Source organism: Zosterops lateralis (assembly GCF_965231275.1).
Source record: "Zosterops lateralis genome assembly, chromosome: 7".
Taxonomy (NCBI): domain Eukaryota; kingdom Metazoa; phylum Chordata; class Aves; order Passeriformes; family Zosteropidae; genus Zosterops; species Zosterops lateralis.
The window spans coordinates 17,783,256-18,071,613 of record NC_139767.1 but is presented as its reverse complement, the minus strand read 5'-3'; the positions used below and the strand labels follow the sequence as shown (position 1 = coordinate 18,071,613).

Sequence of the window (288,358 nt, the reverse complement as noted above, 5' to 3'; positions counted from 1 at the left end):
TGTTCAGCCCATTATTTTGGAAGCTACATACTATAGTAATCACTGTCAATGCAGTTTTCAATTTCAGTGTTTTATATATAGAAATTTTATACAGAAAATCTGTTTGTATGGCTGATACATTCTGATTTTGTGGGTTGGTTTCTCCTGAAATCTTTAATTAGTTTTTTTTTCCCTTGCTTCGATGTGTTATACTGGTCTAGGTGATGAAATAAGTTTTGACAAAATTCAAAACTTAGTTTTGAACATGTTAAGTTAAGCAGAGTTCCTTAAGAAGACTTTCTCAAAATTAAGAGTTCTAGCTCATCAATATCTTCAGAGTGAAAAGATAAAGATTATCATAATATTTATGTCTAACTCAAATGCTAACACCTGATGCTACAGGAAGGCCATACAACTACAAAAGCACTTTCAGTCTGGCAAGTGAGACATCCAGTGGGTTTCCTTCACTCTGAAGCTCTGCTATCCATGGAAACAGTCAGTCAGGATTGCTCTATCCCTAGTAAGAAAAGACCTTAACCTAGAGGGCCTGGCTGGAACAGTGAAGGCATTGATCTAGAGATTCATCTCAGCTTCCTTGTACTCTGGTCCTGTGTGATAATGGGGAAGTTGTCAACTACAGAATTGTTTTGGGGGGTTGGACATTTTTTCCTTTTTCTTAAATGTTCTAGGATGCTAAACATTATGTTGAGACAATCTTTATTGAGAGAAAAAGCGAGTAATAATTTGAAGAATTAGTCTGCAAGAATCTTGTGATGGGGGAAGTAAGAGCTTCTAAAATTTAAGCTCATTCACTCTGGTATTGCAAAATGAAGATTGATAACATTGACATCTTAATTAAATCCATGCATACACTTTAAATTTGTGAGTTCAGATGGAAAGGTAGAACAGATTTGGTAGAAGACTAGAAGAGACTTGGGTAGAAAAGGCAATAAACAGAACTAATCAGTGTGTGCTTCATAATGAAAAGAGTTTTTTATTTCAGAAAAAAAAACCCCCAAAAACCTCCCTTCAAGCCTTCCTCTTCAGGTTTTGTCAAATTACCAAAATGTTTTTAGATAATGTTACAAATGTCTGTCATAGTATCAATTTTAGCATGTCATTGTAAGCAGAGTGTAGAGATACTGGAAAGGTAAAAATGATTAAGAGATAGAATGGGAGACTCAAAGCACTCAAAAATAAGCAAGCATTTAAGGAAATTATTAAAAGCAGACTCCATTGTCAATATAGAGTTTGTAATTTCCCTATTATTGATTAATTTTCCTTATAAATCTTTCTTACCCAAACCACCTGCTAGTTTTTCTGACTCAATTGGGGTTTTTCCCCTCACTCTTAAGTTTCCAGCTTAATTCCCAAATTTCTGGTGTAGTAGACAAAAGTAAAACATGAAAGTAGGAGCAAAAAATCCAAACTGTTCCATTGCCCATCATATGTAAGGTAAGGCATAAGGAGCAACATTGATATACCAGCTTTTAACAGTAAGGTCAAGCTCTTTGTTAGACTAACCTGTTGTAGGACAGGAATAGAAGATTAGGTAATGTGATATCTCTGTTCCACGTCATCTTTGTCTTGTATGTTACTCAGAGGAGATAATGATAGTAGATGTAGGAAGATGCATTTCCTGACATGAGCTTAGACCCAGTGAGCCCAGATAATCCCAAATGGAAAAGAGAGGGATGAAGGTCCTTTTCAGGCTAAATAATTCTAGTGGCTTCTTATGTGTGAGCTCCAAAACCATGTTTTTATGGTATCCAACTTAAATAATATGTAACTAATATAAAGAAGCATACTATTCTCAGAGAACAGAGCAGACCTGGAGTCACAGTTTTAAATAGAAGGAAGAGAAGTGGGGAGTATATCTTTTGATTCAGCTGTGTTTGAGAAAGGTTTGAAAAACTCTTGTTCCTGGAAACAATGAGATACAAACCTGTTTGCATAGTTGATCTCTGGCCAGAAAGGATTCCTGTCAAGTGAAATATTAACCCATAAGGAATGCAGTTTCTTAGGGCAATGAGCTATTGGCTTCAAACCAACTTTAATGCAGAGTTAAGGTGACCATTTAGAAAACATATATGCACCCAGAGGTCTGCATGGCTGCCAGACCAGAATAGGATTACTCTTTCTCTTAGCTCTAGCTTACCCGTTTGTAATTGGCCTGGTTCTGGAGCGCTGAAAAGTAATTTCTAGCTGTAAATAGTGGACAAATATATATTACTTTGGTTGTGTCATTGCTGCAGGCAGGTGTTTATATTATCAAAACTATAATAGCAGCTGGGAGCTCTATTAGTAGTTCTAATGTTTCAGCATAGAGAGAGAGCTCAAGGAATGTTTCCTCCCCAGAGTCTCTGCTGGAGACCTTCCTAAGCAAGGTCAAATTTACACAAGGATCCATGTCATAGGAGGCATGAAAAGGGAGACTTGAAAAACTCTGAGCCTGTTGAGGGTGACAGGTAAAAAGTCCCAAGTCCCATTCCTTAGCAGTATGATGTGCTAGTTCTACTAGTGAGTGCCAAGTTCAAGCTGCGCTTGCTGAAAACCCACCCAGTAGCTGCTTCTCCAGGAAATGCTTTTTAGGCCTCGGGAGACATTTACACTAAAATGCCAAAATACCAGTGGAACAACTCATTCTTTCTATCAACTCAGAAAGGGCTAAGCCTCTAAAGAACAATCTAGATGACAATGTTCATGCTAAATTGTTCCCTCTTTTTTTGTTCACACAGATTGAAGTGCAAAGTATGACTTTCTGTCGATGGGCTCCAATGGACTCTGATGTGCTTTGCAGGTGCTCAGTGTACAGCTGGAGGAGGCCTAAACATGTTGGAACCCACACCTGTGGGATAATAATAAAAAAACCCCACCCAACTGTGTTCTCTGCAGGGTGAGTTTCTTTGTGTAAGTACTATTCACTTTCCAATGACTTGATGGCACTCTGGATACTAACAGTAGGACTGATTTGCTCCTTTTTGTGGTGGGTTTCAATTCACTCATAGGTTCTTGTAGATTCCTTAGGAGGAGAACTTTTTTGGCTAGGAAGTTTTGGAGATGGAAGATGGGAGGAAGTAAGCATTACATCCCAAATCCTACTTACTTGTGACACTGAAATGGGCATTTATTCATGGAAGGTATATGACCTTAAAAGAAACAAAAAAGGCCTTATTAATAGCAATGTTAAAACTACCATAACTAGGACGCTGGGTTAATCCACTCAGTAGAAAAAAGTGGCTTCATTTGCTGTGCTTTTATTTTCTTTTTTTTTCACAGGGTCATTCCAACATTCATTTCACATTGGATAAGTTCGTAGTCACAGCAGAAAGAGCCAGAAAATACTGCCTCTATGGTTTCTTCTCACATTAGATGTTTGACTATAGCCTCAGAGAAGGACAGTTACGGGCAGTGTCCAGGAAGTGTCTCAGCCCTCATTAAACACAGCTCATTAAACATACTGCACGACGAGTCATTGTGGCTGTCACATATAGTTAGGCCATGCTGCTGCTGCTACCACTATGCAAAAGGCAGGATGTTAAGTTGTAATATCATTACAATTTTGTCCACAAAAAGATGGAAAAACTAAACTAAAGCAACCACTTTGCTTTCCCTAACTCCTTCTTTTATCTCAATACTGTTAATATTGACCCATGGAGGGAGTTCACTCCTCAGCAAATAACTTGACCAGTGGCTTATAGACAGAGTTGACTGAAAACAGTATTTGTGGGCCCATAGTTCATGTTGCTTTCAATGACAAGGAAACAAAGACTTATAATGGACTAATTCTATGAGACACTAAGCATTTCTGACAAGACCGCTTTGAGTAGAAAATGGAAACCTGATACTCTTGTAGAACCAAACTGAGCAAACAATCTTTTAACAAGAGAAAAAAGAGAGAAAATACAGCCTTAGAGGGGTTCATAACGGGAGGCACTACTGAACTCTTATAATGGCATCTAGAGTAGACCACCATAAGATCATCTTTCTTATGGAGGTATTGTGGAAAAAAGTACATCAAACTGCACCCTCTGAAGTCAGTGATTAAATTGCTGCTAAGTCCATCAACAGAGTGGGTCCCAATGTGGTGGAGATCACTGCTACTATTTTTAGTCTGTATTTCAATAGCTTCAGATGTCTTAAGCAGGTCTTGCCCCTCATCCCTCTCACAGGGGATGTACTGTCAACTACTGTGTGTTTGCAGCTGGGATGCAGCCTAATTCCAGCCTTCTTAAATGTGCTTCTGGTAACACAAGGGCAGAGCATTTAGTAATCTGTGATCCAAGTACACCTGGTGGTTTTAGCTATTGCAGTACAACTAGTAGAAAAAGAATAAATTGTCTTAACAATTGATTGTTAAATGCTATCGAAAAAGGCACTAAATGCTTGAACAGACAATCTCCTTCCTTAAAAAAACCCCAAAACAACCTAACCAAAACCAGAAAAAAACCTCACTGATTCCAGGTTCTGCTTTTATGTAAAAAAAACAACCCCAGAGCAGAATAGAAAACCCAGCCCCAAACAAACAAGCATCCCTTCACTCAAATTCGCTCATAATTTAGGTGACAAGGTGGTAGGTAAACAAACCCATTGGATTTCGACTTGCTCAGATCTACATGATAACTCAGATCTTCTAACTGGGAGCACTAAATATACATGAAATAAAATAAAGAAAGTCTAAAAGAGAATCTGCCACTCCCAAATTTAAAGAAATTGTATCCTGTTGTTTTATCTTCATTATGACAGAAGATAAACAGATAATTTTATTTGTGATTCAAATAGAAATACATTTTGGTATCTGTTCTGTGCCAATAGTTGCTCTTGCTATGAACATGCTTGCATTTTATTGCATTGGGCTATTTGCCACTTTATGTAAGCTACACCAGCTGCTCTTGCTCTTGCATGACAGATTACTGTATGCATCACTCTGGTTTTTCCTAAAGCAGATAACGCTTTGTAAAATCCGGATAACTAAGTCTCTAGGAAGTGATCGTAAGTTATATTAAAACTGTGATAACTGAGAACAGAAACAGCCCTGAAGAACTGTACTAAAAAGCTGATACTTCAAGGAAAGATTGTGGCTATGGATAGTTGGTGGTTTTACTAATGTATATTCTTACATTCTTTTAGCTGCTAAATTTATTCTACTACTTGCTGGTTTTGCTTCAAGTTGGCACACAATGAAAAATATTAATAATAACCTTATACACTGAGAAAATGTCTATTTTAATCTTTATGGCAATTAAGTACATTGAAATCAGTTTAGATCTACATGAAAACAAAGCCTCCGAATTGTCTTTGTTGCATTTCTGTGACAGGTTTCATGCTCTGTTTTCCTGGCAACCTTCTGCCTGGGAGAGCAGCATTATGCAAATAAAAACTCAAATGGCAGCCACAGAAGGAAAATATAACACAATTTTTCTTGACATCTTGGTAATATAGGTGAAATCATGCTATCACAAAACTAAATCAAGTTCTTTTTCTCAGGTGTAAACTCTGACTCAGCTACATTTTAAAGCCAGTTTTCTTATGATTTGGATGCAAGATGGCTGCAAAATCATATTAATTCCAGATTTAGAAATGTCACACTTAAGCAGTAGTTGAACTTTGCTGGTTTTGATAGGTGTTGGTGATTAAAGTGCCCATAAGTAAAACGTTGTGTGGGCACTGCTGCTGCAATAAAAAGTCCAAGTATAATTGGTCTGAGGGTGTGGAGAGAAGCAGCAGGGGATGCTGGTAGGGACAGTAAAAGCTCAACAGGGTTACGGAAACCTGCCAAATCTCCATCCTCACTGCAGGGAGCTCCTGATGCTGCCAGGCAGTAAGGAAGACAGATGGCTGTTGCCTTTAAAGCCAGTAACATTAATTTCTGTGCCTGTTGTGTATTTTTGCTCCTTCCTCTCAATTTTCCAACTCCTGCAGTAGCTCCTGTAGCAGCCAGGCATTGGCAGACATGTTGGAAGGCAGCCACGCAGGCGGGTGAGTTTCAGCTGAAGATGATGGCTGCTTTGTTTTGGTTTTCCTTTTCCCCAAGCTGCCTCCACAATTTGGCAAAGGGATGCCAGTATTAGAAATAGTGGGATTGGGGAATGTGCCAGAAGCTATTAGAGGGAAAGAGGCAGAGCTATAGTAAATGTGGAGATGGAGCAGTGCCAGTTGGAGCGTGGGCATGGGGGTTTGGATGCAATTAGCACAGCCGGCCCAACATACCCTAACATGGACACTTCACAGCTACATGCTGAATAATCCTCTATTTTGTGCTTATTTTCAGTGTATAGCTAAAACCCTGCTATAGCAGGGTATAGATAAAACCTGTAGATGGGGCCTTACTTTTTCCTCAAAAACAACGATAATGTGGACCTGGTAAGTCTGTAGCAGCTAGAAGTGATTTCACAGAATGCTCTAAATCAAATCTCTGTCTAAAAGAGAAGAGCATGACATGGAAAAAGTAATGTTTATGATTGTTTGCACTATATTTCAGCTGTTCTGGATGATTGAAAGAGTGAGGTTTTTTCTTAGCTTTCTGAAACTTCTAATGCATTTGTATGCTGTTGTGAAGACTAACAAAGTACCAGTTGGAAGGAAGGAAGAAAGAAATGTATAGGATGCTGAATTTTAATTTTAGAATATCACTAAGAGAGCTCAAAGAAAGACACAGGCTTGAGCTGAGTTAGGAATTCAATAAAATATATGCATAAGTTGACATGTAGAGTAATGATGGCATAAGACTGACTTGTCACCTACCTTAGGGGAAAGGTTCTGCTCCTGTGCAGGTTTCTGACTGTTGAACTCATGAATGTTTTGTGCTTTTAACAGATGTTTCTGATTTAGGCCAATGAACGCTAATGGAAGCTTTTTCTAGTCTCTGAGGAAAGTGCCAACCCAATCAAACAGGCAAATTTGGCGCTGGGCATCTGTATTGCATAGCAAAACTGGATAATTTCCTCTTGCAAAAGCTGTGTGCCATCATTATTCTATGATACTCTAAAAATTTCATAATTAGTACTGACTTGTTATTTTTGCCATCTCCCGCATTTAATCATTTAGCAACTATTGCTGTCTACCAAGAAAGACACTAAAGCCACTTATTCAAAATGCCTGTCTGGCTTGTCCAAAATAGAACACAATTCCCAAGCCAACAAAATATGATGCATACAGCTGCCCAGCTGTGTAATTGTAGCAAATATTTCTAGATGGACAGCCACAAAACAAACTCAATAGAATTGATCTAATTATTTGACAGGCATGTATGTCCAATTTATATTCTTTTACATTTTTCTGGTGGTGGCATAGTTTGTCATCATTCTTTTCTCTGGTCTCTGGTTTATGAGCCTCACATGGGAAAACTAAATATATGTAGAATAACCATAGTGCATTAAATCACAAAAAACCCCCAACCCATTAATAAGTCCTATTGAAATGGTACTTATGACTCAATGTAAGGTACTTGAGAGGTATAGATCAGTACTTTTTATTAATGCTGTCGAATATGCTCCATCAAACTATCAATAAATATATACAAATAGATGATTAAAACACCTGTAGATACTCATGTAGTCTACATAGAACTAAAATTATCATTTGGCAAAAAACCATAACATTTCTCAGGAAAGGCTGTAGTATAGGTATAGATTATTAATTTATGGCTTCCATTTAGGAGAGTCTGTGATTAAAGCACTATATTATTTCTTTGCTTTTAGTCACATGTAACCCTGTCTCCCTCGCAGTCTTTGAATCTTCAGCAAGTAGCTGAAGGATTGGATGCACAATGCAGAACATGAATGAACATTTGAAAATGAGTGGCAAGAATTTTCTTGGCTCATTAATATTAACACGTCGTGGAATTAGACAGAAGATAGGTATTTCTTTATTGCCTTCTGTTCCCAACACTCTTAGAATTTCACTTTTAACATACTGTATATACAGGCTTTATTCTCCTGCAAAAAGAAATTACATTTTCTCCAAGCCCTTAACTTACAGGTTGGCACAGTGGTTTGTGTGATAAGAGATACTGCACCTCTGGAAGTGTATCTAGTTCCCTGTTGTGATGCTGCTGTTTATCTCGTCTCTCCAAGCATGTATTTTTGGAAATGTACTCATGAGTTTAGTTCTCATTTTGTGCAAGGCTGTTAATATATGCAAATTTTTTTGGTAGGGTGGGATGGCAACCTTGTTTGTTACTATTGTGCCATAGCAGTACTTGGTGCTGTTTTGGTGGAAGAGCATCATTGTTTGTTGGTGGGACTACTCTTTTAACTGTCCTGAGTGTCTAAATTATATATGAATTAAATGATTCATTGAGGATCATAAATTCTGGTGAGAAGTGCTCTGTAATGCCCTTACACAAAGGCAAAGCATTAGTAGCTGGATGGACAGGTAGGCGTAAAAAATTTGGAAACTCTGAAATGGAGTGAAAGATTTTTTCTTTCCTGTAGTGCTTAGAGAGTGCCTAGAGAATATAAGATGCCCAAGTCATGTATCTTTAACCCAGCACCTGAGGAAGATGCAAAACCTCACAGTGGTGGGTTTAAAGGTTTGAGGGAAATTAATTTTACCAGTCTGAAAATGTGGAGTAAGTTACTCTACTTCATCCTAAGAGGAGACTGAGAGATCTGTGTGTTTTCTCACTGGTTTGACTCTGGGATGAGATAATTTTCTCACAGCTGGGGGATTTAGTAATCTTCTGGCTGCAGGCTTTGAACTGAAAATACACCCTACTATCAGAGCTAGGTCCTCAGGCCCTAATATGGGATTATGGTGATAACTGCATGGTTTAATGAAATGTTGTAGTTGGAATCTGAGCAGGAGCTGTTCAGATCATGCCAGCATAAGCACTGGTCACAACAACAGGACATTTAAACTCTCAGCCCTGCTTAGAGCAGCAGGCCAGTAAACAGGCAATGCATCTAACAGATGCTGTGGCTATAAGACTTAAGAACCCCAGATTTTTACAAAAGCTGACATGGTAAAATCTTGTGGGTTTATACAGGCCGTATGACATATATTAATGCTGCACTTTGTGTAGGCACCAAGATCGAAATCAATTTCAGGAGAAAGAAAAAAGAAATCAAATGTTTAATCAAGGCACTGTTCAAATTCCCAATGTGTGTGAAGGTGGGAAGTCTGTGTGAACATGCTTCTAGAAGCAGTGCGTGAAATCCTGCACTGATCATTTCAGGGAAAGAGAAGTCCTAAAACATGCAGTAAATCTGTCAAGGTTCTTTCCCTTCGTTTCCCATTCAGAGCTGGTAATGGAGGAGAGAAACGTATCACGTGTTGTTTACCCCTGTTGATCATATTGTGGTGTCTGGGTTCTCAGAAGGCCCTAAAAGCTTTTATTTGTTCCAGTCACAAAGAAAACCTTCAAACTGTGACATTTTCAGTGAGAAATGAGTTCATACAATGTAATAGGACTGCTTGCACTCTCTGATCCTGAATTGTAGCTTGCTTCTCACTTTGACTCAGGTACCCAGCAGTCCCTACTCCTGGGGTGAGCTGAAGTGTTTTCAAAATAATGGGCTAAAATCCAAGAATGTACCAAAAGCTGCCCAGCCACCAAATGCTCCTGAACTCATTTCAAACATTACTTGGGAATGATTCTTCTTACATGGAAATATCTTACGGCTACAATGGGAAGCTGCTAAGTGTCCTGCAAACACATCCCTCTTAAGGTTTAGTGCATGTTTGTTATTAAAAAATGTTATTAAAAAAACAGATTCAGCGTGATACCAGCAAACCTTTCTTCCATGCCACATGGAAAGGCTTGCTTGTGTAATATAATCAAATCATTAGGAATTGCTTCTTTCTCAGAAAAATACAGCAAAAGGACTGAAGTCATTGTGTGCATACAGGACTCCATAAGAATTTCACCTGGATATCTATGGGAATAGCTCATCCTCACTGCCTACATCTACAATGGGTGGCATGGTTGCTCTAACCCATGCAGTGGGCACATAAAATGCTCACAAATATTATACATTTAATATTTTTTTGTTTGTTTCATAAAAAAAAGAGATTAATTGCTGTTACAGAACATATCTTACATTGAATTTGTCTATCTTGTTACTTAATATTTAAGGTAATACGATTTATTGTTTAAATCTAATATCATATATTAGATTTAAAATATAATTTATTGTTTCAATTGGTCCTGCAATGGGGTTTAGTGACTGTATGTGGCTGATGTGGACTATCTGGTCATGCAGAATCAGGATAACTCTTCTCTTTATTATAGCTTTGAAGTTCCATATAATTATATGAAAAAATTCTCAAGGTATTTATAGATTTACAATTGGCTTAATTAATTTTTGAAACCCCAGTGACAGGGAAATGTCATGTGGTTCAATGTTTGTTTTTCAAACAGCCAGCTAATCAGAAACCTGTATGTATTTTCAGTGTGACACAACTTGGACCACAGTCTCAGCTTCTGAGTCCTTGTGCTTCAGGTTGGGACTTATACACATGAACACACAGAAGTACTATGAAGAAATTAAATAAGCTTATTCAGCAATAAATTAGCATTTCTGGTTTTGGGTGGCTTTTCATTTTGCATCTGCAAACAGCTGAAGATGGAATGTTGAGACTTCTGTATTTGTTAACTGAATTTTACATCTCATTCTTCAAATAGCACAAGTATTTATTTTTTTTTTGCAGATATCAGAACATCCTCCTTCATTGAGCTGTTCCAGAAGCATTCAGGAAACCTTACAAATTCATGATCATACCTATTTTATGGGATGTTCTTATTCTTTCAGTATAAATCTCACATTTGAACTCCATAATAAGACATATTGGCAAATCCTGTTCAAAGAATTCATTGCCTTTGTGGCATCAACCTGCTTTTAATTTACAACATGCCCCTATTGTTTCCTTTTCTGCAGCATTATTGGACAAGAGGACCTTGTAGACTTTTGCAATGAATTGAAACAACCTTTACTGAGACTATGCTTTGTACTAGTTGAAATGATATTTGTGAGGGTTTGATAACACAAAATTAAGTGATACTCATCAGACAGGCATTGTTGACTGGCAAGCCAGTGAAAAGAAAGAGGAGGAGTGTGTGGGTAAGGATGGCTACTCTATAGTAGCTAGCTGACTGTGATTTCAGAGAGAATAAATTGAATTTTTTCTGAGGGGACTCTGAATTTGCAACTGAGGTTCCTAGAAGGACAGTGTCTTGAATCTGAGATGATGAAAATTTGAATGATGTTCCAAGTTTTTCCATACCTTTTTTTTGTGAATGGTAGCTTTCCAGAAACCATTGTTTCCAGAAACAATCAAGGAAATGACAGAAATACTACTAGTAGTGAGGCTCTGCATGAGTTGTCTATTTTAGCAGGGTTCAGAGTTTCAAGAAAATCAAGTAACTGATAGATGGGTCACATCCCTGGTTGGCCTTAGGGCCAGCTGCCACTTTGCATACATGAATGCACATGAGTCATCTCAATGCCTTGGGGAGGAGGTGGCCCCATGGGTTAGGGTAACATGACAGCTTGTTGGAAATTAGAGCAGAGAGAGGGGCCCTGCAGAAGTTTATAAGCAGAACAGGTGACAGAAAGTAAGGGGTAATCACACATTTAAAATTAAAAAGGAAAAAAAAAAATCTCTGGGGACTGTATGGCCCCAAAATCTTCAACTAGGTCTAGGAGGGCTTGTGAGATTCAATGCATCAGTTACCTAGCAGGCATACTTTGGCAGGCTGCTCTGCCCCCCCAAAACCTATTCCCTTAGCCTTCTGTACAGGATTTATATGCTTCACTGGATGTCCACCTGCTGCATGTGTATGTCAACAGCCAGCTCCTGAAGAACCATTGCAGGGCAACAGGGTTTTGGTGTTTTTTCCTTGGGATATACTTTTGGGATATATGCTGCAATTCCTTGGTTGCATACAAGGCATAATGAGAAACAGTTGAGAAGTTATCTGAATAGTCTTGCTGCTTCTAGTAATAAGGAGGTAAAGGATGCAGGTCCTCCTGCATAATGCACTCAGATCTTTTCAATACTGAATTTTAAACTTTTGTTACTAGAATTCCAAGCTGGCCTGGTGAAAGAGATTCATGCCCTATGCTGTCAGTGTAGCAGTGATACTGAAAGCACAGGGAAGTCTAGAAAACAACCAGATTTTTATTTCTTAAAAGCTAATAACTTGTGTAAGGAAAAAGAATGGCAATATGTGAATGCAAAAAACTTTCTTTCTGGTATTTTAAGAATCTCTCTAGATCTCATCAACAGAGTTTCAGTGTGCTAAGATTCCACTATTTTGGAGAAAATTTATCCTTGTAACCACTGCTAAATAAAAAGGCAAACAAAGGAATTTGTCAAAAGCCTTGATTTCACTTATAGTACATCCTCTTCCCTTGCTTCCAGTTTGCCACTGCTTCAGCTCTGGGTAGTGGTGGTCTGTGTCCATGTCTCATGTGAACAATTGTAAGAATCTTCTTCGTACATTTCCATTTTTCTTAATTTTTTTCACCATTGTTTTATCCTTCCCACTTGCTGTTCACAGTGACTGGCCATTCACTTTTTGAAATATTGCTGGCATTCTTATTCCCCTGTTCACGCTCTGCTTCGGAGCACCCAGGCCCTGAAAGTCGAAAAGCCAAGGCTGTGTGACAGGTGGGCAAGTGCTTCTTGTGCAAATACATTAATTTGCATTTGAATGTTTCATTTGCATACAAATGCTTTCGTTCATAGGAATAAAAAAGTTCTCTCCATGTGCGCCATTTGTGCAAAGAAAAATTGGATTCATAAAACTACTCAGAAAAGTGGGGGAGAGATCAGGTCTCCTGCCATTTTCACTTTGGTACTATGTTTACAATCTGATAATATATGTCTGAGAAGAACCAAAACTCAATATTCAAGTACTGTTGATTTTTAAACTTTTTACTCCACAAGACTGTTGTTGGCTTTCCGTGGTGCGCGTACAGACCCAGATGGTGTAGATCTACAGTGGTCTCAATTCTAACTGGGACCACAAGGAAGAACAATACCATAAAGGAAACTATTATTATAGAGATGAAGAAGGTCAAATACAATTTCTCCTCAGAATTGTTGATATTGAGCAGAAACTCTTAAAGTCTTTTACTCTTAAATATTTTAGATCTGAGTAGATAAATTTGTACTTAAGTCTGTGGTTTTTAAATACTCTTTACTTTTCACTAGCATAGGCAGACCTGCTTCTTAACTTGGCTCACAATTCTGTATACAGGTCACTTTTCTATCAGGAATTAACAGTCAAACACAAAGTGTGTCAGAAAACCTAAATAGTACTATGTATCTAAATAATTTGAGTGGTGCCATCAGCAAAGAAACAGTTATCCTAAGAGATAAGGTCAGCCAGCACTTGAAAACAGACTACTGGTGACACTTTAAAAAATGTTTTTTACTTCTTGACTTGCATTTTGAGTAGGATGAGAGGAACTGTTGGAGGAGCATACTTGTTTAAGTTTTGAAATTTTCCTTTATGTAGTAGATGACCAAAAATGTCTTTTAAATTTTTTCTAATATGACAGCTACTAGTCTTTGTGGTAAGAAAACCTAGAGCCTGTAATATTCCACTAGAAACTTATCTCTGGACACTAAAATGCTTCTTTTTACCTTCTAGTAGTCATGGCTCTGCTCAGATCAAAATGATCTGAAGAAAATTTTGAGGTAAGAAGATGTGGTTATAGTGTTTCTTAAGACATTTCATCCCAAAACCTTGTATTGTTCCAATCATTTAGGAGATTAAATAGGTTAATGGAAAGGATATGTAACTCTGCAGTTCTGTTTATTTCTGTCATGCAGCACTTAAGAGATTCAATTACAGTCCTAGATGAGACAAAGATCAGGGCTGAAGATGCAGATACTGCAAGGTTTATTACTTGGCATCCTGTGTTTTGCAGTGTGTAATGATGTGGTCTGGAAACTACTGGTTCAGTGCTTGTGGTGGTTTCAGAGTAGTTGGTGCAGTACAGTAAGAGTGGCAAAAGCTATGAAACAGTTGCTTCTTTTACATATGCACATTTTAACTGAGCTTGGTAGAAATCTGTATCTGATTCTTAAAAGCTCCCATTTAGGGAGAGTATCACCCAGAAACTGACCATCAGGACTACCGGGGAGGTGATGCTGGCTAGCATCTACTGCTACTTGTGTTGAAGAGAGAGTCAACAGCTCATCAGGTGGGGAGTGATGTGGTGAGACTGTCCTAAAATCCAGTCAACCTAAAAAAATTTCTAAAGTTAATATTTGCAGTGGCCCAAAGTAGAAGCAGGCATGGATAAAGTTGGATTCTTCTCGTGCCTTGCACCTTCTCAAAGGCACCTCGTAGCAGCGTAGAGGAGCTCTAACACTTTTATAAATCCAACACATTAACCAGATAATTTATAGTCATTACAGTCAATATGTGTTTCAAAAATCCAAGAAAAGAATAGAATGGGGTTATTCCTGGCCAGTGTTTGGAAAGATGAAAAAGAAATAACAGGAAGATGTTTCACAGCTTTTTCAGAACCACAACTCAAAGGAATCATTATAAAGTGAAGAAGTAAAGGCCGGTGTCGCCGCCTTGCACAGAAGGATCTAAAAACTTTTTGTATTTTCTATCTCTGATTTCATTACTCCTAATAACTCGTTTCCTGATGGAAGGTAAAGAGGCACCTGAAATATAGATTTGAGTCCTTTTAGTTAAACCTTTATCTCTTTGTCATAGCGGGTTTTTTTCTTCTGTAGTTTCATTCATCTGCTCTACTGGAACTTTCAGTCGCATAGTGTTAAAATATGGCTGTTCTAAGCTAATATGCATTAACTTTTTAAAACCTGTTTTATACATAACCTATTGTATTAATATAAAACGTTAAGGCCATTTTTTCATTTCCTGGGAATGGCCCATTACATTGTGAGCAATCTACTCTTGCTTTTTTAGAAAAGTCTTTGAACTCAATACAAAAGGAAAATATAATCATGTACAACTATAAAGACTGCTTTTTTCCCTTTTGTGCAGAGTAACAGAGGTGGATGAGTAGCATGGTAATGAAGAGATGGACCGTCTTTATTAGGAGGCTCGGTGAAAGGGTTCTTTTCAGAACTTCAACTTTTCTTATCTTCTTAGTTTTCATGACGTCTATTCGGACTCTTTCCTTTTCTTGGCTTTCTTTTAAATATGTCTAACAGACTAGCAAAGCCAAGCCAGTTCATCCTTCTTTCCAAAGAAGGCTAGATACAAAGTCTAGTGGTTTAGATGCTTCCGTTAAACTTTTTCGTGTATTTCAAGAAATTTTGCTGTTTGCATTGCCTAAGAAATAGTCATGTGCATTGATGTCTCACATATTTCTCTAAAAACATGCACAACAAACCCTGGCAATGATGGTTTTATACTGTAGTTAAAGGAGGCTAATGATATAGGAAGCTTCTTTGAGTAACAAAATAGAACTAGAAATACCACTTAACCCTCTGTCCTAGAAATTGGTTAATATAGTAGATTTGTAGAGGACTTTTTGATGATCTCTCACCCTCTTCTACAATGTGCTCCACAACCCTTTTTGATATTTCTCTGCTCCTCCTCTATGCTCCCTATTTTGCTGCTGTTCCTCCCACTCTTTCTGCTTCAGTATTCTTTGTTATACAGACAGTTCACTTTTAATCTTGCTCAGTTAAGGAATTCCACTACAATAAAAGGTAATTGTCACGTGATTGCAAAAAAATTCAGTCTGGGTGGCACGACAGATGAAAACTATGTGCCACTCTGGCGCAGAGAAAGTATCCCATCATCCCTGTGTTGAGCTCTGAGGAAGGAACCTCAAGAATAACAACCAGGAAACAGGAAGCATTATTCATTATCTGAGGCTGGAAAACAGAAACCTAAGTTTCTTGACTGGTATTTGCCTGTTTATAGTATTATAAAGAATATTAGAGTCCCCTGTGACGGACATTGATTGTTGCATTTCTTAGAGTAATGTATCAGTCCAGTAGTGTTGCTGTTTAGCCTGTGTATCTTCACTGCACTAAGCTGTTAATAGATCTTGGTTTTGAAAGGATGTGGCTTTTATACAAAGATTGCATAGCAAAATCAAAGTATAAATAAAAATTTATGAATTGTGTAGACTGAAGGATACAAATAATGTCATAGCAAAATTGACTCTGGCTAGATCTCTTGTTATGAGCAGCTCAGAATAATGAGTATGATTAGTTTCTTCAATAGATGATGTGTTCCAATGAACCAAATGCCTGCTTTGTCAAAGATTTACAAGGCACTTATCTTCAGTATACAGATATAGCTTGAAAAAATGTTCTAAGGCCTTTGTTGTAAAAGGTGAGAAAAGTAAAATTTGTAGAACTGTGAATCAGTAAGAGGCGTTTTGATATGAGTCATCTAGAACATGGTTTGAGAAGGACTAGATGATCTCCAGAGGCCATTCCAATCTGAAGGATTCTGTGATTCTGTGAATGATTTTGTTTTGTATATGAACTAAATCAGTGGTTATATAGAATTTATATTTCACTGTTCACAGGCATTTACCCAGATCAAACAACCTAAGAGCGTGTATGTGTGTATTTCAGCAATATCATTATCATTCCAGGGAATTATATCCTCAAAATTGACATGAATTACACACTTATTAAACAAACTAATACAAAAGTGATTTACAGAGCTACATAAGAATTATTTTTAAACTGGAAAATAAATTTTCTTGGAAATTACTAAATGTTGAATTTTTAGGGAAGTGTTGATATTTTTTTTAACATTTAAATACAAAATATGTAACTAGATATACTTTCTGTCTTTTTTTAGGGTCTTCAGCTCTATGTGACTGCTAAGAAATGTAAAAACAGTTTTATACTTAATGATAACTAAGAAATAACAAGATGTATCTTGTACATAAGAAGCATATATGCTCACAACAGTGTAACAAGCCCTGATGTGGTTCCTTTGAACTGCCTACAAAATGTATAAAATAATTTTTTCCTTGGCTGCAAGTTCCCACTCTATCCTTCTTTCTTACACACTGTAACTATACTACTGTGTTGAATGGATTCCATTTTTAATAGAAGCCATTGCCTAGTATGAGGCTTTTCAGGTGACTGTGAAAACTCTTGAGACTATGTTCTTATACTGAAATTATAATTTTCATGTCTTTTCAAAAGAAATATATACGTTTAAATGGGGATTTTTTAATAAATTCCAGATTATTAGCCTCTCATTGAGATTCAGGTGTGTTGCTGAAAAGTTTTCTGGAAGATAAAGCAAAATCTTTTAAATGCTCAGCATAGAATCCGTGTTGTCCTTACACGTGTCTTTTGGCACTGGCTGCAGCCCATGGTGAAAAGGTATCAATATCAATATTTCATTTGGTTGGAGAAAGGTATAAAGACAATTTGCATAATCTCTCCAAATGGTGTGGTATCTTTTCCAAGGGTTTAAGTATATGCAACATATCTCAGCCTTACTATATTTATTACATCTCTTCTAGGTCAAGTGGCCTGAATTACTCCATAAAAAAAATTAATTTGGAAACTGAGTTGAGCAAGAACTGTTGCAACCACTGGATTATTGATATACCATAAAGTATACAAAACCAGCCTTGTTTCAGTCAGTTGATCTGGCAAATTGGGCCTGCACTATCTCAACTTGCATTACAAACAGATAAATTAATCTATGAATGCCCATTTAGAAGCATGAGCTCTGTCAGTTCAAATGAACTTCAGTAAGAGCTGTTGAGGTCTAGGCAGCCCATTGGGACAACATGGTTAAGGCATATTGGTTTCTGTAGCATGCAGCCAACTTCAATTCCATCTGCCTTCAGTTCCTTATAGTAAGTGCTGATGACACAATATGAAAATCCCCACACACTTTGTACAAGTCTAAACAAGACTGCTGACGGGTAGATGGAATATTAGAAGGTAAGCTGCCTGAAAAGAAAGTGTATGGGCATGTTCCTTTTGCTTAGAGAAATGTCTGTGCTTCTGAAAACATGCACATCATACCCATTACAAAACATTTAGCCCAGCCACATACTCTGTAACACTGGGATCTCCCTGCTAGCAACTGTGGAGCTACAACAGGATATGATCTTCCACAATACTACTTTAGTCATCATGTAATTGTATCATCATACAATATGTCAATATTTATTCATCATACAATAGTGTCATGAACATCCAGTTACTTAGCAGGAAAACCTCATCTCCTTAATGAAACAGTGTGTGCACACTTTCTGACATAAATCAGATTCTGATTTAAGAGGTAAAAGGGCCCCTGTGATGGTTCATCCTCATCGGATGGCAAGCATACCCCAACATACCCATCCATGCTTGGATGTTGTGCAGCTGAATGGGCTTGCTCAGCAAGTCCCTTCCAACAAGCTGCTTATGTACATGCAGAGACCTCAAATTTTACTTTCCTCTGAAATACTACATTTAAATTTAGAAAGTACTACCAAAAATCTGGATAAAATAAGAAAAAAGATCAAATGTGAAGCAAGATGTTTAGATTCCCAAATGAGAGGAGCTGAAATATCTCTGACTGTAGCTTTATAAAGATTAGCAAACAGATATTGTTAGAGGTATAAAAAATAGGCACATGATTTGCTACTTTCAACTACTACTTCTCCCAATTCAAGTTTAGAACAGAGATGAAAAAGAAGCACCACAGATTTAGAACCTATTTTTGAAGCTGATGAATTATATTTTAGATGCAACACATAAATAAATTGAATCATTCACTTGTACAAGACACCTGCAAAACCAATAGATTAGCAGGACAAAGCAAAAGATATTAAGAACAGCCACAAATATTTTGGACAAGATAAAAATAAATGGCATTGTAAATATTAACTGTTTGGACCAGAAAGAGAAAATATCTAGAATCAGGTACTTTATTATACTCCTCAACATTTTTTTGCATTTTTTTTCTGAAAGACTTAGCATTTGTTGCTGTCAGCAGCTGAATGATGAGTTGGACAAACCAATGATTTGATTAGGAATGAAAAATGTAATGTTTTTGTTCCAGAAGAACAAGGATAATTCATGTATGCTATTTTGTTGTTTTCCATTGAGACCACTGATTCTTCCTTATGGTAAATTTCTTTTTGCTTATTACTTCATGTTCCATAACTTAGAAGGAAATGCACTGATTATGTATTTCTCTTCATCACATATGAGCCATCTCAGGCTGATGAAAATGGTTACTACCCAGACTAGTGTTGGCTTGATGAAACACTGGTATGTTGCCTGCCCTTATAGCAATTCCCAGGGAACATGTGCTGCTCTGGAGGGATTGTTCAGTCCATGAGGCTGGCATGGGAGGGGGGAGACATGAATTGGATTAAATGGCACAGGTAGTTGAACTGGTACATTCATGCATAATACCTCACTGCTTTTTGTGGTTAAGAAAAGCAGCAAGACTTTTCTGATAGCAAATAGTTCAATTTTCTTTATCTCACTTACAGTGGTAGGTATACAAATATGAAAACAAGGTTAAATTTGGCTCAGCTTTTGAAAAATTGAATTTGAACTCATGTTTTAAAGCACAGATGCAGTGTTTCTGGGAAATACACTGCTTCAACTGTATATTTAGAATGAAGGAAAAAAGCATTATAGAATTTAGAGAAGGATTAAGCTGCTGGCTGAAGGGTGACAGGCTGCTGTAGCAGCATTTTTTTGTGCTAAGCTTTTGCTTGCTCTTGTTAAGTAGTCTGCTCAAAGTCTTTTACATAAATTCAGAAATATTTAATTTGAAATATAGGCTTAAGTAAGCCATGGGTTTAATCTCTATAATGATATGATTTGCAACTCATTTGGATTTTCATTTTTAGCTGAATGTAATACTATTTTATGACACTCAGACATTTGTAATAAATTCATTTATAGCTACTTGCTTGCACACAATAAATAAACCAGTGCCTTATTTTTATGGCAAATTTGTGCAAACTTTGTATAATGTTAAGCAAGGGCAAGAGTTTTAAAAAATACAGAAAAAAATAATATGATCTGTTATTATTATTCCCATTCTTAACCCTTATTCAAGAAGTTAAGTTATTCTGGTCCACACAGGGTAATTCCAAAGCCTGGATTAATACTCTGGATTTATTGCTCTTTCAGTATGAAGCCTACACTGGATGGTATTACATTATATATATGTATAATGGCACCTTTTTTTTTTTTTTTTTTTTTAAGCCATGATGCTTGTGCAGTATTCTTTCCTATTCTAATTGCTGGATAAAAGTTAATGTGACTCTGTAAGCTCAGCTTGAAGTTTTAGATCTCCAAAATTCTAGAGAGACATAAATCCTTTTCTTATTGCTGACTATTGAGCTGATGTGCAACATCACAAGCATACCAAACCAGATACGAATACAACTGGAAGGCAGTAGCACTGTTCTTATTTACTGGTGTGTTGATTCTTACTGCTAGTTCCTGGTTTTAATGGGGAAATTGGGATAGTTTATGTTTAGAGTAGAAATATATTTTTACAGATGCTTCATGTAAAGAACAACAGAAAACACCTTGCTTTCAAAATAGTTCAGAGTGATACTTGTGTGGGGTATTGTTCTGCTGTCATGCTCAGACAGGAATTGTCTCACCTTCTTTTCTTTTCTTTTCTTTTCTTTTCTTTTCTTTTCTTTTCTTTTCTTTTCTTTTCTTTTCTTTTCTTTTCTTTTCTTTTCTTTTCTTTTCTTTTCTTTTCTTTTCTTTTCTCTCTTCTCTTCTCTTCTCTTCTCTTCTCTTCTCTTCTCTTCTCTTCTCTTCTCTTCTCTTCTCTTCTCTTCTCTTCTCTTCTTTTCTCTTTTCTTTCTCTTTTCCTCTTTCCTGTAGCTAATATGTGACATCTGAGCCGAATCACCAATAATATGTAAAGCATTTAAAAATGTGATTAGAAATTATAAAAATTACCTTTCGTTTGGTAAAATTGCTCCTTTAATATGGCTATAATTAAAGGACATGTTAGAGGTAGCCATATCTCATGGTGTATTTAGACAAAGATGCTTCATGCTGTTTTTGGAGATCACTGATTATCAAGGGAGCTATTAATGATAATGAATATCATGATGTGTACAGATATGTGAATATCACAATAAGTGTAGAGAAAAATAGTATTTTGGAATTGAAGTTACAAAGCATTTTTAAGCACATCTTTTGCTAGTTATTTCCTCAGCTTTAGTACACATGTTAATGAAGATCTGACTGGTATTAATATTTTGATACTCTACCCGCTTGTATATAAGTGGTGTTTTGTGAGTAGGAAGAGAAGTTAAAATGGTGTAGTTAGTATTTAGAGTTCCTGCTTTCTTTTATACACCCACACTACTGGAAATGTTCCACAACTTTAAAAGCAAATCTGAGGTCAAGAAATAGTCAGTTTTATTGTTATTATGTTCTAACAGTTCTATATTATCAGTGTTTGACTTAAAATTGTATTTTGGCAGAAGGGAAGTACTTTTTTTTAGTTGTTAGTATTTTTTAGTTGTTATTTCTTTATCAATCAAGCTTATTGGAGGTGAGAGAAAAGCCTAGATGAATGGATCAAATAAAAAGAACAGGGAAAGAGAAGGGAAATTGCTATGGGCCATGCTGACAGCATGAAACTCCTAGTGGCCCTCAATCTGTGCACATATTGTAAATAAGTAAAGCACTAGGAAATATTGTTTGTTATAATAATATATAACTACTTCAAATAAATATAGTCTGAGAGAGAAATTTCAGTAGTGTGACCTGTTTTTCCAGGGCAAATCCAAAAGATCCATTTGAAAACCCTGTATTTGAGTGATTAAATGAAATGCAGTTATGAGAGACTGAAACTTCAGCTGTGTAAGAAATTGTTCTGAAAAAAGTTAATAGAAACCAAATGTGAACAGAATCAGAACCTGTCCATTCAGACACTGTACACTCAGGAAATTTCACAATTTCTGAGGGAGTCTTAGAATGCTATCACTCCTTCCAACAAATCTTGGACCTGTAGATCTGGTAGGAACTTTCAGAAGTCACCTAGCCCATCCTGCTGCAGTGTAACGGGATCAGTGGCAATTCTATAATTCCTAATTTTTCAATTCATTATTTATTTATTCTTTCACTCTTTATCTCTTCATTACCTTATTTCTTCCTAAAAATTTCCTAATAGACAATCTGCAATGTCTTCAGGTAAGCTATTCCAGTCTTCCAGTACATTCATGGTTAGATTTCTCCCCCTACTTCCCAATATCTAATTTTAATTTTTTTCCAGTTTATTACTTCTTGCCCTGTGCAAGAGACAGGGAACACACTTATATTATTCCTTTACAGTGTCCTTTTATATCCTTTAAGACTGTTACCATGTTGCCTCTAGCCCTCTCACACTGAAACCATTCTGAAATATCCAAAATTGGACATGGTGCTTTAGCTGTGGCCTAAGCAATACATAGCAGAGCAGAGGGATTATTTCTTGTGCCCTGCATGTTATTATCCTATTTATGCATTTCAAGATCATGTTGCTGGTTTGCTTTTTTGGCTTGTTAGAAGCGTTCCTTTTTTGTTTTGCTACAGTGTGCTCAGATGTAGAAAGATCTTCTTTCTAATGCATGCTAGATGTTGTACATTCCCAGGATGAATGTCAGTTATTTTTAAAATATGTCAAGACCAAATTCTGACTCTAATTTTAACTTTCTACATGCTTATTGTGAACAGCACTACATGACTTGCCAGAGATTCCAGCTGCTTTTCTTTTTGTCATTTTCCAAGCAATGCAAACACACAGAATATTCTTATCTGGCAGATGGAGCCTGAATGCTAAAGCATAGAACAAAGTGTATTTTAGTTATTGTAAAATATAATTATTGTAAAGAATAGCTGTGTGCAGACATATATTTTCATGCTTTCATATAGGCTTCTCCACACACAAACACATTTTGTTGTATTCCATACTATGGGATAAGAAAAGCAGAGTAAAGGCAGAAGTGCTGGGGCTTAGCTGGTCTGTCTTATGCTACCATGCCTGGGCTCCATTTTCCATTAGTTTTGGTGGAGACTGCTCAGTGCCTTTTACTTTAAACAGGAAGTGAAGACTACATATTTTGTTCAGTCAGAAATAAATCTGAATTTTAATTTCTTTGAAATCTAACCCCCACAGCTGGATGGTTCTAAGAAATTCTTGACTAAGTGTCATTTGGAAGTGGTTCCATCCATGTTTCTTAGAATGTTTTTATATCGTATGCTCTTTAAAGTTTTCTTTCACCTGTATTTCAGAAGAAAAAGTATTTCTTAGCTTAAAAAATATTAAATTGTTACTGAATTTCAACTTATAAAGTCATGGTTATACAAAACTAAACTGTGACATTTTGTAAGGTTGTCAATACATTTAAATGTATTATTTAATCTGACTAAAATTTGCTAGAGGTATCAAAAAAGGTTGGTTCAGTCTCAAAGAGAACTGTATCACAGGCAGTTGAGTCTTACACAGCTCTTCCTCAGGTAGATGAAAAAAGTTCTCTGTATCCACACAGAGAATTCTAAACTTCTGGCCTACATTCATAGACTTTAGTATCTCTGTGGGCCTTTTGAAATCAACTGGACTCCAGCAAAAGATGGAGATTGTCATAGCAGGGATTTACTTTTATTATATGTCTAGGTATTACAAAACTCTCTCTCCCTCTCTCCCTAAAGGCTAGCCTTCTCTAGGTGTTACAAAGGAAGATATTAAATATCTTAAAGGTTTTCCTAAAAACTTCATATGCAAACTTTGTGATGGATGAAAACTCACTTGAAATGAACTAATCATGTTATGATTTGTAATGTCAAACATTTTTAACATTTGATGCATTTTCAAGTATTTCTGGAAGCACAGAATGGAGTATCTGTGGTTTTGGCATTTAGTAATAGTGATCTGGATCTATATGATGGCAGTGTATTACTTAAAAGAAATCTGGATGACTGCTTTAAAAAATGTTCTTTGAGGAAGGAACGCAAAGACAGCTTCGAGAGGGCTTAGAAATCTATTTGGCTTGTCTGCTGAGAGACTTGGCTGCCCATCAGTCTCTCTTTTATACTTCTGGGCCTGAGTAATGTGTTTGCTTCTAATAATGTAAAAACAACTCCCTTTGTATATTTCCATGAGATCAGTACAGATGCATTCTTATAGTTCATTGAAGTTTGTTTGACAGTCCGTTGAAAATATAATTGCTGAATCATCACTGCCTGTCCATTATGAGTAAATCCCTCTTACCTTTTGAACAACATGACTCATTTTGAAGGATACAAAAGCTATTCATTATTGTTATTGCTTCTTGGCTTAAGTGGTTTCTCTGAGTTTGAGATCCTGCAAACTGTTTCTGTAGGAAAAGAAGCTCATGATAAGAGCAGAGGATCTCTGTACAGAGCTGCATTGAAGAGTGTTTGTAGGTCTCATTTTGTACATATAGGAGGATCTAAACAACAACAAGAAGCAAATTCTTTTGCCTGTATCATCACCAGGTTTTAGCACAAAAACTTTGGAAGTCTTTCTAACAATGTTACTAGAGCTATTCCAGGCTTTATTTCATGTTTTTGTACTACTTTTTCCCTACTAGTTATGTTTCTCTTGTTTCTCCTTTATATAAAGGTAGATTCCCTGAAGTCACCTCTGCCCAGTGTATTTCAAATCATTGCAGTCTCACATGGACTTTTGGAGTGAGTACAGGTGTTTGCACTGTGAATTAAAGGCATTTGTTTTAATAATCTGACTAAACTTAAACCATGCAAATACTATCCTGTATCAGCTGGGAAGCAAAGAGCATGGTGTCTGTGACTATTAGCTGGATTACCAGCTCAGATTCAATATTATGAAAATTTAGCATCTTTTTCTTCCATTTTAGATATTCTGTCTAGATCATCTCTCCAGATCAGCAACCTTGCTATCACATCTTTCTGTTCTGTTTCCGGGTTATGGATTTGTCTGGAAAGTCTATGCCTCTTTTCTCTGGAAAGTCTATGCCTCTCTTCTCTGTACTGACCACCTTATCTGTATAATCCTTACATGGTGCACTTTTGAAAGCATATTGGTTCTAGACTCCAAAAAAGGTAAGTATGGAATGGAGGGAAATCATGTTATCATGAGGTTGCTTCTTCAGGTAATATGGAGTATATAATGCTTCAACTGAATTAATGAGCTCTGTATTTCACACTGCTGAAATTACATGATGAGGGAGTTCATATCAGGCCAAGAACTAGAACTGAATCCCTGCAAACCCAAAAGAGTATGCAGGTTTGACCTGTCAAGCTCTCTCTTTATGTCTTATCTGGGAGAATTATCCGGGTAACCTGTGAATGAGCCTAATTATTTCATTTTCATACAGCTGCCTGAAGAATACATGCACAAAGTGGTAAAATTTTCATTTTGATTTCCTGAGAAACGAAACTGCCTTCTCTACCTTGAGCATCTTGAGAACTAGTCTCCAGACATCTTTCTCCTATTCTCTGTATTACCTCTCACAGTTTCTTCCCTCCAGTTTTTTACTTGCACCACCACTGCCTCCTCCCCCTTCCCCTTCCCCTACCATTTCCTTCTGTCCCTACCTCCTCCCTAAGCTCCCCTCTTAAGCTTTAGTTACCATCGTCTTTGACTCCATCACAAATAATCTGTAAAGCATCCCAGTTCTCTCTCACTCTTTTCTTCTTGCCCTGTATTACACAATTCTCACAAGCATATATGTGTTCAATTCTCTGCCCCACTTGCTAAGTGCAAGATTTCACTTACCAGGAGGCAGAAAGGTGGTCTAAAGAGGGCTAAGTTTGGATGCCTTTGCTTTTACCCCCCAGTGTCTGGAAGACTAGGACTCAATGGTGGGATCACAAGGCAGAGGAGTACACAGTATTCCTATTGCAAGATGAGACAGTTTGGCCAGACAGTGGTGGTTTCCTCTCGTTTCAGGCCATGAGCCAGTCTAAGCCAGAAGTGCAGAATATGTGATAGAAATTGCAAATTGAATGGCTAGAGGCCAGTTAAATCTGTAACTTTGCCAGTAAGACTGCCCCACCTCCCTAAGACAGATGACATATTTTTTGCAATGACTTTCTTCTTTTTTATGATAACAAGAATCAGCTAGAATCTGAAAAAAGTTAAATAAATGCTTTTTTAAACAGCCACTAAACCACAACTTTCTGGAACTGTTTGGGTCCTGCTGGAAGCTGTAGTTGCTACTTTTCAGACAGGAAAAGCCCTAATATTTTTGAGAAAATGGATGTTGAAACCCATATAAAATGTTACTGATCATTCTATTTTTTCCCTTATATTCCCAACACAGAATCCTATCATTCTAGCAGAGGTACATCATATTGTCAGTGGAAATTTCACCCAAGGAAGGATTTCGTAATAGTGGGTTTTGCAAGGCACATTTGTAGCAAACAAATGCCAACCATTCCTTTTCTCCAGTGCAGGGTAATTGTGTTACAGTGAAAGGCTTTTAACTATGAATCTGACTGAATTGCTCAAGCCCCCAGGAGACATTCCTGGAACATGAATTTCAGTCTGGCATGCTGAACGCACTGTTCCTGCAGCTGCTGCTACCACTGACCAGATCTCTGTAGGAGCGGAGCACTGTAGGACAGTGGGGGCAAGGCAATCCTGAGAGAGTGTGGGAGAGAGAGTAGTGCTGCTTCAGAGCATGAAGAGCATTGACTAAAAGCTTCATCATAGATTTTAGAAGTGTTGGACACAAAACACACATCTGAGTAATAAAAGTCACTGACTGTCATTCTGCTCTAAACACAGCCTTTTAACTGGTTCACCATTTGGTTGATCTCAGCAAAAAAAAAGTAAAAACTAATGTACTTTAAAATTTTTCTGGTTATTTTCAACCTCAAAATCAATTAAATTCTGTCATGTATTGTACTACTTACAGTGATGAACAACTGCGCATCAAGGATCGCCCTTTCTCAACAGTGTCTGGTTCATGTATTTATTTAATGAACATAAGCATGGAAAGGTGCTTATTATGGAGTACCCATCATAATTTTGATTTATACTTATGAAACATGGTGTTGGCACTAAGCTCCTGGAACCTTACCTTTTGCTTTTCATCTGGATGCCCTGCCCAAAAGAAATAAAGAGACTCTGTTGCAGTTCTAATTTTCCTTTGCAAAACAGTACAGAAACACACTTCAAATAATATTATTCTCTTACCCTAAAATGCTGAACACATAAGGAAAGGACACAAGATTTAGACACTCCTTCTGGGGATACTGTCTTTTATCAGATTTTTATCTGATGACAATTACTATACTTCCTTTGTGTTCCCAAACTGAATTTACTCTTCAGAAAGTTCAAATTAGCATTTTAAATGCTCTCAGTGCAATTTAGGAAGCACTGTGCTGCTCAGAACCCTCTTCTCCCTTCCCTGGGCTGACCAATTTCTGAGCAAGGGAAGAGTCCTTCCAAGAACTAGTCTCAGTACTCAGCACTTTAGGTAGTAAAAGTGATAACAGTGTTTTAATTTTTTTCTTTTTCTGTTCAGGAAGAAGTAGGTGCAAACCTAAACAAAGCAATGGGAGACAGGATACTTATAACAAAGTGACTCATTTGTTTTTGGCCAGTGGACTGAGATGAAAAACAAAAGATTTCCGAAGCCTTAATGACACACACAACCACTATCCTCTGTCTCTAAAGGCATTTCCAGGAACAGTAACCCTGCATAAGAAAACCCCTAAAACTGTTTAACAGCATCTTTCACATGATCAAAGAGCACTCAGGGCTGAATATTGTTCTGATAAGCAAACTATTCTAATGCACAGGGTTTCAGAGTTGTGCTGGAAGATAAATGGATGGGCAGGGGCAGTTTCAGGACACTCACCCACTTAGCAAGGTCACAAAGTCCCAGATGATGTAATGGTTCAGCCATGCTTATAGGAACACAGGTGCCCCAATAGCCTGCAAGAGAGAAAACAGGCAGTGACTGGTTCAAACTGCAAGTCTTGTAGCAACAGTATTTGAAATGTACAATAAGAGAACAGGCTATAGGGCAAGGGAAATGGGAAATACTTTGAATGAAGGAAACTCATGATCCATGAGAGAAATATATTCTGTATGGCTAACTGGGATCAAATGAGTTCTCTTTAGCTTTCTTTGAGTGGGCTGTTATAGATGTTGTGGGCTTTGTTCTGGTGCTGTAACTCAAGGAGGACTTCAATCACATATTTGCAAAGAAGTATACATGTCTTTAAATATGCATGTAGTCTATTGAGGCATTTTTATTTTGTCATTTCCTCTGAGAACAAAAATCACACTTTATTTGCTGTTGATTTTAAAGGATTCTTCAAGAAAATAGGGTAAGTCCTATGAAGAGCTGCCTTTATCTATTCAGATTTGGACTCTGAGATCTGTATGGTAATAAACAGCTTACTGGGGTACTGGACATGATCCCAAGGTGTGCATTGTAACCACATCCTCAGAAAGCTCACAGGGGGAGACCCAAGCAGTGTCTCTCCAGAGCTCTACCTTCCAGGAACAGAGACCTCTTAGCTTGAGAGGCAAAATGCACCATTAAATGATCCAAACAGGTCTCAAATCCAGATGATGGGGATTCAGATCATGTGAAATTTTGCAGTCTATACTTGCCAGGTATATACAAGCTGTAAATGTGTTTTCAGGTCTCACATGATAAGAACTCCAGAATGAAACCAAAAAATTCTGCTCAGGGCTTAACATCATGAAGATATTTCACTTCAAAACTGGATTTTTGAAAAGAAGTAGGAACTTCTGAAACTTATTATCGATTGGTCTGATAAACAACAAAGTCTGAAAAATATTTTCCTACATCTCCCTCACTCTGTTTCAAAAGGGCTTGGGATATCATATATCCATTTTCTGGGCTATATCAGGAAATCTGCCAGGCCTAACATGTGTTTTCTGCTTTCAAGCCTGGTAAGAGCGATACCCACTTTTCTCAAGTTTGTGGAATGACACTGGTACAGGTTGCAGGCACATGAACATTTTGGCTCATGGGATTTTTTCTAACCTAAATCTGGCTCTTGGTTGATGAAGAAGAAAGAGAACTTTTATTGGCCTGAAAAGAAGCCTCCAAAAAGCTGCTGGACTGCAACCAAAGAGGAGGACGACAGGCTGAGGAGAACACTAAGTTTGTAATTCTTTTATTTCTCATTTGTGCTGTTTACAATTCTGAGAGTTCCTTGTCTTGTTGGCAAGTCTCTTGACAAGCTCAGCCAAGAAGCAGCCTATTTAGTTTGCTTTTGTTGAAGCTCTTTTTGCCTGTAATAACAACATTTAGGGGGATGTTAACTCATAAAGCAGATGATGTCTCTTTAGAAACTTTCACCTTAAGTACCTGTCTTAGATAGGTACAATGCAAGAATAAAAAGAGCATAGGATGGAGTTGCCCTCTCCCAAATAAAGAAGAAACCCTGTAAGTGGGAAATCTCAGAGCGATGTGATATAATGTGTGTAGCCCATACAAATGTGATTAATACATAACACAAGCAGGGCCTCTGTAAGGTTAATTACTATGCCTGAGTAACATGCATTCTCCAACAGAAAACAGAATAGCTGGAGACAACTGGGGATCTCAGTAAACTGATCAAAATCCATGTAGATCAGCACTAAAGCCGTGATATTGCTCACAGGATCCCAGATAGCTCAGGTATCTCCTTCTGTTGTTCAGACTCTTAAAGAACTATTTAAAACAATTACTATGGTTGGCTAAGATGGAATTTTTTAAAAAGAAAATATTTATTTCTTTTCAGTGAAACTCAAGATGATGTCTTTTTAATGTCTGTTTCAAAATATGAAAACATGGCTAAACCAGATTTTTTTAATTTATATTTTTAAATTCTAGTTGGTTGGGGTTTTTTTAATCTGAAACTATGGTAAAAATTGTTATAAAAATCCAATGTCCACAACTGCTTCAAGAAGTAATTATAACAGCAAATGAAGGATTTACTTAAACATTTTTTGAATGTATCTATAACTTTGTACCTTGACAATCTAAGAAAAAAGTTCTTCTTACATATTCAGGTGCTGAAGGCAGAGACACTGTCTTTGCTTCCAAAGTCCCCCACATATTTTAATAAGAAGGTATAATATAGCCATGTGCATAGGCATTTTTTAAAATTTAAAATCTCATCTGTTTCCATTTAAAAAAGATGAAAAATGTCTACCAGAGTTCCTCAACAATTAAACAGTAACTGTACATTGCACATTTTCATAAGTGGATATATGCATTTTTCCACATTTGAGCTAATTTGATGTTACATCTGTGGAAAGCAAAACACACTTCTTTTGTAGTTTTTAAGATCTCCTTGTCTCTTTAGATTTAAAGTGCTGTTGCAAAATACATGTAACAGGTACAACCTTGCAGAATTCCCATAATATTGGCATTATGAAGATTTTAAACTTGAACTTTTCACATATTCCAAGGCAGCAATTCACAAAGTCGATGACTTAATTTATGCTTAAAATTCTGAACTCAGAAGTTCATTTGAGGTGCAACCCTCATCTTTTTCAGTGGACTTGTGAGCTTAACAATACTCCTTAAATCCACTGGTGATTAGTAACTTGTAAACTGTTTTTCACTGCTTTTTTTGCTTAGTTGTCTGAAGACAGAAGCTGAAATACTGGTGCAGGTTCTAAAAACTTATAAATTCAATGTGGAATGACTCATGGGATGGCATTCTCATGGAACATGTATTATCAACTGTCCAGATCTCTTTAGAGTTGCGAGGAGTAGAAAATTCAACTTCTCAGTAAATGCCTATACAGCTCATTGGTATAAATCAGGACAAATACCATCCTGCCTCTGAGAAAAGTTGTGTCCTGTATAATACTGAATATTCTACTAAAATTTCTAGTTCAAGATAGATTTGAACAGTAGCTCTGCTACCTTCCTTCATCCAGTGAAACCCAGAGAAAGGGGAGAAGGAACAGGATCCTCAGGGTTGGAGAAAGAACAGGACAAACATTTTACATAACATGCTGCCTTAAAGTAACAGACCATGACCACAGGACTTCACAGTGCCAGTGCTACTATATTGGGACAAAGATTTTCTGACCTGATTCAAGTGATGGTTTATGGTGTTAGGCACAGATATCCAAGTCTGTATTACTGGGATGGTTGCACTGCCATTGCCTGTGATAGGGCCCTTCTAAGTAAGATGCCAGTTTCAGTCAAAAAAAAAAAAAAAAAAAAAAAAAAAAAAAAAAAAAAAAAAAAAAAAAAAAAAAGGAATTGAAAAAAGCATTTCTTTAATTCATTCCTTATTTTCTCATTATAATCGTGTGGAACTATTTGATGTTTTTTTGGAAAGGCTGTGCCTGGATTCATCATTATCAAACTGTTCCACTGATATTTGTGGTGATGATGATTCAGTTTCATATTGGCTTTTTAAATTTTGATATATAACATGTTGCAGATTAGTGAAATAAAGCTTCCAAGTAAATACAGATGTTTTTAGTTGGGGGTTACGGGGGAGGAAGACATTTGGTAAATTGTGCTTCCGAGTCATGAACAACCTAAGTGGTGTTTCTGCATTGCTTAGTTACCGTTTCTGTTTAGTTGGCAATGGTGTTCACAAAATATTTTAGTTTCTGCTCCTGACAGCGACAAATGTGCGTTCATATGTAATCTTATAAACTCATACACTGAATGTTAAGTGGATGCCCAATACACCTCCTCAAATGTGAGCAATGGATAGCAGTGCCAAGTTGCAAAGTCAACATCAAACAGCACAGTCACGCTCGGCTAATTTACAAAAAGTTTTCACTGGTTGGTCCATTTCTTCAGCTGTTAATAGTCTAGCCTGACATATGTAGAACAAAGTTCAAGAGCAAACATGAACAATTTGCTAGACTAGTTGGCAGAAGCCAGACTGCACGAATGGCCTCAGGAGACTGATGCTGACTTTATGCCAATTTCAAATCTCTGCTCACTCTCCCAGTTTACCAAAAAAGCCACTTTTCCTTTCAGCCACACTGCTAAGGGCAACATGCAAAAGCCTGGTATCTGACTAATGCTCACCAAGTGCTACAAGGATTGAGCGGAGGGAAATATGCAACCTTGTCACCCTGACTCAGAATAGCCAAACTCCATCTGCTCTAAAACTTTAAATGGCAAGAATGCCTCCATTTCTTATTGGACATATTTGGAGGTAAGGACTGGCAATGACTGCTATCCTATTCATTTTAAGCTGCAAAATTTTCATGTAAAATTAAAAAAAAAATCTATTCTTAACTTTTCTGGGAAAAATTAATCTTAAGAGTTAAAGACAACCCTCAGTGCTGAATCTTAAAGTATGTGTTGGATTTAAATGCAGCTAGGAGTCAAAAATTAACAAAAGACTTGGTTGTATTGTGAGCTGATGGAAGTTCACAGTTCAGATAGCTGCAAGAACACAAAATGTGAAAGGAGCAAATGGATCTATTTACAACATACATGCAAAAATGTATAAACATGAGTGGTGTAATGCCATATCACACATGCATATTGTTAGGACTAAAATATTTTGGGAATTTGAAGGAAGCATTTCACAACACAAGGAGCTGCATTCAACACAGTGAAATTCTGTGAGATACTATTTCGAAAAGTAAAAACAGACTAATCAGTGTGTTTAAAATTAGTGGTAGCTTATCTTGAAAGGATCATATGATCACATTTTTCATCTGCAAAAGGAAACAGTGAGAACTACTTAAATATATACAGTTGGTGAACTTGTGTCTGAGACAAGCAATTATAACAACATTCTCTAAGTTTCCTGGAGCATAAATCATCGTTCATTAAGTTTTCTGTGGTAAAATTGTGTTCTTTTTAGTCATGATAGATTCAGTATTTTTCCTTTTCTATTTTTTTACACAGGACTTTATCCAGGGACAGCTCAGAAACTGCAACTACAGAATCTCATAAAACCAGAGAAGAAGAATGAACATGTACTATAGCTTACAGCATATTCAGCATATTAATCACTGCCTGATAGAATCTTTCACAGCAAAATTTGTTACGATCCATGTGCTGGTATTTGTTGCAAGGAATAATTATGACAGATATATTAAAAAACATCAATGAAAAATACCACTGATTCCTCCTTAAACAAACTGATTAATTCCAAGTAAGTGTCTACTCCTGAAGCCATGTGTTTATACCCACACTCAAGTATGCCTGAAATCCAACTGACATTTCCCCACTGAAGTATCAATATAATGCTTCTTTCACATCCTGAATAACTGGTTTAAAAAACACTAAAGGACCAGTAAGTTGCATAGGAAATACTACTAACAATTAATTATGATTCTGCAGTTTAAGTTTGGTTCAATTATATTTCTTAGTCTGATGGTGTCAACTCTGTGCATCTCGTTGACTTCTTTGAATCCACCACCAGGGAAACTCTAATCATTGTGTACCCTCTTCACAGGATGGGTGCCTTTAGCTATTGTTAGACATCATTCTATTTCTACAGTGAGAGATCATTTATTTATTAAATGAAATAACTTCAATTCTTACAATGCTTACAAATCACTGATAAGTAGATTTACTGTCTGTAGTACCTTTCATGTTTGGCCCTAATAAAGTGGACAATAATGTCAGAGACATCGTGTTGTTACTTTTTAAGCCATCACCACTTTTATAGTGATACAACAATTAAAACTTGAAAAGAAATTTGAAAAATAGGAATAACACCCCACATCACATAAAGACTTCAGTATTTCTGCATTTGACTATCTCTATAATACTAAAATTGAAGGATTTCTCAAATTATCTAATGCTGCAAATGTTTAAATATGGTAAGAAAAGAATGCAAAATGTTAATTACTCTTTGCCTGCGTTAAAAAATAATTTGTATATCCTCTTTGACAACAGCTGGAATGATAAGTAAAGTAAGAGCATTTGGCTTAGAATAATCTAGGAATATATTTCCATTGCCCCATACAGGCATTTATTTCCTACATCTGTATTTTCTAGATTTTTTTCTTGTTTCCATATCATCTGCAAAAATGAAATCTTTTACTGAAAGACTTTTTAATCCTGCTTTTGGAGGCAGGAAAGAAGGTTGCTTTGTTTTTTCTTTTTTAATTTTATTTTTATGACAATTTAGTTGGAGCATTTCTGGTAACAGCCAAAGGCCCACTTACCTCCCACAGGCTGTTGTCCAGCAGCCTGTGAGCTGACAGTTGGATCTGTTTTTAAATGAAGTCTGATTTAGATTTATCTAACTTCACCAGTCTAAGAAGATTTTCTGTTTTATCAGGAATTGAACAAGCCTGGTTTCATAAATGAATAAAGTTATTTTTAGATACTTTGTTTTGAAGAGAATTTCTAGAATTTTCAACCTAAGATTTTCAACACATTTCTCAGTTAGATGGTCTCTTCATTTCCAGTTTGATAGATAACTGTGCAGTTCTCTTATAAGTATTTATTCCTTTGACTACCGTCTGGAAAGTTAATATTAATTATAATCATAGAGAGAATAATTAAAGCATGGATCATGCACACAGAGGAACGGAATTCACTTTGCCAATTATTTTTATGGCAATGTCGGAGAAGGTAGAAGGTATTCACTTTGCACTGATAGAAACAGAGAGAACAGCTCTGTTTCTTGCAGTGAATATTAAATGGCAAAAACACAGAGATTAATAATAATGATCTTTTCTACAAAGACCATGTCTACAAAGATCTTTCTACGTGTTGCTGATATGGTCACACACCCAAATTCATTTACATCTAGCTCTTTTTTATTTAATTTATAGGAAATCTAAAAAGCTCTTGTTAAGATTGCATACAAATCCTACTTTTTGCACCATGAGGAGATCAGTGATTTTGGCTAAAACTAGAATTAGGAAAACAAAGATGCCAAGACCATAAGGCAGAAGTCTAAATTAAGGCACAGTAACAATTTAAAGGAAGCAGAAGGAAAGTATTATCAGAAGAGATAGAAATCTCATAAGCTTCTTGCACTACAAATGCTGACAAGTGAAGCACAAACAAACCCATTACTTTTAAATTCCTTTTGTATAGTGTCTTATATTTGAGGTGCCTGCTATGGCATAAATATTCTTTTGCCAGAAAATGAGCATAATTTTCATAAACTGTGCTTTTGAAATAATTCAACATGTAAAGTACATGAGAGCATAATATTAGTTCATCTGATTTCACGTTCTAGCAGTTGCAAGTGCAAATGCATCATGCAACAGTGTGATTTATACCAAGAACATTAATATTCTTGGAATGCTTGTTAATAGTAACAAAATTCTGGTGATTTTGTACCTACAAAAGAAATGTTTGTATGTCTTGTACCCAGCAGCCTTTGAGGTGACAGACTGAAGATTTTATTAATTTTCTCCAAAACCTCATGTGGGATAGTGACTAGTAATGTTGTCTCTATCTCCTAAGTTTATGGTTGTTGAGATCTACAGAGCCATTTCTGCATAACTTCCATGGGTGTAACATTTATATTCCACCCCTATTCCAATCTCACTCGAGTTAATGGCAAGACTTCTGTGTCCCTTAGGGTTTTCTTGGGTTCTTTGGACCACCTGAAAGCAGAGCTGCTAGCTTGTTATGGATCCCCTGTCAGACTGCTGCTGCATGCTTGCTTCGCAGAAGAATCTGTATAAAACAGAAGCTTTCAAGGTTTTCTTCTTCCAGTGCCCCATGGATAAACTTACATGGTCAAAATAAGAGATTGGGTACCTGTGTCATCTGGGAATATGTAATGGGTTTGTAACAGAAGCAGCTCAGGGAATGAAGACTGCCTGTTGGAGTGCTCTGTAATTCTGAGACTATTGCATTGGTAAAGTACATAGTCAGTAGTAGTGGATGCTACTTGCTAAATATCGCTGCTAAATATAGCTGTATTAAGTCTTCCAGACTCACCAGAGAGCAAATGTAAGAGCCTTACCTTATAAGTAATTAAAGTTACTACTGTAAAGCCACCACTCCACTACTGCCTAAGTCTGGAATTTATGTGCTCAAGGCCTCAATACAAAACCTCAAGCACACCCCCAAAACAAATGTGTATTATAAACATCAGCATAGGTGCACTTCATCCCTGGTGATAATACTGTGGCTCCAAATATTTCCTTTGTAAAAAACAATACTAATAGGCTAATGCCTGAAAATTATTTGGAAGGAAGTGAGTGTAGCACTGCAGCATTTTTATATTAGTTTGGTCTTGCACAATGCTGTCCCTCCTTTCCTTCCTGCCCAATACTATTTTAGCAATATTCAAGGTTTTTAAAAGAGGCCAGAAAACAAGAGCTAGGACTTGATTTCCATACTAGTCACAAATGGCAGCTGTAGGGCAAACACAAAATGTTGCGATTACAATCAGTGCCTTTTTTCCTATTGAAAAGACTCTTTCCGTATTCACATAGAGTAAACTCAAAGGAAAAGCACAAAAAAGGCATTTTCTCTTCATAGTATTTCTTTGGCATGGATAAGAAGTATTTAAAGTACAGCAGATGTGCCTATGCTGTACAATGGAAATAGAGTGTTTTATAACATCTGTTTAAATATTTTTACTTCAATATATATATTGCTGTAATTGGACAGTGGCATGCTATCCTCATAGTTTTCTTCCCCAGAACTATGTTAGTTTCAAATATCTAAATGTTTTACTAGATTATAATAAGGTAACATAATATTTCTCAGCTTATTGAAGGCAAAACTAAAAATGCCTTAAAAATTAAATTTGTACAATTTGCATATTTCCGTGGTTTATCTGCTAGCAAATATTAACTGAAGCATTTTTAGGGGATTCGTCTACTATCTTCCCAATAGAAGTATCCTGTAACATCATCTCTTCTAGCGAGAAGAAAGCCTAGAATAAATCAGTCCCTCTGCCAAGGTGAAATCAGATTGGTTAGTCACAGACAATGTGTGCTTATACAGTCTACATCACTCAAAACCCCAAAACCTTAAATGAAAATTTAAAATTTTCTATGTAAGTAAAGCCGAAAAAAATCAACAATATAAGTGAATTGGTGCTTTGCTTTGAGTTTTCCTGGAACCATGCAGAAGACCTGTAGTATCTGCATCCCAATCCACATTGATTTCACCCCAGAAAACTTCCTAGGTTGTGTAAAGGCATAAACATCCCAAACTCTCCAAACCTTTTAAATGCACTGTTTAATGCAGTGTGCTTACAAATGCTGCTATTTTGAGGGACTAAACTACTAAGGAGAGCAAACATAGGTACTTCTATGAACACCTCTTTCCAGTGGTTTGCTAAGGAAGAAAAGGAGCAGGATGGGTGCATGCTTCTAAAAAATATCTAGGAGTAACAACATTTTTTGATGAGTACATGGCTCACAGGTTGACCAATTTGAGCCCTCGTGATGGGGCTGTATCATATAATAATCCCTGGGGACTGTGACAACATGAAGGCTGTTGGATATTCTGAATATCCAATGAGGGCTGTAAGCATGCCAGGAAGGTCTTACGAGGGCAATATTGCTGGGCTGCGCTGAGAACCAGCCCATCCCCATCCCACAGGGAAGTAAAATGATCCCAGGGAATCCTGGAGTGAACTGTCCCCAGAGATCCTCTTCCATCCCAGCCCTCTGAGGCACCCACTAGGTGGCTAGAGGAAATATTCATATGCAGTAGGGAAAACTGGCCAGTATTTTTGTCACATATGAGGTGTAACTGAATATTAAAAGTGCAAAGTCTAAAATCTAGTAAAACCCAGTAGGATGGGCTTAGAGGCTTGAGCTAAAGATGAAGCCAGACTCCTCTCAGGCATGTCCAGACACAGAACAAGAACAAGAGACAACAGGCACAAACTGAAGTGCAGGGAATTCCACTTGAACTTGAAAAAAACCAAACTGTAAAAGTGATTGAGTAATGTGACAGGTTATCTTGACTAGAAGTAGAAAAGGAGCACAAAAATCAAAATGTCAAAAAATGTTAATATGCAATTACTGAATAATGAAATGCAAGAATGAAACTCTGCCTTGTCGGAAGCAAGTTGTGGGTATGTGAGGATAATAAAAACTTTTGGCAATTGTCACTTTTCTTTCTCTTTTCAGGAACACTTCCAAGTATGAGATAGCTGATGAGCCATTACATCAATGAAGAAGTACTTCCCTGCTGCATTTCTTGGCTGCTCCTAGAGGCCCAGCTTCTTCTGCTTAGTGTCTAGTGTTTTTTCTCCTGTTACTTTCCTGGTGATAACTTCATTTCATTTCTTTATGTCCATTAAATTTTCTCAATAAGATTCTTTTCCACAGTCCTCAAGGAATTCAGATCCCGCAAAGACTTGAAGTCAATGCACTTCTCACCAGCAATCTCTTTCCAGTGTGCTGCTCTACTCTTACCCTCTTTTTGTGCTGGCTTCTTACTTGCTTTTTTCTTAGCTTTTGTTTTATCTATCCTTTCCATCCTTCCACAATGTAAGAAGCATTAGAAAAGCAGATACTTCAAGATAATGTGCTCTTGTTAGGCAGCTGAATGTTGCTTCTCTCAGGGAGCATGGGAGCATCTGAAATGTGGAGTCTTTCTTTCATCAGGAAAGTCAGAGAACACAAAAAAAATAGAGCATTTCTTTAAAAATCTGCTGTATATTGTTGAGTCTCTGCTCAACACTTTCAGATTTGTGTAACTTTTCTCTAGAACCAATATAACTTATATGTGAAAAAACCCCATGCTTCAAATTAGGGAATTATTTGGCTTATACTACTGTGCTGTCATTAACATATTTTTAATCCTTCCAGGCCTTCTCCTGTTGTTTTCACATGCACGAGGTAGCACCTCACAACTCCTATTTAACTATATGGCTGCTGTAGCTTTTGTAGAAAACCTTTGTAGGGTTTCCTCTCACACAACTCAACACTCTGGCTTTAAACCAACAAATGCCACCTGCCTGTACCAGCCAGGATGAAGCCCACAGACAAGGCAGTTTCTTTTCCCACTTACCAATTGGTTAACCCTTTTTTCCTCTGCCAGAATAGATTCTTAGAAATGCCTGTGCTTTATTCAGGTCATTCTTGGTGTGAATTTGTAAGTATAAGCTTGCAAGCAAATTCCTTGTAGGTGTATTTTAAAAGCTGTGAAAAAGACTATAAGCATTACATATAACCTAAGGTATACTGTGTAATTTATACCATATAAATAAATTATTAAATTTGTCTTTCTTTTTTCATTTGTCTAATTTCATAATTTGATTTTTATGGGCATGTGTTGGTGCCCCCAGCAGGCTCTTAGAAAAATTAAATCTGGAATGCTGTGAACCAAACGTTGCAGAATTAATTAACTTGTTTACTGCATTGTGATGAACAGTATAGCTGCATTGAATGTATATGAAGCTGCACAATGAATTACTACATAAATGGCAAGTGCAAATGTGTGTCATGTATGATCTTTACCTATAGCAGATCATATCACATTGTACAAGTAAATATAAACCTCTGAATGTTTTCATTATAGTACCTCTGTAATGCCAGCTACAGTCCTCTTCTTAGAGAAGTGAACAACACCTATGCAAAAAGGAAATCTCGGACTTATTAAATGTCCTGGACTATCATTGCATGTATTTCTGAAATTATCACTTGCACTAGAGTAATTTTTGAATTTAATCTGAATTGCACTCATAGTAGTGTATCTTCTTTACTTAAAAAATTCGCAGAAAATAATTAAAAGACTTATTTCTTTAGTCACTGCAGATCACAAATCATTTTTTCATATAAAGTCTAATTAAATTACATTTCACAATTGTATAGGACTAATTCATAAAGCTTTTTAGGAGTGCTTGTTTTGTGATGTGTATAATGTTTTACAGGTCTCAATTTTTGCAAACAAGGAATGAGTGTAACAGCCAAGGCATTGGGAGCTAGAGAATGAAGGCCGTTGAAAACACCTTTGACCCACATGACAGGAATTTTATTTGCCTGGAATCAAAGTACCATGTTCCTTTTGCCCTTGAGAGCCTCAAATTCTAAGGGGAGATGTGGTGGTCACATAAATAAAAGTGTCTACTACTGAGAGGTTGTTTTGTGAATTATCACGAAAGAGTTCTGAGAGATTGAAGTCAAATGATTTTATGCCCCATATCTCATGAATAATACACACACAGAAATAAATAGGAGAATGTCAACATTGCATCAGAGTCTTGATGTTGCATCAGATGCTTGGTTTTTAAGTGTCTATGCATCAATAGAAAAACAAATTGAGAAAAAAAAAAATAGATACATTTGACTTCTGGAACTGATTGCTAGGAGAAATGAGGAACAGACCAGGAAGAGTAAATTTCCTATAGTGATCAAGCAATGTTGGAAGTAGATTTGGGTTTGAAACTAATTTGAATTTAGTCTGAAAAGACCAACATAATGAAAATAAGGAGGGCCACTTTATACACATCATAAATTTTCTTGCTGAGGTATCATCTGTGAGGACATAGAGACCATAGGGTTATTTAACTGAGTACCTTGCTCCTAGAAATTCACAGGCTTTCTCTCAGACTCCACACAGTAAAATGATGAAAACTAGGTATTTCATAATAATAAATACTAATAGTCTAATGGTTTCAATAGCATCTGTAGCAAATTTAGGGGCAGACCATGGACTAGTGCTCTTCCTTCCCAGTATATCCGAGAGAGCTGACAACAAGTTGTGAAGATAAAACTTGGTCTGAACAGTTAAAATACGCTCATCTGGCTCTGCAGCTAAGTAAACCCACCTTTTCTTTCAGTCTTTGATGAAAATCTATAAAACACAGCAAAGCTGGCAGAGAAGGAAAAAGTAATAAGAAACTAGACATACAGATAATAAGAACTTTCATCTGCTTTTGTACTTTGGGTGAAAGAATGACTGAATTACTACCATCTAATAATTAATTCCATTAGCCATGATAAATATGTGCCAGAGAAAGCGAGACATTTGAGCTGACAATGCAGTGTGGACAAAGCACACTGGAGTTTCCAAGTGCATGCTTTGTGTTCTAAATGAACACTTGTAGGGTCAGGCCCAGCGGCAGCACAGCTGCTTTCAGGCAGTGAGGAGCTGAAATGACCTGTCAGGCTCTTGTGGGTATTTGGAGAGCCAGCCTAGCACTTCAGGGATCCTGTTCCTATGACTGGGCACAAAGCCAGACCCTCTTCATCACGCCTGTGATTCAGCCCCTCCTGATCAGTGTGATTGGGGTCTGTCAGGAAGCACTGATGGGTCTGCCCTGTACTCCCACGATAAGGAGCAGGCCATGTGGGTCTAGTGTGACACCAAGTTCTACTGTCTCCCAAATATTGTACTGAAAAGGCTCATAGTGCAGTCTGAGTCACAGCCTGCCTTGGATCTTAGGCAACTGCAAAGTACTTCCCTGATATTTGTCATCTTGAAATTCCTTATGTTGTCCTGGATTGTGCATACAAAATTTTGCTCTAACACAGTATGCTGATGTGTCCATAAATCTAAGCAATAATAAATTAACATTTATTAAATGCATTAAAGCATTGCATCTTCAAAGAACTATACTTCATTAGCTAATTAATCTTTACAATACTCTCATGGCTAAGCTAGAACCTGTTTATTTATTTCAATAGACTTTCCTATGAACTAACTGGGGAGTTATCCTGAGTAAATGAGGAGAACAGGAACAAGAAAAAGACAGAACACAGAATGATGCAGGAAGGAAAGGAAGTCCTTACTTGTTGTGAAACTCTCTTGCTAGGTTATTGCATACTGGTTTTATTGATTGACGTTGAAGAGGAGAATCAATATGTTGCTTTAGAGGACAGTTTTATTAATACATGCATTGGTTTAAAGTATCTACATCATCACATCTTTTGCAACCCTCACAGCACACAAATCCCAAAAGAACTCACATGAAGATTTCTCTGTCTTTATTCCACTACAGGCCGATCCCTCCACTGAAGTCTGTAGGGGCTGTGTGTGTACAACTGAACACATTTTGTTTCCTACAAGCATAACCACACGGAATGTGGCACTGCTGTATTCTAAACATGGACCACAGTTCTGTCAGTCTCCATCCTGCTCCCAAGACTTCTGTGTGATACATGAATTTAAACTATTGCTTGAGGGAGAAATTATGTGCTTCTTCTGGATTTATACTATTTAAATTGGCTTCCATATAACAATACAAAACATGCTTAAAATCAGCTTAAGTGAAATTACTACTGCAGTTACTTGAAACTTCTTGAAGTTTTGGTATAATTAGTGGTAAAAAGAGTTTTCCACAGTAGCTTTCCTTTGTACTCTATTAGTGTGTAATCTTAATAAATCTAATAAGTAATTTTTTTTCAAGCTCTAACAACTATGATTTAGTATTTTTTCATATTTTTCACAGCAAATTTATAATTAAAGAGAAATTAATTTTTTTTCTAGAAAACTTTAACAAGATCTCATTGGCTGTATTTGAATAAAGTGAGGGAATGAGTATTTCTTCTGGCCAGAAAAAGCAAATAAATAGTCAAAGTACTAAATGCTACATGATTTGCCTTATGTCCCATAATGCAAACAGTGGTTTGGACCCTACACATTTGAACTCTTATTCTTACAGGCATGGGATAACTCGAAGGCTGGCTGATTTCTTGTTTTCTGTGGTTTAAGGGCTTCTTAAGAGCATGGCCCTGTCACTCCTTCCTAAACTGTGGAAAGTTAAAAGGCCAGCTACCTTTCACAAACCTTAGCTGGCAGTTCTCCACTTCCCAGCAGCAATCTCCTTTGAAAGCAGCTGCCATTTTAATTTTTTTGCTGCATAATCACATCTCAGATTCTAAAAAGTCTCATTAGCCTTCTGTTCAATACAGAGAAATTAAATCTCAAGTTTATCTTTTTGGTCATGTTTTTTCATACAGGTGTATCACTTAGAAAAGTAATGAAGAATGTGCACTGTGAGGCAGCAGGAGGAGGTACAGGGTATGAACTAACGAAGTGCGCTTTAGCATTTTCCTTCTAGTATATGTTCTCATAAGTGAGTGGACACTTGACCCCATTAATGTAAGGCCAGTACTCTAAAATTATGTTTCCCAGGCTTGATATGGTCTGAATTCTTAAAAGTCATGGGATAATCTGCATTCTATTTGACTTGTCATGTGAGATATATAATGCTTATTTGGTACCTTTCATCTCGAGAGCACATGGACTGTCCTGGGGTCTGAGATTTCTGATTTCAACAGTCAGGAGCTCCTGACATTTCTGTGCAGTTTGGAGACCTTGATTAACACAGGCTGATATCTGAACTACTCAAATATTTATTCCTTGCTCTCTAATTTCTTTGAGAAGTTTCACTGGTGTCTTAATCAGAAAGTGACATGATTACTCATAATACAAATGCCACAGTTAATTCTGGCTGTCTTGCTCTAATTGCTCTCTAATGGGGACACTTCCGAAAGAAGTGTGGACACAGGAAAGGTTCGTGGCTCACTCTGGGCATGTTTAGCTTACACAAGGCACAAAGTATTAAAGTCTCTTCTAATGGCTACTCCACAAAACCATCTCCATCTCTGAGTGGCGTCCGCCCACAGCCAAGACCGTGAGCAATATCCCCTTTTTGCCGCCAATCACTGCATTCCTTGGAGGCCGAAGCAGTGGTAAGGACAGAGGGCTGTCCCTGGGCAGGGCAGTTTCCCGGTCAGGGCGGGGATCACGGCACGGACTCAGGTTGTGAGGAGCGGCCCTGCCGGCCGTGACCCCGAGGGCCCCCGCGCCCTCTCCCGCCGCTCCCTGCCGGGCCCGGGCCCGTTCCCGCGGGCGGCGCCGCTCCGCTGCCCTCTGGCGGCCGGGCCGGGGCGCGGCGCATCCAGGCATGTTTGCTAATGGAAGTACAAAATCAGTGAGTTTTATTGATTCATCTGTAATGTACCTACTATGTTATAAATCATTAATTTGATTGAGAATTTGGAGGTCTTTGCCTTTCAAGCTCTGGTTCTTCTGGCTCTCAAACACTTGCATATTGACAAATGAATAGCATTGATTTTCCTCGAGTAGATTGATTGCTTAGATGCAAAAAATTCTCGCATTTTTCCCCATGGACGATAGCAAAGGAAGAGCTGCAGCTTTGATCTCATTGACTGGCAGCCTCTTCTATTCCTCTGGCATGCACCTTTTTTTTTTTTTTTTTTTTTTTTTTTTTTTTTTTTTTTTTTGGCAAAATCAAAGAATTGCCTTTTGTGGCATTCTGCTCTGCCCTGCCAGTTTCTTAGCTGTATCCATTTGGCAAAAGGGATCTTCAGATACATTTCCTTAGATTTTTCATCATACTGTTCAGTATCCCAGTGTTAAAAGTTATTTCTTTAAAAGTGCTAAAGAAGCTGTGGCAGCAACACAACCAACTAAAAGGCAGATGTGAAATATGAAGTAGCACATGTATTTAAGAAATTACTTGGTATGACCAAAGAAATTACAACAGAGGGCAGAGAAGATAGGCCATGGAGAAGTCTGAAAGGCACTGGCAGATGATCACCATTTGAATTAACCATTTGTCCCCACACTGTAGAGAAGAGAGCCTGAAGGAAAGCAGTTTGAGTTTTACTTTGCTGTCACATACATATAACCCCAAACATCCTGCTGAGATTCATAGTGCTTCCTACCCTTCTTGCAAGGTAGTGAAGGCAATTTGTGCTGACTGTAAGTGGAAGCTTATGGTCATACACTAATTACTTGGGAAGATGCTATCTGAAACAAGTTATAGAAAATATTTCATAGAAAATATTTAATGTAGAATTTGCAAAACAGGGAGACCTGCCTGCTGCTCTGCATTCCCTCCTCTTCTCATCAGTTTTAAAACCATGTGTACATTAGTATCATTAAAACCCTGCACTTTGCAGGCCACACTATCACAACAGAAGGGTGTGGGTGTGTTTCACTATACACTAAGACTCACCTTTCTCACGCTGTGTGTTGGGTTCCTTCCAATGCCAAATCCTCTTCACAGGCTGTACTGCCCAGCTCATTTTTCACGCACAAGAATGAGAATTTAGCCCACAGTTTCATGGGCGATGACACGATGGACAGCAGCCTGGAGGAAGGCTCCGGATAGAACCCTGAAATGTGGGTGCACCCTCCTCTCACTCACCCGCTGTGCGGGAAAGGAAGGTGCAGTCTCCTAGTGCTGGGGGCAGGGGGGATAGGACAGACACACAGTGCTCTGGAGTGCCCATAAAATACTCCTGAGCTACTTATTCCAATTAAAATTCTTGTATTGCCCCTCCAATTCAAACCAAGTCAAGGTGAAGCAAGGGCAGGGATCAGTAAGCCGGGTTCAGGCGTGGGCACTGAGGAGCTCACGAAAGCCGGAGGAGGACAGCACCTTTCAGAAGGGGAGTGACTTCGTTCCGCCCCCTCCCCGGGCCGCTCCCTGCCGGCGGAGCGGAAGCAGGGCCGGGGTCTCCGGGCGGGCGCAGGTGGCCCCGGGCGCGGGCGGGCCCGTGAGGGCGGCGGGGCCTGGGCGAGCCCATCGCGCCGCGCGCGGGGAGGCGGCGGGGACGGACGGACGGACGGAGCGACCGGCGCGCGGGCGGGGGGAGCCGCCGCCAGCCCGGTGCACGGCAGCCTGATCCCGGCCCAACATGGTCGCCGCTCACGCCGCCCATTCCTCGTCCTCCGGCGAGTGGATCGCGTGCCTAGATAAAAGGTATGGGCATCTTCCCGGGAGCGGCTGCGGGGGATGCCGTGTGTGCGTGTGTATGTATGTGTGCGCGCCGACACCCCCATCCCCGCTCTCCATCAGATCTGCCTTACATAAGGAGCCTGCAGGTGGGGAGCAAAACGCCTGGGGGAAACCAGGGCGGCGTGCAAGGATGAGGGGTCGAAATTCGCCGGGCAGCCGAGGAGACTGGCAGTCCCCACAGGGATTGCTGCTCCCCGCCGGGAAGATGCCGCACGTGTTGGAGGAGGGGGAGCTCCGGGGCGGAGAGCGGGCCTGGGGCTGCCAGCCGGGGACCGGCCGTATCGGCCCTGCGGACCCGCTGCATCCTGCCCTCGGCCGCCCCCGGCTGCCCTCACGGCGCCCCAGCGCTCCGGCCGTGCCTCCCCTGGGCTGGGCACACCGCCCCGGCCCCGCACGGCCCCGCCCGGCATCGGCAGGGCGGGCGGGACAGGACGAGTCCCCTTGTCCCCGCTGCGGGGCCCCGGGCCCGCGGTTGTCCCCGGCTGAGGGCCAGGGCCGGGCGGGCGGCGGCACCGCCGGGCGGAGGGCACGGCCGGCTGACCTGTGCTCAGAGGGGATGTGCGCGCTGCCGAAAATACCGGCAAATTATTAAAATAGAAGTAAAATTAAAAAATTCTCTGGAATTCTTTCTCTCGAGTGCTGCAGTCCAGAGTCTCGCAGTGTCGAGTCTGGTGGTGGGTGGTTTGAACGCCTTTTGCTGTATTTATACCTTTGATTCCTGGGTTAGTTCAGAAGTCATTTAATGTCGGAACACTCACCGTGTCTCCTGTGCTGTAGGATTTTAGTTAACAATAATATGGAGCACAGATGCCCCATGCAGCTCCAAGCACAGCTGTCAGAGAGGATTCCCTTACCTGGTGTGTGGCAGCCAGCTGAGCACCGTCAGCCAGCTTTGGCAGGTGCTGCCATTGGGGCTGTGCTGTGGAGAGAACCCTTTGTGCACATAGAAGGGACCTTCCCCTTTTCAGTTTCTCCCCTTTTCAGGTAACTCCTAGTCTTGTAGGACTGCCCTTCAGATTAGGTTTTCCTTAACAGTCCAGGTGGCAAACCACAAGTTAATGGAACTTTTGGGCGAGACACTCTGGACACCTACCACAGACACTGATCCCCCTCTGTGACATGGGACTTGAGACTAACCTTTCAGAGATCAAATCATGTGTACCAATGTTGAAAGCACTCATAAAATAAATTCAGACAGAGCAGTTGATGGTAATCTAGCCGTCTAAAACCAGAAGTGAGGCCTCTGTAAACTGACACTGGGCAGATGTGAAGGAGAGTTTGAGTCCCAGTACTTTCAGACAGGTGATCCTGTCATTTCTGTTTTCCTACATGCAATACACGGTGAGATCCAAATTGTAAACTAAAATTCAGGGCTTAATGAAGTACATGGCCTTGGGGAGTAGATGATGTATTTAGGAAACATATATGTGGCATTTAATTTAGAAATCTCTCTGTCATAATTAATAAGTTGACCCTTTCTGTAACACAGATTTCATTAGGGCTAATAAGGTGAAACTTTTCTTTCACTTTTTGTTACTTGGAGCAAGCCAGTAGCACCAATTTGTTGAGTGGAAAGAATCAGTTTCAAGTGCTCTTAAGAATTATGCCTTACCCTTTTCCAGAAGGTGGTCAGTATGTAGGACAAACTCATAAAATGAAAGATCATAGGTTTTTTCCTGGTCTCTGCTGTGCTCTGCCCTGTGATCGTAGGAAGTACACTTGCACATTTTATTCTGGTTTTTCCACCTAAAAATGCAGATAAAACATTTTTAATTAACTTACTTGTATTTCTAAAGTGTATTTATTTTCTATAGATAATCTTATCAGTGTACTAATTTGAGTTGTTATCAATGTTTATGGATTTTAAGCCTTTTAAAAATTGTGTAGCGTTTTCTATCCTAGGTGTGAATTCTGTGAGTATGGGATCATTTAATGAGTAAATTCTCTATAGAGTGTTATGTGTTTTTACTAAATAATAAGTAGAATTTTAGTGTGTTTTAGTCAGTGAATATTTCTAGAAGGAAGACAGCTCTAAAACTGGTATGCATTAGAATGTTAAATGAGTCTCAACAAAGACAATTGAAATGACATGTAGTATGGATTATCCAATATAATTATGTGAAAAAAATACAAAATGGAAATAGCAAAATACATCATGTGTAGAAATTATGTATTTTGTAGTTGTTTTTCAGGTTTTTCCCCAAATCATTTGTCAAAATGGAACTACTAACATCTAAAATTAGAGCACATATAAAAATGAAGAACTGCCAAAAAGTTACAGGAGAAGTGTTATTACTGTGTAATAACTGTTATTACTGTGTAGGGTACTATGGGCTGGGACTACTGGTGCTTTGTCCGTGCAGCTTCAGTGTGTAGTTACTGGCCAGAAAAGTCCACACTTAAAAATCAAATACATGGGACAGTATTTATATATAAAGTTACAAATGTAAAGGTAAGGAAAATTTCAGAACACTGTGATCTATCAAGAATATTTTATTTTTTGCAGGGAAGAGAGAGAGGATCAGCAGTGAGCAAGTGTTACACCTGGAGATTTTTCTCTTGAGGAAGGAAACCAGTTCTTTTTACATTTCACATAATAGTTGCCTTACCACTAATTTCTTAGGGGGCAGAAGTATCCCTCTAATCCTTAGCACTTTTCTGTATGTCTGCTCTGCACATAATTTACAAAAGGGTCACTGATTTATGCATGTGTGTACAGTTAACTTAGAAAAAATGTCTTCTCTGTTCTCATGTGTTCTTTCACACCAAAAACCATCTAACCAGGAAATTCCCATGTTAACAATATCTTTACTGAATGGTAGACAAAGTTTTTTTGTGTAACTATTATTTCTCTAAATCTGATCACATTCATAAATTCAGTTAATTGTTTTAATTGGATTCAGTGTAAACCTTTAGGCATGTGTAGCATGCACAACTGCGAGAGATCCCAGGATTTCATTCCCAGCTATGGCATCTTGTGTTTTTCTCTGAATTAAAAGTAACCTTCAGTGCCTTAGCAGACTGGAAGGGCAGATCACAGCAAAGCATGTAACTTCACTGGCCTGTTGTGCTAAGAATGTTATGATCTTTACCTAACAACTTATAAATTATTTAAGTAGGAATGGGCTTTTCAAGGACATATTGTACATACTGAGCCTTTATAACCATGTAATCCTTGTTAGTCTTGCATCATTTATGTTTAAAAAACCTGAGATAATGCATACTGGGTAGTATCTCAGACCTGTTCTTCCCACGTAAATTCAGATTGAAGCTACATAACAGCAACATACTTGAACCAGGATTTGGTTTTTTAGTTCAGTATAACATGTATTTGAGAGGCAAGCTTTGTTTCCTTAGTAGTAAACAAGGGATCCCTTGTGAGCATACCGATAGGCTAGAATAAAGAATTGATATTCTGAAAGAATTATTGCAGAAATATTGGGAAAATGCTTGTCATCCTCTATAACCTTTAATTATGTCAAAGATAATAGGATATAGATTTATAATCAGGCAATATTATGAGTACAGTTGCATTATGATGCTATTCTATTTTAAAAAATATTTTTGTGCAGTTGGTAAAACTTACACTGTCTTCTATATAAATTTCTTCCTTGCTTTTCATTTGTAACAAATCTGTAGGAATATCACCATTTTCATGTAGTTTGCATCTGAAAAAATCATGGACATGCACTGCAGTTCCGGTTGGCTTGTGTGCTTCGTGTTTTCTCTCTGTATAGTGTGTGACTAAGCTGGTGTATGCTTGGATCAAGTCTGTGTGGGGATATAGCAGCAGAAGGCACTGCAGTGGGTGTGGAAACTCAGAGACAGAGCTGTATAGACATAGCCTAAGTGCTTTCTAGCGCTCATGTGAGGGTGCAGTCTTGTGAAAGTGATGAATTACAAATTTATCTTTCCACATCACGCACCTCATTTTCTAGTCTAGTGCAAAGGTGCAGTCTTTGATGAATAATAAAAAACCTTTTCCTTTCTGTGTTCCCTTAGAGAAGCCAAAATAATTGTTAAGTTTGTAGGTTTGTGCATTTTATCAAATATGGGAATTCAGATTAAATCCTAGTGAGAGCAGGAGTTGTATTTTAAACAAATTCAAGCTGTTTTATTCTTTGCTCTCCAGCTACACATTTGCAGTATCGGCTTCCATTTATTACATGTGATTGCAGTAAGTTACACACTTGTGCAATGGACAGGTATTAAGAGGAAAAAAAGCGATTACCCCAGCATGAATAAACATTGTCATAGTCCACCAGAGCAAGGCAGTATGTTCACATGCCTTTTAGGGCATGATATATTTGAATTTAGTTGGTAGTCTTATGTAGTGGCTGCACAATTGGTATGCTACATGTGCATCTGTAAGTTTTCTCCTTCACCAGATGATACTGGAAACATGTCTAAACTCTCGTTGCCTGATTTCTTTCTGACATGTTGTTAGGATTTGATCTCTAAAATCCTATACTCTGAGCAGATTAAATTACCTTTGTAACAAAAGTCCATGTTCCAGCAAAGGAATAAAAAAGCAACAAACCAACTGACTGAAATTGTGCCCTCAAAATCAGGTGTTCACCAGATATTTTCCAAATACAAGTATTTTTCTTATCTAGCACGACATCTGTTTTTGTATGCATCTTACAATTTGCTGCATTTAATGAAGCTTATCATTCTAATGATACTTCCTTTGTGCTGTATTTTCTGCACTGTATTTGGCATGACTTTCCTTTCCATCTTTGAATTCATCAGTTGTCAAAATGCGTGCAAGCATAAATCTGTAAAACCTATTTCATTGTTGCTGTAAATTTTAAATTTTCACTAGCTGTAACAATGCAGATCCTAAATCAGGAAAGGTGTATTTGGCATGGTGTTATGGGTGAATAGTGCCAAAGTTTGAAATTGAGGGATATCATCACTTGCATATTGTTCAATTACAGATTTCATTTGCAGTGTGTCTCAGAGTCTGTCCTCATATTAAAGTGCTTTTAATGTTTATTATGAAACTACAGTACTGATTAATGTAATTTCATCTGGATTTACTTCTGTCAAATGGAATTTTAACTGTCCTGAGGTCCAGGTTATGAAATTTGGAGGTTTAATTCAATAAGATTTAGTCACATCTTGGTTACAAAGCATGCATAATATGTAAAGATTCTCACAAATGAAAGAACATAATTCTGCATTTTAATTTCTCTTGAATTATTCCGTCTTTCTAGATAGCAAATGAAGGTGGACAAGAGTCTATTTCCTACTAGATCTATATTGTTCAGGTAGTGTATTTTAAATTTGAGATAAGTCTTTATGAATATAATTAGTTCATAAGTACATCTTTTGCCATTCCACTATATTTACAGAGCTAAGAATTTTGGAAAGTTGCATAATTTATACATCAGGGTATGTAAAGAAATGAGCACACTTGGTTGCTCTGTTTAACTCTTCAATAATTTTTCAGTGTATTGATCAAACTTAGTTAATTGAGTAATATGATAATGAGGTAGGGAAAGAGAGTCCCCTATATTTGCCTTCCTTCAATCCTCACTAAAGAAGACAGAGATCAACTATAACAAATTCTGCAGCTGGCAGCCAGTCAGTCTGCATTTAACTGGCTGGCCATTATGTACCTGTGTTGATCAGGATTATCTACAGTATTTCTTGTGCCTTATGTAGCAGGACCTGAGAGATTATCACAGGGATTCTGAGTGTAGGTGACAGTGATGATTTATTAAAAACTAAGCATGAGCAATTTTACTTGTGTTGCTTTTTTTCCCCTAAACTCCAGAATGGTTTGGCTGTACAAGAGTCCTAGGGAACAGTGTTCAAATAAAATTCTATTTCCTATTTGCCAGATGAAATGAGACCTGGAATCCCAAAGTCTCTTAAAATGACATTCAAGAGAAAAGAATAGTAATTTGATTATTATTTAAAAGCCTCATGATGAGGCTTTTCCCATGACAAGGGAAAGAGGATCTGAAATGTGATGTTGAGAACAGAATTGGTGATACTACTGTAACAAGTGGAAAATTGCCTCTTGGTGGGAATTAGTTACCTTCTGTTGCCATTGAAGTAAACCCTTAGCTGGAAACTACTTCAGATTAAAAGTAACTTCATTTATTGTTAGCATTTAAGTTCCTTACTACAGATCTGAAATGCTTTGATAGATCACTGGTATTCCACTCTTAAACTTGCCTTTCTCAAAGAGAAATTAAAGTCAAAGAGCCTTACAGCATTGCCTGGAGGAGAGAGTTTCAGTATTGCCCTGCTCTCACTGGGGGAAGGTGGTCTATTGGTACAGGTATTTTTCTGCATCCTACAGCATTGTTCTTCTGCGTGTTAGGAAAGGACAGAAAAAAGTACAGGGAGCATAGATAAATGATCTGGTTTTAATTGGCTTTTCTTGGTGCTGTCTCCTTGCTCATGTTTCACAGCTGAATATATTTTCAAGTACTGTTAAATTCACTAAATGGTCCATGTAGTGGTTACTGGTACTTTCCAGCTCATAGAGTTTACCTTTGCATTAATGCTTTGGTTTTAACCCAGCAATGAATTTGTTTTATTTGTCTGTTCTAGTGTTTGAGCTGTTTTCTACAAACAGTCTCAACAGTGGAAGAAATAGATCCATCTGCTCATCTTTTGTGGGCTGTTCATTGCTGTCTGAATTGAAATACTGCTGTTTTAAAAAGTTAAAAAGATCAAGGGAAGGAAATTCAATGCTTTCATTCAGTTAGAGCACGATTCAGATTTTGAACACGTTTTATAGAAACAAATATTTTAAAATTCTAGAGACATCTTGGCAAAGAAGGTAAAACCACATATATTCTGTTTTTTCTTTCTCAAATGTCAAACCCACTATGAGACAGAAACTAAAAGAAGGACATATGGTAACAGAAGGTAATAGGTTATAGTTGGATTAAGTTTACAAAAGCAAACGAAAAAACTCCAACTTGTTCCTTTCTTCTAGATTAACAAGTCTTTCATAACATCCTACATAAACATTCAAATGCCTAATCTTAAAATCATCAAAATAGGTTCTATTTATAAAGCTATATATACTACATGTGAGCAGAAATACTTTGCCCAGATTGTGTATGTGAAGAACTGTAACAGTTATTCTGTCTGTATTTGAACTTTGAGCTCAAGTAGTTTGCATTTAAAATTCAGAAGAGAATTATGGAGCGGCTTGGGTTGGAAGGGACCTTAAAGATTGTCTCATTCCAACCCCTCTTGCTGTGGCCAGGGACAGCTCTCACTAGACCAGGTTGCTCAGGATCCTAGGCAACCTTGAACACTGGCCTTGAACACTACCAGGGATGGAACATCCATAGTCTCTCTGGACAAACTCTTCCTGTGCTTCACCACCCTCAGAATTTAAAATTTATCCCTGATATCTAATTTCAACCTACCCTCTTAGAGTTTAAAACCATTGCCCCTTCACCTGTCACTACATGTCTTGTCCTTCTCCAGCTTTCTTGTAGGCCCCATTAGGTACCAGAAGGTGCTCTAAAATCTCCTTGGAACCTTTTCTTCTCTCTCAGCCTGTGTTCACAGGAGAGGAGCTCCAGCTCTCTCATCACTTCAGTGCCCCTCCTCTGGACTTGCTCCAACAGGTTCACATCCTTATTATGTTGAGGGTTCCAGAGCTCAGTGCAGTCCTCCACGTGGGGTCTCATGAGAGCAGAGTAGAAGGGGAGAATTATTTCCCTGGACCTGCTGGCCATGCTGCTTTTGATCCTGCTTGGCTTGGCTGTGGATGTGCTGGCCAGCACTGCCAGCTCATGTTGAGCTTAACAGCCTTATGAGGATAGGCTTCAGGCAGATTTTCTGTAGAATCACCTTTTACAGGTAGTCAAGCAGACAATGTCAAGAAGTTTTTTTTGTCTCTATAAAATATGCTCCTGAAATCTTCACATCCAAATAAGGAGGGGTAAAATAATAATTAAAAAAAGCCTTGTTGACATAATTGAATAGAAGTGTGTAACCAGCATTGATGCCATCACTTGTATATATGTGCTGCGGTGTTGTACTGGAGTAGCAGATGACGTCTTGTGTGAAAACATTACTGCCAGCTAATCACTTACTATGCTCTGAAGAGGTAAATTAGTAATATAAGTAAGAAGGTATTTTGGGGTCAAACAAAGCAGAAGGGCTTGTAGGTAGTGAAAATAAATTACTCCTGCTTTTCATCCCTTCCTAATAATTTATTTGGTAGCCCTGCTGTGCAACTCTTGGCTTTGGCTACAGTGAAATAAAATATCAGCACAGTTTGACTTTAAAATTTATTTTAAATTGGGTGAGGTAGTCTAGGGAGGAGTTGCTTCACTGAGATGGAGTCACAGATTTTCTACAAGAAGGGTGGCCTTGCCTTAAAATGCTCTTACTCTAGCTCATACATCTGCCAAATGGGAGCTGAAGAATCTTAATTGCTTTAATATATTTATTCACACTTTTAGATTAACCTATGGTCCTAATTCAATACATTGATCTTGAGATTTCAGAAATGGGTACAGGACAGAAGTTATAGCAGGAAATCCAGTGGTAGCTGAAACTCACTGAAATGTGTTTTTTGACTTTGTTTGCTCATGGATATGAGACTGTAACTGTGCAGCATCAGCAGCGAAGGGATACTTCAGTAGCATCAGCATCAATGTGACCGAACAGAACAGAAATAGATCTGCACCAGCAGTAGTTTAGCAGAGGAGGGCTAAACTCAGTGGGACTAACCAACCGTGATCACAGAGAACTGACTTTAGGTACTCTGGTGGTGAGGTATCTGGAAAAGTCTTTCCAGGGGCTTTTAGAGCCATATTCGGTGTGTAGGAATATTCCTTGGGATTGACTTTTGTAGCCTATCTTTGTGTTCTGGGGAATGGCTCATTTGTGGATTAATACCATTGCCTTTTTTAAGTGTGACTACAGTGAAAATAAAGCTTGAATGATTATCCATCTGCCTTCAGTAATACTTTTCTATTAATAGATTGGATCATTAATGTTTTAAGGACTATATTATAACATTAGCTGTTTAAGTATTACAAACTATGCTTTACAAAAAACAATTTACAGTAAGATAGCTGTGATGAAGAAATAAATTGTTGTCCTGTCCTGTTTATGTTCCGGGTTAGGCAGCTTGTACTTAGGAAACAGAAAACAAAATTTGACATCATAAACAGATTAATGTTATGTTAATGATAAATAATGTGAAGTTAGTGATAATTACAAATTAGCATTATGATAATTTTATTAAAAAATGCTTTGTAGGAAGTGGTCAAACTTTGCCTGAGTTTTGCAAGCCTGCGGAAAAGCAGTTAATTGATGCCATGGTACATTTTTCTTAGTAAGTAATACTTGGCTTTTGAAACCAGATTCATTGCTATAGATTATAGAAACTAAGTAGAAATGAGTTTGAGTGCTACTAATACTACTGTTACACTGCAGTCTGAAATTTTATGTAGGCAAAATTTCATGTGCTCCTAAGGACAAGGGCCACCTCAGCTTGAGACACCTCTTGTTAATTCCTTACTCCTTAACACTGAGGACATTTCCCAGGAGCTCTGAAAGAAATCCAAAGGCATCTTGTTGTCAAACAACTTGAATCCTCATTAATTTTTATGAATAAGAATTGATGATCCTAACCAAACAGCTGAATCTTGAACTGGATGATTTTCTCAGAATGATCTCACCTTTTTGACTTGTTGGGTTTTGCTGGTAGTTCATGTATTAAGGTAGTTAGTGTTTCAAGAGTTAGTGTAGTTTGGGTAGAGATCTTGTATAAGTAGATTGTAAATCTGTTTGCAAGCTGCACCTCCTAATCTTCTTAAAAGGATTTTGACAAGAGAGTTAATGCTTATTAGTACTTGTCAGCTAGTTCACAGTCAAGAAAAAAAGAAATGGGTGAAAATCTTACTTGAAATATTTCAAAAGAGAGTTATTGTAGTTGATTGTAGTTTGAAGTGGTAAGAGGATGTCACTGTGATGTAGACGTAACTGCATACACCAGAGAATTATTATTCTCATCTGTAGTTAATAAGGATAAATTGGAGTATAAATGAAGATAGAGATTTAATCCCTCCTAGACATAATTTAATAAGAAAGATGAGATACAGAAATTCAATGCAAGTAGGATCTGGGTTTCTTCACTGGGACAAAGATTTGGGTCCCTTAAAGTCTGGTTTCAAAGAGGAATCTTTAAAAAAATCTTTTGAAAGGAGTGCTTACACTGTGGGTATAACAGTAAGGTGAATAAAGATACATATTTGTGAACTTAAATCTTTGTTGCTACCTGACTTCTGTTCATCATAAGCTCATCAACTGGCGAAAAGGACATTTCTGTCAGTAAAATTAACTAGCAACATTTGAGTGAGTGATAGGTCTAATGATTACTAACAGTTGTCTCTTTCCATTACACTTTTATGCATGAATAATTTCTGCTTCTGATCCAGCATGATGTCCTAGGAAATTCTGGCTTTTTCTGTCCTTAGTGGTTTGCATTTAGTCTGTTATAACATTTTTTTTTCTAATGCTGTCAGCTAGTGTTTGACTTACCTGCTGATTCATAGCGTTTGATAATCACATTTATGTGTCTTACAGAGCTAATTAACTTTATTTTCATAAATATGTAGTAGTATGCTGAACCTGCTCAACTGTTGGTGTACATGCTACGTTGTTGTAGAGTGCTACAGTTTTATTTTTCTTGAAATCTTTTTTTTTTGAAAGGTGTTGCTGTTAAAGATTTTAGTTTTTTTAAACATTTGAATTAAAACTTGTGACTATTACCGATGAAAAATTAAGATTCTTGCTTGGATATTTAATTTTTCCAACATTAAGAGACAGAAAATTCATGAAAGAGAATATACTTATTGAAGTTGTCCTTCTTCCTTGCAAGTGAGGAGAGGAAAGTCAGTTTATTGTCAGTAAAATGCAGAAAAGAAGCTTGGATGTAGGAGTTACTGTTGGTATCTAATGCTTTTCATTTAGCCAGATAGAGAACGTCTGTTTTGGGCATGGATTCCACAGACCTCCTTTGTGTTTGGACATCTGTTTTCTAATGTTTTCTGACAAATTTAGAACTATTTTAGGATAAGGACTGTATTATCATATCACTGCTTTTTACAGTGATGCTGCATCAAGACTTTGGTGCTAAATGGGCCTCTGGACACTGCCTATATTGAAATGGTAAGAATCATGCTCAAGTTGATAAAGGGCAGTTGTTAGGATGTCTTGGAAGGAAGGATTTCATTATGTAATTGTAAAGTGCATTTTAATTTGTTTATATTATGATGTGATGTTTAATGCAAACATTTGTAAGTTCAGCACATGCAGATGGGAATGTTTCTCTGATAAAGTCCTTGAGAATGTTGTCTTTTGTTTTCTTACAGGCCTTTGGAACGTTCTAGTGAAGATGTAGATATAATATTCACAAGACTGAAAGAAGTGAAAGCTTTTGAGAAATTTCATCCAAACCTTCTCCAGCAGATATGTCTCTGTGGATATTATGAAAATCTGGAAAAAGGAATCACATGTAAGACAGCTTCATATGATTATGTATTTTATGTAGATAAACTTGGGAGTTAGGCTGAGATTGTCTTTAGGAGATTGATGAGAGCAGAATCAGTGGAAGGTTTACAGTCACAGAGCAAGGCAGGATTAAAGTGCTGCTTGCTCTCCAAATGCAGTGTGTAGTGAATCTATGGTAACAAGGCATACAGTTGGATGTAAGACTCTACCACTCTTCTGTTGAAAGATTACAAGCCAATCATTGGACTTAAACCTTATTATTCCCCTGCAAATGTGTTATTGATTGCTTTTGCTGGTGCTTTGTGCTGTCAGGGGCAAAGGTGTATCAGCAAGGCACATCACTGATAGCGTGTGGTTTCCAGGCACCCTGGCTGGCACAAGCCAGACCTGCAGAGCTGCAAACTGCTGCAGGGTACAACTGTTCCATGCCTGCTCTGGCAGCCCAAGGGCCAGATGCAAGTGGACACCTGTGCTTGGTCTGTGGAGCTGAGATGGACATAAGTGATAGTCCTGTGATGGGCATGCGTACCAGGGGAGTAGCTGATGAAAACCTGTGGTATTAGTAAAGTCTCAGAAACACCTCAGGTAAATCTGGCATGTAGCACTGAGGTTTGCTTAGAGTAGCAGGGCTTTTGATGCTCTGTAATCACACAGTTGGAATACCTGGACATCAAAGTCTTGCAGCTGCTGTTCAGCCAGAACTCTTACTGAATTTAGTGTCTCCACTGGAAGATTATGAATTTCAGAGGGACATTGTTCAGAAAACATTCTTTCTTGCTTGTTTTTTTTTGTTTGGTTGGTTAATTAACTAAGAAAACAGTAGAACACAGGCAAACTGGGGAGAAAAATGAAGCAGTTCTATGTGCTTTCATTGTTTCCATAGTGTATTGACTAGTTTACTAAAATATGTGCTTTCCAGTGTAATTGGAAATACTAGTGTAATAGTTAATAAGTAGTATCATATGGCAAATTTGTAGTGCCAGCAGTGACTGCAGTATTGCAGTAACATGTAGAGAAAATGTTTATTACTGTTGCTAAACTTGAAGTGATAGTTCTTATTTACAAGATTTCATCTTTCCAGTATTCCGCCAGGGTGATATTGGGACGAATTGGTATGCTGTTCTGACAGGATCACTGGATGTGAAGGTGTCTGATACAAGCAACCACCAGGTAAAATAGATTTTTCATTGCAACCATCCAGTCAGTACTGAAAAGAAAGAATATAATTTATGGTGAAGTAGATAACGACACATTCTGTACAGATATTTTGTCATATCACAAGGTGTACATGTTTCTCTGAGTCTCTTTTAAGTCTCAGTTGTCCTTAGTCTAAGGAAGGCAAATCATGCCATTGATTTCAAGAAACTGAAATGTAATGCTCTGGAAATGGTCTACATTTTGATGTGAAACAAGACTCTTCTGTCTTTTCTAGTAGTGCCATTGAAGTTGTGCTAAAGATTGCAGAGTTATTAATTAATTCCCTAGAAATATTTTAGTTCAGTTCTTGTTCAGGAAGTTCAAAGGGAACCCACTAACAGTGCAGTCTAGTAACAGCATAATGCAGTCTCCACTGCAGAAATGGGGGAGTATTGCAGTAGTAGCAGACTATTGGAACTACTGCAATGTTGGACAAGAAGCCTATAGGTAATACCTATTCAGTGCTAAGAAATAGAAGAACAAGTAAAATTCTCCCCAAATTTAAAGTGGTTTCTTAGCACCTTGGTGCTCCTAGATTTATAAAATTTAGAGTAAATAAAAATCCAAGAGGATGAGATACTTCTCCCGGAGTCTCCCATCCATGTTGTCTAATGTCGTGCTGAGAGGTCATGCACTTGCTACTGTGAGCTTGGTGTTCTAGGAAAGCATGCTCTCCATTCCCTGCTCCCATGTTTGAGATTGGTGATTGTCCCATGATGTAGCTCAGCATGGGTTGTACCTCTGATAAGAGACTCGTTGTGCCTTCACATGAGTAGTATAGCTACCTAGGACCTGATGGAGACCACTACCCTTTTCCTGCACCTGGATTGAATATAGCATGTGTAGGGGATGGTGGTGGTGTATTCTTTGCCCAAAGTTTGGCTGATTGAGGAAAGTTTTTTTGCTCATAGCAGAAATTGGATTTTTTTCACTATGTTGAGCATTGCATCCCCATTGGAATTGGGTCAGAATGCAAGTCAAGGCAGTGTGTGAGTACTGGGTCTTTCTACTTCCTGCAGTGGAAGGATAGATGAAAAAGGAACTTCTTTCATATTATTTTTAGCAACCTCTTCACTGTACTAAGTAGAGATTGATTGAGAGTATAATTAGCTTAATTTGAGCAATTCTTGGCATGGTCTTGCCGTCATTGATATTGTCACAGTTTGGAACAGTACTGGGCTCTTATGAGACCCTTTTCTGTGCAGGTCTAAAGCAATCAGGATTTTCCGGTGTTTGCCAAAAGATGGCATTACACTGTTGGAAGAATCAATGCTCTTTACTCAGAAATTAATACATCTGCACAATCTGGATGTTAAATTAAGAACCTCTTTGGAGTGTTGATTTGTTCCATTAGATGGAGTATGGAACACTAGTTTCTTAATTAATATAATGTAAATATTTTTTTTCTGCTTGTTCAGGTTAACTTAATTTTCCTGCCAGTAGGAAGCTGTTGAACTACAATTCATGTAATTCTAGTTCTAAAAATTATATTCTGCAGTTATTTGTTACCTCGCGTTTCCTTCTCACACAAACAATGAACTGAATTCTTCCTGCTGCCTAGTTGCCATAGAATACAGCCTCACTGCCAAAAAGATGGCAGCCCATGCATTTACCATTCCCATCTGGGTAATTTTTATGTTTGGGGACTCCTAAATACTATTTGAGTCCAATGTTTTCTCTGGTTTTGCTCCAGCTTGGTGTTTATACCATGTCCCTCCTTGTCCATTCTTGGTCTCCTTCTCATCTCCGGCCTGTAGCTCCTGGATGTGGTTCCAGTCTTGTCTGTACTTTCTTGTTGGCATGCTACTGATCATTCTTGAACTTGAAGTACATACTGACACTCGCTGCCTACGGTGCTCCCTACAAACCCGGATGATGGAGGCAATAGACAATACGGTTGTGTTGCTGTTGGGGCAGCCCTGGCACGCTCAGTTGACAGCATTGTGCTCCCAGCTGGGAATTGATGACCAGCGCTTAAGATGTAGGAGATGCTTGAAGCACATTTTCCAATCACATCACCCAGGAGCAAAGAGTTCCTTTGCAAAGTCGTAATAATGACTAATTGCTCTGCTGTTACTATTATACCATAAATGGCACTAATGCTGATGAGAAACTTCCAGCAGAGCAGGAAAGAGACAGGTGTTTAAACCTGAGTTTAGAAGTTTGTAGACTCATGTAAAAGTACAGGATTATTCTGTCTTTCCTAGTAGGAGAGAAGCTAACTTGGTATTCAGGTTCCTATTGGTTAAAATGTCTTTAGACATGACTAATTAATTGGTACACTGTTTAATACTTCAGATAAACAGGAGGTTGTATTAGATGACCTCCTGAGTTTTCTTGCAGCTTGAATTATCCTACGATTATATGATGATGCCTACAGTGTTAGTGTAAATGCAGAAAATCAATTGTCTTGATTAAAAATATACGAGTCCCACTTTTGCTAGGTGTTTAGCTGTCTACTTGAGAAACTTAAATTTAACCAAACCTAAGAATTAATGCATTGTGTTACAGCTACCATGTGCTACCTCTCTGTGCAGTCACCTTTGGTGACTGGTAGCTTTCTCCCATTGGCAGTAAGTTATTGTGCACTTGGTCCCTACTAAAAATGCCTTAATAGCCTTTGTTCCTGCAGAGGCATGTAGGAACATGTCTTGCACTAGAAATGAAATCTTAATGTACTAATGGATCAAGACTTCAGTTTAGCTAATAAGATATTAATTCACACAAAATCTTGCTGCACAGCAGCTTACTAATGTAGGTGCCTGTGATTTCTCTCAGAAAATATAAGTAATACTGATTAGGACCAAGCTGAGAATTCAGAAATATTGATATTAGCTATTATTTGATATTATAATAAAAGGAACTATAAGTAATACTGATTAGGACCAAGTTGAGAATTCAGAAATATTGATATTAGCTATTATTTGATATTATAATAAAAGGAACTATGACGTCTGTTGTTTTAAGGGCTTTAATAGAGACAGACACAGATATTTAGGACCTTGCTTTCATACTACGTTGGAAAAATCTTTTCTGCTTGCAAAGCTGTGTTCTGTCACGAGAGGGCAGTGTTAGCACACAAAGCAAATCCCTGTGCGGGCAGCGGTCCGCGCTGAAATGGATACTTTGAAAATGGTATTCGACTGTTTAATACACGCCTGTTTTAAAAAGTTTGGCCAGAGAAAAAAATCGCTGTTAGTGTTAGTTTTTGTTACACCGAGGTGGTAAATGTGCTGGCAATTTCATTTGCCGTTGGAATGGCTACAGAGATTTGACAGGATTGCTCATTCAGTACATCCTGAGTGGAGTCTGCTGTCTGTGCAAACTATTTATGGATTTTCCTGGGTATTCAACAATCAAGAAGAGACTGAAGAGGACTTTTCTAGGGTGAAAACGTCTCACTGTGAATTCCAGAGGTAACTGTAATTAACTGTTTTTGTCTTGCCAAACATTTGTTACTTTTTTTGTAACAAATACTCCGATAAATACTGTATTTAAAAGTCATAGGAAAACAGAACTGTTACCTTCAAAATAAACAGAAAATGCATCCTCTGTAGAATATATCAGAAAGAGGTTTTTACCTTCAGTTATGATCAGATACTGAATTTCATTTTTATTTGGCACTGTTGCTTACCCAATGTTAGGAACAGTAACTTATAGTAACAGAAGTTTCTCTTAGAGATATTCCTGGTTTGGTGTTGTCTTAAAAAAGCTGCTGACTGCCTTGTGTATGTTTTATTCTTGAACTCTGTTTTGAAGATGAGCAATCTAAGGATGACTGTTGGCAATGTCTCAGAATAAAGCTGGGAATAAATGCACTATGACAAAAGCATCAGTGTTACATTGTTGTCAGGTTCTGCAATACTGTGATTTTCTGAATTAGATTCAGAGCCTTTTACGCCAAAGATTCTTCCAATAAACTGTGAAGGAATAAAGAGGAGAAAGATGAAGACCAAATAACAGTTTTATCTGCAGCTTTGCTGTATTTTGCCAGCTGAATCATAGTGTGTGCTGGGGCCTATGCCTGTGTTGTCTTGCCTCTGTTGTGGTGGAGTTTTTTAAGCAGGTCAGTTTTTAAAAACAGACCAAACTGAACATAGGGCGTTGACTTAACAAACAATTAGCCTTTTCTAGAAAAGCTTTAAAGGAGGAGCCGTGAGTACTTTGATGGTACAGCAGTGTCAGCTGTAAGAAGATCCAGAGGGCTGGGGGTGAAAAGCCAGGTAAGTTAGTGGGGTTGCTTAGAAGAATGACTGTGAAGAAAGAGGTTCAGATATTCATGTAAGAAATGGAAGAATTTCACAGCTTTTTGAAACTGAGGACAAAAGAGGTATGTGGTAAGATGAAGTGGCCTCAAGGAAAAGGATTTAAACAGAGTAGTCCTTGCAATAGTGCTTTCGGCATGTAAATATCATTATGTGTTTTGGAGATAACCTATGTGAAGTTGTGACATAGGTTTGTACTGTAGTTAGCAGTATAAATATGCCTAAGCTAGCTTTAAATTATTTAGTTGGAGCATGAGAACTGCTGTACCCATTGTAACACAGAGATTGGCTGAACTAATGTACTAAGCTGAGAAACAGAGTGTGTTGGCTCATGCTGAGCTCCATCCACAGTATTGTGGTTGTGCTAATTTTGGTTTTGACCCAAGCTTATTGGAAGTAAATAGAGAAAAATCATTTCACTTCTCTCTGCCAGGTGATGTAGGAAAACATCCAAGATATTACAGGTGGCTTTTAGAAGATGAGATAGAAAAGTATGGAAATAATGAATGTGGTATTACAGTGCAGTTAATCTGAACCATACATATTTTAATTAGGTACTAGAAGAGAAGCTGCTCACAGTTTTTGTAGAAGCATAATGCCTCCTTTAAGCAAATAACTGTGTCTTGTGTAAAGAAACATATGCCTAACATATGTTTGCAGACTGCAGTTTTAGTGTGTTCAGAAGGTATTTCTGTGTTATTGTTAGAAATAGCTTGATAAAGATTTCCTGTCTGAATGACTGAAACATTCAAGTGAAGGTAATGAAACAGAAAAATCACTTCATAATTTACTTTCATGTATATCCTTGGTTTCTCTGTTACAAAAGGAAATTTTTGCTGAGGACAAACTGAACTGTGTCAAAATAATAATAATAAAACTTCCCAAAATGCCAGCTTTTGCAAAACTCCAGTTAAACATCGAGATAGTATGATGTCCTAGAGAGACACAGATGCAGAGGTATAGGATGCAAGGTATAGGAAAATGATGAAATCAAAAACAATGCAAGGTATAGGAAAATGATGAAATCAAAAACAATCTAGCCACATCAGCTCCTTTATAAACTCAAAATGTTGAACAAACTAAAATTTCAAAGAGACATCCCCAATCTCTTTGAGCCTAGCTCTAGTAATGTTTTTCCCTGTTTTCTTAATTTCTCTTTCTGGCACCATGATTTCTTTTACACACAGTACAAAAATTCTGTTTGCCGGGTTGAGAAATAGAAGGGGTCACAAGTCAAGGAGGAAGATCTGGGATGATCCTTGAGATGGTGGGGAAGGGAATAAAGCAGAGCCTGTTTCTGATTCTCATCCAGTCCATAAAATGGCCTTGAAAATTCAATAATGTTGTAGATTGATGAGGGGGTGAGGGAAAGGTTTAAGAATGCTTTTCCTGCATGTGTCTCATGTGGCAGTAAGAGTCAGTGAAACTGAATACACAAACAGCCTCTGATTTGACTGCTACTGTTTTATAGTGTGTACAGAGGACAGACAGCAATGGAAGCAATCTCATCTTTCTAAGCCTCTAATACCGCCTTTTAAATAGCTGTGTGAATGTTAGCTGGTTACCAGCCCCTAGAAACCCCCTGCTGCTTCTGGGATTGCAGAGGGGAACAGCAAACTGAGTTTTGAACTGCTAGCAATCCTCCTGAAGTCTTCACTGAACAGCAGGAGATTGTTGAGTGTAAGGTTAACAGGTGTAATAGGAAACACAGCTGATTCCCCAGGAGGCTGGAGATGTGTAAACAAGGCATAGTGAGAAAATGGGGCTCTGAAGCCTTGAAGAAGGCATATAGGTCTGCACCCCAGCTGGCTCTGAAACTGCATCTCTGTGGAGAACTGTGATGGCTGGGGGAAAAAATCTGAAAGAACTTGATGGAAACCTGGACTTTGCTTTAATGAATGTAGATAGGCCCATTCCAGCCTCTTGACCAACACCCCAAAAATTTATCTAAAAATTTATTAATTTATTTCTTAAGCTTAACAACTGCCTCATTAGAAGTTATCTTATAAAGTAATTTCTTAACCAATACTGATGCTTTTTTCTTTTCCTGTCTGTTCTATCATTAAAGGTTATTCTTTAGGCTTGTAAACAGTCAGAGAAGGTGAACTGTTTAAAACAAAATTTATTTTTTGAAGGGAGGGGAGGGAGTGAGAAAGAAGTTAGATGTAAACAGTGTTTATGATCCACCTAGAGAAAAAGTTTCTTTCATGCCAGGCTGTTTGGTTGTCCTGTCCTGAACAGAGCTCTTTTATCTGAACTTTCTGAAAATAGGATTGAGAATAATGTATTGGGTATCTGGAGATCAAATTTTGTATGAGCAGTAGGCACATTTTCTTTGTAGCTCCTTTGAATGCCATCGTGAGTATTGTAGCATGCACAGAGTGTTTCGGCTCTGACATGTAAGCTTGGGAAAGCAGATTTCAGTGTATAAATTGTATTATAGTCTGTTTGTGTAGACTTCTCTTTAGGTGCCTGGGTGTTCATTGCCAAATATTCTTTCTTTTAAAGAAATTTTTTTCTTGCTTTTCTTCCTTGAAAATTTATTTCTGACAATTGGTAAATTTTTCTAGATCTTCTCTGAGACATAATTGATTTTGTTTTCCTGAACACAATTTTGTGTGGTAACATCTGTGTAAGAGCAATTTGCTATGGTTCAGAGAACTGGACTATTATGGGCTTTTGTCTTTGTATTGCAATTACAAAGCTACTAACTTTATCTTAATAACATTTGCCTATTATGACTTATTAGATGCATGAAAGGAAGGCAGTGAAATTCTAAAAACAAAATAATGCTGAAACACACTCATGCATCTCTCCTGGATCATCAGCCACAAGGATAACAAACATTTCTGCTTTGATTTTTTGTAGATGTTGCATGAGTCATATATTTTAGAATTACACTATACTTCTCATGTTGCATCAAGTAAAGTTAGTGTGTGTTTTTATATGTTTATGTGTAATTGTCTGTGTGCATATGTGATTTCCTTTGTTAAGTACAGTTTGTATGATTTTAAATTTTTTACGCTCTTGCTAATATTTTAAATTACCTAACAGTCAGTCAGATAAGGCCCATCTCAGAAAAACCATGTGAGTGTTCAGCTTCAAGCCTGTGAAGAGGAAGAAAACAACTTGTAAGCTGAAAATAGAACATTTATATAAAGATCTCCATTCAGCAAGTTGTTTAATGGCTACTTTTTTCTCTGCAATAGCGTATAATTTTTATTGGAACTACTACAGAGGAGTTCTTGGCCAAGGGAAATTAATTTACACATCATTTAGGATGGCATGTGCTCATATAGACTCCTTTGAAGTGGACTTTGCTGCTTGTTTGGGACCTTCTTATTGCTCTGTACACGGATACAATTTTTCCAGGTTGTTTGAAATTTAATAGTTTTCTTGAAATCCCTGATTTATGTGAAAATACTTTTTTAATACAAGAAGATAAATAATAATAAAAATACAAGAGGATATTATAATTGAAAATTGTGTTTGCATAACAGAAAACATAACAGGCAAATTTCTTTTTTTGGTGAGGGTAGCCTGTGTAGGACAGAAGTTCATATTCCGAGATTGCATTTCTGGTTCTAGTTACCTTCTCATTGCCTCTGAGATTTCTGAAGATCTCATCATCACAGAAGTGTTTAGAGATAGATGAACACTGTTTTATAATGGTGAAAGTGATTCTAGTGTTCTCAGCTTTGCATTCAGAAATGTCTAATTCAACTGATGATCATAGGAAACAGAAGTCCCCACTTGTTTCCACATTAAAGCTTCTTCTGTTGTTTACCAGCATACTGATTTTTTTGTTGTTGACGCTTAAATTAATTTTCTTTTTAAGCTGGTTGATGAAAAATCTCAGGGCAGTATTATTAGAAAATATGACACAAAGACTCTCAAAACATCCTGAAATGTTTAATGTGTCCTTTTTTTTTTTTTTTTTGAATCAAAGGATGCTGTGACAATATGCACTCTTGGAATAGGAACTGCTTTTGGAGAGTCCATTCTGGATAACACTCCTCGCCATGCTACCATTGTTACCAGGGAACATAGTGAGCTCCTTCGAATTGAGCAGAAGGACTTCAAGGCACTTTGGGAGGTAAGTTCAGATTTATTTGCAGTTAATGCAGAAAAAAAGGACTTGACCTTGAAAGTGTTTGTAATGTAGTATAAATACATTTATAACATAAGCAAAGTATAATCTTTTTTAATTTGGGAAAAAAGGTAAGTTTTTACTTCTATTTAGTGCTTTATATGATGTATGATTATGTACTCCTGTATTTCTTTGTTGTGGGCCTCTTGTAATGAAATAACATAGGTGAAGTTTCTGGTAGAATTTATTTGTATACTGCGGGTGTTGCTCTCTTAGCCTTGCTTTTATTGCCTGCATTTATGAAGAGAGTCTGTTCTTACTATACTCTGAATTTTTAAATTATTCTCCTTTACCCCTGTCTCAACACCAGCTCTAAGGGGTTTAGAATTTGCAGATGGATCAAGATCACTTAAAAATAAATTACTGATTACATGTGAATTCCCTTAGAACTTTTCCTTTGTGGAGAAGATACTGGTGAGGTTCTTCATTCTATAGTCTGTGTACTTTGGTATCCATGCAGAGAAGACTTCATTAACATGTTGCTGCAGAAAGTTACTGAAGTTGAATCTGTTTGCATTTTTGTAAACATTACATTTGTTTTGAAAAGTGTTGTGGGAACTGGGAGGTGTCCTGCTGGCCTGGCCTACACTATTGCCAATTTGTACTGCCAGCTTGTTTGAAATGGTGACTGTACAAGTGTAGGTGTTGTGCAGAGCTGCCAGATGGTGTGACAGTGTCCTAAAGTTGCAGGTCTAGGGACACTAACTGTATTTAAGAAATAGTTGCTGGTTCTAACATTTTAGTTCAGTTTCTAACTGCAGACAGATGGATTTTATTTTTTTTTCTCTCTTTTCCTGAAAAAGAGCAGTATTGTACTCCAAATAGTTGTCCTAAAGCAGTTCTAAAGTCAGTTTCAGAAAAAAGTCAAATCCACAACTATCTACACTAGTGGAGGAAATGGCACTTTCATCACCTGCCTACAGATATGTTACCTTGAGCATAGTTAATGGTGCAGAATGACTGAGGCATGAAAGACCACTGTGTGTGAGACATGCATGCCATTGAATGCCCTGGCAATATCAGATGCCATTCTTTGAATTGCATACCCAGGGTTTGTACTGGTTTTTGGCAAGTTCTACAGCTAGATTAAAATGCTACTGAAGTTTTGTGGCAAATTTGAAGAATTTGGCAAGGCAATATTTTTTTTTGTCGTTCACATTTTTTTTTCCACTACAGCAGCTGCATTGTAGTTTTAGGCCTTGGCAAGAAAAGATTAAATATGCCAATGGTCTCATCCGTTTTAACATACGCAGCACTTGCAAGTAGTCAGAAATTTATAATGTGGATAGTGCTTTACAAGATGATAATGGGGGGAATAAATGCAATTTTAGGTTTTTCTCATAATATTAAAAAAACTAATTTAATTGTCATAAGCACAGTCATTTCTCCCATGCATATGAATTTCCTGCTAAGCATTCAGAGGTTGTTGTTCTCTTATCAGGATTACTGGGGGCATGGAGGTTCCCTTTTAAAAATTTTTCAATCTTGTATTTAAAGTTGTTTTAAAACAAAAATTTTAACATCGTTTGCTCTTTAATCACTAATACAGTTTTGTTTCTAGCACTTTTGATGATTTTGCTGAATTTTTTTTATGATGCTTTTGGGGAAGGTGGTGTGTGTTAGAAGTACTGGAGTGATCATAGGCAGCTTTAGCACACACCTTGTGTGTTGCAGCTTTTATGAAATTGGGCAGTGGAACACATTACAAATGCTGCAGGTGTCAGTCATAGACCACAGTTTAGATCATGGTGCTTCTTTGCCTTTTGTGCCATTTTACAGTGAACTTCTCATATGTTTTGGTGTGCTTTCTTTCCTGTGCCCTCAGTGAATGGAAAATTATTTAATGAAATACAGTTTTGCTGGTTGGTCTCAGATATAATAAAGTTGTCCATTTTTCCAAGGTAATATTTATTTCCTTGCAACCTGCTATTTCCAGAGTCTGCATAAACTGCAGCTAACATGATAAACAGAGAATGTTTAGGATAGATGGAAAATTATGTAAGAAAATTTCCCCCAAATACACTAGCAATAGCAGCAGTAGTATATTGTTCTTAATATTATTGTTAGAATATTTTTTCTTATTTTTAGATTGTGAATGTAATCTTGGAAAATGAACAAACAGAAATTGATTCAGTGTTGACTTTAATTTACTGTGCATCTAATCTGAAATGCTAGGACTAAATGCTATGAAGTATCCTTCTTAACACTAAAATTTTTTTAATACTGAAGCCTACTGATGAAGTTCACATTTGCAACAAATATTTTTATACCTCAAATCTGTGGAGTTCTTTGAAAGACAAACACCTATGCATTATGCTGCTTATGAAGCTTTTAATATATATCCTGAAACTAGATTTTGAGAGAAATATTGTAATTCTTTCTAAGTTTAGAAAGAATTTTCAGAATCTCTGAAACTTCATGTTGTAAATTTGCAGACTTTTCTGAGTTTTGTTTAAATTGAAAAGTAGCTTATCCTGTATTAGCTGTATTGCTTTAAGAAGCATTTGTATTGCTAGAATGGTTCCCAGATTAGATGTGTTTTATTGATGTGTCTAATGCACAATATACAGCAACGGTATTAATTTCTATGTGTACTATTGTAGTTGGGCCTATACCTGAAAGAAAGAGATAGCTACTACTAAACTGACTTCTTTCTGTTTTTAATCACTATTAGTCTGTCAATTTTATCAATTGAAATATGCTTTGAGGAAAAGAGAGGATACTCTTTATCAAAAATGCCGTAAGATGCCTTCTGTAATACATGCAGCCCCATATTCAGTCAGCCCTTTAAGTACAGAAAGATTTTCTGTGACCTCCATTTCTATCAGTCAGGGGATGCTGGTCAAAACAAATGACACTGTGCTGATAACAACAATTACCAGTTAAAACGGGCTGGTCTTTTCTCTAATGACTATGTATGTTGAAGTAGCATCCTGTTGGGGAACATCTGGTGATCTTCTCTGCTTACTCATTCTTGGAGACTCGTTGTCTATCAATGCTGTTACAGGGATTAAAGACGATGAAATCTCACATTGAATTCTCACACTGCTGAACACTGTTCCCTGATGAAGAACTTAAAGGTTATGGGAATCACTGGTGATGTTCCTTTGTGCACCAATTGTCCCTGGCTTTGGTATCTGAAGAGCACTAACAAACACGAAAAAAAGTAACTCATTACTGTTACAACAGTGTAGACTTCCAAGATACTCTATGAATCTAAGTAGGAAAAAATAGTATTTGTGTTGATGAGGGCTTGCTTTCCTTCCTTAGTATTTATAAGTGATTGTGGTGCTAGCTACCTTGCCCAAAAACTACTTCACTACTTCAAAGCACAAAGGAAAATACATCCAAAAATAAACATGAAAGCAGAAGAAACACATGAGGAGCTCTGGTCACGCACATCCTGTTGGGTCACTACCTTGCTCCACCCCTAATAACTGAATTCTTTTAAACAGGAGGGAAATGAATGCATTTGAGCAGCGTGATCATTACAGAAGTTCTCCATAGTTCATCCTCAAGCTTTGTCCTTTCACGCAGTTGCAAACTGATTCAAACCCAGACAGGAAGGGAGTGAATCTGCTGAGAGGTGACTTATTTTTAGAGGTCTTTCCTACCATAGTGTATTACTCAGCCTTCCTTGGATAACATACAAATAACCAATTTCCTTTCGTGTGGAATAAGACTGTGTTAGGAGTTACTGAACATGCCTTGAGAAACACTTGAGTAAATGAAGAACAGCTATTACTTCGTTATGCAGTGACTTTGGAGAGAGGGAGACTTGGCCCCTGTAAGGTCAGAATGATTTTTTTTTTTTTAATTCCTAGTCAGCAGCACTTACACATCTTGTAAACTGATAAACCATAGTGTAACTTGCTTCCTGCTTTTGCCTGCATCTGCTGTTAATTCAGCCCTCAGCAGACTGAACTGCTCTGTAATGATAGCTTTGGGAGAAGCAGCTTTCTTACTCCGTTTTCTTGAGCGCTGTGTGTGCTTGGTTTTAATGAGCTAGTTTAAAAGCAAATCTGTCAGAATAGAAGTTTTAGACACTGTTTCGTTGGAATGCCATGTAGAAAGTACATGTATGAAAAGGGATGCTGGAGCACTGTGGGATTTCTGATTAAGCCTTAAGTTAATCAGAATTTGGACCACAGCTGTCTGTGTATTTGTATGGAATATCAGTTTGTCGCTTGAAGGTATATCTAATCACACTTCTCATATCAAGGTATAATATAATTTTATGCTTCATTTTATGTCCTGGGATTATGGCAGTAGGAATTATGAAGGCACTGTAAAAATACATTAATGAAAATAAATACAGAAGAATTTAAATTTGTTTTTATCCATTTGGTTGTATTGTAAGTGCATTGTTTATCAAAGGGTGTTACTACATCTCATGTGGTGTTTTGCAGTGCAGTGCAGTAGGCAGCATTTCAAAGAGGCAGCCTTTTCCTTGCCTTAGGGTGTTGAAAAATACACGTTGCATTGTTACATGAGAATGTTCTTGCTTCTTTCTCTAGTAGGCTCCTGAACACTTTAGCATGTTTAAGGAGTATTAGGAATCTCACGTAAATGTCAGTACTTTCTAATATACCTTTTTACCAATGAGTATTCCATACCAGAAATTCTTTCCAGTTCATTTGAGTGAGAGATTAAATTTGATCTGAGAAATGAAATATTGAAAGGGGGGAATCAAAGAAAGAATCAGATTAATGTCCAGCCCCTAAACTATCACCTTGATTTATGGTGTACCACTCTGCCCGTTTATTGCCCAGTAATCAATTGCAGAAGTCTCTGCCCTGATTTACTGATTTCCCATAGGCAAACATAGTAGAGGTATAAAACTACAGTTAATAAAATACAGAATATTTAGCTTTGCAGGATGGGTGATCATGTGATTTAAAATAGCGAAGTGCTTGGAGACCCACAAAAGTATAAAAAGGTGGTCATGGAACACTCAGCTGTCTTTACTCGCTTGATGGCACTCTCTCCGTTGACTGCTCAAATGATTCCTTAATGATTTGTCTCTCTAATGGGATTTTATTTGAGAAATGTAAAAGTGATCAAATTGTGGTAGCCTGCATTTTCAATGTACCTGGAATACTATCTTCACCAATGACCCAAATAGCCATCTTAGAAGGAAGAATAAGGAAGAATAGAATAAGGAAGAATTATTCCATGTTGTCAGAATACAACACAGAAGAGAGACGTGGAAGTGATGCCTGAAAAGGCTACTTAGAACAGAGGATAGGCAGAGTTAAAGGATAAAGGTAGGTATTTACTGAAAGGCCTTCAAAGGGTACACCTTGGGCAGTGCAGGATTCTTGCAGAGACTACACCCAAGATGGATGACCATCAGAGGTTTTTTTGATAGATACAAGTTTGGTCTATTTGCGTATCAGAGATCAATTGTCCAATTACAGCTTCAGGTAATTGAGTCACATTCCCCTAGTTTGCCCCCTATTTCACTGTTTTTTACCTTTTTTGGTGCCTGAGAAAGTGAGGTGTCTGAGTTTCAGGCCTAGAGAGAAATGGTTTTGTCTGAATAAAATGGGAGAACAGTGACTGAGTCTGTAGAGTTTTAGAGTTATACACTAAAGCAGTACTGATCTGAAAAATATAAGAGCTAAAACTTAAGGCACCAGAAGGATCCAAATGTGTGAAATGTTGCCTTATGTTGTCTGCAAATCTCAGCTGATGAGAAACACAAATTTTTATGCAAAGACACAGACCTAGCGTGAGAGACACTGAAAAATGAAGTGATGACAGGCAATATTTTTTTTCATATAGGAACACATGGAAGAAGAAGGAATATAAAAAAATCCCTGTGCCCATATTTAGAATATGACAGTAAACACAGAATTGGCTAGATGTGAGCAAAGCTGTGAAAATAGCTAATATCCCACCTTCATACCTTGTGTTAATACTGGGAAAGCATGTGAGTAGCAGGGAAAGATTTCAGAATTGTTATTATATCAAGAAAAAGTGTCAGATAGTGCTCCCTGTTTTGCTGATATGAATTGAACATATTTCAAGTGAATACAATACAACTAATTTAATACACAAGGAGCTAGATGGGAGCAGATTCTGGCCTTCAGTACTGCTGTTACATTGGTTTTGATCATCTTCATAATACTTTCTTCTTCCTCTTGTTCTGCTTTATCAGACATTTTTAATTTTAACGAGTGATGCTTTGTCTGGTAGAGCAGATTTAAATAAGCATGACACAGCATTTAACCCTTGGTAGCCAAACACACATCAGAACTAGCCATGTTTGTCAGCATACCACCATGGTGACTGCTGCTTTCATTTGGTTGTATTAATCACTTCTTATTTTAAAAATAGAGGCAGATTTTGGGAACACTGTTTGACAGTCTATCTCATAAGATACCCTTAATGGCCGTTGGCTGTGGAAAAGCTTGTCTAGAAACAAGATTTTTCCCTTCGGTAATGCAGCATTTCTCTTGGCGTGATAGGTACTGATGAAAGTGTACAAGTGTTTTGGTAGAGTCTTGCTGTGATAAATGCTTTGCTAAATAATGACATTGTGACTGAAAAATTCATAATCAATGATTGTCTGCTCTGTTACAGATTATTTACTGTGCCATTATGATATTCAGTATTGTCAATGAGGCAGAACTCTTGGAGAAGATCCAGTTAGTTTTAACTGAGTGTCCCTTTCTTTGTTGTTGTCCTTGGTTTAAGGTGACAGTCACTGGCACTTCAGGCACCTCTTAAACAACTGAAAATATTGAAAAATAACAAGCTGATTGGAAAGGCCTTGATCCTTCCTTGTGTCTCTCTGCAACAAACTTTTCTGGTGTGTCATCCCTACAGTTGTTTTGCATCTCAGTCTCCTGATTTATTCTGAATCTATTTCAAAAGCAACATTTTGTGATTCTGTCGCTGGTCACTGTGCAGAGGTGGAATAGGACTGTGTAGATGTGACTTCTCTTAAACCATCCTACTATGGCATTTCTCTTGAGTGCTGTTCTGTATCACTGTAATAATGATCATCTGCTTGAACCCCCTGTTGAATCCTGTTATATGAGACACTGTGCAAAAATATATTGTCATTCCTATTTACAGTCCATATAAATGTTTATATGTTCATTAGCACTTCAAAAGGTCTTATGTTGCAGAAAGCTTGATTTATTTGAGATTGTTTCTTGAATAAAAAAAGAATCAAAACATCCAGAAAGCATGTCAGTCTCCCTGTTAAGTAATGCCTTTATTGGTTTTCTCAAATTTTATCATGGTTAGAGGTAAAGTTGAAAAATACAAATTCATCCAATTTCCAGGGAAATAAAGTATTTTGGTTGATTCTTAAAATATTTAAATTACAGAAGAACATCTGACAAACTGAAATGTATACACTTAAAGTCTGCAGATGTTTTTCAGGCTGCATTTTTTCTTGAAAGCTTTACTGCCAAACTTGCACTTTCTATAACCAGCTTTTTTATTAGCAAAGAAAATGCTTTTCATCCTCAGCAGATTGTATTATTAAATGTGGTATCTCTAAGCATGATGTGCTAAATGGCGAAAACATATATTGCAAAACACAACTGAGAGGCTCTGAATATTACTTCAGGAAACAAACTTTTGGTCTTTCATTAGTTCATTTTTATTAAGTAGAAATGTCTTTCAGAAGAATCATAACATTTGAAGCTTATAAAATAGATTCTGGCTTTTTTCCCAGACGTACTTTTTACTATCAAATATGTGTTTCATTCTCCTCTGTCATAGAGAGAATAAAAAGCTTAACAGAATTATGTTTTTTCAGATATGTATGCATATATAATCTGCTATGTATCTAATATGTATTGTGTGCGTATATGCTACAAGGCAAATTTAGATTTGCCTTGTCAAACTTCTGTGTCAGATTGCCTGAAGCTTTGGTTCTAGCTCTTTGTGTCCTTTCCTGCCTTGGAGTGGATACCAAAGTGATCAGCTGCATAGGGCTTTGCTTATACTTCTCAACTTCTGGATTTGACACAGACCATGCTCAGCTGTGGGGTTGTGTTTGAAAGGGTTATTTCAGAGGTGGAGCCTTTCTGATCTTCTGGTTGGTGTTATTGTCTCAGTCCTTTGTCTCTCCTCAGATGAGTTGCACCTTTTCTTCCTTACACAAGAGGTTTATCTATTATTACTGTTTGTCACAGGTTATTGAGAAAAATAGTAAGCCCTTAAGAAGCTTGAGTTTTTTCTTGCTTTACAGCAGTTGATACAAGTGGTGTGTTCCTCCAAGGCCTTGGTATAGAGAGTGCACTTGCATTCTGCTTTTCAGTGGATGCTTCCTACTTGTACTATATAATAGGTGAGGCAAATTATCTGATACCGTTTCTTGGATCAATGGATATGTTTTAATACTGACATTTTAAAAATCCATTAGCTTAAACCTGTCAGCATTAAAAAAATTTAGAGATCTTTGACAATGAGTTTTGTGACAGTGGATGATCTTGAACAGATTAACACAAGCTGAAAGCAAGGCTGTTGCATGATAGTATTATTCCTTTTTATTCCCGCAATCTGGTGGAGTTACAAAATATTTTTTAAAAATACTTTTTAAATGTTCACTTTCATGTAGCGAGAGTAATGAAACATACAGGCCCTATTTAGTGAAATGTAAATTCTTCTATTCCTAGTAAGTACTCCCTTGAATGGGCATTCAGCAACTTAAAAGAAGCTAAACCTCAGACATTATGAATTGTTTAGGCATATGGATTAATAAATGGGTTCAAAAGAAGAGTGCTCTTTGCTTACATGAGATAGTACAGTTCTCATAGATATCTTTTCCTGGTCATAATCGGTGATTATTAGAAACCTTAGCCTGTTTCCTCCCCACTTTTCATCCGTGGTGAATCACTACCATATTGAAATCAGTGAGCATTGTGAGATTTCAGCCCAGGTAATTACTAATTGCTTTTTTCTCCTTGTATAATATGCAGCCCAGGCTGGTGGCAGTAGGGTTCAATTCTCTTTAGCTTTATCCTTTCTGTAACAGTTTCTACCCACTGACACAGCTGATACAATGTGAGAGCAAGAGGCTGGAATCACTCAAATGATTTTGTAGCTAAGTAGTTCAGGGGTGCTTAACACAATGGTCAGCCCAGTACTTGTACTCAGGGAAATAATATCAAAGCCTTGTGAACTCTAGGCATCCCTGAGGTACACTTAAAAAGGAAGATACAGAAAACTAGGACCTAAATATGGAATATCTTTTCTGTGGCAGAGAATAAGAATTACAGGGCTAGACCTGTCATCTGTGCTGATTATGGCCAGTCCCAGATATCAAGAAAAGAAAGAGATTTAAAAAACCCCAAATAATCCATGTGCTTGTTCTTGAATCAATCCTCATTCCAGTCTGAGCAATAAGACTCCAACAGTTCTCAGGGTTAGTGGGTATTGCTCAAATTCCATTAGTTCAGTGAGCTTCAAAATTCCTAGAAATCTGTTCACCAGGAATGTGAAAGGGCCTGCTGGCCCTCGGAAATGTTTAAATCTCAAGGGGGTTTATGGAAGCAAGTCTGCTTATGGATAAATATTTTTCTTTTGGTGAATAGTTGTTTATGCCACAAATACTGAAGAACACCACATAAGACGTTGTTGCCTTTTAAGGCACGTGTTCTATGTATTTTTGAACCATATCATGAATTGGATGTTCACAAAATTTGAGTTTTCATCTAGTATTTCTGTTACAGGCTGTTGTTGAAATCTGTGGTTTAGCAGAATTCATACCATTAGTCTGGTGTAGTGCTTAAGGCTCAGTTTCTTTATCCTTTATCCCATGCCTGATTAGATACGACCATTAGTGTGTATTTCCTCTGAATTCTGCTTAAAATACTTTCTCAGTTAAATCCCAAGTGAAGAAGTTGAAAGAAAGCTGAAACTCACAAATAATAGTTTATATCTTCTGAATGAACTTTACCTGTTAATTTCAAATTACATTGATAAAATACTCTTTTCTTTCTAGATGCTGTACAAAGCCTTAAGCCAGGCTTATATAACAGTTCTTTGAGGGTGATAAATAATAAGCATTTAAAGTGAAACCTTGCTATCCTGCATCTGGTACTTACTGATATAGTTCAACTTGCTGACATTTTAACCTCTCACCATTTCCTGAGTAATTTCTATTTAATTTTGCACACCACCACTCTTTTGACCTTTGAAAAATATCTATTCTGACTACCAGTGCAAACAATTTTCTTGAAGTATTAAGCAAAATAGACAGACAAACTCTATTCTGTTAATTCCCACAGAACCCTATCCACATATTCCTAAGTGCAGGTTACTGGAATCAGGTACAATTTTGATTTAGTGTAATAGAAATATGCATTGCAGTAAGATTTTTGTGTGACCTAATCTTTCAGAAACTGAGTCCTTCAAAGAAGTCATGCTGTTCTGAAAGGACTTGTTATAAAGGAACTTGTTTGAGTAACTTAGTCTTTTATGCTTAATTCTCTCTGGGGATAATGCTGGAGACTCTCAGTACAATTAAGGAAAGATTAAAAGCTCAGTACAGACTTATTTTCTCTTTTCTTCCTTTCTGCCAATATCCTTCAAGCCTCTGTATCCTCTCTGGAAGCATGAAACATTTTTAAATGCTTTTTTTCTTTCTGCTGTCAGTTTTTCAGTTTTCTGGTATCTGTCTCTTCCACAGATTTATTAATATAGTTTCTCTTTCTACATTTCTCACTTTTGTTCCTGCTAGCATTTAATGGAAGCTTTGTTGATCTCTGCTTAAGGATTATTGGGTGTTTCTCCATAGGTTTATCTGTGACCTTTAGATCTTACTAGATAACCAGCAATCATGAAGAAGTAAGGAAATAATTCTTGCATTGTTGAAGGTTGTGAGAACTATGCCATCACTTAGTATTTCTTAGCACATTTGCTCTGCAGAGCTAAAGGAGTGAAATGTAGTAGAAATGTAGACAATTAAGCAGATACTTGTGAATACACTGATGCAGCAGCAGAGTTGATTACTGTACCCATTTTATATAATGTGTTATCAAGGAAGAGCAACACTTCAATCTGAACATGTAATAGCTGGGGCATTTACTTGTGCAGTTGCTGTGGTATGGTTGAAAGATAATATGCTTTGAGATTAGAGTAGAAATTCACATCAAAACTTTCATTTTTCTTTCTGTCTGGTGTATTTACATACACCTGCCACATGGAGTTGCCTTATAGAGGATGTTACCTGCATCTGACCTCATATACAAAAAGCACTTGCTGTAAACCTATGGCCTGTGAGACAGCATGTAATCACTTCAGTTTTGTTCTTCATCCTTGCTGCTTACATGGCCCATATTGTGTGTGGCCTGTGCAGTTTGAAGCTGGAAGACTACCCTGAATTTTATGGATCTCTGTATTTCAAATCCCAGCTCAACTTTAGTTCTGAAAATAGATCCCTTTATTTCTTGCAGAGAGAGTTTAGATAGACTGGATACTTGGGGTTAAAGTGTTGCTGCCGATTAATTTTCCCTAAGCGTTATTAGGTTTTTTACACAGTAACACCATAGTCTGTGCTAAAAATTTTGCTGGCCAGGCTGTGGGGAAAATGTCATGGTGTTAGGTTGGGAGAATGGGGGTTTTGTGTAGTAGCCTAATGAAGGACTGATACAAGGAGTAGTTGCAAAAGAGGTTTTGCTAGCAGAAATACCATTATCCCTAGGATAATTTGCTGACTGAGGTTAAAATGTAGGGCAAGCTCTGAGCTGACCTTTGGAAACTTGTATATTTCTTGATTTTTTTTCCATGTCATGACAGTGGGAGGAATGGGTTGTCAGTGATTAGATAGACTACCAATAAATACATTCTTGTGCTCTTTCCTGTGGAAGGCCTAAAGTTGTGCCAGCTCTGCTCTGCAGCTATTGTGATTTCTAGCTGCAGAAAGATGAGACACATAAACCTGTTGTATGAAAGTCATCTTATTGCAATTTTGATCAAGACATTTAGTTTTCTCCTCTTGCTTTTTCCATATGCAAAGTGAGAAGACGGTATACATTCGTTTTTTTTGAAAGTGTTTTGATGATTGTTGAATGGTTTAACTAGCCTTTAACATCTAGATGCATCATATGCAACACTTACTTGAGGTTCTCAGCTGAAGAGATTTCCCTTTACTAAGCTTCCTTGGGACCTGAGCACAAGCAGCTAGGTGTCCTTTCTGTGATGGGCCTCCAACTGTGGCTTAGAAATTCTGAGGATCAGCTTAAGGATTTTCTGTGTTTAGTTTTTACTAGATTTTAGATGTCTCAATCTTTAATAATATTGTTGATAGTTTTAACTCCAGTATTCCTTCTGCTTGTCTCAGTCTAATATTTGACATTTAAAAGAAATCAGTTACTTGCATAAATTAGAATTCTGGTCTCTTATTTGTGGTTGTGAGAGTGAATTTTTTACATACATATGTGTTCGCTTGAAATTGATGTGGGCTTTGAATCAACGGTAAGTTAGAAATACATTTTAAAGTCTGCTTTGCAAATTTTTTTTTTTGTGAACAACACCCTCTTCACAAAACAGTGTTTTGTTCATTCCTTCCCCTCCCACTTCCCCCTCCCCATTAGTTCTTCCCTTTTAGTAGGGTTTTAATGTGGGTTTTTTTCAGTAGAGGAGTCATGTTTAATTAAAAGTTACTTACATGTTTTCAATTATAGATGATAATTTGTTTGACTTTACACTCTCACTTGCCTTGAGTAATTTCCTGTAGAAATACATATAATCCATTTGCATGTTTGGAGTATTAGTGCGTTGTTTGCATAGCTTGTATATAACACTTAAGGAAATCACTGGGGCTTAGAAAAAACAGATGATGCTTTTTAGTGGGAAGCAGTGATACAATGGCTATTCTTTCTTCTCCTTGCTGAATAGTTATGGAAACAACTTTTTTCACAAACTGGAAATTATGTTATCAAACCATATGATGTTTCAGTAAAAAACTGGGAGTTAAGCAGGTGGGCCAGCAGTAATGTTACATCCATAAGACCTTGACGTGAATTCAGTGCTGATTGGTATTAATTCCCAACTTCATGGCCTCATGTAGTGTAGCAGAGAAAATATATATTAATACATCCCAATATGTTGATACATGTCAGAATTTCGTTACAGATAAATATGTAGCTTTTAGCTGCTGAAGATAAGGTAGCAGGAGGCTTACATGTTATTGCACCATGTATTAAAACCACAGTTTCTTTGGTCTACCAGAATAAGTTCTTGTGTTCAGTCCAAGTGGAACACAGTATATGGTTGTGCTCTCCCAGGTTTAGAAGAGATGAACTCAAACAGGGGTAGGTGAAGAAAAGGACTACAGTGGTAACGGATATAGACTGTTTTATATGATAAAAGAGCATGTCTAGATTAGTCTTGTTGATGTGAAAGCTGATCTGGAATTTGCTTGGTGCCTGTATATACCCAAGACCACCATTCAGGGGATGTAAACTGTAAAGGATGGTGCTGCTCAGGAGCAGATGGTACTAATGCAGCTTGAGTGAGTGTACATCAGAAGTTTCTTTCTGAACAGTAGAGTGATGAGGTTCCAAACAAACATCTGATGGGAGTTTGCGGACAATATAAATGGTAATGTTTGAAGTGGAGTTGATTTTTTTTTAGAGTGATTCTGTGTATCTGCCGTAGCAGCTCCTGTGCTGTTTGTACACCAGATATAAAGATTTTGGTATTTTGGCTATATACATTTTTTCCTAGTACAGCAAAGACATAGGTGAAACTATGGGATCAAAATTTTGTTTCAGTTCTTAGTGGAAAAAAGTGTCCTTGCAACTGATACTGCCTCCAGAAGTCACAGCACTTTCCACTTTTGTTTGCAACTTCCATTGCAAACAGGGTTGCAATGTTTTGTTGGTGGAATCCTGTCAGGAAGGTCAACATCATTCTGCCCTCTCTGATGCAGTGAATCCTTCTGTTTTGGTATTGTAATATGTTTCTCCACAGGAGGTGAGGAGCACTCATAACTGGACAACTGCTAGTGGAATACAGCTATTTTTCTAAGATAGTGTCCTGACATGACAGTTGGGAATTTTAATCCCCAGGGAAAACAAGTGAATGTAGAATTGCGGCTCTTTGGATGAGCACAGTCCTGAGGAGGATTCAAAGATCCTCAAAGATTCAAAGATGGAAGTGTAGCACCAACCTCCATCTTTAATGAAACAGAGACTTTCAGTTCTTTGAATGTATGGCGGTAGGCACCTCTCCCACAGAGAGACTTCTCAAATTCTAAACCAAAAGATGCTTACTCAGCGTTTACCAATTGCTCTCTGAAGGCCAGAAGGGCATGAGATTGTAGGTACACCAGCCCCTCAGTGTTGCCATTGAAATGGCCAGCTGCTGTCGGCTCAAGTATTGGAGATGCCTTGAAGCTCTCCTTTCCTCAGGAGATTGTCGCTTTCTCTGGATGCCCTTCTTCAGTCATACATTTCATTCTTTATCCACAACATAGAAAAAGAGGAGGACAGCTGGGGAGACTTGAAGTAGTCTCATGCAGTCCCACACGAAGATCTAAAACTTTGAACAAATTCTTTACTAATGATTGTGCTTAGGTCTTTGTTACATTCTGTCCCCAAGGTTGTGTGCTCCTGTGGCAGGTGTAAAAATCAGTATACATAATCCAGAAAGCACTTTGAAATGGATGTTACCACATTAGACTTTCATATTAGAGCAAAAATAGTCCTTTGTTTTAGTATTTTTTATAAAGTAATGAGTTAATTAAATTTCAGTTTAATTCAGACTGGTTAAACAGTCTATATAATGTTTTTAAAAAATGAATGCTCATAATAGACACTGAAAGACTTTTTCTGCTGTTCAAATATTGCTAGTGTTCAAGCAGCCCATATTTATTGTTCAATATTCAGGTATGGCATTTGGTTCTTTAAAACAGAGAGAAATACTTCTGTGATCAGAAAGAGTACCAGCTAGGAACAGCAGTGATGTGAGTCATTTTCACGGTGAGCAGACTTGTCAGAATGTTCATGTTTTCAGGAGTAGATGGTCTAAGACATCAATTTTTTTCCAAAATATTTTTCAAAGTCCCTAATGAAAATTTAAACAGCTGTGTCTCATGGTGTCTTGACTTGAAAAGATCATGAATTAACAATTGTATTTTATTGCTAAAGTAGTAGGTGTTTACTGCAAAGTGAAAATAGTAACAAAAAGATTCAGTCATGTTCTTTTTAATACTTTTAATAGTTGAATTTGTCAATCCCATAGTGTAAAATATGTCAATCTGAAGGCAAAAAGAGAGAATTTGTAATGAATGCATACACTGTAAGGCACTGAAATAATTTTCAACTTAATCAATTTATATATTAAGTACCTTTAGCATTTAAGACACTTAAGTTGCTTTTTTTCTCATAAACCCTGTTTGGATGAATTAATTTCACATTGTCCACTTTGAGATAAACTAGAGTTTCACTGTGTGTAACACAACAGCTTTGTGTTACAAAGTGAAAATCCCATGATTTTGGCTGAAATGTTGCTGCATTTACAGCTGTCTCTTGCCTAGGGCCATCTGCATGGGAGAATATTCCTTTAACAGAATAAATCACCAGAAGACTATAGCAGACTTACTGGAACCATTCTTCTGTATCTCTGACTGGTGTTCTTGCCAAAAGTGTTAAAAAAGAGGCTCAGTGGACTAAAGGTTCTGTTTGTGTGGCACTACCTGCTTTGCAATAGTTTCAGGAAAAAAAAAAAAAAAAAGGAAAACTGTGCTACATTCACTGGCTCTTTAATTCAGATTGCCAATAATAATGCAGAGTCTACGCTGAAGAAAGGTAGGATACAGAAGCAGAAACATTAGTGCTAATCTGCTGCAGAAGGACAAGATAAATCAGCACAGCTCTCATACATCACTGAGAGAGAAGCTGATTGCAACTTGACCATGTGCCTAAGTGGTCACATCAGCAACAAGAACGGAGCATGGATAAAAAACCTAAAATGTATCCTTAGGGCTACTTGCTGTGCAGGACCTATAATAACACATCAATGTAAGTTTAAGCTTTCTTTTTTGTTGGTTTCCTTCTGTTGCAATTCCTGTTGTTTACAAGAGTATATTTTTATTTGCATAGATTTAGGGAAAATGTAATGGAGTGTAATACTAAGCAGATAATACTTCAATACTGTTTATGTCTGTGAATAGTAATGGGCTTATTGCTGTGTGTCTCAACACAGTTCTTTCTTTGAAGATGTTTTAATATTTAATCCTGTAAGCCATATTTTGGGAATTGAGTAAGATTTTGAGTGAGATGATAGTGAGATCTCCCTTTGTAATTCTGTCATCTTATGTTTCAAAATGAGCTGAAAGACAGAATGTCAGAAAAAAATTATTTTTACTGTGAGAATTTCTGCTTTTTTTTTTTTTCCTGTTAATAAAAGTCCACATAAAGACTGATTTCTCTGTACCTTTTTATTCATGAATTTAGTGCAGCTGGTAATTTTCCTACATTTTTTAAAATTTGTGCAATTGTTTAATTTAGTGTCATTTAAGCATCTGCAAAAAGGAAAGGCAGGGATAAGATGAAAACTGAATAAGCATTGATTGCTAGTCTGAAAATTAGATTTTAAAAGTTTTTGCAGTGAATCTGATTTCGGTTCATTTTTACTAAATTAGATTATCATATTTAAATTGAGGCTAGTATACAGCAAACAAATGTGTGAAACTATCCTGGAGAGCACACATTTCCTGCTGTATCTGACTTTAAAGATGGTGTTGATTGTAACTACCCAGGAATATCCTAATTGTAGAATTCAGAGCAGCATGTTTAAATAAGGCATGGGAAAATAAAAAGGAAAGATGAAATTTTACTGTTCAGATGTTAAGGTGATGCTTTGTTCAAAGAGGGAAAAAAAAAAAAAGTGTAGTAAAAGCTATTGATGTGAAATCTCAGGCTGTCTCTCATGGCTTTAGGCAAAAAGGCAGGGAAACCCAAAGCAGGTCATGCTGTGCAGTCTGATAGCAAGGGAAATTTGGAAGCATTTATAAAAACCCACTAGTATTGCTATATTTATTTACTTATTACTAGGGAGAGTGGCTTTAAACAAACAAATTTATAAAATATGTAAAAGGATGTGTGAAAGGTCCTTCAGTGAAAGGACCTTGAGAAAGTAGGTATAAAGATACGGAAGAACCTCTATTTATTTTATAGCGTTGTAACTGTGGCCAAATATAGTAGCAGGAGGCTTAGAAACAGAAGTAGCCTGCATGAGTGTGTCAACAAATGGTTTCTTTTTGTGGCAATTGAAAAATGTAGGGATAGTTGTATGGCTCTTATCCCCTTCACAGACCTCAAATATTCAGTGTATGGGCCAGTTTCAAATTTTGTAACACAGGTATTTTTTTTAGGTCTTAGCCAAAACAAAAGGTTTATTTATCAGTAGTTGCAACTTTCCTACAAGATTGATGGATGGAAATAGAGAAGAGGGAAGGTAAAGCTGTATTACAAAAAGGGTGCTCATTCTTCCCAACAGAATAAATAACCAACCTAGCCAACTGGCAGATGAAACATGGACCAAGTAGAGAGTTTATTTTTGTACAAATGTACGTATGGATGAACACACAGGCCCTCGGTTGTACTTAGCCCCTGAAGCTGAGGTCCCTTTGGGAACTCAGCTTTAGCAGTCTGACTTAGAAAATAATAAACACAAAAAGAGAGGAAAGTTATACAGCAGCAGGAAGCAAAGAGGAATGGTGAATTCTTTGATCTTATGTCTTTTCTAATGTACCCAATATGGTCTTAGGTTGTAAACTCCATGGCAAAGATTCCTGTTTTGTTCTTTGAAATACTCTCTTTACACATGTGACAGAGTAATGTAATCAGTCTGGCTCCTCTTAATGGGGCTGGGCATCTCTTGGTAAAATAAAGACATCCTTTTTTTTTTCCCTGTCATGTGTGTTCAGTGGAAGAGCAGAAGATTACTCGGGTTTATGAAGATAACAAAACAAGTAGCTTTCCTTGTCTTAAAATTATTTTGAAGAGTTACAAGTCTGCTATGATGCTCTATAGTTGTGTTGATGTTGTGATCTTAAACATTCGCTTCACTGTGTTTCTGTGAAGTTTCATAATGCAGCCACACTTAAATTACATGCTAAATTAATTGCAATTCATATGAAAAAACTGGAATTTGCTAACTGCTTTTTAAAACTTTCCTTTTTAGCTGAAGAGACAAAAGTCTATTGTCAGCTGAATATGGTCTTGATGAATTTCCCATTTGTCAAAACAAGGCTCACCCTCCTACTCCAGTGTGACAGTCTGCGTTAATCAGTCTATTATGCTTTTTCACTGTTACCTCTCAAACTCTTTCACTAGACTCCAACATGGTCTTCATTTTCACCTTCAGTTTTAGTCAATAAATTTACACTAAGTAGTTTCTTGTCTTTTAAAATGTGCTAATTTTACTGCTAATTTAACCTGCACTTTCAGAGCTGCAGGGGGCTCCTGATGACAGTTTCAGCATATTGAATTTGCTTCTACGTATGATATTTAGAAAAACAGCATAAAAATATTCCTGTTACATTTCAGTTCAGTGGAAAAGTTCCTACCAAACAATGTTGCCAAGGCAGGGCCTGAAACCATAAAGCATCATGAGTCCTATGGTGGCATCATGCACAAACAACAGGCTGTCCTGAGAAACATAGTCATAGGGGTTCAAACTGTGGTGATTAAATATAATTTATTCTAGTTTTCTGTCTACCAAACAGTACATCTTCCACTTGAAATTGCAAGTCTGACTCCTCATATTTCTGTTGGTGGTGAAAGAAAACTCTACTGCCCCAAGAAGAGGCTTTCAAGGTCCATCATAGCAGAGAGAAAGTGAACTTCTGTATTGGTGCAGTGACTATATTGTGTCCCCATCCCCAAAGCTTACAAAATCTCCTGGCCAGAAAAAGGAATGACATGCCTTTCCATCCTCCTGCTCCTCCTAGTCATTTTTTGGGTTTAGTCACTTCTGATAAAAAGAGGCACAATTTTGCAAGTATCCCAAGAGACCTAAGAACTGTAGGTCTTTAAAGTGCGTAAAAAGCATCTTCCATCTTACTGTATGCATGCAGGCTAAGAGCTCATTGATTTGTTCCCCAACTTCAACAATCCATCTACGGGATTGTCTCTGGAATACTCACAACCGACTTCTGGCGTAAAATGTTAGCTCACAAGCTACAATGTAGAAAGTAGCCAGGATCAACAGCATCAGGTACTGCCAGAAGTATGCTTAGAAGATTGTGATAAATCACTTCGACCTCAGACAGTGTAGCACATGCTGTAAAGAGAATATATTTGTAACTGTCTCAATAAAGTGATATTTCATCCAAATATTGTCTTCAAGGGAAACAGGAAATCTCTGAAAGGGGCAAAAAAATTATCTGTAAATTGACTATAAAAGAAATAGTACTAGTTACAGCTTTTATGAAAAACAAACTATTTGTACCTTGATTGGGTCCTCTAAATTTTGGAACCTCTGCTGAAAAACATTAAAAAATTATAAGCTACAGAGGAAGATCATACTTGGAAAGGAGTTTCCTTGATATCTCTCTTAGTTTTCTGATAGTCTTTCCAGCATTTCTAAATGTTGTCTATGAAGTGGCTATCTTCCAGAGCACAGTGAACTGCATGGTATGAGACCTAGTGGGGCTCACATGACAGTGATCTCAAACAGGTACCTCCTAAGGACAATCACTCATCTCATCTTTCAGCCTTTTTTAAGGAAGATTCATGATTATGAAGGTGTGTTCAAAAAGGGGATCATTCAGACTCATGCCTAAAACTGCTATTCAGTGAAAATCATAGACTCATAATTAGAGTGACAGTCTTTTGTGAAGTTTTGTGAAGCTTTTAATGGTTTTTATTACCTCTTTGATTATCCTGGAAAGTAAATAGTTACATACTGGATAACCATATGGATGATGTGTTAGTGTATTTAAAGAAGATTGCTCAGATGGCTCAGAGCCCATAGTGGCAATGCCAGGATTTTTATGCACTAAAAATCTAAACAAATAACTACAAGATGGAGGGAGCAATCACCACTGAAAGGAAAAGTGAGCAATAAAATGTGGAATTTACCTTTACCATCAGTGACACAGATTAAGGCCATGGGAGAAGTTATAATGTGATTTCTCCTACTACACTTGAGCTGTGTCCCAATTAGCTTTCCAGTGTCAGCAGGGAAAGTAGTATGGGGTGGTTGTTCCTTGTTTCCAGTGAACTGTACTGGGCTGCCAGTGATCTTTTTAAGTCCAGGTTTCTACCTCAGTTTTGTATTTCCTCAGTGACTCCAGTTGAAATTCCAGCAGAAGGGATGGAGAATCAGGTTGCACTTTTCACCACAAACCATACAAACCCCATTTCTCAGCATACCAATGTACCATAGCAACTTCTTATGATAACAAGGCCATTGAATAACCTGGCATGATTTTCCTTGGACAGATGATGAGTGGTAGGAGGAAGGAAGGAGGCAGAAAGAAAGGTGTGAGGGATAATAGAAGGAAAATTCTTGAGGGACCGACTAATTTCTTCAGGGAGACATTTCCCATATTTTTTGTACAGTGCTTGAATGCTGCTCATGCAATATATACAAATATTCTCAGTCTTTTCAAGTGAAAAAGGACCCTGTAATTCAAGTCCACTCACTGAACTGTAAATGTAACCTCACTGAGGGAAGGAACAGTTTGAAAGACTGACTCTTTCATATTTTAGTCAGGATTTATCATGATCTGTAAAGCACATAATTCTCGTAACAGGAAAGCTTCAGTTGTTTTAAACCCTGGCAATTTTTTATTTGAGGAATATCCAGGCAGCAAGCCTTCTTTCAGATGAGACAGAGTAGGCTGTTTTATATCAGGAACTGCATTTCCTACTTTGCTTCATCTGCCAGAAATTCTCTTGCCAGAAACTCTGTCATTTCAGTTTTTATCTGTTTTTGAGGGGAAGTTAGTTAACCATCTCAGTAGCATCACCATCACTACAAAATAATCTGCAGATAGTGAAAGGCTATGGAAAACTGATAATTGTACACAAATGCATAATTTTCCCTGGGCCATGATAAGCAATGATAAAATCGCCAGCTCTGTTTTACAGTGGAGATGACTGTGGCAGAGATCTACCTTAATATTAAAGTAATCTGTGGACAATTCTGAAACAACAAGGTAGCAAATGTCTGGTCATGCCTGTTACTACTTTTGCTGTATTGGTATATAATCAATAAACTGTTACAGCCAGTACCATGTTCTGGTACTGGATCTGTGTCATTGAAGGAACACACAAACACTGGTTAGATTTTTCAATGTCTTTCAAAAATTAAATGTAATAATGAAAATTTCCATCATTTGGCTAGAGGAGTCAGAGCTTTGTCCTTTTCAATTAGATTATATGCACAGACCAGACAGACCTCAATGGGATAGCCTTTGCATATATTTGACAGAGAATTTGACCAAAAGTGTTTGACAACCAAACAAGCTGAAAGCTTAAACACACATGAGATAAAATTTTTTGTACTATGTGGTGAGAATGTTGTTGATTGTTAATTTATTGGTAGACTGTTAGTGGAGAGTATTTGAGTATAAGTGTAGAGCTGAGCTTGCTGAGACTTGGTCTGTAGTGCTCAGCAGTCAGAGATACCTCTGTTTCATGTGTTGCTAGTTATGTCAATAATTACTTCTGTAGTGCATGGCAACATTCCAGATTGTATCTCAGTCAAATGGATTATTCTTCAGTGTGAGGCTTTTCTAGGGAAGAGAATATCCAGGGTCCAGATTTGAAGGGCCCATAGCAGTTTTACAGAGCTCACCTGAGAGAACGGTCAATTCTTTTTGTAATATGTTTGCTGTCTGTGCCAAGAGGCAGTCAGTGAATGTTTGCAAAGGGAGTTTGTGGGTGTGGATTGAAAAAACGTAACTGAAGAGAGGCTGTGGCAGGGAATAAAATAACACATGATGTATCACTGCCTTTTTTTAAAACTTCAAATTAAGATCTGTAGTGTGCTATTAACTTCACGGCAATGGCAACTAAAATGTTGTATCTAAAATGCAACTATCCTTGTTGTACATGCATGATAACCAATTTTTAAAGTGCCTAGCACCTATCCAAAAGGTTCTGTTACATTTTTACAGCAGCGATGGTAGCAGTAGTAGTGGAGCGAGGTGTTGCAAAACAAGACCGTTGAGCAGGGGTGAAGAACAGGCTTTCTGAAGGAACTGAAACACTGCAAGACTAACAGAAAGCTGTAAATGCAGTATAGCTCTCTCTTCAAATATGGAGAGCAAATGATCAGAAATACAAGTCCAGTTGTATTCTTTATTATTATTTTTAACATTTGTTCCCTTTGAACTCAATCTTGAAGGCACTGATCCTGCTTTTCACTCCAATATGCTCTCCATAATTTACTGTATTTTTATTCAGATATGTACATAAAGTCCTCCAAATAATGTAAGCATAGAAATTCGGTGTAGAAAGAACTTTATTAAAAACTAGATGTTAGTGTTCTAAAGGAGACTAGAGGATCTCCTGGGATTAGAGTAGATGGGAGGAGTTGGTTGCCTCAGGCATAGCCCAGGGCCATTAATTACAGCTAGGCATTAATTCTCCTGTAATGCCCTGTGCTGATGCCACTGTTCCTGTTACAACACAGAAATAGAAAGCTGGCTGACCTGTGGACTTTGATGGGTTATGTTATTCTTCTAGTGATTACTTAGATTTCTAAATGCTCATCACCGAAGTGTTCATCAGAGTTTCAGCTTATAAGCTTCATGTCTTTCCAGAGAGTTAATGCTTTGCTTCTTACTCACAGGAAGCCTTTAAATAGCTCTTGAAAACACTGCAGCCTGTGTGAGGTACACTCTGTATATTGAACCCTGGGAAAGTAAAATTGATGTAGATACTCTTTAAAGATAATCAGTATACCTATTTTCATATCTAGAGAAAATGAAAATTGAACCCTTACTCTGTGGTTGCCATATAAGTGGACTGCAAAATGCAGTCCAAATTCTGAGGACCAAAAACTAAGGATCTGGTTTTTGGGTTGTTTTTGAAAAGCAAAAGGTCTTGAAATTTTAATGAGTTTATTTCAATTCCTAAGGAAATGCTAATAAAGGACAGAATAGTTATAAACCATTTAGAAGCAACTTCCATCATATGCCTTTTACATGCATGCTCATGTACTCTGCACTGCACAATAAAAGCATTGCTGGACTGACTGTAAAGTGCAGGAGGAAAAAGCAAGAGACAGCCCCCAGTGCCCAGCTTAGCAGATCATGTGAACACACATGACTCTAAGCAGTACAGAGTTTAGGTAGCAAACAGCAGCTGTGAGAATTTCCAGATTGCTAGACTTGCATGTCTCTTTAAATTATCTTAAAATGTTTTTGCTCAAGAAGAAAGTTATTTATCTGACCTTTACATAGAGTCCTTCTTTGTCAGGGATCCCAAAGTGTTTTACAGATGCAGAGATTAAGCACTGACATGCACATGTCAGAGGGAAAATTAACAGACTGACTGCACCATGGTTGCACAGAATTTTGGCAGTGCAGAAATATGACTACTGATGGGCTTCACTACTGCTTTCCCTGAAAGGCCACACAGCACCCCAGTCGGGAAGCGTGAGATACTTTACTCAGCTGAAAATATAGGTGAGTCGACAACACTCATAGACTGTATAAGAACACTGGTAAATTACTTTAAAAAGAGAAGAAGCAGCAGCTGAACTCTATAATTAGCACTTGTGGTGAAGACATGGATTTGTATTGCTGAAATGTGAAATTCCAGCACTACATTGATTCCAAGAAACAGTGTATAACGTTATTTGAGGGTTGATTTAGGATAAATAACCACTTCCTAAGGTGTGTTTGTTCTCATTATTTACCCAGCTGGACCTTGTTTACTTTATGAATTCAATATTGATCACAGGAATGTTGGGGCATATTAAAGGAAAAGAGGATGGGCTGTCTTTGGGTATACTAAAATGTCTGAAGTTTATAGAATATATTTGTACAAGAAGTTGTACTTGAAGTTCTGTAATGGCAATATGGTAGAATATTGGTATATGGAATTTTCCCTCTACTTGTATGTTAAATCTCATTGACTCCTGTGCCTATTTCATACCCATGGTGGGAGTGGAACCTAAAGCCAATGTTCTTTCATTTTAAAAAGACTAACTGAATTCCGTCCAATTACGTTTTGATAATTCTAAGATTTCAGAATGGGTGTTTTAAAAATGGTTTATGCTGTTCCTTTTCCTTCCTCTGAATTTGTTGTAACAGTTTGGCTTGCCACTGTGCATTAGAAGAGATGGGGGAAGGAGGATGTAGTAGCCCTCTGCTGTGCTGATTTTCCCCCTTTCCACTGGCTCAAATTAAATTTTATGCAGCTACAGGACTTTCAGAGAAAAGAGGAGAGAGGAGGGGAAAGAGTAAGAGGACAGGAGATATAGAATAAGAATGGGAGAAAACCTTTGCCCCCTGGGGTCATTATGAGGTCAAAATGCATCCATCATCCATATGAAAAACCCTGTAATATAAATTAAACCATTTTAGGGCATAATGAGGATTTCCTCTCCTACTGCTGGGACTTGGCTAATAAAGTCTTAATTTCATTTTTCTGTGACCCAATAATTTTAAAATACTGAACATGTTAAACTATAATTGATTCAGCAAACAAGTCCCTCAAAGACTTGCGTTTACCAGGTGAATCACAGGAATTGACTTCTGATCCTGTTGTTGGGTGAAGTTATGAGTGAGGCTGTGTCGAGTACCCCCTATTGACCAAAGCAGTCCTGCAGACACCTACAGAGAGTTGTTCTCAGTGACAGTGCATACACAGTACTGAAAAATTCATGTGGAATTAGGGGTTTATCTCTTTATCCCAGAAACCTGGAATTAGTTTCCTCTGTTACTATTCTTTTTTCTTGACAGACCTCCTGTCTTTTTACTTTGATTGCCTGTGGGTCTGGAGTATTCCAGCCTTCTGTTACAAAGGTTATTCTATAGATAGGAGGGTCTGAAATGGAAAGCATGGAGCTCTGTGAACACCTAACATAGCAGAACTGTGTGTATTGTACACAGATAAAGGTCTGAACTACCAGTACCTACAGAGGCAACTGGAACCCATTGGGTTAAACCCATCCAAAGATTGTAATGACTTCCTGCTCCCTGTCTTAAATATTTCAGAGAAGTACAAGCAATTCTTATGTGCTGTTCTCAGAGAGACGTCACAGCAGTTTGATGGTGACTTACTGCTATTTGAATTTATCTGGTTTGAATTTCCTTTTTCTTTGAAAGGACTCAAACTTTTTTTAAATTTCCTTCCTGATGTTTGTCTTTTTTCCAGATTCCAAAATTAGATCAAGTCACATTTCCTCATGGAACTTCGGCTTCAAGGAGGCACTGAGCTATTGCAGCCCCTAGTCTGAAGGTTCCTGCTCCAGTGGATGACCTGCGCTGTCATGCACAATACCCAAAAACAATTGGACAATGGCAAACTTTAAAAGTTAATGCATGTCCTGCTTATTGTCCCATCCCCCTCAGCTTGTGCTTTCTGACACTTGCTTGATGTTGCTGAGTCCTTTTTGTTGAAAGTGCAGTTTAGTCCATGACTTGCCTGCTGCATTCTCGTTTGACCTGTTAACTGCTAAAGCAGAAGAAGTTATTTTAAGAATTGACTTGTCAAAGACAGCATATCTCCTCCCTTCAAAGACCTCTAAAGATTAATATTTGATTAAAATGTGACTGCAGCATTTAAATGGGTGCCCTGTGTCTTTTTACAAATGAGTGGCTGGCGAACTTGTGTACTGTCTAGTTTTTAATTGGCAAATTATTCAGTTTGTGCTTCAGGGGGGAGTTGCAAGGGAGGACAAGGAGTTAGATGATTTTTAGATACATGCATTACCACTTTTATTCCTAGAGATAGTCTGAAGATGACTAAATCCTTTCATGCGTCCACAGATTCAGTATAATTTTTTTCACCGGAAATAAAACAGAGGACATGCTCTAAATCATGGAATAAAACCCCAGGTCCTCACTTGGGCAACCCCATATCAAAACCAGGAGGCTGGATTTATTGTTGTTCAGTGGTGACTGTATCTGTGACCCAAGCAGCTGCTGCACTGTTCTTTTTGTCTGCCTCTGGTTGCTTGCTGCATTCTTTTTGAATTCCAGTGAATGGCTGCTGATAAAATCTGCTCTCAGAAAGATTTTGAAACCCAATGTCTGTCCATTTGTATACTATGATGGATCAGAAAGATGACCAAATATTTAGATACTACTATATGCTCTACAGGATACTCTAAGACAGTCCATGCAGAGAGGGAAGTTAATGGGTACTCAGTGTACAGTTAACTAGATACTGTAGAGCTGTTAGGAGCACTTAATGCTGCATCAGGCTGCTGCAGAAAATACCATGGAATAAGATACGAGGAAAAGGAGAGAAGCACAGCTTGGATCTGTTTAATTTTACTTTGGAGTTTGAAAGTCTTGATAGCGCTTTGTAAAGAGAAGAGGCTGTTCCATTTGGTGTGTGTGAGTTTGATATTGCTACTTTTGCCTCCATAAGTAGTGTAATCTAATGTAACAGCTCATGAGAATTAAGATAATTCACAAAAGGGTTCCAGAAACAGCCTCTGACTGTGTCTCTTGTGTCAGTGTGGGGCTCCTGTGAAGGTCTTCGACTAATTTTTTTGTCTCAGTGGTTGTGTGCTGACTTTTTATTAGAAACAGAACAGCAGAAAATATTCTAAAATGAAAGATTAAAGACCGAAGGGCTATTGTTATTTCCCAAGGACTCTCTTCTAAACTAGGAAACTTGGCAGAAGGTGAGGTATCTGGGCAACCTCTTGTACCTGGATTGTCCCAGCCATGTAGACAGGCAGAGCCCTATGGGTGGCAACTGCAGGCAGCAATTATATATATATATTTTTTTTTTTAATGTGCTCAATGATCTGGAAGACAGACAATTGGGGATGATTGATTATTCTGGATATTCATCTTTGTACAGTTGAAGACAATGAGACATTGCATGGAAATTCAGGGCAGACGGCAGTCAACTGTCATTTGAGCTTTTCTTTCAGTGGAAAAATTATTTTTAATGAGAAGAAAGATCATACAGATAGGGCTTGAGTCACCTTCATGTTATATTTTTCTTTTTTGGCTGATGTTAATTAAATCAGTTCAGTGAGGTACTCTGAAATGCAGTATGGAGTAGAGTATATGCAGTATGTACATACATATGCATCTTTGTTTCTATTGAAAGGCTGCTAAAATTTATTTCTAAGATGTAAAAACAACTTTATGTAACAGTGGCAAGCAAAACCAAGTGCTGTGTTGGTTTTTAGAGGTTTGTAGTATGCTTTGATTACTTTTATAAATTTCTAATTGGTTTACTGCAGGAAAATACAGATATTTTCTCATGTTACAAGACAGAAGCAATTTTTGTCTCAACACTTGCCTTGTCCCTTTCTGGCTGTTCTTTCTTGTCTGTGTAGCAGTTTCTAGAAGACCCAAATCTGTTCACTGATCTCTGTTCATGGTAGCACTCCCTTCCCAATCTTTGCAGACCTGGCCAAGAAGATGACATGTTGGGCACAGGGGTGGGAGCCAGTGTCTGGCAGGGCATAGGCCATTGTGTGGAATGCTTTGTATTGTGGAACCATGGCCAATAGCCATGGGCTGCATGGGAAGGTGTGAACGGCTTGGATGTGATGGGGATTTGCACTCCTTCTTCAATAAAGAGGTCTATAAACAGACTAACATCATGTGTTGCCACTCAATATCATCAGTGTCTGCTACGAAGTTTTAAAGCTGGGAATATAGGTAATTAGATGCTGATGAAGATTGACTACAGGAGGGAGGAAAGAGGGTCTAAGAGGGTTACAAGAGGGCGGCATTGAATAACTACATCCATTTACTGACTTGAACTCCTTGATAAGTACATTAGATGGAGTTGTAGCTAATGAAAGCTTAGCATGTGAGATGTTTGTTGAAGTAGGAATTACTATGTTAGGAGGAAAAAACATTTCAAAAATGTTTTGTTACAACTTTTTATAATTTCAAGGTTAGAAAAAAAAAGAAGCTGCAATGACTTCTATAGCTAACATAAAAGTCTCAGTGGGTTCATTCCGCTGCTCTCTTAGGACTTCCTGATTTTACTAATACTGGGGGTTTCTGTCACATCTTAAAAGGACACAGAAGGGCTGGGACTGGGTTTCTTAGTGATTTTCAAGATAGATTTTGGAAAACATATCACAGAAATGTTTTGAATCTGACTGGTCCTTACTGTTGCATAGCAATGCTCCAAACACAATTAGGCTGCTTGTCATCATCTTTGTATGGCTGGTCCTCCTGGAAATTTATAGGGTTGGTCAGGTGCCCTGGTAATGAGACATATGCAATAGTACCTCTTTAACATTAAGACCTGGTGCTCAATATCAGCTATATGTATCACGTACCCGTGTAATTTAAATTGTAATGTTGTGGAACAATAGCAATAGCTTAGTAAGAATGTATTTTTTTAAAAAATCCACATGGTAGATTAAATTATTGGCCTAACCAAAGTGTTACTGATTACTACTCCAGGTATGTTGGGCTGGATTTGGACAGAATGGAGGCTTGTGATGAATATACAGTCCTTGTGATGCTACTGGACAGGAAATTTTTTTGTTATAATGCAATTTTAATTAGAATTCCTCCCAGTCTTTCTTTGGTGGTTTTCCCATATAGCCAGGAGAGCCTTGTCTGTCTCTAGTCACCCTTGCACCCAAGTTCCTGTTTTTGTGTCAGCTTGCTCACCCTTAACCTTACTCCTGTCCTTGGGGGACAGTGCTGGCTAGGCAGCCTGGAGTTGCCCTGAACAGCCCAGCATAATGGTTGAAGTCACAGCTGCTGTTTCAGAAGCTGCCACTGACATTAAACGAAACAGAACTGGCCCAGCACTTACTACTTTGGAAATGCCATCCTCTTTGGAAAAAGCATTTTAATTCTGAATAAAACATTGGATTGGCTTTTAGCTCATGAATAGCACTTTATTCCACTTGAATAAATATCAGTACCGACAAGTAACCGCATCATGCCATGACCTTATGTAACTGCATGGCAGCATTCCAAGTTAATTTTGGCTATTATTTCCACAAACATGTAGGACAAGATTTTGTAGGTATTTGATTCCTACTTAGGCAGTGCTTTAGCAGATGGGCTATAAAACAGCCTGAAAATTATCAAGGCTCCATGGACTGATTAGTTCTGGCTTCAGACACTGGCAATATCTCAGATACTTCCCAGGCTCCTCCTGAAACCTTCGTGACTTAAAGGAGCATGTGACAGATGAGTGTTAACAAATGACTGAAGAGCTAGAATTTTACAAAAAGGTTGGAAATTAACATTGCTTTATTTACAAGAAAAGTTCAAGCAGTTAAAAGTCACTGGAAGACAAATACCTTCTGATCTTACTTTTGTTCTTCACAGTCCATGAGGAAGCACTGTCTACCAGTGTGTAATCAGGGAAACAGGTTTTATTCTTGCCTCACTGGGCCCATGATCAACCGGTCTGCTTTCTGCTTGGACAACTGAGTGAAATACTTTGGACAACTAAATGAAGCTTCTAATGCTACTGTAAGATCACTCATGGCACTGTCCCAGCTGGTGTTTGCTTGTCCTTCCATGTGCTGTCATTGCAAAGGTGAACTTGACCATCATGGTTCTACTTTTTTAAGACTCTGTTGAAATAGGAGGTCATCTTCATTTAATAACCCCCTTACTGGATTTGGAGTCTTATTAAAGATAGATCTTAACCTCACATGGTAGCCCCAAGCTGTCATATGCTTCTAGTGGGATTCATAAGAGGCACAGCACTTAGATAACTGTTTCTGAATGCTTAAATATGTTTAAATTATGTTCCTGGGTTCACTGAACGTCATTGCTGTGTAGTTTCTGAAATACTTAAGTTATTACTCTAAATGCAGTGTGGTGAAGTCATTCTGGTGCTTTGGGAAATTTTGTACCTTTAGCTTGCTTGCTGGTTAAATAGGGGAGCTTATGTTATTGCAGATGCTTTGTATAGGCTATCACCTAAAATACTAATTTCTGGAAGCATACACTCCTGCCAGATTTATCTTGATATTTTTTTTGTTTAATGTAGGGAAAAGCAGATTGAGATTTGTATTAATGTTTGACGAAAGGCCCTCTCTCAGTCCTCTGTTGCTATACCGCAGTCAAATCCCACATGCTTTACTATGCTCTGCCAGGAAGTCCACTAACCTTTCATATAATATATAATAGGTGTTATAGCCAGTGCTGCAGAGTTGTTTTCCATACAAGTGGATTCTCAGCAGTTTTTTTCTGCTGCCTTGGTAAGACATACACTGGTTCTTTCTACAGTGCCAGATGTTCTGCATAAAGCAGGAAATTATATACTCTTCTCTTGCTTATTGAGCAGAGAAAAGAATCTACTTTTAAGACCTAGCTGGGAGAGGTTGCTAGAAATGCCAAGTTTAAAGAGGGAGATCAAGTATAGAAGATGAGAAGGCAAGACAAAACTCACTAGAATGTGACAATGAATGCAAAATCTCAACTGAAACACATTTGATGTACTGACATTAAAGGGATTGTACTGAATATATAATCATTGTGGCTATATGCAGGGGGTTTTGTATTGTAAAATAATCAAACGAGTGGTTCTTTGTACACTGATGGAGATCTCAGGAGAGCTCTAATGATCCAGATCTAAAGAGATACCAGCCCAATTATGTACTGTGGTATTTGTCTGCTCTTGAAGGAATGCAATGTCAAAATAATACTATGTGTGTGTGATCCTTAATCTATGTATCTTGAAGCATTTTACAAATACTAAACACTTAATTCAGTAGCATTCTTCTGGGCTGTGTTCACAAGCATGATGATACACTAAATACAGAGATCAAGTTGAAGAGCCCCTTGTGGACAACCTCAGTGCCACATTTGAACATACCTGGACTGCAGGTTCTTTTTATTTGCCCCTACAGTTTTTCCTGTCAGATTCTGAGAAGCAGTTCTTTGACCACTATGCTGCTTAATAGCCAAGTGTCTTGTGCTGCCCATCAGGCTGTTCCAGGGTCTGCAGACTGAATCTGCCACCTGTCCATGCAGGAGGAGAGTGTGGCCTAGGATGTGTGGCAAGGAGCCGCCACAGTACTGGCCTCTGGATGCCATAGCTGCAGAGGTTTGACCATTCTGCTGCAAAGCATTAGAAGAGAACAGTAAAAGAAGACATCAAACATACTAATTCTCATTAGTAAGCAAAGTCTTAAATATGACACTGAGAATTATAGTTTTAAGGAGATTCATCTTTTATCTTTTAGAAATTTCTAAAACATACTGATAAATTCAGAGTTGATTTGGGTTAGGCTCTTAGTAGCATTTTCTACTATAGACAGAACCACTTTAGGAATTTTTTGTATGCATGTGTGTTACTGTTCTTTTTACTGCTTAGCACTATAGTAAGAGAACTAGATAAAACAGCTCTGTGAAAGTTAGAGAAAAGGCAATCAAATTGTCTACTGGGACTGCTGCTCCAACAAAGTGTGTCAGTTGAGTACAAAGTCTTGTCACTTTTAGCTTTCATCTTCTGGTAGCTTGAAACAGCTTTGTTGGCCACCATCATCTTTCTGCTACTAGTATGCACTCTGAAAGCATCTCTTGAATTACATCTCTATTGCTGTAGCTAACTTGATATATGAGCATTATTTGAGTTTTACACCTCTTGAAAAAAGTCACACTGGCCTGAAATTGGAGTAACACGTTGGTGTATCAGACCCTTAGTTTCTGTTTTGAAGCAGAGCAAATCAGCAGGTCTGTGCTGGAAGCATTAGTCTTGCTTGGCATCTTGGTTACATCTGCTCTTTTTTGCTGACTTCTTTATTTATAAAGAATTATTACATCTTTGAACACTTGCAGCAATTTTCCTTTTTTAAGAGAGCAGATTTTATCCATGCTATTGTTGACAAATAATTCCCTGTCAAATACTCAGGCACTAGCACTTTTTCTTCTTGCCAGGATTTTCCCACTGTTTCTGTTTGTAGGAAGGATTCTGTCTGTAGCTAGCACTGCTGACACTTGCTGGGCAGTGTAGTCATCCAGTAGATCTACAGATCTGTTCATGCTGCTTTTTCTGATCATGTAAGATCTGTAATAGCTGTCAAGATTACTAAACTTATGGATGCCACTGATGTGAAATTTTGATTTATGATTTTGCCACGAGAAAACAACACTAGGTGTTTTCCAAAACAATATGTAATTCCTATTTCATAGAGTTATAATTAGTGGAAAAATAATTCTTGCTGTATTTTCCATGTATTTGACTTTTATTACAATGTGATTTGCAAAACTTGTCTCTAATGTAGTTCTAAAGTTTTAAGATGCCAGAAGAATTATGTGAAGTAAATTTACATGTAAAGGCAGCTTTTTCTCTGTTAATAAAACCTTCCTTAAGGGCAGTTCTATAGTTAGTTACACTTGTGGCTTGGTGGTTAATGCTTTGTTCTCATATGCAAGTCAGTTGATTCCTCTGGTGCTTCATAGTACTCAGAAACCATGGACTCTTGCAGTGTGACTCATGCTGTCACTTATTTTACTTATATTCTGTATAAAGATTTTCTTTGAATGGTTAGTAGATACACAGGATCAAAGTGACAATAACAAGCTTTGTCTGTGTTGCTTCAGAACAGAGAAAGAGCCCTACGAAAACAGATTGAAGTGTAGGGTGTTGCAAATTAGATAGCCCTCCAATTAAGACATCTTCTAGCTCTACTATTGCCAGTGACCTCATCTTGTCCTCTAGAGGGACTAAAATTCTCATATAGCAATTCACTTGCTTCAAAAACCATTCTTCTTGCTGCCAGAAAAAGGATAAGTATATCAGATTACTTCTCAATAAACCTGCTCTTCTGCTATCAGGAGTGCATAAGAATACTCGTGTATATTTTCAGTCTGCAACAGCAGGTGATAGCAGTGCATTCCAAGCTAGAGCTGCCTGGTTTAAGTGCTCAGCGCCTTCAATACCAGTGTCCACAAAAACCTTAGAAGTTGCAACTTTAAGACATCTGTGCATGGTGTTAATGAAAGCACTTAGAAGAATAATTTCAATTATAAGAATTGAAATTGCAAAATAAACTTGGAATATAAATATAATCACAGATAGTGAAAACAATAAAAAGGTTTTTCTCTGAGTGGAAGGGGTGAAAAAGTTTATTTCCTTTTCATTTTTGCTCTTTCCTGCTAACTATACCATAGCTTCCAGGATGTATCTGTTTGATGGAAGACAATATATGTGGTGTTTGGAGTTATACCTGTGAGGATTAGCCACCTGGCTGTTACCCAGTGAATTGGGATGTCCGAGAGTGCTGCCCGCTTTTCTTTTATTTTAGTAGTGACACTTCATTTGGGACTTCTCTCCTATTGCTAATTCCTGTTTAGCTTCTAGGACCCTATTTGAACCCTATATCAAATTTGGTTTTTTCCCACTGAAATTAGAAGAGTTTCTGTGAAGAAGGGAGGAAAGAGAGGAATTGCCCGCTAGACAAAATATTTGCATTTTGTTAGGAAGGCAAAGAAGCAGAACAGAGTCTGTACCCTGACTGAGTGCAGGAGGTCTGATGCATGGTGGCCACAATTACAATAAAAGCAACAATTAAAGTTTGTTTGGGTATGCTTTTAATGAGAAGGTTGGGAAAATCATCAGGAACTTTTCACTGTGAACAGAAGTGGACAAGTTGCTTTCTCCTCTCAGCTGCCACTGCACAGCCAGACTCACAATTATTAACTGCATTCTCCTAGCAAGGCTTTTTGCAAAGAATTTTGTGTTGCTTGTGTTGAATTTTCAAAATCTGCAGTATAAGCCTTAAACAACCAATTTGTCTTCCTATAATAATCTACAGAAATTACTTGAAATCATAGTGCAGTAATATCACACACTGTTACTTTTCTTCCTTTACTGAAAACCAATTTAGTTTGCTCTCCATGTAAGAACTGTGTATTTATCTAGTACTACTGTTTGCTTTGTGTAAATATTATTCCTTGTAATACATCATTTCCCATTGGTTCAGAACAAGAACAGCCAGGGCTCTGAGAAGCAGGTGGTGGGGCCTCCCCAGCACTGCCTGATGTATTTAATACTGTTTTCTCATCCTTTAAATCAACAAATGAAACATGATTACATAAGGTATGAGCAGGAAATACAAAGATATGCAAGAAGTGAACAATTGGAAACAGTGGACTAGAAAGATGTTGATGATTGATGATCTACTACTGTATGCCCTGATTTCATGATATCTATTCATCTAGTGGTTAGGTTGAGATTTCATCATGTTAATGAAATTATTTTTAGCCATGTGCAAGGGAAAACCCAGAAGAAATGGCTGTTTGCTCCAGTGGAAAGGAAACATAAAAGTTCAGAAAATTATATCAGTTCCTAATGAGTTGTCTATTAAATAGATATCATTTAAAACTAAGTGTAAGTTTTAGAATACACTTCTAAAAGCCTGATCTTTCAGAATGACAACTTAAATGCCATGGATGTTTTACTCAGAGCATCTTTTTAGCAGTTTGACAGAAGTTGTCTTAGTGCAAGAATCAGCTTTTCTCATTGCCCCTCTGATAGGGAATATGCTTCCTAAATTTCCTCAGAGAGCTGCTGTGTTGTTACACTCATAGTATGTGGCCAAGTTTGAAGGTCTGCTAGTGAATCTTCAACTACCCCCTTTCTCGTTCTCTTATAGTTGATTGTTTACAGTCTTCCATCATCATCATTATCATAATCATCATTTGTGTAGTCCTAAAAACTCTTAAAAGCTGTGTCTCTTTGAATCTGATTATGTCTTGTTAAAACTCTGTCTGGGGCAGAGTTGGCTCTGTTTTTTTACTCATTGCATCCCTTTGTGGTGGTACAGCTTCAGTGCGAGGGTGTAACAAATAGATGGGAAGGTTTCCTAAGGCGTTTTTGTTTCAGCCTGTGGAGTTCTGTCCTACCATGAATGCCAAAGCTGTGACCTTCCTGTTCTCAGTTAGCTCATACTCCAATGTAATCATACTTGCTTTATGTGAAAAAAAAGTCCTGGTGAAGCATTCTCATCTTGGGTTTAGTTAAATTGTGCCATTCTGCATCTTTTATGCTGTGTCACTTGCCTGCTTGCATCCTGCCCCTGACTGCACTCTAGACCTTTCTGTTTGGGGGGAGGAAGAGACAGAATCTGATCTTTGATTTTGTGTTTACAACTTAGCACCCCAGTTACGCTGATTTTAGGACTCTGTTTGATAAAGGAATAGAATAGAAATTGAACAGAAACAATCAGTTTGGAGAATTTTCCATGAAAAGGAAGCTTTTGATGTTAGATGAGTATTGGAGGTTGATGTGCACTTGTTTCTGTGAGAAGCAAAAGTAGTGTTAGATTGACCCCACTGAACTACTTAAGAGGTTTATATTGATTTTAGAGGAATTAATATTTAACCCAGAATTTCCTTCCAGATGAAAACAAATTTCTAGACTAACATACTTCTGTGTTCAGAGGTTATAAATATGAAAAACAGAGTTATAGACCAGCTCACCAGCTTTTTATTTGTTTCAAATCTCCTTTTTAAAATATATATAATTGGAAGGAAGAAAAATTGTTTATAACCTTGTGTGCACTGTGTCATCACAAAGCCAATGTGTCATTTTAGTTGCACTAAAAACCTATTTTTAAGACTTTACTACTGCAGAGACCTTGTGGTGACCTTACAGAATTTTACTACAGAGGAGTGTGACTTCAGCCCACTCAGAGCACAGCTTGCACTAGGAAGTTTCCAGTTTTTCTCTATCTCAGCAGCACACATCTAGTTTCTCATCAGTTTCTTCAGACAAAGTCTGTTTCATAACATTCATGCAAAGATATGTTGGTCATATGTATCAGGCCTTCTGTATTTTCAAGGCAACAGTCTCAGGGTGGAACACGACCTTGGTTCAGAGGTTCTTGCTGACTTCCAGCTTACTAAGTACACACAATCCATGCTTTTTGCTTGCTTTGGGGGCTGAGATATGTGATCAGAAACAAGATGCTTATGTTGCCACAATTACAGAATTTACCATTCTGTCAGAGCACTTTCCAAACCCAGATATTTCCCTTGTATGACCTTTTGTCTCAGCTGAAGCTTTGCTCTAGAAAAATGCTGAAGATCAATCAGGGTTGCACACAATATAGAAGAAATACTGTAGGAGGCAGCCTGTAGCTGCCCAGGTGAGGAACTGAACAAAGCCAGCTTTATCCTCTACTTGTGAGTTTCCTATCTCTTGTCTTGCAAACTGACATCATCTGAAAGAGCACATCTTTGCTTCTCTACTCATCATAATAGTGTATGTGAAAATAAGAGGTGTGACTCTCTGAAGGTAAAAGGAAGTGTTTTGTACCTGGAACTTTAGGAAATTGTTCTTCCTCTTGTGCATGGCCCAGGAGATGATTCTAGACTTTGCTTGATCTAAGTCCAGTTAACCTAAGTTTAAAGGTTGGCGGTAGTGGTAAGAAAAATTGTGTTAAAACAGCACATTTTTCTTAGTTGTTCTGCTCTTTTTTTTTTGCAATGTGTCTGCTGGCTTTGCTAATAAAGATGCAGTTTTACAATTCTTATGAAGAGGAATGAGATTCTGTTCTGTTACTGCATTGTTCAGCAAATTCCAGCTTAGGTGTGATTTGCTGCTTCTCTCCTACACGTGATAATGAAAGAGGAAAAACGGAGAGCACAGCTTTATTTTATGATCTTATATTGATTTTGAAGCTCTGTTGGTGACATAATAATTTGATTTTAAGGATATCAACGTGAAAAAGTAAATATGGAAATGGATAAAGCTCTTTTTCAGCCATTTTCAAAAACTTAAAGGCAGTTAAATATTTTTTCCTGTAAATATATTACCTATTCTATGTTTACACAATTGAAATAGAAGAAAACACATAAATCAAATAGACTGTTCTTAATTTGGGTTTTTTTTGTCCTCTTTAAAGTATATGCAATCTTTCCCACCCCTCCCAGCTAAGTCCTGTCTACACCCAAGTGCCTTTCCTGAGTGGATTTCTCTAGGAGACAGAATTGGAGAGCTGTATGATGGCATTTCTATATTTAAATTAGATGGAGCAGAATAGGCTGTGTAATTTGCTTAATCAGTGCTCATGCTCTGATTTCCTTGGATGTGAGTTTTTGCAGTGCAGTTTTATCTTTGGCTTTCTATCTGTTTGGCATGATTTCAGAGAGTTGGGTACATTTTTCTTCTTGACAAAATATCAAGGGAATTCTGTGATAAAGCAAATTCTGCACACAGAGCTTTTCAAGCATGATAAATTGATTTAGGTGGGAATGTGACAGAAAAATACAGGCCTCCAAAATAAAGAGATGGAGTAAAATAAAGTATAGATGATTAGAGCAATGCAGAAACATTCTGAAGATGGTAAATACATAAATAAATGGAAAAGATGCAGATTCATCTGCTGTTACATAAACTGTACCTATTCTGGGATCAGGATTCAGCAATTTTGGTAGAGGCATTTCCTGTATTTATTTTATCTGAACATGACTAAATAGTGCTTCACTTCTCCTGTTTCAGACTTTGTCTATCACATTTTAATGACTTGATAGACTGACGTATACAAAACAGTCTGTTTCCGTTCAGTCAGTTGTGGTGAGATCTTGACATGGCTTATTTTCTATTTTTCCACAAAATAAGATTTTTTTTGCTATTGTAGCATTATGTGTTCCTAATATGTCTTTATACTTTCCTTCAGAAATACCTCAGTTCTGTTCTCTTAGCTCTACTGTTGGTGACAGCAAATGTTTATATTCTGTTAATGACAAAGACAGACGTTTAGCAGGATACTTGGTGTTTTAGAGTGAAACCCCAGCTTCAAATAATGATTTTTTATCTAGTATTAAACAGCCATGGGTTAGGTCCTTCTCGTGATATCCGATTAAGTGTCATTGACCTGAAATGTATGGAAATTTTCTGATTGAGCTTGCTTAGAAGAAAAACACTTGGTAATTTGTAAACATACTAAGAAGACAGTATCTGAAGTCAGAATTAGGCTGAGTCTGCTGGGGGTCTCAGCACATACTATTGGGCAAATGCAAGGGTGCTGTTTATTTTCCCCTTTGTAAGAAGCTTGGGATAAAAACCAGCTATCAATGTGATAATCAGTCTGAGGTGGTTTTTTTGTGAAAATCAGTAAGAAAATTAGGCACTTTTTATTGGATAACACAAATGGAATAGCAGGCAGATGACTGAGATTTTACCTGTCAGTTCAGTGAAGACCAGAGTATGAGATCTAAAGGCCAAACTGTGGATTTTGAGACAGTAATCTCCATTTGATCTGATGAGTGAAAAGAGGGTCCAGAAATTTTCATGGGCTCTTTCTTTCGGGGGCTTCTCTCCTTATTGTTCTGGGGAAAAGAGAAGAAAGATGCACCCATGGGAGTGGCACGCCCTGTGAGTAATGCTCACGAGGGAGGCGGTTCACTGCCAACTTAGAGGAAGAGCAGAGTTGTACTGAGAGCATCAGTGATCAATTATTTATTGTCAAAAGAAAATAGAAAAGCTGGCTCACATTGTCAAGCTACAGCATATATTCCCCAAGAGAGACCATTGTAGAAGTATTGACAGCTAGTACAGGAGTATTGCGGAACTCAGGCAATATTCACAAGAAGAGCATCTGATGAAATAAGTACACAAGGTTTTGAAAAACATGTGGAAAGGTCACCTTGATGTTTGGCTTAGGACTTCTATACCTGAAATTAATTATTTTGTGTTACTCCCAAGTTTGCAGGTTAGGCAGGCTTTGCTTTGTCACCTTCTCTGTTGCTAGTTAGGGGTAGGCAGAAAAGGAGGCAGCAGAAATGGTGAAAAATGATACTGTGATTGAGATTGTGAACAGGGGAGAATGAGAAGGAAAAAGAAAGATCATGTGTTGAACCAAGCACCTTTTGAGTTCTACAAAACTGTCTTCAGTGTTACAAGACACTTAATTCCTAGTATCTGGCCACAGATTCCTGGTATCTGTAGATTCACCATGGCATGGGAAGCATCAGAAGCCCGAGTCCTTAGTGCTACCAGCCATCCGTGCCTGGGTCCTTACTGCACACTCCTTTTGGCCAGCTGCAGAACTGCTGCCCTTGGGGAGTACTTGGTGTAGAACCTATGTTCAAATATTTATGCCCAGGGGGTCTTCCCTTCATCAGTCCTGTGTCTTTCCTGTTAGAGTACTGGGGTTTTGGTACACAGTGAACATGGACAGCAAAGGCTCATCTATATTCTTTACATGTAACTGGCTTATTCTGGATTGTTTGTAGACAGGTATTAGCTCTTCACTACTTGCAGCAGAAGAGAAGGGACTAACCACAAAGACTAAAGACATATTTTATATACCTTGTGTATGCTAGAAGCTTTTTTCAGGAATTCAGAGATAGCTTGCCTCAGAATTACAGTAATTGCCTTTGTAAACATTAGCATATAAAAATATACCTAATTACGTTCACAGACTTGAAGAAAACCTTTTGTAGTCCTGAAAGCCTATGAGACAAACTGCAGCTAACTACAAATAAAGGCTTAATTTGAGCATGCAAAGAAACACACTGAAAAACCTGAAAACGAGTGGCCTTAGAAACCATTCCCTCACAGCAGCTTCCTAGTGGGGCAAGTGTATGATTCTGTTTCTTCCTCTTCTGCTCTCCCCAACTGTTTCTTGTCAGCAGTCTTCTTTGCTTTAGGCCATAGCAGTAGCTGTAAAGGTCAAAATGTGTTAATTTTCACCACTGCATGGGTATGAGGCAGTCAGCAACTGGAAAAAAAAATACTGTCTTTATTACTCATGCTGTCAGATTAGATGTAGGAATTGTCTGTTATTTAAGTTGTTGCATGACAGAGTTTATAAATTGGTAGAAATCTGAAGACAGAGTGAATAGGTCATTGAATGTAGCTTTAAAAACTGCTGTCATGTTGGATTTACAAAACTTGAAGATTCTGGTAATAAACAAGAATATGATGATTTGATAATTGTTACTGTCTTTTGTAAGGAAAGCCTTTGCAGACTTCATACCACCTGTGGAATACATTTTCAAAAGCCTTTTGTAAATATCTAGTCTGTTAATCTTCAGGATGATTTTAAATGCCATGTATGGATATAATTTAATTTATTGAATCTTATTTTCATTTACAGACAGTACGGTAACAAGATAGGTCTCATTATCTCAGCTTTCAGTGATCTCATGCCTTGAACTTTATTATTCCATCTGATACTGGCAAATCTTTGTGCAGTTACTTAGGTCTGTCTTCGCATGCTCAGGTTTCCCAGCAAACAGTGTTTCCCTGACTCCTTGAAATAAGTTTCCTTGACATTTAATTTGGCTGATGAGGTGACACAAGTTTAGGCATAAATTATACCTTTTATGTCAGCCCACACCCACTGAGATATTCTCATGAGAGACTGTGTGTAGGCAGTTGTATCAGCCCTCCCTCCAGAGATACCCAGATATAGAAGAAAGTTTCATTTATGCAGAGATGCCCTAGAGAAGTATGAACAGCTGAGCTTTCTGAGGGCATGCCTTGAATAAATTCCTCTTCTGGTACTGCTGCATGGACTCCTTCCTGGGCAACCCTGCTGGCAGGGTTTGCTGTATCAGACTCATAAGTGGACTGATCCCAGGGCAGGGTCTGACCTTCGTGCAGAAGGTGACAGGGTGGACATCCTTGGGAGTGATACCAAAATCCTGTGTTGTCTTTGAGGAGTCTGTGCTTTTGTTCCTGGTGCACTTTGGTGTCCTGAGCATGAGGTGTGCCTGAATGGGATTAGATGCTTCATGTAAAATTATGTATCTAATTCTGGCTTACTCTACCTGTAGGTTTTTTCTGAAGATGGGCCCTCATATCTTTTGGAAATTGTATGCTCTGTTCTATGTTTTGTCTCATGAGAAGAATCATCAGGAAAAATATTAGATAATTAATCAGCAAAAAAAGGCCATGCAGTTTATGATGGCTGTGGACATGGTATAGGAAATAAAAGAAAAAATTACTCTTCCCACAGTTTAAGTTCCTTACAGAAGTGGCTTAAATGTGGACAAGAAATGCATTTCTGGGAAAATGCTGTTTGGGGAAAAACAGAACAAAGAAATTAATATCAGGTGAATGATGATGAAGAAGAAGAGAAAAACATTCTATACAATTTGTTTTTATTTTGTCCCAAATGAAACATTCCAATTTACCATCTAAAAATCGCATTTCAAGACCAAATTCAGTAGAAGGTGGAACAAAACATTTATCTACTCTTTGAATAAAATGTTCTTTCAACCCCTTGGACACACTTTTGTTTTCTTTTTTTCATTTGGCCAATGAAGATTACTTTTCCCCTTGGTTTATATGTGCGATTTACTAGTTGAATTGACAAAATAATTATTTTTTATGTTGTTCCTGTCACTGAGTTCCAGGCATGGGACTGGATGCAGAATATGGGAAACTGAATGGTTTGAGAAAGAAAATAAGAGAGTTTTATCCTCAAATGAAATAGCATTTGTTTTGTGTGACTGACCAGGGATGTAGCGTAGATTTGCTTCTACGAGTGTTCAGCTGGATTATGGGTGAGATTTAAATAATATGTTACTAAGCTTTAGGATGTAATAGCTTGTCTAAAAATAGGATTGGATTATTAAGATTAATGTAATCTTTGTAGCTTTTGTTATTATTTAGAATGCAAGACATTCAGTCTTTAGTGCTAGAATTGATAATATTTTCATTTCCATTTCCAAGAAAAATAAATGTATGAAGGATAATTCAAGCATTGTTAAAACTCAGCAGGCAACATTTAAAAGGGAATACATCCAAACAACTCCAAAGAGCAAAGGATACAACTTTTAAATTAAAGTTGCACTATTGCACTAAGATTGCACTATCTCAATTATTATGTTTAGTTGAAACCTGCATGACTTTCAGCTGGTTGATCACATTGAGCTCACTGCACACCCAAAGGACTGTATGACAAATTTTATTTAGGCTGAACATCAGAGTCCCTATTCCACAAGCTTGTTTTCTGACAGTTCCAAAAGGGAATTATAATTGTTTATCCTTAATCGTGACAGTAAAATAGTGTGATTGGAAACAAAAATGTGTTTCTTATTCATTGAACGATTTGTATTTGATAAAAGAACAATTTTTTTCCTTTGGTGTTATTTTTGTCACTTCTATGAGTTTCTTAAGCCTTAGACAGAGCTTTGAACCTTACGGATCATGTCATCAGCATTCACTGAAAAAAAATACCAGTTGCTGACATCAGTTACAATTATGTAGCTTATAGTGGTGTAAGGGATGTTATTTTTACAGTTATGAAGTTTCATCTGCTAATACAGTTTTTGTATGAGGATATACATAATTGGTGGTGTTTGGTACATGCGTTTCATAGCCTTACTAAACGTAGTGTCTTGGATTTAAATGTTTAGAGTTTTCACACTACATGCTCTGTATTTCAAATCTGACACCAAAACTGTTGTTGTACATGATTTTTATGAATCCTTAGCTCATCTCCATTCCTATAATAAAGTAGCCTTCTAGCTTGGATTCAGATGAGTAGCGTAATTTCAAATGAGCTTTAAAACAATCTTGAAAGAAATCACACAGCTAAGTAAAATATTGATTTATTAGAACCCTTAAAGTCATGCTTTGGGGAAGATGAAAGAGGAAACTTGTTTAGCACAACTTTGGATAAAATAAAAGCAGTGTGTGCGCTAGTCAAGAAAGCAGACCTTGTAGTGTTAAGAGTAAAGACATGTTTGATTGTCTTGTATCTCACGTGTGCATGAGAAGCACAAGGCAGGAGACACACAGATATAACTAGCACATATTCCCTTGAATGGCTTTATACATCTGTACCTGACTGAATGTGCCATTGCTGTCTTTCAGAAATATCGACAGTATATGTCTGGACTCCTCACTCCTCCTTATGGTGTTATGGAAACTGGCTCCAACAATGACAGTGAGTATGAGAAGTTAGATATCAGGTGATAGGCAAGCAAATGAGAAAAGGAAAAAAAGGGAGAGATGGAGATTCTCTGGGTTTGGGTATTGAACTTTAAAAATTTAATTCAGTTTGGTATTACAATTGCATTAATAATACTTGTAGTAGAAGACACTTTGGAACTTGCCCAACTACCTTCCCAGCTGTATACAAGTGTACACAGAGCTGTACAAAAATCTGCACTATGACCCAGGCCTGTTGATTAAAACATACTGAATGATGTTGTGTAGCATTTTCCTACTTGTATTACATGAACCATGGAACATGGCCATGACTCCTGCTGGTAAAATCAATATAACAAACTGTATCGTCTTTTTTTACTTGGGTTGGGCAACACAACTTGCTGGAAAATGTAGGTTAGGGCTTGAGCTCACAGCAAACATGCTGCTCTCTAACCTTTGTTACTTAGCTAAATAATTTTGGGTATGTCTGTGCCTCATGAGAAACTACCAAGCTGTGGGATAGTGCTGTAGACATGAATCCAAGGGCAGCCTTTGGAATTTATAGCTTATGTAAATCAGAGCACTTTTATTTGTTTGCCAGGGATAATCTCAGTGCCAGGCAGGACAATATCTCATGGCTAGGAATCGCATCTGCAAATTTTGTCTCCTGTGTTAGGTGTTCAACATGTTTTCTTTACAGGATAGTAGTATAGCATAGATAGCAATGCTGATTAGTGCAAACTTAATGTCACATTTGACTGCCAGGTCCTGAGTGAGACACGGATAATATTAAATGAAAAAGTATAAATAACTCCTGTCTACATGCTTCAGATATTAAGTTTTGAAAAAGTACTGTGTTTAGCAAATTTTAGAAATATTGATCCAAGTTAGCTTTTTGTCTTTTTTGTGTTCCCTAGAGGAAACTTTTTCTGAAAAAATGCTTTGCTCTTTAAAAATCCCAGATTAATGTGTATGTTATTAAAGTATTGAACCCTCAAATTCTCTGTTCTACTGATAAATATTTTCATTGTCACTCAAAGAATGTACAGTATGTATTTATTTTCTGTATTCTTTTTTTTAGGAATGCCAGATAAAGACAGTATGTCAAGCAGTGCTCTTTGTCAAGTTTCTAAAAATTGTAATAAGGTAAATCACACATGATTTTGCCCATTTTTTTGCTGGAGGGGGAGGAATTTGATTGCAAAAAATGTAAAAGTATTCAGCATTCAGTTGAAAATAGTTGAGTGCGAATGCAAAGCATGTGGTTGATGCATTTGAGTACAGTATACAAATTATAAGAATGCCTTAGACATTGTATCATTTAACTGAAAAAAGCTGCTGGTTCAGGTTTATTTCGAAGTTGACTGCTACCAAAGTTTGTGGTACAATCTGGTCTGGTTTCTTGGTCTTTGTTGGAAAGGTGCTGAGGATGAGGAAGAGAAGCAGCACTGTGACAAGACCAGTGGATAACCAGTGGATCATAAAATTCGTTATTAAAACCTATTTTAAGGCTTACCTGGGTCTGAACTGATGCATAGGCATTGTTCTGGCCCTTTGTTCAGGGTGAATTTTCTCCTGCATTCAGAGAGCAGCTTTACATCCCAGTTCCCCTTTGTAAAATAGTTCTGTGCCTTCAGCCTCTCCAGATGAAGACCCACATGAAAGAACTCATGAATATTTCTGTGCCAGCTTCAATAGTGGGATAGAGTATATATATATAGAATAATAGTGGGAAGAAATAGTGTCAGGTGTTGCTGTAAAGATTGATAACTTATAGAATTTCTGTATGGCAGGAGTAGAAAAGTTACCGTAATAAACAGATGTCTGGATGCCTTCTTTCTGGACATGAGAGTTTAATTGGATGTATTTGTGTGATGTCTTTAAAAGGTTAAAGGTATTTTTGTTGCACAAAAGCATCTCTTGACAGCAGATGAAGACAAGGAATATTTTAGTGTGTTTCCTTAATGCAAAAATAACTACTTCCACCTCTCCCTATCTGTCTGTCTTGCTTCCTCAAGGGTACTGACCTTTTTTAATTGTCGCATTCAGGTTTTATTTAATGTATACGTGTAACAGTATTCAGTTTCTTTTCCTAGAGTTCCTTATTCACTAGCTATACTGCTTCTGGACACAACCTTATCCTGTAGGGACATAAATATTTTTCCATGCACTGTGTAATTGTTCTTAGATACTTAGCACCTTGGATTCTGTACGAATTTCACATAACAGTTATGAATTATGTCTAAGTGCTTCTTTAGGTTGTTGGCATTTCAGTGGTACACTTGGAGTTAAGCCTGATTAGGGGTCTTGCTTGATTCCTCAAGGAAAGCACCAGGTGCAGGATTCAAACTAAAAGATATTTTTGTGTTTTCTGAAGCAGATAGAAGTAACAGGTAAAGGTAAAAAGGTAAAAACATCTATCTCCCCTGAAAGGTAATATCCCCCCTTTAATGTGAAGTGATGCTCAGCTAAGGGTGGTAAACACTTTCAGGTACAAAGTATTTTAAAAACTGAGTAAAATTTAATGATTAAATACCGTTGTCAATAGCTGGGCTTTTCTAGCACAAGATGACTCTTCCTGCACAAAATAATTTCTTGCGCAGGAGACAGAACTTGGCTAGGGCAGGCTCAAACTGTTCAGTGACTTTTACAAGAACCAAGTCATTTGCAAACCATGTTATCTTCCTTTCCAAGCCGTGTATAAAACAGACATCCTTTTCCCTCCCACACTGTACACGTTTCTCTAGAGACAAGCTGAGTGAGCAAATACGTGACAAATACTTGTCACTTGTTTCATTCTGGAGGTGCTCAGACAGTCCCATAGCAAATGTGGCAGAAGAAGCTACACAGCATAGAAATGGTCCATGAATTCTAGTTCTTCATTTTCTCCATGTGACCACAGCTGTCTTTAATTATATTCAGTGAAAGCAAATGCAGCAGAGGTAAACACCTGACTGTTTTGTTTACTGCATGCAAACCTCATTCCTGCAGTTTTAAACTGTGCAACTGTTACAGTACTTACACAAAATGTCTGTTGCCCTTCATGCCCTGCAGTCTAGTGAACCATCAAGGAGTTACTGGAATTCCAGGGCCAAATTCCCAGAGTTGTTGCCAGCTTTTCAAAACAAAAAATCAAGATACTGGAAAACAGTGCTGTATTTCTAGATTTTACATATTTTGCTTATTTTTAGGATGATGCACGACTCCCAAAATGGCTAGTGCATCAGGGAAGGGCATTCATCCAGGGAAAGAGAAATATTTTCAGGATATCTTTAGACTACTTTAGATGGCCAGAATGATACCTGTGAGGCAGGCAGCAAATACAGCTCAGAGAGGCCTGCAGGCTACTTTGTAGTGTCCAGTAAGGAACCTTCTGGGATCCAGAGAAGATTCCTCAAAATCTTTCATATGGTAAGAAGACATTACACTCTTAGACAGAAAGAGATAACATCCTCAGTAGTTCTGATCATGATGCATTTAGTTCAAGGTGTGTATGTGTTGTTTTAATTTTCCAGGGAAGTTTGTAAATAATTTGCTTCAGATGAAATTTAATGTATTCTGCTCTAGAAATATGAAATGGATGTTTTTCTTTTTTAGCCTGTGGTGAGTCTTTTACAACTACTCTAATAGATGTTTTTCCATAATTGCTAATTATTTGAGTTTCATCTTCATAGTTTAATTTTTTTCTTCTATCACATCTATTAGTTTTTGATGAGTAACATAAGATTTTTCTTTTAATACATGCTTTGGAATTTTCTCACCATATGGGGATGTTTGGTTTTTCTAGTTCATTAAAATCTACAAAAAAAAATTTCTGTTAGGAGAACGCAACAAAGAGATTCTTTTTACTAAATGTGAGTTCATTTGCATTCAGGGTTACATTATTGCACATCATTTAATGCAATATTACAGTTAAATTGAGCATAAAATACTGAGAGGGAGTATATTACTGTCCCCAGTTATATTTTGGGGAATGGAAACAAAGTCAATTTAACGCTGTCTTACATAAGGGAAACTGACAGAGTGTCGGTCTTTTTAACTAGGACAGACCAATATCTGGACACCAGGCTCTCTCACTCTAGTTTTTGAAAATTCCCATGGGGTAGAGTTGCATATGTGATATGAATGTAACCCTAAAGCCAAAATTACAAAATCAATAATAATTTCAAATACGTTGTTGGAAAAGATACAGAAGAGTACTTAGAACGCAGGAGAGGTCAGGTTCCTGAATGCAGACAGAATAGTTAGTGGTCCTGGTTCCATATATTACCAGCAGAGCTGGCAGCAGGGTTACATGATGCTTCCCACTACAGGATACTCTTTTTACAATTTGGCCACTTTTTCACTGTTTACGCTGAATTCACCATGCTGAGAGTATGCTCCTGGCTGTTTTTGAAATTGAAATGGATCAAACCTGTCTGACATTGAGCTGGAGGAAAATACATAGCACATACTAAATAGCTTTTTCCTGTTTTCTGCTGGGAATCCTCTCCTTTGGACTAGAAGCTTGACTTCTGGGGCTTGTTCGTGCAATAAGGAGCACCATTTGTGAGCCCCTAGAAAATAACCATATTGTTACACTCTGAAAAATGTCAGTTGAAAGTGGCTCAGCAGAGACTTGGTGCAGTTTCACTGCAAACTTGTGCACTCAGGCTGTGGGTATTTTATGTGCAGAATTCCCACACTGTTTGTCTTTGCTGCTGAGTTGCTTGGGCTTTCCTGTTTCAATGCTTAGCCATGTGGGGTCTCTCTCAAGGGCTTCTTTTAGTTGCTAGAGCAATATTTTTACTCTTACAAAGCCAGACACTGATTGAAAGCCAGAGTTGTCTCCCCGGTTCTTTTAGACCTTTACTGGTACCCAAGTAGGAGCAAGAAATAGTCCATCTGCTCTGGAGATATAAGATAGTTTGAAAGAAGAGGGTACTGGAGGAATGAGTTGTGGAGACAAAGGAATTAATGTGGGTAAGAACAGAGGATAGCCCCATTGAGAACATGAATCTCCACTCTCTTGTGGACTGTGGTGCTGAATGCTATTTTCTGCTATCAGCAAATGTCTTAAACTCCTTTGCAAGCTGTGGATGCGTGAAAGCATAGAAATGATACAAGAAGAGATACATGAAATGAAAGAAGAGAAAATTATGGTTTATAAGTTATTTATTCAAGTAGTAGATAGTTAAAGAATTCTAACCCTGCTAATGATCCAGGATGAAGTTTTATATTCTTTTCCTTAATGGAATCTCCATATTGCAGTTTGCTGAAAGAACCCCCACATCCTTAAAATGTCACACAAAATTCTGCTTGAAAGGAAGGCTAAAAAATTAAGTGCTCAAAAGCAAAGTATTTCAAGAAAGGGGGCTGAATGAGCAGTGTTAATGGAGTCCTCTTACCTGGGTTTGTTGTGGAACAGACTTTGATTACCTGCTCACATATATTTTTGCTGTGACACACTGCATTAAAACAACATCTTACCTCAAAAACCATACTACGTTTCTTTTTGTATAGCTTCACCTTGGTGACTGTTTAAAGCATACATATATTCTCCTTCATGGAGAGCATACATCATATAAGGGGAAAAGAGCTTTTTATCTCCTTTGTACTGAGGAATCCATGCTGAACACAGAAGACAAAAGCAGATTAAGTTGTACAAATTCATACAGTAATTCTTGCTATTGGGTGAATAATACATATTCTTTTCTAAATATTTCATGCTGTATTTCCATTATGTTCCCTATATTGTCTTCAGGTTTTTATTGTGACACAGAGTTGCAGGAGCTCCCCCTTGTGCACGAAGTAATATTCGAAAAACACATGGATTGAGTTAGTGAAGCTTACAGGTTGAAAAATCCCCTTTATGTTTTTCATGTAATGTCTCCAAATCCTCTAGACTGGAAGCTTATTGGAAGTGATTTATTTGAAGGTATTTTGTATGGCAAAGCTTCTATAGATTGTGTGGCAATACTTTTCTGAAAGTCACATTTTCATCTATCTTATTTCCTAGCTAATTTGATGTGGTAAAATATAGATTCCTTTCCTTTACTGAATTTTCTATAAGATGTAGGTAACATTGATTTTTAGGGATTTAAATAATTGGGGTGATTGTGAAAACAATATATTCCTTTTTATCAACTCTAAATGCATTTTATGCAATTATATCGTAAAGATCTTTTAGTGGACAGAGACGGGCATAATCGAGTTAATCCTCAAAGTACTGCAATTTCAACATTGCCAGGCAAATGAATATTCATGTATTTTGATTTTCAAGCACGTAAGTATGGCTCTGGTCATTTGAAGGTATACTGTTTGTAAATATGACATTGCAATTCACAAGGTTCAGCCTTGAAAAACCCACACAAGACGCCAATAATAATCATGTTCATTCACCATATTAACTACTCCAGCAATAAACACAGTCGTTTTACTTATGATTTCTCTATATTTCAGTTTGGTTTTCCTGGATGACCATTTTCAAAAGGAAAGCTTATCTTTTAAGATATTCAGTGTCTTGTCAAATGTGAACTTTGATAGAGCATTAGCAGAATTCTAAGAGAAATGTTTCATATGCTCGTGAAATTGTAAGCCAAAAAAAACAGAGAGAGAGAGCAGGACAGCAGGCAGTGTTCTATCAAAGTGCAATTACAAGGTGTTTGTTTGAAAGTTGTAGCATCTTCAATATACACATGAAGACTGTGTTAAAGGATAACTTATTTTCTGTGTGGAGGGTTTATGTAGCTGCCCAGTGATACATGTGCATTAATTTCTATTCTCTCTTGGGTTCTGCAGCTGCCAGTTCTCCTATACAATATTTGCATAGGATTTAAAAATAATTCCCTTTTGTTTTCTGTTTTTGGAGTGATTACATGAAAGCACTACATGCAAATATTTCTAAATAACATCTAACTGTACCCATTAATTTTAGGGGCTACTCTGATATTTTGGCACCAGTTTCACATACATGAAAGTAATTTGCCTAGAGATCTGTTCAAGTTCTTCATTTTGCTCTAGGTGAAAGTGCATAGGGTTCAATTATTATCACAGCCTGTAACAATTTGGCTAGTGCAGAGGCTTTGCATATATCTCCCCTGCCATAAGTTACCATCATGAGACTCATTGCCAGGGGAGATACAGAGACAGGAGTGTGAGATGAGTAGGAGTCTGTGAAAAATACGTTTTTCATATGTTAGTAAGGAATTTCATCTTGAAAAATGTGAAGGTCTTTATATGTCAACAGAGCTCTTTAATGTAAACAAAATTGTTAGTAAGTCTGCTGACTTTTCTAAGCAGACTTTGCATAAACTAAATTGTTGCAGAACCACCAGGGAAATTTGGGTATTTCCAATTTCAGCCAAGCAGATAATATAGAGCTGTTGACTTCCCTTCTGAATGTCTTTGTGAATAGCAATACCTCAAAGGAAAGCCTGCAACACCCCATCTTCTTTTACACAAATCAGCACCCTAATAACTTATGAAATATCTATGATCCATGGTTTCATTGTGTATCTTGAATTCTGAAGGTCCTAATGGCAAATTCTACTGGAAGTGGTTTCTTCTGCTGTGCCTAATCATATGACTGAGCATCAAGACATAGCCAGAGTATCCCCAGTAGGAAACCTGCAGATGTGGGGAGTGGTTCTCATTTGATCTAGTACTATGCAGGGGCAAGTAGCATTGCACTGTGGAGAAAAGAAGAGAATCCTTGGTCCAGGTTGCTGTGTATTTACTTGTGTACGTGTCAAGATAACTTAATTCTCTTCAGTGCATACTTAATTCTCATCACTGTAATCAAGTACTAACCCATCTGACTAATCTCACAAAAGGGTCATGGAAGTGCTTGGGGTAGCACAGGGAAGACACTTTGGCTAAAGAGACATTTTTCCTTTCTGACTTCTCTTGCCTAGCTGAATGAGTGTTGCTATTGTAGTTTACATAAATAACCTAAATAATGGAAAAGAAAACCAAATTCCCAGAAAATACTAAAATTTGTGAAGTACTCAGTATTGTGAATTAGGTGTGGGACCATCTTTTCACATCACTCTCAGTTCCACTTGCCTGAGGACACAGCCTACTACCTTCTCTGCCAGTGCTGGCAAGGGCAGTCTGATAATATGTATTGGGGAGTCACATTTGATGACTCTTGCTTCTTGAATGTGTTTTCTTTGAGATTCTGTCTCAACCCCTAAAAAACATGCACATATGCTCCATTTATCTCTTGCAGTTGAAAGGCAGGAAGAGTGGGTAATTATACTGAGAAAAAAGATAGTCCCTTTCAAGGTTCATGTCTTCAGACAAGTCAAGCGTATACAAGTAACACATTTGGCACTTATATTTGAAACAGCAAAAGGAATTTTTTTGAATCTTGTAATTATTTTCTCAAGTTTGGCAGAAAAATTGGATCAGAGATCTTAAAATCAGATTCTTTCTAGTCACTCATATCGTCTCTCACAGAGCATTTTGACTGCCTGTCCATGCAATGCACGCTGGAAATTTATATTCCACAAAGTCAATTATAGTTCTGAGCCAGTAACAAGTAATCAATGTGTCTGATCTGATCATTTAGCAGTGTCTTTTTTTGCTTGTGTGTGGATGACAAAAATTTGAGAGGTTAATAAATAGTGGGAAAAAGCTGTCCAGTGATTTTGTTCTTTTTCTTGTGTTAGCTAGTCAGGAGCAGAAGCCTGTTGTGCTGGCTGCACACAAAAAGCACCACAAGTGTCCAGTTTGTGGGGCTCATTGAGAGCCATTCCACGTCAGAATTGCAGAGGCAGAAATGTCAGATCTCTATGGCAGAGCTGAAAGTGTAATTGGGACTGTTAGCACCTATGATGGTTAAGGAGAAAGTGCTGTTGAGGTATTTATGTTTTATGCCTTTCATTATTTATTCTTTTTGTGAATCTTCTGAAAGAAGGCTTGGCACAAGACCGTGAATGTGTTTGATCTTTGTGTACTTTATCATCGGTGATGCAGCTGTCTTAAAATTAAAGATAGCAGTTAGTGAGGAAATACAAATACATGTAGCTGAGTTGAATAGTAGAGAAATTAAAAGAATACTTAATTTAGGCTCCAAAATAAAATTTAAAAATCCCCAGCTTATTTCCAATACAGGTTGTTACATTGCTTTTAATTAGGATTACTCAGGCACATTTCTTTTCATCTTAGTAAATGAAATTATATATAACCAGTTTGTTTCATAACCTTAAATATGAACTGGATGGAGAAAAAGCTAGTAGCTTAGCAGAAGAATTGTGATTATATCTTCATAAATCTCCAGTACTGTCCATCCTCACTCTATATAGCAACTGACTTCAAATTTAAGAATCTGAGCCTAAAGAAACACCTCCTCTTCACTCATGCCATTCTTTCCTTGTAGCATTTATTTGCAGAATGGCTCAGGTGGTTACTTTTCTCCCAAAGGTATTTTCTGACCAGCCCACCTTGGAGCCTCCTGAGCAGTGGCTCCAGAAGCAGAGGTAGGGGAGAGTGGCTGTGCAATAGAAAGATGAGGGGATCATCAGCTCCCAGAGCAAAGCACATTTGGGCCCAAGAAGAGCCATGGCTCTATGGCTGCCCTTCCACAGCAGCTTCCAGTGACCTGCACCAGGGTTGCAGGGCTTTTCCTCTTCTATGTAGCCTCTCCTGTGTCTCTTCTGTCAACACCCAGCTGTGTGTGTCCTCCCTTCCATAACACTGATGCTCCTGCTTGCCTGGTGGTAAGGGAGCAGAACTGTCAGAAACACATAAACCTTTTTTCTGGGCTTAACCTTCTTCTGTTTTGGATAAAAATGGGCTTCCTGGCCAGGGTCAGCACAAGCTACAGAATAGAGCCTGGGTTTGAGACTGCTGTGATCTATCTGCAGCTGTAAACGTCTGACCTCAGCACAAAGCTCTGCAGGGTCTGAGAGCTACAGACTGACACTGTCTCTTGCCCCAGAGCTGGCATTTCTGCCTACATCAGCTGCACAGGAAGCAGAGAGAGAATTGGCAAGGAATTGCTTTGTCAGGCCAGCTTGCAGCTCTCTTGCACTTCACTGCTAAATTACAAAGGAATTTCTGTGATTTCAGTCTCCTGTGTATACAGATTTGTATAATGTATTCCTGTTACTTCTGTAGTACATACATAGACAGGCAAATATTTGTTTCCCTCTCCCTACCACTTCTCAAGTTGTCTTAGTTGTCTTCAGAGCTAGTCTAGATTAGGGATTTTCAGTTTGTAGTCTGCAGGCTATTCCAAATGACACTGAGAAACAAACCTGAGAAATGCCTATTGTCACTGCCTGAACAAGGTTCCTTACCTTGACTGACAAAACTGTAGGCATCCACAAGATAGATGAAGGAGCCTGACAACCTCCCTCCCTTTTTGTTTCCCCTGATTCAGTTCAGATTCTGCTCAGTGTCAGTGATAGCTGCTGTGCATTCCAGAACAATGTTGGAAAACCATGTTGACAAAACTGTAACAGTAAGGTTTCTGGCATTCCTTATGCTGTAAATGTATAGTCACTGCCACAGCAGTCCTTGGCCTGTGTGATAGAATGGCTCTCCTGTCTTCCTGGTCCAAACTAGGGGACAGGAAGCCAGGGGCTACCTTGCTAGAACTCCTGAATGGTGCTTACTCTATTCAATTACTTCAGTGTTCCAGTCAGTGTTCTTGAAATGCTGTCTTTTTTGGTTTGTGCATTTCTGCTGTATGTTTTAGGGTAGAGAACCTGGATTTCTGCCTGAAAAGTGACCTTTTGGTAGTACGGACACTGGACGATCTGCAATAATATTGGCCTTCAATATACCAGAAGTTTCTCAGGGCAGGATGCTTTTTCCTTTCCCCAAGAGAGTCTGCTATTGAGCTATCACGGAGAAGCTGAAAATTCCTACATTATCACAGAAATCCTGGAGTTTTTAAAACACAAGTTAGCTGGGAGTAATGTATGTATATTCAGTATTTCTAGACAAACTGGTTTGGATTATAGTAAGTTTCTCTGCAACAGCATTTTCACACTGTGATTTGCTTCATGTGTTGCAACAGTCGTTATCCTTTACACAACCCACTAAGAGTCAATAAAGAGTCAATTAAGCCGAATAAGATTTTGTGTTTAGAAAGAGGGTGAGTGGTTGACACATGGCAGGGACAGAATTTCAGCTGGACAAAACAATACTTCTAGCAATAATATGAAAATCAATACCAACATTGAATGGAAATGGGAAAAAGGGGATAAATTACAAAATACATACAAGAAGTGCTCTTCCATTTTACAGGGATGGGGCTGGTTCTGCAATATCCCTAAAAGCCAGACATCACAGAATTTACACAGCTTGGGCTACATACTGAGAGAGATAAAAAGAGATCATCTCTTTCAGAAACATGCTATGTTGAATTGGGATGTGAAGAGATGTGCATAGCTAGGGAAAATGTCAGGTAGAGTAATTTTACCTCTCCATACCCATCCTGGGTTAATTACTGCAGTGTTCTGTGTGCATTTGTGGAGCCACATTTTTTTTCAATAATGATGCATTTAGCAACAGAGACATCTCAGAGTATGTTTAGAAATGTCAGTCCCTCACTAGTTAATCAAGGAAGATGAGCTAAATTCAAAATAAGAAAAAATGAACAGGCCTGGTTTATATAGTAGCAAGTTAGGTGGTAGCAAACTCTGTAGAAAGTTAGAAAGAGAGAAGAAGCAAATTTGCAAATATGAAATATTTACTATTTTTCAATTAAAATCGTATTTTGTTGTAATTGACAGGAATTAAAAATATTACTCTTTTGCTATTGAATTGGGAAAATCTACTGTTCACACAGATGTACATTAAGTCAATGTTTGTATTTTATTTACTGATTATTCTCAATGTAATATGGAATTAATGTGAAAAACAGAGCATATCGATCTGTCTTGTTCAGATCAAAAATTTGATTCCAAAATGCCTTTTTATCTTTTTAATCAATAGAATTACTGACACTCTATCTAAAGAAGACTGAATGAACTGATTAAATACAACAGTTATGGCTTCATTTCATGCTATTAAATGTGTGAGACCACAATTGGATTTTACCGTAAAATGAAATGAAAAGCCCTTATCCTACACAGCCTGGGAAACTTGGATGAGATTGGGTAGGTAGTATGGTTCAGCACATCAACACCCACCACTTTGACAAGCTTTTTGTAGACATCAAGGGAAATAGAAGTTTTGAGGAAGATAAGAAGGTTGTTTTGTGGATGTTTGTCAAGAGCAGAATGCATGTCTTTTCCACTGACACACAAATATGTAAATTAAACCAGTGCTTGAGGGTTTTTTAATGTTTATGACAGGAGACTTAAAAACTATTGAAGTAGAGAAGTACTTGGCTGAAAGAAGAATGTTTGTGCTTTTTGTAAAATGTGTTCTGATCAAGCCATCACATTGGGATTTCTTTCCTCTGTTTTTTTTCATATAATACAGAAACAACCATTTACCTTTTTAGGAAATATATTCCATGTAGATGGAAATATCAATATAGATCAATAAAAATCTTCTGAGAAGTAGGACACCAGAAGATGTTGCATTGGATATTGTTAGATTATTCCTTCTCAGTTTCATTTTTAGCAAAGCGTGATTTCTAAAAGAGATGACCAGAAGAAGAAAGATGGCTACATAGGGAAGCTGGACTCCTTCAATGTTTCTTCATTTCGTATACTTTCACACAATGTACTGTCCTGAACATGGAGAATAAGGAACGTGAAATCACCAGAAGAAACCTAAAACAGGTTTAAATTAACTTCTCTTTCCCACTTGCCAGAGGCTTTACCTTATTCCTGATCTCCCCAGGGAATTCTCTAGCCCCGTCTCACTTTGAAGACTCTTTCTTTCTGTGTTAAAAATGTTTGTAAAGTTCCCAACATGAATTTATAGACACTAGACTTCCAGGATTCCAGTTGCAGCATTCAGCAGTGTTTTCAGTTGCTTATTCTCATCATTTGTTGGGGTTGTGAGTAGACACTGTTGTCCCCCTTTTACTGTGGAGAGGTTGAAACACTCAGAGGTGCAATGACTAGTGGGGAATCACACAATACATGAACTGCTGCCACCCAGGGGCAGTGGTCCTCTTGCCTCACTTGTGTAGTGTTTTGACTACACTGAAATGAAGAATTTTACCACTAATTTTAACAGGTTCACAATTTCACACTTAATTCACACTCCATCCAGGTTTTGGCACTCTTATGTTTGACATGAAATCACTTAATCTAAAAATTTCACTGCCTCATCCTTAGAAGGTAGTTCTGGCATCTGGATGTAACTGAAATCTAGGAGAGCCCATCCAACTCCGTTCTCTAGACAGAGTACCTTCTGGGAGTCTTGAAGATAGGAGATGCTTGCCAAAGTTAAAAAGGTATCTAGAAATAAGTGAGTTAAATCCTCCAGAAGCTCGTTAATCTTTAGCATCCCTTCAGTTTATCTTTTGAATAGATGCTGTGTGCCTAGAGCATACATAAGAGACAGGCCTTAAAAACTGCTAACCTTGCTGCCTATATTTATTGTATTTTTAAAGTCTTCGTCATTACAGCTTGTTTCTAAAGAAGTAAGTAATTTCAGATAAACATATTTTTAAAGCCATGGATACTAAGAAACCAGTAGTTTGCATGAGAGACAAAAGAAATGTTTTATTCTTTTGTAGGTTAAAGAAATGCAGGAGCAGAGAAACCCTGACAACACTGGCTTGAAACTCGTTATGATAACTGTAGTCACACCTCTATCAGAATATTGGGAATGCTCACAGCAGAGTTAGCATTTTCTGACATTTTATTCAATGCAGGCAGTGTAGTTATAGCAGCTGTTTCATTGTAGTGGGGAAGTAGAAAAATGACAGGAAAATAAGACATCATTAGCCATGTTTTGGGGGGCTTTGTGCACTGGTCATAGCCTGTTCCAATATTCTTTTTCCCTTTGACATTCACAGTGAAGTGTCATTTTTGGTAATGACTGAATCATTTTGTGTTAAAAGGAGGGATATTTATAGTTTCTCAAGGAAACATTGTAAAAGTATTAATGTGAATTCAATTTAACTTTCTAAAATAAATTTGCTACAGTGAATATTTGAGAATTTAAAGGACATATTTTCCTGTTTATGCTGTTAAAAAATGTAGATTACTAAAGAAAAGCAATTTTAGAATGTATTTTAAAATACAGCATAGTCTTCACATTGTATTACATTTAAAGAATATAGATTTTAAACCAGTCATCATTACTCTGAATATTTTGATAGTAGCCCATTTGCTGACAGTATTCAAAGCATTTTACAAAGGTAGAAATTATTAGTATTCCTCTCTCCAAAAAGGGGAAAATGAAACACACTGTGATTAGGTGGTCTATGTAAGGTCATGCAGTCAGAAAAAAACAGAATAAAACTGGGCTGTCTTTAACCACTGACCCTGGCAATTTTTACTAGGCTATTTTGCTTGATTTTGATCATTTGTAGTTAGATTATGGGGTTTTAGATTACAGGTGCTATAGCTTGATGAAACTCAGAAGATTTTTATAATTTGATTATCTTCTTCCCTAATTTTGTGAACATCTTCCGGCTTTGTGTTCATCCATTCATACTTTGCCATTCTCCCCATTTTGCTGTCTACAGGTGTTTGTTAAGAAACAAGAGTTGTCCTCTGTGAGCATGGGTGGCTTGAAGATCCTTTGGTAGTACAACTTTAGACTGTCTAGACTGGTCCTTTTGAAACAAATTATCTTTTTGGGTAATTTGTCCTTTTTTAGTTGCCAAGTATTTGTTAATTGCTAAGTCTCCTACAGACCTGGTATGAGGTCAGTCATTGTAAATTTTGGACTTTTCCAGATAGGAGATGTGAGCAGGTACTTTGCGTTTTGGCTGCCAGTGCTGTCTTGTGGAGCACAGGCAGATTCTTCCAACTGCTGCATATGTTTTTGGGGAGAGTGAAGAGGAGAATGAATTGTTTACAGCATGATAGGAGTGATGATTCATTTCTATTTCTACTTTTTTTGTCTTCTGAAGCAGTGTGGTGAATCTCCCTGTATGGGGCCATTCGTGTAAGAGTCAGACTTCATGATCCTTGTGGGTTCTGTCCAATTCAGAATATACTGTGATGAGCTCTGTGATTAAATGTAACTGGGTGGACCCAGAGCTCAGTCCTGGTACCATGTCCCAACCTTCCAAAGTCCCCCCAGCAGAGTGTGTGCCAAGGTTTCTTATGGACCATGTACCTTTGGGGGTTAGAGGTCATAGATTGCTTTCTGATGACATGCATTGGTCAGTGCATCAGCATATTCTACACAGGCTACTCCAGAGATCCAGTGTAGGTTAATAAAGTCAGAGAGCACAGAATATTCTGTGTAGGACAGGACCCACAAGGATTATCAAGTCCAGCTCCTAAGTGAATGGCCCCTATGGAGACTGGCCTGCAACCTTGGTGTTGTTAGTACCATGCTCTGACCAGCTGGGCTAATCTCAGGGGGATTCCTACAGTATTGATTACATTTTCCTTCAAATTTTGACAAAAATGTGTTCCAAAGGACCTTTTTATGATGAGATCTTTGGTCAGCTGTTTCTCTCATGTTCAGCAATCTGCATCCAGTAAGTGTACTGTTTCCCCTGTAGTATCCTAGCAGAGGTTGGTGCAATCTGCACAGACACTCTTTCACTGCAGCTGGAAATAAAACCAATGAAATTAACTTCAAGATACTCTATCCAAGACTGCTTTCCAGCTGAAAATGCACTCCAAAAGCTGTGATACTGTATGCTCAGCTGTTATATAGTCCCTGTTATATAGTTATTCTGTAGTGCTGGAAATAATGGCCTGTATTGGAAAAAGAGTCATCTCTCTACTATCTTTGGAACTCTTACCTCTGCCTTTGGTCTGAAGCAACACAAAGTAGATGACATTACAAAAAGTTTGAGAAGGAGTGGTGAGAGTTGAAGTGGGAGGTGTTGTGTGGGAGGGCAGTGAGGACTCTGGGTAGCTGTCAGCTGTATCCTGCTGACTGGCTATGATTTTGCCATTATTATGGGAATGGGTTTTTTTGGTATATTTTATTTCCTCCCATGTGAACCAGATAGGGCACTGGAAGTCTTTTGGGAGATGTATACCAAGATATTTAAAAATGGCAGTCAAAAATGTCACTCATCAGAAGGTGTCAGGGGTGACTTGGAACCAGTAAGAGCTAAAGATGCTCTGCTCCTTGAAATACACTTAGAATAATCAGATGTTATGGGCCTGGCTCAAAATTCATTGAGTCAGTTAGGGACTTCCTAGTTATTACAGTGGGATTTGGATTAGACCATAAATCACCAATAGTGGTAAATACTGAAGTTGTAAAACAAACAGACCTCTTAGTGATGTGGCTGTTGCTGCTGACACCTTTCAACGTGTGTGGCTTTTGTCCTTTGTTCTGGATCCTCCTGTCAGCCAGCAGGAAAACAGATGTCACTTGCAATTCTTTTCAGTTCCCCAGTTGAAAATCAGTTGAAAGGTATCAACAGTAGTGCACAGGTTTATCTGATCACCCTGGTAACATGCTGTGGTTAACTCCAATCAATACCTAAACTTGTTCTCTGTTCAGAGATGAGCTACACTGAGGTCATGTGAAAAAAGAGTGATTCACTGGCTTTCACTTTATTTCATCTTAGTTCTTTGCAATACATATATCCTATGTTTGCATTTGAGAGGAGTAAATTAAATCCTCTTCATCACTTGATTTTATAGATCCAAATTGCTGTAGATCTAAAGCAATCTAAAGATCTAAATGCCATTCATATGTAAAGGCTCAGAAACATCCCTTTACAGCTATTTAACAAGGGAAATAGAAAAACCTATTTTGTAAGAGATGTTCTTGGATTTTATTTATCAGATTCAAATAAGTTGACAAATACAGATCTTATGTAGGTAGGTCACTATTACTGTTGTTCATTTTATTATTTATTTGTCTGCATATTGCTCAGTGATGTAAGAAACACCAAAATAAAGACAGGCCTTGCCTTGTAGTTTGAAATCTAAGGCCTATTTCTCCACAGATTAAATGTGTGCATAAAATTATACACATGAATAGTCCTATTTAAATCTGTGGTATTGCTCTCATGCATAAATATTTGAATCTTGAAAGGAATGGAGGTTAAAATTATTACTTTCTCTGCTTCACCCCAATTTAAATAGGGAGTTTTGTGATTGGCTTTGTGAAGGGTTTGTTTGAATGGCTCAAATGTGAATTCATAAATGTACAGATAAGGAGTTTGTCAGTGTTAATGTTAAAAGCCTTTTTACTCCGGTGTCACATAATAGTTTTCTGCTTTCCCCTACCAACAGCAGCACCTTTCCCTTCTCCACCCCCCAGACCCATATGACCTCTTGCCCTGCAGGGAAGATCAGCAGGTCATTGCAAACTGAGTGTGTGGTATTGCTGCTGTGTTGCTTTATCTCACACTGAAGGAAAGCTAAGAGCAGGTACACGGATCAGTCCTGTGGCCAGGAGATGAGTAATAGTAAACTATTGTAATTGACTTGCTTATCTGAGCTCTTTGCCTGATAACTTTTCCCTTATTCAGGAGTCCGGAAAACTGGGATCATCAAGGACCTCAGTGCCACATATATGTACTTTAGTCTTGTTAATTCTCCAAAGATACCAGGATATGTTAAGAAGTCAATTAAACACTCTCCTCACTCTCTGCTGTTTTACAGGGAGAGCTACTTTTTTTTTTTTTTTTTTTTTTTTTTTTTTTTTTTTTTTAAAGTGCTTTCTGAGCAAATCTTAATGAAAGATGCAGGATTGTAAAGATTCACTAAACAATTCCTGGTCTTTAGCCAAGCTGTGACTGTCTCTTACAGAATGTGGTTTTTTTTCTGGGAAGTTGTTGCTGGAACCCTGTATGTCCTATTAACTAACTGATGTTGCATTTCTCTGCCTTTGAAATATGTCTTGCCTTTCTATAGCAAACTCAGTCCAAGCCCTGTGTTTCCATTTATTGCCTTTCAGCTAATCACTAGTGCAGCCAGAGCTCACTACTGCAGCTTTGAAAGGCTGTAACTTTGGGGGCTCTTTGCTGGGTATGTCTTTTAGATGATGATGGCATTGTCCCTCAGGAGGAATGACTGTCTGGGGCTTGCTGCCCCAGGAGCTCTATTACTGATTGCCTCTTAAAGCACCACCCTGTGGCTGAACTCGTTTTAGGCTTGTAAAGGTGTCCTTGAAAATTGCACAGCATCATGGAGTGAGGCTAAAAGAGCACTGAGTCCATCCCCAAGCCACATGCACACTATAGCAATGTCACTCCTGACTGATTCCTTGTGTGTCCTCCCAAAGATGGAGGAACCAGACCTCACTGGCAATCTGCCAGTAATCACTGTCCACACTGCAAGGAAAGCTGCAGCAATGCCTAAACTGAGTCTTTCTTGCAGCAATTTAAATTATTTCCTGATCGCTGCATGATGGACTAGGCCACTTCTTTCTCCTTTTCCAAGGCCTTTTAAATCTGAAGACTTTTTAAATTACACCTCTGCTAAGATTTGCCTTTCCCTTAGCTAAACAACTTTGATTATTTATGTTGTGCTTTCTGATTTTTCTTTTTGGTTTCCTCTAAATTCTGTCCAGCTGGTTTAGATGCTTTTGAGTAACGTGGGCAAATGAGACACAGTGTTTTATATTAGGTCTTCCCCAGGCCAACTAAAGCACACCATCATTATGTGTCTAATATATTACTGCATTCCAGCACAGTATTTGTTGCTTTTTCACAAGTATGGCATTGGTTATTCTGTTGTGTTTAATATTTAAATATTTAAAACATTATAAACCTTTTTTTCCTTTTCTGTGGTACTGCACTAAGACACTTGTTCCCTGCCATGTCTTTATTTAGCTAATTCTGCCTGCTTCAGAAATGTGTTCATCACTCTGTGTTACATAAAAGCATTGTTTTTTAGACCAGTGTTACAACTGTTTCATATTGTCAATTTATTCTGCAATGTATGTGCAATGCCTGCCATCCTGAAGTCTTCTGCAGAATCAAAGGTGTATTCTGCTTCATGCCATAATATTATCAGATTAATATTATACATAATATTATCAGATGTGATATATTCTTGAATGCTGCTTTTTAGAACAGAGCACTGGTATGACTGCCAGTTTGACTTTGCTTCACTGGTAATTGCTTTCAAAATGCACTTTTCCAACTGACTTTGCACCTATTTTCTAAGAATTTAATCTGCCTGTTGCAGAAGTGTATATCTGATGAGAAAGTGCTAAAGCCTTACTAAAGGGCCAAAAATCTACTTTTTCTTGTCTAATCTATCAGTGTTGCTACTCGATCGTGAAAAGAAATTAGATCAGTGTGGCATGACCTGTTCTTGGTTAATATACGTCACATGTGACTCATCTCCCTGTTCTTTTCCAGGTGCTTACAAATGGATTTTTTTCTAGGAAGACGTTAAGCTGACATCTATATTTTTTCAACTTCTCCTTTTCCATATTTCTGTCTTCAGCTGCCTTCCTTAGACCCCAAGAGTGGCTGCTGATGGTTCCAAGATGGATGCAGCCTTACTTAAGTTTCTTCAAGCTCTTCAAGTTTCCTGCATGAAATTCTACAAAGAGAATCTGAAAACAGCTAATTTATGTTTTTGGGTTTTTTTCAAGCTTGAGATTTTACTCCTGTCACTCTGCTACTTAGGATATTAACCATCTCTCTGCCACTGATCTTTCTAATGACCATTGATTAAAAATAAATCAAAAGTCAAATCAAAAGCGTTCTTGAACCATCTGTAAATAGATTTCTCTCTGTTAATCAGTAGCTCAACACTGTTTCTTTGTTTACTACTAATGTACTTGTGGATTATTTTCTTACTTCTGGACATTTCTTGGCAGCTCTGTCTCATTTTATACCTTTGCTTTTCTAATTCTCTCCTTTGTTATTCAATTTATACTTGCTTTCTCTAGACCCCCTACTTTCTCCTTTCTGTGTATTTTCTTTTTGTATGTCAGTGAAGAGGTCTTTCTTTAGCTGAGTCTTTACTTCACCTTCTAGTTAAGTTCTAGTATGTATTATATATATGATTAATACTGTTTCTTTAAGTAACTGCCAGCTCCCATTAACTCCTTTTACCTCGCACTTGTTCCCCCATGACCCACTCCAGGAATATAGCTATCAGTATTCTGTTTTTATGGAAACTTTTCTTCCTAGTCCATTGTGTCTGCTTTGATGCTCTTTCTTCCTTCTGTAAAGTTCTGACACTGGATCATTTCACGATCACCTTCACCCAAGTTATGTTCTATCTTTGCAGCTGATCCTTCTGTATTGGTCAGGATGTAGGTGAACAAGCCTTCCTGCTGCTTTCTGCAAATTCTTGTGCTGTGTCTTAGCTTTCACCTTGTTTTTTTTCTGTACTTTTGGGTTGAATCAGATTTCTTCCAAATGCTGTCTTACATTCTGTTTTGATTAGATTGGGAAATTTATTGAAAAATCTTCATTCATGTTCAATTTTTCACCTATTAGATTATGCATTTTTTGTTAAAACTTAATTTAAACTCTTAAGAACCAAAATGTGCATTTGTTTTTGCCAGTCTACTGCTCTAAAAGTCTCCTATATTTTTTATCTTACACATTTTATCTCTCCTCTAAGTATATTTCTAACTAGAATTAAAATCTAGAAGCTGGATTGAGTATATTGTACCTGTTTGAGATCATTATTCAATGGTTTTGTTTTCATTAGAGGCATCTTTGAAAAGATTTTTGGTATTCTTTGCATATGTTAACTGCAAATATAGACTGTCTAGAGCAGATTCCACACAAGAAATTCCAAGAAATATCAAGGGGTGTGCTACTGCTCTTAAATGAGTTTATGAAAAACTGTTGACTTATTAAATGAGAAAAATCAGGAAACTCATTTTTTTGTATTGATATGCCTTTTCAGAGACTTCCTGTAAGGTATGAATAGAAACAAAAGACTTTATTCGTTTCCATATGGCCTCTATGTTAAGATTATTGATTTCTGTCATATGCTTCCCTCATTTTCCCCTTCTCAGTTAACCCATAGTTTCCTGGTGCATTCTTAGCTCTTAGCACTGTTTGATAACTCTGAGGACTTCATCACGTCATTAAAATCCTGTGGGAGCTAATGGACAGATGCCTGTTTTAAGGAAACCAGTACCTGGCAACCCAGAAGTACATGGCTCATGTTTCACCATACTCCTGCCCTGGCTGTCTTGGCTTTGCCCTTGGGGTACCGTGGCTACTGTGGGCCAAGGTGCAGAGTCTTGCCCTTGTGGGAGAGCTCTGCCCAGCCTGATCTCCTGTCAACAAACCCTGAGTGCCAGCCAAAGTCAGCCCTTGTGTCGTGTCCCCTGACATTGCACACTCAGAGTGAATCTGATCCATGCTGTTAACTACCAGGCCCAACAAAGCCAAAGGTCTTCCCATCATTCTGAGGTGGCTACTGAAGTTTGGTTTTGTTCTCCTTTGTCTCCATTTCTACTGTCCTTTAACCTTCCACTTTCCTTTTTCCTCTGTGTTGCGCCATGTGCTCCCTGTCTCCCTCTTTCGCCTGTTTGTTGATGTGCCTGTTTCCCCAGTTCTCTCATCCCCTTCTCTCCTTCTCCCCTATAGAGCCCCCATAGTCTTCCCTTTCACTTTTCCTTTTGCAGAACCAAGCCACTTGCTTTGGTTTTTTATTTTTCCTTCACCTCGGACGCTGTGAAGGTCCTTGCCTGGGTCCCTGTGAGTGGCCTGCATGCCTCTGGATTTCACAGAGCAGCTATAAAAGGGTTGCCAGCTCAGCCTGATGATAATTTAGAAAACACAGATAGTGGAAGAAGAGCTCTATCTCCATTCCTGTTTCTTGTGCTATGCTGTAAGGGAGAAAAGAGCTGAATAGAAAAAGGTGCTGAAGAAGAGAATTTCCCTGGTGGGGGGCTGAATGGCAAAGCAGACGTGTGAGGGAACGCTGTTGTGCAGGAGGAAGAGCTCACTATGCCTGTGTGTGCTTAGATCTGGTGTGACGTTCGGCCATTGCCCATTTCATTAGAACTTCACAATGTTTAGCACAGATTTGTTATTCATCATCACATGTCATGTCACTGTTTTAATTTGCTGAGGCTCAACAACCAAGTTTGCCTTTAGGATGTCTTCAGAAGCTTTTTATATATTCATATCTCCTAGGCAGAGCTTGGACTTTTACATTATTCTTTGCTATTACAGCTTTTTTTTTTCTTCTTTTTTTCTTTGGTCTTTATTTTATTTTTCTGGTCAACCTTAAAAAATTATTTAATTTCATTTTATTTTTCAGACACCTCTTATTGATCCTCACATCCCACACCATCCTACTAAAACCATTACACAGGTAATAGAACATAGGTGTGCTGTAGACCCAGCCCATTAGACTAATGGAAGTAACTATTTCAACAGTGTGATATGAATCAGCTGAAGTGATGCTTTCTGTTAGATGTGAGAAGTATGTGAAACTTAAGATCCCAAATGTATACTACATTGCTCTGCAAAAATAAGCCTCTGTGCAAGAGGACTTTTAATTCAGGGAAAAGAGTATTTGTGTTTTATTTTGCAGGAAGTAGTACAGAGATTCCAGAAAGTTTAAAATCTGTGTCTTGGTCTTTTTTTTTTTTCTCCATGATCACCAAGGTTCCTTCAGAAAAGATCCTCAGAGCTGGAAAGATTTTGCGGAATACAATTCTGTCTCGAGCTCCTCACATGATAAGAGATCGTAAATACCATCTGAAGACTTACAGGTGTGTGAGCTGATTGTATAGAGGTCTCTGAATTTTTATGCCTGCCATTCTTTGATTTGTCATTTATGCCTTACCATACTTTCAAGTCTCAAAAGGTCTGAAATTATTCTGTGATGCTATTTGAGTTGGATGTTATGCAGTCTTTAATGGGCCTGGTAAATCCTTTCTGAAGTAATTTGACTGGAAATTGAGTCTGTGATTGTGAACAGAGCATTCACATACAAAAACTCTTCCAAAGTTAATAGCATAGTTAGCTGGAATATTTTGTGTAGTACCAAGTTAAAATGTAGATTCTGTTCTCCTTGTATATCAGTGAGAGATAATAGAAAAGTTCATTAATATATTATGTTTCTGTACTGATTGCTGCAGCAGTCTTGCTCACTGTGGCATTCTGAAAATTCACAGAACGTGAATGGTGAGAAACATTCCTGATGCAGATTTGCTACTCTATTTGAATTTTTTTCAGTGTATTGCCAGGCTTTCTTATCTTCCTGCTGGTGGCAGCACAGTCTTGCTGAAGTGGGATAACAATGGCACTTGTAGAATAGAAATCTGCCTGCAAGGTGTCAGTTTCTACCTACTACTGGCTTAAGAAACAATCAGTTTGTTTTAGTGTCTAATGTTTAAATCGAATACCTAGTACATTTTTCAGAGCGTTTTTAAATAAAAAATATTTTAAAATTTCTGAGTGTGTCTTTTTTAAATAGTAAATCAATATGATGCTGACCTTCATTTGAAATAAATGCATTAATTTCCATATTTCAGCCCAAAATGTATTTAATACACAAAGCTATTTGGCATTTGTGAGTTGTTTTGAGAATATGTTACGATATAACATTGCTGATTGTTCTAGGAGAACAAAAGAGAATATATTATAAAGAACAGTGCTGGTCCAACCAACTGCCCTATTTTCTCTTACACGTAACTGGGAAAACTCTTACTGTTCTGCTGAGCTAGGGAGTGTTACGATAATGAATTTTACTAAGTGGCCATGTGGGTTTTTGCTTTTTTAACCTCTTTGGGTGTTCACCAGAACTGGAGACCTGCTGTTGTCTGCCTCTGGGTCAGTCAGGAGGTGAAAGATGACCAAGACCTCGCATGAGAGAGCCTCAGGAGCACTGTACCAAAAACAGTGTCTCCAAATACAGTGTGACAGAAGTTTGGTTACAAACGCAGGAACACCCTCATAGCACTCACTCCTCCTGTGGAGACTGCATTGGCATAACTTTTACTGTATTAAATTACTGTTTTCTTGCAAGATTCTGAAAAGTTTTTGGTATCCCATGGTATACAAAGGTTTCGTTTGAACACTGGGATGGAGGTTGTTGCACTGGTGCTATAGGTTTTGTACCAGGTGTCACAGGCTCGATTTGATCCTCCTGAACTCTGCATTTCCCAGAACACTTGTTTTGCTAAGGTGATCCTCTCAAAACTGAACACCTTCACTGGTATTTCAAGTATGTGCATGTTAGATGGTGACATGGGATTTTCTGCAGGGAGATTTGACTAAGTCTATACAGAGTTTAAGATATCACTGTTGGCAGTCCCTTTGTACAGTCCCTCTCTTGGCTAGCTTCCTTTTTAATTCCTGTCTGTTTATCTGTCCTTCAGGCAATGCTGTGTGGGGACAGAACTAGTTGACTGGATGATGCAACAAAGTCCTTGTGTCCATTTACGAACCCAGGCTGTTGGCATGTGGCAAGTACTGCTGGAAGAAGGTGTTCTTAACCATGGTAAGATAAAAAAGATCAGTATCTTGATTAAAATATGGGCAGTATGTGACATCAACACCTCTGTAGTTCTTTTTCATGAAAAGGAAAGGCATCATGAGCCCAAAAGAAATGCTACAGAGCAGCCTGATCATTCATACATGCAACACACAGACAGTATTATTTGAATCTTTCTATGAGTATACTTTTTTAACTTTAGCATATTGCATCATAAATAAGCAATTTATAATGATAACTCTAATTATACTTAGGAGTACACTGGCTTGTGCTTATATTGTTAGAACTGGGTAGCACTCAAGCCAAAACCAAGGGATGTATTACCATACATAAAACTAACCTTCATCAAAGATTTGCAGTATTTAGAAGTGAATGTGAGTATCTGTGTTTGCTCGTTCCATCATTTTGGAATGATTTCCGTTGGTTTTGGAGGGGTTCCCAAATTCAGCACACCAGATACTCCAGTGCAGAAATCTGGGATTTTATGTTAGCTTTCTGATTGCATTTTGCATTGACTTTCAGTTTCCATTTGGCAGGATTTAGTTGGTAACAGGCTATTTCAGCCCTCAAAAGGGTAGGTTTCTAAAGCAATTTTCATATTTCAAGCTTTGCACGTACATTTTTATTAAATGTACAAGAGTAACTCTGTTACAGTAAACTTGCATTTATCGTCTCTTGTGCTTCCCATATCCCAGGGAGAAATTTCCATACTGAGAAGGCAGATTGTTTCCTTACCCTAAGGACTCTAACTTGAATTCCTCCATACATTCCCTTAACTCTCAGAGGCAGGCTGTTGCAAGCTGCATACAGTATCCAACTCAACACATCACTCTGACTTGCTTGGAAGACCAAGGATTTGTAATTTGCAATATCATAATGTTTCTTTAGAGGTCTTCTCTTGGCAGTTCTTCCATTAAGTTATTCCACCAGGATGCAGGTCAATGAAGGGATTATACCTTGATGATACACATTTCTGCTACATCATAAGGAGTTTAGTTGCTTTTGCTACCTTTTTTCATCCTGTCTAAACATGTAGAGCAAAGTGTTTGTGCTAGAGAATACCTCTACATTCATAGTGTAACCATTTTCCCTACTGTAATTTGTTTGATTAAAAGAAACAGTTTGAAACAATAAGAAAACAGAACTAATAAGAAAACAACCCATATGTGCACACACATGTGTTTGTATGCACACCTACAACACACTTATATCAAAGCCTTTTGGAAAGAATTTGTAGTACACAATTTAAAAGTGTACCCTTCAAGCTATATAACTTGGACATACGTGAGAAATAGTTTCATGCTCTTACAGTTTTTCTATAGCTTTCTTTCCCTTCTGAAATAATCTATCTGTAACAAACACAATACTACACAGATTTCTACAAGGTTTGCTTTGTTGGGGAGTGTTCAGTGTTTGATGTGTTATGTTGTTTTCAGTGGACCAGGAACACCACTTTCAAGACAAATACTTATTTTATCGATTTTTGGATGATGAGCGTGAAGATGCCCCTTTGCCAACTGAGGAAGAGAGAAAGGAGTGTGACGAGGAGCTACAGGATACTATGCTGCTTCTCTCTCAGATTGGGCCAGATGCTCACATGAGGATGATTCTCAGGAAACCGTAAGCAGAATAATGGGTTAATATTATGGGTCTTCCTTGTGACATGGAAACAAGAGAAACCTACATTTATCATCAGCCTTTTTTTCAGTCAGCTTTATAGTGACTTCAAAGCAACCAGTGTAAACTCTGTTTGACCCTTTATTGAAAGCAGGCATTAAGCAGGTAGGGTTTAGTGGCCACAGCAGACATATTTTACTGCTAATTAAATGTACTGAGAATGAGGAATAACTTAAGCTCACCTTCACTGAAGATTTGGTTGTAAGGGGCCATTCAAGACAGGCAAGTACACAGGGCTGGATCCTGCTACCTTGAGGCCATTTGCAAAGTTTGTCTTTGCTGTGGGACAGCAGTGGGCCCTGCCTACAGTGTGAGAACATTTTTCAGAGTAAGATTTTTGAGTCATGTAACCCAAGTGCTTGTTCCTGTTCTGTTTCCATCTGTATCCTTTCCTGGCTCCATCCTCGTTTAGATCATAAGCTCATTTCGACAGCACTTTTCCAAAAACTTGATAAAAGCATTGAATTTCAAAAAATGCCATCAAACACTTGTGCTTATAAAAACAGGAAACACTCCCATGCAGCAATAGTTTTGAAATAAACATTCTGTTTCTTCTCCTTATTAGAGATCTAGTCAACACAACCAAAGGAGCACTTACTCCCAGTCACACAAAATACATGGACAAACCAGACTGAGAGCAATTCCATACTCCTTAGGGAGTCACGGGATTGAGGTCTTGTTTACTCACAGACATGTCCTGTGCCATTTCCACTGAGGAGCTTTTGCACCTCTGAGCAGAGAGCAGTCATTCAGACACTGAGCAATGCCGTGTGTGCTGGGACCCTGCTCCTCTGCACTCTCTGCTTTCTCCAGGCCAACTGAGCAGGTCATCTTTTGGACAATTTCCCTTTTGGTTATCATGGGTTTTGGCTCCTTACTACATTTGCTTTTTGTCATGACTTCCAGAACAGTAAGTGTAAGTTTACACTAGCAGGATAAATACTGATTATCATCTGGACTGCTTACAGAGAGCTGAAAGGCTGGAAGGATGCTGTGGAAAGTACTGCCCTTCTCTCTGTATCATCACTTGCACAGCATCACCTGAAAGAATACTAATAGGAGATTTTTCATGGAATATAGTGAGGAGAAAGAGGTTTTCTCAAGACTCAGATTCATCTGACATCTTCCCCTATCCCTGAAAGTGCTTACTTTTGCAGCCCTTTGCTCACTGAAGTAAGCTTGTACTGCCAGGGGCCATATTAACTACTGTTCTGGTATTCAGTTTACATACATAATGATTTTGTTAGTTGAAAATCCTCTCTGGACTGAGCTGCAGCAAAGCTGTTAAAATCTCCATGAATCCTCAGAGTCCTGCTAGTTTTGACTAGACACTGTTAAAGCTGCCAAAAGTTCAAAGGAATTGTCAAGGCTTCAAGAGATGCTGACTCTAGCTGACCTGAGCAGGACCCACAATTTTCAAACCAACACAGCTGCATTTATAACAGTAACCATTTCCAGAGAGGTTGCAGAACTCAGATAATTACCCTGAAAGAAATAAGACAATATTCTTTGATGAGAAGATTACTTTGAGAATTTGATTGTATAATGAAGCTGTTGCTTTGAAAGGTACTTTCTATTGTTCGAAATCTAAAAATCTCTAACAAAAAGTGTCACTTGTTTTGACAGCCAACTTAAAAAATTCTCTGTTTATTACATTAACTGCAGCATTTTAACTGTCAAACTGTGAAAGAATGTTCTATAGTTTAAAAAACAGAATAGAGCTCAGGGAAATTTTTGGCAGGCTCTTGTTGCTATTGTATTTTTTTTGCCTTTGGAAACACATATACTGAATGTGAAAATAGCTTTTTGTGAAGTAGCAAACACAGCTCTCTGCTCCTTATAGTGGCTGGAGCACAGGTGCAGACCTTGCTCAAGTCCCTGTAAAAATTACTGTAGAATTAATACAGCTCCTCCTTAAGTGTTTCCCTCCTTCAGTATGAAAATATGCCCTGACGGTAAACCCTAATTTAATAGAATGCTGTAATACAAAGCTGAACACAATAATAACAGGAGTCTTTAAAGGAAGACTTAAATTCATCAGACAACAGTATTTAGCTCAGATGATGTTATGGATTACAGTCTTTTTTAATGCCCTAGACTAAAGTAAGCTAGCAGTGTGACTGAAATAATAGATCTGTGTTATATGTTCTTGGTGGCTTCACTTAGCACATTTTTTTCTTAGTAGAGGGCATTTGACACTTAATCACAATGTTATGGGGTCTCTGATCTTTTCCTTTGTTCTTATTATCTGACAATTTTCTGGTTAGCTGTATAATAAAAATAATCAATGATACTGCTTGGACATACATGGCTTATCAATGGCAAAGTCCTATGTTATTGTCAACATCCTAGTCACAGAGAAGCTCAATGTCTCTGACCTTGGTAAATTCTCCAAGCACTGAACAGTTTTTATTGATCACTTAATATCACCTGAGTTCTGTCCATTAATGTGTACCCTTGTTCCCTGCCTATTCCATTTATTATCTGCTCTGTAACCAGCTATTGCTGTTAGAATGTGTCCCCTGCAGAAACTAGGTCTTTACACAGCAGGATCCTACAAATCAACATCAGTGGGTCACCACACAGGTTTTAAAGACACAGTGATGCCTAATATCTCTCCACGTGACATCTGCAGGAGCAGAAGTAAAGACTGGGTACAGATATCTGCTACAGATTGTCAGTCCTTCCAATGTGCTAACATAGGAAGCAAATGGACATGCCGAAAGAAGAGTGTGTCCTTTTGTCTTGATAGAGGTCTGATGTAGTAAGGCATCATCCTTTTATGTTCTGATTTAATGCAGAAATTTCTTAATTTGTTACACTGTATTTTCCAAAACATGCTGGGTTTGCAAGCATGTTATAAAATTAAAGTTGCTACTTCCCTACTATTTGTTAAAATCCTTACCCTTTTGTTTGCTAGCTAGTACTGGCTTAGTTTTATGCTGTACTTAATTAAACTGCCCTGCATAAATCACTAGGAGTGTCAGCCTTGTAATTTCAAGCCAGATTCAGAAACAGTATTTTGAGTCACTAGAGGGCATAGCAGTACCAAACCATTTTCTGGTTTTCCCTTAACAGTTTATTTGATTGTGTATGAAAAAAAGAGTAATTTAACCCCAAATGGTTTTTAGTCTAAATTTGTCTTTAATCTGGGTAATAATAAATGCATGTCATTGGTAAGTGAAGAACAGAAGAAGAATAAAGCTTGCTTAGCAAAGATGTCCCTTGTCCTTATGTTTTCTATGACTTCTTCAGTACTTCTTTCATACAAAAGAAGTCTCCATCCAGCTACTTTTATAAAAAGATGCAATATAACTCCAGAGTGACACAGCTGGGTACTGTGCCTTACACATGATGTAGACAGACTGTTGAATCAGGAGGTGACTAGGCAGAAAACTTGCAGGGCATAGTATTTCTTCATATGGCTTTCCTGATCCTCTAGGTGCTAGTCTCCTGTAATACTGACATTTTAGGAGGAAAACTTCTATCAGAAAGGTTCATTGTAGTTTTTCTTTTAGGGCTGTCCAAAGATTCACCTGTGCTGTTAATTCTTTTTGAGATCACACATTGCAGAGAGCAGGTTTAGAGCTGTGCTTGTTGTAATGGTGGAGCAGGTAAACCTTCTCGTTTGGAACTCCTGCCCCTAGACGGGACTTCTTGTATCCCATTTCGTCACATCTTAAATTTATCCTCTCACTTGTGTCTTTGTTGCTCTTTTCTTTTGTTCTTGGCCCATTAAATTGATTACTTGTAATCTGCTTTTCACAAATCTAAACCATATTGTTTGGAAGGACTTAGTTCTATAAAAATACTTGAAATAACGCTTTAAAGGAATTTTCTATGTGTGTCTGTATGTCACTCCAATGTGCTGTCTGAAATTATGTGACAGGAGAATTTGTTCTTTTAGAAAATATTGTTATATTAGATACTGTAACTGAAGAGAATCCTGTGAATGGGAAAAAGATTGAGAGTTACTCACAGGCTTCCACAGCTCCTCCTGCGTGCTGTTTATTAGATCCTCCAAAGCATCTCAGGCACACTGCAGTTCCCACAGTATTTGTGTCCTTCTTTAGCAATCAGAAAATTTTTGTGTAGGTTACAGAAATGCAATTATTTCAGCCACAGTGCCAGCCTCCTTACTACTCCTTGTGCTAGAGGAGAATTATTCCTTCATCAATGTCTGCTTTTTAGTGACGGCAGCTTCTGATATTTTTCAGTGAGAGAAGCTGAAACTACCAAGTGGTTCTTATTTACCTTTGTGGCTAAACAGCAGCAGTGAGCATTAAGTGTAGAGCAGTCGTTAGCTGTCCTCCAAGATGCTCTGCTTCATCTCCAATTTGTTCAGCAGAAGTTCACACATTCCTTTATAAACCACTACTACTGTGTTTGCTATAACTAATTGCATATGAAAAATAGTGCATGCCCCACACTCAGGAGTCCTTTTGAAAGGAACAAATCTTTATGTACCATTTCTGATATATGTGACCATTTTATACATATATAGAACTCTTGATTTAATCAGAAAAGCTGCTTAATCAGGATCTCTCTAAGGTGGTTGCCATGGCTGCTGCTCAGTGTCATTCAGGTAGCATTCACAGAGCTTCCATCCTTTGTGTATTTCAGTCTTCCAGCCAGAAACATCATTCAGTCCCTGTTTAGTGAGGGTGTACACTTTACTAGACAGTACAGCAGCATTTTGTGTTGTTCTGTCGTTCTGTGAAATATTTATTTTGGGCATTTATTGCATTTAGTTATCCCTTTTATCTTCTCTCTACAGCCCTGGCCAGAGAACTGTAGATGACTTAGAATTTATATATGAAGAACTTCTCCACATTAAGGCCTTATCTCATCTTTCTACCACAGTAAGTAGTTTTAAAAATTATAGCTCATCACTAAAAGGGAGGCTCAATTTTTACTTCTGGTTTTACTTCTGACTTTATTAAAGTTGGAGAGCCTGTAGCCATTTTCATTTATACTTTCCATGCAAAGAATTTATTCCATCTGTGAGAATCACCCAAGCACGGTGCAGATGTAAGTTGTCTGTTAGATATCAGATGTAATTCTCTTCAAGTATTTCTGCACAGCCCCTGTCTCCCTCACTTGGCACAGGGGCGGCTGTCTGGGTCGCTATCCATGTGTAAATGAAGGTACTGGTACTACTGAGTTTTGCAGAATTGATTTCTGTAAGGAGTCTTGGCATGAATCAGATAGGAAGAGGAATTACACTGTGGAAAAAAGGTGCACTGTGCAGTGCTTGCTGGTTGGAGTTTGGTCATTGAGTGAAAGAAAGCTCACCAGAAAAGAAATTCTCCCTGAAGTGGTCAAGAACAGTGCAGAGAACCAAAGATGAATGGAATGGACAGGAGAATGCCTCTGTTCAATGTCTCACCATCATTGATACACTGTGCAGACAACTAAAACAAGCTAAATAGCACTTTACTTGGTAGCAATAAGATGTAGATGCTTTCAGAAAAAGGAAATCAGTCAGAAAGTAGATCCATATTTGACAATACCTTCTTCAGAATCTCCTGTTATTTTCAGTCATTCTCAGTTAACTTGGACAGATGCAGTTAATTATGAAGCTGCATTACCAAAACAGTAGTCCATGCAAACATATGAAAACCTAAACAATGTTTTTCAAAGAAGGTAGGCATTCACAGTTGGTATCTGAATTACATTGGTGTTAAGGGAACTTCCCTGTGTGAACATTTGTGAGACTCTGGCAGTCACACTCCCAACACCAGAGACTGTCACTACTGGAGCCCCTTCACAGTGGGCAGCTCCAGTGACCTGGAGGGTCCTGCTGGATGTCTGCACATCCCTCACTCACACAGCCAGACCAGATTTCCTCACTGCTTCTGGCCCAGGTTTCCCATTGCAGAGCCTTGTGTGTCTTGCTCCATAAAGCAATTTATTCACAGTGTAGTAACACAGAAACAGCTCAAGCTGCTGCCTCTGAGGAGAGACCCCCCCAATAAAGGAACCCCATGGCTTTTATCCTCTCACCATCCAAGCATACGCAAGTCTCGCTCTTCTTCCAGTGTTGTGTGCTTCTGCTGTGTCTCCCAGTGTCCATTCACCTGGCTGGTGCCACTTGTGTTGTTTGCTGTGAAAAGGGTTGGCAGTCCATGGCCTCGTATCTCTCTGGGCTCACACACAGAGCTCAATCTGCAGACAACTGCAGGTTGCAAACCAAGGTACCTGCAGAGTTACCTGCACTAGATGTATTCATCAACATGGGAACACTCATCCAGATGTCTTAAAAATCTGTGGAATGTAGAGAAAAAGTAATTAAAGAAAGACTAGTGTAAGATCCTGAAATGACCCTGTATAAGTTAAACAAAAGAAACTAACCAGACAGATACTGAGAGGGAGTGGAGAAAATTCTCAATACTGTGAACGTGACCCAGAACAAAAAAATTTGAAACACAAAATACTTTCAGCTCAGAAGAAAATCGGACTTCAGGTCAGATACCACAGCAAGTACCATATGGAACAAGTATGGCAAGTGATACAAACTGCAAAAAATACTTGACATTTCAAAGTACAGATGATTCCATGTTTTTAGTAAGAATCTGGAAATGCCAGCTTATTACATGCATCGTGAACTAAAGCAGAAGACAGAAACCATGACTAGCTTAGAGGAAATCTTCAGAGGAACAACAGACAGCATTGCTTCTATGAACCAGAAGATTAATGACCAATCAACTTGAAAGGAAATGGAATGTTTAATTTATTTTAAGTAAGGCATAGTTCCTAAAGTAATAAGTTTTTTAGATATGCCACAAGCAGTAGAAAGTAAAGCAGATAAAGCTCAGGTCTCATAGTGGTGAACTAATTCCTACTGGAGAAGTCTGTGAGGTTAATGTATGAATGAAAAACAATTACATAATACAGTGTTAAAAACAAGTCAAACTTTGGGCTTCATCAAGTGGGTTCATTCACTGCAAAGGCCAATGATTGAATCAACTGAGAAGACATCTGAGGATATAAATGGTTAGGATTGCTCTCTGCTATGTGCAGAACAGTGCTAATGGGGTTGTATTTCCTGGCCTTATGAAAGTATCATTGCCTTTGAGCAGAAGTTATAAAGGAGTTTGGTGAACTAAGTGTTACAGAAATCACACTTGCCTCTGAGTGTGTTCACTGGTCAGTGTATTTAAAAAAGCCTGTCCAAACACCTCTATCTCTTTTTCTCCAGGCTGCAAAAAGGGAGTGCTTTCTCCTGATTGTCAGGAAAGAGTTCTGGGAGAGGTGGCTAATGTGGTATGTTTGTACTTGGTGCCTGAACACCAAGGTTGGGTGGGTGCCTTAAGTACATCAGTACCCAAATTTTTCCACCTATCTTAAGAGATGCAGCCATCAGATTCTCATCTGGATTGTGTCCAGAATTTAAGAGTTCCTTCCCAAGTCTTTCTTCATGGCCTATTTTTTTTTTTTAATTTAAACAAACAAGACAGTGGTGTGAAAATACTACTAGTAAATACATGTTGAAGCCAGCTTTTGATCTGTATTTGGCATGGTTAAGTTACACAGTAGTACCTCTGAAAAATAGCTTGTCCCCAGCTGACATTCTCCTGCTGAATACATTCATGAATACATGAATCCTGCTGCTTGGAAATTGGCCTCTTAAGTCCTTGGAGACTTGTGGTTGTATGAAGAGGAACATAAAGCACACAGAAGAGCTCAGGATCATATGAGATTCCCAGTGCTGCTGCTATTTTGTGACAGTAACAGTGCTTACAATGTCAAAAAGCAGTTGTAAGCAGTGCCTCACTAGAGACAACTGCCCATCACACCAAGGGCAAAACAAACCCAGCAAGGAGGCCACTGACACCAAGGGCAGTGTCGCGTTCTTCAGTTCCTGGAAGAGGCAGTGAGCTGGATGCTCTGCCTGGGAAGATGTCAGGCAAAGAGGGGACTCAGCACATCCAGATGGCTGTGCCTTACAGCTTGACACAACAGCAGCAGACAGACTTATGTCAGTCTGAACCAGACTTCTTAGGAGAGAGCAGGAATACTTCCATGGAGTAATTGACAATCAGTAACTATCTTCTGTAACACATTAACTATTACCATTTGAAACTTCCTGTGTTGTTAATTGTTGATGATCATTTCACACTTGTGTGCACAAAGAAAGATGTAGAGACCCGTATCTTAAAGATGCCCTTGTCTGAGCCATTTGGAGCCAGGAAATGTAGCTCTGTAAAGCCAATCAATAGGAATTAGGAGATCAAGTGAAGCAGACCAATGACTGATCAATGATGCACAGGGAAGGAAAGTACAACAGGGCTATATTATGTGACCTCATCACCAGGAGGAATGAGATACGTATAATAACTGTAATTTCTCTCTCTATTTTAAGGTAAAACGAGAATTAGCAGGTGTCCTCATTTTTGAGTCACATCCCAAAGCAGGAACAGTCTGTAAGTAAATGAAGTCCTGTCAGATCTCTTTCTCATCTGCACTACGAACATTTAAATTCCTAATGTTTAATTGACAAGAGCAAAACTTGGGTGCATTCTTCAAACTTGATTGTCACTTCATGTTTAAAACCTAGAGTAATAAGTGTTAGCTTAGTCTGTTGCCAGATGCAGGGACAATACCAAAATTAGTTCTGTATCCTTGGCTGAGTGTATGTATCACCTACAATTTGGGTGTGTTTTTATCTAGAATTTTTCGTTCAACCAATCTCTATTTAAAATATATTTTGATATAATCCTGTATTAGAAAAAAATCTTCCTGCACAAAATAAAGGATTTAAAGTGGTAGATTACTCAGACATGTTAATACTGAGTTGTTTTAGCAAATGAATATTAAATTCACAGTCACTAGAGAACTAGGTTAGAATGTGGTGCTACTAGTGGGATCCAAACTGTGTGTTAATTAGTAATTGATAATCTGACATATTGATAAAGTAGTTGTTAGCACTGTCATAGAAAAGAAAAGCAACTATCACATCAGTGTAATAAAATAACTACTATATGGGTATGAATATTTTTTCTAAATTCTGAAGGCAATTGCTTTTAAAATCACAGTATGTCCTTTTATAAGGTAGACATTTATATGACTGTAGAGTTACCTTGAATTTTATTGGGTGCAGAATCTGGCCCGTTTATATTATGAATAACTATATTCTAACCATAAAATCTTTTCTCTCTCTTGTAGTATTTAATCAGGGAGAAGAAGGTACTTCTTGGTACATTATCCTAAAGGGATCAGTAAACGTAGTCATTTATGGCAAGGTATTTTTTTCAGAAGCTATTTTATATGATTGTTATTCTTGAAATTGTAAGAATAAACTTTGAAGGAATACAGCTTAATTTAGGGCAGAATTGCTTTGTCTGCCAAAACAGATTGTAATTTTTAAAAAAAAAGATCCAGTGGTTTCACTGATTATACTTCCAGTAGATTGCTCTATAATTTTGGGATATATTACACAGTTTCTGAATATAATCCATCAGAGTTACATCAGTATCTTTAGGACAAAGTAATTTGCTGGAATTTGGTGAATTGCCAGACTTCTCTCTCATGTGGGTTTTGCCCCATCCCTTTACCACCATTTTGTCATGCATTTGGATGACTAACTGTTCTCTTGCATGTCTGACAAAAGTACTCCTTTGTGACTGGTGGTTCTCAGGTTGGATGAACCTCTTCCAAATTTATGCCAGCTATTCATTTTAGTTAAGCCATAGACCAAAAAGCATCTTTATTAAATTTCCTGTTTATGAGAGAGATTTTTCAAGGCAAAGAAGTAGATCTTGTTACACAGCAATCCTTTGAGTCTTTAAAAATCCCACTTATTGATCTCTGATTCAGTGGCTGAGAATCCTCCATTTGAAAACAAAGAGCTTCACCAAAATCTAGCACAGGGTTGCTAGTGCTAAGTGTGTTCCTAAGTAACACATATTTAACCATGTTTTTTATAGTCACTGGATGGGCCAGATCCTCTGTTACTGTAAATTGGAGGAAACGGAGCACTGCTGATGTACAACAGCTGGAGATGTGTTGTTCTGTTACTTCTGCAAACTTGATTTTATTTTTTAGGACCTCTATTAAAAAACCCCAAAATAGTCAACAACTTTCTGTATTCAGGAGGCTGAGAAGAGTCCTTCAAGCTGAATGTAATTTCAGAGAACAAGCTGATTCTTTTCTGTTCTTGCCTCTCTTTCGTAATAGTAATAACCAGCTATCAAGTATTGTTTCCTAGTCATTATTTTGGCTGTTGATTTCCTGCCAAATAGATTTGTTTTGGTATTTGATTGTGAAGTCCAGTGTTTGTACAAGGACTTTCAATAGAATCCAGAGTAATGATGGGTTTCTGCATGTAAATGTTTTGCTCTGTGCAGGGTGTGGTATGTACTCTACACGAAGGAGATGATTTTGGAAAGTTAGCACTTGTGAATGATGCTCCCAGAGCAGCATCCATTGTTCTGCGGGAAGACAACTGCCACTTCTTGAGAGTAGATAAGGAGGACTTCAACAGGATCCTTAGGGTAAGAGTGGGAAGGGTGATATCAGAACTTGCAAGTTTTTCTGGAGGCTGTCATTTCTATGAATGTATTAATATTAATAACATTGTTTGCACTATGCCTAATTGTGGAACAGAGATGTGACAGTCTAGAAGGTCAGGTAGAGAATATGTTCATCACCTTCTCTCAGTTCTAAGCTCAGACACGAAATTGCAATCAAATAGAATCTTTTGTCTCTCACATTCTGTAATCTAGCATTTCCCCTGCTCAGTTTTTCCTTATGCTGCCCAGGATTTCTTGGTGATATTCCATCCAGATATTGAAATAAACAAGATCACCCTTCTCCCACATAGGTCAGTGTCAGATAAATTAAATTCAAGGGTTTCAAGGCAGAATCAAGTGGCAAATGGAGTAAATTACAGATATCTTTACACGAATATCTTTATCAGAACTTTAGAAAGATATTCCCAGACTAATTTTACATTTACTCATTTTGGAGTAAATGTGTTCCAGAGTGCAACTGCAATTCTGTAAGTTCAGGCTATTTTGTGGTCATTCATAGTAGAGGAAGTTAGAACTAGTATCATCCTGTATTGGAATCTGTATATGCCAGTGTTGCAGCAATAAAATCAGTCCAGAAGGGTACTCCGCTACAAAAATTACTTGTGGTTACTGTACAAAAGGGAATGAGGATCCCTTTGGCACTAAGGTTGGGTTGGCTGTGGAGGCTTAAAACTGATTAAGCTTTGGCCTATTCTTCAAAGAAGATCCAAGTCTGTGGTCTTACTGATTTTTACCTGTGTTTTTTGAATGCACATTATACTTAACTTTTTTCTTTTTTTGCTGTGAGTGAACTGGTAGTAGAGAATGAAGAGTTTACTGAGCTAAGCTAAGACTTCCTATTCTTAAATGTGCTGTTTTGTTTTTTGGTTTTGTTTTTTTTTTTTTTTTTAGAAAGTCAGGTTGTAGAAAATAGTGCTTGCATATAAGTGGGGATAGAGATTATGTTACATATGGCAAGTTGTGGAGAGACTGTTTTTCAGCAAATTCTTAATTTGACATCTCCATAAAATGGAGATTTTTAACATAGTTCTTGCTCTATTCTCTCCCACAATTCTCTGCTTCTTGCCTTGGTGCCAGTGCTTCCTTCTTGATTCTGCTTGTGAGGAAACAGAATAAAGACAGATAAATACAGGGGGAAGAACCAACACCAGTCTTTTGTGTTTGAAAGTTGTGCAGTTTGGTAGAGTAACTAATCAGCCAAATCAGGTGCAGTCACATTTATTAAAAGTGACTTGTCTTGCAGGATGTGGAAGCAAATACAGTAAGACTCAAAGAACATGACCAAGATGTCTTGGTGTTGGAGAAGATCCCAGCAGGAAACAGAATTTCTAATCAAGGAAATTCACAGCCACAGCACAAGTATGTTTTCATTCAGTAGTGCAAATGTCAGACAATTATTAACCTTTTTAAATGGTACTATTATCCAAACAATAGCATATTCCCTTTCGCTGGAAGACTGCAGTGCCTATAAAGATTTCTTTTTTAGTCATCAGCACATACCCCATACTCAATAATATGTCCATTTCTAGCAGCACACCAGCTCTATGTCTTTCCACAATAATTCCCTGAAGATCTCAGTGTAAATACATACCTCAAGTAATAGCTTCCAAATAGACTAAGCATGGAGATTGATGAAACCCTATTAATCTGAGTTACTGTGTAAAAGATGTGAGAAAATTCATTGTTTTATTGTTAAGTACAGATACTTTTATTTTGTATTTTGAGCTCTAGATGCTAATAAGAGGTTGCTATGCACAATTTATATACAAAACAAATATCTCATGCAATGAAAGTTGCAGAGCTTATCTTACAGAAGTTTAGCATTGTAATAGCAATATTAACTGTATTTTCCTTTCTTTCTGAAAGGGGAAAAGTACAATTCTGTTTGGGTACTACTCTGCTAAGAGCAGAGTGAGGGTATTATCATTCCTAATGTTGGTAAAACCCCTAAAGGCTTTGTAAATGTGTTATTTGCAAATGAATACACAGTTTTCTTCAGAAGTGTTCATACAATTTTAACAAGTTTTGAATCTTTTACCCTGAACCTCACTTTCTCTCAAAAAAGGCCCAATTTATTGTGCAATACTTTGGGTACAGTTTTTATCTCATCTGGGATTTCATATACTAAGTTTATCTGCATGACTCAATGCAAAGATTTATAAAGATCTGTGAAGGTTGACTAAACCATTCCTTGCATTTATATACACATTTCACATTTTTCAGAAACTTCTATTTCATTTTTCACTTATCTATTAAAACATGCAGAAAAACCATCTATGCTACTAGATAACTCTGTACTCTTGCACAAGTTTTTCTTTGTCTTAATGAGGGGAACTTGACTGTAGCCTGTGGATTTGCATCAGCAACTGCCATGCACGGCAACTTGGTCACAGATTTAAATCCATTTTCTTGGGCCTGAGTCATTTTTCATGCTTCCAAAAGTGAAAGTTCCATTTGAACATTTGGAAACACTGCTTTCCTTGCAAACTCTTTGCACCAGCATTACTTGTATTATTTAACATTTTCTTTTTCAGAATTTGATAAAAATAGCTAGAGATATCTATGGTAAATGGTTAAGTTAGGCTGTATTTTAGGTCTTACATACCAGGAATATTTTCAGGTAGAGCTCAGAATTTCATTTCTGTAAATATTTTACTCATTTGATCAGATTTTGGGTACTATACATGTGCCAGCAAGGGAGCTTTTGCTGACAGCTATGACCAATAGACATAAATTACCCAAAAGAGGAAGTTACCCTAAAGGTTCGCTCTCTGCTTTTCACCAGTTGGATTACTTTGTTAATACTGTGTTGGCAATGTCTTTATGTTTAAAGTCTCCAATGTGACTTCACTGGGTTTGAGGATGATGCTTCTTTTCTTAGTAAATACAGTAAGTGGCTACATTTATGTTTGAGAGTCCAAACCAAAATTACCAATGTTTCTTGATTTCCAGAATGTGTTACTGGGATGTATTAGTTGAGTGTTCAGTACTTTTGAAAATGACTGCCCAAAAGAGTGCCTTAACAGGCACCTCTTCTCAGGAAGAAACTAATTTTCTCATCTTGGATTTGAGGAAAGCTTCACTTTGGGAGCAGATCCTTTTGGTTACTGTTTGGATTCCACAGCCTGCTCTACAGAGGAGACAGAGCTCCTCCACAGCTCCCTGAGCTGTGCTTTCAAACAGTGCCAGTTTCGCTTGGGAGGACTGGCTCTGAAGTTACCACTCCCAAGATCTAACTCTTCGTGGGTGATCACACTCATGCAGGATGAATTCAGCAGCCCTGCAAGTCACTTCACTGTTCATTTTCACTTTCATATTCAGAGTACAGCAACCTGTGATTTCTCTGCTTCACTCACTCAGATACTTGGTTAGTATCTCTGTGAGAATGTGCTCTGGCTTAACAAGTGTTTGTGTTCTTGGGACATCAATACAGTTCTTCCAAAGGGGTTGGCAGGTAAAAGAACTGTGACGGTCAGTGCTCAAAGTGAGGAGGAGCTCCCAGGAGCTCAGCTCCACCACTTATTTCTCAGCAGGAGCAGAGTATCTTCACTTCTCAGGGTTTTTTTCTTTCTTTTTTTTTCTTTTATTTTTTTAAGTTTCATACTTTATCAGTTGAAATCCAAAAAAAAAAAAAAAAAAGAAAAAAGAAAGAAAGAAAAAAAAGATGCAAAGATTGAAAGAATGGAGGGAAATACAAAAAAATCTGATCCGTGAGAAAAGCGAAAAAAGAGATGACAGGACAAGTTTTCCAATATCGTATGATATTCTTCTGGTACTTAAAATCTTGCCAGTGTTTTTGCATGAAGCAGAAAAACCTGGCTGTTGCGCTACTTCTCTCACCTCACTAAATTAATTCCAGGAAATGGTACAATCCTCAGTTTATCAACTTGAACCACTTCAGTGATGCAAGGCATTGCGCAAATCTGAAGATATAGTGTGTTATTTCATTATCTGCCCCACCTTCCCAGACCAACCTCTGTCAGTGATGCTGAAGGAAATTGTTTCCTTGCTCTGATACTTATACACACTAGTTCTTATTTCAGGCTCATAGTGAACCTTCAATGACTGCAAGTTGCTGTTGTTGCTGAGATATTTCTTCTCAGTGGAGGAGCATTTCTGCTTATATTTCTCTGAGTTTGGACCATTTCTGCTCTGGTGATTGTGGTGTAACTGTGCTGGTGTTATACTGAAGTACTTGTGTGAGGAGGGGGCTGTCTGTCATCCCTGGGGAGGGCAGAGAATGTTACTGCTCTTAGGTTTACAGAGGGGAAGCCAGCAAAGGTTGTGAGAGGTTTTGTCCTAAGCACACAGAGATTCATGTCAGAGCAGGTGTTTGGCACACAGCAGCACATCAGTCTTGATCTTCTTGCTGGTACACAATTATTTCCTGATCAGCTCTTTTGGCTATGAGATGCTAACTTCTCCTTTCCCTTCCTCAGGTATATTGTGATGTCAGGAACCCCAGAGAAAATTTTAGAGCACTTTCTAGAAACTATGCGCCTTGAAGCAACTTTAAATGAAGCAACAGGTACCTGCATGGCAGAAGCTGTTTTGTTATTGCCCCATAAGATGGATTTGCTGGTGGAACACTGCAATGTGATGCTTTGAAAAGCACCTAGTGGTATTTTTTTCCCAGAAGAAGAACTGTCTACTGCTCTGAGAGTAACCCCAAGAGAATTAAGGAAATCCAGAATTAAAAGTAGCAATCCACTTTTCCAAGCCTGCGCTATTGTATTTGTAGTTTAAGCAAAATCCTCCAAGGTGCCAGGCCAGCAGTTATGACTTTAATTAGGTACAGCCATAAGGCCTGGACAGAGAGCCCCATTAGTAATGGTACTTCTTTTTCTGGAGGTCACTTTAATACTGTGAAATACCTTGATACCTCCAGACATTGCATTGTGCTAATATAAATATTCTTAAATCTTCACATCACATTTAAAGTATCACGGTTTAAATTTTATGTTTGTGATACTTTTCCATGTGCAGGGAAAAAAGAATTGTTACTCAAAGAAGAAGAACTCAGCGCAGCATGGGCCAAGTCCCAGGAATGCAGGTTGCTGCATCTACACTTACTGGGCTGCTTTTCATTAGTGTAAAGAGAACAGAGAATTTACATCTAGGGATATAGACACTTACAGATATGCATTTTAGTAAGTATTTTAATTTTTTGAAGGAGTCAAACACAAAAAAATCCTCATAATTCGGATAAAGTAATGCATATACATATATTAAACAACGTAACATTGCTTTTGCAAGTTCTTTTTGCACTGTAGATGTCTGCTAAGTATATATTCAAAAGTGTTCTTAAATCCAGTTAATCTGTTATTGACCTCATAGTATTGGAGAAACTTGTATAGTGGTCCATAAATGGTAGAATAATTGAAAAGTTGCAGAAATCCTTTTAAAGTGGATGCTTTCACTACTTTAAAGACAGAAAAAAAGGGGATCCTTTTCACAGATATCTGTTTACTAGAATTTACTAGAGGCAAAATATTTTTATTCAGGCTGGTAACTATATATTCAGAGGTTTGTCATCTGCAGTATGCATGTATTATATATTTTTTAAAACCAAATTATTTAAAAAATATTTTAAAACTTTTTGCCAAAACATCCAGTGACAAGATTGTATCTGAATCCCAATACGATATAATGTGTCACAACTCATAAAGTTATTTTTAGGATGTAGGATCACAGAATGCTGGAAAACTGATTTTTTTGTTTATGGATTCCTTTAATTTAAGAGTATTTAAAAACCAGTTTGCTCTGGGTATTACAGTAAAAAAGTGCTGCCTTTCCAGAGGTGAGTTTTGTCAAGTGAGAGATACTTTCATACAGGAATTATACAAGTGGAAGCAATGATGTAATATTATATTGCAGAGTTATTTTCATATTTCTTCTGCCATCCCTTACAATGTTTGTTAATGTTTCTGTTATCTCAAAAGTTGCACTCTAGAAATTATACCTTGGGGTATTGTGTTCACTGTTTCTCAGTGATTCCATATAAGCCTGCCAAACTCATTCTGGCCTCTGCAGCCAGGCTTTATAAATCCTTCTTGTTGTCACAAATACAAAGATAAGACAAACTGGGATTTACACCAGCTCTGCCACAGGTCATTTTAGCAGAAAATATAGCGTGCTGGGTTTTGCCAGAGGAAATGTCAGATATATTGTACATATATGCTTTAATGTAAATGTAGGAGCTGTGATACATTTGAATCAAAATAAACCCAGAGAACCCAAAATAAACATTTACCTCTTATAGGCATTCTACTTGCTGCTAGGAAATCAGCAAAGAATGAAATTATTTGCCTTCTCCTGTGTAGGATATACTAATTGTGCTGCCTGGTATTGTAACTCCTAAAGCCAAATGTTACGGCTCTTTTTAAGTGCTCAGATGTGAAAGGCCTAATTCTTCCTTGCATAGAGCTCCACACTTGTAGAGAAGTATATCCAAATATTTCACTCTTTTGCTGTGCCAGATTTCTCTTTTGACACTGGCAAATGCCTGTTAACGTGAGTGCAATAACAATTCATGCAGACAAGACTAAAAGCTTAGTATTTTAGCTCATATTAATTCATTACCCGTTTTTGTACCTAATGCCTAACAAAGAAAGTGCAAAAAGACCATTTTGTTATCTGCAAAGGGCTAATAAAATAGTTCAGGTGTAAGAAAACTCATCCTTGAAATCTCCAAGCTGCTTGCAGAGGCTTAATTGACTGTTTTCTTTCTTTTTTTTCCCCACAGATTCTGTTTTAAATGATTTTATTATGATGCACTGTGTTTTTATGCCAAATAGTCAGCTCTGCCCAGCCTTGATGGCACAATATCCTTTTTTAAGAGAAAAGTTAAGTCTCTTCAGCCAGTATACCTATCAGTGATGAAAATGAAGCTTCCCTCTCTCAAAAAGTTCCATCATGTTCTATGGAGGCTGTGCCTTGTGAGTAGATTCTCAGTGTCTGACTAGGAGCTGTCCATAGCTCAGCAACTCTGAAATGGATAGTGTGTAATCCACTATGAGATACAGTACAGACCATGAAAACTCTGTATTTTCTGTGCTAATTACTGTTCCGAGGGAAAGAAATGTACTATCCCTCCACCAGATAAGTGAAATTACATAGAAGTTTGGATTACCCTTCCTATATCCTTCCTTGTCTTTCTAGGGTTCTGCTGAACTACAGCACCTACATTTTAACTGAAATAATTATGTCTTGGTGATTTCAATGGTCCACTTTATAGATTGCAAGCTGCAAACTGCCTCTAGCAAGAGGCTGCCTGGACTTGTAGAGTAATGGGTAAGTAGTTCCTAGGCACTAATTGTTATGAAAAGTAGTAATAATCTGTAATAATAGTCTATAGCAAGTGCAAACAAACTGCAAGAAACTTCAATTGGATGTGAATACTAGGAGATGAAATCTTAATAGTGGAGAGCATTGAGAGCTGGAGGTGATTCTCATACTCTCTGCATGTTTTACAGGAGTCTGTGAAATGTCCATCTGTCAATTACTGGCAGGTTATTTAGTTTGGGGATCTGTTGGACATTGAGAGTTTTCCTTGTGCACAGTGACTTGAAGCTATCAAGTGACTGGGAACATTAAATAAACATATAATGTTTTCTGTTTCATAGAATTCTGACAGGGGTATAATAACTTCAGCTCCCTATTTATTTGTTTAGAATTGCAATGGTGTGAAAGTGCTTTCCTTCAAGCTCAGTGGGGCGAGTGACATCTGGGAAAGCTCACCTCCTAAAACCACAAAATAGAGCATTGTGTCCTTGTCTGGCAAGCTTGAGAATCCATTTGTGTTACTCCTAGTGAGGAGAGTAATTGTTTTGAAAACCTTTGGACCCATGAAACTGCCCTCTTGAAGATTGTTCGCATACCTGAAACAAACATTTTTCCGAAATCACATTGTTTTGGATATCAAAAGTATTATGAAATGCTGTTTCTGACAGCATTGAGACAGGAAGAAAAGGCAGCACTTTTAATCTTTGGGCGTTTTTGTCCTGATTCATTTAGCTCATATTATTCAGTCAGCCCATTTGAGATTCAAGCTTCTCTATCCTCAGTTATAATTGAATACCTCTATCTAATAACTGGGAAAATCAGACCTATAAGCAAAATGTACCTCATTCTTTATAGGGGAAAAGCTTTTCTGATAATCAAAGTTAAGAATAATCACACTTAAGGATAAATACTCACTTGTGATGAAATCTGTTCTGGAGAGGATGCTAAGACCATGGTCTTAAGTGGGTCATGGCAAGCATCATGTTAATTCTTTTCAGAGAGGAGGTGGAAGTAGCTGGTATCCTACTGCTTTAGTGTTAGCTTTTCCTGGAGCTGAATTATTATTTATTTAGTCCATTCTGAATATGGAAAAGCTAACTGTGCTTTGTTGATTGTACCATTGAAATTTATTGTTAGAGTTGAAAGGTTCCTAACAAAGCTCATCTTTTTGGAGCAAAATCACTCTACAGAAGTGTTCGCCAGTGCTGTGAGACTAAGGAGAGATTAGTTATGCTCAATGAGGAAATTAAAACAGTAAAAGAAGAAAGGTGATTCAGTCAGGGACTTTTTGCTTCAGCTCCCAATTTTGAATCAAAACAAGTCTATTTTCCTACACCCACCTAGGATACTATTTTAGCTGGCAGCATACAAGTATGAGTAGAGTTAGACCACTGAAGTGCTTTCAAGCATAGTACAGGGTATAAATTATTTGGGTTTTCACTTCTTTTACAGTAGTCATTTGTAAGTTATTTTAATCCTGAAAGGAATGGACAGGTGCACCATTTTGTCCAAGTAGCATTATTGCTTGCTGTGGATTCCACGCTTATTCTGTGCTGTCCTTTGTTACACCGGGTCTTTTTCAGTCATTAAAGAATATAGATCCTGCAATATGAAAAAAAAACCAACTTCTGTTTTATAGAGAAGTAAAGGCTATGCTCCCATATCCTGGATCAGGATATAAACCCTGTGTGTTGGACCAAGTCCCCTGTTTCCCTTTTCTTCACAGAATGGAAATGGGCAGATTCTTGGAGCTACAGCTTGTCAGAGGGAGGCAGGACAAAGCCTGAAAGAAAACCTGAAATAGAGCAGCAACTCCAAGAGTGCACTTGGGTTAGTGCAAGTGTGTGAGCATGTGTGTAGGGATGCACTTTTAAAGGACCACTCTCTGAATACTTACAAAGTATAAACTCCTCTTTTGCTCTCTGTAGATGATAGTTCTTCAGTGCATTTCTCTATGAGTGTTTTGCTAACGTCCTCTACCATGCCACCAAAAAAATTTGCGTTCTGTTGTAGCAATGATCTTACACAGTTCCTGATAAGGCTGAGTCTTCCTATTCAGGGAAGAACAGCCTTCAGAATTGCTTCTATTTCTTAGCATGCTAAGAGAAAATTAGAAATATATGTATATATTGAGCTCTAACCATATTGGTGTTGATAAGTATTTTGCAGTTATCTGACACTTGTTGCAAGTATACATCACAGTTTATTTCTGATTGCAGTCTGTAGTGAAGCTGCATCCTGAAGATCACATGAAAATGTTAAAACTCTTCATTGACTTTACCTATAGTAATGTTAATAAAAGAGAAATCAGTGCAAATGAGCAGTAAAAATACAGAAAAATTACCAATGCCTGTGGTGAGTCAGTTTAATAAGAAAGTAAAAATACATTAAATAATTATAGTGTTTGAAAGGTAAATATGGCATGAGAAAAATGACTTAGTAGAATATTAAACTTGCTCCCCAAGACATTGGAGCACATAACTTAAAATGAATTATTTACTTCTTGTGACCTTCTGACTTACTTTCTGCCTTAATTATACTGTCGTGCTCAGTTCTCTACTCATTTTAAACCTTTCTAAATTAAATTAAAATGCAGATTTCCAAAAGTTTGTCAGTCAAATGAGCACCTCAGTAACCTCGGTAGAATGTCAAATCTCTGCAGGGCCTTTGGGCAGCAGGATCATTTTGAAGTGTGATTTAACAGGTACTTTTCCCCATTGCATTTTATTAGTAGTATTGTTAGAGAATTTTCTCTAAATGAGCAGCTTAGAATAAATACCTTACATAACTTGTATTCCTCATTGATATTTTTATTTTCTAATTAGTATTTTAACATATTTTGGTACAGCAACTGAAAGTGCATCTTGAAAGGATGCAAGGATGCTGGACATGGCTGTGAGGGAGAGTGTCAGTATTTTGATGTTACATGTTACCATGTAATTGGGAATAGCATTACCCATGGCAGTCCAGAATTAGAATTCCAGTAACTGGGAGGCAAAGTTGAAGATGTTACTGCACTCATTCTGTGCTCACTTCCCACCCAGGTGTCAGTTTATTTGGAGCAGTTTAAATATATATTGTTAACCTTTTTTCAGTGAGAAATAGATACACAAATTGTCATAGATACATAATTGTCATATGTTTCTTCTGGGGGATACTTCATTTTCACACAGGTTAAAGGCTGAATTATCTCAATTTATTATCCATTGTGCCTTTTTTCCTTGTTGTTTTTTTTTTCTTTCATTAAATGTTTCTTTTGGCCTTTTAGCTATTAGTCTATTTTTGTAATGTTGACACTTTGTCTTTAAAAAGGTCAATGAAATGTTTTCCATTTTTTCTTTGTGTTCATCACAAAATAACTTTCACAAAGTATCATGTCCTAAATACACCTTATTTGACATAGTGGAAAGGTCTGATTTCCTCATGACAATGTGGCTACTACAAAACTTATTATTTTACCCTGTGTTTCTATAGTCAGTTTAGATTGTAAATGTCAAAGGCCCCCTCCCTTAATGGGGCTGAGGTTCATCTTGACTTACAATAACTTCCAAAAACAAAAGGAATAACACTGGTGGTTCATTCTGGTAGTCTTCCTCACAGATGGAATATTGGAATTGTTAATAAACACAAAGAGACGGTTTTCTTTTTCTTCAACTGTTTCCAAAGAGAAACGAGGAGAAATATCCTTCCTCAGTTTCCATGGTTAATCCTTTTTGTTATTTCAAGTGTCATTTTGTTCTGTTCCCCTACAGCAACCACCTCTGTGGTGGAACTGTGATCCTCCCTGTGCTCTTCAGAAAATTCATTGTCACTTTACTTTTTAGTATGAACACGAAAAGTTTGCAAATTGTTACGCTAGTGGATGTCAGAATTTAGAAGTGTATATTGGAAAGTTATATTTGAGCACCCTGAAAGTGGTTTGTTAGAAGTCAGTTGTTCGTGAATTTATATTGTTTTCAATCACTGAAAGTTTTCCTTGACACTGTGGCACCTATCATGCCCAGCCTTCTCAGGGTACAGAGCAGGAGAAGATGGATTATGCCCTCAACAATAAAAGGAGAGTCATTCGACTGGTTCTGCAGTGGGCCGCTCTATATGGAGATTTACTGCAAGAAGATGAAGCAGCGATGGCCTTTTTGGAGGTATAAAGGAATCGTTGTATCACTGGAGTGAAAGAGGTCATTTCAAAGGGCAAAGTTTATTTCAGTTTCTAACTGTTTGCTCAAGTTTGGTTGCAGACAGCGATGGCACTACAACAGTGTTTGAACCATTGCCAGCCTCTGGACCTCTGAAAATATTGTTGCAAACCCCTTTCAAAGCACTGCACGGGTAGCTTGTGTTATAGCATTAGCTGAATTTGCTTTTTCTAGTACTTTCTTCTGAATGCTTCAGGGGCTCTACAGGTTGAACTGGAGGGCTGTTTATGACTGCCTGAGGTATGCCAGGAAGGAGCTGGAGGGCTGCCACTTTGCAGAACCAAAAGTCCTTTCGATTTAAATAAAAGCTGTGCTGCAGCTGTTGGAACTTAAGAACTTGTTTATCTTCAGAACCCTTGTAAATTCTTTGTGGTAGCTTCCATATCCTTGAATTTCTAAGATAAGAATGCACTGCCAATGTCATGTTAAATGATCATGATTGCCATTCTTATTATGTATTGTGTTTATGGAACAGAATCCCATATGTTACTGGCTGAATGAAAATTCTTGTCCTAAAGAGCTTAAAACTGAATCTAAGATTTAGCAGAGGGGAATGGAGAGAGGCTTTAAGAATGGTAGACACTCCACAAGCCCACATGGGAAAGCTTTTCTAGCTTTGGAGATGCCCTAGTCTTTCATTAATCCAGAAGTTAAAGAACAATCGCTAGCTGCAAGCACAGAGATCCTGCTTTGGGATGGTTTTGTGTAGATATAACAGGAAGAGGTTTGAGTGGGATTTAAAAGCAGGTGATACTGTAGTGGATTGGAGTAGCTGAGAGTCAGTGACTCAGGAGCAAATGAGGCACTGAAGACTACAACAGCAATGAATAAAAAAGCCTATCATGCTAAATTATTTGTGGATTTTTTTAGTCCTTATCCTCAACAATGTGAAAATGCAGGTTTTACACAAGCAGTCAGTGGTTAGAGAGTGAGCTAAGGAGCCTCATCAGGCTTCCCTTCTGCATGTATAACTCTTGCTTTAAACCAGCTGGAGATAAACAAGTAGAAGTAATAGAGGGTTGGGCCCAGCATGTGTTCCTCTATGCAGATTATCATTCTTTATAATCATTAAGCTATCAGATGTCATCTCATAATCCTCTCTCCTGAGTACTGCTCATTTACCCCTACAGTTATTTAAAGACTGTTCTGTATCATTTACAGGAATTTTATGTATCTGTATCAGATGATACTAGAATGATTGCAGCACTAAAGGAGCAACTTCCAGAGCTAGAGAAAATTGTAAAGCAAATGTAAGCATAGTTTTGCTTCTTTCCTTCCCCTGCCCTTTTTCTCAGTAAATTGATGAAGAAAATTTATTGGTTATATCTATTAAAAAGGCATTTTGTGAATGACACTCAGTTATACGAAATTGAAAGTTTGCATGCAGGCTTATTTGAATTAATGTCTATGGCCCTCTTTTCCACATCATTCTTGCAAACACCATACCCTCACCGAGAGATTGACAGAAGCTTATTTCATGCTTACATGCACTTTGTGTAATATTTTTTCTGCCTTGGTCATAGATTAACTGTGAAATCATCTAGTCTTTTCATATATAAATACGATTATATTGATATGCTAGTTTGGCAAGTGGTTAATGTTCTATAGGTGATTTTGTACACAAAATCTTCCAAATGATATTTAATTATATATGCTATGCTTTACCTTTTTATAGTTCTGAAGAACCTAAAGCACCACAAAAGAAGGTAAGAAAATATTTTTGTCCATTTTATCAAGTAAAATCTTAAGCACAGCGATTTCATAAGCATCTTCTCTTTAGTAATCATAGATATAGTAAAAAAACACATTGGGAGATAGCTTTTAACATTGTCAAATTTTGCATTGCTACTCTTTTTCCTGCCATTGATAAAACACGTATTGTAGTTCATGTGTACCACATGTTTATTCTTGCATTAATGTGAATCTCATTATTCATTTTCAGCACAAAGTTCTTCTGCAGCTGTTCAACACAAGTGATGACAGAGCACAGAAACGCCAGCCTATCAGGGGCAGTGATGAAGGTGAGTTTCTTCTCTGCTAAGTTTTCTTGAGCCATTGACATCTATATAAATTTGTCCGTCTCAAAAAAAGGTCTAAAAATAAATGCAAGTACCTACCTAGAATATTGAAGCCTGGCCTGAAGCCAACTCTCTTTGCTTTTGCTAGCCTGCTTATTCTCCGTCATTGATTTGAGGTGCACCTGATCTTTTCCCTTAGTTACTTGTGCTATCAAACACTGCTTCCTCAGAGGAAGATGTAAAAACCTTTTAAAAAAGGAATGAACAAAACAGGGAAGAACCAATAAGACACTGGTAATGGCAGTGCAATAAAGAGTGTAAGTTGGAGGACATGTTTGAGCCTCTGTCTCCCTTGTGTAGTTTGAGCTACACAGCTGTACAGCTGTTCCTTTGCAGGGAGGAGTGGGGCAGATAATCATGCCATGGACCATAGATCTAGAATCCAACAATCTAGGCACACAGCCTCAAAACCAAAATCTGCAGGTTTGCCCTGTTGCTGTCTTTTGATTCTCTGAGGAAATTAAGGTGAAATTTACAGCAGTGTATTAGAACATCATTTTCAGATTACAGATAAGGTACTCTTAAAAGTTGTTTTGTGGAACTTCATCACCTAAAACAACTGCTTCTTCAACACGTTTGATATTAAAGGATAGCTCTTGCTAATGAACAGCAGTAAAACAAGGTAACAAAATTCAAGGTCATGTAGCTGAGAATGCTGGTGGTATAAATCAGACCAATACAAGAACCATGTTAAAAGCTGGAACTAACTTTGTATGAACAGCAGACATCCTGCCAGCTTCTGTTGTCCATAGTGGTGTTTCTAGGCCTATGAAGAGGGAAACAGTTCCTACTGCCAGGGAAGTACTACCTCTTGTGTCCTGATGGGCAGTAACTGCTCTTTTCATACGGCTGCACCTTTCTCATTCATAGGACAGGCAGCTCACTGAACACTGAAAATCCAAAACTCTGGGAAATCAGAGATATCTGTGCTAGAAATTGTGGAGCATCTGAGAAATAGGGAGCTACATAGTGATTTATTGTTCCTTTGTTTCATTTGTGAGTAGCGGTTACTGAAGTGAAAGTAATTTGTGTGGTAAATCTGTGGGTTTTACACGTGGAATAAACTGTGCAATGCTTTTTTCTTTAGTTCTGTTTAAGGTGTACTGCATAGACCAAACCTACACCACTATCCGTGTGCCAGTGTCGTCTTCTGTGAAGGAAGTGATCAGTGCTGTAGCAGACAAGCTGGGCTCTGGAGAAGGCCTTATCATAGTAAAGATGAGTTCAGGAGGAGGTACTGTACTTGCATCATCTTAAACACTCCTCAGTTACAGTGAAGCAGAATTTTTGGAGGGATTCAAAGACTAGTTCAGTCAAGGTTTTATACCCATGTGCATGTTCAGCTCTCACACAAGTCATAATTGAGAGGCAAGTCCTTCCTCTGTGGCAGGCACAGACTGCAGCTCATGTGGGAAACAGGACCAATGGAGAAGCTTGTGTGTCTGCATGTTACAGAGCATGATTTTCCTTCACTGTTAAGACTTCTAAGAGTTTTTTAACAATAGACTTAGGCATCAGTAATGTCAGAAAACACTGCAGTGCAAACATTCTGGCAGTGGTCACTACTATTTTGGCTGCTCTGTCCATGCAAACCACTACAGAGCAACTTAGTGCCAAATGCAGTGACCTAGTGTTGGCAGAGGGTCAGGGCCCCCTCTAGGCTGTGGAATTGCAAAAGTAACTGGAGGCTGAATTCTGCTGGAGAATTGTTGCTCAAGTGCTTTGGTTGAGTATGACTGTGTGGAGAGACACACAGAGGTAATGAGAACTGTGTTGGAAGGCATTTTTGCAAACAGTGGTGCCTGCCAAAAATGGCTCAATTCCTGAGAACTGGCACCAGGCAGCTTTACTTTTTGCAGTTGAAGCAATTTTTTAATTGTCAGATTTACTGACCACCAACATATGTTGGAAGAGACTGTTTTGTAAGTTACTTCATTATCTTTTCTTTACCTGTGATGTGATGCTCTTTTAGAAATGATGTAATGCATTTCCATCACCTCCTTGAGCAGTTATTGCCTTCCAGAGCAATTTCTATTAAGAACAGCTCTCCAAATGCTTACAGCTCAGCAATGAATGGATGGACTCCTTAATTAGGCTTAATTTTTGCAGGTAGTTTCTAGTGATAACAGCACAGGCTTCTTGACCTGTCTGTACAGTTTGGGACTGGGATTTTGGTTCTGTAGGAGACTGGTTTGGGCTGAACTTAACACATTTCTTCAATAAAGAGGACTTTGCTGTCTTCTATTCTGTATCTTGGACATTGGGTTACTGGGCAAAATTTGTTCCCAGGAGGTTGAGCTGTGCAGCCGGTGGAGCAATCCTGCTGTAAATTCTTTCTCCGTGTAAGAAATAATAAATTGTTCTGTTTTTACAGAAAAGGTTGTGCTGAAGCCTCACGATGTTTCGGTGTTCACCACTCTCAGCGTTAATGGCCGGCTGTTTGCTTGCCCCCGGGATCAGTTCGATTCACTGGTATGTGTGTGTGCAGTGCTCAGGAACCTCAGGGCTTGGCTTTATTTGAACACCTGGCTCATTTTGCATTATCCACACGTTAAATAAAAACTAGTGGAAACATCCATAACAAAGGGCTTGTCACGCTGCAATAGGATGAGCCCTGAAAATAAAACAAGCTAATGTCATAATTCCCTAAAGTGGACCAGAAATTCATCCACCTGATCCACATAACAAAACTTGATCCCAATACTCTCTCTGTCACAACTAAGCATTTAGGAGGAGCTGAGCATTGTCACCAAGACATGCAATGATTCTTCATTACAGAATTATCTCAAAGTCATAGGGATATATTTTCTAAGATAGATGTTATCCATTAAAGCATTCTGGAGATCTGATTCTAGCAGTAAATTTCTTAATTTTTTTTTTTTTATTTCTCATTCCCCCAAAATACTGTGTCAAAATCTGACATAATTCTAAGTAGAATCACAGAAAATATTCCTGGTAGAAAGTCTGTTTTTTTCTTAGGTAGAATTGCTCATAAGTACTTAGAGTTTATACAGTCATTCTAGTGATCTCCATGGGGTCTGCTTTTATAGAGTTTGATTTGACTGTACTTTTTGTTCCTTTTATTTCATTAAAAACAAATGTCATTGCCAAGTCATGTCAGCATGAACTCTATTACTCCTAGCCTTGTTTCAGCCTCCTGTATGCTTTTAACAAGCCACTTAGTATGTATGCCTGATTTCTTTTATGGATATGGTAAAATCTAAGCTTTGCTGCTGCTTTCAATTTAGTAACCAGGGAATGCACATCCAGCATATGTAGTTCCATGCAGAGATACCTCTTGTTCAGCTTATTAAATTCTGGTGTTCCCTTAAGGTTAATTAATCCTGCCAAGTAGATACCCTCATGGGGCATACTACTGTAAAGCTGGGGTGTTGCATCAGTACAAGTGTGCTGGGTACTTATATATGGCTCTGCATTGTCTGTGTACACATAGCTTTGGCAGCAAACTGTCATGGCTTTCTGTGCCTTTTCCCTGTGCTATTTACCATGCATCAAGTACTCAAAATGCTGCAGGGAGCTCTAAGATACAGGGCTGCAATATGCTACATTTCATCAACTAGACTGAATTTAAGAATTCAGTTAGAATTAGGGAAGTACATTCAGCACCTTAAAAATGGTCCTCAGCACTGTAAAACAAATTACAAACCCGTATATCAGCTGCATTTTTTCGAAGAGGTATAAACAAATAGAAAACCGTTACAACCTTACCTGTTTCCCAGTTTAATCCTTTCACATTCTGGTCTCTGGCTGCTTCCTGTTCATAAACATTTATCCACATTACATTTGGCAATTCCCATGTGAAAATTGTTCTGGGTAGATGAATTTTCAAATATGCTGTGAGTTTGCATCTAAGTGCTTCTTTCCTAGCCTTGGAAAATATGTGTTTGTTATGGTAACAGCTATGTTGTGTTCATCTCCAAATGGGGGAAAAAAGACATCTTTCAATCTGTAGGCAATTCTCTTTCCATAAATTTCCACAAGTTAGAATTTTATTTCATATGTTGTCATAAACTAAAGAAGTTTTGTGTTTGTGCAAATTCCAATTCAAAGCAATCTGCAGTTTTTTGTAAGATAATAGCTGCCCTGGGTTTTTTCAGAGAATACTTTTCTATTTTTTTAAATTATAGATGAAGCTTTTAAGGTGATAATGTTTGTGATTTAGTTTAGTAATTTTTAATTAGTTTGTATGATGATGTTAATTGAAAGGAAAGTTTACCCTAGAGTACAAAGCAAGAATTCATACAGCAGTAAAAGCAATAAAGCTCCTACACACTGTGTGTTACTGAGAAAGTGATTTGATGTATTAATCCAGTCAGACCTATTTCTGTTGCTAATATATTACTCTTATATAAAAAAGGGATTCATTTAGCAGGCTCCTTTTTTATATTGCAGCATCTAAATATGTTCTGTTAATCTGGCAGACTCCACTGAGTTTGCACTGAGAAAGGAGCCTGCTGACCGTTCGGTGCTGCCCCACCATGAGGTGTTTCCCAAAGTCCTGTGTGAACTCTGCCGCCCTCTCCTGGGAGCAGAGCCAGTGACCCGCCTCCACGGGCGCCCTGCGGCTCTTCCACCCTCCGCTTTGCAAGCGGGTTGATTGGCAGCATTTTAGCTGTGCTGGCTCAAACATTTCACCCCAATATGTACAACAGACTACTTCAAATTCGACCTGATCTCAAGCCCTGTTTTAATCTCTGTTTAATATTTCACCTGTGTGCCAAATCATAGATCGCATCTCATTTATTGGGTGGCATGGAAGTGCCTTTTAGAAATGTTTTGTACTTGGTTCTCATAAGACTGTGTTTACATAATTTTAATTGGCCTAGCCAGAAATTTGCAATCAGAAATTGTCCATCAAGTTTGTGTACTGTCAAAGAGAAAGTATGAGGTTTATTTTATAAGTGATCAGAGGATCTTGCAATCGCTGCAGATTTCTGAAGCATGCTACATGTAATAATTTCCATCATTAGAATCAGGAATTTGTAAAAGTACTTGGCTTGTCCTTGGTAGCCTAGTTATTTATGTATGTGAAAAATGAAACATAAAAGTTTTTTCTTGAAAGACCTATGCTCCTAAACAAACACCCATGCTTTACTTAGCACAGTGTGTATTATAGGTTCAATTTTTAGAACAGTGTTAAAGATAACACACTGACAACAGTCTGGTTTATTTCCTTAGAGTGTCTCTCAGGAGCTTTCAGAATTTTCCTGACTGTCCTGTGGATACTAGATACTGATTTTGCACAGGGCTTCTCATTTCCTAGTAATGTGCCTGTTGTTAAAGCAAATTTCAGTTTTACTGCAAATTTCAGTTTTACTATTATAAACATGATTAGGAAAGTGGTCACACTGAAAAAAAAAATCAGAAACATTACAGAATTAAAGCACCAACCACACAATTTAGCATGTCTAAAATGTTTCTATAATATTTTCCTGTTTGTAGGCACCGTTGCCAGAACAAGAAGGACCATCTACTGGTACAGTAGGAACATTTGAACTGATGAGTTCCAAAGACTTAGCACATCAGATGACAATTTATGACTGGGAGCTCTTCAACTGTGTGCATGAGGTATGAGAATCTATCTATTCAGCAGGTTAGAATCTATTAGAAAGTGTTTAATTGTACATTGTAGGTTTATGCATTATTTCCAAAACCTTCTCTAAGCTTGATTTTCAAAAATTCTACAATAAAGCCACCTACAAGTTTTGAAAGTATAGGAGATTCTTAATTTTATAGGCAAAATAGAAAAATAAAGTTAGACTTCTGGACATGTGCAGCTTGTTGAATTACTTTTGTTTGTTTTAAGGTATTAAGCTGTTTATATATAATCTATAGTTACGCTTTTACTATGCCTCAGCTATTGTACTCTGGATTTGTAACATGAATCTTTGTTATCTAGGCAGCTATAAATGTAAACTGCAGAGCAAATTTCAGGCTAGATACTTATCTGGTCATTATTTTGGCCTCTTTCCTCTGTCCAAGAAATGCAACTTCAAAAAAAAAATTCCAAACTGTTTTCTCTTTCCTAGCTGGAATTAATTTATCACACTTTTGGAAGGCACAATTTTAAAAAGACCGCGGCAAATCTGGACTTGTTTTTGAGAAGATTCAATGAAATTCAGTTCTGGGTTGTCACTGAGATTTGTCTTTGCTCTCAACTCAGCAAACGTGTTCAGCTGTTAAAGAAATATATTAAGATAGCAGCCCAGTAAGTATACAATCATAGGGGAGCTGGAAGTGGAGTTTGGTATAGTTAATGTGTTTTTATTTTCTCTTTTCAGACAGCCACACAGACTAAAGGTTAAAACATTCTGTATTTGGTAATTCTGTCCATTTTCTTATAGGGCTGTATAGAACCTTGTTAATATAGATTCTTCTTTCCTGTGCTACTCTCCATTGCTCCTTGATCTGTGATCTGTTAAGTCCATGTTTACACATCAGATTTGTGAGAAAATATATTTCAGTTCATTAGGAGAATCCTTCATTTACCCTTCCATACATTAGCAAATATTAATACATGAATTAGTAAATATTAACAAAATTGAGCCTAATTTTCCTGAGAACAGAAATGGTTTTGGTGCTGCTCAGGACAAGAGTTCTCAGATTTGCCCCAAGTGGGAAAACCAAGAGGGAAGAGTAAAAGAGGTGTAGCATGGGATGATGACACTCATGTTACTTTCATTCTGTTTGGGATTTGCAGCAAGTTTGCTGATGATGTGAAGTGTACAGTCCTGCACCTGGGGAAGAGTAAACCCAAGTAGCAGCACAGGTTGGGGGCTGAGCATCTCTGCAGAGAGGGACTGGGACTGTTGGTAGATGACAAGGTGACCATGAGCTGGCAGTGGGCCCTGGGGGCCAGGAGGGCCGGTGGGGTCCTGAGTGCTTTGGGGAGAGTGTGGCCTGCAGGTCAAGGGAGGTATTCATGCCCCTCTGTTCAGCCCTGGTGAGGCCATATCTGGAGTACTGTGCCCAGTTCTGGGCTCCTCAGCACAAGAGAGACAAGGAGCTACTGGAAAGGGTCCAGTGAAGGGTCCACAGAGATGATACGGGATCTGGAGCATCTCTCCTAGGAGGAGAGCCTGCAAGAGCAAGGCCTGTTCAACCTAGAAAAAAGTAGACTGAGAGGAGATCTCATCCATACATTTAAATATCTTGAAGGATGGTGCCAAGAGAATAGTTCTAGACCCTTTTCAGTGGTGCCTAGTGACAGGATGATGAGCAAGTGCCTTAAACTAAAACACAAGGACTTTCACCTCAGCATGAGGAATGAATTTGTGTTGAGGGTGGCAGAGCACTGGAACAGGCTGCTCAGGGAGTTCACGTGTCTCCCTGTCCATAGAGACATTCAAAACTCACCTGGACACATTCCTGTGTCACCTGGTCCAGGTGACCCTGCCTTGGCAGCAGGGTGGGACTGGATGATGTCCAGAGATCCCCTCCAACCCTAATGATTCTGTGATTTTTTTCTAATACTTTTGTTTTAAAATGCAAAATATGAGTGTCCTCTTTTCGTACTAACTGCTAGGTCTGAGGTTGAATAGCAGGCATTCTTTCTGTCTTCCTTTACTCCTATCCAAATTTAAACTGTTTGGAACCTGCATGCCAGAGATGTCAGCCTTGACTCCCCAAAGTCAAGAGCAGGGCAGTGACTGACTTCAAGGGGTGCAGGGGTGTATGCATGCCCTGCATAGGTCCAGATTTTTATAATTGTTACACTTTCCCTCCCTTTCCAGCTCATGGTGTATTTATTGCATTCATTGCTGTCGAAAATCAGTTTGCTGAGGTTTGTAGTGTTTGAAAACAGCTCTGGGCATTGTAACTAGAAGCCTTTAGGCAGTTCTACCAACAGAGATGTTGTTACTTGCAGTTAAACCAAGGTTTTAACTTTTTTGCATCATTAAATGGAGTTGTGTAAAGGAAGAGATTACTATCGCTGCTGTCATGCTCCTCCCAGTTAGTAATTGCACATAGCTAAAGCCTGTATTCACATCAAAATTGGGGATCAGTGTGGCTCCTTCCTCCAGGACACCCTGCTCTGCAAGTACCAGCTTCCTTCTGGGAGCCACTTTGCGCCCTGCGGTTGGATTACGGCTGGTCAAAGCTGAAGATTTTAAAAATCTGGTGGTGGGCATGCAGGATCAGTTTTATATTTAGAACAGAGGACAGAATTTACCTCTTTAGTTTCTAAAAATAGAGAGCATATTCCATTATCTCACTGCACAGCGCAGGAGTGGGAAGCGGCTGCCGGCCTGGCAGGCTGTGCCCAGGAGAGGGCAGTGGCACCCACACAGACGCCGGGGTCTTTTCTAATCACAGACATGAAATGGGAAAATGTTGAAATGTGGTCATTAAGACCCAATAGTAATTTCCATAAACACTTGAAATCAAGTATCGTAAAAATTAGAGTTAAATATCTCCTTAATAAACTGCCCTAGCCTGCAAGCTCCTCGGAGTCATGGGTTTAATCTTGTGCTATTTACAACAGCCTGACAACCTCTTGTTTACTTCCATGTTTCTGGTATCACTACAATGCTAAAAATAAATAGCTAAAAGCGGTCTGCTCTGCTGGGTCCTCTTTGTCTCCTAAATGCAGAGAAATCTGAGGCACAAGATTTTCCTCTGTACAAACCAAGAAGGCAGGTTTAATTCCAGCTGCTGGAAAGGCGCTGGGAAGTTTTGCCAGGCTGCTGCCCTCTGTGCAGTGCTGCCATGGTAACAGCTGCTACACATGCACTAAAACAAACACAAAGTGCACCGAAGTTAGAGAGGAGAAAAAGCCCAGACCTTGAAGCAATATCTTTGAGGAAGTTTTGCCTGTGAAGATCCTTGAGACCTAATGAGAACTTTACCCTACCTAGAAGTACTAGACTCATTAGAAGAGTGTTCAGGGAACAGCTCAGTGCTGCACTATTAATCTTAGGCATGACTGGTGGTAACAAGATGCCTTGCACGTACTCATTTTCAAAGATAACTGCTACTGAGAAGCTTTTTTCAGTTCTGTGGCTTGAGGTGTAGATATCATTGCAGAAGGCACATCATTTTGTGTCTGCTGCCCCATGCACCCTTGATGTGTGCTCCCAGTCTGTGCAGGCAAGCACAGAGCCAAGTGCTGGCTCCAAGTTGCTATGCACATGTGCTTTCAGTTCCAGGAGCCAGTGTCACTTTAGCATCTGCTGGAAAAGGATGTAGAGGTTACCAGGTTCATCTCTTTTCTCCAACTATTGTAGGAATAAACTTTCAAACAAAGGGGAGAAGTGAACTATATTTCCAACAGTGAGTTCTTCCCATATTAATTGTATAAGAAAGGCCTTCTGGGATGTGCTTGCACATACCCTTATGTATATCTGCAATTGCTGTTTGTGTGTATTTCCTCTTTGCAGATACATCCACAGGCTGTTTAGAAGCCTTCTTGTGTATCAGTGTACTCAGACACTTTCATTCAGTTTTTGAAAATAATTCTTTCCATACATGTGCATATGTTATAAGCCCAAGAAACCTGTGAGAAATTTCTGAAGTGTGTGTTTATAGAGAAAATGCCAAGATGAATATGCTTGTATGAGTACCAAGAGATTTTAACCACATAGATGTTTGTTTTGGAGACCAAAGTGTGTGTCTGTGTGTGTGTGTGTGCATGTTTGCTATTCATCCTAACAGGAAGATTTTTCTGGTACAGTCCATTCTGTGAGGCAGAGGGACCTCTGCTCTGAGGGGGTGGATTGTGGTGATTTAGAGTATCCACTTTTTGACATTTTACATGCAGTTTATATGCATTAGAGCCATGCAGCACTGTTTCTAGTGCCTTACAGGGGTCCTTTATCTGGAACTGAGCTACTTATTGTAGACCCTGTAGAATTTACAGAATATCTGGGGTAGAACATCATGTATCTAAATGGATTTTAACTGGGATTTTGTCAATTTGTATTGCTTAACAGGGTATTTAGCAAAACATTTCCTTTTTAATATGAAGATAGATTCAAATTAAATATTGCAGATAGAGTTGCAGCTGCCTACTTTGAGCACTGAGGGCTGTGTGTTACTAATTATTTTACCCTGCCATAATTTATTCCTAATCCTGTCATGGGCTGTGGACAGATAACCCTTTATGGATTTACTTGTGCCTAGGGAAGAGGCTATCACTGACAGCCTATCCTGTGTACTTTTCATTCTTATCTCCCTTCAGATCCACTAATGAGGCACTCCCTGACCTGGACTAGTAGATTTAAATTGGTGTAGCTTTAGCATTTCAGTTTATCCTTTCTACCTTTGCTCACTGTTGCTCATCTGATGTGGGAGAATTTGTACGAGCAGCTCTGCTGGAAGATCTGAAAGGGCAGCAATCTCCCAACAGACAGACCAGCATATGGGAGAGATCATTTATTCACACGCTCAGTGTTCACACAGTGCAGACACAAGTGAGGCCAAGATCTAAAGGACTCACCCACTCAATACATCCAAGTCTGGTCAAATGGAGGTACAGAAAGAATAGAATGGTGTGGATGATGGATGATGGAGAATAGGATGATGTGGCAATTATGGAGTCAGACAGTAGGATGAGATGATTGACTAATTTTGTCTGAAGCTAAGGATACCTCAGAGGAGCTAAGAGATTCAATGATGAATAAAAAATTATGAGAATCATAGACTGAATCTTGTTAAAGATTTCTTGGTATATCACAGAATCATAGAATATTTTGGGTTGGAAGGGACCGTAAAGATCAAATTCCAACCCCCTTGCCATGGGCAGGCACATCTTCCACTAGACCGAGTTGCTTAAAGCCCCATCCAACCTGGTCTTGAGCCCTTCCAGGAATGGGGCATCCATACCTTCTCTGGGCAGGCTGTTCAGTGTCTTATCACATCATAGCAAAGAATTTCTTCCTAATATCTAAACCTACCCTCTTTCAGTTTAAAGCCATTCCCCCTTGTCCTGTCCCTCCATGCCCTTGTCAGAAGTTGCTCTTCAGCTTTCTTGTAGGCCCCTTTAGGTACTGGAAGGTGCTCCAAGGTCTCCCTTGGAGCTTTCTCCAGCCTGAACAATGCCACCTCTCTCACCCTGCCTTCATAGCAGAGGTGCTTCTGTTCTCTGATCATCTTCCTGGCCCTCCTTTGCACTCACTCCATGCACACAGCAGATCCATGTCCTTCATATGTTGGAGTCCCAGAGCTGGACACAGCTCTGCAGGTTGGATCTCACAAGAGCAGGGTGGGGAGTCACCTCCTTTGACCTGCCAGCCATGATGCTTTTGATGCAGGTCAGGACATGGTTGGCTTTTGGGGCTGCAAGTACATATTATAAGCTCATGTAAGATTCTTGTCCACCAGCACCTCCAAGTACTTCTCCCCAGGGCTGCTCTCAATCCTTTCTTTACCCAGCCTGTGTTTGTGCTTGGGATTGCTTCAACTCAGGTGCAGGACTTTACACTTGGCCTTGTTGAATTTCATGAGGTTCACACAGTCCAACCTCTCAAGCCTGTCACAGTCCCTCTGGATGACATCTCTTCTCTCCAGTGTCGACTGCACCACACAGTTTGGTGTTACCAGCAGACCTTGCTGAGGGTGCACTCAAACCTACTGTCCATGACACTGACAGAGATGTTAAACCCCAACAGTCTCACTCAATACCAACCCCTAAGGAAAGCCACTCACAGCTGAAGAAACAGAGACTGAGGTGCTGAGATTGGATGTTGGCACATCAGTTGAGAAAAGAGATTATTTGCAAAAACCCAGTGAAACACAGATTTATGATTTATTTTTTTTTAATAGGCTTTGTTCTATCTCTTCCCTTCCTGTTCAGTCAGTGAGCCATTGATGCATACCCAGCTGAGCAGTTGTGTTGACTATGCCCATCAGATTGTATCTACTCTTTCATATGGCATGTTAGATCTTCCATACTAGTCAATTACATGTTCCAGTTTTTCCTGACTGATAGCAAAATCCTTCTTTGTATTAGAGATGGAGCATGACCTGGAGCTCTTTTTGCCCAGGACCTCTTTGATGATGCTGGTAACAAATGGCAGTTTCTTTCCTGAAACATACTAAAAGTCCCAGAATCTCTAAGTAATAGAAATCCTATACTGCAGGAAAGGTCACTGGTATGGGCCATCTCTAGACAGCTGGTCTTCTCCACTTAAAAAGACTCAGTGACCTCATAAACTGCAATGAAGATTGCCTAAGGAGAGCTTCAAGCATTCATTAGCTGTTCAGAAGCTGTCAGCAAGTTTTGCAGCAAATGAGGTTATAAACAGTTGTTTACACTGTTTCTGGTATCCCTTGGGACTGAATTGACCTCAGTTTCAGGACTGTGTTTCTGGGTGAGGAATTGCTTCAAAGACTAAAAGTTCTTGCAGAAGCTGGCAGCCAGTGAACTAGTAGAAGGGAGGTCATTTTAGGAGGGAAGGGAAAGAGGCCTCCAGAGTGTCGTGAAGTGCCAACACATTGGTGAAGAGGTGTCTGCAGCCATGCTGGCCAGGACTGCCTAAATTCAGTCATTTCTAAGCTAGATGCCTGGGTTCAGCTCTCTTAAGGTTGTCATAAATACTGCTCTGACTAATATATACAACTTAAAACTTGGCCCTTTGTGTTTCAGCTGTAAAGAATACAAAAATCTGAATTCCTTTTTCGCTATTATTATGGGACTGAGTAATGTTGCAGTGAGCCGTCTCTCATTAACATGGGAGGTAAGTCTTGGCTAAAATCCTGTTCCAGGAAGCTTGATGGGGACTTGTGCTTTTAGTAAACAAAAACCTGAACTGGGCCTTTATTATTGATAAAGTTAGATCTACTAATACAGCTCCTGACCATAAGCCTTAGCTAAGGCTGACAGTACTTACTAGTAAGGCAGTACACTACATCCATGGACGTGCTGAATACTCACAGGAGTTAACAAGAGTGACAACAGCAGCTCCCGTTGCTGAGCTGAAGTGCCCAACAGGATGGGCAGGCTAGCCAGCTAACCTCTGGCCATCCTCTGTGTGCCTTTACTTTACTGGTGGTTCAGTGAGATCACTCCACTGATAATTCTCTCAAATTCATCCTCTGTTTATACATATTATTTTCTGATCTCCGCAGGGACTCTCTTGCCATGTTAAAATCTGGGTTTGTCCTAACCAGTTCTGGTATTCTCTCTGACATATACTTCCATGCTTACTGTCAGTTTGGGCTTCATTCTCAGAGCTTCCACCTTTTTCTGTGGCTTTGCTCTTTTGTATATGAGTGTATAAAAAGGGTGCAGTGTCCAGCACAGTGTAACCACTGAGAACATACTGGTTATCAAAGGCAGTATAGATTTAAATGTGCATGTATTTTGTTGATTAGAAATTAAAAATAATCAGCATGACTGAGCATGACTAACACATCTGAGAGTACACCAGTCCTGTTTTCAAAAGTACATGTATCATATACAATCAATGCTACAGGCAAAGATTTTCAGTTTCTCAAAATAATGACCCTTCATTTGTGGCTACTAAGAGGAGTTGGGAGATCTGAGACACTACAGGACTAAAGAAGAAGGAATTGAATGTATATACTATATATACAATCTGAAATATGCACCAGTTCTGAGCGGGGGGGTGGGTGGGGCACAGATCATTTGTATGTGCGGAGGATTAACTTGAGATCGAGGAAATATTACCACACTCTGGTTCTGTAGAGCAGTTGGTTTATCAAGAAATCTACAATTTGATTTTTTGCCAGATATATACAGAAAATACTTAAAGACCAACATACCAAGATCTGATTTTTTTCTATATTATCATGCATTTACATTAGTTGCATGCAGAAATTAGATATTTGCAGGTGCAAATGTCCAATTATACCACTTACTTCACAAATACCTAATCTGCATGCATATGCAAACTAGGCACACAGTTGTTGACACACATCATTAAAAATTAGGCCCTTGCTGTGGCACAGTGTAAATAGCTTGCTAGGGTACACACTCCAAATGTAGAAAGTATTGTAAAAAATCATTTCTGCACTATAAAGTCTCCATTAATTTTTAATGTTATTCACTGCTAATAGTAGTCTGAAAAATTCAGCAAACACATAAAAATTTCTTACTAAAAATAACTTACAAATTCTGATTGCACATAAAAAATTACAGTGATCTCTGAATCAGATTTATAACATACCTTATAGTTTTTATAGTAAAGTTATTTAATCTGTATAACATAATATGCATGAGGGGGAAAGAAAGTATTTAGTAAAACCCATCTCATCTCAATCATTGCATGATCAACTGACAATTACTTATTTGTGTAGGTATGGTAGACTGAAAAAAATACTCATTAATTTGTACCCCAGAAAGTGATAGAGGACCTTTGCTGCTGAGCATGTCAAGAATTTTACCAATAAATGCATCAGCATGAGCAAAAAAAACCTCCTGGAAATGCCCAGGCAGGATATTAATGTTTACAAGGGCAGTTCATCATAGGTATGAATAATAAAGCTGATCTGCCCCTATACTAGCTGTGTTTAAATTATATTTTCAGATAGGCTATAATCAAGAATGTCCTGAAAGCATTCACATGAATTTCCAGTTACATTCTGAATTCAGTGATTGCTACGTGAGCCCAACAAAAATCTGAATCTGAACATCCCAAAGGACTAAATTCAAGTCAGGGTTTAAATCAGGATCCAGGTTTCATGGCTGGTCCCGTCTCTATTTTTAATCTGGTTGCTAGGAAACGTTGTATTTTAGATTAGCACATTGTTAGAAATATCTGGCAAAAAAAGAGCACTTTCCTGACTTAGGGCGTTGTAGAAGGAACTGGCATTTACAGTAAAATTACTGCACTGATCAGATTTAATTAAGGTTTGCTATTTTTGTTTTTATTAACAGAAACTCCCAAGCAAGTTCAAGAAGATCTATGCAGAGTTTGAAAGCTTAATGGTGAATAGCAATAGATCCCTTATTCTATGCACAATCTGAGATAATTCAGTTTCTGATTTGAATTCCTTGATTCAGAACATTTTATATGTCCTTGTTTGACTTTAAGAAGTTTATGATCCCATTTTAGAGCTGCTAAAACAAGTATGTATGACTAATAAATTATACTCTTAGGAACCTACTGTGAGAGAACTTATGTACCACTCAAAGTTAATCTGGGAACTCAGAAAAGCTTTATCACATGTTTTCCAATAGTACATATGGGAAATTCTATTTTTCAACCTGGATTTTTCCAGGCAATACATTTTAATGCTACAACATATGCAAAACTGGATTTGCAGCTGTAAGGGGGGAGGAAAAAAATGTGTGGTTTCTTTTATGAAAAATGTTTTTGTAATCATATCTTACCTTGCTATTTGGCATGAAAAAATGTTTGTGTTTGGTGGCTTCATTCTCATCATGTAACCAGTCTGAGAGAATGATAAAAGGTGTCTGAATTTGCAGATGCACTTTTAAAGGCATGGAAAAAAAATGTTTTTAATAAATGCCATGACGTCTGAATGAATGCATGTAGTGTCTTGATACATATAATAGTACATGTTAGTAATTATTTCATTTCTCTTTTTTTGTAAGGATCCATCAAGAAACCATAGGGCCTACAGACTAACTGTAGCTAAATTGGACCCTCCAATAATTCCTTTCATGCCGCTGCTTATAAAAGGTAAGCTTGGATGTTACCAGAATTATTAACTTGAAAGCTATTTGTCAGATATTTGAAGGATAAGAGTAGCAGCAAGAAAAAGCAAAAATCAATCTCAGTGTGAGGTATGATCTTTTTCTATTATGAAAAGCACGACACAGAGACAAGAAAAACTGCTTTTGTACATCTGAATATCATACCTCAATTTTATTAGTCTCAGAAATGCTGCAAATTAAAACCTAAATGTTTTACTTTTACAGCTGCTACAATTTTTGTAAGGGTAGATAAAACATTCTGCTGTTTTGTATGGCCATGATTCAGAAATGGGATTTTTTGTGTTTTTTATTTCTATACAGACATGACGTTTACTCATGAGGGAAACAAGACATTCACTGACAATCTAGTAAACTTCGAAAAAATGGTATGTATGACATATTTGAAAGAAAACTTAAAAAGAGCTCCCTGTTCACCTCTTCAAGAGTGAACTTCTCAGCAGTGACATCCAGGGCTAGAGAAAACGAAGGCAGGACCAAGACCTGGCAAAAACAGTCTGCATTGTACACAGAGCCTGGGGCCTCTGGTTTTCTGGAAAACCTCAGAGAGGTGGAGAATAAACTGCCCACTGAGCCATGCACAGCCAAAATGTTTCCTAGGAGAGGGAGCATCAGGGACAGGAAACAGAGCTGCTAGAGGCACTTTTTAACAGCCAGTTTGGGACCAGCCTGGGATTTTAACTGTTCCTTCAAAGAGGCCTGAATTGCCTCAGGCTTGGATAGTTCTGCATAGCTCCTTGGAGAATGAAAGAAGCATTGAAAAGGCCTTGCACAACATCTTATTTTCTTCTTTCCTTTGACAGACAAAAAGAGGTGTCTGTGGCTTGATTGCTTTCATACTGGAAAGGGGAATCAATGATAAAAGGCTAGAGTATGCTCAAATTTGATATGAGTCCTGCACCTAACCTGTTATCATTTCAATCACCATTGTCAAAAATTTCAGGCAGGCAACTTTCCATTGCAGAAGTCTCAACTGAAACATGAGGCCATGTTCCTCATTAATGTGGTTAATTGACACCTGAATCTGAGAACCTTTGTTAGGCAAACCAGTTATGACATCTGCACAGCAAAACCAAACCTGACTTATTGCTCTGGCAATAAATAGTAGAATCACAGAATCACTGAGGTTGGACAAGACCTCCAAGATCACTGAGTCCAGCTGTTATCCCAGCACCACTGGGTTTCCCAGTAAACCTTGTCGCCGAGTGTCACATCCACACACTCTGTGAACACTTCTGGGCATGGTGATTCCATTCCTTTCCTGGGCAGCCTATTCCGATGCCCAGCCACCTTTAAAGTGAAGAAATTTTTTCTCACATCCAATCTAAACCTCCCCTGGCACAACTTGAGGCCGTTTCCTCTCAGCCATTCAGCAGCCATGCTAGAGTATATTTCCTCTGGCACCTATATGAGCTTGTTCTTAGTAGTACAGTAATCAAAACCATTCCATTCCACTGGAGTTACATAACTCTAGTTATTTCCACTGCACTGTAGAGGCGTTTGTCTGACCCTCTGAGCACTGGTAACTGCAGAGGGAAAAAAAAAAAAAAGCTTCACAGAAAAGTGATTGTCACTCTAAGTGAATTCTCTTATATTTTAATCTGTAGCTCCAGGACAGTCTCTGTCCTTGGGTGAAAATATCCCTTTGCTAAGATGAGATATTTTGTAAGTAAATGGCAGTGCTAATGCCTGAGTAAGGGCCTGACCTCACTTAGCAATAATGGCATTCTGTAATTGCATATGCAGACTGTGTTGCCATCTCCTTCCAAAGGCCTTGAGCCTTCTACCTGCAGAAAAGGACTCTTTTTCTGGACTGCCTATTCTAATTAGGTATAGCTATAACAGTATAGATAGTAAATACTTTGGGGAACACAAAGGGATCTCAGACTTGGTTGGAACACCTCCAAACCAGAAGAGATGGCAGCTGCATTGCTAAAGCCATGGTTCTGTGGCTGGCTCCAACACCTCCACCTCACTTGGCCTTTTTACACCTCCTGAGCCAGAAGAACCAGTACATCCACTGGCCTCAGAGCTCTGTGCTTCAAGCTCTTTATGCCTGATTTTGAGTGAAAGCCATTACAGGAGGGAGGAGCTCTCCTGTAAGCACCTCTCATAGACAGAAGTTCAGCACAGGCTTGTCATTTAAGAATAGTTCTGCACCACTCTATACCACATTTTGGCACTCCCAAGGCCAAGAGTGAATTTTATAGCAGCTTATACTGATCTATATCTAAGTTGCTGCAGGTCTGCCTGCTAGTCTGCTCATCGTCTTATCTTCAAAAGAATGTTACCCCTAGAAAAGGAGTTTACTAGTAGCACCCAAAAGTTTTAAATAATATTCTACGCTGCAGGAATGTAGTACCGGTAATCTGAGTTTTGATCATTTTCTTTAGGAGAGGAATGTGGAGATCAGTTAGTGTATTTTTGATGCTGCATATTTTTTAAAGAATCAGTATTATGCCTCATGTTCTTCAACTCACCAGAAAGGGAAACATTCTCCTTTTTTAGTATTCTAAGCCTTTCTTTGCTTGGTACTCTACCGAAAAACCTCACTCTGCTTTTTCTCCAGGCCATACTACAAGTATATCTTTTGTATTTTTATTGTTCTTCACTAGCTCTTCTGCATGCTTCTGTGGTGCTTTTACTGCCTCTCTCAACCCATAGCTGTTCAGAGCAACCTGTATTCAAATTCCACCCACATAATTCATTCAAAACCTACTGTGGACCTGGCAGTTTTTAGCTTTTTGCATGTGTCATCAGGTCAAGCAAAGAAGAAAAGCCTACTGTTAAACCTCAGTCGCTGCCGCCTACTTTTGTTAAACTTAAAACTGTCATATCCACACATAATTGCCTGATATTAAACTTGTAAAGACAAGACCACTCAGCCAGATAACTCTCAGATAAATTCTCCTCTCTTTTAAATAAGTATATGCCCAAGGTTTTTTTGTGATGTTACTCTGCCATTTTCAGGAGAAAAGTAGAAACCTGGTTTTCTCACAGGAATCGTGTCCTGCCATTTATTGTTTCTGTCTGTTTGTTCTGCTGCATGATGTTCTGTCATAAGCAGATAGAGATTCCTTAGAGTATTGCTGGGAGCCACTCTTACTGATGTTTCTGAAACATCTTGGTTCTTTGGAAGATTGCTTCCTTTTATGTTTACTGAAGTTTATGAATAAAAATATCTGGGTAGTTCCCACTCGTGGTGCCACTTGCCATTGGAGGGTATGGGTCCCTTCGACTCTCATGTAAGCGCAGTGATGAAACTGAGAACAGCCTCTGGCATCGTGTCTGCATTCTCACCACAGAGCTCTGATCCCGACAGCTGATGTGCTGCTGACAACTTTATTCCTGTAACTGGCAGCCAAAAGTAGAAGTTTGATCTAGTGGCATCTCCTCAGCTGAAACAGCTTCCTTTAAATCTTTTCTGTTTTGTGATGCTTCTGTTATTATTTATATTAAATGGTGCATCTTAAAACATGCAGGAGCTGTCAGGCAGTGTCTGAGCCAGGAGCTCCCTGACTGCCAGAAACAGCAAGGCCTGATTTCCTAAATATTTGTGTCTTGTGGCTGCTTGAGCCCTGCTCAGATCTCTCCTCGTGGCTGGGGCATGTGTTGTTTCTTCATGGCTGGGGAATTCTGTGTGAATAGGCTTTTGTCATAACATAGGAACTTGCACTACAGCCTTTTTCCTGAAGGAGACAGGAGGGTACTTACACAATCTTTCTCTTGTCCACAGCCATCTGTTTTCACAGAAAATTGGTAGGAGTTTTCTTGTGTTTGAAAACTCTGGGTTCTTTTTTCAAATAGAACAAAATTATCTAGAGAAGAAGGGGAAAACAGACAGATGGTGTTGAACCACATTAGCCTGTTTTAGCAACTCAAGCTAACAAAGAAAAAGACTCAGTCAATTTTTTCCTGCTAGGCTTTCCTATATATTGATCTTTCCAGTGGTGGAGTGACAGAACTGTGGTATTGGCAGTAGTAGGGGGACATCACTCTGCAGAGCATTGCTGAGCTTTACCTGCTGCTACCTGTGTGACTGCCTGCCCTTTCTTCCCCTTCACCATCTCCTGATCCCCCCAGATGCCTTATCTGGAGGAGGCTGGGAGAAGTGGGAGAACAGGGACACCTAGCCAGGGAACAGAGTAACCACGTGTGGCAAAGCCACAGCTATGGGTAAAGAGGGAAGTTTGTAAACAGACCCGTTTGCTTTGTACAAGGTGTGGGTAAACAGTACTGAGCCTGTCAGAAATAGGTATGCTCTTATTCTTTGTCTTTTTACTGTATTTGTGCTCTTCACTCATGCCATTGCATGAAGCCTTAAAATCGAGCTTGGAAAACGCTATTTTATACATTTGTCAATAAGTAGACAAAGTCTTCAGGTAGTGTTCAATAGCAAACAAGACATGGTTTCAGAGTATTGATGGTCTTATCTCACTGCATGAAGCTGATGGGGAGAGGTTGCAAGCTGTTTCCACCATGGTGTTGCTCAGATGTACATTCTAGTTTGGCATATATGCCATGACACCAAACTGTCGCCTGATGGACACGAAAGAAGAGCACTCACACTTTCCAGTTGTGAGACAAGAAAGAAAAAGGAAGTTTATTTGGGGTTTAGGGTTTAAATAGGGTTTGGACTTTGACCAGCAACTGGGGGACAAGGTTGACACTCTCTGACCCCACTGTTCAAACCAGAAGTCCATCACAGAGAGGAATGCGAAAGCAATCCCTTTGTTTATGTTATAATGCGCAAGAAAGCTCCAGTCCAAGAATGTAAACATCATAAGGCTGAAAAATCAGGGTGACCCCAAACCACCTGCATCTCTTCTCCTCTGGTGAGTTATAGCATCAGTAGTAATAGTTCCTGTAAACTTGGTATGATTTAGCAGATAGAGGATAACCTACAACCTGCAGCACATGTCACTACACACCGTTTAAGTGACACTGCTTTTTTAGCTATATATTTAGAAAAAAAATTATAAGCGCTTTCCTAGAATTAGGTCTTAGTAGGGAAAGAAGAGAGGAAAGTGAGGAAAGTACTGAGCATGACTCTCCTTAGGGACAGGCAGTACTTCATACTCTTGGCGACTTACTGATTTCCTTTTTTTCAAACCTCAGCCGCATAATTGCACTCTAACTGCCAGTACAGAATTTTGTGTTCATAGACAAAGGGAAGATGTAGTTATTTGGGAACTTTATCAGCGCCATTTCTCAAATCATCAGAGAGCCTGAACAAAGATTACCTTCTGTGGCACCTTATCCATATGACATTACCCAGCATTATCTCAGGAATAACACCTGTAGAGGGAGCAGAAGTCAGGAAAAAACTCTGGAAGTGTTGACCTGCCAAGGCAGCACAAGATAGTGCCATGGTGCTGACCACTGATGCTTCTTTCTGTCAAGCCTCTTCACCCTTCAGGTGCAAAAAGAGGATTAGAGAATTTGTGCATATTTGTTTTCAGGTTTTGTAGAGATGAACAAAAGGGAATTCACACTCTTATCATATGCAAAAAAAAAAAAAAGGGCATTCTTTAATTTTTGGAACATAAAGATTATGCAAAAAGTGTGTGACTAAAGCCCTTAGTAATTTTCAATGGCATATATGAATATTTATAATATTTAGCAACCTGGGTTTGGAAAGGATTAGAAGATAATGTGCTGGCCTGCTGCCACAATTCCAGACTGTAAAACTTGAAAGGGTATTGTTGTGTATACACAGCATGCTGGTAGTAGCCATTATTTGTTATATTATGCAGTTGGTTCTGTTTCAGAAAGATCCAAATTTAGGTTTGTATGGCTTTTTGATAGTGGTCTTGCTTAGCACTGTGAGTAAACAGAGATTAATCTTTGCAGGCATTGACTAGAGGTAATCCTCTATTTGAAGAAAAACTGTAAGGAACAGACAATTAAACTTCCATCTGAACATTATTTTCTGTACATGTTGCTAGTTTTCTTGCATCAAAAGAAGACAATCTAACTTATTTATGAGATTCAGAAAGGGAAATTTCACTTTTGTTTCATAACCTGTTTTTCTGTTCACTTCATGCCTTACAAAGAGGAACTGTTAGGAGCTTAGACATTATGAGACAGCAGAACAGCACTTGGAAAAAAAGTAATGTGAAAAACAGCTTTTCAAAGAGATATAATGCTTCAGAATCTCCCCACTGGCTTGTGATGCTGTCTTTGGGCCACAGTTTCTCCATTTATTCATCCATAACACCCACTTCCTCATTAGTTTCTATTTCATCATTGCCAGGATACTGCTGAATGCACAGATTGAATCACATTATCCTCAGGAAAAGGCAAAGGTATCCCTTAAAATGAAGTTTTTCAGCCAACTGAAGGAAGCTAGGCAGTTCAGCCTTTAACCAGAAGTCAGACAAGTCCATTTCCACTTCCACTTCCATTTTCCTTGCCTAGAAGAGCCCACCTAATGGCAAATTTGAAAATAGCAAAAACTTTTTAAAAAACCTTCCCTACAAACTGATGATTTTTCTTTCAGTACAGCACTGCATTACAGTATTTATTCTGAATGTTATTCTTTTTTTGAGAAATGCCCCACAAGAGAAAAAAGAGTAAAATTATTCCAAAGAATACTTTTTTTGGATAAATACAAGTTTTCACATATGAAGGTAAATAATTATGGCTTCAAAGAGTATTATGAGATGAGGCTTCAAAACCTAAACACTTAGAGGTATGAAAAATTAGACTGTGTATTAACAATCCATTTAGAAAGCATATCAAGCAAAACTAGCTATCTTCCTAAAAATGAAGTGTTCTTAGCAAAGCTTCATTTGAAGCTAGACAGTCTTGAAACTTCATCATTTGGCTGGTGCAGTTCAACTTTATGATCTCTTCTTGAAACAGTTATTGTAGATGAATATTTTTCGAACTGGTATAAATCAAAATAACAGCATGACATAACAGAGCCAAATATGAAGCCATAGAGGTGTGAAGCAGTCATGTATGTATGCTTGTGTTGTTTTGATTTACATTTGATTGGGTTAGACTGAAAAAACGACACTGTTACATGCAGTGTGTTCTGTCTCAGCCCAGTTATCCTGAGTATTTAAGAGGTTCTGTTGAAGTCAATGGAGTTTATTCACATGTTTAATGCTAAGCACCTGTGAGAATGTTTGCAAGGTAAGTGCCTTAGGAAATCTGCATAGTAATAATGGCTTGAAGAGGTACGAAAATTACCAATAGGATAAAATTTACTCTTACTTGAATTATACATGTAGATACATACGACTTTAAGAACAGCATAAGCAGATCCATATCCAGATTCCCTAGATCTTTTGGGAAAATGTGTTTTGGAATTAACATATTTTAGTTTAGTTTCATTTGATAATACAAAATGCAATCTACAAACATTTAGTATGTGATCTATCAGTAGTGTTTCTTATGCCAACCAACCAAACCATTTTTGTATGCTTGACAGTACGTGGAAATGTCTGAGGTTATGCAGTGTGTGTGTAAGAAATGTCTTACATTGGTGCTTCCCACTTCTGGAATGACAGATTTCACAAAATTATTTAATTTGTAACATTTTCATTTAAGATTATAATTGTGATTTCATTTAAGATTATAATGAATTTAGAGGAGCATATGCCCCAGGCTTTATTGTTTACTAGTGAGAGATATGTAATTCCATCTTGTGAGAGCTTATAACTAACTAGCTTGCTAATCTCACACAGAATTTTCATAATGTATGAAGCTGCCTAGTGAGAGTGCACTGTGTTAGAAGATGTTGCTGTTTTGGAACACAGACATTAGAGTCTGATAGGGAATAGCATTTCTGTTGTCTACTTTTTCTTAACCTAAGAAAAAGAAACTGAAACAAATGTTGTCCTTGCAACAGGAGTTGAATCAAACTATCTAGAATGATGTCTTTTTCGCTGAAGAGGAAGCACAGCCAAGAAAGGCTGAAGTGACTTCTGCTTTTTTTTTTGGTGAATTGTCAGTAGAAGGGTACACCAAAAAGTGAATCTACTTTTCATGTTAAGTTAGATACACTTGTGCAAAGTAACACTGTGTAACAGGTCTGTTTATGAACTTGGCCGCAGTCCCCAGTAGTGAGACAGTGGCCTTCTCACCTGTGAGCTGAGCATTCTGCCAGAGGAATCACCCTCACATGCTCATTTACACTGTCATCCTCCAGGAGGATTGCATTTTAAACTCAAGTTTATATAAAAGATGAAAGCTCTTTAATTGCTGAATATATTCTAGAAATGGCCTTGCTGTTAGGAGCTGACATGTATATACTCCATGATATTCCTTTTACTTTTTAATATAGTAAGATGTTATCAAAGAAATGCACATTGAAGGGGCTGATTTTCATTCTTACTTAGGGCCTTTTACAGCATTCAAGCAAGGGAAAGAGTTCTCTCAGCGCATGTAAATTATACTCATGCTTATTTAAAGCCTGTGTAAATGCAAATCACACCCTATATATGAAAGTATCAGCATTAAAATTATATTTTCATTCATACGACTGCTTTTATTGGCATGTGTCTTCACATTCAGGCACAGTTAGGTGCTTCGTTTAAATGATGATGAAATACAGTGCTTGTTCTCTGATTGCATCCCATCTTTTACTTCCAGCGTATGATTGCCAACACTGTCAGGACAGTGAAATTCTGCCGGAGCCAGTCTTTCAGTAAGTGTATTACAACATCTGTACCATTGCCATTACCATCAGTAGCTACAGTAATTACAACTAATTCTGTGTGTACCAGAACTGAAGAGCCTGCTTTCCAGTGATTCTTCCATGTTTGGATCCTGTGATGTTTCTCACAGGGCAAAATATCCTTCAGGAAGCTCTGATAAACTGCTTCTCCTCTATCTCTTTTCCATGCATGTGAAAGAGTTAATATCTGTGAGGTCTCTACCTCTCTGTCAGATTAGAGCCAGTTGAAATTAGCCGTTGGATTGAGAAGTGGTTAAAATAAGTCTAGCAGGCAGCGGCACACAGATACTTGCTTGGATAAATTCTGTTTTAATATGAAACAAGTCTGGAGACATGACCTTTATAAATAACATAACTGCATAAGATGGTGAATTTACAACCTGTTTGTCAGTATTAGAACTTGCTTGAGGTCATGTAAGATGACAGAGCTGTATGGTCAAACAGGCTTCTCTGTGCATTTCATCCCATCGAGGTGTATAGTTAGTCTCAGTCACGTGGGCATTTCTTCAGCACTTCATCCATTTTTACTCACAGCACCTTTCCTCTTCCACTTTTTCAAACAACAGAATAAATAATATAAAGCCATATTTTTATTAAAAAATAGTTTCTTTCCATATGAGTCAAAGCTTAACTGTAGAAGATCTGTGGAAGTTTTTGTAGAACTGTAGAAATTAAGAGAGATTTTTTTCCCTCCACAATCCAGGATTTTCTGGCTGTCTTTAATTTTGATGTATTAAGCATGGGTGAGACCTCCATATGTTTAGAAATAGAAGCAGATTTTCAATATACATGATCTAACAAAATGTCCGTATATAGATCTACTGGATCTAAATTCCATGCTTTTTGTGTGTATATGTGTGATGTATTCTAGATGCCTCAGTTTAATTTTTGAGTTGAATTTAAGTTACCTAACACATTACATTATACTGTAAGCTGTTCCCTGTGGGGCTGAAGATATTTAGAATGTAACTCGATAGTATTCCATAAGTGCTGCTGGAGTAGGTATAATGTGGTTATGTTAAGTAACATAAACAGGTAGTAAATTCTGAGTCTTGAATGGGGCAGCCACTAAGCACTACGTTGTTACAAGTATTTAATACTGAGCTAGATATGAGAATATTGCATGAAAAGAGGCTTCAATCAATTACATAATTTTGAATCTGTGAAAGTTGCTGGTTCAAAAGCAAATGAGCAGCTTTAAATTGTACTTGTTAGCTGTATAATTTACAGCTAATGACTGATAAGGTGATGTGTAAAACTGTAACCGAGGGCCATCAATTTTAGTAAATGTAGCCAAGGATGTCCAGAAGAAAAGTTAATTTGTGGGGGTAATAACCAGAAAGGCCGTCAGATATGGAGGAAAGGTTTCAAAGAGAGCAATTCCTAAATACTTCCTTTTTAACTCACCGGGACCTAGTCTTTCCTGTGACAGCTTGTAAGCAGTTGTGCATTTTGTTCAGGCATTTGTCCATTAATGTATATCAATCCTACATCATTTTTCTTTCACCAGATCCTGATGCAGCCCTAACTAATAAAAACCATCAGGATGTTCGGAGCTACGTGCGGCAATTAAATGTGATTGACAACCAGAGAACTTTATCACAGATGTCTCACCGGCTGGAACCGCGCCGAGCATAAACATTTGAAGCAATGATGAGAAATGATCTTTTATCCTCTCAAGGTCACTTGTTAAGAACTTCACTTTCTCTGCTACTGCACTGCCACTACAAAAATAAGCAAAAACATACTCTAAGGTCTTAGGCAACGCACAATGTACCAGCCTGCTGGAGAACTTTGGCTGAGGAAGAATTTATGCACTGTAGGCATATGGGTGGCCATGTTGTGAACTGTTAATTCATCTTAAAGTGTAGTAAGTGATATCTCATATGGATTAAAAAAAGGGCAAAAGATAAAATAGAATAGTTAGTGGGAAATGCACAAAAACTTATAACAGTTCTAAGGTAGGTAGTGGGTTCTTCTCCCTAATTAAGAATCTATATTTTATGATTTATGCTTCAGGTCAGGACCAAAACTAATCATCAGTTTAGCTTGCTCAGCTACTGTTGACCTCAACAGAAGATGAATGTAAGGATCTGATGAAATAATGTAGGTTCAAGAGTGGTTGAAGGTATAGTTCCATTCAGAGAAGACTTGAAAATATTTCCATTTTAAATACAACAAATACTAAGAAAAATTCCTAATCTTAATCATACTATCTACTACTACAATCAGTGTGGCCATTTCAGAAAACTGACAGGACTTAAAATATTTTGAATGATAAATAGATTAATCAATGTTTACATTTTACTTCCTTCTTTTTAAATTACCAATCAGGTTTTTACAAAATTCAGTTAAAAAGCAAGGTCATCAAAATCAATAGCATTAAAGGTAGCAAAGGACTGGTTCAAAAAGAGCACAATATGCACAAATGGATTTCAAGAGAATATTTTCCTGGACATTAAAATCTTCAACTTCAGCTAGAATTAATCATGGCTGGTTAACACATTTCTGGTCTTACGCATTTGCAAATATCTTAATTTTCAGCCAATTGTTTGCACTTTCAATAGACTGTAAATAAATGTCAATTCATTATGTTCTAGAATATTTATTTATGTAATAGTTATTGTGCCAAAATAATTCTGGTTTATTTATTTTGTTTAGCATGTTATGAGAGTGCAGCTTTTGTCTTCACACTCTGTGTGCATTTACATGTAGAAGTTGTGTGATCTATCTTTTCTGTAAATAACATGCAGTACCTTATTAAATGTAATTGCTGGAAAGGTTTAGTCACTGGCCTTATTTGCACTTTCAGCTTCATTCCTGCACAAATACCAATGCTGCTAATTGGCTGATATATCAAACTTGGCTTGTCATTTGCTGGGCCTCAAACCCACAGTTGGCCTTCATGCACTGGGAGATGGACGGTGAGATTAAAGCCAGTCAGAGCCATCTCTGCCACAGGGGATGACAGTCTGGCAGTGACGCAACACCGTGGTCTTGTTAGCTCATTTGTTTGTCAGGAGAAAACATTTAAATTGGAAGAGTTTAAATAAAAAAGGGATATATTCTTAATTTTAGCTCTCTGACTAATTTGTCCTGCTTGGTCACTAATGTGGGCACTACAAGTTATCTTACCTTGGGTAGGATTTTACCTCAGGTTGGCAAACTCAGGACCTTGGCTAACATGGCACTTGAGAGACCTCTGGGTTTGATGACCACAGGGAGGTCTCTCAGGGCCTGCAGCCATGAGGGGAGAGGTGGTCTGGCCTGTGCCCTTTCTCCTCCTAAATGCTCCTGGGCATGGCTGTACTACTGCTGGGCAAGCCCAGATGACGGCCAAGTGCATGCCAAGGGAATGATGATGTTCAAATGGCAAAAGTCTTTCCTATTGCATTCACACTGGTTCTGCGCTGTGAAGCTGGATGTCATAAAACTGATTAAGCCTGAAATTAGAAGTTGCAACTATTATCTCATTATTAAGCTTCAAGAGATGACCTTATTGATATAGTCTACATTTTGCTTTGGATGCAGAGTATTTTTTTTTTTTTTTTTTTTTTTTTTTGAGCAGGACTGTGTAGAATCAGTATACACATACAGATTTTTTTATCTGTAAAAATAATTACATTCTTGTAGTCAAAACATAAATTCTGCAAAATCTGAGAGTCACTGAGGAAATGCTGACACGTAGAACCACAATCTGCTTGGTACCTGCATTCTGCAAAGGAAAGAATTACACAGTTAAGAAATATTCTGCAGCATGATGAAATAATTTATTTTAACTTTGCTGTCTGACTAGAAGTTCAAGATGATTCAGAGGAATACCAGCTAATAACATAGAGACGAATATGTGTCTTATTATTTCAAGTGAGAAATATTTATTTCCATTTGTGCTGTTCAACAAATATACTTCATAAGGCTTTTTCAGATACAGAATCCTCCCAGAAGCAAAGTCTGCAGTAGAATAAACTACAGGGACACAATTAATTCAACAGGCGTTTTTATCTTTGCAATCAACTGGTAACATTTCTGAGTTCATGATTTTATTTGTTTCAGGTTTGTTCCTATTGTTTGGACTTTCATTTATTTCTGTGTTAGCTGGTTTATCAAGCTGCCAGGTTTTGGCTTGGCTCTGTGTATAGACCAGTTCTTCATCCATTTAGTATGTTTTTAATCCCCTTAGTTTATTCTTTTCTTCTTTAGAACTTCTAACTGTTTTACTTATTTGTTGCCAGCAGTCTCTATTGTGTAGTTGTATCCCAGTGATACCAAGTGAGGTTTTATGGCACCTCCATATCAACAAATGAATGCAGTTTACCTACTCAATGAAACTGGTATCTGACATTTTTTAATTTTCCAATAAAGGGTGCTGTATAAATAACAAGTGTTGCTATCTCTGTATCTAACTCATTCAAGTGGCTCAGATAGTTGCTATGGTTCTGATCGCTGTCTACATACCTAGAGATTAGATGAATAAAACTACCTTCTGGCTCTAGGTTCTGTCCTGATCTGCCCTTGCTCCCTGTGTTGACTTTACAACAGGAAGGCAGCTGTCAATATATTGCTCTTGCTGTAGGAAGTCCAAGTGACTGTAGCACTAAAGTGGCGAATGAATAGGAACTCAAGAGACACTGAAATGTCAACACATCCATCCTGATTTCACCCTGTGCTTGCAGCTGTGAGTCACAACTTTTTCCTGCTTCACTGAAGACACCCCCTTGCTGCTGACTCCAGGCTGGTCTGCAGGCCTGGCTTCAGGGAGTTGGGCAGTCCCCAGCACTGCTCTGCTTGTGGTCCATCCTGCTTTAGTTGCAGCTCTTGGTCTGGTTTTGGCCCAAGCCCGCTACCCCTGCAGGAGAGTGTCCAGCCATTACTTGTGGGTGGTTTCCAGGGGAAATTACAGAGCTGTCTGTCCTGTCTCTGTCCCACCCTGCAGTCCTCTAGTGGGAGCCAAGGTGCTCTGCACCTCCATCACACCCACTTGGCATGAACAGCATAAATGCTGCAGCATAGCCCCCTCCTCATTGCAACACTGCAGGCTGAACAAATATAAACCTGTTCTAAATTATAATTATGCCTGAGGGTCACAGACAATACAGTGTTGATATGGCTGATCCCTGCTGCTTGGCCTCATGATCCAGAGGTCCTGTTTTCAGATGAGAGATAACCAAGAGGCAGTGTCCATAACAAATAGCCACTGCTGGGAACCACTGAGCCAGGATGGTGACACTTTGAGCATTTTGGAAGAGGTTCTGCATTATGGGGTTCCATCATTGACCTTTTTTTGCTCAGGCAGCAGTAGAGAGCACAAATACCTCTGTTTAGGGCTGCAGAGCCTAAAGAGTCACAGGGTACAGCTCTCCTTACCCTGGCACATTTCACTGTTGTTGATATGTTAGGATTTGTTCTTTTTCTTAATGACCAGGACCAGTGCTGACAAAGGCAGGAAACAAAGGTTAAATCTAGGGAGGCTTGAATCCTGCACAGCAGGAAGCTACAACTGTTTGGTAAAGGCAGGATTCAAACTATTTTCCACAGACATCTTGTTCAAACCTAGTCGGCCACAAAGGTACGATGGTGCCAGATAAAAGAGTTCAAGTGTATTTGCAGGACTCTGCAGATGGAGGGTTTGGGTTCTTTCTTCCTAGGTAAAATATTGTGAGAGCACACAGTCTCTTCAGACCAGGTACAAAGAGAGACAGAAACAAAAAAAAAATGCTTCTTTTCAGAGACACTGGCAAAACAACAAGTACAAGAAATTTAAATATAATTTAGAAATCTTATAAGTTAGAAAGAAATCAGAAGATTTAACCTTCAAGGGTACAAAAAGAGAAATTAATTTTGCTTGGGAAAAATTTAACAAAATTATAAATCTAAATTGTTAACACAGCTTCTTAAGTAAGGTCAACTGCATAATATAGAGCACCTTAACCTCTTCCAGCAATTTTTAAACACCATGCAGCTTAAATAGACTACTTCTGAATTCAGCAGTATTTCTTCTGGGAGCTCTGAATGCAAATCAAGAGGTAATAGTAGAAGGAAATTAAAAGATGTGCTATTCTCATTTCAATTTTTGTACTGATAATAAGGAAAGCAGCATAGAGTGATATGGCAAAGTGAACCTCTAACTTCAATAACTTTTCTTTCACTGTTAATCTGAAATGCATTACACTCTGCCTTTTCAAATAATCATAATGTTCTTTACTGTAGCCTGCATTAAAGTTTAGCAGGCATAAGCAGCAGCTGTCACCAGAGGTCAAGGTATTAGCAATCGAAGAATATAATGACCAGATTAAAAAGTTATCATTAAAATTGCAAAACCAGAAACTTCTTTAGCAGCTTATCTTTGGAGCCCTGCCTCCAGGGCTGCAGCTGTGCCCATAGAACCCCTGGCCCCCTCAGATGTCTCTGTATTGCAGTGTGGTGGGACTGGGCAGCCCTGGGCTGAGGTGATGACATTAGACCTCAGTGGCTGGAAGGGACCCTCACCTTTCTGTCTCTCTTGGAAAGGTGCAGCACTGCCTCAAACCAATTCCCACAGGACAGGGAGCTCTCTTGATGTGGCTGGTGTCTAAAAGCTGACATCAAGCTGCTCGCTGTGGTCGATGTTAGAGGACTATCCAGGGTACATTGCTGCACACTTTTACCTCACGCTGTCTCACAGCATGGAGAGACTGGCTCCAACCCCACCTGCCCTCTGCACTGCTTTAGTAATGACAGCCCTCAGAGATCTTCTAACTAAGGCAGCAACTTGCAAATCCACAAAGGAGCATAATTCAACCATGGTCTTGGCGGTATGACTAGAGTGATGGGGGGACTGCTGCAGAAAGGGAGATTCTTAAAAGGGGAAAAAAGAGCATGTACAGCTACAAAATCTATCACTTACATCTAACTGCTGAAGGATATTTCACAAAGGGTTGCTTTTTAATAGGCCTGGCACTCAAGGGTAATTTCTGAATTCAAAATAAACTCAGAAACTGACATGATAATGCATAAAGAACGAATAATTACTGACGCAAATTGGAATATTTTTCTTGGAAACTCCATGTAATAAAAACGTGACACATGGGGGTACTGGTAAGAGCTTGACCTTTATTTCCTGGCCCTAATCCATTTGGGTCAGAGTGACAAAAAGCGAACCCTTTCTCACATGGTAGGGGTGAGCCAGTTGTGTTTAATTTTTTTCCTCTTTTTGCTTTCAAATGCAAATAAAGCACATTACCAATGAAAATAATGATTGTAAATGAATACCTCAATTAAAGGAAATTTACATAAAGATACATAGGATAGAGGTGACAGTAGATATTCCAACATCCTAACAGACAATAATCCATTTCTTAATCAACTTCTGTCAATAATCATAAGCTTTCTGCTCTCCATGGTTTCCTCATTATAACACCACCTCTTGTGTTTTTAAATAGTTCTTTCTTCAGATGCTGTCCGAGCCAGCAAGTGAACCTGCTATCGGTATTTGCCGACTCTTTGTGTTTTTTCACAGGTGTACATTATTTCTGCACAGGACTACTGTCGGCAGCATTGTGGATGTTCTCAGATAACAGAGAGACAGTTTTGCCTTGGGTTTTCTTTAGATGTCCTCATTCTCTGTAGGACTGACCCTTGAGGGCTGCAGTACTGGCAGGTTGCTGTCTAGTGTCTGTTTGAAATACAACATTTCCTTCCATTTGTAATTCCTGCCCTAGTGTTTCTCCTGTTCCTCTTGTCTGGCATGTAACTCCTTTGTGGTGCTCCTGATCAGTTAGCACTGTTGCCAGAAACTAGTAAGAGGTTTGCAGGGATTTTTGTTTCCTTCCTGTCATAACTAGAAACTGTTAATAGTGTGCTTGTGTTTTGGGGGAGTTGATTACCTCTCTTTGGAATCACAGGAAAAGGGACTGAGATGATACAGCTAAACAGATTTATCTACAGTAATGGCTTTTCTGAGGCAGTCTAATATTATGGACATTTCGTAGTCTCATTTAATCTCTAAATACAAAGGGAAAGAAGATGTGATCTCTAATAGACAGATTTGTTTCTAATCAATGTCCAGTGGATTAAACAAGTAGCAAAAAATGTACGCTACTCTATACTACGGTACATCATTAAAAGGAGTTAATATTTTCTTTGTAATTCAAACCAATTCCCTGCCAATGGTGGCCAAAATTTTAATGATTCCAGTACCTGCATTTACTTCAGAAGAAAGGTAAATTGCATAAATAGTTTGGTAATAATAGGTTTTAATAAAGACAATATTATATACTTACAATCATTTGTTGAAAGTTCTGTGTTGTTATCTTCCCTTGCTGCTCCTCAGAGGTGGTGGAATTGTGCCTGCCTCTCTCCAAACTCTCTGTGACTGAGCAATCTATTGGGAAAAAATTTAGAAAGAAATGAAGGGACTGTTGCTTCAGTGGAGCTTGGAGTGATGTGGATTAGAAAACACAAATGGGCACAGCTACAATGAATTCAGTACAGCTCTAAAACAAAGAAAACAGTGTTAAGCTGTATTACATTTTAGGGAAAAATCTGCCAAAATTAGAACAACAAATTAAGTCCATTGGACCAGAAAATTCAATATAAGAAGGAGTATCAGCTATATATATATACAATTAAAAATATGTAATGAAATGGTGGCTGAGCAGAGTACTAGTGAGTGGATTACAGCTGAGTATAATGATCGGCTAAAAATTGTGGTGCCAGAAAAAGATAAGAAAACCATTCTTGTAACACAATCAAGAATTGGATTTCTTGTTAATATTTTGCCATCTCATGGCTATCTCATTACTAATTTTATTGACATTTTTGTAGAAGTTATATGTGCTTTTACACTGCACACATGCCTGAACAAAAGACAGTTACAAGCTGTAACATGCCAGTTCTGAAAACCATTGTGCACAAAGCAGGTATTTGATCCACACCCATTTCACACAAGCAAATTCTGCCACATGTCTGTATTTAATCATTCTGGTCTATGTTAAATAATTTTGTGCTTAATAATTTTATAATTAATTAATATTTAGTAGTATGTTTATAAATTCATATTAAATATACCATATAGGTGCTTTCGTAAAATCCATATTTAATTTTTTAAAAAAAATAAGAACAGCTAAGGAAACAACAACAAAGATAGGTCTCATAGATGGATGATAGTTGGTACAAGCTCTTTCTTCATTCCTCATGAAGGACAAGAAGAAGCCATTTCCCACAGGACACCAAAGACTGGGCTGCTGAAGCAAACAGGAATCACAGTGTTGGCTGTGTGAGCATGGGGACTGCATGTAGCATCAGGCTGGTGTATGTGGGTGCACACTCACCACCTCATGTACACCACGAATGCAAGATTGCCTCTGAGGCAAATCCAAACACAATTCCTTAGACTTCCCACTTGCTATCACCTAGAAAGAGAAAAGGCAGCTTATTTTGGCTAGCAGTACCATGCAAGATGTCTTTCAGTCACGAAACCAACCCTGCTAGTTATGTTTTGGGGTGTAACTGCAGAGGTGTGTGATTGCAGCATGTGTAGACATACCTGCATGTATTTTAGTCTGTAAAGCAAGCAAAAATAATGTAGAGAGGGCTTCCAGGTGAGCCATTTTTCCACCTTTTCCAGATCACAAATCTGATGGAACAAATGGCATAAACCTAATGCCACCATGTAGTTACAGCTAGCATTGCTCAAACTAGCTAGATTAACAGTAGCATACACTAGTGCTACATCTTCTACAGCAGTGTGTACAACCTTCCCATTATATCCCAGGCATGACTTCCACCATGTTTTCTGGCCAATTTTTTGAGCTAGAAATGGAAGCAAGCCTTAGCAACCAAAGAAGCAGCTGTGCTTCAAAGAAACCTCCGTATTAAGCCTGAGATGAACTCTGGGCCAGTCTTGAAGGAGAATTGAAAAATACAGAGCAGGTGTCCACCTCCAAATTATCTGTGTCTAAAGTTTCACATACAGTTTAAGCTGGCATAAACCACTATACTGCTAAAAAAGCACTTCCAGGCTCCATCCCCTCTCAGCTGCTTTTATCAGCCCTTGCTCCTTTCCTGCCTTTGTGCTGGCACACGTCTTTGTGCAATTGCCTGATGACCTGCATTCTGCTCTGAGTGAAAACTGATTTGTTTTCTCTGCAGTAGCTTCTCCTGCACAGCCCAATTCCCTGTGCAGCCGTGCAAACACCGTGCTGGCAGAAGGCGAGGTGGGCAGCGCAGCAGCAGGAACAGGGCTCGACAGGCAGGGCAGGGCTGTGCCTTGTGCTTTTGGCAGGCAGGATGATTTAAACCACCTGGACATATGCATGAAACTGTATTTTCCATGTTGAAACATGGTGAGACGTCATTACACAACCTGTGATGAGATGTAAAGAGGCAATTCATATGCATCCTTTCAACTCTAAAATTGAGTTAAAAGCTGCTAGGGCTGCCTTTATCTTTTGTCAATTGTTGTGGCTTTACAATAACTTTTGTTAGTTTTTAAGTATTTTCTTTTTCTGCCTGTCCTATATCAATTGAAGAAGCCTGATATTGGGATTGAGGTCTCCAGAGGTAAACTTTTGAGTTTCTCTGTTTGAGTTTTCTGCCTCAGAAAAGAGGGAAAACATACCATTATGTGTTGGCTCGCTGTTCTCTACAGTAGTATGACCACCTAAGAAACTGCCATTACATTGGTTTCTGATCTTTTCTAGCTATTTTAAATTTAATTTTCATGATAATGGAAAAACAACTTGAAAATACCCCGTCATACTAGCCAGAGGGCAGAAAGAGTACCAGCCCCAAAATGCAGGCTTAAAACCTTGTTGTAACAGTTTCAGATTCAGAACAGTGTAGCTCTGAGGCTGGACAGACCTCATGCAGATTTCTTTGCTTTCTCACACTTGTCCTCTACTAGAGCAGGTGGAGTTATGTGATTTAAACAAGAGGCATGTTAACACATTGCCTGGTGCAGACTCTGCACTCCTACTCTTGAAGTAGGAAATATTAACCACCCCCTCATTTCTCATGTGCTACTGGAATAGTTTATTTAGGCCCTGCAACCAGGGCCTAAACTCACATATGGTAAATCCCTGCTCTACAGATACACAGCCATATAAAAAATGCCCAGACAAAGCACAGTAGGCAAGAGACCTCTGAATGCATGTGCTCAAGGAAAATGCCTATGAAACAGGTGATTTAACATTCAAAGAGATTTTAAATCATTTGACTAATTGACAATTGCCTCTGACAGGAAGGATAAACATATTAGTTACAGCATTTAAGAGCCTAAGATGTGACACCTCTCCTTCTCCAGAGCATAGTTTGATATTTGCGTGTCCCTTTATAATGTGGCACTTTTGACTGGAGGCCTCTCCAGGTTCACTAGCATATCAGTTCATAAGAAAGCACAAGCGCTCTCAGATCAGACAAGAAGTGCCTGAACCTGCAGTGTCCAAGGGAAGCCAAAGCATGCTGACCTCCTTCACTGCTTGTCACTGAACCTATCTGGCGGGCAAAAGGGGAGTCACCAGTGCCTTTTTTACTTTCTTGCTGTCTTCACATACTTTCTGCACTGAGTGCTTAAGATCTTGCTGAACTTTACTCCTATTATTATGGTTTAGTGAAATGTTTTATTTTAAGTACAGAAAGTATTAGTATTTTTAATGATTATTAGTATTAATGGATATGAGAGGCTTTCCACCATGTTGTATTAGTTGTGCCAAACTAATACAACATGGGGGAAAGCCTCTGATATCCATTAAATAATTATATTTCATTAACCAGTAAAGTGTTCTTCCACAATTCACCTTGATAACCTACATCTTTAAAATGTACAATTAATGGACACGGTTCATCTGCACAGCTCTTTGTGAATCACTGTGCTACACAACTGGCTTTATCTGGCAGATCTACACATGCATGTAACAACAGTCAGATATGAGAGATAGCAAGGAGCTGCAGTTTTCCAAATATTATAAAATCCCAATGTACAGTCTTCAGGAGATGACCTGGGGGGTGCAGAGTAAAGCAGCGCTAGGCACTGAGTCTTGCACCATAAATTGTATGGTAAAGAAAATGTGCTGTTCTCAATAGAAAGATTGTTGTTTGCCCCCCAAGTCTTTTGAGTCTCTTCCTTTAAGTGTGACACCAGAAAGTTGTTATATTGAAACAGTAATAAGCTGATTCTATTGGCAAGTTTTCTGCAACGGCGGAATGCCTCAATGCCATTAAAATGTTTGGATAAGAAGTGGTGTGTATGGCTGTTTCATTTCTGATAGGGTCCAACAAGCATTTGGACACCTCTCTCGGGCACACGGTGTGATTCTTGGGGATGTCCTGTGCAAGGCGAGGAGTCGGACTTCATGGTCTTTGTGGGTCCCTTCCGACGTAGCCTAGCCTGTGTTTCGGTGGTTCTGAGAAGCCGATGTTGCATCCCGCCGGCCCCAGGGCAGCCCGTCCCCAGCGCTCCGGGCGTGGTGCGGGGCGCGGGCCATGAGGGGCCGTGAGGGGCCCCGCGCTCGTGTCCCGGGCCGTGAGGGGCCGTGAGGGGCCCAGCGCTCGTGTCCCGGGCCGTGAGGGGCCGTGAGGGGCCCCAGCGCTCCCCCCCGCCCGCCTCATCCCGCGGGGCCGGCCCGCCCTGCCCCGCACCGCGCCCCCTGCCGGCCGGGCACCGCGCCCCCGAGCCGGCGGCGGCCGCGCCTCCCCGCGGGGCCCGGCGCGGAGCGCGGGGTGGTGCCGCTGCGAGGCGGTGCGGGGGCGGCGGCGGCTCCGGCTCCGGCTCCCGGCACCAACCGGAAGCGCGGGGGACGGAGCGGGAGACGCGGTCGCGCCGGTTGTAGTCTCCCTCGCCGGCTCCGGGATCGGCGCCGCTCGGGTCCCGCCAGCCCGGAGCCCCTCGGGAAAGGTGAGGAGGGCGAAGCGCCCCCCGCGGAGCAGCGCTCGGGGCGGTGGGTGCGCGTTCGGCTGCGCGGAGGGGGGCGGCGGGAGCGGGCCGGGCCGGGCCGTGGGTGTCCCCTCCGGGTTTGACGTTCCCCGTGCCGGAGCAACTTCAGAAGCCCCGTGAAGGGAGGCGGCCGGCCGGGCACACGGCCTGACCTTGCGTCGCCTTGGTCCCGCCGCGCCGGCAAAAGTCCCCGCGGTCAGCGCGCCCAGGCTTGGCCGCGCAGGGGGACGGGGGTCGGGAGGAGCCGAGCCCCGCCGGGAGGACCGGGCAGGGCAGGACAGGACAGAGCGGTGCCCGCCGAGCGACACCCGGGCGGGACAGCCCGGCGAGGGAATGGGGCTGCCGGCGGCGGCCGCCCGTGAAGGCGGGCTGAGGGACACGGGCCGAGGGACACGGGCTGCGGGACAGACACGGGCCGAGGGACACGGGCGGCGGGACACGGGCCGAGGGACACGGGCTGCGGGACACGGGCTGCGGGACACGGGCCGAGGGACACGGGCTGCGGGACACGGACTGAGGGACACGGGCCGCGGGACACGGGCAGCCGGCCCACGGCCAGGGGCTGCTGCGCTCCTCAGAATGTGTTCCAAATGCAGCGCACCTGCTGGATTTTGCTGTTGTTTTGGGCATAAAATCTGTCGGGTTGGGATTTGAGGTGTGACTTTCATTCCCTCCGCTTTTTTCCCTTCTTTTAAGTAAGCTGTCGGTGTTTGGTTTTGCTATGTTTGCTTAAGTTAGCTCGTTTCCAGTAGTATGATCTTTTATTAAGCACGTGTGTGTGAGCCATCTATTACCCGGTATCCAGTATGCTCTGCTGGGAGTTCTAGCGACAGAGCCATCGGGAAAGCCATGGATCATTACTTTTTCTAAGTTCCAGAAGCAGAAATAATTTGAAAGCGCTGGATTAACTGGGTCACTGCCCGAAAACATCATAGCTTTCTGCAGGAGGCGTGTGGTTAGATGTTTTCAGGAGTTTGTCCTGGAATTGTAAGTCCTCTGAAGCCTACTTATTTTATCTATCCATAATGTGCTTTGCATACCCGTGGCATTTGTGTGAATAATGGTAACCCTGGAGAGCCTGGCTCACTGTGAGGGGAAGACAGAAACATGGACAAAAGTGAGGCCCAGGTCCTGCAGTCTGGCCTGTGCCAGGACCAAGCTGTGCTGTGGGCCTGGGTGCAGGCTTAGCTGCCTTGTGTTGTGGGTGTACTACTGGCAGGCACTGCTTACAAGTAAAATATAAGTGAAGTGATCAGTTTAGGGGTTTTCTGAGATAAAATGTTTTCTGTTTAAAGTGAAGCCTTTAAAACCTTCAGTCTCTGCCATTGACGTAGCTTGTCTTAAAAATAATTCTTTTCCTGCAGTTCTCAAACTGTTTAGGTGGAGTTGAGCTCTTTTTCTGCAGCAATGGTCATATAAATTAAAATAAAATTAGAAACGTTATTAATGGACGTTATGCAGAATTCTTAGGTTCTGACAAAGGACAGGCTGAAATGTTGTTGAGTCTGTAACTAAGGTAGGCAGAGCCATGCCTCCAGTCTTACCATCTGCAGGATTGCTACTCTGTCTGATTAAGAAAGTTTAGGAGTTGTAGAGCTTGTTGGCTTTATTTTAACTCATTGCGAGATTAGAAGATTAGGATATATTTAATTTGGATTTGTGCTTGGAGTTTGTTTGCATCTTATCCATCAGCAGCTCATTATATGATTAAGGGTTTTTTTATTTATAAAAATGTCTTTCTGCAGTATATTTTGTAGCTCAATATCACTATGACTCCTTTTTTGTTTTCTGTTTGGACAAGAGAATGGTTAACCATGTTTTGGTGTTTGGGGGTGGAGTTTTTTGTTGGGCATTTTTATTTTATTTTTTTAAAAATATACATATATATTTTAACTTCGTATAAATATACTGCTGAAAATATCCAGGTTGGTATGCTTAAGGACTGCAGGCCTTTGGATACAAAGGATGATTTGGGTCTAAAAATGGATGGTCAAAGATCCTGAAAGCAAATGGGCTGTTTTGCCAAATAAGGAAACTTGGCACATTCAGCTGTGTATTTTAAGATAGCACAAGTGTGGTGTGCTACTACTTTATTGGCAATATGTTGGCAGTGTGCCTTCCTGCAAGAAGCACTGAATCCTACTTTGTGGAACCACACAGTAAAGTGAGGGGCAGGGTTGTTCCCTGTAATAAATTACAAAGGCTGTTCCTGCAGTAATTGAATACCTGAGCAGCGTCAGGTGCACGTGCAAGATGAGAGATGCAATTTTTGGTTTCGCAGCCACGCACTAAACAAAATATGAGTTGCAGTTACTGTGCAATTTGTAAATTCTTTCCTCCCTCCTGTCTCTAAATCCCTCAAGTGGAAGCTCTATACTCTGGGAGCAGTAGCTGAATGACAAAAGGAAGGGTCTTCTGTTTTGTAGACGGAATAAAGTGGAATGTTGGGCATGGCAGCGCTTCCCCTACTTGCAGTTTGTAGGGAGGTGGGAGGTATAAGTGAATGTGTTGAGTTCTTCCAATGTTCCTGTGCTAAGATGGAGGGCAGCATGCACCCTGCATGCCTGGGGATTCCCTCATCTTGGGGTGTCCAGGAGGAACAGCAAATGTGGAACCTTAGCAGGGCCAGGACCCTCACATGGGTTAATCCCCTAAAGGGCTGTAATCACAAGCCAGTGATGGTGGATGGTTTCCTACACCTGCATCATTGGTGCACTGAACTGAGCTTGTGGTGACAGAATGTGGTGACTTTGCTTGCTGCAAAGTGACTCCCTGTAATAGTCCTGACATATTACATACTAATGTTAAATAATAATTTCACATGTTAAACATTGCCAAATGCAACTCAGATCTGTTACTTTTTAGTGTGAAATGAATAGCTTCCAGCAGCATGCACAAATAAAAGTTAGTATGAGGAAAAAAAAGGAGCCAGGAGAAGATGTAGATGTTTCTGCAAGATTACAAGCTCATGCTAGCTATTAGAAATAAAACAGAAAAAGGAGAAAATTCTCTTACCCCCAGGGAGATCCCATAGAAATAACTGAAATAACCAGCAGTTTAATTATTTCCTGAAATACCTGTCATTCACCGTTTCTGAATTGTCATGTTTTCATTTAATCAAGAATAAGCAACAGTCGGTCAATGCAGTGTTTCCCTGCTACACAGTGATGGTACTTGAACACACAAAACCGTGAGTGGGGAAGGAGGGTGCTGGTGCCAAACCCTCCTGAGCTGTGTGCAGGGGAGCTGCTGTAAGCCCCAGGCCTGGAGCCCGTGTTGCAGGGGACTGCCCTCCTGCCTGTACAAGTATAAGGTGCAAAGAAGTGCTGCACATTGTTGGAATGCTGTGCTTATTTCAGATGCAAGTGGAAGACTGTGGAGTTTAATGAAATACCTGATCTATTTTTTTTTTCTCTTAACCAATGTTATAAACTTGGATTGTTAAATATCTTTAAAACAGGATGACAAGTTAATAAGTGTGTGTGGATTTGTCACTTGCAATTGTTAATCTAAACAGTTGTTTTCTCAAATATAACACAGAGATTGATCTTTCTAATTGAGGATTACCTACCTTGAATCCAAAAACATAAAGTAATGTTTAAACAGGTCTGTTGTTTCATCTAGAAAAAGAAAACGAATGCAGGCTGTTTTTAATTACAGATCCCTAAATAGAGTGTCTCTTGTAAATCTCCTCTACTTTCTCTGGAAAAAAACGCATCTGGAACAACCTGATGCCAACCAATGAATCATTCTTTAAATAACATTAACTTATTGTATGCTGGTGCCCTATAGCGTCTCTACAACTACCTGAAAGAGGTTGTGGTCAGGCAGGGGTCAGCCTCTTCTCCCTGACAACCAGTGACAGGACAAGAGGACATGGTCTTACACTGTATCAGAGGAGCTTTAGGCTGGACATGAGGAAGAAATTCTTCACAGAGAGGGTGATTAAACATTGGAGTGGACTGCCCAGGGAGGTGGTGCTGCTGTTGCTGTTGCTCCACTGTTGCTGGAGGTGTTTAAGGAAAGACTGGATGTGGCACTCAGTGCCATGGTCTGGTTGACATGGTAGTATTTGGTCATAGGTTGGACTCAGTATCTCAAAGGTCTTGCCACTTGATTCACTGTGTAATCCTGTGATCTGCAGCTGGTTGATGGCTGTAGGTAAATTTGAAACTAAGAAGGTGTTTAAAGAATGAATGGTAGCTTCTGCAAGTACTTGTATCCCAGGCACTGCATTGTGAATGCATGAAAATTTAGACAAAGTTTGAAGCAGTAAGGAGGACCCATAAGAAAGGTACTCAATTGTATTTGTCAAGTGTTTGGTGTGCATGTTATTCTCTGCTAGTGTAATTTTCAGGAATCAAATGGTTTACTAGTTTGTACAGTTCATTTGGTGGTTTGGGTGAACAATAATGTTAAATAATTTGACAACTCTTCAAAGCTATTGAATTCAGATAGTGAAGGCCAGAAATTTCTTTCCTGGGATGTGTTTTTTCACTTGGTTTCCTCTTGCTTCTGCCAACTCAAATGCAATGATCTGTTTTCAGCTATTCCCACTTTCCTGTTAAACTTATGGTCTAGTCTGTGCATATGCTCTTGCCTGCAAGTCACATCCCTCTTCTAGCTAATTCTGTTGTCAGTAAGGAATTGCTCACTCAAGTTTGATTACCCATGTGCATAAAATTGTGCAGGGCTGTGGCCTTAAATTGTGAGGTCTTTGGGTTGAGTAGTCAACCTGTTTTATTTGTCTGTTAAGGGTCACATATGCTTGAGACACCACGTACACAGCATGAACTTGGAGTAACTGTTGGAGTAAACAATGCAAATGAACTTTTGTTTCTGAAGATCTGTTTCTGACGATAAGCAGCACTAGCAAAGAGCAAAACATTAAAACGTTCATTATGCTCTTGGTCTGTAGGATTGACCGTTTTCCTTTCCTTTGAGCTTTCTCTAAAGAAAACCTGTGTGGGCTGCACAGAAGATGACTCTGAGATGGCAGGAAATTAACAACAGCAACAAGGTTAAAACAAGAACAGAAGGTCAGCAGGACAGTTCAGGCACTTGTATTAGGGAAGAGGCTGTAGTGCACTGGAAGAATGGACTTTATTTCACATCCCACTGGTAACCCCTGCTCTGACTTGCAGCTCTGGAGAGAGAGCATTCATGTTCTCTCTCCAAGAGCTCTGCAGGCCGGCTGTTGGTGAAAGGCTTGAAGTCTGCTCCTTGCTAAAATGCCTTCAGTATGCATAGTAAAGTTGTCATGATCTGGTCAGCATTTGTCTTTATCTTTATGGGCGATCGAGAGGTATAAAATGGAGCAGGCAGTTTCAGAGAAGGCTCTATGTTATGTTGTAGAAAAGTGTTGATATCTTCATCTCTCATTTGCAGAATAGCTGCAACCAAAAAGTGCCAGAAATTCCTGATCAAATGATACCTCAAAATTTTAATCAGAGTAGCTACACAATAGAAGAGCCAGGGGGCAAATAATGCTTTGTGTTTGTTACAGAAGGGGCTGACATAAAGAGATTCTGGCAGTCATCAGTACAAGGAGTTAACACCGGTGTGTTTCCCAGTTCTGGACAACACATAACTTGTGTTTTATCTCAAAAAGCCCTATGGAATGGAGATTCCCAGAAGACATTGTATATTTTGGTACTGTAATTTACCAGTGAAATTGGATGTGTAGTTTTCACCATCAACCCAAAATCTCTGGTTCTTTTTTGGCGTGTTTTATTAAAACTCATCTCTAATTTTATGCTGATAAATTTAGTGTCATTAATTGCAAGTATGCTAACTTTTGCTGGTAATTAAAACTACTTTGTCTAGGCTGGTGCCATCTGAAGTGAACCCACAGCAGACTTGCAGATGATTCTGGAGTATTCCATGTCCTGCATTAAAGACCTGAGATTTCTGATCTTATATCATTAAAAAAAGAAACCTAAAATTAGTCATTGTTCATCTATTTGGGTGATAATGTTTCTTGAAATTTGCTACAGCCATAAGCTTTATCACCGTGAAATCTCGGGGAAGGACATTCTGTTCCCCTGTCAGCAGATTTGGGATCATCTCTTGAAACTGCCGACACCAGTCTTGGCACAGGCTGCAGAAATTTCACATAATGTAACCCAGATGAATTACCCTGTACTTGCGCTTTGTTACAACGTGCAAACAGGATTGAGTCACTCAGGAAGAGAGATTTACCATGGCCAGGTTTTTCCACATCCTTGCGTGAAGCGCTCCGGGCTGGCCCGAAGCTGTCGGGGTGCGGTGCGTGCCGAGGTGCCGCTGTCGCTGGCCATGGCCACTGGCCCGGACGGTCTGTGCCCCGTGCCCGGCCTGTGCCCCGTGCCCGGCCTGTGCCCCGTGCCTGGCCGTCGTGGCGGGAGTGCGGCGTGCCTGGCATGCCCCGGCGGGCAGGCAACCCGGGGCCGAGAGCACCCTTCCTGTCTGTCCGCAGACAAGGCAGCCATGCGCCTCCCTTCTGCAGAGCAGCTCCCGAGGTGTTTGGGAAACGTCAGGATTGCTCTGAGGAATACTGTTAGTTGTCCCCCAGCTCCTCCTAATAGCTTGTGCAAATTATGCAAACTTTCTTGCAGCCTGTTGGAATGCAAGTTCTTAGGCTCTTTTCCTCCTGGGGCCTGTGGATTTAACTGTAGTCTGCTTATGATTCTGATTTTGGGGTGACTGAGCATAAGTGAGAAAGTCCATAAGTCCTTGACGCATGTGCATTAATAAAAGCTTTTCTCTTTACAGGTTTTGCTGTGGTATATTTTGTCATTATGAGATGTCGTCTACCAGTGCTTCATTTGTGCAAATTAAATTTGATGACTTGCAGTTTTTTGAGAACTGCGGTGGAGGGAGTTTTGGGAGTGTCTACCGAGCCCGATGGATTTCTCAGGACAAGGAGGTGGCAGTAAAGAAGCTGCTCAAAATAGAAAAAGAGGTAAAAGTTTACTTTTCTTTCACTTTGTCTGCTGTGGTAACAAGAACAAAAATGCTTTTCTAGTGTTTTTCATCCTCTAGGTAATGCAGGCAAACTACTTTGGGAATTTTGTTTGTTTAATTACAAGCCTCTGTAAGCCATGAGGTTACAGTAAAGAGCAGTTAAGCTGAGGGGGCTGATTTAAAAGCATTATTGATCTACCATTCACTGTTCTCTCCCACTTTTCTTGTTTCGCAACTCTCCTCTGCCTGGCCCTGAGGAGGAGGAGAGCTGGCTGCACCTGTGGAGCTACTAGTTTCCCCTTGATACCACAGGCATGTTGCTAGATAGGAAGAGGCAGCGTTCCTGTCATTACCTGATTCCATTTTCTCCTCTTGACGTCTGCTCTGTGGTTCATGCTACAGGCTTAGAGTTGTCTCTTCCCTGCCTGCTGAAGATTTTTATCTAGGGCTCCACTAGCTCCTAGTTAGTCATAGCCACATAGTCATAGTTTGGTCTTGCAATGAGGTAGTTTTAACCCTAACTGTTCTGCCAGTCACCTTCTCTTGGGGCATCTCGTGACCTGGAAAGGCAGTTGGGTCCTTAGGGGAATCTTAGGGGAAAAAGGCAATTGCCCCTTAGGCAATGTTAGGGGAAAAAGGCAGAATTAGCTACATGCACCTTTACTAGCTGAGGTTGGTTTGTTGTGTTGTTTTGGGTTTTTTTTTTAAGCTTTTAAAATTTGCCTGAGAGTCCTTTTGACCCCTCAGCTTTGTACAGTTTGAGCAGAGACATGGTGTATGTGGTCCTCACAGTGCTCCAGTCAGCACCACTGATGGAGCAGTGAGCACAGCCCAGTGTAGTGATGGACAGCACAGTTACTGGACTGCTGTTCCATCATGACTGTGTGTAACTTGTATACAGTATCCTCAGACTATTGTAGGAAGACAGTTACAAGCTGGAGGACAGTGGAGCAGTGCTAGGAATAATAGACTTAGTAAATAATCAGACATCAAAGTTCATCCACTGCTGCAGCAGTGGAGCTGCCATGATCGTGTCACGCTTAGTGATGTGATAAGGCATGTTTGATCATGATTAATCATGGTGCTGTCTAAAATAATGTGAAATGATCTCAAGATTTTTCTAGGACAATGGAAGATTTATACATTCTGTCCAATGTCAGTTTGTGCTGTTCTCTTTATTTCTACTATTTGTTAATATCAAAAGATACATGAAAAGTAAAATTTGTGCTATGCAGTGTCAGTAATGTGCTCCTTAAAAATAATCTGGCTGGCAGATCTCCGTCAGGGTCAGTGAAATACCTTTATTGAACATATGTGTTTCTGAAGGGGTTGCACCCGTATCTGTGCTAGACCTGTTTTTGTGTACTTAAAGCATATTTCTGAAAGTAAATTTAAAAACAATATTGCTACATCTTGTGATGGAATCAAACTTAATGGAATGGGAAAGGATGGAGAAAATAAAATGTATTTTTATTGAATGGTGCAACTGTGTCAAGTAATACACAGCATTTTCCCAAGACAGCACAATACAAAGTTCAGCTTGGAGTAGCAAGGAACACAGGTTGTACAGTAGGAAAAGGAAACCATATGCCAGGAAGAGTTTATTATCATTTAAGGGTTTATTTAGGGATTAATGAAAACTTGGAATTCAGTAAGAGCTCATATCATGGTGCTGTTGGGCAAATTAGGTTAATTGTTTTGCATATGCAAATCAGGATCAAGTAATTTGTAGCAACTAGTCATGCTTTATCTTGGTATGTAGCACTGGGAAAATTGTTGTTAGGCATATGTGGTTCTGTTGTGTTTACAAGAGTGTAAATGAACTGCAAGAGCAGCCCAAGGGACTCTGCAAAACACAGAATGGGGGTGTTGAGAGGAGGTGATGAGTATCATCCATCAGGATGAGTTGACAGAAGGGGAGCAAGTGCCTTCCATCGCAAATTTTTTTATTTTTCTTCAGACTGGTTATAATTTGAAACTTAAACTAAACAAGACAGGTTATGGAAGCAGCTTGGTATGGGCACTTTCTCTTGGAAGTTTTCTGAGAAGGTAGTGGAGAGGCAAGTGGTGCTGCCTTAAATAAGTCTGACAAGCTTTGGCAGAACTTCTCTGTCAACAGCCTTAACGAATTTAAAAGTGAGAGCTTAGATACAAAAATTGCATTTTCCTATGGAGAAAATGATGAGATAGTTTAATCTAGTGCAAAAAGTTATTGCAAGAACTAGTGCTTGGAATTTGTAGCCAGAAAAATTAGAATGGAAAGAAAAGCACAAATTATCAGGAGTGAGGATGAGTAACACTTGGCACAGACTACAATTGAAAGGAGTAAAGATGGAGAATCCTTTTCATCTGTCTTCTCATTGAGATGTCTTTTTAAACAATTATTTTTGTCAAGTTGTTGAGCTCAACACAGAAGCATTTTGCTGAAGTATAGTGGCCTGTGCTGTACCAGGGACCAGTTTGTGGCCGAAAGGTCTTCTGACCCTAACGGCTGTCACATGTTTACATATGCAGCATCTTCATCTTTAGTGATGACAATAATGAATGTCTGTGACTGAACTGCACTGAAAGTTGTGGTGAGTTAATGACTCTTCTGATATCAATACAAAAATAATTTGCTGTAACTCTTGTGTATCTGTATTTAGTAGATACTTGGATACATTTAGTCCAAAAAATGGATTATTCTGTGCATTTAGACAGTGCTCTCAGGCATTCTTGGGTTTGGTCCTGTGTGGGGCTGAGAGTTGGATTTGATTGTCTTTGTGGGTCCCTTTCAGCTCGGCATAACCTGTGACTCTGCTCTTTCTAGTTTATTTGGAAGGAAGTGTCCTTTTATCTCCATGACTGCATGTCTTGTATTTCTGTTAACTGCTGCCAATAATCCATAACAACTGATTAGAAGGAAAACATAGGAGAGTTGTGAAAAACTTGCTCAGAGGCATTTCATGCTAGCCAAGTGCAAGGGAGCAAGCCAAGTCAATAGAGCTATGGTATCATTCTGCAAATATGTTCTATCTGTGTGTCATTTTATTAAACAAGCCAATCACAACCAGCAAAGATTGTGAAGGTTTTATATTAGCCAAGGGGCTAACAAGTTCTAACATGTGAAACAAAGCAATTTTTGTTCCAGCATAGCATACTAGAATATGTGCTTAGAAGAACTTACAAATACTTGGAAGAGTGTTGCTCGGACAGATTGCTTTGAAACTCTTTGAAATCTGAGAAATACCTCTGCAAGGCATTAACTTTTTATAGACTGGCAGTAAAATGCAACTTTATGGGAAGAGAGGTGTGTTTATGGGAAAAAAATACACTTAAACAGGTCTGATAGGAAAAAAAATATATATGCTACAAGGCCTTGATTAGACTATCAGGTATAAAACTGGGCAAGAATTGTGCTGATTAAGTAAAACATAGGAATGTGGCCTGAGTGATTAAATAGCAGTGAAAGAAAAACTAAGTTGCCATTTTATTATCTAGTACAACCGCTGTAGTGGTTTAGGTTTAAAGTAGGAAACAGGAGTTCCCAGTGAATTGTTTTATAGAAAATTAAGCTGTCAGCATCATGTTTATGATGCATGTGGCATAGTAGAAATGCCTCCTGTAGCAGGATCTGTCCTTTTGCCCTAAGTGATAATTGTGTCCACTCATTGAAGAAAATTGCACATCTACTGCTCCGGAAGTTATTTGGTATTTTTGTGACGGATTTATATGAATTATTAGATAAACCTGTAATTTGGCTCCCACTGAAATGAATGGGAGAGACTGGGGCCAGGGCCTTATTCTGCAAATTGCTAGCAGTTCTTTTGACTCCATTATCTTGAGCAGATAACTGCTGGAGAGAAGTGTTAGAAATGTTGTTTCATGCCTTGCCACGTTAGCTTTTCACTGAAGAGCACTCACCTCCTTTGATTGCCCATCTCTGAAGTTCACCTGTTATTTGTCATTGCTTTTGAGGGCTGTGCTTTTGGTGGCAGTTTGTTGGCAGCTGGTGTGTGGAGTGTGGTTCTTCACTAAGAGGTTTATTACTGCTGGAATTTCACCTGAAATTTGTATTTAATTTTAATACCACTGGTCTCTGAAAGTACTCCATGGTCCATAAGCAGTCTCCATGGTATTGATGGGCAGCAGTATTGCTTCAGCCATTACAACCAGGGTACTTGGGTACAAGAGCACTTGATTTCATGCAGTACATATGTTCCTGGACTCCTTCAAAATGCTGGCAGTGGTCTGTGCAAACTGCAGGAGAGTAGTGGGAAAAAACCCCAGTAAAATGTAATTATAATCTTACTGGGAAATACTTAAATATTTCTGGTGAACTAGCAGAACTAACTTGTGGATAGAAAAATTTAAATTGAGCAGGAATAACTGTGCATGCTTTGTTCAGTCACGTCTGTAATGCATTTGGGTTTTATGACACTCAAAAATAAAAACATGCTTTCTCTAGTTTTGCTGCTGTATTGCCTGGAGTCTGACTACATGGAAGTTAATTTTATATTTTCAGGGCTTCTTGTATGTGATATGTATGTTTTAAGCTTTAGGGGATATTTTAATGCTTCATATAAATTTTCTTATGTCATATAATGCAGCTTGTTCACTTTTTTGATTTTTATTATTCACTTCTGGAAAGGACTGTCCAGAAGACATAGAATATGCTTGTACCTTCTGTAGGGGATGAGTTAAGTATAATCACATGCATGTCACTGGACTTACCTCATTCATGTTTGTAGTGCTAAAAGAGAGCATGTGATAATTTTAATGTGGGTCATGAGAGTAAGGACTGGCAGTGATTTGCAAGAGTTACAGGAGAAAAACAACAGAGTAAAATAAAGGAAAACAAACTGAAATGGATAATTTAATCCTTAGAGGACTAAAAATAGCAGATGTTCTTTTTCTTTGTAGTTTGTAGCTGGTATGGGTGCTCTGGTGGCGGCCTTGAATGACTTTCCACACTGGGTCCTGGCTGTAATGAAGGGCAATTTCGATGCTCTATTAGTATTTTATTAGCTCTTTCTAGGAGCTTCTACTCCCTTACCTATCTCAGGTCTGAGTCAGCAAGTATTGAGAGCGATGAACAGTGAGAGAGGGCTTAGAGGTTGTGAAGTTTTGCAGGGTGTAGTGAAATATATGAACTTTCCAGGGATATCTGCAGCTATACCAAAAAATTACAAAGTTCACAGTAAGTGATCTCACGGGAACCCATCCAGCCCTGTATTCATTCAAAGAAAAACAGAGTCACAGAATCAACTAGATGGGAGGAGACCTTTGAAATCAAGTCCAGCCTATGACCTAATGCCCCCTCGTCAACTGGACCTTGGCATTGACTGCCACATCTGGTCTTTCCTGAAATACCTCCAGGATGATGACTCCACCACCTCCATGGGCAGCCCATTACAATGCTCAGTCACCCTTTCTGTGAAAAACTTCTTCATGATGTCCAGCCTGAACCTTACCTGGTGCAGTTTAAATCTCTGTCCTCTTGTCCTATTGCTAATTGCTGGGAGAAGAGACTGACTGTTGCCTCCTTTCAGGTTTACTGCTATGTGATATAAGGTGCTAAAAGGAGATAAAACTGTATTTATTATACCAGAGGAGTGTCTTAAAATGTGTCTGTTTTACAGAGTGTTATTTTGCAAGGTTTTCTGTTTGGTTTTTTTTGTATATTTTGGTAAAGGAATTGGCTTAGAGCACTCCTATTGGTGCTGACTAGGAGATTCTCAAAAGGTATCAAGAGGATACTTAGAACCCTTTATAGACTGGAAGTTGTGAAAATTGCTTCAGATGCTCCAGCTGTTGTGTATTCTGCATCTTGCAGGATAAATAATTTTGGATAGGACAGACTTCTGCAGTGAATCTGACTGATTATTTATTTGCCCTATTCTTGGTTTTTATTCAAGGGATAATTTTCTTGAGGACTTTATTTTGTAAATGAATGTTGTATTTCCAGGAGTCAAGAAAGTCACTGCATGAGGTTCTCTTAGTGGATGCTTTGGCTAAAACCGTGTTCTAAGCGTCATGGCATATGTGTTGCAACCAAAATATTGTCCAAACCCCATTTTTGGGAGACACCAGTATAATAAAAGATGTAGCATTGCCAGAACACAATTACACTTGTGAAGAACAGGCTTAGTTTCATTTTGTCTGTTTTAAGATACTTCATTTCTGTGTCTCTCCCTCCGGAAACAATCTTGGAAACACAGGAATCCAGACATAGAAAAGTATTTGTCTGTATTCTGCTACAGCTTTTTGTAGTGGATTTTTAAAATCATTTATTTAAACATTCTTATACTAAGTTTTTCATTAAATGAGTAACAACTTGGGAGTTGCCTCATATGAATAACAAGTATTTGTAGTGCAAGTGTGTGGATTACTGTTTTTTTTTTTTTACCAACTTAATTTGAGATTCTTACTTACACTGGCTTGTATATACACATTTTTTTAAATCAAGCCAATTTTGGGGTTAATTTGATATGGACATCAGCTTCAGTGAAACTAGTGTGTCAAGGCCCACACTGGCAGTATGTGGCTTCAAAAGTTATTTTGAGTTAGTTGAGACATAATAACTGTCTGTGGTGTAAACTGCTGGATTTTGTACTAAAATTGTAAAGGGATAAGTGCACATGTCCTCTTGACTGTTGGCCAGTGTTGAACAGTTGCTACGTAAACAAATTTGATTAACAGGTAAATTATTAAGCTAAGATGGACCAGATATGTCTGTTGCTTCCTTTTGCTTGTCTTTTGAAGTGCCTTAAACTTTGTAAGTGAGGAGTAAAATTACCTTGCATGTGCTGTTCATTAGGGATGTAGATACAGCTTCCTTAGCTTGGTTGAGTCACAGGAAATTACTGTGTGCCTGATCCCTGGGTTAGGAATATCTCTGAGGCTTGGACCCTTTTATTTCAGATATCTTCAATTGTAGTGCTTTTTTTTTTTTTTTTTAGAAGGCACAGCATCTGCAAGTGAACAAATTTTTGGGCTGGTTTCCTATAAATTGTGAATAAAGGTTGTTTAGAATAGGGAGAAAATCTCTGATTGCTGTGAAAACACTCTTATCCGCTTTGCTATCCACAACGTGCAGCCTGTTAGGATATTATTAAATATTCTTTACTTTGGTAATTAGTTTACTTCCTTTGCATATAGTTTACTTCTGTTGCATATTAGCTTAAATATTATTCTGTCAATTGCAAGTTTTTGTTTAACAGTGGGTTGCTCACATTTCCAGTAGATACTTGGTTGCAATTAAGAGCTTTTTTCCTAGGGTGGTTTATTTTGTTTGTTCATTTCTTTATTTTAGGCTTTTTGTGTGGGTTTTTTGTTTGTTTGTTTTAATTTTATTTTTATTTTTCCTCTAGATATGTTTCTTCTGTTTCAGTCTTCTTTTTGCGTGGACTCAGTTGCTATTTATAATTTGGAGGAGAGGTTGTGTTGCTTATTTTTTTATGCCAGCAACCCTTGACATAAAATGGCAGCTCTTTTGTTTCCCCTCCCACGACATTTTCTGACCCTGAGCTTCTGTTGAAGTGATTAACTGCAAAATAATATTTTTGGATGTTTAAGCTGTCCTGAAGCTTTTCTGTAGGGATCTCACGGATTCAGAAGAAATCCTTTTTTCTCAAAGCGCTGTTTTAGGCTGTTGCAGGCTCAAGCAACTGAGGATTGGTTGAAGTTAGATTTATGTAGACATTTATTTAACTATATGGTTTTCTTAAAACTAGATTACAAGTAGAAAATCACAATGACAGGTGAGTGGTAACTTGAGAGATGATAAGTGATTGCATGTTTGAGTCTGATGTGCTTTGAGGGACAGTGACAATTTAAATGTCTGTGACCCACATTGAAATTTGTTGGTGTTGCAATTCCTGGGGATGCTAATTAAATAACTTTCACTCACTGCAGCATACGGAGTGACAAATGGTTTCTGATGATCCCAGAGTAGCTCTTGAGGTGTGTGGAAGTATTGTTTGAATCTGACACAGTTTCTAGGTTGTTGTACGCCTGTGTGATGGTTCAGATGAAGTCAGAGACCTGTGCTGGAGTTGATGTGGTCTGAGTCTGGGGCCATTAATCTCCTGGAGGCCATTTTCCACAGGAGTGTTGAAAGCTGAGCATGGGGCTGCAGTCTCTGGCTGGGTCCCCAAGCTACCCGCCACACACGTGGTGGCAATGGAATTTTGGACAATGAGTTTTGTGCTTTTAAGAGGGCAGTAAAATACCCTATAGAACTAGATAGGCCCTGCTTTTACTTCCTTTTTTTTTTTTTTTAGTCCTTAATCTTAAACTGGCTGCTTGTGAGTTGCCTAAGAGTATGGGGCACAAGATTTCACTGAAAACAGAGTTTAAGAAAAAAGAAAATATATTCTAACTTGAATGCAAGCATCAAAATCAGTCTTTAATTGTACTGATGCAACTAAGACTGTAAGTTTTATTTCATATTTACCTATTACCACTTACTTAGGTGCTGATAGAGAAAGTTTCCTTTTTAAGAGGACAATATAAACAGTCACAGGAAAACATTCAGATGTGTTTATGTTAGCTGGAGGCTGCAGAGGAGCCCAGAGAACAGCTTCAACATTAACTCTTTCTTTTATACTCAGTTAATTATACTAACACACCAAGGAGATGAGGCCAGCATGGGCAAACACAGAGCTGCGCTTCTGATCCAGCTGCTTCCAAACTGCCCTGTTTCTTATTTTAAATGTTTCATCTGTTGCAGTTCAGCTACTGGGGAAGAATCCTATTTGCAAATACATGTTTCTTTGTTAGACTAATGCTTAGAGAATCTGAATTCTGCATAATTTCTATTTAAGAGAGTCAGCTCCTCAGGGAAACCACAGGGTGTCTTGCACACAGGAGGGGCCCCATATGGGTGCACCTCCTTGGCAAAATAGAGCCCAGTCCTTGGATGTCATTGAAGGGAAACAGTGTCACACACCTTCCCACTTATCTTCTGCCTCTGGTCGTTTATTTATCTTACTCCAAAACTCCTGAAAATTGAGGTTCCTTGTGGCTAAATGGTGGAGGCAAGGGAGAAAAAAAATTGTCTTATGATATACACGACTGACCAAATAGCTGTGGGTTTTGTGTATTGGGCACCTGATTTACCCGTAGCCACATCAAAAATACGCATGGCTTGTAAAATCCCTTGAGCTGTTGTAAGAGAAGTGAGGAAGCTCTTGGTAGACACCAGAAGATGAGATGCAGTTGCTTGTACCAATTTGCTCTTCGAAGATGGGAAAACCAAAACATAGGCGTGCAGGCTGGGCAGGGGAAGCCTTTCAGTGAAAGCTGAGCCACTCTGTAAATTATTATCTGGCAGAGGCAGAATAGGAGAGATGAGTAGGTTGTTCTCGAAACTTGTAGTTTGCTACAAGGAGTAGTTGCTTCACCCTCGAGTGAAGGAGTGGCATTTTCTGAGCCGTTATCTTTTCCTCTTGGAAGAGTAGAGCTGAGAAAGTGTCGTGCTTGCCTATGTGAAATTAGAGGGGGGGAAAGCACAGAAATCACTTCTTGTCTAATCTTGTAACAATTTTAATTTTAGTAATGTTAGATGCATTTGAGGCAAACCTTTCAAACCTGAAGTCTTATAAGTAGTGATTGGCGGCTTTCCATTTTTGTGAACTGTGTACTTTTAATCTCCTAAACTACAGAAATGGCTTTTTGACTTCTCTGTGGTGGGATGTCTCTGTATGCTCAGGATCCTGTGTGTAAGTATGTAGCAACAGATGGCTACAATTTGGTGCTGTTGAATTCCTCTTTCGTTTGGGTGTTGCCTTGCTGTTACGCCCTTAAGAGCTTGTGAGAACCCTAAAAGTAAATGCAAGATCCAGACTCCACTCAAAAGGAGCACACATTTTGGAGTTCTGCACTTTTGGGTTCTCGGGTGTTTATGTATTTGTACCAAAGTCTTTACAATAAAGTTACCTCTCCAAGCCGGTGTCTCATCTGTTCTGTGCAGAAGTTGGTAGTAATGTGCTTTCTGGCGCTGGATTCTGAGTGGTTTACTCTGTTCCCATTACACACCGATTCCCTGTCAGTGCTATAATTCTGGAAAGAGTCCTGCAGGTTTTCACTGACTGGGAATAAAGCTCAGTCCTCCTAGGATCAACAAGCGTTTTTTTTACTTAATAAATTTGAAACCTGCAGTAAGCAATCTCCTGCCTTTTCACTAGTATGATTCTGTGCTATACTGTGAGAAGTGGGATATTTGCTGCCTGTTACAGCTGTTAGTGAGATGAATGTGAAGTAACAGCACTAACAGGGTGCCTGACTCAAGAAATTTAGGGCAAGTGACACTTGATTCGGTAGCAACATTGGCATCAGCTGTTAGCTCTGGTGACATGGTCATTGCCTTGAAACTGTGACCCGAGTTTCCTTTTTGGGAAATGAAGAACCTGCAAACCCACTTCAAAGACCAGGGCAGCTGCTTTGTTTGTCTTTTAAAAATCTGTATTTCTGCCTTTTTGCTTGGTCAATGTTTAGAACCATTGAAAAAGTAAATGTGACATGGGGACTGAGATCCTGCAGCTAGAGCTCCTTTATAATTACATATTCAACCACAACCGCACAAAGGAAAATGAGAGTCCCTTTTCCTTTATGTACCTTATTTCAGTTTTCCCTTAGGTTTAAATTGGCGTTTTGGGCTATATTCTCTTGAGCCACTGAAGAGCTTATCAGAAAAGGAAGGAAACAGAGGGAGGGAAAGAAAGATAGATTTCCAAATGACAAGCGTTTGAATAGTTGAAGTTCAATCCCTAAAACAAAAAGTGGAATCTTTTTTTTTCTAAATAATGTGCTTTACAGTCTCACCTCTCATCTTGAGAAACATAAAAGAGCAAGTAAAAGAGATGACCCAAATCACAGAGTCCTTTGAAAGAAAAAATTCAGCTGTTTTGAACACTTACAATCAAAGGAAGTGGTTTCCCTAATTACATGAACTATGTGAAAGCTCTCAGAATAGCTCTTCCACCCCAGGATTCCTTGCACTTTAGAAGTTTGCATAAAAGCTCACATGGAGAATCAGATGCAAAGTGTTTGATTCAAATTTTATTAGGCAGAAGTGAGCATACATTCCTATCTCTGAGTTTGACAGCTGCTTGGGTTTGGACCACAAGCCTGGGTTTGATGGATTTCAGTCCTATACTTAAATCTTTCACTCTTCAGGTTCTCTGGTGAGACACCCCTATCGAGAAAAGTAGAATTGAAAAAATGGAGAAAGGATAGAGGGATTTCTTTGTGAGCTTTCAGTTCAGGACTCTTCATCCTGATTAGGCTGCTCATTGTTGTGAAAACCTCTTTGTGTACACAGCTCATATGAGGAATTTTGCTTTCTCACATTTTAAAGAAACTGTGTATCTTAAAATATATATTAGGAAGAATTGCGACTCAAATTCTACTACTTCAGTAGCACCACCATTTACTAGCACCACCATTTACTTCAATCCACCAAAATTCTGAATTCAGTAGAGACTTTGAACAAAAAAGCAATATTTTCAAAAGACTATTACACCTTGTAGCTTCTTTTTGTACATACACAATAATAAAGGTATGTTAGTCTAAACTAAACAGTGAAGACACATGAAAAAGTGCAGAACACTTCTAAAAGCTTAAGATCTCTGGTGCTGTCCCTGAGGATACAATACAGACTAATTAATGGTTTAAATATTTAAAAATAATACTTGCAAGGTTTGCAGTAATATGCAAGACACTTGCTCTGCACAATAATGACCTCAAAATGGTCTCATTCTCCCCTCAGAGCTAACTACAGTAATTATATCCAAATTTGATAAAGACAGAGATAATTGATAAAATTGACCTTGAGGATAGATCTTAAAACTCTTCAAAGTGCAACAATTCAAACTCAAGAAGAAAAAAAGGCAGGAGGGTTATGAGAGCCTTCTGCATGTATGGAATTGGCCAAATCCTCTTTATAGTAACACTGTATGCCAATCGTGAGATACCGCCAACTCTCCTTGAAGAGAATGAGGAATGTTTCTCTAGGTCCCTTTTTTCCTGCCAATGCTGTTTTGTTTTTTTTCTCCCTCTTTTCCCAGGCAGAAGGAAGGACATTACCTGGAATAAGAGAATCATGTCCTAGAAGTAAACACCCTCAGGAGGCCAGTGGTGTTGCAAGTAAAGCACGCAGCATAGTAGCAGCGTGTGTAGAAAGGAAAGGGAAATGTTGCATAGCTGGGGCAGGGTTATGTGTTATAGCTGTGACAGGGTGGAAAAACTTATTGCTGTGTCTTCTAGACAGTTGTGTCTCAGGCAGCAAAGCTTTACTAGAGGATGATTTTGCTTGGTTGAAGGAGAATGCTTGAAGTCATTCCAGGCTTGCTTGACCTGAGGGTGGCATGGAAAATTACATCTGCTTCTGTCTGACCCTTGATAGGAGTCAATTTCTTAGGCAAGGGTTTGGGTATGTTGGGCACTGGAAGATGGGATGCTATGGTGTATGTGATGTTGTTACTCTTCCACGCCAAAGGGCCTATTGCAGATTTGAATGTACTTTGTGCCACCAAACATCATGGAGCTCCTGGGCCCTGGATTCAGCTTGTGAGCTCAGTTCATTGTACTGAACTTTGCTAATCTAATCCTTGTCGAACTTGGAGCATAAATCAGTTAGTAGTTATGCAAAGACTACAGGCATTGCTGGAATAGGAAGAGATGCAAATTCTCTCTGCTGCTCTCAGATTCAGATTGGAATTGTCATTAGCAGCAGCATGATGCCTTCTCTTCAGCTCTTTAGGTACAGCCCAGGAGAGAGGTTTTGTTGGACTCTGTGTTTGACTCTGGTCCTAAAAGTGATCCCCCATATATATACAGTTCCTACTTCCTCTTTGCTGTTTCATTTATTGGAGGTCCTCAGCAAGCAGAGTGCAGGGCAATGGAGGAAGTAGTGCAGGTCAGTGGTTGTAAGCACAGAATAGACGATCTTCATTTTGTAACTGGCCTTTTAAACATTATTCATTCCCCATTAGGTATGTGTGATGTTCCTCTCCTATTAGTAAGTACAGACACGGGTAGTGGCTCTGGTACCTCTGGTTGTTCTGCCATAACTTCGGGGAAGAAACTGACTAGAGATATTGTTGTTTCATTGGAGAAAAGCAATGAGAAACAGACTTTTGACTTAATTTGGCATCCCGTAGTGGTGCAAGACCCTTGTGAGTTCCCTGCTCCTTGTAAGTCTGCAAGACTCAAAACTGCCTTCGTAGGTCACTCTATAATCAGTTCACTCTTCTAGATAGGTTCTTCTGCATTTCCACTTTCTGCTGAGTTCAGAGATACTGGTATTCAAGTTACTAACTTCTTAAAAATGTATTTTGAGGCTGACCATTTGTATTCCTGTATAACAAGGATTAGGAATGAAATAGTTGTTATTGCCATATATATGTAAGCTGAGAGCTATAAAGACACCTAGATAAGATAGGGAGTTCTGTGTACAAGAAATGCATCACAGAGAAGTAAGGGAAAAGCTGAAGTTATATGTCAGATATATATAGTAGAGTAATACTAATAAATGTGGATTTGACACTAAAAGCATTTTAAAAATATTGCTAGTTTTCCACCAAAGTTTTTATCTTAGCCGTTGTTTTACTTGAAATATTTTAGTTCTGATGGAAAAAAGATTGAGCTACCATAAAGGCAGCATGAAAAATCCCAAGAAAAAATAAACATTGGGTCAATGTTCATAAAGATAAGAGCTTAAAATTTGTTGCATTTTGTCTAGTTTTATTTTTTGACCATTGCTACCCAATAGAAGTAGAATTTGAAACAAGTTTCTATTCAGTCTTAGACAAAGAAAATTGACTTTTCTGAAAAGCAGGTAGAATTCACCATGTTTCATGCCAGATTTTTTGGACAGTTTCACATAAAACCATGATGTGTGTCATTCAGATAATGGTGATAGCTAATTTTCCTGAAAACCTCAGATTTGTGAGGTTATGCTTTGAGGTAGGTAAAAATCACAGAAAAATGCCTCTCATCCACAGAGGACTCTCATTCACTTCATCAGAGTGCCAACATCTGTAGTTGGCAACTACCTGCTTTTTATGCCTGCAGGTCACAGCTGTAATTTCTGTTTTGAAAGCTTTTTTAGTTACGTGGACCCCAGGTAGGGAACTATTCATACCTTTTCTGCAGGGACAGCTCATTTTTGAGTGACAGCTGGGGAGAGCCTTGTGCAGAGCTCTAGCAGCCCATGTGGAAAACAAAACCTTGTTGTTTTGCTGTTAAAATATAACAGGTAACACATCTTGTGAAGTGTTTTTTTCATAAGGGTGAGCTCAGCCTATCTGGTTGAGGAATACCTTCTGGAATTATAACATTTGCTAGGATTCCAATAAGAGGGGTTCCTATCAAGTGTTGTCCCTGTCATTAGCTGTAGTAGGTTTGATTTATCCATTCTAAGACAGGCTTTAAGTGAGTGTTCATCAAGAACATGATGGGGTTTTTTTCCGTGTGGTTAAATTACAGTTTTCATTATCAAGATGGAAAAATACTTCACTATAAAGATCATAGCTGCTTTAGAGGAGTGGATCAGGATGTGTAAGTACAGCTGTTGCTGTCTCTGTTGCGGTCTATGCTAGTTGTTCAGCAAAAGCCACTGTATAATGAGATTTGACTTGTTCTAGGTTATCTTACCAAGTTTCCTTACAAATACCCTGCAGATCTTAAAAAAATCACTGCTCTACCTATATATGCATAGCCATGGGTTATTGAGAGGGGATTAGTTTTGCCCATCACTTTCATACCAAAATGCCTTTCCAACAAGGTGCTTGTGAATTCTACAGTGACTTGAATCTCAGAATAACTTCCATTGATATTTTTCCATTTGTTGGGTCTGGAATGATCCCTGTGTTGCACATTAGCCATATCTTCTCACCTGCAGAGTATGCCAGGAGTCAGAAAGTTTCAAGTTTTGTTGTTCTGTTGTATTTTAGGAATGTTGAGGATTTTGTTACTGTTCTCCATAGTCAAAGCCAGTTTGTATTCAAAGTGATTGCGAGTAACTTGGAAAATTTCCCAACATTGAAAAGAGAAATGATGATTGCTGAAACTAAACAGTTCTATGGGAGCTCAGGTATTTCAGCCCTGCTGTTTAGTCCACTCATCTGTTGTTTCTACTAAATTGCTGGTGTTGCTTTGCAAATGGAGGCAGCTTAGTACTCCAGATCTGCCTGAATTAAAAATTACAAATATTGTGGACATTGCTCATTTCTAAACTCTTATATCAGTACAAATACATAGTTTATGCATGTTTTGAATGGTTTTACTTTATGTGAATAGCAGTAGTGAAATCCAAACTAAACTTGTTCTTGGCAGATCTGCCTTTATCAGATACCTTAATATTAAATACTCATAAAATCTCACATTGTATGCTGCAAAATGTAACGGTCCTGTGGGTGTATTTCTGCTTGAAATCTGTCTGAAAAATGAGTTATTTTTCCATAATCTTTGTTTCGTTTTTTTGCTTGTGTGGATTTTTTTGTAAATGGCAGTGTAAACGTAACATAGAATTTTTTCAAGCTTACTAATCATTCTGTAAGGATTTTCTGCAGAAGGTTCCTCTGCTTAGTCTCATCAGTCTGTTAGCAGCCTCTTTTCTCACAGATACCAAGTTTTTAACCCTTCTCATGAGGAAAACCAGCACCATGACCCTGCAGTTTCTTGGTTAGTGTTGTATGAGCTCCACGTGGTCATTATACTGAGCTGATGGAGGTCAGAGGGAGGACTGAGCCAGTTAGCTTGTTCTCACTCCCTCTTACTGCACAAGGCAGAGGGTCTGCTGCCACATCACAAGGACAAAGCCTCTGTGATTTTAGAGGGACCAGCCTGCTTTTCATGGGCTGAGCAAACCTTTGCAGTGTTTTGACAGGCACATTCTGAATTTGCTAGCTAGTACTTTTAATCCCCAGCCTTCAAATTATCCATAATGTACCAAGTTCTCTGCAAAGGTTGCTGTACAGAGCTATGGTAGAGTATAAAACTCAGTTTTCTTTTCAAATGGTCAATATCCAATACATTTTACTAGTAACGAATCCTATGGTGTTAGATGATGCAAATGAATTATTTTAAAGTATGTTTCATAAGATGGGGTGAGCCTAGAACAGAATACAATAAATTTATGTCCATATGCCTTATCTGTGGTACATTATGATAGTTTAACAGAAATGAACTGTGCTTTTTCTTCCTTCAAGATTGTAAACTTAGAGTCAATACAAGGTATTTAAAATGTGTATTTCTATCACAGTATCTCCAAAAATCAGATCTTTTTGGTTATATACACCAGTGGATTTACAATAATGCTAAAATGGTTATATAGTAATAAGAATTTATTAGTTTTCTGTACATTTCCACTTTTAGTCTCTGGGATTTGTAACAGTGTAGGATGTAATTTTGATGCAAATTTGATGCTTTGAAAGATTTGCTCAATCAAAATGCTTCAAAGTAAAAATTCTGTACGTCATTGTAGGTGCACTTATGAGAATTTAATTCTGTTATTTACAGAAATGCTGGTGACATCAATCTAAGAATGTAATTTAACTGTTTCCTGTGTGGTTTAAGAAACAGGATACTGTTTCTTAGTACAGCCTGAATATAGAGACTGTGTTGTAAGACGTAAGTGCTGACAGTTTTAACATGTAAATGGCTTATAGAAACCAGCTTTTTCTGGGATAAGTTATCGTCTAAATGAATACTAGAAAAGAAGCCCAAGCTCACACAGCTTTAAGTGCCATGCAGCTGTAGTTTTAAAACTAAGGTTGCCTATGGGAAGAGATGGTAGCACATGTATGCTGGGAGTGTGCCCATTGCAGCACTTGCTAACTGGTTATTTGCAGGTAAAAAATCTCACTGAGAATTCTTTGGCTTTGCCAAGTTCATGTGGTTTTCCTCTTGCATTGTTAGTATTAAAGACAGATGAATAGGTTTAACAAAAATTCTCTGAACTCAACAGTCAGTATCCTTTGCTTATTATTTGGGGCCCCCAAAGCATAAAATTCTTGTTGTATTTTTTTCCTTAGAAAACTTTATGAGAACAGACAAATCAGTTGGCAAAGTCCTACATTTTTGTTTTGTATCTGCATAATTTTCTTTTCAGTGTTCAAAACTATAATAATTACTAAACATCCCTGCTATATAATTCTTGGTAATAATTTTATGTTTCTGAAATTCTCTAAGTATCCTTTCATTGCATATTGAGAAGATAATTTGTTAGCAATGACAGATGCTGACTGTCTTAGTATTTAATCTGTAAAATGACATTTGGGGCCTGTTCACCTAAGAACCCAGTATTATAAGAGGTGTCATCCTTTATTAGACGTCAGTAAATTCACAGGAAAGGATTCCTGAGACACTGAAAATGGACACAGACTGGCTAGATTTCTGAGCAGGAGTCTAGAAGTAAAGGTGCGGGATTTATATGTATTAGCATTTTGTATCTTTTTTGTGTGTGGTTGTCACTAATAGAATGATTTTACTAAAGCATCAGCTGGCCTCTTCCAGCTGCCCTTGTATTAGACTGTCAAACCCCCTGAGAGTAGCTAAGTTGCAACTCTCCCAAGAACATGACAAAGGTCAAAGCCTTTAAAATGCTACAAGATTTACAAAAAAAGTATTTTTTCCAAAGCTGCCTTAAGTTTGTCTAAATATCTCCTTAATAAACATGGCAAACAGTTCTCTGGAAAATTAAATAGCCAGACTTTTGCACAATGTAATAATAAATATTATAAGGCAATTAAGGAAGTTGTGTTAATCAGATTAAGTAGCTAACCACGTGTAACTCTGTAATTTTGCATGGAGTGAAGGTGCCACTTGCTGTGCGGTTAACTGATTTCCCAACAGGAGAGTTGGTTGGCTGCTGGCTGACGCAATGCTCTCACAGGGGGCTGCAGCAATTTCCTGTGTTAATCCTAAACCAGTGTGCTCAGGCCAGGGTGGAAAGACACTTTACTCTTTCCAGTCAGCTGTTCCAAATGCACCTGGAAGAAGAGGTGGTTGAGTTGCTTTGGGCTCAGTTTGTCTGGACCCATGCAAGAAAGTCTTTTGATACTGAAAACTGAACAGATGTTCTTTTACAGTTCCAGCTGTGTTGCTGGAACAGACTGCCCAAACCCTTGATCATTTCTCTTGACTACATTGTAAGTGTAAAGAGTTCCTAATATATTTCCAAGGAGAACCAGAGTAACTAAAATATGCTGAGTCGTTTGGTCTTTGCTAACTTTAACTGCCTTGGGATAGGGAGCTCTAACAGGAGCAGCTGCAGCTGCTATGAGTAGCTGGCAAGCAACAACACAGCTGTATGCAAAGTGCCTCCATCCACATCCTTGCTGTCTTTGCGGCTGCAATTAAAGATCTGACGATATGGCCTTGTCTGATTCCCAAGTAATGCCAGCTCAGCATCAGGTGGCCACTGCCCACATCTGCAGTCAGCACCGACCTCAGAGACCTCATCAGAGCTGGGCTGCACTTGCTGCCTTTGCTGCACTGGCACAAGGCAAAGCAAAACCAAGTGAGAGCTTGGGTCATCCTAGTGAGCTGAGGTTTGTGCTGCTCATAACCAGACCATGCTGTCCAGCCAGCTTGCTTTGTCCCCTCATCTGCTGCTAGCTGTGCTTAGAATCTGTGTTTGTGATTTGTGTCCAGCAATCATGGAACACAGACAAGATCTGGAGGAGGACGTTGTTTTTACCTGCAGAAACACCTGAAGATACGGTTGTGCATGCATGGTTGTTTGTACTACAAGGTTAAGAGCAATATTAGTGGGTCCACAAGCAGTTGTAGGGTGATGTCAGTCTTAGATGATGTAACTATCGTTTTCACCTATGTCAATAAGTAGAAATTAAACAGGCATAAAACCAAATTACATGTTAAACACTATGAGCCATACCATGGTTCACAGGACACAATTACACTGTTTGTACACTTAGGGATTACCTGAATTCCAAACTCTCATGCTGTAATTGTTTTATGAATTGGGTTTGATTTACAGTAAGCCAGTAAGTAAGAATTAAATTAAAAAGTTTTCATTGTCATTTGTTCTGACCATGGATTTTGTGATATGTGAATTATGTAAGCAGTGGATTAGGTTTGTTTAGAAATCTGAATCCCTTTGCCTTCAAGAAATGGTGCGCAGTCTGTAATCCCTTCAACAGGACTCAAGAGAGGGACATAATTTCATCCATACCTGTGATGTAAGTGCAATATGGACAATTCTGGCATAGTTTGATGGTCAGTAACAGGCTGTTATGAAGCTTATCATGGCACTAAGCATAATATTCAACTCTATTGCAGTTACCTTGTGTGTGTGTCGCTATCTTATGTCCAGGGAGTTTGTATTTATGTGTTTGGATGTCTCCTTCAGCTGAACTCCACTAGTTCTGCTTCAGTCCATCCTTTAAAAAAAACAAAATTCTGTCTTTCACACAAAAAACTAATGTAATGAAGTAGTTTACTTGTCATCACTATTTAGGAAGTAAATTGGTGCTCATTTAGCTTGCATAAGGTAGATAACAGTTTTGCTAAGGGAAGAGTGTCATGCTCAAGCCAGCAAGGGCTGACATCTTCAACAGCCTTTAGACAGACAGATGCATGACAGGATTTTCTTCCAAGCATTTAGGCATTTTGGATTAAAGTACAGTTTTGATGCTTAAAGGTGATTCTATATATCCTTGTTAGTGTCTAAGAGATCTTTGAAATACCAGTCTTTAACCACTACTTTGTAATTCGCTATCTGAAAGTAATTTTTATTGAAATACGGCACCTTCTTGTCAAAGATAGTACAAAAGCTTCAAAGATACAGACTGGCTTGCATCTGCTTCTTACTGTAAGGAAGAAGTGTCTTTAAATTGGCTAATAGAGTTCACAGCTGATATACAGCAACAGAAAAGAGCAAGACATGACAGGAATAGTCTAGCATCACTAGTGCTAACAACAGCAGAGTGATTAAAAGTGTTCAGAGAGGATTTCTTTGCGATATAATGATCCTTAGGAAAAGTTGGCAATCTTTTTACCCTACAATCATTCATTGTCATATCTGTGGTCAATTAGAAGATGCTTCTGTGGATATCTTAGATGGAAGCTTGTTTTGGGATCTGTTAAATCCCAGATTAAGAGTATGAATGTAGATGTGAAGGTGATGGTATTAACTGTGGTTGACCCAGCATTTTTTCATACTTATGTAATGTGATCCCAGTGTATATAATGTAAATAAGATAATCTTAAAAATATTTTTTTGCATTTCCAAATGATAAAAGCACTGTGTGTCAGTGTGTCTGTGGCAGTGAAGTAGTTGTCTTCTTGGCCTGATACTCATATTTTGATTGCAGTCCCTGTCCTGGTAGCACTGGGTGATTGGCCAGTCTGGGGTTTGCTGGAGTGCAGCCCCTCCTGTTGTTCTCTGACTCTGATGGGGTTTCACTGGATCCAGTGAAAATGTGTGAGATGGAGAACAGTCACTGGGTTCTGCACATAGTTGTGGTGGATAGGGAGCTATGGAACTTGGATTTGTTCATCATGGGGCATTTTTAATCATTCTCTGAAAAGATTCATCTAGTACTACTTTTATAGCCAGGACCTAAATGCAGCCAGGACCTAAATATATTGTGCTATGGGAAAATTAAATATGAGACCCATCAATTTAATTCTAATGACCTGTTGAAGTACTTGTGTTGTAAACACCACAGCAGATGGTGTGCTCATTGCTTTGAAGACATGGTGTGTTTTAAGTACTTTACAAGAAGATGGGTTTATTCCATTCCTCTGACCAAAGTGTTAATTAAAAGGTGATTTAGATTGTTTTTCTAACTGTTTGTGTTATTCCTGTCTCATATTAGAATATTTAGATGGGCAGTCAAGGGGAGTGGAGTCTCCTGGTAATCTGGTAGTAATGCTGGTAGGAATTAGAGAATTGAATGCCCAATTGAATATTTCCTAAGGAATATATAAATATAATTCAGAAGTGTCTGAGATGGAGTTTTGAATGACTCAGTGGTCACCTGCATCCTCCAGCCTAGGGAAGGAGGTTGGAGGTACAACTCATGCTTCTACTGCTTCAAGAGTCCCTTGTCTTGGGAGGATGGTGAGGCTGCTGTTGTAGGGCAGAGCTCCTTCTGTTGGCACATCCCTTGACTGGCTCTAGGAGTGTTGCTGTTTACCTGCAGGTGAATCTTCCCACATTTGCTAAGATAGCTGCCAATGAAATTATTTTGTGGCCTTGTAGATTCACTGAAAACAGGAAGGCTATAGGAGTTTTTATGCAGAAACCCATAGTACATCAGCTACTGCTATTCTAATAAATGTAGAGCTATAGCAAACCAGTATTTGTTTGGCCTGTGTTTTATAGGTGGTACCATGATACATGTGCTTAATTGTATGATTACAGGTAAAGGCATTAGATGACTCAAGTTTTTGCTGTTGTTGTTGCTTAAAGACTTTTTTGAGTAACTTCAACACAGTTTTGAAGACCTTTAGCTAATGCTTAGACGTTTACACATATTCAATTAAATCCTAACTATAGCTTTGAACTTGGGTTACATTAACTCTTCATGCTGCTTAGCTTGCTCAGCAAGAAAAACAATATTACTGTCAAGTGAGTAATCTTTTTTCACAATACCAGAAAATTAACTTTTAAAGTGTATGCTGTTTTCAGCAAATCATACTGCAAACTCACTCTCCTGCAAGTCCACAAAATAATTTAATTGGCAGTTATCTGAGAAAATGTGTGAAAACTCACCTGTGGATAAACAGCAACACTCCCACTGCAAGTCAAGGGATCTGTGAAAGGATCTGTCAGATACTTCTGATAAGTTCTGAGGAGTTTAATGTGATCTTGTTTTTGTAAGATGCTCTTGCCTGGTATAGAGTTATCATAATCTCGAAGTCTTAAAGTAAAGTATTACTGTGGAGAAAAATATAGAATAGTACATACCTATATTTGCATAATATGTATATTTGTGTAAAAACATGTGTCTAAAATCTGTTGAGTATTTGTTTTGATACACTGCAGAGGTGAACTGTTGAGATACTTTCCAGGAGATACTTGACCTTTTTTCTCAGAAACTACAGGGCGTATATGTCTTAATTTCTGTGGATACAGTCTCACTGTCTTGCAGTCTCTTGCTCAAACCCAGCAGCATTGTTCAAGTGGAATTTGAAGGTTTTGTATATTTATCCAGAATTGCCAAACATCTGTAGTCTGCTTTGAGGAGCAGTTTCAACTGCACTGCTGGGTATTTGGCAATCTCAAGCATGCTTGCTCTTTGTATTTAATCAGACTCCACAGCGCATGCCTGGAAATTCCACATTTCCAGTAAACATTGGCTGGAGCTCTGTGTGTGCATGGTGTGCTGTAACAGCCTGGAGCACTGGACTCGCTGAACTCATGGTACTTTGTGCATAAACACAAATTCTGGATAGGACTGCTGCTGCTCTGCCAAAGATCCCAGATCCTTCTTGGAATAAAGTTTTCCAGGATCTTCAGTTTTTCCGAAGACTTAACTTCCTACATCAGTGCCTTGGCCATGAAAGAATAGTCTGAAATTTGTTTTTCCCACCCCCCCAAACATACAAAGCATTTATCTGCCAAACTCTCTCACTAGGTTTTTAAATGCCAAGCATTTGTGAACAGTCTTTCCTAGATATTTGTGTGCTTATATATATATTTATATATATTGTATGCTCTATGTGTGTATACCCACTGGGGTGTGAAATAAGCTGTCATAGTAAATGACCCATTCCGAATTGTCTAACTTGTTTATTTCTTTGTTTTCAACAGGCAGAAATACTCAGTGTGCTCAGTCACAAAAACATCATTCAGTTCTATGGAGCTGTCATTGAACCTCCAAATTATGGCATAGTTACAGGTAAGGATTTTTGTCTGACCTTTTTCTTGACTCTGCAAAGCTACAGAGTTACAAGATTATCTCCAATATTACCCAATTACAGTGTTTTGTTAATTGTTCTGGTGTTCTTTAAATGTTAAGAGTGCTTGGCACCACCTGCCTCAGTGTAAGTGGGAGTGCTGGAAGTGGAAACCAGTCTGGGAGAATAGCTGGAGGCAGCATGGAGACAGGTGGGGCCTAGGGTGTTCTTAGTGCACAAATGCAGGACTCCTTTAAACTGCACTTTCGCTGTGTTCTCTTATCCTGTTTGGAGAATTGCCTTTCCTTTCTAATTGGTGTGTCACAGAAGTAGAGGTTTTCATGATATGAAGCTCTGGTGGGTTCTGTGAAGAGGGTGGGCTGGGTGTCTGCTCAAAGCAAAGCTGCCCCATGAGTTCTGTCTGCATTGAAAGTAGGAGAATTTGCATTTTGAGGTTCACAGTGGGAAGAGCTTGAAATACAGTCAAGGGTTTATAAGACATTGTAAGACACAGTCTAATACCAATTTGAGTCATTGCTGGTCAGGTTTTTATTGGTTCTTAGGTGACGGTCAGAAATTGTGAAAATTTATTTCTACCTGCCTCTTAGACTTCTAGTCATCACAGCAGATGGCAACGTAATCGGGTGGGAGTGTATCTGAAATGCAGCACGTTTCAGGGCATGGGGAGCTTTGCTTACTCCCGGAGTATCAGCCTACTGGAGGTCATGGTGTAGTAGCCAGCATTCCAGAGGTGCATGGGGTGACCACAGTCTGCACCACTCAGAAATGCACTGATGATGGCATACAGACAGGAACTTAAATTCCTTCTGGAAGTGATAAAATTAATAGAGAGCTAATAAATCAAGTCATGTACTTCTACTCTCCTTTTTAATATAAGTGTAAACCAGCAATCAGAGTAGCAAAGGAGAGGTGTAATCAATGACCTGGGAGGATGTCTGGATCAGAAGTCCTCAGTCTCACAAAAGGTCAGTGTTTGAAGGATGTATGACCTGCTTACCAGTCACAGGACAGGCAGCACCTAAAGTAATTCACTGTGCTATTGAGAATGGGGACTCTTTAACTGCCTGTGAGAAAGAGACTATGGTGTGTAGTTCAGTAGCTTTGTTCCACAGGGAATTCTGATCACACCTGGCTAAAGAGGAAGGAGGTTTGGGGATTTTTTAGCAAATCATGCTGATTCTCCATGCAACTTCTAAGGAGACTGGAGTCCTGTGGGTTGGATCGGAAGCAAGGCTCCATTTCCCCACGCCATTTTCAAATGAGAGAATGGCTACTGATAAAAGAAATGTTAATTACACTTCAAATGTCTTTTAGAGGGATTTTCACTTTGCGATCTTCTGGATGGCCCTCAGTGTTGCAGACAATCCTATGTTTAGTTAGAGATTCGTGTCTTGAGAGAGAAAATCCCAAACAAGAAGAAATCCTGAGAAATTAATATTTCTTCAGAGTGATGGAGATGAGAGCATTCAGCCAAGTATTGGCATGTACTGAGCATTAGCTGCATGTAATGTCTTATGTGGGATTGTTAGAGTTTTCTGAGAAGGGCTATAGCTGGAGTTAAAAAACCACGTTTTCCTGCAGGAATGTATGTCAGTGTTCCAGCTCATCCTGCCATCCAGTGAGCTGCTGTCATGGATCACGTCATTCTAGATATTACTGGCCATCTCTGTCAGCAGCAGTCTCAATATGTAGCTTTCAGATATGGCTTTTGGCTACAGCTGCCTCATCCCAAAAAGTTCTCAGAGCTCGTGCCCCCATTGCACAGAACCATATGTATGCCACAGCCCATCACAGGGTGGGTCCAGTAAGGCAATCAGAGCTTTTCTTTCTAAAGCAAATATTTCTTTTCCATTATTGACAAAACATTGTCCTTGCAATATATTTCCAAATCCACAAGCTCCTACTAAATATCTGTGGCATAATAAATATATAGAAGAAACACTAACAGTGGAGCTTTGTTGATTGAAGCTTACTTGCCTCTGTTCACACAAAGTGGCAAAAGGCTGGAGGAGCTGAGTTGTCCCTGACCCTGGTGGATCAAATTATGCATTGTAAAGGCATGCAAAGCATGCAGCCAACCTATTCCTGAAGAATCCATTTATAAGACAGATGATGACATCAAGGGTAAAAAAAGCTTCTGTTTTAATTGTGGAAATGTGCAGGTCAGCAGCTTACTCCTCTCTCGGTGACATCAGAAGCAACATGTCTGTCCTTTCAGTGAGAGGTTGTGCAGCAGTGAGAGCAGCTAACTTACCACTTGAGTGTTTACTTTCAAAGCACTTGCTATTTTCTCCGTCTTTCATTTAGTGCTGGAGTCTTCCCATCTGGCTTGCCATGTTCTAGGCTGCAGATTCAGTTTGGTCAAAGTTTCCTTCCTCATGCAGCAGTCTCCCAGTGTTTTTGATTTCCTTGGTTAGGAACAATGGAAATTGTTGTATGCATTTATCCTATCATGTATCAATCATTGATTAATATTATTATTAAAAAAATTCAGGCACATTTGGTGTAGTCTTAAAGGTAATTATTTTGTGGCTGCTTTGAAATGATATGAAGACTTTGAGACTCTTCTAGATAGGTTCTAAATTCTGCCTGAGAAGCACATTGAATAGCCTTGGGAGAGAGGGACAAAAGGCTTAAGTTGCTCCTTGTATCCCCCTGGTCTTTGGGCTATTTGGGCTGCACTGGGTGGCATCTGCCTGCAAACAGATAAAAGAAAATGTATCAGCTGCCTCATCTTATGAACCTCACGTAGTGTTTTTGGTGAAACATGAATGAATTCTAAAGAAGATAAAACTTACTTAATAAATACTGAGTAGAAGAGCTACAGCCTTTAAATTGCTATAGATGACCTGCAGCTCAAGAAAATCTGTCCTGCTTATCTCAGGGTTAGAATTCTAGTTTCATCCTTCTGTTTTTTATAAACAAATTATTTGATCTGCTGTTCTGTTTCTCCATGGGGAAATAGGAAACTTTCTACTTGCAAACCCTTTCTTTGTAACAGAACATTATATATTTACCATGTGGCTTTGATTTAAAAAAAAAATAAAATTAAAAATTATATTTTGTTATGAAACATCATTTATACGCATTACTGCTTACCAGTGGGGAGTATCCTCTGATTTTGGAAACAATAAGATGAATCTGATACCACCAAACTCATCTATTAACTGTTCTTCTAATCAAGACTGACAAATTCACTGTTTAAAAAAGTAAGAATTTTAGGTTATATGAAAGTGGTACTGTAGAGATTTGAGTTGTCTCCAGTTTCACACCTAAATGTGTGTATGCTTAACTAGCTTGTTATTCCTGCTTTAAGCCCCACAACTGACAGTCAGACTGGATTCCATCTGCCACACTTACAAATACCAGTGGGCCCCAAATGCCCTTGTTTATACTCACAGAATCCTACTGTGGGATTCTGTAGGTATAGTTACGGGAAATTGAAAAAAAAATATCTACTTGTCCTGCGAAAGGAGCATGCAGAACATATTACTTTGGAATTTGAACTGCTTTACCTGATCTTTCTAATGCCTTTTAATTTTAATGCCTATTTTTCTGTATGGTTACACTCTTTTGTTTGTTTTTTTTTCATTTTTTGTTAGTAGTAGGTTATGTCTGCATAAACTCTCCTACTACAGTAGTACTAATATTAGGCTGTTGACCCCAAATTCTTTGTCATTAAGCCAAGGTTGACTGCTTTCTGGAACTGGCAGAGTTTCTGTTACGTCTTTCAAGTTAGGTGCAATGTTTTTAAATGTCTTGTTTGTTGCTGTTTTTTAACAGAGTATGCTTCTGCTGGCTCACTGTTTGATTACATTAATAGTAACAAAAGTGAAGAGATGGATATGGATCATATCATGACCTGGGCCACTGACATAGCTAAAGGTAAGCGAGGAGAGTGGTGTATACTGCCCTACACAGCCAGCAAATGTACAGCTTTCCTTAGAAAGTCAGGAAGGTCTTCCTAGTCTTCCTTATTCAGATGGTACTAAAACCAATCAAACATATATAAATAAAAAAAGCAAAACCCATTCACTGTTCTTCTTAACATGTTCCTTGTTTGTTATGAATCCAAAATATTCTGGAGCAAAAATGGCTTCTATGAGCCAGTTCTGGTGTGCCCTTAAATCCCAAGAGGATAATTTTGCTGATGTAGAGTAATTATGAGGTAAAGTGCATAATTGCCCTTTCATTTGATTTGATTTGGGGCATTTAAGGAAGCTGAGGGCTCATTCTCAGCAAATATACTAAAATTCTTCATATAATAATGTAGAACAAGCTGTTCCATCCTTTGTGTTCTCTGTGACTGACCACACAAAAATTAGTGTAAACTAAAGAAAAAAAAAGTAAATTTGTATCTGGCTTAATTGTGTAGACACCTCCTTAACTATATAGTTAGAGCAAATAACTACATATAATATTAAAAACCATTAGCATATCCATACAGATGCTCTGAGAGATATGTGAGCTTTGCTTAGTGCTTTTTACTCAAGGGAGATTATGGGAAGCTTTGCTATGGCACACAGGTATGGCAACTCATCATGAGTACAACTAGTGGGAACCAGGAATCATGACTGCAGATATGTGATGGCCCTGCTCAGCCTGTCTAACTAGATTGTTCCTTTGTTTTGTGTAGGAATGCACTATTTACACATGGAAGCTCCAGTCAAAGTTATCCACAGGGACCTGAAGTCCAGGAATGGTAAAGTAGCAAAACACTGGAAAGCTCTGTTTCACTGTTATGTGTTAATGTGGTATTTAAATCTGTTCCTGAGCTTTGTGAACAAGCAGAACTAACTAATGCCTTGGTTGTCATCAAAGCTGCACTTGTTGAGGCACAGAAAAGCCTGTTCCCTCCTCCCCATCCTGAGCCTGTCTGAAGCTCATTACAGACCTAGCATCATCTGGAGCACTGTGGAGGGCTCTTTCAACTTGTGTCTTGCTGGCCATGATTGGCCATGGAAGCTGATGAAGCTTTCAGATGCTGCCTGGGCACTCCTCACTTTTTCCTATTTGGAAAGGTTGAGTACCAGGAAGGGCTGGCAGGCACCAGACACAATAGACTCAATAAGGCCTATTATTTCTTATCAGAAAATCTTGTCTTTACTGTGGCCTTTTTTGAGGTTTGATAGATATTCAGGCTTTTGAGTGATACATATTCAGCGTGGAGTCTGTACTTAGCAGTAGACAGTAGTTTCTGAAATTTGCTAAACATTGCCTTTTAGATGAAACTTCTACTAGTAGTGGTGGGATAGGAGAGGCACAGATTTTAATAATGCACACAGGGAGATAATAGTGAAGAAATATGTAGGTCTCACCTCGGTTGTAGTTTTTCTCCTTTTATTAATGACTCTTCCAGAGTTAAACCTAAGTGTGCTGGTAGAGAATGAAGGTCATCTGTGTTGCTGTCTTTTAACTCAGTAAGGCCTGAAAGGTTTTGCATTTCTTCAGAGGCTTGCAGGTATTCAGCAGATGTTCTATCAGCTTCTCAAAGAAACCAGGATAGGTGTGCACGTTCAGATGCTGGCTCACCATAGGGTCATTTGTCCTATTGAAAAATGAAGGATTTTGCTGTAAAAATGTATTAGGCTTGCTTTTAGCATTCTTGTAACCTTTTGTTTTTTTTCATTTTCAGTTGTTATAGCTGCTGATGGTGTGTTAAAGGTATGAGCACTTTAATTATTTGTAGAAAGATGCTGCTTCTTGACCAGATTTTCCATGTTTGATGAATGAGGTTGATACTCTCAATACCAGTTTAATTTTTTGGGGTTTTTTTTTTTACAGATCTGTGATTTTGGTGCCTCAAGATTCCATTCCCATACGACACACATGTCACTAGTGGGCACTTTCCCATGGATGGCCCCAGAAGTTATTCAAAGTCTTCCAGTGTCTGAGACATGTGACACATACTCGTATGGAGTGGTGAGTGCCTCATCTCACTGTGTGTTGTGGCAGAATTCGCGTGGTGCAAGAGCAACAAAAACCACCGCACTTCCTTTTAAGACTGAGCCATAATTTATAATTATATGCTTGAAAATTATAGGAAGAACATACTATCTTGCATGTTTAGTTACATCTGATTAGATTAGCAGCATGCCATGTTTTGTTACAATTACTCAGCGTATGTCCAAAGGCTTTCAGGAGCTATTGAACAACCTGCATCCTGAATCTCTGCTTGTGAGTTTTTTTGTGGAACCAAGGAGAAAAAGTTTGTCTTGTAATAGGGGTGTAACAGGATGAAATCATTAGCATTCCACTTTTCTCAAAATAGAGTGTCACTGATTTTTATTAAAAAGCAGCTGCTCTATGCTCAATTGTTTAAAGAACACTGCTATCATTATCTGTGAGAATAGACCTCATCTGAAAATATAGAAGCCCAGTATTGCTTTGCTGAAGGCTGAGGGATCAGTTAAAGTTCATAAGAATGTCAGGTTTTCAGATTCAGTAATGTGAATTACTTTACTCTGTCCACAGTTAAACTCTAATTTAGTTTTGCTCTGCAATCTGAAGTAGGCTAGAAATAGCCATACTGGCTAGTTGTGTGCCTAACCCCATAGCCTTTCTCTGGCAGAGAACAGTAAAGAGTACTTGGGGGGGAAAGGAAGTGGGGCTGTAGTTTCCATGTATATTGGAGCATTAACCATTTTTCTGTTTGGATTCAACAGTGGGTGGCAGAATGAGAAATCCTTCACTACCTGTGAAGTATTATCTCTTTCCTTTTAAGGAATGGGAGGAGGTAAATGTGAGGGAGGCACTGTGGTTTTAAGCTAGCACCTATGGCTATACATAGCTAAGCTGATGTCTCAGTGGAGGGTGACTTGAACTTTTTGCCGAACAGTTGTTTATAGTGAGAAAAATTTTCAAGACATGATGTGACATCCTTTAACAATGGAAGTTTGAAAGAAGCCTGTATTGTCAGATTCAAAACCCTTGCTTGCTTAACTGAACTAGGTCACAAAGAGTAAGAGAACATAAGCTAACAAATGTAGATGTTAATGTAAACTGTTACTGGAAGCAATCACATATTATCCACTGAAGGGAAAGATTCCAGTTTCAAAACAGAACAACAATGTTAGAGGAAAAATTCCAAACATGGTATTATAGTTCAAACTGCTGACATAGTCATCCTAGTTTGAATTTACTTTAGGTAATGTTTTCAAAGTGGGAGAAGGTAAGAAATTGTTTAATATCTTATCATGTCAAGTGTTAACAGTGCCTTGGGAACAGTATGTTGTGCAAAGTTTATTTTGCCTCATTCAAAAAGTCAGATTCCTTTGATAGTTCTGTGCTCGGAGGTAGAACTGGGCTACCCTCCTTATGAAAACAGTTCAGTGTTACCAGAGTATTTTAACATTGTTATGGGTGTGTAGTGCTACTTTAGAATGTCTAGTAATGACCCACAAATTTTTAATATATTATTTTTGAACTATTGTGTTCTACTGTGGGTAGAAGCCTATGAATTCATAAGCACTGAGGAGTAATTAATCTTTTTATAACTCTAGTCCTGTAACACCATCATTTTCAGAGGAGATAGAGGGGTAGAAATGAAGAATGGCAGTGGCCCAAGTTCTCTGTTTATGAAATAACTGATGTAAGGGGGTTATACCAGCAAGAAATGGCCTGAATATAACATTGAAAGTTGGAATCTCCCTATAATAAGTGTTATGACTACCAGAGAATTAGCTAGGGATCTGAAAACAAGAAATCTGAGAAAGGGTATTTTTGTCTCTTTAAGTTATTATCATCTATAAAACAAAATGTAAAGAATCCCTTTTTGAAGCATAACACTTGCCAGCAGCTTTTGTGCTAGAGAGACAAATCTGTTTTACTTCAGTTAAAGTCCTCTTAACAAAGAACAGAATCCTTTCAAATGTAAACTAGTAAGATGCTAGGAATAGATATTTCATTTGCAATATTTGTCATCTTCTCCATGGTTTTCTTTAATTTCCTTTCTTCTATTTTTTTATCTGACAGTCTTTTCTTTCTACAAACCAATCTGTGATTTTAAATATTCTGCTTAAGCTGTGCGAGAGCTTTTTTCCATGAAGTGTTGAAGTCTTTCTACAGCCTCATATGTCTGAGCTGCTTCTCAGCTGAAATGAATTTTCCTTTTTGTGTACAGTTGTATACATGTTTATAGCTAATGTTTAAATTAGCTTGTCCTGCTCTTCATGGATGGTTAAACAGGCCTATGTATTCTCTGAGATACATAGTCAGTAATTTATAATACTGACATGAAATGCTAAAGCTAAATTTTCCAGGCGAATTTATTACCACACAAAGACAGATCTTACACTTTCCTTCAGCCATGCTGTAGTTCTCTTTTCTGATCCATTTCCAAGTCTGTACTCCAAACAACTGAAACCAAGTGTTACAAGTGATCAACCCTGAAACTGACTTTTATGTCACTGGGTGTTGCTCAAAAATTATTCCTTGCCATCTCTGTCATTCCTTGCTATCTCTGCCAGATAGGAAAGTGTATGTGGAATGACAGTGTCACTCTAAAAGCTCTTTGAAATCATGAAGACATATGCTCAGAATATGTTATCCTGGTGGAACTGTTTGTAGTGCACCAGTGTGTGTTTGTGTGTCAATATAAATGTGTTTAGTTGCAGAAAGCTTATCTGATGTAGCTGAACTATTTTATCACTTACAAGAACAAATGAGTAAAACCATTAATTGGCTATTGGTGGCATAGAGACTGCCATTAAATGTAGCAGCTGTTCAAACACTGCTTTAGTTATGAGAACATATGTTATTTATAGAGGGAATGTTGGCCAGCTCCAGGGGTTATCCCTTACTCTTTTTGAAAAGAATGATGCGATCTTTAACTGCAGTTGGATCAATGCAGAGAAGACGACCTAATTTTCATGTCTAAGGGCACTACCTCTGTGAGTGCAATGCTAATGCTTATGCTGTGGCTCCTGACCATTGTCTATCAACAGTCTCCTACCAGATGAAGCTTTTTTTTTTTTTTTTTCAGGGAAGGTGTTCAGAGTGTTTTCTTTTCCTCAGATTACTTACTTAGATGTTCCCCTATCCAAATGGCACTTTGAATCTTTGTTGGCTTTGCACTGGTGTGGAACGGGGAATGGGGTAGAGGTGTTGTGGGTTTAATTTTTCCTTTGGCTTATTGTCACATAGTTGAGAGGATAGGAATTGAAATGCACAGCTGAGCTGACAGAAGTAAGCTTTCTCTGAAGACCACGTATTTCTTATTCTCAGGTTTATGTATAGGGTGAACATGCATACGTTTATCTCTCCTCTCTGTTCCTCTATATACAAAGATGAGTCCAACATCTTCAGAGGCTGCAGCTTACAAACAACTATATTAAATGGCCTTGCTTTGGTTTTCATCATTGTTTCTAGCTTCCTTGTTTTCTCAGAAGCACCTGCTGTCCATCATCACAAAGATGTGATGTGATTGGGAAAGCAGGTGATCCTCACCATCACAGTTGGGAGGGGAAGTGAACTGTGTCAGCCTCAATTAGATTATACACCATAAAGGAAAGATAAATTGATTTCCATATGAAGTGAGCTAGGGAGCCAGTTCTGAAAATGAACAGAATGTACCTCACAATAAAGAGGCTGGGGTAAGTTAGATTGAGGTCCTTGTCTGCTGCTGAATCCCCCTGGGGAGAGGAAGAGGCAAATGAGAATGCAGACAGTACCCATTTGCTGGTTTTTAAGACTGCTGGTACACTCATCCACCTTAGCTGATGATTCAGGGTAGCTAGTCCATAAGAAGGGGTTGAAACTTCTGTAAAACTGAACATAGAGACACGTCACCATTGGAAGGAAAGGCTTTCTCTATACATTTGGCCTGAATATGAAAATTGCATTGTTGTTAAAATATTTCCTCAACCTGTGTAAAGTAAATACAACGGTTTTCAATATCCCACTTTCATATCTTTTACTTCCATTTATTAGTAAAATAAGGCATCAAGAAAAATCCTTCATGTTGTGTCAAATTGCTGTTTTTCTTTTCAACTATAAGCAGTCTTGGAAGAGTTTTTAGCTAGCACTGTTGGTTTAAGGAGGCAGTGATCTGTTTGGGCAGTGGAAATAAACACTAAAGGTGTCATGATAAAGGAATTTGGTGCAAAATGTTCTGCACAAGCATATGTGCATGAATGAAACAAGACAGCTCTTACAATCTACAGTCTTCTGAAAGAAAGGTAGCACAGCAGTAGTTTTCCAGCTCAAGGCTCTTGAAGACATTTAACATGTATTTAGTTATGTTCTTTATTTTTTAGTTATTTAGATACTACTCTATCTGATGTGCAGACTTGAGTTTTTTCCTCTGTAGTTTCATGGTACAGTCCCAACAGATGAGGTTGTTCTGCAAGGCTGCTCAACCGCATGTTTGACTTGGTCCAGAGACCTTTGTTTTAAGCTGATTGTTTTATACACTGTTTTTTTGTCTGAAGGACAAGGGAGTGTTTATTTTTTTCCTTCTCTCACAATTAAATTTACTTCTCTACCAGGAGAGAGGTGATAATTTGAGTTGAAATTGAGGTGCCTTTTTTTCCTTCTGAAAGGAACTGAGGCTAACAGGATAATAGAATATGTCTGTGATAGTTCTCCCCATATATTTCTTATTCTCAGAAAAACTGTTCTTATTTTTCCAAGATACCCTTACCTTTACTAATCAGTCTTCTGACTCAAGCAGAATTATTCAAATAGGTCTATTGTTGGAGTACCCTGTTCACTTGATTAAAGGCCCAACTCTGCTTCAATGATTTTTTTTTTTTTTTGGCTTGACCTCCATCTGCCAATATTGATGCATTTTTGCTTTCTCATTATCTTCATAACTGTCCACAATCCATTCAAAATGATGCAGCTGGAATAAACCTAGGCACTAACCCAAACAGTGAGGATATAGACTTCCATAAGGATCTTAATGCATTTTGGCAAATCCTGCATTAAAAATTTGTTGTTGTTTTTGTTATATTTGATACATGAGCAGAAAAGGCTTGTAGATCTGCAATAAGATGTGTATATGAAAGTTCTGCTTTAAGAAAAGGGGACATATACAAGTGGAGGTACAAAATGCTATTAATTTGGTTGAATTCCAATATGTTGTCCCAATGGCAGAAAAACAAGTTGGATTCATTGACTTGAAGCCCTTTTGATGATGCCAAACTCTTTTCTACACAGTAGCTTAGACTTTTGGGTACTGTGTTACCAAAAGGCTAAAAGCATGCAAAATTAGGAGATCTTCCTATATTTAAGGACAATACATCTGTCGAGGAGAACAGAGTAATTTTTTATATGCTGTATATTCCTTAGTTTAACGTGATCACATACTTGGAGATAAACAATTACAGTTTTGATTGAAAAGTTATATTTTTATAGGCACATCATAGGAGCAAAATACCTTTTGGATCATATTCACTTGTTGCAATTGCATGGAAATATTTTTAAATGAAAAATTACTGCAAAGCAAAGATATGTCTAGTTGGAGCTGAGGAGGAGAGGAAGAGTTCATTGTTTCCCAAGTGCCAGTTGCCAAACGTGAACTTTGTAGTGTACAAAGATAGTAAAAAAGCAACCCAGTTTTTCATCTTAGCTTTTCTGTAGAGGAAAAAGCAGAAACATTTAAATTAATTTTGTGAGAGGATCTTGCACACAAACACTGGTTCAAGTTCCTGCAAATGAAAACTGGTTGCCTGGTAATTGGATACAGAATAGTGCTGCATCAAGGTTTAATAATGTATTTAAAATACAAAGTACAGAAATAAAAATGCTTTTCTTTTTTTCTCTTCCAGGTTCTCTGGGAGATGCTAACAAGGGAGGTCCCCTTTAAAGGCTTGGAAGGATTACAAGTAGCTTGGCTTGTAGTGGAAAAAAACGAGGTAAGACTACGTTTCTACATTCAGGTACATAGATCAGAAAACAGTATTGGGGTTTTGCAAAAGACTTTTTCATCTTCTTCAAATTGAAAGTAAGTTCACGCGTATGGAAAGATTAGCAGTAGGAGCTAACACAAAGGGTCAAAGTGATGTTATTCCTCATGAATGGACCCTTTACATCTAATTGTTGCAGCTTCACGTCGTGATGCTGTAGATCAAAAATTGTACAAGTACTGTACTAGTTTCTCAGTCTCAATTGTAAAACCTAGGGGTTTGTTCTTAGTGATGAAAGAAGCCATTGCGTCCAAGGTAGGGGAACAGTTTAACTCCATCTCCTGCGTTTAGGACATCTTTTTACTGGCCGGGAGTTGATATATCTGTAAGAGACCTTCAGCTACTTCAACTTAACTCTCCCAGCAGGAGTCACTATAGTACAAGAAACTGCCGCTTAGATGAAAATTTCAAAAATAAAAGAAGAAAAAATAGTTTTAAAAAAAGAGAGAAATTACAGTTTTGCCACCTACGTTCAACACGACATTGAAGATGAGCTCCTCACTGGTATCGGCAAGGCTGTGGCATAGCTGCAAGCCTCCTCATGCAGAGTCTTTCCATTTCAAAAGCACTTCAGTGGTGTAAACACCGTTTGTACAGTGTCCCCAGCCTCGCTTTTCTTCTTCTCACAAATTGAGGCTTTCAGTTAGTTGGACATGTGAGCGTATATCTGAACACATAGTCCCTTGATATCAAAGACAGTAACTACATTTAAAAAACATTTAAAGTTGTGACTGTACCACACACAGACAAGCATGGAAATCCTCCACAAAGATGAAACCTCCTCTATCTAGACACAGCGGAAGCTTGGGAAACATTACAATGGCTAGGCACTGGCTGTACAATACAGATTTCTATTATTCTACATAAACTGTTTCTCAAAATGCTTCAGAGTTAAACAGAGGAGTTAGGTTTCCTCCTCTTAGTTTAATGTTTTTTGTTGGTGTTTTTTTACCTCACTCCTTTTATTTCTTTTTGAGGACTGGATTAATTCCAGTGAGTGAGACTGTGATATACCAATTAGGTGGAAATGCTACACTAACAGTGTGAAGATTGTGAATGTGGTCTTCTACTGCATTTATCAGAGCAGGGGGCACAAAGACACTCTTTCTCCTAGTTTAGGAAAAACCTCACACATCATTTTGAAGGAGGAACCATAAAGCCTTCCATCAACAGTATTTGGTTCTTGTGCTTACCACATGCAGTTTTATGTAAGGGGTACAGAGTGGTGTTGGGAATGTTATAAAGAAATGCAGTCACATGCTGAAAGATGTTAGAGGTTACAAGACACATTTCTCTACAATTTTCTAGAGCAAGGAATTGTGTAAAATACAGTATGAACAAAATGTGGACATGACTATTTTACTCATGGCTGAAGAAACCTAAGGGGTGGCATTCTCAGAGCCAGCTCTTTGCCTGTCAGGTACCACTAGCCTGTTGCTACCATTTTTCTTAGAGAGCTGTGAGGGAGCTTAGAGGGCATTGCATACTTTTAATTTTTTCTGGCCATGACATGGGTAACATGTCCAGCATAAGCCTTGTCAAAGTCAGCTTGTGCTTCTTTTCTTCTTAGTTTTCTGTGCCCCAAAGTGTGTGTAAGGGTCAGTTCAATCTGCTGATATCAGTGGGATTGCATGGTTCCAGTCCAGTCCACAACAGTATTGGATCATTGTTGAGCCACTCCTCCCTTTTTTGGACTGGAAGTCTTTTGTTAAAATCAGTGAGGGATTGAGGCCAAAGCATAATTGGATAAGGTGAAGAATCCCCTTTGTAAAGCCTGAGGCCACAAAGTGGACTAGATTCTAATGTTTCTGTATGGATCTCCTTTAGTACTATTCATAAATTCCCAGTGTTATTTTTATTCTGGTAAAGATTTTTTTAAGCCATTTAAAAAAAAAAAGTAAAGCATGAGAGTTCAGGTTATGCTAGACATGATCTCATAATAAATTGCCACTGAGAAATGTATTCTTTGTTATGACATTTGGAACCTGCTACCTCTGTATTACATATTATATAGGTGGCATTCTTCAGAAGTGAGACAAGTGTTGATTGCAACTGATGGTCCACTTCCTGGAACAGTGAGGGTTACAGACAATGCTGTAGCAAGACTAGCCAGCGTATTTTTAGGCTAATGACTCAATTAGAAATCAGGCACCAGCATAACTTATTTATGCATTGTACAAATTTCTGTGTATTTCTTCCACTGAAACCCTTGCATGTTATGACATTAATAAGCAGACTTATGCAGTGCCCTACCTCTGTGTCTCATGTTTCCAGTGCTTACAGGGTTTGAATGCTTTTGGAGCGGAATTTTTAACTCTTAATTTTGGCTGCTGTGTCTTGTAAGGCTTTGCAGGTCACGCTGCAGTAATGTAATGGTACAGAGTGACATAACTTGCTCTGCTTTGCTTCTGAAATGGCAATAGTAGGGCAAATGAAAGGGTCTTCCTGGCAGGTTAGTCTGAACAGGAATGTCATACCTGGTTCTCGCCTCTTAGAGGCCAAGAACCCTTTTTCCAACTTGACGTCTCTTACATTTGGACTCATTTTCACTGAGAAACTGGTTTTCTATCTAACTTCTAAAAATTTATTTATATAATATGAAACATCTGAAGTCAGTTAACAGCTTTAGTGAGAGCAGAGGGATCTCCTTCAGTGTGTAATGTTGGAAGCTTATGCAGTCAAGTGGAGGGAGAGGCTTCAGTATCTTGTGTATGTGTATGTGAGAAAGGATTTGTTTTTAGGCTTTCCATTCTGCAGACAGGCTGTTAATGTAAAAATCTTCTAATTTGAAACTCTCAGCAAATGAAACCAAACTAGCTTCAAACTAATTCTCTGTAGTCAGTGGTCCTGGCTATAACCAGCAACGCCTTGTCTTCAGTCATTAGGAAATATTTATGAGTTCACTGTGCTCTGTGAGTGCTTTCTGAGATCTGCATGTCCTCATTAATCCTTCTGACCACAGGCTCATGAAACGTCTCTTGTGTCATGTAGAGCTTCACTTAACTCTTTTTAACTCACTTAATGTAATCTATATTTCAGCTATTTGTGTGTCAAAAGTGATTATAGTATTGTAGAGCTAGATCATTTATGTGGGAGAAAGGAATTAAGGCGGGCTGTCCATTATGCCTATCTGACAAGCATCTTAAAATACTATGCAGTAACATCCACAATTCTATTTTAGTATTAAAAGCTGTTTGTCTTGGTTTTGCTTCTTTCTCTCTGAGATTTCTTAAGGAACTCCATTTGTGAATTTAATACATTACTTTCTTATAGGTCTATTAAAAATTATTTGTGCTTCTTGCTAGTGTTAGTAATTTTTATTTATCTTTCAATTTTACATTGTATTTAAAAGAGAGAGTGTGCTTTAATTCTTTGAAGTCTGTTGGTCTCATAGGAAATTGCCTAGTAGCAGCTTAAAGAGAAATGCATCCAGTAACTCGTACATTTTCTTTCCATTAGAGATTAACCATTCCAAGCAGTTGTCCCAGAAGTTTTGCAGAACTGATGCACCAGTGTTGGGATGCTGATTCAAAGGTAATTGTGTGTTTGATTTCTGCACCACCACCCCAGACCTTTTTTGCAAAGTGCATTAGCATTTGTTTGGGTGACAAGTCTGAGCTGACACCATTGACACATTTCTTCAGAAAGATACCCAGGACTGTCTTTGTTTTTAGTGGGTTTATATATTTATACCTAAATCTCTCTCTCTCCCCCTTTTAATCAAGAGTTACTATGCTGCTAACTTTCTTCACTACTAAAGACAATGACAGGAAATATGGTAAGATGGCAAAAATGTAGCCATTTTGGAGCAAGTGGAAAAGTTGTGGGTTTTATATTTTCTTTCAAAAGTTAATACTTAATCCCTCTTGGATGTATGTGAGCATCACGTTATGAAATACAAATTTCAAGTTCCAATTCTGTGCCCTACCTGTGTTGAGAACACAAGTGTAAGTAAAAAGTAAGTTAATCCATAAAACATGGGTAGGAACAGCAGCAACATATTTTAAATTAACATTAAACCTTTCCTAATATGTTCCCTTAGGGCTTGAATGGTGAACTTTATAATGACTGCACTGTAATAATATGATAATAGCAGTGCTGTTTAACCATGAAAACAGAATAAAAAGTTAAAAGAGCCACACCATCGTCACTAATAATCTGCTGCTACAAGAAAGGGATTAAATAAGTATTTAGACAGTAAAAGCTTCTGTAGATTATGAGAGTTACCTTCTTTAAATGCATTTTGTGACCATCCTGTTGTACATAAAACTGGCTGAAAAGAGCCTATGGGCATACCAGCTTTAGTACCAAGGATTCACATCTATTTCCTTTGCCTATGAAAATATTTGAGACATTGAAGAACAGTTAAGCAAAGGAAATTGTGCTCTTTTTTTTTTTTTTTCGAGTCAAGGCAGCAGGAAGAACCTAGTTTCTTTAAACTCAGGAGAAAGTTAGCTACTACTTCAGAGAGACCAAGATTAATTCCAAGAGAGCATATAGGTGCTCTAAACTAGAATTTATTGCCAAAGACTAGTCCTAGAAGAATAATATGAGAAAGGAATTCTCAATTCTTGGTCTCTCTTTTAAAAGCAAGGGGTTGCTTTCCTGCAGAATGGATCTGGAAGACTGAGATCCATCTACATGTGATTTCCATGTGAACAGACATATAATTGCCATTCTCTTAATAATTCCTTGTATACTCCCCACAGAAGGGAGGGGAGAAAAATGCTTCAAGTTTTTGAATCTACAAATAGGCTGCTTAAGTTCTAGGTCAGTAATTACTGAAGAGGACTTCCGTGCCAAATATTTATCTTTACTAACTGCTCCCAAGTGTCAGCATCATTACCAAAGGCCTCAGAATAAGAACTATTTGAGCTTCTTTTCTGTAATTGTAGCACATACTAGATCAGCTCAATCTCTGCGTTGTTTGAGCCACATCCATAAGTGTCCAAAAGACTGTTGCTGTTTCTCAAGGAGAGGGAGAGATTTGCATGTTGTAAAAGAATGATGCTTAACCATCAGGCTGTGTTCTGTCTGATAGAATAATTTATCTGGGTGTGGGCTGGTTCCTGGGGACATTGTTCCCAGAGGCATCTCTGATGCATGCAAAGTGTGAATCTTATGTGAGATGGGTTTTTTTCTGACAGTCTGCTCTTCACTATTTTTTTTTTCATGCAGCTCTTCTGTTAGGCAATTACAGCTTTGTTCACATGACTGAAATGGAGTAATCTGTGGTCACAATTTGGACATGTGACTCACTTATTCAGTCACGTGCTGGGAAAGGTTTGCTGCTTACAGCTCTCAGAATGCTTTGATAAAGGGCTGTGTGGCCTGCATGAGCCAAAAGATGGAGCACGCTCCTCTGAAATACTGCTCTGTGTAGCGTTCCCTTTTTGCCAGGATTAGCTTTAGAAAATCAGATTGTTGATGCATGAACAAGTTACTGAAGGTCAAGCAGGGGTGAGCTTGAGTATGTCAGCTGCTCAAAAGCAGTTGCTAAGGTGCATACTTGTAGCCCACCGAAGTATGAGGTAACTTTTGGTGGCTTACCCCTGAGAAATGAGGGATATGCATTTATGGTGGAGCTAAGGAATACACTTGGAGAGCTGCTGCAGAGCAGCTGGAGTGTCAGACACTGCTCACACCATAATTTCTTCATGGGAACAGAGTTATTAATGTTACTTTGAATTCTTAAAAATTTCTTCACACATGGAGAAAAATATCTGTAGTGTTCCACATGATATTTGGAATGGTAGTCTTTATGCAGTTTAAACAAACAGCTCACACCTTAAAATTTCTGCCAAACAAGTTGCTTTTGGGTATTACATAATTGTAGAAACAAGGTTGCTCATCACTGATGTCCTTGTTTACTGGGGTTACTTGCTTTTGAGATATGGGTGAATAATTCTTTCTCATTTCATCTGTTCCTTCAGTTTCTCTCCACATCAAAGATGTTTATAAATTACAGAGTATTTTAATGGAAATCAGAGATCTGGGAACAGAGAAGAAACAAAAAAATGAAAGACATATGGATTAAATATCCTGGTTTTATGCAGACCTATCCAGTAAGAAATACTGAGTGGAAGGAAACAATGAAAACATTAGCCAGAATTATTTCTAGAGGGGCATATATTTTAAAGATTTCAGTATGAGACATCACAGATATAAAGGGAAACAGTTTTCAAAGGCGACTCATGCCTTGATATTTTAAGAATCCCTTATAAGGGCTTTCTAGAAAGTGCTAAGCAGTTATCCACTGAAAAGAAGACTTTTTTTCCTTTTTTTAAAGTTTCTCCGCTCAGGCTCTCAGTTTCACAAATCACTTCTTTCCAGTTTTAACCAAGGTACACTCTGCATTTAGAGTGCATTTATTAAATCTGAAATATTATCCTTTCCTAGGGGCAAGAAACCAACAAAACCCACATGACAGTGAAGGCTTGTGCCTTCCTGCCAGGGTTTGTCTCCATGCAAAGCTGTTACCTGTAAATCTGGCAGCTGCAAAGCTGGCAGGGTAACTGCTGGCTGTTTACAGAATTTGCACAGCCAGAGAGATGTGCAGTACTTTGACAGTGCTGTGTGACTCTGCATTTGTTCCAGCTCCAGTTGCACCAACTCAGCAGCTCCTTTGCCTGTAATGCAGAACCCACCAAGTGATTGTTGCTGCTTCTCCCAAATTAGTTGGTTGATCCTTTTGCCTGCACTTAGTAAAAGCCCTATTCTCTGCCATTGTCTCCACTTTGGTTACTCCAGGCAAGCCTGACAGTAGAGTTGACTGTGCTCACTTAGTGTCAGCCCTGCCCTATACTTCCCAGTATGCACCTGAGAAAAAAAGAGCAAGCAAAACTCATGGATGTGTTTTGTAAATTATTCTGAATGGTCCATGACATGTTGTACATAATGCAGCATGCCCTTGGTGTCTTGCTGAAAATAGCATTTGCTTAGTGTAGGTAGACAAATTGTGTACCTGCTAGTCTGTGTACAATGTGTAGCAGTTGCAGTACCCTGGTAAATTGCAGGGAGCCATTATCTCCTGTCTGGCAGCTTCCTCACCATTTGGGAGGCCCTTGAATCCCTTCAGCAGTTCACATCCAGTGGTGTGGTTACAAGAGATGCAGCTGTAGCAACAAAAAGGGTGTGAAGGCTGGTCAAAACTTCTTCTGCCCCAAAACCAGCACAGATGGATTTTGTGGTCCGTGCCCCCAGTGCAGCCCACTCGTGACCGGGGAAGTTTGGGCTCTTCCCGGGGTGTGTTCAGAGGATCTGCTCAGCTGTGGCAGGTCCAGCACCATCATGCACGTGGAGGGGAGGACGGCTGCCTCCCCAGCCCCCTGTAAAGGCAGGGTGACCCTGCTGGGTGTCCATACAAGGGGCTATGTCACCAATGCAAGCAATGTGCTGCTCAGCTGTACCTGTTGCTGTGAAGCTCTGCGTGCCCAGTGTGCTGTGTCTGCATGCTGGACTGGGGAACAAATTGCGTAAGCACTTGTGGCTGGCTGGGGCAAGCGTATCTGTTGCAAAGAAAATCTGTGTAGCTCACTGAACTGCCCATTGCCTGAAATCATGGAGGTGGACCAAAAAATGACAGACAAAGCCTCCAGTTACAGCCGAATAGTGCAGCATTACAGTATAAGAGAGCTTGTCTCTTTTTTTGTTATGCATTTGACACTTTTTCATGCTGTTTGACATTTAAAATAAAGAAATTGTCTGTCTTTTATAATGTGGAAATCACTTGGATCTTCCTGAGAGAGACACCTCAGCATTGTTCCTAATTGTTTTTGTGCTCCCAAATTAAAATGCACGTTTTAATTGCGGCATCTGTAATTTTAGCAGAAATGGTATAATTAAAGGCACGGTAGAGAGAGAATGTGCATCATCCCTTTATTATGTATCTACATTTTGTTTCAACCCTTTGTCTCAACCTTGTCTGGGGTCTGTCAAACAGACTAACAGAGTCAGCGTTCTTGCAAGAAACACATTTAACTGGCTTTTTCAGTTTTCAGTTATTATCCTACTTCATAGCTTCCCCTTGGGACTAAGGGAAAAGTTTTTTAAAAAACCAACAAAACCCAGAAAAGTTTAAACTGGTCTTTCCGACTTGTGAGCACAGTGGGTCTTGGATGGAGAGCCCTGGAACAGAAAGTTCAGCAAATGAGCCCAGGACAGAAGAGCACAGAGTCCACTAATGTGAGCTTAGCTCCCAGGCAAGACATCCTTCCCTAGCCTCAATCTTCACCTCTTCCCTGGCTGCTCCTGAAGTAGCTAAGTGAGAGTTTTTCTGAAAGTATCTCCTCTCCAAGAGGGGAACTGCAGCCAGAAATCTGTTTTTGATAGGCAGCTAAATGGTTTGTTCACACCCCAAAGAGTTTATGTTAGTACGAGTAAAAGGCCATCTGTATAATTACCAGTTGCTGATGGTCCAGCCTTCTCTATTTGGAAGCATTTTCCCTCTTAGCTTGAGAAAAATTATTCTTTCAGATTAAGAATCTTGATGATTATTGATGATTCTAATGTTAATACTGTTTTACTAGGAGACCTCGGAGACTAAGCTACAGCTTGAGTCCTATTACTAGCCTGTGTGACTCTTCTCAAACTTTTCTTTAATGGAAGAACAAAAAAACCCCCGTTTACAGTCTTATAGTTCTCTTGTAGTATGCTGTGGTCAGAAGGAAGTGTGGTGATTCCTGTTAATTGTGGGGTTTCAGTTGAGGAATTCCTGCAGATAGGTTTAGTAGTTTTATATGAATGCAAATGATCTGTTTTGATTTTCCTTTTTCTTCAGAAAAGACCATCTTTCAAGCAGATTATTTCAATCCTGGAATCTATGTCAAATGACAGCAACCTTCCAGACCAGTGTAACTCATTCCTGCATAACAAGGCAGAGTGGAGGTAAGTTTCCTTCCTCCCAAGATGATATGATGTGGTTTTACACTGAAATGGGATGAGTGGTTTTTTTTTTCAGAAAGACATCAGACTCCGATGATGTACTGGTAGAAAATATGTGTGCTTGAAGTATTTTTAGAACGTAACTTACCTTGTTGTTTTTCAGGAATGCTCAGAATGTTGCGAAACTTGTATTAGGAGCCAATGCACTTAGCTGTACCCTGTATTTATTATTACACTGGTTTAGGCATCATGATATTTATGGTTTTGTGATTCACATCTTAAAACCAATTACAAGTTTTCAGTCAATAGTGTAGAGGCAAAAGAACTCAGATAACATGTAGCTCTGATGCCATTTTCATAGAAAGTGTATCAGTGACATCTATATTAAAACCAAAAAATGATAAGGGGCCTAACCTCCCCCCCCCCCCCCTTCCTATTCAAGCTTCCATTTGTCCTCACTTGTATGCATTCTACAGTTTTTTATGTGTTCTCTCCTTTGTATCAACTGTATGTTCACACATCCAGCATATGCCCAGGCCAGTCCTGTTTTTACATAGTGTTCCAGCATTGCTTGAGCACATGATTTTAGCTACTGCTGATTGTAATTGTTGTTTGTAAGTGATTATGGAGATGAGAATTGAGACAGTTTTATTACATTACAATTTTGCAGTAAAACTTCCAGCCTCTTTTTTGGGATGTGCAAAAACTTTGAAAACCTGTCCCTGAGGCTTATTTGTGGGTTAGAAAACTTGCTGCTTCCCAGTACAGCCTTCTGTTTGAGACGGAGTATTGAAAACAGATCTGCACAGGGAGATGATTTGTGCAGACGATGGTGCCTCGGTCTATATTAAGAAGCGTTGGCTCTATGCCAAACAAGCAGGGAGCAGAAGTACCCAAAGATTCCCTGCATCGAAGGAACCGGGACGGGGTGGAGGATGGGGACCCATGGAAACGGGGTTTGTGTCAACCCCGGCAATCCCGCTTTTCTTCCGCTGCCTTCCAAGGAAAGGCAAGACGTAGATTTTTAATGGGGCGAGTGGAAAATCTGAGCTGTGGCTGGGACGCCCCCGGTCACACGGCGGGGTATAAATAGCCCGGCCCGGGCCCGCCCCGGCTCGGCTCGGCCGGGCGGCGGGGGCTGCGCGCCATCTGCTGGCGGCACTGCCGCACTGCGCCCCCCGCGCCGCCCCCGCGGGGCCGCCCCGCAGCGCGCCCGGCCCTGCCCGGCCCGCACACTTCATCCCGGCCCATCCCGGCCTGTACACTTCATCCCGGCCCTGCCGGGCCCGCACACTTCATCCCGGCCCATCCCGGCCTGTACACTTCATCCCGGCCCTGCCGGGCCCGCACACTTCATCCCGGCCCATCCCGGCCTGTACACTTCATCCCGGCCCTGCCGGGCCCGCACACTTCATCCCGGCCCATCCCGGCCTGTACACTTCATCCCGGCCCTGCCGGGCCCGCACACTTCATCCCGGCCCATCCCGGCCCTGCCCGGCCCGCACACTCCATCCCGGCCCTGCCCGGCCCATCCCGGCCTGCACACTTCATCCCGGCCCATCCCGGCCTGCACACTTCATCCCGGCCCATCCCGGCCTGCACACTTCATCCCGGCCCATCCCGGCCCCGCTCCTGCGGGCCCTGCCGGGCGCTGTGCCGCCCTGCCCACAGCCCCGTACTCAGGCGTGGGACCCATGGCGTTGTTTTAAGTACCCAAACTTCATGGCCGCCGTTGTTTATGCAGACTCTGAGCATCATACTGCGGGTTTGAGAGCAGGCAGAACAAGGAGGGTTGGGAAAAAAAGTACACCCTAGTGAGGCGTTTCTTATACATCCCTATATAATAAAAATACTTATTTAAAAGATGAGCAAGTACTCAAATGCCTTTAGGAAAAGTGAGTAACTACTTAAACCTTGCCAGTATAGCAAAATAAAAGCTGTACTGGCTGACATTTGGTAACAAACATTGTTTTACTTAATGAGTTTATTTCTTGAAGTGTGACTCAAGTGGCCCAAGTATTTCTTGCAAATTTTGATACACCTAAATTTCTCAGATGAATGTCTGAAAAGATGTTAATGAAAAGCCATGTAGCAACAAAAAGCTCTTAGATACTGTCAGGTAATGAAAAAACTTCTTACCATGGAGACTTGTGTTAAAAATAAATGTGGCATTTTTTTCTGGAAGAATAAATTACTTGGAGACAAAATATGAGAGAGAAAATAAAAATTCATGGTGGGACATGGTTTGCCTGAAAGCAAAGATGAGTTTTGAATTGAGCCGAAATGAAAACACGATCTTCAGAAAAAACACAAATCATGTGGGCACTTGTTTGGAAGCTGGAGAGGTGCTCTCCTGTCCAAATTCTGGAGACAGCTTCCTGCCCTGGTGCAAAAGCCACGTCTGTGTGGAAGCTTTCATGAATGTTTAGCCAAATAAACAGAACGTGTGAAAAAAATTTTCCACCTGAAGTAGATGGAAGGTGCATAAAAGGATCCCAAAGGATAAACTAAAAGAGACTAAGTTTGTCATTAAAAACAATTGCATAGAAGTTTAATGTGTTTTAACATCTGCGTTGAAAAATCTTTGCTTTAATGATTGTTTGTTTGGGGTTTTTTTCCCCACCATGTTTTTTTTTATCCCATAGTGATTCGCAAAGAGATAGTGGAACCAGCAGTAGGGAAAGAATGAGATGTATTACCACAAAATAGGGAATTTTAATGAAGCCTGGATATCAGAGCCCTGGAGAAGGATGGGCTTGGGAAAAGCAAAAATTATGCTTGTTCCTTTGAGGGACCTCTGAATTAATGATCCAGATACTGCACTTTCACAAGGATATGGTACTTACTAAAGCAAATTAAAGCTCAGACAAGCTGGATTGCATTTTTCCCCACTCCTGAAAAAAGGCAAGCTGAGGTTCTTTTTGTATAGACATACCAAAATTGTAGCTATAACAGCACATAACTGGAGTCTTCAGTATGACTGACTGGCTGGCATGAAAACTGAGAGTGGGCTGAGTCTATACATGACTGCTGGAGTTGATAAAACAAATGATACTTTGACTTATCTGTACAATGCAATCTTATTTGCGACATTTTCTGGTTCTGATTTTTATATTAATATCACATTTTGATCTGCTCACTCTGTATTTGCTTAAAATAATTCAGTGTCATTTTTCCTAACTGTTCCACATGTGTTTGGCACATTTTTATGATTAATAGAATAGGGACACTGCCTTGTGCCTGAGTTGCATAGGTCTGCCCTATGTTCAAATTCATATCCTGTGATCTTTTTGGAGCCCTTTCTCAAGTCACTTGTATTACAGTCAGAAAAAATTACTGTAGAAGTAATGATGTTCCAATTCAGTGGGAGATCACATTTGTCTGCATTTAGTCATGTATACTAACTGCATCTTCTCCTTCCATCCTCTCCTCACGAGTGGCTGCTTCAATGTCTAAAATAGTTTATTAGTGATACTTATATTAGTGTTTTAGTAGCAATTCAAGACATATAAACAAATGCCAGTCATTGCTTTTAATCTGTGAATGTTTATCATTATAGTTTCTAGTAATGCACTATTTGTTCTTCAGTGTCACTGAATGAAATTATTATAGAAAAAATAGTAAACTCACACTGCATAACTACAGAAGCAAGCAAATCCACATGTCCTACCATGTATAATGTTTCAAGCTCCTTCATTTATGGAGTAAGACTCATTAACTGGGCAATGTACAGTAGCTTTCTCTTTAATTACACAGTTTCATTATGCAGCAGAATTATTTTTCAGAATGCTACTGTTTTTGCAGACTGACCTTTTATTATAAGAGAAGTTTCTGTCTAATGAAGAGAGATAATTACAGTACAAAATAGACTTTTGACATAGAGAAAACTATTGTTACCAGGACTCCCCTAGTGTATAATATTATTTTAAAAGAGAATGTAATTTACATATTTAAAAAATTATAGAGTTGTGTGTAAGTAGCAGCGATGATGAGAGACAAACTAAGAAAAGCAGTGCTTGCAGCTGCCCTCAAATTGCTCTGTAGTTTCCACAGTAGATAGCACAGTGTTGCACCTGACAGAAAGGGTTTGTGAGGGATATGGGTGTCTGGGGAAGAGTCCCTTTCTGACCTTCGGTCCAGTGCTGTTTAGTTTGTTCCCTTGTTGTCTCTTTATTATGATGTGTGACCACTTTCTACCCAGCATAGGGATCAGTCTTAATCCATGCATGCCTAAATATGATAGAGATTTTTTCTTGAAATCTGAAGCATTATAATTATGAGGGGTATTTTTTCTGGCCACCACATAGAACAGCTCACCCAGCAGGACTCAAGTGTGATAAATGCTTTTGCCCCCAGGTGGCTGATTTCTGCAGTAGAATTAAGCATGGTGGTAAAGTTTGCAGTAGGATTTGCTGGTTATTCTAGCTCTGAATCCTTTCACTGTACTTTGTAAGCATTACTCTCTGACACAGATATCTTATCAAAATGAGAAATCTATAAAATTTGGAATTTTTCTATTATTTGATTTGCTTAAATAGGCTCTTTGGGTATGCTATTTTCCCATATTGAGAGGCTGAACTCTTACAGTGGAGAAGAGTTTAATCATTCCATGCCAGGACAGGAGAGTTACAGAAACGAGTAGTTCTCTTTCTCCACCCCAAGTAGAAATGACAGCTAACTCTGTTAGTCCTTCTACTTTCTTTTTGAAAACATCAGAAGGAGCATATTTTGTTCACAGTGTGTTAACACAAGAAAAATAATGTGGAAGTTTGAGCAGAATATCTGGCCTTGCAGAGTCCAAATAGCTATCTTTGGAGCTCTCTTTAGGATCTCTTGTCTTCTTAGGACCTCACTTTTTCAAGGAAAAAAACAAAACACTGTGATTGACTCTTCCCACAACTGTCAGGATATAGGTAGCAGGCAGTGCACAATCTCCCAAACAGGCACAGAAATGTTAAATGCAAGTACAACCTCTGATACTAATTGGAGATTTTTCTTTGGTTATCACACAAGCAAAATATATGTTTGAATCTGGTGACACAATTCTTGTTCACCTTCTGTGTATTTGTGTAGTGCAAAACTTGTTAAACTCTTTTCCAAGACCGTGTTCAGTTCATGTGTTTAAAAACACACCATCCATCAGAAAGTATGTCAAAGGAAACTACTTTGATTTCACTGCACGTACCTCCCTTAACAAATAAAGATGATATCTGCAACTTTCTTAGAGTAGTGCCTTCGTTTCCTGCCCTTCCTACTATTCATAACTTTGCATGTATGGTGAGAAGGGGAGAAAAGTAAACCAAATCTTTTTCACAATTGTTCCAACCTTGAGAAGCTTGAGAAGTATTTGTAACCATTTGCAGGGCTGGCTCATATCACAATTTGTATTTTTGTTCTTGTATCTTCACCTAAAGAAACAAGAAGGTAAGTGGGGAAAACATTCCCCCATAAAATGCTTCTGGGCATTTTGAGTGTAAGTCCAAATAGCATTTATAGTCAAGTTATAAACCCAGACAAATGGGCTTCTTGAACTGCCTGTATTGTGTCGTTAATGCTTGTCCCATTACCAGTTCTTAATGCTGTTTCTTTGTGGATCAGATCATGTTTCATGATGATGGGAGAAAGAAGGCATTTTCATTTTAAAAATGTTTTTATATGGTATTTTATTCTTTTAAATGTTATTTTTCTTTAACTGAAGGTATTATGGTTGTTCTGAAGTATAAACATTACCATTTGTTCCTAAAGCTGTGAAAGACTTTGCATTTGGTAATTAAATGAACTGCTTGAGTTAGTATTGTACTTTTCAGCCTTTCACATTTAATTAACATTCAAGTGGGAATTATGAACAATTTATATCTGTCAGGAAAAGACAAGACGTAACAAATTGTCTCCGTGCAGATGTGAAATTGAGGCAACCTTAGAGAGACTAAAGAAACTGGAGCGTGATCTGAGCTTTAAAGAGCAGGAACTAAAGGAACGGGAGAGACGTTTGAAGATGTGGGAGCAGAAGTTAACTGAGCAATCAAATACTCCTGTAAGTAGACAATAATTCAACCTTTCATTTTGTGTCAGAAGTATTTGGGAGCTTTGTCTATGTAAATCTCAAGACATACTAAGGAAACTAGTGCTCCTGTTTTCAGTTGTTCCTTTGGGCCAATTTTATTGCATCACTGCAGATAACAATATTTTTTTTTAATTTCACCTAATACATTAGATACCACATATTACTGATAGTTCATATTGTGACATGGGCATTTTAAGTAGTGTCCCACTGATTTATTTAGTTTTCATCTTTAAAAGTTGTTTACATTCAATAAATTCTTTTTTCAACTAGAAAGTTGTTGACTTTATAAGGATGCAAGATTTGGTCTTAAATGTAAGAATCATTTGTATCTTCCAGAAGTATGTCACGAAACTTAGGCAGATTTTTTAAAATTCTGTTCTTTTTCTTTGAGAAGAAGCAAATTCCCATTCTATGAAAAGGGGGTCAAAATTTGAAGTATTAATTTAAGGTTCTGTTTATAATTACAGTTAACATAACTTTGACTGGCTGGTAGAATTAAATTGAACAAAAACCCTTCCTTGCATTATCTTGAATTTCTTAATGAAATACTATGCTCTTCAACCACTGATTGGCAGAGGGAGGACCACAGGGTTTAGTGCATGGCGATACATATTACGACAGAGTTGTTAAAAAAAATACTCTGATACCTACTTGTTTTTCAAGCACTAGCTAAGACAAATACCAAATGGAGATTGCAGTAGCATATGATTTTTCTTATGCTCAATTTTATCCTACTTATAACCTTGATTCCATTTACATATGACTTGTTTTTAAGGCATAGCTTATTGCTGTTCTTTAAATGAAGTTGCATTTATGTTCCAGCTGCAAACACGCAGTAATGAAATCACGGAGGATAAATGTTTTCCTATGTGCAGATTCTGTATGTTTTCAGTAGATATCTGTATGCCTGCTTTAACACTTGCAAGATTCCAGTAACTGAGCTGTGGGCCATCCTCTATCCTGAGCACAGCATGAGACACAGCCTTAATGAGCAAACCTTTTCACCAGCAAGGCCCTAGGGTTTTTTTATGCTGTACTTGCTTATGACTTGTACTTTTCACTTAGAGCTGGCATTGCTGCAAGAATAAAGCATTGTGCTAAGGCCTATTGTGCTAAGCATGAACTGTCTTTCTGCATAGCATTAACCCAACTCTCCTGTTGCATTTAAATTCAATTTCTTCTAATAGAGAAATATAGGTTTGTTTTTTCTATACATCTTAACTGTTACACAGAACATATTTTTTTAAAAGCCCTTTTATATAAAAAGAATAACATACTGGTAAAAAAAGGGCTTGTTCAAGCAGGTTTTTTTCATAGCACTGGTTACACATACAACTATATTGTAAATTCATAGCTGTAAATAATTTGCAAAATATCTTTGGGCATTCTGTTTGCAAGCTGTAATCCTTGGGAGTCAAGCATCTATCTCCCTCCATTAGTTCAGGCAGTGTCTGCTCAGCAGCATCAGACTGGAGGGTTGCAACAGGGAGCTGCAGTGCTTGACTTTAAACTACCTTGACTATAAAAGCAGGAGTAAAGGTATGGCACCCAGAGCTATGACACATCTTGGAGATCCCACTAGGCATAAACCTGGTTCTTAGCCAACACCAGGCCTTGTGTCTTAGCTGGTGCTTGTCCTGCTCTGTGTTCTGCAGTCACCTCTTCACTTGGCTCTGCAGCAAAGACCAGAGGCCAGCAGTGGTATGCAGGAGTAGAAACTTAAACCAAGTGACAGTAGAACAGCAAAGCTGTCTCTGCCACTTCATCCTCCAGTGTTGTAGGGTTGGTAGAAGCTTCATCCTGCATGGTAGGTAACTGAGTGGCAGGCTGCTCCTGCTCCAAAGAGTAAGGATAGCTTCACTCACTTCAGCATGAGGGAAGGATGAAGCCAATATTTAGAAATGCTTCTGTGCATGTCTCCCTGCTCTTGTTTTGACCCTATTTCTGCTGCATCTTACACCTTTAAGTCTGATCTCTGCAAATTCCTTTGTGCCGATCTCCAAGAGCCTCTTGCACAAGGGAATCTGGAGCATTTTGGTGGAGTAGAACATATCCATAGCTGCACTGAAATGGGAGACTTCTCTTGAAAGAAGATTTGACTTTACCAGGGTGTGTGTGTAGCTAAGATGAACATCTTATTTAGAGGAAGACAGTGAGCAAGGCATGAAATCCATGTGTCACCTGTGATGCCCTGTACCTGCAAGTGGTTATTTAAGAACCATGGAATTTAGAGAGATAGGTGGATCCCAGCCATTTCTAAGGGTCTCTTCTGGTAGTCATCTTATGCAGTGTGTCACTAAAGGCATGTCCTGTCCCAACAAACTCTTTAAATTGTCCAGATAACGAGATGGCAAAATATGGAGGAAGTAAAGTGATTAAAACTTGCAAAATGAGCCATTCACAGCTTACCCACTCTCAGACCAGAAAGGTGTTTTAGTGGAAAGCTGATTTGCAGCTTTGTTGATTTTTGTATGGAATTCTTCCCGCATGTCAGGGGATACTCTTCTGTGGATCTAAAGTTACTATAACTATCCGGCAATGAAGCTTGTGTGCTGTGTACTAGGTCTTGTCTTTAAAAGATTCCTTCTTTTTGTCAGGAAGAGCTCTTAGTGATCCTTGATCCAACTAGTACGCTGTTGATGGTGTAACTGGGGTTTTTGTACAGCCAGGTGTACAGAAGCTTAGCTGCAGGTTCTTTCATCACATAGCTATAGGATGCATTAAAAGTATTTAGGGCACCCCATCATCCCAACTTCTTAGTTTTATTTTTGTTTCTTAGCTTTACTTAACCAGAATGCAAATAGTACGTCTACGTAAGTAGGGAAAGCTCAAGTGGAACAGAAGACAGATACTGTCTTTTTTAATGATAGAAAATTAGTCATTGTAAGTGGTTTTACCAAGATGGGGCCACTCTTTGAGCAACCCTGGCTGTGAAGCCTCTTGGGTTACATACCAGGGCATCATCGTAATCACCCCTGTAACCTGTTGTGATCAACTGCTATTGATGATTCAGTCAGTTTTCTGATTAGGTTAAAAATGAATTTTGGGTAGGTAGTCTTACAAATGCTATGAAAAGAAAGCCTAGTGCAGGTGTTCACACACAGCTCCTTTTCTGTTGTTTTAGTAGTGTCTCAGTTTGACACCCCAAGGCAAGTAGGTAGTTTAATTCAGGGTGAAACTCCTGAGTTTATTCCCTGTGAAGTACAGGCAAATATGTCACAGAGGTTACTAACTTGGCCACTCTGAAGAGACATTAATCATTTACCTGAAGAGGGCGTATTTCATTTGTTACTACAAACAGGCTGGGTCAGGAGATTGCCATTATTTGTAGGTGAAGATTAGTAAGAATTTAATGTGATGTACAACCAATTGACAGATGTCTCTTGAAACCACAAAAAAAAAAAAAAAAAAAAAAAACACCCCTGAAGAAGCTGATAAGCTGACCAAAACCACCCCTCTTCCCCTGCCTGCTTGTCCTTGGGATGGCTTCTGAAGGGGTGGTGGTGGTGCAGGCTGGAGGCCAGTTCTCCTGTCCTTTGCATTGGTGAGAGACTCATTTCTGATTGTGGCTGTTGTGGCAGTGTGACCCTTTCTCTCCTTTTGAACATACACTCAAAATCAGTCTGCTGCTGCTTTCATTTCTGATATTTTAGGGGCTGCTACTTCTCCATCAAATTGCAGAGCTTGTTTGGGTTCTCTGGTCTTAACCTGATTTATTCTTCAATCCTGAAAGGTTGAATTGAGCGACTCCAATTGCCTTGGAACCAGTCTACCTGGTTGAGAAATGTCATATTCTGTTTTTTGCTGTACAAAATGAAGGATTGAAGAGTTTGAACCTTCTTTTGTTATGAAAGCTCTGTTGCCTGTGGTTCTTGCCATGCCACTCAGTGATTTTGCACTTTGGTATAAGAACAATGACCCCAGAAGGATGCTATCTGTTTTAATGAATTCTTACTTGACCTCCGTGTTTAGATTCACTAATCGTATGCTTTCCGTTGATTGCTGACTAATCTGGTGGTGTCTTTTCCCTTGATTTTTAAATTGGTTCTAACTTTCACTTTTGCTCTGTCCTTTCCTTCTTTGAATAGTTTTTCTTACCTCTTGCTGCAAGAATGTCTCAGGAGTCTTACTTTGAATCTAAAACAGAGGAGTCAAACAGTGCAGAGATGTCATGTCAGATCACAGCAACAAGTAACGGGGAGGTAGCTGGCATGAACCAAAGTCTGAAGGCCTTGATGATGACGGGCTTTGGTGATATCTTCTCTCTGAACCAAGCAGGATCTGTCCTGCAATCTGGAATGCAGATAAACATGCAAGCCAAAAAGAATTCTTCCAAAACCACCTCTATGAGAAAAGGAAAGAAAATCAACATGGCTTTGGGTTTCAGTGAATTCGACTGGTCAGATGACGATGATGATGATGATGATTTTGATGACACAGATGATAGCAGTGAATGAAATAAGTTGTAGAATTAACCCTGAATTCGTTTTAGCAAAGCAAAACAATAAAGTTTTAGAACAAGAATCCTGTCAGTTTGGTCTGTTTAAATCCTGTAAAAGAACAAAAAAACAAACAACAAAAAAGATATTTACCAGGCTGAGCATATTTGTATGTAGAAAGATATGTTGTTTTTGTTTTGATTGTGCTGACTTATTTCTGCTTTGATTAAATTTGGAACTAAAATTTCCAAACTAATTGAGATTATTATTATTTTATGATTATATCTATAATTCTTAGTGCCTGATTACAGAAACTATGGCTTGATAAATTTAAGATCTGGAAACACTGGGAGAAACTTCAATGCCATTAATGCCATTAATGTACTTCAAATTTTTCTTTTGTGTTTTTTTGTCATTTCCCTTATCCCTTCAATTGTCAATCATATGCATATGCTTCTACTTCCAGATTTGCTATTCTCCACATCCATTCTTTCTTACTGTTGTACTGAAGGGGTTTGCTGTGTTTCTAATTTAAAGCCTTTTTCAAGGCAGCATTGTGAGAAGTCACAAATAGGTTTCTAGGAAGAGAGAAGCTTGGGGGGGAAGAGCGGGGTTAGCTAAATACACAATTTAAAAACTGAATAGCAGCAGAACCCAGATAATCCCTATTAGTAGATGATTTGTATAAATGTTCTTTTTTTCCCCCCTCACGTGTATGTGCATGTGTATATAATTCACTCTAGCAAAGTAAACTGCAATCAGACCTCTGCATCTATTATCAGATATTGTGATCTAGAAGCTAATTTTCAGTTATGTTGATGTGAATCCATGAAGCCTCATTAACTTTGATGGACTTATTCTTGTACCTGAGAGCAAAAATCGGTGTTTGTAAATTTTGATTCTGTTGTATCTGCTAAACAGCATGTGCCATCCTTACCACAGAACAAAGAGAGGCCACAGTGACATTTCAGCTTGGGCCCTACTACTGTGGCTTATGTGAAATTCTCTGTAGTAGAATCTGGCAGTAATGTCAGGAATTTTTACTAGACTCTGCATAACTGTTTTTTGCAGCTACATTACTTTTAAAGTATTATTATTGTCACTGCTGTTACAGCTTACCATAAAACTCAGTGTGTAACATTCTGCTGCAATAATTGCCTGCCAGGCACTTATGTTGAGAGCAGTGAGGATGTTTCTCCTGATGACCCCTTTAGTGGTGATGCAGAAGGAGGGAGGGAAACCAGTGTGAACACAGATGCAGGTTAGAAAGGAAGATATTGTAAAATATTTGCCAAGGAAGAAGGGCAGCATTTCAAAAGAAAAATGTTACTATATAGTTCAGCAGTAGTGGGAATAAGCCATCAAAATTCCATTCAATTACTGTAAGGGTTTATTTTATAAAACTTCTGTTTTTGAGTGGCTTCTTTAATTATAGGCTTGCCTGTTACACAGCTCTAACCTACGTATTATGGTGTTTTGTGGATAGCTTAGAGAAAAACGGATACATTAGATAACAGCAGGCCTGAAATCATTACCTGTTCACTCAACAAAACAAAGTTCTTTGAAGGAGTTTTTTCTAGAGAGAAAGAATTATTTTATCCTTAAGTGTCAGCACTGGTCTGGTCACCTGCAAGGCACAAATGCTGCACTCCAAGCTGGCCTTCTCCATCCAGCTTGCACAGAATTACACTCCCAGGAGATGGGTAGTTCCTGCAGGATGTCATTTAACCTTCTTCCAAACACTCGCAAAGCTACTGACTTGAACTTAACCCTGTTGTATCTGGAAGCTTTTCTCATGATGAGATTATCATTTAAATGATGCAGGAAATGTTCAAAGTATGCCAAGGAGAAACTCCTTTGGCACAACTGGGGATGGCTTCTTAGGTCCATCAAAGCATCCCAAAATTTTAGGGAGAAAAAGAGACTTGGAAGGGCAAATAATGAAATGGAAATAAGAACAAATAGCCTTTTCCAGTGTAGATTTGTACTGTTTTTGTAAGTCTACGTCTGCTAACATCCACAGCAATGATACTATTTTTGTAACTGCCACTTTGCACTCAGCAAAATTTGATGGATTTGTGTAATGTGATATGGGCACTTTAGGTCTTAAGATGTATCATTGTGCATAAATTACTGTACTACATAAGCAGTGTAGGGTTGTACAACTGAAAACAAAATTTGGTTCAGTACATTTTGAATTCAAAAACCCCAAAAAATCTGTTCCTAGCATTGATATTTTGCACTTTTTTGGTGTTTGACAATCTTGGAGTACTTCATGCACATTTATGTTTGTGTGTGTTTTAACTGAATTTTTAAATTCACTCCTTAATCTTTATAGAAATAAAAATAGTTTTTAAGTAGTATGACACAGGTTTTCATAGTTGCAACATCACATGATTTAAGTCTGTCTTCAAGGTTTTGTGCTTATCCAGGGGTGTAACTTTTATCAGCAAATATCATAAGAATGTGGTAACGTGCTTGTAGTAATTTCCACTATCTACTTGCTTCAGTATTTTTTAATGAAGCAAGATGGATTTTTTCCCCTTCACCTTTTTTCCCCATGTTCTTTCTCAAAGCAAATTAAACTGTATTAAGGGAAAATTTAAGCTCTTCTAAAACTTCCCCGTGCATTTAAAGTAGCAAAGGTGACCTCTGAATTATAGATAAGGTGATAACATGTCAAACTCTTCTGATGCAGTTGAGATATTGTTATACTTCAGGTATTGGTTGTGCTTACTAAAAAAGCAGTGGTATTAATTGCATTTTTACCTTCCTGTGATGAGTTTCACACCAGGTGTCTCCAGTTTACAAGCCAGTTATCATATGTGAGAATCAAGCTGTGTTTTTTCTGCCTCTGAAATGCTTCTCACTAGATAAAGGCTTTGAAAATGGCTCTGGTGGGCAGGTATGGTGGTTGGAGGAGGTCAGGGTATTTCATCTTCCACACCTGATCTTGCTCTGCAGTGTATCCCAGTCCATCTTCTACTTGTCTCATCACAGGTTATACAAATCTCCACAACAGTCCCCAGCCACATAGTGTGTCAGCTTACGAAAGCATTAACCAAACCCAGAAGGCATTTCTCTGGCTGCTCTGGGCCAAAGCCAGAACAAACCACCAAAAGCCTTTCTGTGCCTTGTGCACCTCTCCGCTCACAAGGCCCTGCCAGGCCTTTTGGGTTCCCAATTTCCTCTGTCTTCCATAAAACCTGAAGGTATTTGCAGTAAAATAATATCACTTCATTTGGTGTAGGGGAAAGGTAAGAACCAGGCCTGAACTTCATGTTTTTACCAGGCTGGTGTACTGCAAACTTAGGTGGGTAAATGGCCTCAGAGAAGAATGGGGAGGATTGACTTTTGCCTTGCTTGAAGATGCATGGTCAGCTGGGACCAAGATAGGATGTTCAACCCCCTTTCTTATTGTTCAGCAGTGGTAAAAAAAAAAATTGAAATGGGACTTAATGCGGGAAAACTTTTGATCTATTCATTTTTGTGACAATGACACTACTAATTTCTTGGAGCAGCAAGTGCCTTAAGGTATGGTGTGTAGGTGTGCTGCATTGCCAGCCATCGTGTACCCCCTGACGTGGAGCTTGTCCCCTCTGGATGGGAAGGGCTTTCTGGAGGTGAGGCCTGCCGTGGCCTCTTGTCACACAGTCATGTTCATGGCTTGTCATTTGCTTATCATTCCAGAGGTTTTCTTAGATGTTGATTCCCCTTCCTTCTGGGTTTTAAAGTGTTTGTTCTAAGTTAAATATCTGATGCAGTAATGATGGATATTGCTCTCAGCAGTAGCAATAGATCTTAGTGTGCATATAGCTGTTCAGTATTGAGCATTGTTACTGTGTGTCTTTAGTGCTGTACTTCCTTTATCTGTAATCAGGCAGCTTTTACAGGTTTTTAATAAGACCTCTGACTTAATAGAGGTTTTAACTACAGTCCTAGGTAGAATGTTCAAGTAGAAAAAGTAAGTTCATTTAGTAACTTTCACAGCCCTTAAAATGCACTGGTAGGAATCTGGAGGAAAGACCTTTCCTGTTTCCCCCAGGCTTCAACTTAGTGTACACTGTAAAATCTGCACAGAGATTTCTGATGTGTGAAGGTTTAATTTTAAAACTGTAGAACCAACAACTTTCTTTTAACATTTTATATTGTGTGCTAAATACTCATATGCCTTTTAAAGTCAGATATAGTCCACTGCATTTCTTGCTTTTGCACTACTGAAGAAGTTTTGTACTGAATAGTAGGAGTCGATGCTACTTACACTTTAGGTTTGAACTGATGGAATTCAAACAGAAAATATTTTCACAGTGTTAGAAAACTTCGTTTTCCCTTCTGAAAAAGCAAAGCTGAGCGCAATGCCTATGCCAAGACTCTTGTGCTGTAAACTGAATATATCATTTGTGTGGAACATGCAATGTTACACTTCTGTGTGGTAAAATCTTGCAGTGTCAGTTATCCTCTTTATTGCACTTGACATACCATGTCTTGTTTGATTCACACTGTGGATTCCATTTTCCAGTGTAAAACCAAAGCAAACAAACAAAAAGAAATGTATTCAATTTCCTTGATTGGTGTCATAAACTTTCTTTTGGTGTGAACTATTCCCTTGCTTCTCTTTTGTTCCAAACTTCTATTTTGCAATAAACATTTTGACAGTAAATTTTATGCATTTGTGTCACTGTGTAAAATGGTGGTGTTCCAAGAGGTTCCTTATTGTCTGCTGGTTTAAGTCACTTTTTTGTATTACTGTGTGACATTTCTCCTTTATTCTCCCATTTAAAAAATTAAATAATACACAACTATTCTGCCACTGGTTATATTTAAACATGAAGAAAGCTGAAAAAACCCACTGTACATCTAAAAATGCATTATTGGACTTCTGCAGTAAATTTTTCAGTTGTACAAATTATTATACCGGGCTCCTGCTGCAGCACCAGCCAGTTTGACTATAAGTACTTAGAAAAGGCACAACTCATGGCCTCCTGAGGGTGTTCACGATTGCCACTTGCCCTTCCTTGTGCTTAAGTGTTGCCTCCAGCACTGCTTGTGCCCCTCAGCATTCTGCCCAGGCTGTGGGTCACTGTTAGTGTACAGCTGGAGGTGCCAGGGTGAGGGCCTGCCCAGGGGACATGCTTGGCTTGGGGGTGAGGTCTGGGGAACCTGGGGGTGGCAGGGCTCTCTGAAGCAGGTGACAAAGCCAGTGGGGGTCATGGGTGACTGAGCTGAGTCTCTCATGAATCACTGCAATCTACATCAAAAGAGTTTGCAACTGCATCATGATACTGAGCTTCTGGGAGACAGTGCCTGTCCAAATACACATCTACAACAAGTAATGCTAACCCTTTAAGCTGGATAAAAGTGTCAAGAAGGTGACCCTTGGGATACCATATACTTGAATGAGTAAAATGGCAATCACTATTACAGTGACATCTTCTCCTCTGTCAGTTTTCAAATCATCCCAGAATTTTGTTTAATACAGCCATTCCTCCGTAGTTTCTTAGTGCTTGAAGAGCTAATACCACCTTGCATCCCAGCAAAGTGTAGGAGGAGGCTGGGAAGTGCTGCACTCCCCCAGCCTTACAGGAGTAGTTACAAAGCAGTAGCAGAAACCAAGAGAGACTTGTCTGTACATGGATGGGAAGAAGTCTGCAGTGGCCAGACTCCAAATTCTGTTTGCACTGCTGTCCAGTGAAAGTTTTCCTTCCTTTTGCAGAAAATATCCATCATTTGGGAGGGAGTCATAATCCCAGCATTATTTTCATTGCAGAAACCATAGCAAAAGCCTTCCTGTAGTGTCAGAACCAGGAGGAGAGGCAGATAGAGTCCCTTGCCATCAGATGGCTTACTTTTGCTTCCTAAGTTGTTTTTGTTGGTAATTTTATCTGCAGAGAGGGATAGGATCGATTTAACACTGCCAACACACTGTTGGAGCCAGCCCACAATCAGTGTGAATCCAGTGGTTTAGTACATCAATACAATCTGCAGCCTAAGTCCTGCACTTTGCAGAGAAAAAGGAACAGAATAGTATCAGCCACCAGACTAAAATTTGGGTGGAGGGGAGAAAAATGGTCAGATGGTTTTCTTTTCAATTCGTATCTCTCACACAGTTGCTGCCCTCCTTTGATATTTGTGCTTGGACCGAAGAAGATGTGGTGAGTATTCTGTGTTAATGTGGCCAGAGTCCTGCTGTTGGAACTCTGTAACAAATTACAGTGGGCATGGTGGGAGGGAAGGCCGGATCAGAACAACTGGGTGAGATTTTACTGCTGTTTGTTTGGTGAAACTTGTGTCCCAAAAAGGCTTGAAAATGACCAGGAGTAAATTAAGGATTTGAGTTACCTTCATAGAACAGGCACATTCTCCAGTGTCCAGAAAATAGTGGGAGCTGGGAACTGACGTGTCCAGAAAATAGTGGGAGCTGGGAACTGACAGCAGCCAGGAGGGCATTCCTGGGTCCTCATTTAAGGAATGTGGAAGTGCCCAATGACCTGACCCTGGAGAGGACAAAATGATCTCAAAAGTTTTATCTCACTGTGTGCCACATGGATGGCAATTGACTGAAAAAAAGCTTAGGGCTTTTTAGGGGGTGTGGAACCTCTCTTTCATATAAAATAATGGCATTGAGTACTTTATACCTTTTTACTCAGTCAAAAAAGCTAAACAAGACACATCAGTGATTTATCTCTGGCATAGTGACGTGTCAAAATGATTTCAATGTCCTATCAAGCACTCCCTTTTTGTGTTGTGGATCATGGGGTTGTTTGGCTGACATTAACCAGAGGACTGTCTGGAAAGCCAGTGCAAAAACCATAAAAGTCCTGGGTCCTTCAATTCAGCCCTTTTAGCATGTGACATTTCTCAGCTTCTGCTTCAGTCATTTCAGTTCTTCACGACAGCAAACTGAGAAAGATGGCTGCAAAATGGAAGGCAGTTTGGAAGAGCTAAATAGAAGTAATCACTTGCATTGGTGAATTTCGAGTTATTTATCCCAAAGTGAGAAATATTTTTAAATTTTGTTGTAAAAAGGATGATTACTTATGAACTCCAAATAACTGTAATACAAGATTTTTCATAATTTGAACTTCAAGATTGATTCCTCTTTTTTGCAGTTTTTCTGGATGCAACAACTTACTAGAAAAGGTAAAAGCTATTCATATGTCCTTTCATATTCATATATATGAGCTAATATACATTTGTTCATTTTCCCCTCTCCAATAAAGTGCTGTGTGGATTTCTGAATAACTTATTTTATCTTAAGGTGATACTTCTGGTGAAATGAGTGTCTATGCTAGCTTGTTTAAGGAACATCATATCACTGGGAAGCAATTGCTTCTTCTAGAAGAAGAGGATTTAAAGGATATGGGAATTGTTTCAAGAGGACACATCATCCATTTAAAGGTATTATTAGCATATATTGAATGTTGCAGTAGGTTATAGTGTATTATGAAGTCTGTGGGGTTTCAATAGTATTACCAACAAAAAAAGTTACAAAGCTAAATAGAGAACATACTTGGTATCTAAGATAAACAGAATTATAGCTTCATATGGATCTAGAACTCAAAGCAACCTGAGCATTTTATGAGACATGAAAATGTGCTGTGATCTTTATACTGCTCTGCAGTTCTTAGTTTTCTTGTGAGCTGGATGACAGTGCTGCTCCAGATTCACCTAGGAGGGCTATTCTCCCAGCAGAAAAGCTTGGGAATCTTCAGAGAGAACTCTCTTTATCTAAAGGAGAAACAATACAAAAACAGTTATGAACTGAAATCTCAGGTTCTCAACTTCCACATGTTATTTATAGTGCAAAGCATATTTAGACTAACAAAACTCAGTTGGACAGCTTTAAAGCTGATTGACAGACAGGTTTCTTTGCTCTTAGAACTTTTCTTTAAAACAGTGTTTTAAATATCTAGTGTTTGTAATGAGTTAAGAAAATCATGGTCTGGAAAATGTGATCACAACAGCAGTAATGGTATTAGTACTGCAGCTACAGGAGAGAGTTCAGTTTTCTGGCAGTCAGCTTTGGAAAAGGGATTCTGTAAAAGAAGCATCTATAATTCTGTTGGGTCTCAATCATTTTAGATAACAATTTGATAGTAAAGAGATACTTGTATTGTAATTGCTAGTCCTGCAAATTTAGCTTTGCAAGTCACACAGATTTATTTCCCTTTTGCTCATCAGCCATTTTTTCCATGCCTACACACCATTACTGCTATATTTAATTTACATTTCCTACAGGGAAAATTATTGGAACTTAATAAAGTCAATAATGTCCAAAATGAAAAATCCCAGCTTCCTGGGTTGATTTGAGCATAAATAAAAACAACAAAAACAAGCTCCCGAACATCTCTTTTTTTTGATTAAGTAGATCTGATTCTGAATACAAACCAGGGCCGATCTACCACAACAGTTTCCAGAACAAGTCTATATTTTAAACTCTTCTCACATGCCCTAATGTATCCACAGTGGAAAACAGAGGGCACCTGGGGTTGTGCTGTTTTTCATGCTGGTATTTGCAGGATGAAATATTAAATAACTCCCATCTGGTTTTACTGATTTTTTTTTTTTTTTCTAGACTGCTATTGAGAAGTTAACCCATGACTACCTGAATCTATTTCATTTTCCACCATTAATTAAGGCAAGTCTCACTGTTGATATAAGAAGTGCTTCTCGTGCTGGTGTGAATATTTCACTGTTCTCATGTCTCAACTTTTCCCCCATCCAGGGGAGGGTAAGGCTGCAGTTCCTACAGAGGGTTGTAATAAATGTGGAGAGTCAACAGCAGTAATGGGTCATATCAGAACAAATAATAGGATAATAGAAGTTGTTTTCAAGGAGGTTCTAAGTTTTTATCATGGTGCCAGTAGAATTAAATTAAACAACAACCGGTTGCAATTTGTTTGCTGTCATTAATCAGAAACTACTTTGAAGAGCCATTCCTCCAAACTGCTGCCACCAACTGGTCACCACTGAAGAACAGCAGACTCCTGGCCCACACTAAGCCCATCATTCCCCATTTTGCTAACGTTATAGGAGGGAAGGATGATTTAGTGTTTTGTCACCCTTACGTTAACCAATTTGTTTTCTGATATCAGTAATAAGACCCATGCAAAAGGGAGAGAGTGTTTGGGAACCCTGGTGTTGCTACAGCAGATATTTGCCTTATTTAATTCAGTGAGCTAATCAAGGAATTCTAGACCCCAAATCCTGAAGTAGCTTATGAAAAGAAATTATGAAGTCATAAGTTATTGCACAGCTATAGAGTGAAATCCACTTAAAGTGAATTTGCATATAGCAAAACTGTGTTCCCTGGAGGGAAAAATGAAAGTCAGAGCCTTGCTGCCTTGCTGTGCTAGCTGCAATTCCAATGGCAGAGGCTGCCACAATGCTCACAGGGACACTGCACCATGCCAGAGCAGCTCAGCCAGGAGCAGAAATTGTGCAGCATCTCCTGGTTGCCATCCACTACCAGCCCTAAACCCATGCAGAAGCCTTTGCCCCTCTTGGAGTGTGATGTCTCATTTCACCTGCCTGGCAGACTTGTAGCACGTGAAAAGCAAATATTTTCTACCACCAAAGGGTGTGCTCCTGTCTCCCAGCAGGTTGTGGTAGATGTGAATTCTTACCTTTGCCTGTTTTTTTTGGCAGGATTCTGCAGGTGGGGCTGAAGAAAGCATCGAGAAAGTAGTGAATCTTGAACTTGTTTTTGGTTATCACTTGAAGCCGGGAAATGGTCCAAAGGTAAGCTGGGAGTGCTAGATCAGTTGGTTTGCTTATGAGTCCCTACCCAGAGGGTCCCGTATCTTCTGGACACAAAAGATAAATTGGCATGAGAATCCTCTTGTTTTGGAAAGTGCTGACTGAATGTCAAGGTGGCAAATGGGGCTGCATTGGTGATGAGGAACTATCCCTCAGAACAGGCAAGGAAGAATAGAGTGGCACAACAAGTTTTGGCTGAAAGCTTTTGTTTCCTTGTGAACAATTTTTTTAATTGTAATTTTTGTAATTTGGGATTTCATTTTGTTCCTTTTATCCCAATGGGTGTGAAATAGTAATCCATTTATTTAAAAAAAAAAGAAAAAAGGAAAAACAAACAAACAAACAAACAAAAAAAAAACCTGGCAGCTGAGCAGTGGCATATTCCTGATGTGGGTGGGCAGACTCCAGAAAGGAGATACTGTTTTATACAACCAGGAGGAGTTTGGAAAATACGTGGTATGCATGGCTGCTGGCTGGGCAGGATGGGAATGGTCCTGGTGGAGACTGTGTGCCCTCATGGTGCTGGGGAAGGAGGGAGGGTGAGTTGCAGCACATTGCACAAAACTGCTGTGCTTCAGCCATTGCCAGCGTGCCACATCCTAATCAAACCTCAGCTCCAAGCTGAGCTGGTTCAAGGATCTCTCGTTACGCCCTGTGTAACAGGAGCGTTGATGACTCCAGATGTTCCAGCAAAGGATGTCTACCACATTGTTTTTTCTCAAGAGTGAGGTTTGTCCCATGCTTTTTGTTTGCTTTGTCCAGCTTGCCATGGACTCTGAGTTCAAGGGTTTTAGAATTAATCATCTATGTGGAAATGGTGTGCAAAGCATTTCTGAGCTAGAGTCAGGGGTTGTGACAGCAGGATTTGTTTCCTTTTGTATTTGATAAATCTGCATTGTGTGTCCACCCTAAACTTGTGGGAGGCTGACTTTCATCTTGTGTTATCTGGCTGTTTTGCTTTCAGGGCATATTGTTTGCAGAAGTCTCTTGATTTCTGTACTTGGTGGTGCTTGCAGAGAAAGCATTTAGGTTTGAACTTAGTAGGAACTTGTACTCATACTAAAATAATTTCATCAATTTGAAAAAGCTTTTGGTCTGAAGATTTCCTTTTTTAGTTTGCTTCTTTTATCCTGAGTACTTCTTTTTCCTATAAAAATCTTCTTTATCACTATGTGAATTACTTAGACTGTCTCAGTGTTTTTGAATGCATGTTGCTTATGCAGCTGTACAGCGGCTTTTTTATAGGTGTGCATTTTCTCTCCCATGTGCAACTCTTGAAGGAACTAAAAGTCCATTAAAACGCTCCTATTTCCCTTCCATTTTCAATATGGGCTGTGAGCCATAGTGCAGGGAGTTGGGCAACCACCCCCAGGAAAGCAAGAGAAGGAGCAAGTAGACCTCTGAGCACTGGAGAGAAATTCATGTTGTATTAATGCCTCCTTAAGTTTGAAGATGAGTAGATGTTTTAGCCATGACAGCGAAGTGTGCAAATGAAACTGTATGCATAGTCTATGGGACAGAACTGAATTGTTCTGAGAGGGCAGTTAGTTCAGTGGGCCTGTGTAGTGTTGACATAACCTCTGCAGGCTTCTGACAACCTTTTTTATTTGGTCCTGCCTTCCCTGTGAGCTCCTAATTGGTCCTGTCTGCTCTGTGTGCTGTTGGGCCCCTTTCTAAGGAAGCCAATCCTGCTGAAGCTGTGGTTGTATGCCAGGCATGCCTTCCTTGTCAGCTGCCCTGCTGCAGCACCCCATGTGCTTAGTGATGCCATGCCAAGGAATGCACCATTTGTCACCTGAATATGTCTGGGCTGGAAACATCTGTCTGAGATCTGCACATTTATTTGTACCTGCCTTTAAAGATGTTGTAGCAGAGCCAGTTTGAAAAAGTCAGCTGGAAGGAGCAGATTGTCTGAGGTTTTGGGTAGGATGGTAGGGCCAACATGAGCAAGTAATTTGCATTAAACATAAAATTAACAAATACTGGTGTGGTACATACTGTATAGGAAATGTGGCTTGCTTGCTTCTTTGAAAACCCCTGCATACAATCTTCTGGCTCCCCTAGAGGCTGCTTTGAGCCAGCTACTGCTGCCATGTAAATTTGTTCCAAAATGAACTGGGAAAAGGGTGAAAACTAGGATTGAAGGGTTTAAACTTCTTTTATTGTCCCATTTTTGTAAAAGAGTGGTGCATGTTCCTGTAAAACTGGGTCAGCAGAAGCACTTGGGATCATACCTTCCACCATCTTTATAGCTAAAAAGCTGGCCTACATCAGTTTAAAAATAAATTTCTCAAAGGAACTTTACCCTAATCAGTCCTTATAACCAGCTGCCTAGCTAAGAAGCATTTCTCCTGTTTTAATCATGAGGGAAAAGAGGCAATAAGCTCAAATCTGGGTTACACATTGAGGGTATGTGTTCCCTGGATGATGTGTTGGCTGCTAGACTTGTGTACAGCAAGGGAGGTTATTAGGCTCAGCTAAGAGGTGGTGCAGTGCAGCAGAAAGGGCTCTGTAAGAACAGGTCATGCTGGGAGGTTTTACACCAGGCTGGCTCTGTGCTGGCCTTCTGGGTCGAGTTCCCTTTAGTTACTGTAGTGCATCTTCTGGTGTAGTTGCACCTGGAAAGATGCCCACCCATATCACTGGAGGTGGCTATGGCCAGGCATGGCACAGGATGGACATGTAGGACAAAATCCTCCTGGTCCAAACTAAAGCTGTGGAGTGGGTGCAGCCGTGGATTGCATCATGACATACAGCAGTACCACCAGATATAAAAGTGCTGGAGAAGCTGGTCCAGGACCCAGAAACCATTTCAGGGGTGCTGGTTAATTTGGATGTGTTTGCCTGCTAAGAGCAGAGTGCCATCTGTGGTGTGAAGATGGTTCCTCAGGGCACAGTCCTCTCCTGGGCACTGCTGTGCCCCATCAGCACAGCCAGACACATCTTTCTTCATCAGCAGGCAGAAACATAAGGGCCTTAGGAATGGCAGTGCCTTTTAGCAAGAATCCTGCTGGATATGCTTCAAGACAGCATTTGAATGTTCAGCCTTTTCTGTATGCTGAATGAAACATTGACTTCCCAGTAAACAGCTTTACCAGCCCCATATTTTTTATCTAATTTAAACTGCATCTTGTAGTGGGATTATGTTGGTTTCCACCAGCTGACAGATGCAGTCATTTCATTACAGTTTCCTTCCTTTTTTAGCTGCATCTTTGGAGGCAATAAAAGCTCAGTTGACCTTTGTGCTCTCTGAATGCATCAGGAGTGAGCACTGCAAAGCTAACCTGGTTTTTAGAGGTTTCTTTTCCAACTCTTGTAGTTCAAGTTATGTGGTTACTTCCAGTCACTGCCTTTTCATGACCTTTCTGTACACAATTCCCAATGAGCTGAATGGTGATAGATTTAGACTTTTCTTTTCCCCACAAATTAAAAAAAAAGGCAGGGGACCACCAATTAAGTCCAAGATGGAGGGTAAAACAACAAACCCTGGCAGTAGTGGCTTGAGCTGATTTGCAGGACTGCAGGGGGAATTTTCAATGGCTTTCTCATCCTAGATGGCTCATTAAAATTTCCCAATCAGGGAAAGGTGCCTGAGCTGTGTTGGTTCCACACTGATGAATCACCAAACCCCTTGAGAAGGATGCCTTGCAGATTTTTTTGCCTTCTATTGATACATTCTTTGGTTTTGGTCCTCAAAAGGGCAGATTTCACTATGCCATTGAATGTTTTCATTTTTTACTGAGAGTGGCACAATTTGACCTATATCCAAACACAAAGCCTTGAAGTTGCCTCACCATTTCACCTTATTTTTCCCCACCTACCTCTCTCTCCATTTGACAAGGTAAGGAGCAGAGCCTCTTCAAAACCAGCTGCTAACTGTGTGAACTGTTTTCTAGCCTTGAATATCTGAACTGAGAAGTATTATAATGCTATTATTTAAATGTGTAGTGGCAATGGTAATATACTATTAAGGCTACTTTAAAGGAACATTGTGACCATCTCTTTGTATGGAGAAGCCCAGGCTGGCAAAACACAGGCAGTACAAGAAAAAACAGGACTGAAATAAGTGTAACTGGAATGTGGTTTCACAATTGCTTGAGACCATTTCTGCTGCTTGTTCCTCTCTACCCTCCTACCATATCAATGCTCATAAATTCCTTACTTTCTTAAAAATAAAGCAAGAGCCAAGGTATAAAATTTGAGATTTCAGTTCTACAGTTTTTTAGTCATTTATGTTCTCCATGCTCTGCAGGTATTTTAACCCCCACAAAAAATTACCTAAGCCGTAAAATAAAACCACAGCCACATTAAAATATTTCCACCACCATTAAGAACAGAATAATGTAGTCTGCCAAGAAGGTGGATCAATGCAGGTGATCTGAGCTCCTGGTATTTTCTTCCAAAGACCCTTTTCAGGACCATGTATTGTTTTTGCATGAGGTGTAGCTGGTGTTAACTCCATCATCTCCACTGGGATTGCTCCAGCTGTAGCATCCATGTGGAACTGAAGTTGAACTCAAGCCAAGACCTTTAAAAATCCTTGTGTAGGCAGTGCTAGGCCAAGGATTCCTATTAGAAATTATTTCATAGCCCTGAAAAGACATAGGTAGGTGTTTTGTTCACTTGACTTTCTAGACTCTTAAATCTAAATCTAAAGATTTATTTTTATACTTTGGCCACTGAATTAACTTGCTGCCCTCCACACATTATGTTTCATATACAGCCTCAGTCACAGATACGTCTGTAGAAGACAGACAGGTTCCCAGTGACCTGTAGGCTTGGCATGTGTTGTACAGACAAAAGCCTGGAAGAGCAGCCTTTGTTCCCAGCAGAACAGTGGCCCTGCCATGCCTTTCCTGAGCTCCTGAGCACCCTTGTTCCCCCAGCCAGTGTCCTGCAGAGCTGCAAGTCCCAGAGTGGGAGCAGTCACTCCATGTGCTGCAGTGGGGACATGGTGTCCACAAGGCTTCAGCACGTTGTCCCCACGAGTGGTCCTCAGGAAGTGCCACTGGAGGCCAGTACAGGAGGACACCCATGCAGCCCTCAGGGAAGGGACTTGTTTTTCATGCTTCCACCTTTACCATCCCACTGTTGCAAGCAGACTGCTCATGTGGATGATGCTTGAGACTGGAACACCCCTATTTGCTTCTGATCACATGGCAAGGGCAGCTTTTGGTAAATGCTGGGGTATCACTGAGCTCTTGCCTTGCCTGCTGCAAGTCCCTGTTCTCAGGACACACATAGCAGTGCCTGGTATTTACCATTCTGTGCCACTGTGTTGTGCACAGAGCTCCACAGCACTGGATGTTAAAGAAGAGCTGTCAGGGGACAGATATTTTTAGTACTGCTGCTGGTCTGTGTAGGTGTTAAGGGGCCTCTTGCTTCTCCAGGCGAAGCTGCAGCCAGTCAGTGCCTGTTGCCTTGCAGAGGAGTAAGGGCTCTGGCTCAGAGGAGGCACCCAGGCAAATGATAACATAAATATATCTTCTGCTTGCTTTGTTTCTGTACATTTTAAGACCATCTCTCTCGCAAGGCCTCCCCTCCGCCCCTCTTTTTTTCTGCCTGCACAGCTGAAACAAAACCAGCGGTGGAGCCACCTTCTCTTGCTGGAGCCTGGCTGGCAGCAGCCTGCCCTGACCTGAGACACCAGCCATTGTTAAGGGTATAACACATTTACATATTTTGCAATAAAACATCAGTTATTTGCATTACTGTGTCAAGTTTTATTTGATTCTTTCACCTAAAAATGACTCATTTTCCTTTCTTGTATTTTAAAAACCAACTACTCTAAGCTTGTTTGAGAATAATCAAAAATTGCCCATTTAGCTAGAAGTCATTTTCTTTTCAAAAGGCAAATGTTATTTAATCTTTCAGCTGTTCATTGTGCCATCATAAATACTTTCTTTTCAGCACAGTTGTGGGGACTGAAATGAGCCCACTAATTGCCTCCCATTTCGACTGACATGTGGTGGTTTAGTGGAAAGAGAACACAGCGGGGAGAAGGAAATAGGAGGCTGAGAAAATGAGAGCTAATTATTTTCACTGCCTCATGTCAGGCTCTGTGTCAGCCTTGTTTTTACAAACTGGAAGGTTTAGCACTAAATAAAACAAACTGGCGTCATGTTTTTATATACTGGCAGTGTCATGGAAGCAGCTGCACATCTCAAAGACAATATAATGCCTGCATTCGCATGGACACCATCTGACAGCCACTGTGAGCCACTGCTAATGAGGATATCACAGTGGTGCCAAGTGAAAGGTGCTGAATTATGTATGATTCTTCATCAGTGCAGCAATAGTCCTGTACATCATTATGAGACATTGTTTTGCTGAAGAGATTAAAACATTCTTAGTTCCAGACCCTGCAACCTATACATGCTACAAGAGGTTATTAATGGAATTTTTAGGGAGAGTTTCTTGTGGATTTCTTTTTGGTTAAAAATATCTCATGGGACAAAGCTGTGGTGGGTCATGACACTATACATATAAAGAAGCGAAGCAAATTAACCATAATTGTGTTATCTTCCTTTAAATCCAGTATAATAAAATATAGTGTAGCAGGGTGATACATAATGATAAATAACCCAAGTGCTGTCACTAGATGTTCAACTCTAATGCCTTTAAAACAGCAGGTTTCAGCAGCTGAGATAGATAATAGCTAAGAATGTAAAGAAGCTTCTGGGGACCTAAATCATCAACATGCTACTACTTTTAGTATCAGCATGGCCAACATTTTTTTCTTATTTGTTTCATCTTGTGCTACATCTTAGTTTTCTTCTAATATCTGGTTATCTGCTACAATGTCATTTCCATTTTTATTTCAATCTCTAAAAAACCAAAAAAGTTTACTGCAACCACTGATTTTAAAATGAATCCTTGATTTGGGCCCCCTTGAAAAATGAAGTGCCTCCCTAGCAAAGGTTTTAAGCTGTTGTTGCAAGATATGTGTTTGCTGTTTAGAGCTTGTGCCTGATCTTTTTCATTTCCCTTTCAGGTTTTTTTTTGCAGACATAAACGCATATGGGGTTAAAGGAGTATTGTCACCACAGTAAGCTGGAGACTTAATTTTTAAAGTGTTCTTACTTTCTGTTTCAAAGCTGAGAAGAAGCAGCTCAAATACATGTGTGATTTGTTTTTCTACAATAATTTTCAGAGGTTGTTGATTTATTGGCTTAGTCAAAGTGTTATTTGGAAATGTTTTCGCACAAAGTTCTGCAGGTTGCACATTTCAGTTCTGAAACAAAATAATTTTTTAAAACAAAAAGCTGAAAATTTTTATTTAGATCAAAATCAAGCAGGTAGATGTTGGGAGGTATTTAATGCTTGAATGACAAGATGTCCAGGGAAGTCTCTCTGAAGGACTTGTGCAAGCATATTTATCAACAGACACTTTGAACAAGCCATTTCCAAATTATTTTCCCACATATGCCTGGCACTAAATGTAGTTTTGATCTAAGAACTCATATGGCTACGATTCATCAAAGAATTGAAATTCATATGCTTGGTTTTTCTAGCCAAATTTTTGTTTAAATGGATGAGCATATCCTGTTATAAGAACCTGGAACTCCATTGGAAAACAGGGAAATATGTCCCTTTCTTTCTGCAGCACATAAATCTTGCATTATTTACTGTGTAGTTGAACAAAATAGTTACTAGGTTTGTAAGACAAGTAACCACCTACTTATCTTAGATACTTGCTAAGTGCCTTGATTCTAAAATCACCTACCTACTCCCTTTTCTATTTCCTTCCTTCCTTCCTTCCTTCCTTCCTTCCTTCCTTCCTTCCTTCCTTCCTTCCTTCCTTCCTTCCTTCCTTCCTTCCTTCCTTCCTTTTCTCTCTTTTCTTTCTTCTAACATCCCCTTCCCTTTTTTGCCTCTTGCTCTCTTTATCTGTTCCTTCTCTCTCTCGTTCTCTCTTTCCCCTTTCCAGTAATGATTTTCTGATAAAACAAAATGCAAACCTTTCCAAATAAAATAAGACATGTGTTTTTGAGGGATCAGAGTGGGTATCCTAGTGTGGTATCTTGCCCTCTTGGTATCTGCACAGTGTGGCTGGAGAGGGCTCCAAAGAGGACTGAAGGTTTGGTGATGGGATTTGAGGGACAGGAGAGTGTGTGTTTCTCTGAAGGCGCAGTTCAGAGATGGGGAAGGCAGTGTTTGTGCAAGCCTCAGGCATCCACCCTTGTGTGGGGCAATTTGATCCGTGACTGCATGGAGAGGGATCCTGCCTGTGCAGTGCATCTGGCAAGGGGATGGCCAGTGGCAGTACCCACTCCCTGCCAGACCCTGCATTTACACAGCTTTTCTCTAGAGCTGGTTGGTTTTGTTTATTAAAATGAGATCATATTTGTCAGATCTAGTCTGCAGGGAAATGTGAGTGAACAGCACAAAATCCTGAGTCAGGAGGGCATGGGAGCAGCTCTAGCTCTCAAGTACTTGGCACTGGTATTACTCGGAGATAGCAGGAGATGAGCTGAACTAACTGGAAGATAGTTCTTTATGACCATATTTCTTTCTTTTCTTGGCTCAGGTGTTTTTGTAAAACTTAGAAATGTCATCAAGTGTCTTGTCTCTAACTTCTGGTTTGATATGCAGTAGCATGAATCTCATGCAAGAAAGTCTGGCAACAAGAACGTTGGGCAGGGAGAGGAGCACAGTCTGAGAGATGAGAAGGAGGCAGAGACAATTTGCTTTGCTGTTCCGTTTCAAAGCATGTGCCCTCCTCAGCCAATGTCAGGGCTGGCACACAGTGCTGAGCCTGCCTGGGACAGGACAGGCATTACCCTGGGTCAGCTCACAAATGTGAAAAACAGGACAGAAAAGAGATGTGCAAGGATATACAGTCTGTGATTAGGAAATGGAGGCACAGGGTGACTTCAGCACCTGATCAGGTTGGCCAGGAAGCCAATAGCAGAACTGGAAACTGAACTTGGTGCCGCTGAGTCTTGGTTGGTGCCCTGACCACTGAACTGCAGTTCCCATCACTCATCTGCTTGTAAAATGTGGAAGCTTTCAAAGGGGACAGATGGACACACAGGGCCAATTGCTGTCATAAACATAATTTCTTGTTGCAGTTCAGAAAAATGATATTTCACTTTTCTTTTAATTTGGAATTGTCAATTCAATGCATGATGCAGAGCTTTGAGCCTTCTGAAAACTGAGTTCCTACATTACACTTAGGAGAGATGCATGTGCAAACACCACAGATAATCACTTGTGCAAACAGATACTTTTTAGGCTGCTATATGTTTGTCCATGCAAATAACAGCTTACCCAAGCCCATGGCCCTAAGTGTCCATCTGTGTCCCCACTGCAAGTTTTTGCATTTTCTGAGCAAAACCAAGGTGAAGACTGCCTCCTGCATGTGCAGAGCTCACACCTGCCTAACAGGTGTCATGTGGCAGACACAGACCCCTGAACCCCTAGCATGTCTGGAGGAGCTCCTGTCTTTGTGAAGGGAAGATTCCCTCCTTCCTGTATGGAGGTGGAGACACTGCTTCAGTGGCAGAGTGGTCCTTCAGGGGACTGATTTTTGGAGGAGCTCAGTGCACTGCACAGTATCTCATCCCTGAAGCACCTGCCAGGCAGACCAGCAAATGTTGGCTGGTTTGCACCATGGAGAGGCAGTCTCTGGTCCCCAGTGGGAGCCTCCCTGATCACAGACACGAACCCCAGCTCCAGCACTCAGTCCATGTGGGATGTCCTGCAGGATGCTGCCAGCTGTCACTTTCTGCAGGCTCACACCTGTGCAAAGTGCGGGATGTTGGCCCCCTGTTCAGCTCAGGGCATTGTTTAAGGATATCTGTTATTGCTGTGGTTTATTAGACTCACTATGATTATTTTCTTAGCTGAGCTTCTTTATAATTAATAATGGAATTGGAGGCAAGCAGAAGTTGAGGATGCTCAGTGCCTCGCTGGGCTCTAGTATCTGAAATAATGGAGCTGTAATAACAAGCTCATCCTTGTGCCCATTATTTGAGCAATTGTCTCGAAGGTGTTGCACAGACTTTGGTCATTTATTCCTGGGTTCACGATGTCCTTGTGGCTGGCTGCCAGCACTGACTGTGACCCCAAGTGATGGCTCCCACCACTGCCCTGTCCCTCCACTGCCCTGGGGTGTGCAGAGCTCCCAAGCCATGTGCTCCAGCAGGTTGTCTGTCCGGGTGAGGCCATTCAGGGACACCACACCTGTCAAAGTGGCAGCTGCCTCGAAGGGTGAGCTGAGAAAAGAGAGAACAAGAAGACTGAGGGTTTTCCATTATCAACACTGTACTCCAAACATGCAAATCCTAAAATATGCGTATGTTCCTCAACTTTCTCACTGGATTATTTTTTTCCTTCATATATTGAGGATTAGATTTTGGGTTGTTTCAGCTTTCAGTTTTGTTTCATTTTGGGCTTTGTTGTTGGGGTTTTTTTCCTATTTGTATTCTAACAATCCAGCATTCTTTTTTTTTTTATTATTCATAGGATTGTAAATGGAAAATGTACATGGAGATGGATGGGGATGAAATTGCAATAACCTACATAAAAGATGTGACATTCAACACTAACCTACCTGATGCAGAGATTTTAAAGATGACAAAGGTATTTACAGCCTTAAAGCTTTCACGAATTCACAGATCTCAAACAAAGACATTAAAATACCACAGCAGTCGACTTTTGTGCTTGCAGAAGCTCAATCTCTTGACAGCTTTTAAATAAAATGCACATTTTAAATAGAATTGCATCAAAATAGGAGCTAGGTATTTTGGTTCTCCTTTAAGCTGACAATAATGTTAACAATAGACAAATAAGAGAAGGAACTAATTTATATTTTCTTGTTTTAATTCCATGTTTTATCCTCTGAATTTATTCCCCCTTTTAATGAAAATAATGTTCCAAAAATTACTTTATTTTTCAAGATAAGAAACCAATTTAAATATTCCAGAAACTTCATGTGATTTGTCGGGGGGGTTTTGTTGGATTTTTTTCTCTCTTTAATTTTTTTTTTTTTTTTTGGGGGGGGGGGAGTATAGTTTTAGAACTTTTACCTGGATCTAAAATTCTCATGCATCAGTGGATTGCAAAGACTGAAACTCATTGCAGACAGCACAGCACTAAACATCTGCAATTCATTGTCACTGAGCATTTTAACCTGTGTCAGAACCTGCCTGTAAATATTTACTAGTAGGCATTTACACTGATTTTCCCTAAGGAACAGAAGTTCTGTTGATGCAGAGGGCATTTTGTTAGCTATTATTTTAATTGTTTGTTTTTATTAATATGCTCCACTTGATAATAGCTAACAAAATAAATTTCTAACTGAAAAAATATACAGCTTGATTGCCAATTAGAATGCTGCTCTCATGTGCACTGGTATAAACACCCAAACTCTTGAGTGCTTTTAACTGTGAATTTTTGGGGCAAAACTGGGGAGGGAGGAGGAAGCTTTTGTTCATTTTTTCTAAAGGAAAAAGGGAAAAGCAGATTGTCAGCAGTCAAGACTTTAAGGAAAATGTGATATAGGTGTATTTGTCAAAAGAGATTCTAATATTTAATTCATGCTAGTATTATTTTTATAGTTAGTGATTTCTGGAACAACACTTGTGGGGTTTTTTTTTTTGTTGTTATTATTATGACTATTGGTATTATTATCATTAGTTTTCTGTCTAATTTAATCTTGGACATTTCAATTTTTTCTTCAAAAAAGGTGTAAAGTTAAATAAACTAACAACTAGATACAGTAACATTAACTTTTCACATACTCCAACATTTTTATATTTGTCAAGGAATATCTCTGAGAATCTCTAGATATTTGTTCTTGCTTTCTTCTGTAAATCTAGCAGAACCAAAAGTGTACACACACAAAATTGAAAAAGGTTTATGCCCGCCTCAAAAACATTCCATGTTGTCTCATCTGCTGTGTGTTATATATGGAAATATTTTCTCAGTTTCCTTTTGTAAACCAGGAAGTAAATATTTCAAAAGTATATTGCTTTGTCTCATAAAATTTTATTAAAAGTATTGATGTTAACAATATAGGAATGAATGAAAAGAGGCAAATGTTGTAAATCCCTTTTGGGTGATTTAGAAACAAGTTGGGAGATGAAAAGCACCTTAGAAAATTCCCACCATGTTTTTTCCAGCCACCGTTTGTGATGGAGAAATGGATTGTGGGCATAGAAGAGCACCAGTCTGTAGAATGTGTTGTTACATATGAGGTAAGCTCTAAGAAACAAATAAAATAGTTGATCCAAGACAAAACCTACACAGGAGGTGTGGAAATAACATCCTCTGGCTTTGTTATATCCTATAATCAAGTTCTCAGCAGCCTGTAATTAGTTGTAAAATAAAAACTTCAGAGCAAAAGCTGAATTAAGTTTACAGATACAATGGCCTCAGACTGCTGCCTAGGATGGCTCTTCTCAAGGATGAAAGCTCCTTTTGCTTCAAGTGTAATGGTCAGTGTTGTTTGCATTACTTAAAGAGGCTGGTTTTTATCTTTGAATGATGTGCTAATTAAGAGAGCAGAGAAGCAACAGGAGAAGAACGAAAATGAGAAATCAAGAGTAAGATAAAATAAAACCCAGAATACAATTTGATGTGATAGAAATTAGTTTTATAAAAAGAGTTTGCAATTACTTACAATACTGATTTTATAAAGATGAACTCTGTCTGTCAGAAAAAGGTTAATAAATGAGATTCCAGCTTTGTCCTGCAGAAACATTCAGGCAGTGATGGGGAAATCCTGGACCTTGCTTGCTTGTCTCAAAAGTGAATACGTAGTTTTCTTTCAGGCTGAAGTTTCTCACAGGAGTCATAGGTCCTTAACAGCAAATTGAAGGAACTCCAGAAAAATTTTGTTCCCCCTGCAAAAATACCTGCTTAGTCTTACTTCTTTTAGCAGAAAGCAATGCACATTTGACATTCATTAATAGAACTAGTAAAATGTATTTTTGTGTTTGTAGAGGAAGGCCTTCAGATCGTTCCTCCACAGGGTACAAGAATTGAAGCAGTTATTCACTACCACATTTTTAGCATAATCATAAGTACCAGCAAAAATTATCTGGAGTCTAAAAATATTTGAGAACTAGCTAAGTGGTTTTGCAAAGCAGGCTCTATATTGAAACAACTGCTGCAGGCACCAGTGGAAGTTCCCTCATAGGGGAGCTTAGTGTGCTCTGTATTGTGTGTTGTTACATCCTAATGTTTGTTGTGTCCCTCCTGAGCAGAGTGATGTTAGAGCTCCCAAAAGCACGAGGCACATCCAAGCAATCTGCTGGAGCAAGGTGAAAGCACAGGACGAGGTTGAGGCAGTGCAGCTCTTGATACAGACCTCGCTCCCCAATTCAGAGGGGAATTCGCGGAGCAGATCTGACTCAGGTAAGTCAACACATGTGAACTTTATTGCTGACATGGGCAGGGTATATATGAGGAGAACAGCAGAAAGTCAATGCACATCAACCACCCCACTCAGCTTGGTGTCACCTGCAGATGTGCTGAGGGTGCACTCCATCCCTCTGTATGTCAGTGATGAAGACAATAAATAACACAGGTCCCAGTATGGACCCCTGAGGGACACCACTTGTCACTGATGAACACCAGGACTCTGAGCCATTGACCTCTGGATGCAACCATTCAACCAATCCCTGATCCACCCAACAGTCTACCCATCAAATCCATCTCTGTCCAGAGCAGAAAGAAAGGTGTTGGGGGGGGATCATGTTAAAGGTTTTACAGAAGTCCAGATAAATGACATCTATAGCTCTTCCTTTGTCCACAGATGTTAAGATCAGGAAGCATTTTGCTCCCCCAGTCCTCATCCTGCTGTCCATTGACTCAATAGATGTGGGAAAAGAGGCTGACATTGAAGACTGAGACAAAGTCTTCTCCACATCTATTGTTGCCAGTTTTCCAGTGCTGTTTATCAGGGGGGTACACCTTCTTTGAATTTCTTATTTTGTTAACATAGCTGAAACTCTTTTTGTTATTCTTTGCCAGGTTCAGTTCCAGCTTTGTTTTGCCCTTCCTCACTGCATCCCTATACAACCAAACTCCATGTCTATATTCTTCCCAGGCTACCTGTCCTGGTTTCCACTTCCCATGCATTTGCTTCTTTCCCCTTACTTTGCCCATCAGTTCCCTACTCAGACACAGCAGTCTCTTGTCTTCTTTGCCCAATTTCTTGCTCCTGCAGAGCTCTTGCACTCTATGGAAGACTTCTTTAAAGATCTGTCAGCTCCATTACACTCCCTTGTCCCCAGGGGATCCTATTGACAATGTCCTTGAGGAGCTGGAAGTCTGTTTTCCTAAAATTCATGAGCTGAAAGTTACCTGAGCCATGTCTCTCAGGACTGCAAACTCTACCAATGCATGATCATTGCAGCCCGGCTGCCTCCAGTCGTGATGTCTCTCATTAACTTGCTTATATTGGTGGCCATCAGATCAATCTTTCTCCCTGATAGAGATGCCTGAATGCTCCTAGAGGAGGAGCTGTATGCTCCTGTATGCTCCCAGAGGACCTCCTGTATGCTTCTAGAGGAAGCAGGCTGGAAGCAGTCCACGGTGATAAGCTCAAACTCAACTGGAGTGCTTTGGCCAGCTCTTCCCTCCCACCCCTAGCCACCCAGCACACAGCTTTGCACAGATGTTGTGCTTGGATAAAGGGCACCTCCTGTTAAAGATGCATGGGTGCTCTTGCTCTGGCCAGTGCTTTTGCAGGGGGACACACTACTGAGGCTGTGGCCTCAGAAGCTGCATGTGGGGTGGCAAAAAGTTCCCTGTGGATGATACACTGCTTTGACAAGTACAAAACTGCCAGCCTGGCAGAGAGAAATGCCCCTGACATCCTGCTCTGCTCTGAGGAATTGTAGAAGTCTTCCCACTGCATTTTTCTTCCACAGCTCAGCTTGCCCATTTGAGTCAGCCCTTGGGTCATCAGTGTCTGACTTCTGGAATGGTGTTTGTTATGCCTTCTGGGGCCTGATTTGTTCAGTGAGATAAGTTTAATAATGCAGTGGGCTCTACAATGCAGTTTTCATTTCCTAATAAATATATGCTGCTGACAGATTCACACTTGTCTCAGTTGACTCTAGCACAGTTCTGCCTTTAAGATCTGCTGTTGTTTTTGTAAAGGTGTTTGTTAGCCAAGCTGGTTTTCTCTTTGAGTTCACAGCAGGGGTGAAGAAATGTTTGGGTTGGGACATGTGAGGGGCAGTACAGGAGCTGGAAGATACCAGTGAGCAGAGGAGGAATTTCTCAATTTTATACACTACTGGCAACTATAGAAGAATAGCCCTGTGAATTGAGAGGTGCTGGGTTTGGACCACAGGCACATCTAACATGGGTGTGCTTATTCCTAAACAACTGTGATACATTTGCAACACAATTACATTTTGTAATGCAAATGAAACCTAGTGCGTGTCCTAAAAGGTATGTCTTTACTCCAGATTAGCTTTGCAGATAGAGGTTACCCTGGTTTTGGGGTGATGAGCCCTGCAGCCATACCAAGTGTGGTGTGTGTCTTCACAGGTTGGCTCAGCTGCTGTAAGCCAAAACGGTTGCTTTTTTTTCAGTGAGTGGTGGGAGAGCTTGTCTGTCCCTTTGGCACACTGGAGGAGTTGCATGGAAGCACTAATGTTTTGTCAGCAGCCAATTGAACAGGCACAGTTCAAAGGAGGCGGGTTACCAGCCAGCACGAAAGCTGTGCCTCAGCTCTAGCAAACCTTCTGGCCTGTCTTCTTTACCAGACCACCTATCCCAGGTTTAAAAGACCTCCAAATCCAAGCACAAAGGTAAGGGTAATACCTGTCCAACAGGCTAAGATAACCAGCAGTGAAGGTACTACCTCTGTGGTCTACCACAGAGAGCATGTACAGTGTACAGGGTTGGTGGCTCAAAGCCCATGAGAGGCAGTCCCACAGGGCACACTGGGAAATCCTTGCTGGGCAGCTGGATCCCGGGCTGGCAGCTGCTGTTGGCTGTAAGGAGCAAGGAGGACTGACCAGTCTGAAGGGAGCCCCTTGTTCAGGGAGATCAGCACTGGTCCCATAGCACATGTGATGGCCACCTGAGTGTTGATAACAACTGAAGACCCAAACTTGAGTCCTGAGCCTGCTGTTTCCAGGTTTATGAGGTCTGTGATTTATATCCACAGCCTTGGTAGGAGGGCATGGGGGAATGGCAGAGGCAACAGTGTCTAGCAAGTACATTTTGGCATGCATGTTCCTTTTGAAACCATGACTTTCAAGGAGGATAAGAAGCAGAGGAGGCAATTCCCATCTGTCTTTCAGTGAAAGAAGGTTCAACTCTAAGTGCAGGTGGAGCTATCTGCTGTGTCAGTGTCACACACATTATGACAGGGAAGATAGTTCCGACATACTTGACAATAAGTTGAAGTGATTTAAATCTCTTTGGATTCAAACAAAGTCTGGGGAAAAGAGGAGTGGAAGAGATCATCCATTACATTTTAACAGGAGCAATCCTAATGAGGACAGAGCTGCTATCCAGCTCCCACAAAACTCCCCATGGTCAATGAAGTGTTCCAGTGAGAGGCAGTGAGGGTTATGCTTTCCTGTTGGAATGATATTAGCAATCTTTAAGGACAAATCATTCAAATCTCTCCAGAACAAAATTATTTTAGCTGCTCCCCATGGGTCTTTGGCCAGAGCTGTGGCCTCAGATAAGAGGAATTCCTGTTCTCTGCTCTACCCACAAAGTAGCAAACCAGGCAGCCTTTGCAGTTCAAATGGAAAATTTACAGCTATTGTATTTGCTAAAGGCTTTCATGGAAACCACAGGACTGACTTTCAAAACCACTTCAGTGCGATCTCTGAAAGCTACAACTTTTGTTATGACCCCAGGGCTGTGACAGTAGGTGTAGAGGGAACTATAATACCCTGAGTTGCTCACAGTTAAACACTGTCTGAGCCAGCCTGGCTGAACCTAATGCCTCACTGGCTTTTCCACATACAGAGTTGGTTTTCTGCGTGAAGCTGGATGCAAAGTGGATTGAATTCTGAATTTGTTGTAGCAACAACAACTGAAGTAGCTCTGGTGTTTATGGTATGTAGCAGTTTGAAAATAAATTGGAGCCAGAGGAGGTGAATGTGGCTGCTGCAGCTGGGATTTGCACTGGCTCTGCACTGCTTCCTCTCGGTGCTGGGCTGTGAACAGCACGGCTGTGCCAGATGGGAGAGATGCAGCTGGAATGCAATGCTGCAGCACTACTGGTACCTTGGGGTGACCTCTGACACCTGGGGTGCCAGCTCTGGAGGTCTCTAGACTCTTTGGTAATGAAAGCTGTGGAGAAATCTGCTGAGGTTGCCAAGAGCATCACAGGGCATGTTTAAAACCAGGTTGGGTTCAAAAGAGCAGGAGGCACTTGGGAGTGGGAACCCACCCGAAGGGCCAAGTGGATGGCTCTGTAACTGTCTTCTAGTCTAAGCTCCATAGTCTGCAGTGGCATCAGAAATATTTGTATCACTTGCTATTTTAAAAGCCCAACATTATGTTCAACTGTAACATTGAAAATAACTCAGATCTAGGATTATTTGCTGCAAGGCTGGGAGGGGAAGGGTGGCTTGATGTTCTTCCGAGTCCGAGAGAAACCCTGGTACCTCACACCTTCGGTAAACCTGAGAGCGGTTTATTCAGAGAGCTGACTGTGTTCCCATTTCCTTGCCAGGCACTGACAGTCAGTGGATGGAGACCCTGCGCATGCACCAGATAGCCAAAGCCATTTCCCTGCAGCACGGGCACCCGCACAGCCCCACCACCGTCTCGCAGTACCTGCCCTACCTCCGGCCCCAGGACTCCTACGCCGCCGCCGTCAGGAGGACGCGCGCTCCCGTTCACCAGCTCACCTCCATCAGCCACTCGAGGAACTCCTCTCCCCTCTCACACAGTTTGATGAGAAACCTTTCGAGCCTGCACTTGAACTCAAAAGGCAGCAGCGCCTCCAGCACGGCCTCTGACACGCCCTCAGAGAGGGACAGGCCTGCCGGCCGAGGCAGAGGCGCCTCTCACAGCGCCCCGTCCCGCAGCTCCTCGGACGGGCGGCGCAGCGGGACCAGCTCCCCGGGGCCCCCTCGGCACTCGGGGAGACCCAGCAGGACTCCTCTGCCAGCGGCCCCCCCGGGTTCCCAGCACCGCAGGTCCCCCCGCGCCCCCCCGCAGGCCAGGCCCATCCCCGGCATGCCCCCGCAGGCGGACAGCGAGCCCAGGCGGGCCGAAGGGGAGAGCAGGCCCAGCGAGGGCGGCTGGATAAAGGTGCAGCACGCAAGGAAACCGCACAGGCAGGCCGCCGGCAAGCCGGGCAAGGAGAGAGCCAGGGGGAGCTGGCGGGGCCGGAGGATGTTCTGAGAGGAATTTGGCCCTTTATTTAACTGAACGTTCTGCCTAGAGAAGATACACCCGCTCCTATTTAATTTGCTGCACTGAAACCGGTACTCACCTGGCTGGGGCCTGCCAGCGGGGAGAGCTGCCACCTCTCCTTGTCACTGTCAGCACCAAGACATTTAATTCGGTTTTCTCTCCTCCGTTTGGCTGCTTGTGTTCTCAGCTGACTGGATATCCACTCACTTGCTTAATATTTCAAAAATAAAATCCATAAGGCACAGCCAGGTGCCACAATGAAAGGCTCTCTGTTTCATCCTTAGGAGAGTTGTGCTGTTACCTATGCTGAGTCCAGCTCTCAGCAGGGTCTTCCCACCCCTGGTCTAGTCTGCTTCTGCCAGGGCTCTAGGAAGAGGTAGTATTTTTATCAGACCAGCATAGTCTGAAAAAAAAGGGACACAAGGACATTTTTCTTCAGGTCCACTTCAGTAGCTTCACTTCTCCACTTTCAGCTTGCCATCCCTTGTCAGGAATTTCATACTTTGTTCCTTATTAAAAGCCCCAACATTAGCTACCCAACATCACTGAGCACACTCTGTCACGTACACAGTTGCCTTAATCAGAAGAATCAAAAACTAGGCTTTATTCTTTTTTGGGAAAAAAATTAAAATAGAGTGAGAAGAAGGCATTGCCTTTATCATAGTTACAACTAGCTCCACTGAGGTCTATGATAATATTTATCCCTGTGCAGCTGGTATTTTTTAATTGAATTTTTAAATGTGGCCAGACTGTGTCACTTTTGTCTTTCAGTATTCAGGTAGTAAAGACAAGGTCAGCAAAGTTTCTGATTAATGTGGTCTTTAGCTCTGCTGAGAACAAAGACACAGCTTAGACTCAGTTGGCGTCAGAAAGTTTCTTCGTGGCCTTTTCACTCCAAGTTGATTTCACACAATTAAAAAGGAGAAAAAAAAGTTTGGGTTTCACAAGATGCAAGAGAGAAAAAAAGGAAGACTCAGATAAAGGAAGCTGAACCCAAAGCAATGCATGGTACCCTCTGAAAGCCAAGGAACTCTAAATTAGAGATGCCTTTGCACAGGGTGCTGCACACCAGCCATCCCAGGTGGTACTTGCTGGCACACCATTGTGAGTGATGCTGGCAGGGCTGCTGGCATCTCACCTGCTCAGGGTGAGGGGGTGTCACCATAGCCCTGTCACTGGATGTTCTAAAGGACATGTAAATTCCCTGCTCCACACAAAGGCTGCTCCTGTGGGTACATGCAATTCTCCTTTGATTGTCACCACTCCCAGTAAGGGCTGAGCCCCGGGGTGAGTTTCCAATACCTGCCAGTGAACTGGGACTCACATTTCATGAACTCAGGACAGGGTCCACCAAAACCAATGGAGCAAGGCACAAATGACACCAGGTGTCAGAAACTGGATCTCTGTCACTCAAGTTCCTTTTCCTCTGACAACAGTTAAGAGCAGAAAAAATAGAAGCTTTACCTTGAAGTGAATTCAGCTGCATGTGATGCCCTGTGGCAACAAAGTTTGCCATTTTCTTGTGGCTTCAAAGTGGCTGAAAGCTAGTTAGTACCCCAGCTTCTGGCCCTGGTTTACCAAGCCTGACAACTAATTTGGGGGACATGGACAATCTAGCACTGGATGTTTCTCTGTCACAACTTAGCAGGGGACTGGGATTTTGTCTAGGTTGGGGATCCTTCCCTGACATTTCTTGCCATGACCAAAATGGGCTGGAAGGTATCAACTAATAATAACTGCACCTGAGAGTAGTTGCTAGAAATATTCTTGCGTTATTAAAATTTGGATATGCATCTCAGGAATCACAGTTGGGCCTCCACAAATCCTAAGAAAGAAATTGCAAGAGTTTGGAAAGGCAGCTTTCTCTTCTGAGGCGATCAGGATGGTAGTATAGCTGTACAAGCCTGAGACACTGTGGGCTGGTGGTGGCAATTCAAGATTTATCAGCTGTCTGTGGTTGTTTGTCAAGATGTCCAGCAGGATTCCTCTGCTGTTTGTAAGCTATTTAATGCTGTGCCTAATTTTAATCTGCAATGTACTGTTTGTCCACATCTGT

General features: G+C 39.0%; 3 protein-coding genes across 8 annotated transcripts; all 3 read left to right on the top strand.

Moving 5' to 3' along the window:
* Positions 1–45,393: 45,393 nt before the first annotated feature.
* RAPGEF4 (Rap guanine nucleotide exchange factor 4) lies at positions 45,394–188,323 on the top strand. 5 transcript variants are annotated; one of them, XM_083864710.1, is made up of 31 exons: positions 45,394–45,480; positions 56,889–57,031; positions 58,109–58,197; positions 66,439–66,585; positions 109,548–109,620; positions 110,686–110,750; positions 131,855–131,908; positions 132,205–132,311; positions 133,923–134,044; positions 135,475–135,658; positions 140,493–140,577; positions 144,081–144,141; positions 144,884–144,960; positions 146,065–146,211; positions 147,494–147,609; positions 150,690–150,778; positions 152,996–153,074; positions 157,526–157,676; positions 158,892–158,980; positions 159,406–159,436; positions 159,673–159,751; positions 160,896–161,042; positions 162,183–162,280; positions 165,272–165,397; positions 165,859–166,037; positions 172,416–172,506; positions 174,669–174,719; positions 175,350–175,437; positions 175,773–175,837; positions 184,074–184,128; positions 185,669–188,323. In XM_083864710.1, exons 1-31 carry the CDS (start codon positions 45,416–45,418, stop codon positions 185,794–185,796), a joined length of 3,081 nt encoding a protein of 1,026 aa, XP_083720836.1. In that variant the 5' UTR covers positions 45,394–45,415; the 3' UTR covers positions 185,797–188,323. The 5 variants fall into 5 exon arrangements, with proteins under 5 accessions (XP_083720836.1, XP_083720837.1, XP_083720838.1 ...); XM_083864711.1 differs by lacking the exon at positions 131,855–131,908; XM_083864712.1 differs by lacking the exons at positions 45,394–45,480; positions 56,889–57,031; positions 58,109–58,197 and adding an exon at positions 62,442–62,554.
* An 8,594-nt stretch (positions 188,324–196,917) lies between these two features.
* On the top strand, positions 196,918–262,858 carry LOC310911435 (mitogen-activated protein kinase kinase kinase 20-like). Of its 2 annotated transcripts, none has more exons than XM_083864931.1 (12): positions 196,918–197,029; positions 203,822–204,011; positions 226,785–226,872; positions 230,675–230,776; positions 231,528–231,593; positions 232,527–232,555; positions 232,676–232,813; positions 238,663–238,749; positions 242,260–242,334; positions 247,580–247,686; positions 253,582–253,717; positions 257,836–262,858. In XM_083864931.1, the coding sequence occupies exons 2-12, from the start codon at positions 203,853–203,855 to the stop codon at positions 258,202–258,204; spliced, it is 1,356 nt and encodes a 451-aa protein (XP_083721057.1). In that variant the 5' UTR covers positions 196,918–197,029; positions 203,822–203,852; the 3' UTR covers positions 258,205–262,858. The 2 variants fall into 2 exon arrangements, with proteins under 2 accessions (XP_083721057.1, XP_083721058.1); XM_083864932.1 differs by lacking the exon at positions 257,836–262,858 and adding an exon at positions 254,570–254,779.
* A 5,015-nt stretch (positions 262,859–267,873) lies between these two features.
* Positions 267,874–286,290, top strand: LOC310911766 (mitogen-activated protein kinase kinase kinase 20-like; the record flags this gene model as incomplete). Its single annotated transcript, XM_083865688.1, has 6 exons — positions 267,874–267,929; positions 274,943–274,993; positions 278,416–278,532; positions 280,074–280,148; positions 281,160–281,310; positions 285,614–286,290. Exons 3-6 carry the CDS (start codon positions 278,431–278,433, stop codon positions 286,288–286,290), a joined length of 1,005 nt encoding a protein of 334 aa, XP_083721814.1. The 5' UTR covers positions 267,874–267,929; positions 274,943–274,993; positions 278,416–278,430.
* Between the last annotated feature and the right edge of the window lie 2,068 nt (positions 286,291–288,358).

Bases quoted from the DNA above. Each gene is read 5' to 3' on its own strand.
- RAPGEF4 (XM_083864710.1), top strand. From the start codon at position 45,416: ATGGTCGCCGCTCACGCCGCCCATTCCTCGTCCTCCGGCGAGTGGATC. The intron at 57,032-58,108 runs GTAAGACAGCTT...TCATCTTTCCAG, and splicing joins TCTGGAAAAAGGAATCACAT to TATTCCGCCAGGGTGATATT. The intron at 144,142-144,883 runs GTAAGTAAATGA...TCTCTCTTGTAG, and splicing joins TCCCAAAGCAGGAACAGTCT to TATTTAATCAGGGAGAAGAA.
- LOC310911435 (XM_083864931.1), top strand. From the start codon at position 203,853: ATGTCGTCTACCAGTGCTTCATTTGTGCAAATTAAATTTGATGACTTG. The intron at 232,814-238,662 runs GTGAGTGCCTCA...TTTCTCTTCCAG, and splicing joins ACACATACTCGTATGGAGTG to GTTCTCTGGGAGATGCTAAC. The intron at 247,687-253,581 runs GTAAGTTTCCTT...GTCTCCGTGCAG, and splicing joins CATAACAAGGCAGAGTGGAG to ATGTGAAATTGAGGCAACCT.